Source organism: Phodopus roborovskii, unplaced genomic scaffold (assembly GCF_943737965.1).
Source record: "Phodopus roborovskii unplaced genomic scaffold, PHOROB, whole genome shotgun sequence".
NCBI classification, from domain to species: domain Eukaryota; kingdom Metazoa; phylum Chordata; class Mammalia; order Rodentia; family Cricetidae; genus Phodopus; species Phodopus roborovskii.
This window is the reverse complement of record NW_026126602.1, coordinates 8848407-9111268: the sequence shown is the minus strand read 5'-3', so window position 1 is coordinate 9111268 and position 262862 is coordinate 8848407. Positions and strand designations below refer to the sequence as shown.

The 262862-nt window shown below is 41.2% G+C and overlaps 2 protein-coding genes, 1 long non-coding RNA gene, 1 other non-coding gene and 1 pseudogene across 4 annotated transcripts; 3 read left to right on the top strand and 2 right to left on the bottom strand.

The window, feature by feature from the left end:
• Window positions 1–84664: 84664 nt before the first annotated feature.
• Window positions 84665–84738, bottom strand: Trnan-guu (transfer RNA asparagine (anticodon GUU)). Its single transcript has one exon. It is a non-coding gene; the product is annotated as a tRNA-Asn (tRNA).
• A 67948-nt stretch (window positions 84739–152686) lies between these two features.
• On the top strand, window positions 152687–152789 carry LOC127237465 (uncharacterized; annotated as a pseudogene).
• A 3207-nt stretch (window positions 152790–155996) lies between these two features.
• Bmi1 (BMI1 proto-oncogene, polycomb ring finger) lies at window positions 155997–170148 on the top strand. Its single transcript, XM_051205751.1, has 14 exons — window positions 155997–156196; window positions 157454–157565; window positions 157676–157739; window positions 157840–157874; window positions 158481–158540; window positions 165289–165419; window positions 165727–165823; window positions 166364–166419; window positions 166505–166555; window positions 166653–166761; window positions 166841–166880; window positions 167152–167250; window positions 167480–167560; window positions 167648–170148. Exons 1-14 carry the CDS (start codon window positions 156058–156060, stop codon window positions 167975–167977), a joined length of 1404 nt encoding a protein of 467 aa, XP_051061708.1. The 5' UTR covers window positions 155997–156057; the 3' UTR covers window positions 167978–170148.
• Window positions 170149–182457: 12309 nt separating this feature from the next.
• Spag6 (sperm associated antigen 6) lies at window positions 182458–241131 on the top strand. The gene is made up of 11 exons (XM_051205705.1): window positions 182458–182541; window positions 182615–182710; window positions 203221–203387; window positions 207461–207644; window positions 222339–222544; window positions 223436–223609; window positions 224709–224861; window positions 227151–227342; window positions 232462–232578; window positions 235127–235272; window positions 240871–241131. Exons 1-11 carry the CDS (start codon window positions 182517–182519, stop codon window positions 240938–240940), a joined length of 1530 nt encoding a protein of 509 aa, XP_051061662.1. The 5' UTR covers window positions 182458–182516; the 3' UTR covers window positions 240941–241131.
• On the bottom strand, window positions 209086–222448 carry LOC127237420 (uncharacterized). The gene is made up of 2 exons (XR_007835850.1): window positions 222314–222448; window positions 209086–209436 (listed from the first exon to the last, which is right to left on the bottom strand). It is a non-coding gene; the product is annotated as an uncharacterized LOC127237420 (long non-coding RNA).
• Window positions 241132–262862: the final 21731 nt, after the last annotated feature.

The window sequence follows — 262862 nt, the reverse complement described above, 5'->3', positions numbered from 1 at the left end:
TCTTACTGGCTTGTCCACCATGGCCTTCTCAACCTGCTTTCTTTTACAAGGCAGGACCATCTGTCCAGGGTGGCACAACCCTCAATGGGCTGGGCCTTCGAAAATGCTCCATATACTTGCCCACGTGCCATTCTTATGGGGGCCATTTTCTCAATTAAGAGTCTCTTTTCCAAAATGACTCTGTGTCAAGTTGACAAAACATGTAGATATATGTCTCCAATGAAGTTTAGTAGTTATTAATAGAAAACTTAAGAATCTCGGACTCTAGAGAACCCTGACCAATGTAACCACCGTCATAGTTAGCCTCATTTGCCAAACTGCTACAAACTAAAGTTGCCTGAGAGGAGGGAAACTCAGCCAAGAAATTCCTCCCATCAGATTGGCCTGTGTATCCACAATTCTATGCTCATCTAATGGTTCTGGAGTGTTCACCATGTGGAAATTACCCTCTCTGAGAATCATACTGTGACAGGAAAGGAATAGAGATATATCTATAAGGATCCATCTCTCAGTGACCCAGTAGAAAAAAATCCCATTGAGACATATAACTATAAAAGAAAAAAAATTTCTAAGGAGGAGGTAACCCAAGAAAGAGGTCCTGTTCTAAAAGAAGATCAAATAGGCATTTCTTCAATAGAAGAGACAAATGTCATCAAAATTCTAAGGGAGAGTAGATTTCAATCTACACTTTTATGACAATTTACATGATCAATTAACTTGTCAAATAGAAAAAAAGTGTTCTCTCCCATATAGCAACCCTCAAAATGTACTTCCTCTTTCTTGATTATGTTTGAGGACTGTGACAGGAAAAATGCTTAAAAACCATATTTTACCCTTGATCGATCAAGTAAGGCAATATCTTATTTCAACAACACCTAACACAACCTTGGAGAGAAAAGAAGAAGACATGGGAGCTAGTGACAGGGTGACAGACACAGCCTGGAATGGGATCTGTGTGGCAGGGTGAGACAGCTCTGGTCAAGACAGTGTCCCGACTCTACCGGAGAGGGCAGACTCTACACTTGATTGGTTTTGAGTCTTTGGGATCACTCCACATGGTAAAAGCAGGCAAGGCAAGCGGAGGGGAGGACTTGGTAATTTCAAAATCAAAGAAAATTGATATAATAAATGGAATATAACCAATATTTGGCTCTTCTGTAAAATGATCACATAAGACACATATGTAGAGCATGTCACTGGTTTTTGACTTTTAGTGTTGAATTAAGAGTCAAAGAGCAGAACTTTTATGAGCATAGAATTGGGGATAGCTGAAAGAGGCATACAGGGTTAGAGACGCTGCCTACAGTTATTATAAAAGTGAATTTGGTCAAAATAACATAAAGGTGACCAGGGATGTCCACAGCAGTCTAATCCCCTTCCAAACTGGAAAGCAGCTGAAAGGTGGAAGTAGACATAGTAAGCATTCTGTGTTTAAAAGCGTTACTTGTTTAGTTTTTTTATGCTTCTAAGTATTTGCCTGTATGTATGTAAGTGCTCCACCTGTGTGCAGTGCTCTCAGAGACCCAGGAATAGGCATTGAATCCCCTACAACTGGAGTGAGTCATTTGTGAGCCACCACGTGGGTACGGGTCCTCTGCAAGAGGAAGACAGACCTCTGTGAGTTTGAAGCCAGCCTGGTTTACATGGTGAATTCTATGAATTCTAGGACAGCTGGGGCTATGTAAAGAGACCCTGTCTCAAAAATAAAAGTAAAACTAAGACAAGCCAAAGGTCAAAGATGGCTGCTCCTGAAATAATTAGGACTGAAATTCAGTATGAATTCTCTTATGTTCAACTTTAAACCATGTGACACTTTGACAACAGCACTTTAAAATACTTAAACAATTTTTAGGTTACTGTTAGCATATTTGTTTTTAGATTACTATTTTCTCACCTACAGCTCACATTATTTTTTTCTGAGTACTCAGTGCTGTAGTTGCCTTTGAATTCAAGTTCCTCTCTCTCTCTCTCTCTCTCTCTCATCAAAAGTTTTCCTTTTTTTTCTTTTTCCATACCCCCCCAAGTAAACTTTACTCCCTTACATTCTTTACCCTTGTTTTTTCCTGGCAAAAAAGTAATAAAATTTACATGTAATCATTGTAAAGTGTACCATCAGTGAGCACCAACCACAGTGACTGTGTTGGTACTCATCATCACTTCCGTTTGCAGAACATTTTCCTTACGCCAAACAAATCCTTCACCTGTCACACTGTGAGTGCCGTTCCACTTTCTGGCCTGTGAAATTTGCTTACTCTGGGTTTCTGATGGAAGAAGGACCACACCATATTTGTCATTTGTGTTTGCTTGATTTCACTTAGCCCAAGGCTTCAGGTTGCATGGAACATGTCTGAATTTGTTCCTTTTTAAGACTGAACAGTATTTCACTGTGTGTATCTACCACATCTTGCTCCTATACTCCCCTGGCAATAGCAGTTTGGGTTGTCTCCACTTTAAACTATTGTAAATACGGTGCTACAAACACTGAAGCATGTGTTTTTATCACTTTGAATGCCCACCTGGAGATGGAAGCTGTGAACAACTGCACACTGAAGATGAGGAGCACCCACTGGTTTCCATAGCAACTGCACTATTTATGTTCCCGCCACCAATGAGCAAAAATTCCAAATTCTCCATATCTTTGTAAATTCTCATTTTCCATTTTTAAAAATTTTATATTTTAAAATGATAGCCATTTTGCCTGGTGTGAAGTGGTACCGAACAGCCTTTAATAGACCTACTAATCGAGTCAGCAATTCTATCGTATAAACCACAGCCAAGCCTACCAATGCACTGCTCCTTTCTGAGAGTCCTTCTCCATCCTCTCTATGTCACTTCCCATCGATGTGACAAAAATCCCAACAAAAGCAATTTAAAGAATGAAGCTTTTCTTTGAGTTGAAGATTTGAGAGCACAGCCCATCATGGTGGGAGAGAGTGTTATAGGAACTCGAGGTGGCTGATTTTATTGCATGCACAACCAATAATCGGAGATGCACAAATGTTTGCAATCAGATAATTGTCCCTTTATTTGTAGAGAATCTCTGCCTGTGGAATGCAGCTGCCCTCATTCAGTGAATGCTGTCAACCACAGTGAAGGCTTGCTGGAAATGCTCTGTCTCTTGGTTGGTTCTAAGTCCAATCAAGCTGACAGTCAGAGTTAACCATCACAAGTCCACTCACTGTCAACTTTTATATACAAACTTATTATTAAATTTTAAAATTCAATCACTGCTCCGTAAACTCTTATGTAGGAATACATTCAGTACATGTCTAAACATCACCCAAATCTTACTAGTTCTGAAATTATTTAAAACTGTCCAGGTAGTCTCACCTGAGACTCAGGAAATCCCCTAATTGTAGGCTCCTGCAAAAGAAAAAAAAATACAGTGGCACATACATAGCAAACATTCCCCTTTCAAATGGCAGAAATAGGGGCCTGACAAGAAAAGATTGTACCAAAATAAAATCAGAACCTGGTGGACCAAACACCAATTCCTGAAGTTTAGTGTTCCGCATCTGGGACTCGGTGATAATGTCTGATCTCTACCACCCGTCCAGTTCTGTCCCGTGCAGCACATATGGCACATTATGCTAGCTCTTAGAGGACCTCTCCTGGTCCTGCCGTCCAACCTCTTTGGTTCTCCAATGCACCTTGAGCTTCATTCCACTGTTGCATATAACAGCTTTGCCTGGTCTTAGCTGGTTTTTCTGAAACCTGGGTGTAAGCCTCCCTTCTGCACTTTGCATGCCTGCCAGTTGAGTACCATGTGGACAAGGCTGCCAAGTTTGGCTGCCAGTTTGACTTTGGTCTGGCTGTCTCCTACCACTGCTTCAGCCTTGACAGCCAAACCTGGGGAGACAGGTGGTTGTTTTCCAGCAGAGAATCTCTTCAGCTCCATTCCCAGCTCAGTCTCTCTTTTCCTATGAGTCTGCATCCTTAGATGTGTGGGTGAGTGTTTTGCCTTTATAGCACCGTTGTCCCAGTGTAAAACGAAAGGATTTTCCCTAACTGCTCGTGCTCTGCCCTTTAACATTACAGATGCCTTTTCTAAGTCTTCCTTGTCAGCTATTTTAAACGCACTCAGGCTCCTTGGCTTATCAATCCTGGTACTTTCTACCTTGCTCTACTCCACTTGCTGCCTTTTCTCACTGGAAATTGGGTAAGAGAGGCAGGCAATAACCAGACCATAGTTCAAATGCTATGCTGACTTAACATTTCCTTCAACAAACGAGTTCACCAATTATTTCAGAATCCAGCCTCACTCAGATTTTCAGGGCACAAGCTGAAAGCAGCAGTTTCTTTGTTAGAATGTAACACCAGTAGCGCTGGTCACTTTCCCAGTGGAGTCCTCGCTTCCGATGAAACCTCATGAGCTGGACCTCCAGTGCCCTCATTTCTTTCAGCATTCGGGTCTTCTGAACTCCGGTCAGCACAGTCCACTAGTCTATGGCTTGTAGCATTCTAGGGCACCTCTAGCCTACAGTCCAAACTTCCATATTCCTCCCACAATCCAGTTCCTAAAACCTCTGAACCACACGGCCATGTTTATCACAGCAACTGCCCCCTAATTTTCTGTATTAGTGATTATTTTTTCCTCATTGCTATAACAAAATACAAAAACCATTTAAGGAAGGGAGGGGGGCTTAATTTGGATCTTTTGAGCGAACAGTCCATGGTGGCAGGGAAGGGAATACATGAGGGCAGGGATGTGAGGAAGCCTTTGGAAGGGACTGCCTACATTCTGGGTGGGTCTTCCTACCTCAAACTGTTTTCGAAACAATGTCAGAGACATACTCAGTCCTTTGTGCTAAGTGATTCAAAATCCCATCAAGGGGACAAGATGATCTATTACACTGCCGATTCACTCTTGTGTGTATGTATGTTCTATCTCATCTAAATCCCACTCCCCTCCCACTACACACAATTAGGAAAGATAACAAAGATGGTAAAGGGGCAAAGAAAGTTCTCCAAACCTAAAGGAAATGAAGAAGAAAGATTAAGATTCGTTTTTTTTTTAAATTACTAATATTAGGGAAGATGGATGACTAATAAAAGATATATAATAATTAATAAATTTACAAAGGTTTATTTACTTTATCTTGTATGTATGAATGTTCTGATCCTGGCACACATGTGGTGTGTGTACCACGTGTGTGGCCCTGCCTGGGGCTGGCAGAGGTCAGAAGCCAGCTTTGAAGTCCATGGTTATGAACCACCTTGTGGGTGCTGGGATTTGAATCAGAGTCCAAAGCAAGAACAATGAAACCTTTAACTGCTTAGTAAACTAACGAAAGTATTGTATTTATAATATCAATGTAAGGAAAGGGAAGCAAGTGTAGGAAGAATACATAAAAAAATACCCCAGAGGAAAGAGTTCACAGCAGAGAATGTTCCTAAAAAATCTGTGAGTCTAATATCTGTTGTCAACCAATCTCAGATAAAAACCTCAGTAAACAGTGATGGTCCTCAGTTGCTGGTGATACTTCAGAGGTTCTGGAAAGTTTGATAGGTGAGGCCTAGCCACAAAACTTAGGTCATTGTTGTACTTTCCTAACTATGGTTCTGTGTAATGTTAAGGTTTTTGTTGTTTTGTTTGCTTTCTGTTTTTGAGACAGGGTTTCGTTATGCAGCCCTGTCTAACCTGGAACTCACTATGTAGACCAGGCTGGCCTAGAACTTACAGAGATCTGCCTCCTCTGTCTCCTAAGGGTTAAAGCTTTGTGCCACTACATTCTGCTAATTTGTTTTTCCTTTTTGAACTGGAGATTAAATCTAGGCTCTTGTGTTTTAACACAAGCACTCTTCCACCAAGCTACATCTCCAGCCTCTGTTAGATTTTAAGCTTTACACAGATAGGAAACGTCATTATTCTTTAAGACCTACAGTAGTGGCTGGCTGTAATGCTGATAAATATTTTTATTCTGTGAATAATGCAGTAACTTGGGTCAATGAATACATTAACTTGAAGGGACAAGTATACCCCTCCCCCTTTTTATTGTACTGTTTAAGAGCTACTTGCTTTGTAATTAATGGTGACAGAATTATAAACCAGTAATTACAATTTCAACTGTGAGTGTTTGAACTTTAACAAAGAGAAGTATAAAGGGGACCTTCTGGGAAGAGGAGGTTCAAAGGGAGTTGGAAGGGTATAAGAGAGAATAATGAGGAGTAAATATGAAGTGTGTTATACATATAAAATTGTGGAGGAAAATTGGAGACAAAAAGGGAAATGTACAGATTCTAATGAAATACGGAGAGCCATTAGGGAGTACTTAAAAAAACAAAACAAAATAAAAACTGGAAAATCTAAAAGAAATAGGAAAAAAATCCTAGACATAGATGACCAAACAAATTTAAATCAAGAAGATGTAAATAGAGCTTCCAGTGAGATCAGACTATCCTGCAAAACTTTCCCAAGCTGCAGATCAGCCCTTGTCCTCTTCTGCCAGTTATTGGCCAGAGGTGAGTCTGGGCCCAATAGGGGCTACCTGTCCCCTACAACCTCCCCCCCTCACCCGCCTGAACTCCCTGGGTTGGCCCCTGATCCCCCTGCTCCTGTCTCCTGTCCCCATCAAGAGCACCCTTGGAGCACTGATGCACCCCCACCCATCCCCACCGCGAGCCTACCCCCCCAACCTGCCCTACCCTACCCACGGACGTGCCGCTCTGGTTGAGCACTGGGACAGAGGGTGAGGCCAACAGTCCACACTACTTCAGAGACTTCTCAGAGCAACTCTGAACAAAGGAGACCTGACTATCCACGAGGGACCACCCGTAATTTCCACCTGCTTGGTCTCTGACCCCACCTCCAGTCCTCTGCTGGAGTCCTAGGCCCCTCCCAGAGATCCGCCTATCTCTGCGGGACCACTGTGAGTTCCTGCTGGCATCTTCTACTGGGTCCTCATCCTTGACCCCATCCCTGGGTTCCTGTCTGCGGAGAGACCTCCTAGAGAGCTTGGACCACACAGAGCTACAGATATTGAATCTCAGACCCACATAAGCTCATCGGGGAAGTACCATAGAGAGAGGGGGAGACCCCACCAACACCTACTGGAAGAAGCTATGGGAAGAAGGCAATACAAGAGAACACCTAACAACAGAAAGAAAAGCATGACACCACCAGAATCTAGGGAATCTACACCAACTAGAATGGAACACAACAACAAAGCAGAGGAAACAGAAGGGAACGACTTAAAAATTACCATCATAAAAATGATAGAGGCCATCAAAGAAGATGTGAGAAAATCCCTTAAAGAAATGGAGGAATAAACAATCAAAAAAGTGGAAGAAATGAACAAATTCCTTAAGGAAAGTAAAGAAAGTACAGAAAGCCAAGAAAAAACAATTAAGTAGGTGAAGGAAACAGTTCAAGACTTGAAAACTGAAATAGAGAAAAAAAGGCAACACAAACTGAAGGAATGCTGGAAATAGAAAAACTGGGCAAAAAATCGGCAACTACAGACACAAACATAACCAACAGAATTTAAGAGATGGAAGAGAGAATCTCAGGCGCAGAAGATAAACTAGAAGAAATAGATTCATCGACCAAAGAAAATCATAAATCCAACAAATCCTTAACACAAAACATCCAGGAAATGTGGGATACCATGAAAAGGCCAAACCTAAGAATAATAGGCATAGAGGAAGGTGAGGAAGCCCAGCTCAAAGGTGCCGAAAACATATTCAACAAAATCATCGAGGAAAACTTTCCAAATCTGAAGAAGGACATGCCCATGAAAGTACAAGAAGCATACCGAACACCAAATAGGTTGGACCAAAGAAAAAAGACTCCTCGACATATAATAATCAAAACACCTAGCATACAGAATAAAGAAAGAATATTAAGAGCAGCGAAGGAAAAAGGACAGGTAACATATAAAGGCAGACCTATCAAAATTATACCTGACTTCTCCATGGAAACCCTCAAGGCCAGAAGGTCCTGGAAAGATGTTCTAAAAGTATTAAGAGAACACGGATGCCAGCCTAGGCTACTATATCCAGCAAAACTCTCAATCACTATAGATGGAGAAAACAAGGTATTCAATGACAAAACCAGATTTTCCCAATACTTATTTACAAATCCAGCCCTACAGAAAGTATTGGAAGGAAAACTCCAACCCAAGGAAGGTAACTACGTCCACAAAAATGTAGGCAACAGATAATCCAACTACACCAGAAACCAAGGGTAAAACAGAACTAATATATTCACAACACCACTGCCAACAACAAACCTAAATCAAACAAGCATCAACAATCAATGGACCTTACTTACCCTCAGCATATTAGGATAGACAGAATGCATCCTTCTGCTGCATACAAGAAACACATCTAAGCTTCAAAGATAGACATTACCTCAGGGTAAAGGGTTGGGAAAAGATCTTCCAATCAAATGGAAATAAGAAGCAAGCAGGCGTAGCTATCCTAATATCTAACAAGTTAGACTTCAAACCAAAATTAGTCAAAAGAGATGAAGACGGTCATTTCATATTCATTGCAGGAGAAATCCATCAACACAAAGTCTCAGTTCTGAACATCTATGCCCCTAATACAAAGTCACCCACATTTGTAAAAGAAACACTACTAAAACTCAAAGCTCATATAAAACCTCACACACTTATAGTGGGAGACTTCAATACACCACTCTCAACACTAGACAGGACCACAAATCAGAAACTCAACAAAGAAACAAAAGAATTAATAGAAGTTATGTCTCAACTGGGGTTAACAGACATCTATAGAACATTCCATCCAAAGACAAAAGAATATATCTTCTTCTCTGCTCCACATGGAACCTTCTCTAAAATCGACCACATACTAGGTGGCATAACAAACCTCAACAGATACAAGAGAATAGGAATAGTGCCCTGTATCTTATCGGACCACCATGCTTTAAAATTGGAATTCAACAACAACACAAATAGCAGAAAACCTGCAAACTCATGGAAACTGAACAATGTGCAATTGCACCACTCCTGGGTCAAAGAAGAAATAAAGAAAGAAATTAAGGACTTTCTAATATTCAATGAGAATGAGGACACAACATACCCAAACTTATGGGACACCTTGAAAGCAGTGCTACCAGGGAAGTTCATTGCACTAAGTGCCCATATGAAGAAAACAGAGGATAGTCACATAAGAGAATTAACAGCGCAACTGAAAGCCTTACAACAGAGAGAAGCAAATTCACCCCGCAGGAGTAGATGCCAGGAAATAGTCAACTTGAGGGCTGAAATCAACAAAATAGAAACCAGGAAAACAATACAAAAAAATCAATGCAATGAAGAATTAGTTTTTTGAGAAAATCAACAAGATAGACAAACCTTTATCCAAATTAACGAAAAAGCAGAGAGAGAACATGAAAATTAACAAAATCAGAAATGAAAAGGAGAACATAACAATAGACACAGAGGAAATCCAGACAATTTTCAGGTCATACTTTGAAAATCTGTATTCCACAAAAATTGAAAATTCAAAGGAAATGGACAAATTTCTGGATAACTATCACTTACCAAAATTAAATCAAGAACAGACAAACAACTTAAATAGACTTATAACCCGCAATGAAATAGAAGCAGTCATTGAAAGCCTGCCAACCAAAAAAAGTCCAGGGCCACATGGATTCAATGCAGAATTTTACCAGACATTCAAGGAAGAACTAATACCACTACTCCTCAAACTGTTCCACAAGATAGAAACAGAAGGTTCATTGCCAAACTCTTTTTATGAGGCCACAATAACTTTGGTATCCAAGCCTCACAAAGACACAACTAAGAAAGAAAACTACAGACCAATATCCCTGATGAACATCGATGCAAAAATACTCAATAAAATACTGGCAAACCGAATACAAGAATACATCAGAGAAATCATCCACCATGACCAAGTAGGCTTCATCCCTGAAATGCAGGGATGGTTTAACATACGAAAATCTATCAACGTGATCCACTATATAAATAAACAGAAAAAGAAAAACCATATGATTATCTCCCTAGATGCAGAAAAAGCCTTCAACAAAATTCAACACCCTTTCATGATAAAGGTCTTGGAGAGGTCAGGGATAACAGGAACATACCTAAACATAATAAGAGCAATATACAGCAAACCAACTGCCAACATCAAACTGAATGGAGAGAAACTTAAGCCAATTCCTCTAAAATCAGGAACAAGACAAGGCTGCCCCCTCTCTCCATATCTCTTCAATATCGTACTAGAAGTTCTAGCTAAAGCTATAAGACAACAAAAGGAGATCAAGGGGATCCAAATTGGAAAGGATGAAGTCAAACTGTCTCTATTTGTAGATGATATGATAGTTTACATAAGCGACCCAATAAACTCTACCAGGGAACTCCTACAGCTGAAGAACACCTTCAGCAAACTAGCAGGATACAAGATAAACTCAAAAAAATCAGTGCCCTACTTTTTTCAGACGACAAAAAGACAGAGAAAGAAATCAGAGAAACATCACCCTTTACAATAGCCACAAGCAACATAAAGTATCTTGGTGTAACGCTTACCAAACAAGTAAAAGACCTATATAATAAGAACTTTGTGGCTCTAAAGAAAGAAATTAAAGAAGATACCAGAAAATGGAAAGATCTCTCATGCTCTTGGATAGGTAGGATAAACATAGTAAAAATGGCAATCTTGCCAAAAGCAATCTACAGATTCAATGCAATGCCCATTAAAATCCCACCACAATTCTTCACCGACCTTGAAAGGATAATAATCAACTTTATATGGAAAAACAAAAGACCTAGGATAGCCAAAACAACCCTATACAATAAAAGAACTTCAGGAGGCATCACCATTCCTGACTTTAACCTCTACTACAGAGCTATAGTTCTGAAAACAGCCTGGTATTGGCATAAAAATAGACAGGTAGACCAATGGAATCAAATTGAAAATCCTGATATTGATCCACACACCTATGAACACCTGATTTTCGACAAAACAGCTAAAATTATACAATGGGGCGAGGACAGCATCTTCAACAAATGGTGCTGGCACAATTGGATGAGGGTGTGTAGAAGACTGCAGATAGACCCATGTCTGTCACCATGCACAAAACTCAAGTCCAAATGGATCAAAGACCTCAGCCACATTGAACCTCTTAGAGGAGAAAGTAGGAGGTACCCTTGAACAAATTGGTATAGGAGACTGCTTCCTGAACATAACTCCAGGGGCACAAACACTGAGAGAAACAATTAATAAATGGGACCTCTTCAAACTTAGAAGCTTCTGTAAGGCAAAGGACACAGTAGACAAGACCAAACGGCAGCCCACAAACTGGGAAAAGATTTTCACCAATCCTATATCCGCCAAAGGGATGATCTCCAAAATACACAAAGAACTCAAGAAACTAGTCAACACAACACCAAATAACCCTATTAAAAAATGGGGTATAGAACTGAAGAAAGAATTCTCAATAGAGGAAATCAAAAAGGCTGAAAGACACTTAAGAAAATGCTCCACATCCCTAGCTATCAGGGAAATGCAAATCAAAACAACTTTGAGATACCATCTTACTCCTGCCAGAATGGCTAAAATTAGAAACACCAATGATGACTCATGTTGGAGAGGATGTGGAGAAAGGGGAACACTCCTCCACTGCTGGTGGGAGTCCAAACTCATACAGCCATTTTGGAGATCAGTATGGCGGTTCCTCAGGAAAATGGGAATTAGTTTACCACAGAACCCGGCAATCCCCCTCTTAGGCATATACCCAAAGGATTCACATCCATGCAACAAAGACATCTGTTCAACTATGTTCATAGCAGCACTATTTGTAATAGCAAGAACCTGGAAGCAACCTAGATGCCCCTCAATTGAAGAATGGTTAATGAAGATGTGGCACATCTACACAATGGAATACTACTCTGCAGAAAAAAATAATGGTATCTTGAAATTCGCAGGCAAGTGGATGGCACTTGAAGAAACCATCCTGAATGAGGTAACCCAGTCACAAAAAGAGGAACACAGTATGTACTCACTCATATGTGGATTTTAGACCTAGATCAAAGGATCACCAGCCTATAATTCACACCACCAGAGGAACTAGAATATAAGGTATATTCTAAGAGATTCATATAAAGTCCCTCACAGAACTGGTAATGGACAAGTCCCCCAGAGCTCAGGGGAAGTGTGGGGGGGGCAGTGAATGGAGGGAGAAGTAGGAGAAAACGAGGGGGAGGAAAGGAAAACATGTGCGACCAGGAAGATTGAGCCTGGTTAGGAATAGAAGACAGGAAAGAGAGAGACAGAGAGAGAGAGAGAGAGAGAGAGAGAGAGAGAGAGAGAGAAAGAGAGAGAGAGAGAGAGAGAGAGAACATAAAATAGGGAGCCAATATTGGTTTGAAGATAAAATTGAACACAAAGAAAGGTCTAGAGAACTACAACACTGTGGCCAACTAACAATTTGAGCTTCCATGGAAAGGCTGTCATAAATGCCCTTCCCGGAGAGTGAGATCAACAACTAACTTATCCATGGAGCCCTCAACTAATGCCTGTTGAAAACAAAAGCAAACATAAACACTGAGTTGAAGTAGAACTCAGATGCAGAGGGAGAGGACAAGACCAGGCGGCAGAAACACATAGAGACAGCTTACCTGAACAAGGAGGAGCTAACGGCCACTAGACTGATAGCTGGGAAGCCAGCATGGAACTGACTCAGGCCCCCCCTGAATATTGGTCTCAGCCAGAAGGACTGAGCAGTCTAAGGGACCTCAGACAGTGGAGCCAGTATGTGCTCAGACAGTGGAGCACAAAAAGACTTTGCGAACACATCCCCTATGGAGGGATAACTGCCTTAATCTAGAGACAGGAGAGAAACCCTAGTCCCTACTTCACAGGACCTGTCCGACCTACATGACCCCTACTGGATGACATTCCCCTACATATGGAATTGGGTGGGGGGGGGTGGGAGGGTGGTTAGAGTGCATGTGAGAGGGCAAACAGGGTAAAAGGGAGGGAAGGAGGAATGGAGGAAGGGAGGGAGTGAGGGAGGTTGGGAGGGAGGGAGAGGGAACTGGGATCGACATGTAAAATAATAAATTAAATAAAAAAAAACAAAAAACAAAAAACGCTTTGACTCCAAAATTTAAGTTCAAGGACAAGTTACTGGGGAAAAGGATTTCTATTTTTGTTTCCACAGAAAATGAAAAGATGTGGATTCCTTCCAGACTAATGTGGTTTGATCAAGCCAGACCACCTGAAACAGAGTATCCAGGTGATCCTACCTTCAAAACAGCTGGACAAAGTAGCCTGACAGACTACAGCCAGGATTTCTGAATCTTCTTTGTATTCCCTATGACAGCGCCCCTTACCAGCAGGAAGTAGTTTGGAAAGAACAACGCCCAAATTCCCAAATATTGTCTATAAATGTTTGTTTTCATTTAAATGGACTTGGTTATAAAAAAAAAAGAAGATATAAATAATTTAATTTAGTCCATAGGAATCAATGAGATTGAAGCAATAACAAAATGTTTCCCAACAAAGAGAAGTCCAGGACCAGATATAGTCACTTCAAAATTCTACTAACCCTTTAATGAAGAGCTAACAATGATCCTCAAACTGTTCCCTAAAATAGAAAGGGAAAACTCTACCAGTCCCATTCTGGAAAACCAACATTATATTCACACCCAAAGAGGACACAGACACAAGAAAGAAAGAAAACTACAGACAACTTTCCCTGGTAAGTATAGATTCAAATGTTAATAACATTTTTTTCAAGTTGAATTAAAAACACATTAAGAAGATCATATACCATAATCAAGTAGGTGTCACCTCCAGGGAAGCAAGGTTGATTCAGCACACACAAAACTCACAGAGCTGTCTCAATTGATGAAAGAAATGGTCTTCACCAAATCTAGTATCCCTCTGTGATAAAACTCTTGAAGAAACTAAAAATGGAAGGAACACATCTCAACTTAATAAAGACTATAATATACGTGGCAAATCTATAGCTAATATAATACTAAATGGGGGAAAGCTTTACTACTTTCTTTAAAATGTGGAAAGAGGCAAGGGTCCCCACTCTTCCCATGTTCATTCAATATAGTGCTTGAAGCCTTAACCAAAGCAGTAAGACAAGAGAACAAAATAAAAGGGACTCAACAGGGAAGGAAAGTCAACTTATTCCCATTTGTAGATGACATGATCCTCTACTTAAAAGGCCCCACAGAACCCACCAGAAAACTCTTAGACCTGCAAGGCACTTGAAGCAAAGCAGCAGGATATAAAATCAATATACAAAAACCAGTAGCTTTTCTAATTCTCTGAGAAAGAAATTTTGTGGAAAATCCCATCCACAATAGCTTCTAAATAAATAAATAAAATACCTAGCAATGAACCTAATGATGGTGAATGATCTCTACAATGAAAATATCAAGACACCGAAGAAATAAAGAAGACACCAGAAGGGGCTGGAGAGATGGCTCAGAGATAAGAGTACAGGCTGCTCTTCCAAAGGTCCTGAGTTCAATTCCCAGCAAGCACATGGTGCCTCACAAACATCTGTAATGAGATCTGGTGCCCTCTTCTGGCCTGCAGGGATACATGCTGATAGAATACTATATACACAATAAATAAATAAATCCTAGAAAAGAAAAAGAAAAAAAGACACCAGAAGAAGAGAACACCTTCCATGTTTATGGCTGCATAAAACCAAGGAGCTTCTGCACAGCAGAAGGAGCTATCACCAAAGTGGAGAAAACCTACAGAATGGGGAAAATTTCCCTCCAATCTCTTCTCAGGCAGAGGACTGGTATCAAGAACATACAGAGATTGCATAAATTAACAACACGCCTTCCCACATACAAATTGTCTAGTGAGTAAATGTGCTGATGAGCTGAACAGACAGTTCCCTGAAGAAGACTATAAACAAGTTAATATTTCAAAAATGCCCAACATCTTTAGCCATCAGAGAAACACAAATAAAAACTGCTTTGAGAGTCTATTTCACCCAATTAGGGAATCACTACTGTCAAGGAAACAAAGTGACAAGTGCTAGAGAGGTGGAGAAAGAGGAAGTCTTACTCAGTTCTGGTAGGGTAGTAAATTTGTGATGCCACCATGGAAACTACTGTAGAGTTTCCTCAAGAAACTAAGAACTCTCATGTTTTGAGGTTCAAAAGTTGTTTTCCTGTGATACCACTGTATCAAACGGTCCTTACCATTGCCTGTGAGGGTACCTTAAAGTTAACTTCTTTCTTATTCAGCATACATACTGTCATGGGTTTTGTCATGCTATCTTCATACGTGTGTCATTGTGTGTTGTTCTCATTCTTGCCCTTCTCCCCCCCATCATCCCCCATGCTGTTTCTTCCATCCCACGGGCGGCATTTTCTTTTCTGGTCAGTCCCTCCTTCTCTGTACAGCAAGTTTTCTTGTCAGACTATCTTTGCATTTTTAGACCCCAAGTAAAGATATAGAGACTTATTATTAATTATGGAAGGTTTGCCTTTATCTTAGGCTTGTTTCCAACTGCCTTTTATAACTTAATTAACCCATATTTTTTAAATCTACATTCTGCCAAGTGGCTCACTCCTCAGTATGACCTGAGAGTTTTAGCAGGAGTTATAAATTTTCATGAAGAAAAGTTCTAACAGTTTGAATTAATTTTGCTAAAACTGTTCCCTGTGCTATAACAGGATGCCCGCAGAGGTGATGGTCGAACTTCCCATTGTGGATTCCTAAGGATATAGGCCCCTGTGTTTGATATACTACCTGTCCCATTGTCACAAGCTTCTGTTCTCTCTAGAACCCAAGATGGATGCCCTCTACACAGTGGCTGCCATTGCCTGGGAGGGCACCATTAGGTTAACTTTCAGCTCTGTATCAGAAATGCTGTTCCTTTGGGAACTAATGCCAAGGAAGAGATAGGGTGATTCTAGAGGAGGAATGCAGATTTAAAGAGTTCTCTAGCTTCCCGTGTCACTATCTGCAGTGAATCTCATCTCAAGTATCTCTTCCACTTCAAATATTGCTTTCATTTCTAACCTTTCTTTTAAACTCCAACACTATGCAATGTGACATCATTGCTATTGCCCCATAGGACCTAGATGCTCAGTATGTTGTCACTCTTTTCTCTTTGTGTTTCAGTTTAGGTATTTTCTATTGGCTTTTCTTCAAGTATACTCATTCTTACATGACTAGCAATGTTTTAATGAATATTAGGTCATCTCAACAAACAATAAACAGAAAATTTTCTAAGTTAAATGACATCATAGATTAGCCATCTACAGAACATTCCATCCAAACATTACAGAGTACATGTTCTTCTCTGAAGTTCATGAAACTCTCTCTAAAACAGACATCTAATTGGATGCAAAGAAAGTCTTAAGAAACATAGTAAACTTGAAATAATTCCTTATATTTTATCCAACCACAATGGGATAAAACTAGAAATCAGCAGCAACAGAAACCACAGAACACACACAAACTCATAAAGACTGAACAACACACCACTGAATGGATCACTGAAGAAATTAAGAAGGAAATCATCAATTCCTAGACAATAATGAAAAGTAAAGCATATCATATTAAATGTATAAAATACAAAAACCGTATTAAGAGGGAAGGTCATAGTCTACAATCCTACGTTTAAAGCAAAAACAAAAAACAAGATGACCTCAAAGAAGCAACCTAATGTACCTTCAAGCCTTGGAAAAGCAAAAAAAGAGCCAAGTCCAAAGTCAGGAGGTTAGGACAGCAATTAATGAAATGCAAACTAAAAATCACAAAGCATCAGTAAAACAAAGAATTAGTTCCTTGAAAAGATAAACCAAGCCTTTAGCCAAACCAACCAAATGAAAGAGAGATAAAAACCAAAATTAACAATGAAATGGAGACATTACAATAGATATCAATGAAATCCAAAAAACCATTGGGCCACATTTTAAAAACTAATATTCCACCAAGTTGGAAAATGTGGAAAAAAAAAAAGATGGGTGGATTTCTAGATGCACATGACTTACCAAATCAAACCATAATGAGATAGAGAATTTAAACAGATATATAGTAGCAAGCGATGAGATTGAAGCAGTAGCTGGATGCAGTGGCATATACCTTTAATCCCAGCACTCATGATGCAGAGGCAGAGATTGAAGCAAGCCAGTTTAGTCTACATAATGAGGGAGTGAGGGAAGGAGGGAAAGATAGGGAAATAGACACAGACAGACAGACAGAATAATAACAAAAACAATATCTAACCAAAAAGAGTCAAACTCTAGATAGATTCACTGCTGAACACTATTACACACTTAAAGAGGACTAAAACCAATGTTTCTTGAATTACTTGATAAGATAGAAAACGAAGAAACACTGTGACTGGCTCTATGCTGGTTCACATAGCAGCAAGCTTCACCAATGGAGGAGGTAAAATTCACTTGCAGCTCAAACCCATCCAACCAGATTTGGGGCATCTGCTGCTGCAGTGGGCTTTGGACCGGGCTCCTTTTGGGTTTCTGACACATCTCTGCTGTGCTCAACAATGTGGTTCTTAGTTCCTTGGTCTCTCCAGTCCAGCCAACTGCTGGTGGGGTGGGTGCAGGATGGGAGCCCTTGCTGCAGGGTCTCGCTGAACCCACTGTCAGCCTTGAGGATGAGACCAATGCAGCACCCGTCGTCGCACTTCATCCTCTTTGTTTTCTGACCCCAGAGGTCCAGAGGGCTCTGGCTCTGCTGGGATCTGACCCTGCTACAGATTCCTAATTGTGTGGTGGAGATAGTGGTGTTTGGAAGAGCGGAGGGGAGGAGTATCCTGACCTCAGTGGCAGCCTTAGGAGGAGGCTAGTCCTGCCTTCCAGGGTCCCACCAAGTCCACATGCTCCCTGCTCACAGGGCTTCAGGTCCTCTTGCTTCCTGCAGTCCCACTGACTGAGTGTGTTGGGGGCGGAGAGCATAAGCCCCTTTGATTTCTGCTGACTTTAGCAAAGTGCCATACTCTGCTTCGAAGTCCTCGGCTGATGCCTTGTCTGACAGTGTATCCCACCATGGCGATCCAGTTTACTGTTGCTACAGCACTGGTGTATCTGAGGGGATCTTCCTGGCTCTCACTTGACTTGATAAACTCACTTCCCAGAATGGTTTCTTGCCCCTCTCCCAGGGATGTGGAAATTTTCTTTATTCTTTCCTCCCCCACCTCCACTGGCTTTGTTATCCCTCATTGAGCTCACACATGAGAAGAATCCAAGGGAAGGCCTTCTCCTGTGCCCTGCCATGACTGTTAACTTTCACACACAGGTAGATGCTGTAAGAAAGCAACCCGTGACAACTGTGAATCTCCTCTGTACCTATACTCTCCAGCTTTTGAAGACTGACAAAAGAGCATACAAATGGCCTCAACTTTTATCTGATTACTTTCTCTCATGGTGGCTGCCCCTTTCCTCATGAGCTTGGCTGTTGATGACCCAGCTAGTGTGAATTTTCTTCCTTTAGGCCTGAGGTCCCTTAGAATTAGACTGCAAACTTGAGCTCTTCAGAAGCCGCCATCTTGTTGATGTGAGTTTTCCCCCACTGATAGAGTGGAAGCAACATTCTTTTCAGCTTCTTCATGTAACAGATGGCACGCTAATTTCCACTAACATAGGCTTAAATAAGTACACAGTGATGGAGGTGGCAAGTCCCAGATCTGTTTCTTATCCTTGCATTCTCCTTATCCCCAGGCTGATTTCTATTCGTGGCCCCTCTCCTCCATCCAGAGCTGACTTTGGCCAATGGGAATACTCCCGGTGAAGGAAGAAAATGCTAATCTGTAGTTCTGTCACTGTTCTTGCTCAGTAGGCTCCTCCTGTCTCCAAACTGGAATAAACACATCTACTTGGGGTGGTGATGGTGCTTGCTCTTTCTGGCTCTAGACTAGTTAGCTGTCTGTGGATTTCCTTAAACCTTGCTTATCCATTTACAACGGTCTCTTCAGTAAACTGTGCTAATCTGGCTTCTACTGAGACCCAGCCTGCTACAGACTCAGGCTTTATTGCAAACACAAATGTTTTCTTTTAGACTTAAAATTATTGATGTGACTGTGAGAAACATAATGAAGTTGAAGTTTGGATCTCACCACCAAAGATTACCTTAATGTTTTCATACACACTTTTCGAGATCTTCTCATGCATATTTGTAGGTATTATGCTTATACATTCAATCATACTATATATTTTTATGATTTTTTTTCATTTAATATTGCTTGAGGTTTTTCTGTATCAACGAATACAGACCAACACCTCCACATTTAATGGTTCATAATACTTCATTGATGTGGTCTGCTATAATTGTTTAATACTACATTAATTGAAATTAAAAATCATATATTTTTTAAAAGTGAACATAATATGGAGTTTAAAATAGTCTGCCTGGGATAACACAAACATTTTTGTGGTGACCATCCTTCTATGTATGACTTTATAAAAACTTAGCTCATTTCCCCTTTTTCTCTAAGGGTAGTCTCTGGAAGTGGTATCATCATTAAAGTTGGTTGCAGGGAAAAAGAGCACTCCCAAACCAGGACTAACAGATGAACATGGAACTAAGTTTGGATTTCATATCGATGAGAAATAACTTTTATAATTACTATAAGAATATTTCACTCAATACTTGGGGCATAGTTGATGCGTACATTAGCTGGGAATCTGGGAATTAAACACAGGGCCTAATGAATGATAAACATATGCTCTGTGTCTAGGCTGTAACTATTTTTAAAATATTTAAATTTTATTACGCAAACTTAACTGCATGTCCTATGTTTCTATTTTCCTAATATACTGACCCTTCTCTGAAGAGGAGGAGACGACCCACGGCTTATACACATCTTCACCAACTGTGAGGATTCCAGTACTTTTAATGTTGTTAGTCTGATTTTTTTTAAAGTCTCAAGGTTAATCCTCTTAGCTAGCAAATCCAGTATAAGTCACAAGCAGACATTTTCTTTTTTTCCTGGTGCTAGCAATGGAACCCCAAGGCCCAGTGCATACTGAGGGTGTGCTTTGCTGTAGAGCTATATCCCCAACTATGCTTGACATTTTAATAACATATTTTAATAACATTCAACATTAATTTTTATTTCATTTGCACTGGTGTTTCGCTTGTATGTATGTCTGTGTGAGGGTGTCAGATCTTGGAGTTTCAGACAGTTGCTAGCTGCCATGTGGGTGCTGGGAATTGAATCCAGTTCCTCTGGAAGACAGTCAGTGCTCTTAATTGCTGAACCATCTCTCCAGCCCCTGCAGTTTGACATTTTCCTTACTTATATGGTCCTGGGTCAGTTAAACACAGACACATATCATGAGTGATGTCTTTGGTCAATTTTGTCATTGTGGGAACATATTAGACTACACTCAGTCACACAAACTTGTATGGTACAAGTCAGTCATTCAATGTGGTGTTTTGGTGCAGTCAAGAAAAATGATAGACATGGAGTGTATGAGGCAGCTGATGCTGGAGTAGCATTTCATATTGCTTCATACAGACCTATTTATAACCAAAAAGCATATTAACTACTAAACAAGTAACATAGCCATATATTGTGTACTATACATACTTGTGTGCGGTATACTAAACCATTTGTTTCTGAGACAAGGTCTCACTAGCTCTGTCTGGCCTTGGACTTTCTATGAAATCCAGGCTTGCCTCAAAGTCTCAATCCCCATGCCTTAGCTCCCCAAGTGCCTGGAGTATGTGTGTGCATCATCGTGTCTGGCTGCGCCTTACTTTTTATAAGCCGAAAGCATCACTAGGCAGTAAGTTGAAGCTCCAGCACAGTCTTACAGGATCACCACCCATGTATGTGGCCCATCATCGATCTGAATGTCCTTGTGATAGACATGGCTGCAAGTGGCCAGTGTTGGCCAAATGAAGAGACTTCATTAAGTGTTGGGATCCTGCTAGAAAGCTGCCACAGCTGGGGTGGGGAGTGTGACACTTTTGAGGCCTCCCTTGGTGTAAAAGTGACCACAGTGGAGTGAGTCAACATGCAACTTCCAAGACCAAGCTTTCACAGCCAAGTCAGCTCAGATCCCCTGAGCTAACACAGCCCATTGGAGAAGCTTCAGCTCTGGGAACTGTGACAGGCTGTGAAGGGTGGGTGGTACAGACAAGACCCGCAGGGAGGAAGCCCCGGGGTTTCCTCTTTGTTGATTTTCTTTTAAAGTCTCAAACTTAAGGGGAAACATTAACAAACACACTCTCTTCTGAACTTCCTGCCTGCCCTCAGCCTGCTCTCAGCAGGAGCAGCCAAGCTCTCCTCACCTCTGCAGGGAGGGCCAATACTGACGGCTAGACATCAATATTTACATTCTGTTATCTCATCTTCTGAGGAAGCCCAGGCCTAAGCAGCCCTAGTGAGTTATTCTAGTTTTTATCGCCTGACTGCTGGGCTCTGAAAAACTTTCTCTTTGTAGAAGCATAGCATTTCTTAAGAAGATATATGTCTTTGGGGGCGGGGATACATAACTACATCCCCCAAATGCTGGAGCACAACACAACCCAGGAGCTGACTCTTTTCTAGCTGCATTCCTGTTGCTCAGGATATCTGAAGTGTGTGCTCATTGGCATGGCTTATTAGAGGCCAACATCAGAATGCCCTACTATCAGCACAGCCCATCCAGCTCTCCAGTAAAGGCAAGCACAGGCCATCTGTGATCCATAGCAAAGGGAAGAAACATGTCTGTGGACTGAAATCTTGGAGTGGGAGAGGAAGGGGGAGGTGTCCCCTGGAAACTTTTGGAGACATGCCTTAAGTACATTCCACAGATCACAGGAAAGTTGCCAGATACTCACTTTCATTGAAAAACGAAAACTTTTATAGCTGATACTCTTAGCTAGCTTTTGCCCGGGATAGCAGATGGGCTAAGAGATTTCCTATGCTCTTGTGATAGGTATGAATCAGACTTCAGGCAGCACCTGTTGTCATTTCCAGGTCCTTGTGTCTCAGAATAAAGAACTGGATCGGTGATGCATGGATGCTGATAGATCGACAGTCTATCTTAATAAAGAAAAAACAAAACAGTGCAGTCAGTCCTCAAGGCGTTCATGCTGTTATCTTTGGAATCCTCATCCCTTGTTGGTCTGTGAGTACTTGGCTTCAGCTGCCTATTCCCAACATGCAATTTAAATTTACAGGGACGACCCTTTGCAGCCTAGGCAGGGTTACTCCCTATACCCCAGAGGAGGTGGTGGGGACTGGAATGAGCTGAGGCCTGGAAGTGTTCTACTCTTACATGTGAGAATATTGTCTACTCTTGAAGAAGTGAACACAACTGGTGTAAGACCGCTAAACCAGGTGGTCCATGAGGGTAACTGTGTAGATGATTGACAAGGCAAAGGCAGATATGATCTTAGCATCTGCTGGAGTTGAGGTGGGGAGGGGAGGGTTTTCAAGGGGATGGGGCTCTGGCCCAGTGAGATGGGCTCCTTGGGAGAGCACAGGTCACAGGCAGAGGCCATATGAGTCTGGGTCCTAGGTTCCAGTTTGAGGCTGGCTTTGCTTTCTGAATCCCCAGGCAAGCTTTAATAAATCATAAATAATATATCACCAAATCTCTTTATTGCTTTCTAAGCAAGCCTAAGCCTGGGGAAACTAGGGCAAGGTGGATCCATTGCCTCTCAGCCCTGTAAACACTCTCTCCATGTCTAGAGCAACTGGGCAGGCTAGCAGGGAGGAGAGCATCCTACATGTCCAGATCCTTACAGGATTTTCCACACTGTGCCTTTAGTGTGCCAAATTGCCTTATTCTAACATAAAACAAAACAAAACAAAAATCTTGGATGGGGAAGGTGGCTCAGTGGATAAAGTCCGTTCCATGCAAGCCTGAGGGTTGGAGTTGAAATCCCAGCATCCGCAAAATTGTTGTGTGGACATGGAAATCTGCCTATAATCTTAGCCCTTAGGAAGCAAAGATAGAGGATTTATAAAGCAAGCTTACTAAACCCTCCTCACATGTGCACCTGCACACATCTAAACATGTATGTACACACATATACATATATACATGCAAAAAAGACCTGCTCATTGTTACAAGGTTATTTCAGTTGCTGCCTCACCTTGAAGCATGTTCTTCTGGAGAATGTAGTCCTTCAGTACAATAGGCACAGTGGTATGAGTTTGTATCTGAAGAACAGCGGCTGTAGTGAATATGACCATGAATTACAACGGTGAGAACAATTTTGATAAAGCATTTTATTGAAAATACCATAAAATCCATAGCTTACTCAGACGTTTGAATGAGTGACTGCTCCAGCCAAGTGTCATTGTCTAACAGCAACGTTCTCAGGAGGAACTATCATCCCTGAAGAAGTCTCAACTTTTCTATAGGTGCTTTTCATCTCATGGAGACACTTGGAGCTCAAGGTCCAGATATTCCATTGGTCTGTTAAACCTTCGTCACAGTAAACTACCCAAACAGACACACTTACCATTGACAATAATAGCCACAAAAGGAATCAAATGCCATCAGATAACTGTGTGACAGTTGGGAAAAAGGAAGATGCTTGAATTGCAGGAGACAGATTTTTGTAATTGTTATAAATGTCCACTGATGATGTGCTAAATAAGATGAGTGAGTACTTAAAAGATGAAGCAGAATTCTGTTAAACCCCCCAGCCAGCCTAAAAAGAATGCCTCACTTTCTTTTCACATATATTTTTAAAGGGAAAGCTCAGGATCAGATGGACCAGAGATAAGTTCAACTCCAGAACAAGTGTACTCTGCAAGGCTCTGGGGTTTTCTGCTGGGGCTGCTGTGAACTAGGCATAGCCAGTCTACAGAGACTAGCCCAACACCCCCCACAATGGACAGGATCTCGTGTAATAGCATAGGAATGTATCTGGCCTCCTGTTCTATAAAGTGATCCATCTCAATAGAGAATTAAAACATGCTTGCTAGCTGTATATCTGATTAAGAACAAAATCTCAGCCAGTTCCTGGCAGACATTACTTTCTGGAGAACAATGGATGTCAAAGCTAGGTAGAACACTAGAACCGAAGCTCCCTCAACATGCCCATCTGTACAGATGGAGTGATTGTTAAGAAACTGTTAAGAAACTGGAGAAGTAGAGTATTTCCAATCAAGAGTTGAAATTGGGCAGGTCAGATGGTTCAGTGAGTAAAGCACTTGTAGACCTGAGTTGCACATATCTGTATGTATCTCCCACAGTGAGGTGGGTGGCAGAGACAAGATATTCAGGCCAGTTAGCCTGTGAAACCCTGTCTCCTTTGATTCCTAACACTCACATGACAGCCCAGAGTTGTTAAGTCCAGTTTCAGGGGATCTGATGCCCTCTTTGGTCCAACCTTGGCTTAAATTAGAAGGAGAGGACCCACAGATGCCCAAAGTGTATACACAAGCACACACGTATACACACACACACACACACACACACACAAAATTTTTTTTAACAGCCAAAATTATTTGGAGCTGTCTTTTGTCCTCTTAGTTGACTATCTGTATCTGACCCAATGGTCTTTTGTTAAAAACCCTTTGGTTCCGGGTGGTGGTGACTCATGCCTTTAATCTCAGCACTTGGGAGGCAGAGACAGGTAGATTTCTGTGAGTTCGAGGCCAACCTGGTCTACTGAGCAAGTTCCAGTACAAGCTCCAAAGCAACAGAGAAACCCTGTCTTCAAAAACCAAAACAAACAAACAAACAAACAACCCCTTTGTATATATTAACTTAGCAGACCACAGCTTCCACCAACCCAAAAGGAAAGAATGTCATCAAATAGAATCTGAAACTTACAGCAGGGACTTCCCCACTTTGCTGAAATTCACCTGCTTGTTTTCTCACCAATGTATTTGAGAAGGGCATTTTTTTTTTTAATTTTATGACCATAGAACCTTATGATGAGTGATGCAACAACTGTTTGGGGCAACCTGAGTCCATGTTTCTGGCCTATGCACACTCATTTTTGTCTCCAAATGAATCTTACTTAGAAGCAAGCGCTGTGTTTGAAGTTGACAGTCAACCAAACTCAAGCTCAGGGCAGGTTCAATCCTTGCACAGATATGCAGGCTGAGAGGGAAGCTGCGTAAACTAGGCAGGGCCTGGAGAGGCTACTGTTGGTCCAGAAAGGCTACACACAAGCTGTCTTGTAGAGACTGCTTCCACCTCTCAGAATGGATGAATGTATGTTCTCTGTAATGTGGTCACCTCGGTAGACATACCTAGAGAATTCTTCAGGGCTTCCCTAGCCTGTAAAGAAAGATTGTCATTAGCTAACTGACCCACACCGTTGTGGATCTGATGGGATTTGTGGCTCTCAGCCTGAGCTCCTACTCTGATGAGGGAAGTTCATGCAGATACAGACAATCACCATGACAGTATGATTTGCCCATTAAGCTTGAACAGAGCATCATATGACCTTCATTGAATCCATACCATAGGATAATATCATGGATGACTAGAAAAAGACACTTTTTGGTTATTATTTTAATTTGGAGGCTATCTTTCCATAAAACAAGGATTTTTCAATCTTCTATTAACTACAACAGTATATTACAATATAAAGAAGATCAATGTATAAAATTTGTTGTATGTAATCATTTTAAAAATAAAGAGGTAGGCTGACAAGATGGTTTAGCAGGTGAAAGGCCTTGCTGCCAAGTTTGATGACCCAAGATGTACAGGGAATCTGTTTCCTGTCCTCTGCTCTCTGTGTGTGCACAGTGGTACACATACTAAATAAATAATAAAAATAAATATATAAATATAAATAAAATGGTAAATGGAAGAGAGTAAAAGGTTTCCTTAGCTGTGTTCATTAAATTTCACTGCATACTTGAGATAATTCCTGTAATCCTGGCCTATGTCCTCATCATCAGAATTGTGTCACCCCATTAGGTGTGGCTAAACAAAAAACTTACGCCTTTCCCCACACAGTCTGTTTTCTATCTCATTTTCCCTTGATCACCTCTTTGTCAACTGTGTTAGTGGCCACTGTTGAAAATTTCCAATCAAAATTTAGATTCTTAATAACCTGGCCCCACTTATTTCCTTTCACATGTCATGACTATGTGTGTAACTACATGTGTTTAAGTCCATTTAAATGGAGATCAGGAACAAGTTAAAAAAAAATTTAACAAAATTTTCTATTGAATTTTTGGGAATTTTACATCAGACACCCAATCCCACTCATTTCCCAGTCCTTTAATGTCCACTCTCCACCCTTGTACCCCTCCCCTCAAAAGAAAATAAAAAAGAGAAAGAGAAGGTAGAAAAGAAAAGAAGAAAAACCCTAACCAAACAAAAACATGGAAAGCTATCTCTCTGACCCTTTTGGGCAATGGCCTGCTCCCCTATCACACAGCGCTCTGCGCATGGACCACGCTGCTCCTTCATCTTTCCCACCCTCTCCATCGCATATTTGTTAGTAGTAGTGGCATTGAAATTTCTGGTGTATTCATGCAACGCACCCTTTTCCCCAAACAGCTTAACTTGCGAATGATCATCGCAGTGAGTCATTAGTCTAGTTGAAGGCCTCTGGCTTCTGCTACACCATCAATACCGGACTCTCATAGAGATTCTCAGATACCCTGATGTTGCCCTGAGTCGTGGGGATCCTGCAGCTATGGCCCTCCAGACCACACCCTTCACATACTCCAGCAGCTCATAGATGGGGAAGATATTGTAGTAGACCAACTCAAAACCCTGGATCTGCACCTGGGCAGAAAGCTGAGTTGGTCAGTCCACCAGCTCTCCCTCACCCACGCCATCCGGGCCAGCTCTTCTACACTGCCCAGGTGAGGGGTGGGGCCAGCTTTCCCTCTCTCCCATGCCCAATACCTCTCTTCTGCATACCAGAGAAGGGCAAGACCAGTTCTCCTGCATGTAGTCATGGGCCAGCTCAGTGTCACCCTCCGATATCAAAATGGCTTCAGGCTGCATGGACAACTGCATAGCCTTTGGTATTAACATGGAACTCGGCCATCAACACAGGACACGGCTTCAGAACCACCATGGACCCAGACATGGCCCTCAGCAACAGCACAGGCCCAGACCTCTCCACAACCTCAGGTTGGCAGCACAGGCCTCTCACAGCAGGTGTTCTCACAGCACAGGAACCAGTCTGCTTCTCTTTCTCTCCCTTCTCTCAACCACAGACTTGCTTGCTTCCAGGGCCCAGTGTCTCTAAAACGAACAAAACTTTAAAATCACTTTACTGTTACTAATTTTCTTTCTCAAGCTCCTTTTTTCTTTTTTGGTTCCTTCCTTTCTCTTTGCTGGGGACTGAATGCAGGGCCTCACAAGTTAGGTGGGGTTTTTGCCACAGGCAGTCCCTAGAGAGAGCAAGGTCTTTAATAAGCAGGTATTAGAGATGAGCATTCCAGCCATGATCAATATGAGCAGCATCACTCTGTCAGTTACCTGTCCACTGCTGTGACAAAATGCCGGGGAAAATCTACTTAAAGGAGGAGGCTTTATTTTGGTTACTCTCTACTGTTGCTGATGGGCCTGTGATGAGACAGAGCATCATGATGGGAAGTATGTGACAGAGCACAGTGCCTCACCAGTGATAGACGGGAGAGAGAGAGAGAGATGGGATGATGCCCTCAAGGGCCTACTCCATCGAACGTGGTCCTCCCTTCTGAGAATCTCAATGGCCTGTTAAGAGAAGAACCCATTATTGGATTCACCCGTTAGTAAAATCAGAGCCCTCAAGATCTAATCCCCATAGTCCAACCCATGAATGTTGATGCTTAGGGTGGCATTCCAGATCTAATTGTAACAAACATGCACATTGCATGTTCACAGTGTGCCAACGGTGTTTCTGAGCTCCTCACATGCTTTATTTCATTTATCCTTCATGGCAATACTATGAGATAAACATTGTCAGCTCCATCTGACTGATGGCCGTGCAGAGGCACTGATCAACTAATAACTACGTGGAAGACACTCAACTACTGAGCAAGCGAACAGATTTTGACACACCAAGGCTGTGTTTGTAACCATTGTGCGAGTCCATAGAGAGAGTCTATTAGACAACCCATGTACAAGGTTCAACGAGAAGCCACTGGCTATGATGGGTAAACATTAGCCAGTGTCCAGTTCCAAGAGAGACGAAGCAGAGTAAATTGTGGAAGCCCTGAACTCTTCCATCAAAACTACTTTGTCGGTTACCCTAGGGGTAGTAGTCAAGAGATACAAAGGGCTTCTTAATATATACATGGCTTACAAACCTGCCTTTGAGTAGATAAGTTTGAGGGCAATAATTAGAATCTGCAGACTAGCAAAGTTCAGAAGAATTGCTCATTCCTCTCTCTGCTAGGTACTTCCCCAGGGAAAAGGTTATCTGTCTGTTTAGTCTCATTCAAATGCAGGGTTGGAAACAACTAACCCTATCACATCTCCATAGTCAAACAAATAAGGATTAAGACATAGATAGTAAAAATAAAGGGGGCTGAGGAAATGACTCTGTAGGTAAGAGTACTTGCTGCTTAAACCTGAGGACCAGAACCCAGAGCCCAGACAAAATTTTCGATGGGGTTGTATATGTACTGTGTGTGGGGTGGAGTGGGGGACAATCCACTGGGGCGTGCTAACTCCACACCCTGTGACAGACTCTCTCAAAGAGATAGAGTAGGATACCTGACACATTCCTGTGGCCTCGAAGTACACATGGACACACACATCCATGTGTACATACACCACACACGTATATCATTCTCTCTTTCTCTCTCGCACACACTTTTTAATGAAAAAAAAAAACAAGGATTCTGTTTATTTTTCTAACATTTTAATGATTTATTTTTATTTTTTGTGCATTGGTGTTTTGTAGTTACAGACAGTTGTGAACTGTCATGTGGGCGTTGGGAATTGAACCCAGGTCCTTTGGAAGAGCAACCAGTGCACTTAACCACCGAGCCATTTCTCCAGACCCTCCATCTATTTTTTTTATGGGCCAGTAAATATTTAATAACAGTGGCTCTTGCTAACTTTATGAATTATCTGCATCTCCCTCTTCCATGGTACACACAGTATCCTCCAGTTGCTGATATGTGGATCAGTAGCATCTTTATTAAGTAAAGAAAAAGCTACAGACTATGTTCTTTCTGCCTAAGTCTTTCTGTTAGAGGCATGTTGCAATTAGCCAGCAAAGCAGTATCGAAAGGACTGAGAAAGAGCGAGGCAAAATGTGTGATCTGTGAGCTCGAAGTGAGTTTAATTAAGTCCCTGTGCTGATAGGAACGGAAGAGGTAACAGTTACGTGTGCTTTTCAGTTGCTCCTATCAAGCTTCCCCTGAACTGCTCAAAAGGGAATTTCATAGAAAGTTGGCTCTGGGCAAACATGGTCAGGCTGAACTTCTAACAGCTCAGACTGCTCGCTGTGTGTAGTTCTCCAGCAATTGCTTGTGGGATAGCCATGTCAGTAAGCCTGGACTGTTTATGGTTAGCTAGGCCAACTCATTAAATTATTGAGCTGGTTAGTAAGATGGAGTTCGGTTAACATTTTGGTGACACCTTAAAAATGTCCACTTCATCTTTCCTTAAAAACATTTTCACATAAAAAACTCCAACTGTTCCAAAATGAACTTTATCCAGAGCTCTAAGAGTTCTCTGCTTGAGGGGGTCGTTGCTATGTCGGTCACCTTAGAGTGAAGGGGGTGTTTTTTTATGACCAGAACCAATGTTCATAGCAGGAGCTTGTGCTTAAACTTTGTCATTCCCCTGGGAATAACTGACTTTTGTCACAGCTGTACAAGCAGGCAAAGTCTCATTTTCTAGCTTCAGTCCCATTCTTCACATCCTGTGGGGTGGATGTGTGCTGTTGCCTATGTTTCCTGACAAACATTTCAGTGGTGCCCCTGTTTCCAGCTCAGGCTAGGATGAAATAGGCCACATCGGTCCCACTGCATAAGCATCTCAGCTTTCATAACTGAAAGGCAGATAACATCCACAGACTTTACTGATAATGACTGAACCTTGAAGCCACAGTACTGCCAGAACCCCAAATCTCTGTCCAGCCGGTACTTTTACAGGTAGCTCTAACCACCCCCCCAGACTTCCTACTGGAGAAACACCAATGGCTTCACACACTACCTTCTCCCTGCCCATAGCCACTAAGATGAGGAATCTGTCTATGTAGGCTTTTCTCCGAAGTCATGTGGGAAATCACCTGTCCCTTGCTCCTGCCACCCTGAGGTCCAGGCTGCCTGGCACTGATGTGGCTCTGTCCCTCAGTTGTGCTTTTGAAGTTCAGTAATGGGAGTGACATTTGCCTATGCAAGTGTCACACACTCCAGAATCAGCCTCATGAGTAATACAGTGACATTTATGTCCTGTCATCTGCCTACTGATACATTTTATTTTTTTTTCAACCAAATAAGAATGAGGTTTGTCAAAAGGCATGTCATTTATTCAGTCCCACGTACTACACAATAACTATAAAGCCAGAGCAGGGAGATGTATTTAATACAAACTCTCAAAGCAGCCACTCATTTCTCAAGGATGTATAAGTTCTTCTCTTGTCACATCATCCTGGTAATGTGTATTCAGAGAGCATTAACATATGCCCACTCAGAATTGTCCTCACGACTCATTCATCTACACAGATGCTTTACTGGAAGCCACTATGACAAAGGGCTACATAAATAACACATTTTGCTGACAACCAATGACAACATCATCTGTGGTTCAAAGCTTCCCTGGTTTATTCCAAGTGGTAAATTTACTTTAGAATTGAGAGTAGAAGTACCATTGTCTTTACTCAAAACATGGTGTGTTTACATAGCAAGAGAAAGGTAACTGTGAACTGTCATCTCCCTCAGGAAATCCCTGGCTGATACAATTGCTTGGGCATGTAACCATAGCAGCCAATAGGGACAGCATTCTTGCTTCATTTTTTGCATAGCTTTAATTTCTAATTCCCACTTCAATAACAATATATCAATGTCTTTAAAATAGGAAATAGGAACAGTTGAGGTAAAATAACAGAAACAGTGAAAGGCTTCTGGTTCCTGAACCAACCTTCAGGAGCTTGGAACCGTCCATGCTAAAGTCACAACAGCAATCCAAACACAGAAAATCTAGAGCCAACATAACTCTACAGAGCAACCCCTGCAGACACACACTTGCCACAACAGAAATTAAGGATAAGACCTCAGAAACCAGTGCCAAGAAAGGAAAACTTAGTCTGCAATTGATAAATTGCTAATGGTGAGGTTTTGCTTGTGGAAAAACTGGAGGGGTAAGATTCCAGTTGGGGAGGGTTGAGCTAGAGAGATGGCTCAGTGGTTAAGAGCACTGCCTGCTCCTTCAGCAGACCTGGGTTTCATTCCCAGCACCCACGTGGCAGCTCGCAACTGCCTATAACTTCAGTTCCAGGGGATCTGATATTTTCACACCAATGCACATAAAAATAAAGTTAAATTAAAAAAATTCCAAGCGGGGATCCAGTCTTAAGATGACCTGCAAATTTCTATGAGGTTTACTTAAGAGTTCTACCCAGTTTTCTCTGTGAAGATTGCTGGAAAGCAGAGTCATTTTGAGCATATGTATTTCTGTTTGTATAAGCCTGTTTTCTGTAGCCCAGTAGCATAATATCACAATCTAGGTTAGGTTAGCTTCATGGTTCTGGAGGCCCCAGGTCAGGGGGCCACATCTGGTGAGGATCTTTTAGCTAGCAATCCTGAAGTGGTATAAGAAACCGCAGGGCAAGAGATGAGCATGTGTGTATCCGTGTCTTCCATGTTCTGTCTCTCTTGTCCTTCTTATAGTCAATGAGTTGACTATTGTTAACCTGACAGAATCTAGAATCACCTGAGAGATAAGCCTCTGGGCATGCCTGTGGAAGATTATCTTGAATTTATTTGATGTGTGAAGACCCATCTTTATTGTAGAGAAACTACTCTCTGGCCAGGGAACCCTGCACTGAATCAAATGGAGAAGCGAGCACTCATTCATCCCTCTCTATTTTCTGATTACGGATGTGGCATATAACCAGATCCTTCAAGTTTCTGCTGCTTACCCTTGAACTGTGAGTCAGAATAAGCCCTTTCTCCCAGATACATTGTATCTCACAGATACAAAAGAAGAAACTAAGACAAGATCTGGATTAAAGGCAAATGTCAACCTGCCTTAAGAGCCAGATCACAAATGTACCCTCCATTTCTGGATTATGGTTCATTCCAAATATAGTCAAGTAGACAACCAAGAATAGTCATCACACCCATCTTTCCTGTTTTGAAATGTTTGTTTACACTGTGAAGATGTGTCACTGTGATTGATTTAATAAAGAGCTGCTGAATGGCCAATAGCTAGGCAGGAGAGATAGGCAGGACTTCTGGGAATTGAGAGGAAGAGCAGGAGGAATCTAGGTGTTGGGATTAAAGGTGTATGCCACCAACACCTGGCAAAGGCCTGGTTCTAAACACCATAGACATGTTAAGTCCACCCTCTAACTGTTAGACAATGGGATTCAAGTTCAACAAATGTCATCAGGGAGACATAGTCAAACTAAATCTAAGCAGATTTCCTAGAAAGGCTTCCCCTCAAGAGAACCTATTCAACCAGAACCTAACTAATGTATAGAAACACAGTGTCCCGATGTGCTTCCTACTGCTGTGGTAAAACCACTGACCCAAACTGACTTGAGAAAGAAGGGTTTATTTATGACTTGTGTGTTCTGATCACAGTCTGTCACTGAGAAATGTAAGAACAGGAACCACAGAGGAGTGCTGCTTACTGGCTTGCTCCTCATGCCTTGCTCAGCATGCTGTCTTATACAACACAGGATGACCACCTGCCCAGGGGTGACATGGGCCATTATGGGCTTGGCCTTCTCATATTAATCATTAATCAAGAAAACACATCCACAGACTTGTCCACAGGCCAATCTGATGGAGGCAGTTCCTTGACTGAGGCTCCTTCTTCCCAAAGGACTCTAGTTTGTGTCAGATGACAAAAACTAACCAGCACATACAGGGAGGGTACTGATGATCCAAGACTCTTCAGGAACAAATGACCTTCAGCAGGTAACATTGTCCCATGATAGAATATGCTCCCATGTTTTGGCTACCATCAAGGGAGATCCATGATCCCTGAGGTTTAAGAAGTCAATCTTTTTAAAACTAGTTTGCAATATGTTGAGGTACCAGCCAGATTTTCTCCCCTAGAAGTTTGTTCAGTTATAATGAAAAACAAAATCTTAATATTTGCAGGAAAAAAAAGAATGCAATTAAAGATCATTATACTGAGTGAAATAAGCCAGACCCAGAAAGACAAGAAAGGCATATCTTTTTCACATATGTGGACTATAGATTTTGTGTGTGTGTGTGTGTGATGATGATGATGATGAAAGTAGAGAAGGGTCCAGAGATGGGAAGAAGAGAACATAAGGAAAAGGTGAAGGAATGAACTAGAATACATGTTGTAAGGAGGAAAAGTCAGCAAGGGTAGACAGAGAGGATGGCTAAGAAAGGTGAGGGCTCTGAATAAAAGCTGAGTCTAATTACATCTGAATGCAAATGCCATGACAAAACATAGCACTGTATACTAACTTAAAAGCTAAAAAGGAAAACAATATAAAAATAAAAGGAAATGTGGCCGGGTGGTAGCCCATGCCTTTAATCCCACTGGGGACGCAGAGGCAGGTGGATATCTGTGAGTTTGAGGCCAGCCTGGTCTACAGCGCAAGTTTCAGGACATCCAGGACTGCCATGCAGAGAAATCCTGTCTCAGAAAACAACAAAAAAGAAGATGTGTTATCACTGCCATTTGTCTAGGAGTGATAGTAAATGGAGTGTATAGAACAAAGAACAGTACAGATGTCCTCTGTCACCAGCAATGCTGCTTTGCAAGAAATAATAAGAGAAAACACCTAGAAGGTGTGTTAAGCTTTCTTGTTGGACTATATTTGGATTACCAGCCCCCAAATATTGACACAGAGACTTATTATCAATCATTAAAGTTTGGCATTTAATTTAGGCTTGTCTCCAACTATCTCTTATAACTCAAATTAACCTGTTTCTATTAATCTACATTCTGCTAAATGGCTCAGTTACCTCTGTTCTGTATCATATGTCCAACTTCTTCAGATTCTCGCCAGAGTCTTACTGGCTTAATCCATGCCCCTAGATTCCTCCTGCTCTTCCTCTCAATTCCCAGAAGTCATGCCTATCTCTCCTACCTAGCTATTGTCCATTCAGCAGCTCTTTATTAAACCAATCACAGTGACACATCTTCACAGTGTAAACAAACATTTCAAAACAGGAAAGATGGGTGTGATGACTATTCTTGGTTGTCTACTTGACTATATTTGGAATGAACCAATCCAGAAATGGAGGGTACATTTGTGATCTGGCTCTTAAGGCAGGTTGACATTTGCCTTTAATCCAGATCTTGAGGGGAGAAGGCACACTGTTAATCTGGGCCACACCTTCTGCTGGAAGCCTATATAAGGATAATGAAGAAGGAAGGGTTAATCTTCGAGTGCTTGCCCTTGCCTTGTCAGAACATCCATTTCTTCACTGTCATTAGAGCCTACTTCCTCAGGATTCCAGCATCTACAGAAGATCAGATGAGACAGCCAGTCTCTTGTGACTGAGCAACTAACTACTTGATTCTTGTACTTTTCATTCACAGCTAGCCATTGTTGGACTGCAGCCTGTAAGTCATTCCAATAAAGTGTGTGTGTTTGTGTGTGTATATGTGTATGTGTGTGTATACATATGGGATATATATATATATATATATGTGTGTGTGTGTGTGTGTGTATAGAGAGAGACAGAGAATGAGAGAGATATATGAGAGAGAGAGATAGAAAGGGAGAGATTGATTCATTCTGTAAGTTCTGTGACTCTAGAGAACCTTGACTAATACAATGGGAAGTGATACAGGTTAGAAACTTGGATATAAATAAAGGACAGAGTATTAAAGGAAGAAGAAACGTCATAATAATAAAATCTATAATTTTCCTTATTCTTAACTGGCCTGACAGAACCTAATCTGTGTAAAATAACAGCAACAATTTATTTCTCACTTACAGATAAATTCATGGTAGCAACACTGTAAGAGCTGGGAGGAGGAAGCTGACAGTGCTCTTCAGCCATTTGTAGAATTCGTGATATGATAATTAGTTAAATAGCGCTTATGTTACTTGTAAATACATATTGTAAACACAACAGTAAAATCTAAAAGATGTAAAAAGGTAATAGTCATTGATAATCAAAGAGATAAGAAACAGATACTTAGGTTTTTCCTGTGGCTATGATTAAAATACTCTGACAAAAGCAACTGAAGGGAGAAAGGGCTTATTCTGGCTTACAGTTCCAGAAAGATGCTAGGGATTAGAGTCCAAATGTGCATCTATGTGGTGTTCCAGTTTAGTTTTCTATCGATGTGATAAAATAATGGCCAAAAGCAACTCAGGCAAGGAAAGGGTTTATTTGGCTTACACCTCCAGGTCGCAGTCCATTATTGAAGGAAGTCAAGGCAGGAGCTAAAGCAGAAACCATGACGTTTACTGGCTTGCTAACTTTTGTGTAGTTAGCTTTCTTATATAGCCCAGGTCCGCCTTCTTAGGATGGAGCTGTCCACAGTGGGCTGGGTCCTCCTACATCAGTTAGCAGCCAAGACAAGGCTTTACAGAAATGGCCACAGGATAATCTGATCAAGGACATTCTTAATTAAGGTTTCCTCTTTTCAGGTGACTGTAGGTTTTGTCAAGTTGACAATAAAGACTAACAAGGGCAGAGGACATTTCACATTCAGATCACAGAGATGAAATTAAAGAAAATGCTCAGTTATGACAAAATTGAGTCTGTAAATAATAATCTATTAGAACAGAAAGCATAAGGCCCAGGTGGGTTCACTGATAAACATTACCAAATATTTAAGGAAAACTATATGACGTTTTCCTGCTTTGTTTTTCTGTTGTCATGACAACATACCTAGCAAGAACAACCCAAAGGAGGAAGGGCTTTTTGGCTTTGTTCTGTTTTATTCTGTTGCACTCACTTCCTATTCTCCTTCTTATACAATTCAGAAGCCCAGACTAAGGAACGGTCTTCCTTCCCAGCCTTATCAAGGCATCCCCCCCACAGGCATGCCCAAGAAATTCCAGATTTCATGACTTGACAACTGAGACAATTATACTGTCTTGAACTTTGAAATTTTTGCAACATGGAATTATAGAAAGCATGAGTGTTGGCTCATGCCTATAATTCCGGCACCTGGGAAACTTAGGCAAGAGGGATCCCACAAGTATGAGGCCAGCCTATGCAATACAATTAACTCTAGGCCAGCCTGAGCTACAGAGAGATCCTTTCTCACAAAACAAGCAATATACAACTAACAAGTAAAAGAAATCTAGAGGGAAAAAGGTGTGTGTGTGTGTGTGTGTGTGTGTGTGTGCACACGCAAGCACGTGTGCATGCTTGTAGATGTGAGATTGTGTGTTATGTACTCTAGTCTATGATTCAATACACTAGCAAGATAAAACAATAAAGTGTAAACCTACACACATTCTTCTGGAGAAACGCACACTAACCACCACCATTAGGAGACCAAGGAGTCTGGTTTTTTTTTTTTTTTTTTTTTTTTCCTTTTCTTCCTGTAAACAAATAAAGTCTCTCTATTGAAGTCACAATTTTTCAAACTGCCATTTGCAACAAAGCAGTCATTTAGAAAAAAACGATTCTCTTCCAAACTGAAGGAGCTCCTCACAGTGCCACTCCTCATTGTACCTCCTTTTCATCTGGCTTCTTGAAGCTGACTTTAATGGGCAATCGCCTGGGAATACACAATGCACTGGGATGCCATTTGTAGGAGAATCAGAATAAAATGAAGATGCTGCTGAGCTGATTTGCTCATAAAAACGAAGTCTCATGAAACTGCTCTAGAATGTGGAAACCCAGTACAGAAAAAATAATAGTTTATTAAAATATGCAAAACTAATATGGATAATTCAGACTGATCCAGGTGATCAGACTTTCAACTGCAGCCAGTATGAAGGCAGGAAGAAGTCTGATGCAGTTTCAACATGCTAATTTTAGAGATGGAAATGCACAGGAAACTGACAGTTTGAGAGCCACCACTCAATCCTCAAGCACAAAAGCCATAGACAATTACTTCAGTAGGAGTATGACCTATTAAATAGTACAGTGGTAGTTAGTACACAGCCATCAAATGTTTACTTGCTGGGAACAAGACTATCTTCTCTTTCATTGAATTTATATTCTGCTGGGAAAGTCTTTGAGCAAGCGAAATGTATTTATTAGTCATGTAATTTCAGAATGCGATACGCTATGAAAACAAACCAGGAAACAAGACTGTGAGTGTCATGGGGGATGTGGTGAGGTGACATGCAGCTTTAGACTCTGTGGTTAGAGGAAATTCCTTCAGGGTGGGGGCCTTACATGACCAGAGATCTGAGCAATGATGAGAAAACAACCATGTGGACATCTGTGGTGTGGTTTTCCAGGATCAGAGAATTGTAAGACAGATGGATTGGTAGATGATGGATGGATGCATGGATATAGATATACATAAGACACATATAGCCAACAGCTACAAAATACACATTTTGGAGGGGAGGGAGTCAAGTGTATATGGGACATTCTCCAGGATAGACTATATGTTAGGCTACAAAACAAGCCTAAATTAATTTTAAATGGTTGAATATATATGTAAAACATTTTTCTCATCATAGTGAAATGAAATTAAAAATTGAAAAATTTGCAAACTAAACAGCATACTGTGAAACAACTGTAAGAAGGCAGGAATTATAAGAGACTTTGGAAATGTATTTAGCTTACAGAAAGCAAAATACAACAACCCCAAATACAGGATGCAAACAGAGAAGGGCAAAGAGGGGAACTATTACCAGTAGATTTAAAAGCAAAATAAAAAAGCTCAAAACTATAGTCTATGTGCCTCAAGGAGCCTTTAAAAAAGATGAACTAAGAACTGGAAACAATGACAATTAAAGTAGAGAAAAATAAAAGAAATTTTAAAAAATCTAAAGGTAACTCTTTGAAAAGTTAACAAATATTTAGCCTCATTATCTAAGAAAGAGACAATGGGGGAGGAAAGGAGCAAGGGATAGAGAGAATAGGGGGGTGGGAGGGAGGGAGAGAGAGAGGGAGAGGAGAGAAACTCCAGATACCAGAAGTAGGTACATGGCTACCACATTCACTGAAATAAAAAGACATAGGAAAATATAATCAACAATTGCATATCACCTAACTTGATAACTTAGCTGGAATGGTTAGGAAATGTGATGACCCTTAACTAATAAGGTGTTTAAAACAGTAATCAAACCTATTAGAAGAGAAAAGGCCTGGCTCGAGGGGCTTCCCTGGCAGATTCTACCCCCATTAAAGTCTTAACCAGTGCAACATGGCAAGACAGAAATAAAAGGGACACACTTGGGAAAGAGAGAAGTGAAATACTTCTCATTTGCAGATTCTACATACATGAGACCCTAAAGACTCAACCATACAATTCTCTGAGCTGATAACCACTATCAGTAGAGTGGCAGGAAGTGAAATCAATATGAAAACTCTAGAGTCATAGTGACAAAAAACATCACAGTTCTGGCAGATAAGTTATCAAAGGGATGAAATAGAGGACCCAAGGCCCCTCTTTCTGTCTCATGGTGTCCAGCCTCGGCTTCTTCCAACGATCCCTTCCATCCCACAGCTCTCATGGGGCCGAAACCAGTACCATGTGGGAAAACTCTTATCACTTGTGCCGCCAGCTTGGCTTCTGTGTGATGGCCCTTACAAAACATTTCCCAGAAGACCTTACCACAACGCTGCTGCTCTCTTCTTAATCACACCTGATTGTTTAACTCCGGCTGAACCAGAGAGTTCTCTATTCAAAGTGTCGCATGAATAGCCCCTCTGAAGTCTTGGAGGGATTCACGCACTTCCCTCTGAAGCCTCAGCACCCAGGTCTCCATGGTCTGTGTCGCTCTCAGCACTATACCCCAAGTTCCACAACACCTCACTAAGCTCTGAGAATTCAACAGCTTTCCTAGCCCAAAGTTCCAAACTCCTCCCACAATTCTCCCCCAGTGGTCTATCACAGCGCATCCCATGACCCTGGTACCAATTTCTGTCCGAGTTTGGCTCTACCAGAACAATGGTAACGTGACCAGCACAGCACTCACTGAAAGAGTAGTTGCCAGTAGATAAATGAAAAGGAATGGAGGGCTCAGATACAAGCCCGGCAGCCTGCTACAGACACTTGATTTTTGACAAAGGTGCTAAAAATACACATTGCAGGAGAAGACAGCAAACAGCAAATGGTACTGGGGAACCTGAAGGTCCACCTAGAGAAGAAGGAGCCTGGATCCTCTCTCCCTCTGTATGATATACGCCAAAGACTGTCACTTTAAAACTGCAACTCTGAAGTGGTTAGAGGAAAAACACCTCAAAATACAGTCATGGACAAGGACTTTCTGAACAGTACCTGAGTCACTCAGCAGATAAAGCTTCCGCTTAGTGAAGGATGTAAGCAAAGAGACAACCTACAGAACGGGAAAAATCTTCAACAGCCGACAGAGGACTGATAGCTAGAATATACAAAGAATTAAAAAAAAAACTAAATGAAAAATCAGACAATCCAATCAATAAACAGGACAATAAAATGAATACGTAGTCCTCCAAAGAGGTTCTTCCTCTGTTTAGCTTAAGAGTGAATATTTTCATTTAGACTGCACTTAATGCATCATTTCTAACTTTTCTGAAGGTTCTTTAGGAACTCTATGTATGTCAGATGCAAATAAGGACAAATTTGCCCTTAATTTCCAGTTCTTATGCCTGAAATTAAATTTTCTGATCTTACTGTTTTATCTAAGGCCTACTACAACATAATAAACAGGATTTTTCTGGGAACCCTAAACTGGTGGTCTCTCCTGTCTCAGAACAAAGTCTAAATTGTGCCTGTCTTAGGTACTGTTCTATTGTTTTTTTGTTTTTTATTTTTTTTTTTTTTTTATGAAAACAAACATTTATACACCATTTTGGGAATTTGGGCCAAGTTGGGCTTGATAGAAGATTCAGATACCTGCTGTGTCAGTGGGGCGGGCTTACAGTTTCAGAGGGTTAGAGTTCATGACCATCATGGTTTTTTTTTCCCCCCCCCCCCCCCCCCCCCCCCCCCCCCCCCCCCCCCCCCCCTGTAGAGCAAGGCAGCAGGCAGCAGGCAGCAGGAAGCAGGCAGCCTAGGCAGCAGGCCAGCAGGCCCTAGCAGAATACAGGCAGTTATCCCTCCATGGGGATTGTTTTGCAGCAGGGATACAGCCAGGCTCCACTGTCTGAGGCATGTTGCTGGAGCAGGAGCTGAGAGCTTCCATCTTGACCATAAACCGCAATGGTCTTGTCCTCTGGTACTGTTCTATTGTTGTGGAGACACCATGACCAAGTCAGCTTATAGAAGGAAGTGTTCAGTGGCTTGGGGCTTAGAGTTCAGATGACCATCAAGGGTAGAGCTACGCGCAGCAGGCAGCAGGAACGCAGGCAGCAGAACAGGCGCAGGCATTTGCTGAGCGGAGCTAAAAGCCCCCACTTGACCATAAACACCCCCAAGGGAGAAAGACTAAAGCCCCCCCCCCCCCCCCCACACCCCCCCCTCCCCCCACCAATAACACCCCCAAAGCCACCACCAATAACACCCCCAAAGCCACCACCAATAACACCCCCCAACAAGGTCATATCCTAATACTTCCCAAACAGTTCCATCAACTGGGGGCCAAGTGCTCGAGTGTGAAAACCTATGGGGGTCATTCTCATTCAAACCATCACAGTGCCACTGTTGTCTTTCACCTAACCAAGTAAGCTTCTTCCAAAGCCCTCCCCAATTTCAGTCACTCGTTCCACTCCTGCACATAATCAGAGTAACCTTTTAAACACACAATTTAGGTTGTGATGTCATTGTCTGATATCAAACCCTCACTGATTTATAACATATCTGGAATAAAATCCAAATGCTTTTTAACAGAATCCACACTTTAATCTCTTTCTCTCAGTTCATTTCCCATTCCTCAGCCCCCACCCTCCCAAGATGACGAAGCTTTCCTGCCTGGGGTCCTTCTCAGTGAACATTCCTTTTATCTGGAATGCTGTTCACCTCACACTCTGTTGGAAACTCCTGAGCATCCTTTGGTTCTCAGAACTCTTCCAGAAAAGCCCTCCCACACCTCAGAAAGTCAGCCAGCTCCACTCCCACCCCTGCTTACCACTTCATTCAACTTATCATTTTGCCTTCAGAGTGCTTACCACCTTCTGTAGTCACATATATTTGTTTGTGTCCACGCATCATATACATGGCTCTCATTCCACCAAAAGCTCTGCATGTGTATCCCATCGTTCTTAGTCCATGGCATTTTGCCCAGAAAAAGTAGTGTAGTGTGCTCATATTAAATATTTACTGAATGAATAAACAGATGAGTAAGGGAATAAAGACGAATATGACACAATCCTGGCTCAGAAAACCAACTCACAAAACATTCCCTCCTGTCTCTGTAACTTGGTTCTTTAACTCAGATTAGGAACGGCAGTCAGGTTCAAGATGGCCTCATGACTCCTCATGGAGCAGATGGAAATGATTGGAAATGGACTGAAATAAGCCAGAATAGCAACCTGAATCTGAGCCATTAAAAATGGGAGGAAAGGCAAGAATTGGGACAGGAATTTAAATCCAGTATCAATTCCACCAAACTCCATAACCAGGAAAGTCAAAAATGTCCACTGCAACAATGCTATGTTTGCATTGATTTTCATGCTTAGTTTAAAGCTGGGCATGGTGGTGCACACCTTTAATCTCAGCACTTGGGAGGCAGAGGCAGGCTGATCTCGGAGTTTGAGGCCAGCTGGTCTACAAAGTGAGTTCCAGGAGCCAGGGCTCTTGCACAGTGGAACTCTGACTCAACAACCAAAAGCCAAAACCCAAACCAAACCAAACAAACAAAACTTTAAAATAATTTTAACTTGGTTTGCAAATAAACAAATAAAAACAAGCATTGACTTCCAAAGTCAGTAGTTAAAGTTACCTGGAGAAAGATGTAGGGTCCCCTAGTGCACACATAGGTTGAATGGAAAACACAGATGGCCTTCCCTTAGAGACTCCACAACCCTAAAAACCTTGAGTGTTTAACTACCCTTCTTCCCACTCAAACTCATACACTCATGCCCTGAATCCCAGCCTCTGCCCACCCCCGGACCTTCGTCTTGAAATATAAACATGTCTGTTCCTCCTGTCCTTTGACTTCATATATTAATCTTATCTTTGTCACTAGTTCCTCTATTTCCATACCTACCAGTTATTGCTTAGCCTTCTGCAATCTGTCTACTTAGAAGAAATTCTAAAACCCCCTCTAGAATGACTCCTATCTGACAAATATTGGATAACCCAGGGTTTGTTTCCTGGAGCGGGAGGTGCTTTGTAGGCTGGCACCAACCTGGAACCAACTTGTAATACTTCTGAAAACTTAGCATGCCCCTCTTGTCAGCCATCCTGCTCTTGCTCTAGCAGCTGGGAATCTTACTCAAGCCCTCAGCTAGGGCCACATTTCTGAATCACTTCTTATTTCGATTCTCCATTCTCTTCTACTCTGTGACATTTCACGTTTTCAGCCTCTCCTTCCCTACCACCTTCTTGGAACCTTATGTTTCCTCCCGCTTAAGAGTTGAGACTTCCGGAGCTGAGGGTTTCATCCAGCAGCACAGTACTGGTCTGGCATGTGAGAGACCCTGGGTCTCATTCTCAGTGGTTCTCCAGAGAAATCTTGTTCTTTCTTGACAGATTTGCTGTTAAAGTCAGCAAATATTTTTATTGTTACATGTATCCCCAATTCCAATTGTACTTGATGGTCAGATGGGGCTTTTCAAGCTTAGTCATAACATCCTAAATATCGAGTCCCCTCTCCTTTTCTGCTTCCCAACTAATTCTAAAGCCCACTTTTTCACCCATTTCCACTGCCATTTCAGGGATGTGTAGTCAATCATGAAGAAATCTCTGTGAGAAATGCAATCTTGAAACTCATCAGCATTCATAGGAGAGAAAACTTACAAGTGTAGTGTACATGAGAAACCCTGTACTTGTAGCTTTAATCTTAGAAAACATCAGAGAATACATATATGACAGAAACCTAGCCAATGTAGTGAATGCAACAAATCTTATATCAGTATGTTGTCTCTTAGAAGACATTAGAGAATTCATACAGGAGAGAAACCTTACAATTACAGTCAGTGCAAGAAATCTTCTATCCACAAAATCACCCTGAGAACACATCAAAGAACTCATACAGGAGAAAAACTTTACAAATGTAATGTATGAGGAAATCATCTGAAAATTCAAACTGGGGAGAAAAGTTTCCATAGGAAAAATTGTGGCACATGACTTTTCCAAGCTCTGTCTTTAGTGACCACTCAAAGGCTCTGTGCTAGACCATGAGAAAATTATCAAAGCCTTTAGGTAATGTTCAAATCTTAGAAAGAAAATTAAGAGTTTATAGCTAAGAAAATTCGGGAAATGGGACAATGTAGGAAAGCTTTCATTAAAACTTTGTGCTTGTACAACCTCAAATATTTCATAATGAAGACAAAATGGAGAAGCCTAAAGAATGTGCTGTTGTGTAACAGGTTCCTGGAGACTGATATGATCCTTCTTGGAGGGGAGCTGATTAGGACAAGAAATATACACCTCACAATAGCTTCAAGAAATCTCTGAAATTCACAGGATTCAGTGTGCTTAACTCATGAAGAAGCACAGACAAACCATGCTGCTTAGAAGAGATTTTGACAAACTAAGCCACCAAGAGAGAATGCTCTTTAACTTGTAAACATGTCTACAGGTGTGCAGTGTGCTCCAGGTGTCCAGCATTCATAAGCTGAATTATGTGCTGGTTTGGAATTTCACAAGAGCAACTGTTTGGAGTACCCTGTGCTCCAATAAGCAACTCCTCCCCCATATTCCTGTAAGAAACCCTAATGGAGCTCATTGATTCTATTAGAAAGAGAGATAGAAAGAAAGAAGAAGAAAGAGGGAGGGAGGGAGGGAAGAGGGAAGGGAGAAAGAAAGGAAGAAAGAAAGAGAGAGAGAGAGAGAGGAAACTTTGTGATCCCAAACCAATGGTGTTTGCCTGGTATAAAGCTGTCATGACTCACCTGTTACAGGCAACATTTCCCAAGGTGTGTTCTGTGTCCAAAGTTGGGGCAAGAGGTTCTGTGATCAAAGAAGTCTAGGTTTCACTCAGTTAAATGAAACATGGATTCGGTTTTTTACATTTCAGAGCCCATCATGTGGAAATGTCATTCTGGGTTTCTGAAAAGAATATGAATTTAAAAGCCAGCCTCTAGAAACTGAATCCAGGCTCATCTCTTGTGCTTAGTCTTGCAGCCTAGGCCACATAGCGGTCCTCAGAACGCAGTTCAGTGCCCCCCGCTCTGCAGAATGAATCGAAAGCTTTCTTTGAACCAACTGCTGCCCACCACCCCAATTCCACCCCTCTGTACCCACCTCAGGCTTCACGCTGGTGTTCACAGTGAGGGCAGTGCCTCTTTTCTCTTCTTTTGTTCATCCCTTCTTCCAAGCAGGGCCTTCTCACCCAGAAAATGTCTACATAGCCTTTGTCCTGAAAGTCCTTCCTGTGTTTTCCTTCACCTCCCATGGCGCTCCCTGCGTCTCTGGTGAAGTCTGCCATTGCACTTGCTGCTTTGTTCCATCCGTAGTGCTCCTGTCTGTCTCCTTCCCACACCTCGAGCTCTCTGGAGCCAGGCGCCATGTCTCACTCATTTTCACAGGTCCCTTCAGTGTTGAATGTGACCTTTTATTCTGAAGCTTTGGCATCTGACTTTCCTGACTCTTCCCAGGTTAGCTACTTCTAGAGAAAGCAAAGGACATATCTGCAAGCACCTTTCATGTTTACACCTGTTCCCCAGTGGGCTCTGACATTCGACAGCAATAAATCCTTATGGTCCATTTTCAGGATGGGTCCTCACCAGAGAATCAGAGACAAACAGGAGGCACTGCATTCCTGTTGTCCTTAGCTAGCAGCTGGTGTCTTCTTGAGTAGATACTGTCTATGGTTGGAAAGTTACTGGCAGTCTGCTATGTGACAAAGCCCTCAGGCCAGAAACTGAGGGACCCCTGAGCCTAGAATATTCATTAGCTAAGGCTTGGAGTCGTGGGCCACTAGGATGGAGAATTAGAGGATTGTTTAGAATTCCTAAATACTAGAAAGATGGTACCTCTCTAGAGAACTCAGCTAGTGAGGAGCATAGGGGAGCAGAAAGATGTGATTAGGACTGTAACAGTCACTGTTGTCATGACCATTTGCCATTTGTCCAGGCTGATACCTGGATGCTGAAGTGAGGATCATTGTTTCCTACACTTTCTAAGTCCCCTTTTTGCCAGAGCCAGATGATTGGAGAAGTTCCCCAAGCTGTGTAGAACGCACATAGATCTTTCTGGGGAAATTGCATAGCAGTCTACCTTGTTCCCTTGCTCCCTTCACTTCCTGCCTGACCACCCAGTTGCCTCCCCATGTGTCCCCTGCATGACAGGGCATGACATGCCTTCTGGGTCTAGGGAACTCAGAGTACAAATGTCTTCTTTCATGACAGTCGTCTGTGTCTGTGAGACTTAGTCTTGCCTTAATCAAATCCCCACTCCCTCTACAAATACTCTCATATTGAAGATATTCAACAAATCTTGAATAAATAAACAGTGACTCATCAGCTTGGAATTGGAAAGAATATAAAGGTTGCCATGTTGATTGAGTAAGCAGGTTCATTTAGCCTTGAGCGTCTGTATCAGAGGATCCATTATGGTATACATTTGTTTTCCTTGACATCAGTCATCAAGCTATTTTCTAAGGTTCCCTTGGTGAAATAAGAGGAAGAAATTTCATACTGTGTTGCTCATCTTCCTTAAACCAGAAAAGGCCGGGCCAGGGATAAGAAATAGTAAAGCTTCTTCTCTTCACCCTACCATCTTGTTTATTTATTTTCTTATTTACTTTTATCTGTAGGTAATTTATTTAGCATGTGGTTCCAAGGAGCTATTAAGAGACATATGGGAGAATGAGACAAATCTAAAACAGAGGGCTGGTATTAAAATCACTACTTTGGACAACTGAGGCTAATTTTTCTACTAAGAATATCTCAAAGAACATAGAAGACTCTTTGAAGTATTTTTCCTATGGGTGTTGTGTATCTGCGTGGGCACACATGTATGTGCAGCTTTCATCCTTCATTTATAAAGGGTCAAAGTTGATGCCCTACATTTTGGGGATGAGCATAATTGTTTGCCAAGTAGATTACCCCAGATCTCTACAGTGTGGTAAGAGCGTCAAGGGTAAAGATGGATGATGTGCTACATACTTCAGGTAAGGCTGTGAACCTGAGATCAATTGAGCCTATTATAGCTGCCGTTCTACCATCTGTAAGTCCAATCCTTAAACTTGGCAGTAATGAGAAAATGCCACAAACTGAGGTCTGTCAACACAGAGCTATCTGATTAAAAGGCCTGTTTAGGAGATGAGTCCTAAGCCCCACTGTTTTAAGATAATCACCAAAAGATAGAGGACAAAACAAGAGGGAAGAGGCTCCACAGTGATCATACCTATGTAGCTTGGACAGCAATCCAGACAAGGACATAAATGAGGACCCAGGACTTACACGTACTGCCAGAATTTAAAACGCAACAGATACAAACACCCTATCACAGGCACAGGCAGGAGTGAAAACCTGAAAACCTGCCTTCCCTTGGTGGTTTGACCAGTCCAATGAGCAACGGAGCCAAGTAAGACACTGACCAATCAGGACGGGACGCTAAACAAGTTAGAATCCTTACTTACATGAAGGTCCCAGGTGGGAACCTTCCCAAACTTCCTGTTTTAGCTACCCCCTTTCCCCTGTTCTGGGCACTGCAGCCTGACTTGCTGTTGGTCACAGCATGGTCTTCCATTTGGCTCTGAATGATGTCTCTGCCCTTCAGGATCCAGTCTCATGTTTCCAATATTTGAACCCAAGAACCCAGTTCTGGCAGCAATTTCTGTAAGAGAAGAAGGAACCTGTGTGGACATCATTGTGGGCCATCTGCAAATACTCTCAGATCAGTTAAATTCATGTGGGAAGAGAATATGTCCTTCATTTCCTGTGAAGCTTAGCCTCATGAGTTCCAGAAAAACAAAACAAAATAAAACAAAACAAAACAAAAAAAAACAAACTTTACACTCAAACTGTTTTAAACAATGACTCACTGGCACAGAAAACTCGGTGGTGGCAAAGCCCATTGAACCAGAAAAAAACCTCCAAAGAAACATATATAGGTGCAATGAGACCATATGAAATGGGAGGTAGAAAGAATGTAGTCAACCCCAGGCTCAGGAAAGCAAGAGAAGGGAGATTTAGGTTGTCAGGGTCCTAATATTTGTGTTGCATAGTAGGTTTGAGGGCTTTTTCTTACATTATTAAAAACATAATAAATATATAAACAAGCGTTAATTGGAAACAGAATGACCATTTCAGGTCCTACTTTAGAGTTCTATGCATCTTCTAAAAACAGACACAGGCTGGGGCAGAGTCTCATGGTCCTGCCCCAGCAGGTCTGCTCCTCTGAGAAGGTAAAGGAGACAGGCGACTTTAATCTCCAGTGCTCAAGGAAGCACATAGTAGGACTAGAGGGCATGCTAAGAGAGCATTAGAGGTTGAAATAAAATGATTCTACCTTCAAAAAGTCAAAACAAGAGACTTCAGTCATTCATTCCTAAATTTGATAGGTTGGTGGAATAAAACAAATTAAGTCCAAAACAACTGTCAATTAGTGAGATGGCCCTCTTATTGTTCATTGTTTCAAATGCTGAATGATGAACTTTGGTATCAGCAATGAACTTGGTGCAGTCAGGGGGAGCTGTGCACTGAGAAGACAAATCCTGTTTTATGTGCATATGCAGAGCCCCCAACACATAGCAAACACAGCTCTTGATTTTATTAATCTCTGACGAGTAAAACCTTGAAATAACACACAATGTGTGTGAGGCTTATATGCACCAGTCAAAACTGAAAATATTTTGATAGTTTCTTCCAGCTCCTCACTGATCAAGGTTCTTGTGGTCTGGTGGGAAGTAGAGGAAAGTAAGCATGAGACAGTGTTTTTCCTTGGCCAACCAAGACTAAGATATCATGCCAGGAAGAGGGCTCCACAGTTAAAGTGCTCAATGCACAAACTGAGGACTGTATTCTAGATTCCTAGGATCCCACATAAATGCTGGTCTCAGACTGGACAGCCGTTACAGTGAGCTCTGGGTTTCACTCAGAAACCTGGATTCAGTGAATGATTCCCAACACTGACCTCAGGCCTCCACCAACACACACATACACTAGGCATATAAGCCTGCATAAACACATGTGCCCACACAGATGCACAACACATATAGGAAAAAATGGAAAAGAAGCATTCTTAAATTTCTCTCTTAATGGGTAGTAGTATCCAAGTAAGGATTTCCCAAGGAACATAGAGCTCAAAACTTTGTGTGTGAGTTTGACCAATAGATAAGGAGACTAGGACTTGGGGATTAGGGAGTTATAAATTCAGTGCTATGGATGTTGGGTTTAATTAGATTATCAGGATGTTCCAGTTGGTGGTGGGAAGCACATAGCTGGTGTTTGGAAAGAGTAACACAAAGACTGAGCCAAAGCGAAGGTGACAGCAAGTTGTGTGGATGGACAGCACTGATGCTGTGCACGACACTGGAGACAGAAGCAGGTCTTGGGACCAACCTCAGGAAGATACAAATGCACAAGGACTAGCAGAACTCCCCACTCTGTTCTCAAAAGCCCCAAAGCCAGAACTTCTTCACAGACAGCATTCATGGACCCAGACACATTCAGTTCCAGGGCTGTTAAGGACTTAGGGAAAGAAAAAAATTGACAGTCACAAAATCCTTTAAAAAGGAAAAAAAGACTTTCCCTTATTAGGTTTATGGATGGGTCTACAATTAAAACAAAACAAGAAGATAAGCAAGAGAAAATCATGTAAATTTGACTTTGTGTTAACATTTTCCCAAGGCACAGGGACCTTTGATAAAAGGATAAAACCAGTGAGGTAGGAGGGACCGAGAGCTAGCAATGTTTTAGCAAGCCTTACACATGAACTATGAACAACAACAACAACAACAAAAAACCATGTGTGTTGGGTATTTGGGCTAGGAGTGGGAAAGGGATTAGGAAGTACACGGTGGGGAGGGGGAACTAACCAATAATGAGGACTATGTCAGTAAGATTTGTTTTCATAGACTCACCTCAGTGTCACTGGGAATTCATAGCTACTTTTAAGTAGAAGTTGAGGGATGCAGCAGAAGGCCATCGTGAGAGGGTGTGTGCTGATCTCCAGCATTGGCCATTCTTGGTTTAGAAAAGTTTACTGAAGTATAACATAAACACACCAATTATACCACACTGTAAGAATTGAAAGAATTCAGTTTTGTCATATATCTTCTATAAGGTAAAGCTTAAACCTAAATGTCCTTTTTTGTTTGTTTGTTTGTTTGGTGGAGGGTGGGGGGAAGGGTTTGAGACAGGGTCTCATCTCATCATATAGCCTTGATTGTCCTGGAACTCCTTCTATCAACCAGGCTGGCTTTGAACTCATAGAGCTCCACCTGCCAATGCCTTGTGTTTTTAATCTCTAAAGTCTAAAACTATTTGCTATTTCAGGGCCTGTGTAAGACACAAATTAAAAAACTTTTGTATTAGCTGGAAATTTTTAAAGCATGATTAACCTAATTTTAAGGATTTAGTTCATTTGTTTTTCTAGCATTTGGCAGATTATGCTCAAAAGAACTCTTAATTTTTAATACCACTAAAATAAATTCCTTTTTGCCTCTGACTTGTACACATTTTATATGAAATTATTTAAAATAGCATCTTGGATGATGGGCCTAAAATCAACATTTATGCTTCTGTTAGTATCTAATCCAAAAGACAATTTGTTCATATCATATATAAATTACAAAGAAATAAGTTGCCTTAGCATACAGCTAAGGGGACAAAGAGAAGAATTCATCCACTTATTTTCAGAATTCTGTTTTTTTATTAAAATTTTATTATGTGGACCCTGCAAATGAGAAGCATGCAGTGAAATCACACAGACCCAGAGTCTATCCATCTCAGTGAACTTCTGTCAGGTTGCAATAAGCATTCTGAAACCCTGGAGCCTCACATCAGATTTTACACCCTCACTATCAATTGACTTTTATGTACTTACCCACTACCAAAAATGAAAAATCCATAGCAGTTACAACTAGAAAGTCAATTTGCTTTGTATCCTCTTCCATGACTCTAACGTCCATTACCTGCATTCAGTCCTTCGTCAGTACTTCCCTTCCTTGTTCATTATTAAAATGTAGCTGTAGCTGGGTGTTGGTGACGCATGTCTTTAATCCCAGCACTTTGGAGGCAGAGGCAGGCAGATCTCTGTGAGTTCAAGGCCAGACTGGTCTACAGAGTGAGTTCCAGGATAGTCAGAACTGTTATGCAGAGAAATCCTTTCTCGAAAAACAAACAAACAAACAAACGAATAAATAAATAAATAAATGTGGGCATGTTTAATAATGCTAACATGAAATAAACCAAACAGGTGTATACTAAAATGAATGGTGCTTTATCACTACATTATAGCATTAACCACTGAAGTATCTTTGACATAGCAGCATCTTGAAATAGTAGAACTGTACTAGGTATTTGAGGGAGATAAAAAATAAATAAGTCAAACTTTCAACATTCTTTTTTTTTTAAGCAAAACTCGGTATAAGTGATCATCAGTATGCATAACCATAGACAACAGAGGTCACACCATATGGTGATGCCACAATGTGCTGGGTCCCCCACATCCCTCTGAGTGCTTTGGAAGTCTCTATGGAGAACAGACAACTGAAAGGCAGTAGAACCTAGGATATAGACTAAGAGACATCAAACCCCACTAGACATGCTGAGGAAAATGTGGCTGGTGGTAGATAAGAATGTCTTGAGCTGGGGATTTCCACACTGGAAATGTTGGTTGAAGTGGTATGATGCCATACTGCCTTTGGACTTGATTATGAACCAATCTGAAGGTTCTGGGGGCAGAAGGGATGAACGGGAGGCTTATAACTGCTATTTAGGGGAGACAAAATGGCTCAATGGTAGAGTAAGTGCTGAGCTTGGCCAAGGTCATGGGTTCAATTCCCAGAACCCCTGTACTTCTAATGTCAGTACTATGCAGGATGGAAGGAGGAAGAGAGTTGCAAGTGATGAAAATGTGTTTGTGTGTGTCACACTAAGTACTGGGGTCTATGTCATAGCTTAGCCATGCCTTATAGGAAGTCATTTTAAAGTAGGCTGAGTTTTGAAAACAAAGTGGCTCTGGGAATAATTATTAAGATTTTGTTGGTTTATTTTTTGAGATAGTCTTACTAAGTAGCCATGGCTGTCCTGGACTAAATTATGTAGACCAGACTGGTCTTGAACTCACAGAAATCTGCCTGCCTTTGCTTCCTGAGTCCTGGGATCAAAGGTGTATGGCATCATACACAGCCTGCTAAGAATGTTTTACTTTTTCATTTTGCTCATAAGAATGTTAGCTAAAGGGGGAAACCATCAGCATTCTTTGTTCAAGACAAAGATCCGAAGTAGATGGTGTTGCTGGGCAGTGTGGCACGCACCTTGAATCCCATAGTCAGGCTGTACAGGCAGTGGACCTCTGGGTTAGAGGCCAGCCTGGCCTACAGAGCTAGTTCAGGACAGCCAGGGCTACACAAAGAAACCTTGTTTTAAAACACCAAACAATAAAGAAAGAGAGAAAGAAGAAAGGGAGGAGGAAGGAAGTGGGGAGGGGAAGGAGGAAGGAAGAAATGAAGGAAGGACTTGAGACAGGCTCCAAAGCTACACAGGGAAACCCTGTCTTGGAAAAAAGAGGAAAGGAGTAAGAAAAAAGAAGTAAATGGGGTTAGCTGGTATTTGCTTTTATTAAGTATTTTCTCAAGTCAATCTTTGTAGTAATAACAGGCTGCACAGCCTGACTTTAAAGAGCCTTTTGGTGCTGCCTGTTAACATTTCCAAGTTGATTTAACCTGATGCCTCCAACTAATCTTTGACAGATTTATAGCCGAGAGGGTAAGCTGAAACTTTGGGGTGCCTCATGCTCTCCACACTTGCAGTCTTTCCTCATTAAATAATTCACCATTGTTCTTTGTCCTTTATGACATGAGTAACATGAGAGAAATATTAACCATGTAAACACACCAAGTAAATATGTACCCCACGTGCATAAAGTCCAGGAAAGAGTGAGAGCCAGGCACTGTGAGATACAGCGAGTCTGGGGTGGGGGTGTGGCTCAGTGGCAGAGTGCTTGCTTAGCATGTGGGAGACCTTAGCTCAGAGAGAGGGAGAGGGAGGGAGAGAAGGAGAGAGAGAGGGAGGGAGGGAGAGAGAGGGAGAGGGAGGGAGAGAGGGAGAGGGAGAGAGAGAGAGGGAGGGGGAGAGAGAGAGGGAAGAGAGAGGGGGAGAGGGAGAGAGGGAGGGAGAGAGAGAGGGGGAGAGAGGAGGGAGAGAGAGAGGGGGAGAGGGGAGAGGGAGAGGGAGGGAGAGAGAGAGGGAGAGAGAGGGAGAGGGAGGGAGGGAGAGAGAGGGAGAGAGGGAGAGGGAGGGAGAGAGAGAGAGGGAGAGAGAGGGAGAGAGAGAGGGGGGAGAGGGAGGGAGAAAGAGGGAGAGGGAGGGAGAGAGAAAGGGGGAGGGAGAGAGAGGGAGGGAGAGAGGGAGAGAGAGGGGAGAGAGAGGGAGAGAGAGAGAGAATGGACGATCTTGAGGATCTGAGGAATCTTTTCTGGAATAGCAATATTTAAACTGAAGTTGAAGCTACTTAGGAAAAGAAGAACAGCAATTTATAGGGAGAGAAGTTCACATCTGATCAGCCGTAATAATTTACAATGAAATTACAATGGCCCTTGGATACACACTATTAGACCTAGAGGTATAACATAAAAAATATTACAGACTGTCTAACAATATGTGAGTTTCAAGCAGTAATTTGCAATACTATGGTTACAAACTATTTGGCTTGGGGCAATATATTTCCATGTCTTATGAAATTATTCATTCTCATTAAACACTAACGATCCTTCCTGCCAAGATTAGAACTAATTAACTACTCCTCTCACCTACATTAATTTGTTAGTTACTTATGATGAATCCAGTAAATGTTTCTGTGTTAACTGGCCAAAGCAAGATTCGCAGCCAGAAATGGACCCCACAAAGCACTCAGGGAAATAAATACCTCAAAAATACAGACACTGCTATCATTAGACAATCAAGCTGGAAAACACAGCAGTACCAAATGTTATGACATATAAAGCAGTCACCCACCTAAAACTAGTAGTATAACCAAACATGTTGTTTCCATGGTTACAGTCACTGGTGTTAGTAGACAGTGATGGTGAGCATGGTTACCTCATCATCATTTCAGAATCAAAGGAGGGTAAGTCAACCTTTGAGACAGTCAGCACAAATTCCCTGACTTAAATATAATGGCAGATCAAACTGCTCTTGCAGATATTTTTAGTACCAGGAAGATTTTCTACAAAGAAAGTCAACAACCCAAGTCACCATAAGCATGCATGGAGGAAACTGTGTCCAAGTCCACAGAGCAACAGTTCCAGGCACTATCAGAATGAACCTGATGGAATTCCCATTAAAAAGTCTCAGGGAAGGGCATGCAGTCTGCATTCTCTAGCCAGGTGACTCTGCTGTATGCAGACATCTGGTAACCATGGAGGAAGACAAATCCTCACTGGTGAAAAAACGAAACTGGAGCAGCCATCAGTTTTCTAAGAGACATTTTCTTTCAATTCAGAACAAACTTAACTTTGTAATAGCATATCATTTGTAAATAACTACCTGTGGCTGTCGAGCTGGCTCAGCGGGGAAGGGTGCTTTCAGCCAAGTCTGAAAATCTGAGTTTGATAAAGGCAACCAGTGGTGGAAGGTTAAAATCTACCCATAGAGCTAGCCTCTGAGCTCCACAAGTGTGCTATGGCATCCATACACATGCACTAATTAATTGATTTATTTAATGTTGTTAAAATATATAGTGCTACATCAAAACTCTGTGACAATTTTTGTTTGCTTTCTTGTTTTGGATTTACAGTACTGGCATTATACCATCCCTGGTGTAAAAATGCATTTTAATTACTAAAATTTGAATAAGAACTTAGACCTTGAAATATTTTGTGGTGTAGATTCAAGGTACTGATGGTTGTGTGGGATTTGTGCTGTCAAAATTAGGGTCTTAGTTACTACAACTTATATTTCATGGTAAATAAAAATAAGACTTATTTATCTAGGAATGTATTATATTGGGCTACAGAGATGGCTCAGCAATTAAAAGAACTTGCTGCTCTTGTAGAGGAATAGGGTTTAGTACCTAGCACCCATGTGGTAGTTCACAACTGTCTGTAATTATAGTTCCAGGGAATCCAGAGTCCTCTTCTGGCCTGCATGATTACGGGGCACACATGTGGTGGCACATACATACATACATACATACATACATACATACATACATACATGCAAGCAAACACTCATACTCACAAAAATATAATACATAAATCTAATTTTTTAAAAGAATATATTATATTTTAATTCAAAAATGTTTGTCTCATTACATTACACCACACATAGCATGTATAAAAATTTATATTTATTCCTTCTAAGAGAGCTTGGTACGGAACATACTTCATTTGTTAAAAATTACAGAACATGTAGAGATGGTTGGTGGTCCTGGATCAGTAATGGTTTGACTTGTGATTTTTTTTTAAACCTCATAACTGTGAAAAGCATTATGCATTTATTAGAAACAGTAGTTTGAATCTTGAACTTGGGTCTTGTATTAATTACTTTTCTTGTTGTTGTAACAAAACATTTGACAAAAAACAGCTTACAGACAGGTATATATGGCTCATAGTTCAGGGATACAGTGTATCGTGGCAGGAGGTCATCTCAGCAGGAGTTTGAGACAGCTGGTCATGCTACAACCCAGTCAGGAAGCAGAGGGCTGAAGGCTGGTGAGCAACTGCCTTTTTCCTTTGTATTCAGCCTGAGAGGGTAGCCCATCATGGCACCACCACTCACATTTAGGATAGATCTTCTCACCTCACTTAATGTGATCTAGAAACACAGACATGCCTAGCAACTTGTTTCCATGGTGATTCTCAATCCTGTGAAGTCCACCATCAAGTTTAACCATTACAGCTCTTTCTGGGGCTATCAATGTGCTGTACAATCCTCACCATGGCCAAAGCAGTGACCTCAGGTCCCAACAGCCACAGGATCAAAGAAAACAATTGTCCCCACATCACCTGTGTTGTTAAGCCATAGTGCTTGGCAGGTGAGCTATATTAAATGCACTCTTAACCTTCATTTTGTAAAACTTACATTGTATCTCACCCTATAAGAAGTAGAGAAACATTTACAAATGCTCCTTTTTTTCCAAAAGAACATAGTCTTAAAAGTGAATTTTTACTTTTAAAAATTTAACTTAAGTAATTTACCTTTTAAGTCAGATTGGGGGGGTTAATTCTGACCTCCCTCTTTTTGTGTTTTTCTTTTATTCTTCTCTCATACATTATCTCCCAACAGTAGTTTCCCCTCCCTCCACTCCCCAGACTTCCCTCTCCCCCAGCCCATTCCCCCTCCATTTCCCTAAGGGAAAAAAAGAGCAGGCCTCCCAGGGATATCCATCAAACATGACCTAACAAGCTGCAATAAGACTAGGCACAAACCCTCATATCAAGGCTGGTTGAGACAACCCAGTAGGAAGAAAAGAATCCCAAGCTCAGGCAAAAGGGCATGAGGCAACCCCCGTTCCCACTGTTGTGAGTCTCAGAAGACCACCAAGCTACCCAGCCATGAGGTCGATGGAAAGGCCCCAGATTAGATCTGTACTGAGTCTGTATATGTTGCTTCAGTCTCTGTGAGCTGTGTCCTCCTGGTGTCCTCAAGCCCTCAGGCTCCCACAATAGTTCCTCATCTTCTTCTTCTGGGTTCCCCTAGTTCTGCCTAGTGTTGGGCTGTGGGTCTCTGCATAGGCTCCTGTCCAGTTGCTAGATGGTGCCCTCTGATGACAGTTGGACTAGGCACCAGTCTGTTTTAGCAATTATTTCATTGATTATTATTTTTTTTTCCATTCTGAGTGAGGTGACCCAGACTCAGAAAGACAAACATGGTTTGTACTCTTATAAGTGGACATTAGCTGTTAAGAAAAAAAAAAAAAAAAAAAAAAAACCATGCTACCATCCATAGACCCAGAGAGGCTAACTAACAAGAAAGGCCCAAGGGGGCAAGCAAGAACCTCCCTGGGAAGGGGAAAGTACAGTGGAAACTTCCTGGAATCTAGGAGAGTGACCCCTAGTGAAGTTTCCTAGTAATGCAGGATACTGAGCCAGAACTGGTCATCTTCTATAACCACACAAGTCTCCTAGCTGTGGGACTGTGATGGAGGATGTCCTTCTGTATATATGTTTCTCTTACTGGTTGATGAATAAAACACTGTTTGGCCAGTAGAGGAAGGAAGACAGGTGGGACTAGGAGATGAGAATTCTGGGAAATGTAGGCAGAAAGAGACCTCAAGGAGATGCCATGGAGGGACCATTAGGATAGGACGCACCAGACGTTCTCTGGTAAGATAAGGCCATGTAGAAATACATAGATTAGTAGTTATGGGTTAACAAGACAAAGCTAGCCAATAAGAAGTCCTAGCTATTGGCCAACAGTTTTATAATTAATATAGATCTGTGTGTTTATTTGGAGCTGAAGGGCAGCGGGAACTAGTGGGACAAGAAACTCCAACAACAGGACTGGGACATCAATCCAGCCACAAAACCTTGGACTTAGAATCTGTTCTGCCTGCAAGATGTTCTAGGGTAATGATGACACGGAACCCATGACTGATCCAACTTAAGGCCCACACCAGACCCTGCCTAGATGGCCAGGAACCAGAGGCAGGACAGCCCAGGGACCAAGCAGGACTGGCAAAAAAATAAGTATGAATTTTTTCCACAGTTTTTTTTCTAAAAAAAATTTATTTTTAAAATTTTAAGTTAATTTTCAGCTGAACTTGGTAGCATGTATGTATAATCCCAGCACTTAGAAGGCTGAAGTAAAAGAATAGATCTCTGTCAAGGTTAGCCCAAACTATATAGCAAGATCCTGTATAAAAAAAAAAAATGATTTTCACACATTATTTTTAGTGAACACTGATAAAAATTCAATGTCTCAATAATTTTTCCAGTCTATCAGTATTTTGGTGTCTGCTGATGCTTCCTCAAGCTGCCAGTCTTGTTTTCTAAGTGAGCACCTGGCCTAACCCTTCTCCTTCACACACTGCAGTTTTGGTGGTCCTTTGATGCTGTGAACAATTAAGTGAACAATAACAAAAGATGTAATTAAACCTATATACGGCACTGCCTTGGAGCAAACCTGTCTGGTGTCAAAGGCAGCCTTCTAATGTGTCAAACCTGGAAAAGTGTTTGTCACTTAAAATGAATATTGTATCCAACAAGTCAGGCAAACCATCCTCACCCAAGAGGGAGAAGGTGAGACCAGACAGACTGTATGAATTCTCGCAAGAGTCTTACAGGAAATACAATGCAGACTCGGGACAGTTGATATTATTTTTCCCAATGCAGAAATCTCAAGGGGGTCTCCAGAAATAACAAGAACTACAGCTGTTATCAGAATAACTACAGCATAACTACAAGAGGGATCATACTTTCTGCCTGGTGGGTCAGCAGGTAAGGGTTCTTGCAGGAAACCAGAGTTAATTCCTAGCTCCCATGTCAGGTGGCTCACAAGTGCTTGCAACTGCAGTTGCAGTAACTCCAATGGTCTCTTCTGGCAGCGATGGACACACACACACACACCACCAGGTGGGAAGGAGGGATGGAGAAGGAGAGACAGAGACACATTGTGTGTGTGTGGGGGGGGGGGGAGAGACAGACACACACACACACAGACCCAGAAACATACACATAAATAAAAATAAAATAAATCTTTACAAAACAAAACAAGCTACCTGGTTATCATGTGGGAAGCGTGTCCCACTTGGTGCTCATGACGAACCCTCTTTGCGATCTTGGTTAGAGTTGTTGAGTGAAGGGCTCCACAAGAGTCGGTTATGCCTGGTTGAAGGGTGGTGTGGTTTGTGTTCTTTCTTACTTTCTGTCTGCTGGGCATGACCTTTGCTGACACAGAGCACCACAGCCTCTGACTTTGATGGGGTTCATGTCTTTGCCCGGCAGTTCTGCCAGGTGTGGCTTCCTGTCCCTGGGTGTTCTGTTGCTAGATGTGCATACACACCAGGTGGTTATGTCTCTGGGTCACAGGCTCCATTGTCATTCTTGAATGTCCCTCTTTCTGATGACTTCCCCTGCTCTAAGATGGGTACAACTCCCGTGCTTTCTCTTAATTAATTAATGTTAATGTGTGTGTTTTCCTTCATCTCTTTACTTTAGTATATAAAACTGAGGGAGTCTGTAAATCTACAACTGAGCCTCAGTCTTGGATCCACTCTGTCTCTGCTAGTTTCTGATCATTGGCATTTAGGCTGATTATTGATACAGCTAGATTGATATCTGCGTACTTGTCACGGTATTTTATTTTTTGTATTTATTCTGTATTTCCACTTTCATTGTCCACTTACCTGGCTTTCATGGTTTTAGCTGAACTTTTTATGTCTCCTCTGGCCCTCCTTTCTTAGTTGTCAATTATACTTCATTCTGGTTTCCTTTACTAGTGGTCGGACTATGATTTGCAAGACATACTACAACAAATCTGTCACTTTTGAATAACACCATTCCATCTCAGAGATGCCTTATACTAGCAAAACAAGTAAGATAGATGATAGGTGGACAGATGAAAGATAGGTAGATGATAGATAGGTAGATAGAAAGACACAAGGATGCACAGTCACACACACAGTTGTTATTACTTAGAACAAATAATCTGCTAGATCAATTAAGAATAAGAAAGTCGGTCTTTCCACTGGGTTGGTGGAAGCCCTTTAATTCCAGGACTTAGGATGCAGAGGTTGGCAGCTCTCTGTGAGTTCACGGCCAGTGTGATCTACAGAGCAAGTTCCAGGGCAACCAGGGCTATGCAGAGAAACCCTGTCTCGAAGTCTTCATAGTACTTTTACTTGCCCCCCCTTTTTTTTTTAATGCTTTTCTTATCTCTATACAGGTCCAAATCTCTGGCAAGCATTACTTCCTCTTCCTTCTAGCAAGCATCTTTTTTAACATTTCCAACAAAGAAGGTCTGCTGTCAATGAGTTTTCATGTGTGTGAAGAAGTCTTTATTTCTCCTTTATTTTGGAAGGGTAACCTCACAGGATGCTCAACCCTAGTTGGTAGTTATTTTCTCTTACGACTTTAGGGTTCTCAGTATGAAGCCTTTGCTGGCCTCAATTTACCATCCTCCTGCTTTAGCCTTTCAAGAGTAGAGATTAAGAGGGGCAGTGGTGCCACACGCCTTTAATCCCAGCACTCCGGAGGCAGAGACAGGGTGATCTCTGTGAGTTCGAGGTCAGCCTGGTCTGCAGAGCACGAACCAGGACAGGCTCCAAAGCTACACAGAGAAGCCCTGTCCTGAAACAACAACAACAACAACAAAAACAACAACAACAACAACAAAAGAGTTGAGGGAGATGTCATTCTGTAAATATTTTTCTCTTATTGGTTAATGAATAAAGCACTGTTGGCTAATAGGAAAGGAAGATAGGCAGGGCTAGGAGACAAGGAGGATTCCGGAAGTAGTAGGGAGGAGAGTCAGATGGAGGACCGAGAGAGAAGAACGCCAGCCCCTCTCTCCAGTAAGATAAGACCACATGGAAATACTTAGATTAATAGAAATGGGTTAATAATTAAGACATAGCTAGCTGATAAGAAACTAGTAACTGGCCTACAGCTTTATATCTAATACAGCATCTCTGCGTGTTATTTGGGGCTGGCGAGGCAGTGGCTCCAGACTGCCGGAAAAAAACCTACTCATAACAGTTGAGATTATAGCCTATAGCATTAGGCACTTACTCTCTTCTTGTGTATACAGATTCTAAAGAAAAAGCTAATGTATGTAATTTTTTTTTTTCTCCTTCAGGCAAGGTTTTTCCTCTGGCAGCTTTCAGAGTTTAGCAGTTTTCAGTTTATCTTCTCTTCTCTCACCCCCCAGAAGATTTATTTTATATTTGCATATGTGTGTGTGTGTGCACGCACACACGCGTGTGCAGATGCCAGCGAAGGCTGGGAGGAGGTGGTGGATTTGGAGCTGGAGTAACAGGCAGATGTGCATACCTACCATCCATGCAAGTGCTGAGAGCTGAACCTGGAGCCTCTGCAGTCCCTCAGAACAGTCCTTCGTCTTTCCTCTTCTGCCCCAGGGTAGCCTTTTGGTATTCACCCAACTGAATGCTCTCTGAGCTTCCTGGATCTGAAGTTTTTGTCTAGCAATCATTTGTGGAAGATCTCAGTCATTATAATTTTATTTCATCTTTTTTCTCTTCCCTTCCTGTTTTGTTTTGGTCCCACATTTCTTGGATACACTGTTCTGCCTTTTCAATTGCTTTTCCGTTTTTTGAGGTTTTCACTGAGACAGCCTGAAGCTTAGGGATGCTGTCCTAGGCAGTGACCTGTTACTAATAAAGCTGTCAAAGCCATCACTCATTTCTGCTGCACTATTTCGACCTCTGCAGTTTCCTGGATTCTGTCTCTTGGTCTCCGTAGCTCTGCCTTCACAGCCATCTGCTCCAGTGTCCTCAAACCCTTCACGTACTAACTGTGGTTGTGTTTTAAGTAAGTCTAGTCATTTCGCCATCCTAGTCATGTCTGCTTCTGTTTGCTCTGTCTCTTTAAATTGTGGTGTTTTCCCTGATATGGGGGGGGGGAGGGAATGACATGCTTGGTAAGAAAGAGTTCAGTTAACAGGCCATTAGTGATGTGATCTAACTTGGTGTGGGGGTGGGGTTTGGGACAAAGATCCTTGCTTCTCTAAGTAGGTCTTTATTTTTCAATAAGCCTGGATTTAGGGCTGGGGACTTCCCAGGTGTCCCTCTATTTTTGTTTTACCACTGGGTGAGGCAGTACAGGTGGAGTAGGCTGGAGTTGTTTATTTCTTTCCCCTTGGGTCAGCGGGACACTAAGGAAGTCCACCAGACCAGATAAGGTGGCCCACACCTGTAATCCCAGCACTTGTGATTGAAGCAGGGTGACAGTGAGTTCTACAAAGTGACCACCCCTCAGGAAGTGTCACCACCCCTAACACTGGGCTTCCTCATCCATGGCACAGACTCAGAAACTTCTTCAAAAGCATTGTTTAAAAATGCAGGATCACCAACAACCTGCCATAATTTCTAACTCACAACTTCTGCTGCTAATTTTCAAATTTGTCTAGAACTGAAAGTAAGAAAACCTAGACAAGCCCAGGTGGCACAAGAGGGTTAAGGGGTATGCCAAAGTTACTCCATGAGTCACGCTGGCTCAGGGCTCCTGTCCACACCTGGCCAGGCACTCTGCAGCTAACTGCAGCCACACAAAGAGTTTCCAGTTAATTGTGCAGACATGGTGACTCTGACCTGAAATCCCAGCACTCTAGAACTGAGGCAGGATTTTAAATCGAAGGTATGGCTGGCTACATAGTTTAAGGTTATCCTGGGCTATGGGTCCAATCTCAAAAAAAAAAAAAAACACAATAATACTAAATGATTAGACTGAAGGTTTCCTAAGTTACTCTCTCACATCATAATTTACTGAACAGAATATTTGGACAAGCATTATTCAGATCTTATTAACATGGGTAAATTGGAACTAAGCAGGGTCTTAAGCAAACAAGCAAAGAAAAACAAAGCAAGAAATAGGGTTTAATTTCCCAAAGAAAACCTCCTCTTGGGTCTATCTCTAATTAGGTCCAAGTTCAGAACAACATCTATGTTTTGAGCTCTTTTTGTTTTGGTTTGGTTTTGGATCTTTGAGATAGCATTTTACCATGTGGTCCAGGCTGACCATGAATTCACTTTGTATCCCAGGCTTACGTCACATTCATAGCAGTCATCCTGCCAGGGTTACAGATATATATCATCATACATGGAAAGTTCAATATCTTTGGAAGCAGTCATTTGTTTTTCTTATTTTCACATTCCACCATGTTGTGGCACAGAAGCCGCCTTTACATTTCAGATGGCAGGCCATATCCACATACCCCTGTACTCCCAGGCCTCTGGAGGCTGAGGCAGGAGGATATCAAATTGATGTTAGCCTAGACTATGTTACAAGACTCTGTGTTTTTATAATGATAATAACAATAATTAATAATAATAATAAATTCGGTTGTGCCTGCACCATGACTTCTCTGTTCTGGAGTCTTGTGTTCTGCAGCATTGCTCTTGGAACACCCACACTTGATCATGTCAGCTGTGGTTTCTCCTTGTGTCACTATGTGCTGAAATGCCATCACTATTTCTTCAGTGGTTCCTTCTTACAGAAAAATTAGTATTTCTTACCCACCATCCCATGCACTAAACACCACACCCCATATAGTCACAAACAATGAGGCAACCCGCTCTGATTCATTTTCCTGACCATAAATGTGCACAGCTCAGCCATGGGTTTCTGGAACACCACATCCATGCCCAGACAATCCATTTGTTTGATTTTTTTTCTCTCTTGATCTGTCACAAAGCCATCCACATATTCTCAACAATGAACCTCCAATCTTCCAAAGGGTTGGGAGAAGTGGTCCTGCCCCCAAGGGAGGTGACTCCTTTCCAACAGTCCTCCCGGAGCCTTCCTGCTGCTCCTGGGGATCTGGCAGTGGTGGTGTACTCCCGGCTGGCTCTCCTACTCACAGGCTTGTTCACACTGTAAATCAGGTATCTCTCGCTCACTTCCCCAGTGTTGCTTGACATTTTTGTCTTCTTGTTCTGCAGATTTGTTCCTTCCTAATCCTGTAAGTGTGGTTTATGAGGGAATTGGAAATGACCGCATCCTCTCAGTGCGGTCAGGTTAACTATGGTTAACCTGAAGTCTTTGTGTGGGTTCTTTCTAAAGTGTGATTTTCTATAGGAATTTTAAACACAATAACCATACTCACATCTTACTTGTCATCTCAAAATTGTCTATAGGAAAGTGTGATGCTAATGTGAATGGTGTTTTTAAAGTGGAAAAATATTATACCTAAGCAAATTTTTAAAGAAAATGAAATTCCCCTTTAATGCCTTTAGCTTCCCATTCTTTTAGTAATTTCTTCAACTCGATGGCACCCCATTTAGGAAAGTAGGAGGCACAAATGACTTACATCAGTTTTCTGGGATAGTGCTACAATGAAAAGTTCTGCACTAAAATGAAAGTAAGCTTGGGGATTTCCAAAAAGAGGAATGTATTGAGAGGAATGGAATAGGAAAAGGGTGAGTAAAAAGAGACAAAGAAAACAAATTGAAGGGGATAACCAAGATAGATTGTTGATAAATGTTAATTTCAATAGTTAATTTTTATTCCATTCTATACATGCAAACCTTAAAGATACCACAGTAAAAACATCAAGAAAACAGATTCTATGTGCTTCAGATGCTGTGAACACAGCTTTTATGTGTTTGAAGGATTGGAGAGATGGCTCAGCAGTTAAGGGTGCTCTTGCAGAGGACCTAAGCCAAGTCCCTAGAACCCACATTGGATAGTTCTTGATTGCTTTAAATCTAACTCCGAGGGATTGGGCACCTTCTTCTGTCTCCATGGACACCACACTCTCACACACATGCACACACTCACATAGGCACATACATATAACTAAAACTAAGGTAAATTTTTTTGAAAAAGTTCGAAACTCCATCTATGTTCATTTATGTTACCGAATAGCTATCGTTGGTAATTGACCTAACTTTTCAAAATAATGACATTGGCAGCTGCTCCATAAATAAATTTATATTATTGTTGAGAATGGGTCTCATTATGTAGCTAGGCTGGTTTCAAATTCCAAATCCTCCTGCCTTAGGCCTGCTTTTACATGCTAGGACTACAAGGGTATAGCATCACTTTTGATTTAAGTACATAAGTATTTTATGGACTCCTCCAGCACAAACATAAAGGTTAGGGGGACATTGTTTACTAGAAGGACAATGTTGTTTTGGGCACAATTAGCAAAGAACCCTTGTGACTCCTGGATGCATGATAAGTACATTGTTACTGTGTTACTGTGTGAGCTGTGCCATTCATAGCAAGGTAGTCAGGAACCAGTTCCATGGGACCCAGAAGGGCTCACCATGGTTTAGAAGCGCTGGTGCTGCATCCATGATCTCCACCAAAGCCCAAGTGAAGAGATGGCTTCATAAGGACACAAGAAAACCATGTTGGAAAAATAAAATGGAAGTTATAGTTTATGTAGAAAAAAGATGAATACAAATTAATTTAAAGTCCCTTACTAACTTGTCTTGTCCCGGAGAATATTTATACAATTCTTTTCAAACAAGTCTTCTTCTTATGTGGTTATAGCTTCATATTGGCCTATGTGTAATTCATGGATTTTTTTTTAATTGACAAGTACTTAGTTAAAGGTCACCAAAGGTGGTTGGATCCCCAGGTGTGTTGGTGATGTCTAATGGGTGAAAGACTGGCTTATAGGGTCCTGTATGAATCCTCGAGGCACCTTGAGCAAGCCTGAAGCTGTGGCTGGAACATCTTGCACCAGAGTAGTTCTTGGTACTCTTCCTGGTTTGCTAACACATATCTGCTGGGGAGGAACTAAGCCCGAGAGCTTTCACTTTTGACCCTTGATTGTTTTCCACTGTGCTGTGAGTCAGTATATAAGCCTGCTCCTTTGGCATTCTCGCATTTCTGTTGAAAAAATGACCCACTGTTTTGTCTTTTATTTAAATCTCTAGTCCTTCACCTGATTAGTGGAACAGATTGTAGCATGGGCACTATATTGGCTGCCAAGTCTGAGGACCTGAATTGGATCCCCAGAACCCACATGGTGGAAGAAGAGAACCAGCTCCCACAAGTTGTCCCCAGACTTCCACAAATGAGTTGTCACACACACACACACACACACACACACACACACACACACACTTACACTGTTAGGGAATTTTAAAAGGAAATACCTCCATGAGGGAAATGTATATGACAAAACAAAACAAACAAAAGCCCATCACAAAATCTGTATAACACCTTTGGGTAAATTTGTCTTCTAAGCGTAATAGCATCTCATTGTTTGTAAGTATATTAATTAGTTTAGTTTTGCTGTGACCACACCACCCAACAGAAACTACTTAAGGGAAGAAAGGTTCATTTGGACACAGAACCCAGAGGGTTTGCTCCATCATGGTGGGAGCCTGAGGTAGGGCCTCCTCTAGTGGTAGCAGCTCAGGAAGCCTGGGGTGGCCTGAGCCAGGGCCAGGTTATTCAAAGTACAGCCCAAGCTCCTGTCCCCTAACTTTGCCAGTTAGGTCCCACTGCCTGGCAAAGTAGTGTCACACATGCAGACCAAGGTAAACAAAACGCTGGGATATGTGAGGGACATTTTCAGACACACCCTAACCCAGACCTCAAATGACTGGTGTACACAGATCAAGAGAACACACTAGCTTCTTTTGTACTTTTGAGACAAGATTTTATGTATCCCAGATGGCCCCAAACTTGCTACATAGCTGTGGATAACATTGACTTTCTCATCCTCCTGCCTCCACCTCCCAGCATCCTGGGATTACAGACATGTACCCCCATACTCAGTTTATGCCTTGCTTGAATTAAACCCATGTCTTTATTCATGCTAGCCAAGCATTCTACCAACAGAACTGTGTGCTGTGTCCTCTCAGACCTACTGCTTATTAGTGATCACCAGTCATGTCTTTATCTTCCGTTTGAGAATACGTTTTCACTTTTAAAATTAGAAAGGGGCCAGGTGGTGGTGATGTACACCTTTAGTTCCAGCACTCAGAAGTCAGAGGCAGGCAGATCTCTGTGAGTTTGAGGCCAGCCTGGTCTACAGAGTGAGTCCCAGGACAGGCTCCAAAGCTACAGAGAAATCTTGTCTTGAAAAAAAAAAGGGAGGGGGAGTGCGAGGAAGGGAATTTTTTAAATTTAGAGTTGAGATAGCATGTCTCTGCTTATTTTCTTCTTCTAAATCTCAAAGTCAATTAGTTTTAAATATAAATTATATCCCATCAAGAAATAAAAATAAAGCAACTTTGTAAATTGTTAAAATATTAAAAGTCAGAGGCCTGCTCCCAAAGGACAGAAGACAATGGCCAGAGCCCCAAAAGGCAAACCCACTGCCACATGACAATGCAATGAGCAAATGCGTGCTGGGGAAAAAAGACAAGAAAGAGCAGCAGAACGGCTATGTGCTGTGGAAGGGTGAGGGACGGGCTGATATGACTGGCCTGCTCTGTCACCTAAGTCCAGGTGATGACCCAGCCCGTGCTGCCCAGGGGGCCCAACTCTGGGTTGTTGGTCCTGCTGCAGCTGGGGTCTGTGTTTATATCTGTGGCCCATGTTACCACCAAGGGCCATACAGAAGTCCGTGGCCTGGGTAGTCACCTGAGCCTATGTTGATGTCTGAGGGCCATGCTGCCTACAGGGCCATACTTACCTGAATGGCCTGCATTGCCACCCAAGGCCATGGTGTCATCTGGACCTGAGCAGCAGTCAGGGGTGGGGGTGGGGCTTGGAGGATACATACATCAGCCAGGGTCTGTGTTGATGTAGCCCATGTTACTACCAAAGGCCATGTGGATGCCATAGTCTGTACTGCCTTCTAGAGCCATGTTGATATCTGAGTACCATGCTGGACCTGGGAGAGAGCTGGTCCCACCATTCCATAGCTGCTGTAGCAGGAGAGCTGTGGCCCCCACACACTCACGTGAGAGCTGTGCCCCCCTCCACCATGGTCTGGGCTTGGGAGAGATGGCCCCATGCCTCGCCTGAGGGGGTGGTCCCAGTGGAGGCCACCCTAATATCTACCCCATCTATGACCTGCTTGAGAGTGTGAAGGGACTGGTCCGATGGAACTACAGCCGCATGACTCAGGACGACAGCAGGATATCCAAAAGGAGTTTCGGTAAGGGTTCAGTATTGATGGTGTAGCAGAAGTCAGAGGCCTTGAACCAGACCAACAACCCACTGCAATGAACTTTGAAAATAAAGCTGTTTGGGCAAAAGGGTACACTTGGAGACACTCTACAGCTCCCAGTACCAAGTGAGGTTTTTTATTTTTTGTTTGTTTGTTTGTTTTAATTATTCTTTTCTTTTTGGGGGAAAGCTACAAGGGTAGAAGACAGACAAGGAAGGACTAAGAAGTTAGTGTTATTGGGGTACACAACATGAAATTCCCAAAGAATCAATAAAAAGTAAATTATGTTAAAAATAGCTTTCTCAACAAGTGGTGGTACACACCTTCAATCCCAGCACTCGGGAGGCAAAGGCAGGTGTATCTTTGTGAGTTCGAGCCTAGCCTGGTCTGCAAGAGCTAGTTCTAGAACAGGCTCCAAAGCTACAGAGAAACTCTGTCTCAAAAAGACAAAACAAAACAAAAAACAAACAAAAAAAAACCCAAAAACCAAAACTTTCTCCCAAAATGATGATTCACTGACTTTAAAATATGTAAGAACTTTGAACATATGTATGTGTGTATGCATATATATATATATGCACATATATATATGCACAATTGTAACATGTTTAACAGTTGACCTCAGTCATTTCCATTCCAATAATCCTTTTTATAATGAATATTCAGTAACAGCTCAGTTTGTGGGAAGGGTGTGTGTGTGTGTGTGTGTGTGTGTGTGTGTGTGTAGTGTGTGTGTAAAGTACAAGCACATGAGTGTGTGGGTGCCTGACCCTTTACTGGCATGCAGAGACCAGAGCAGGACATAGGATACCCGTCTCCATTCCTCTCTACCTTCTTGCTTTGAGAAAAGGTCTTTTACTGAAACAGAAGTTCACTATGTGGGTGCTGGGCTTGTGAGTATTTTTGTTTTGTTTTGTTTTGTTTTTAATTATTCCTTTCTTTTGGGGGGAAAACTACAAGGGTGGAGGGCAGACAAGGAAAGACTCAGGTCCCACCTCTTGCTGAACAAATTCTTTTTACATACTAAGCCATTTCCTCACCCCACAACTTCCTTTGGCTAGCTGTTCTGTTTAATGCAATGAAATAAGCCATCCCAGAGAGTAATTTGTTACTTTATCTGTGAGTCAACTGGGAAGTTCTGCCTGAGGAGGTGTAGGCTGGGCTCCAGGCCCTGGGATGTCAAGGCACCCGCCCCCTCTTGTCACTGCCTCTTGGTTTGGGTGCAGGATGGGAGCTGAGCTGGGGCTGCTGGCCTGGGGCATTTCTCCTCTTCCAGAGGGGTCATTCCATGTGACTTCTGTGCTTATTAGTAGCAGGGCAGCTGGGGTGGGGTGGGAGGAGTGTTGCGGCTAGGTTGTCACTCAGTGGTCACTCATATGGCTAGCATGCAGAATGAATCCTGTCTGCTGTAGTGGAGAGTCCCCCATGGCAAAGGTGGCAGCGTTGGGGCTCTCAAGACCTACCCTGCCACCCCCGCAAGTGTCAGGGCATTACTTGAGCTGCAGCTGTCAGTCAGAACATGCCATTGAGCTACCCTATAGGCAAAGAAAGAGTAAAGGAATTCCACCTCTTGGTAGTGGGATGGTGAAGTCATAGTGTGAAAAAGTAAACGGAGTGGGGATAGTGCGGTGGGCAATTTAGATGCAATCTGTCCTAGGACCTAAGGGGACTGCAAAAACAATGTTTTAAAATGTGAAAATGGCAGACAGCCCAACTATAATTTCATAGAGAATTAAAAAGCAATATGTAGTTCAACATGCTAATGGTCTCACATCACACACCAGAAGGTCGAGTAACATGTTCAGGAGAATGCATTGAGTCAGTGACGACATCTTGATTTATGGAAACATTAGAGCCCACTTCATCAGCTACACCCTGAAGTGAACAGCCACACCAGAAGAACAACAGTACCAGAGCATGTGGTAATGTATCAGGAAGCTGTGTATAATAAGAAAAATAAGACAAATTAAAGAGGAAATACAATATTCCCCCAACTGAACCTTATTGAAGAAGTATAAAATTAAAACAATTTTTTGTGGGATTATGGAAAACATAACACCAACTTTAACCTTCGTCCTGTGTCAAAGCATTTATTTAACCTCTACCACTTTAGAAGACCATGGAGACCACATCTTTCAGTAGCCAGGGAGACTATGAGCTAGAGTTTTAGAAAGAGTAAAGTAGATTCTAGGGGCGTCTGATAACTGTAGAGACTCAGATAAAAACTGAAGACCTGAGTTCCACATCATTAATTTCTTACCACAAAAACTATAGAATGGAAATAATAGAAAATAATATTTATCAGTAAGACATCACATGGCTTTTGAGGTTGATGTGCCTCTTAGTAATGTGGTTTTTTTGTTTTGTTTTTTTTTTGCTCTAGTACAGGATCCTGAACCTTCTTAATTATAATCCACAGTTGAGTTCATGCTCACAGCAGCTGTACCATCCTGCTCCAACACTGTCAACAATCTTCACACCAGGCTGACAGCAGCAAGTGACTTGAATTTCAACATGTGGAACGCATCCTTTTGTGGTGTTGCTGGGTCAAAGCCAGGGCTTTGTGCATGCTAGGGTAAGTGCTCTACCACTGAGCTAAAGCTCCAGCTGGTGTAATCTGCTAAAATAACAAATTAACATGCCCTGAAAACCTGCTGATGGCTAACAGATCTACAAGGCTGGCAAGATGGCTTAGTTGGTAAAAGCACCTGCCATGCAAGCATGGTAACCTAAATTCAATCCTCAGAACCAATGTACACATAGAAAATATCTGGTCACTCCACTTTCTGAAACTCTAGCACAGTGGACAATTTCTTCTTTGTGCCGACCTGAATTGACCCATGGGTTCCAGTACCCCTGGAGTGCCAGTAGTACCCCATGCATATAAGCCTGTGAACCCCAAATGACCATTTATTCACAAACGTATTGGTCAAGAAGATGGGGAATGTGGTGAGAACTCCAGAAGATGATAACCTGGAACAGTGAGTGCACTCGACCAGAACAGACTTCTGGAATCTGCCTTTTGTGCACATTGGAAGTTCATTTGGATTTTAATTAAGTCACTCTTAAAAGACTTCTGGGGTTTTTTAAAAATGGAAGTCCTTTAAACAAACAATGTCCTTTGCCCCTTCTTTGAAAACTAGGCAATGAGGAAAGTATAGAGCTGAAGAAGCAACCACAACAAAGAGACACTGCTCTTTCCTCCAGCCTGATAGAATTCCCAGCACTGCGGAGGCAGAGGCAGGGGAATCTCTGTGAGTCCAGGCCATCCTGGTCTAAGAAGCCAGTTCCAGGACAGCCAAGCCTACACAAAGAAACCCTGTCTCAAAAACCAACCAACAACAACAAAATAACAACAACAGCAAAACCCAAAAGAACAAAAACAAAAAAGCAAAAGAAAACAAACAAAAAGTTATTATGGGACATAATGGAGCATACCTCTAATCCTAGTACTTAGAAGGCAGAGGCCAGTGAATCCCTGAGTTTGAGGCCAGCCTGGTCTACAGCCTGAGTTCCAGAATAGCCACAGCTATACAGAGAAACTGACTCAAAAAACAAAAAAAGAGGGCATGGGAAGGGGATGTTACTGTTTAGTTTAATTGATATTTAAACTGTTTTTGTTCCAAATTTAGGCTTTTTATAAAAAGCTATGTTCTTTTCTGAGGTAGGTCCTGACTGTGTTGTTCAGCCTGGCCTTGAACTCATGAACTCAAGCAATCCCTCTGCTTCACCCTTCAGCTTGGACTAAAGATACACACCACCACCCCAGCTCCAAACTCTGGCCTTCCAAGTGGAGAGGGAAAAGGGTGGGATTTTCAAAAAGAAATATCCTAACTTTTCAATATATTTAAAAGAATCGAAAGCCCTCAGGACTTTTGCTATGGCCACCCACTCTGAGAGTGCATTCTCACTGTGGGGTTTCTATTGTTTTGTTATATTGAGGTTATGACCAAAAAAAAAAAAAAAAAAAAAAGAGGTATTAACCAAAGACAATTAAAAGTGTATCTTTGACTTTCCCCTTCCACACAAAAGATGCTGATTAATGCTACTTAACTTGTGTCTTTGACCATAACGATTTTCTTTTTTAAAATTGTATTACATTTATTTAGTTAATTTACATTTATTTATTTAGTGTTCATATGTGTGTCACAGCACACACAGAAGTCAAGGGATAACCTTCAGGAGTCTGTTGTCTATTTCTACCTCTGAGTCTCAGGGATCAAGCACTCATATCCACTGAACCATCCTCGATTACAATCATGTCACTTCTTATTCTTATGTCTCAAACATTTAATGTATATTTAATCAGCAGTTAAATTCTAGTTACAAGGATTTAAATACTGCATGTCTCTCTCTCTCCCTCCCTCCCTCCCTCCCTCCCTCTCTCTCTCTCTCTCTCTCTCTCTCTCTCTCTCTCTCTCTGTCTGTGTGTGTGTGTGTGTGTGTGTGTGTGTGTGTGCGCGCGCGCACGTCTGTATGCATGTGTAGAGGCCAGAGGACAACCTCGGTTGTGGTTCCTGTGGTTTCTCAGGTGCCATATACCGTTTTGCATTTGGTTGGGTCTCTCAGTCTCTCACCTGCCTGGAACTCCCCATGGCTAGACTAGCTGGCCAGTGAACCCAGGGATCTGCTCTCCTCTCCCTCCTCAGTCTTGGGATGAAAACCATGTCTCCACATAGATCTATCTGCATGGGTTCTGGAGATAGATGGGACAAGTCTCTTCATACTTGTGAGGTAGCATACAAACTCCACTGACTCCCCAGGCAAGTTTGAGACATTTTCAACAGCAAGTAGGTATCTTAGATTATTGAAAACAAATGCCTAAATAAAACAATCCTGATGATCTTGATTATTTTGATAATTAAAAATTATGGCTGGCATTTCAGTGAGGAAGTCATTGTATGGAGCACCCTGTGGCATTACATTTGAGTTCCCTGTGGTTTTGTGAGTTTTCCAAATGTTATGCCAGACACACAGACGACAACTAGGTTAATAAATTGATTTGTGTATTTTTCTATACTATATCATCACAAACTCCAAACACATCAGAGTAAAGCAGAAATTAGGCCTGGCCCATCCTTCTGAAACATGCAGTTTTTAATGGCCTATAAAAATCTGATCCTTGTTCTTATAAAATTTGATAGCAGGAGACATAGCCCAAATAACCTTTCCAATCTTTTCCATTTGTTTTGAAAAGAGAGTAAATCCCTAGTGGAGCATTTTTAACCTAGTTATTGATTTATGGTCTCGAGACTATTCCTTCAGGAAGCTTCCCAGCCCATTTGGCAATCTATTTTTGGTACAAAATCTAGGCCAAACACAAAGCCTCTTGAATCCTTTCTGAAATAAAAACTTTTGAATTTTTTTTTATAAATAGGGTTTATGTTCCTAATATTAAAATTATATTAAGACTCTGATATAAGACTGTTGATGTAGCTCAGTTCAGAGCAATGTGTTCAGTGTGCACAACATCCTGGGTTCTAATCCCAGGCAGCACTTGCAAAACCCATCCATGCCACAAAGTAATTAATTACCTCCATTAAAATAATGACATAATGTATCTCATTAGTAATTCCCTTCCCTAGTTCTCTAAGGAAAGGCAGATTCTTCTTGAAGTCCTTGGACTAGGGCCACCTAAATGCAGCCCCTTTGTTTAGATCCTTAGTATACAGCTTTTTCCCTAAAAACTTAGAAAAGTATGGAAAATGACAGAAGAGGTTACACAGTTACTGCTAAATACATCTAGCAGGGGAGTTGTTTGCAGAGAAACTCCAAATGGAAAAACAGGTTTTAAGTATTTCCTAATTCCAATGAATATTTTGTTGCATTCCTACTGGAATTTCTAGTTTGCCTTATACAAAACAAACAAAAACACTATTTGGCTTACAGTTCACACCCTGTCACTGAGGAAAGCCAAGGGAGGAACTCAAGACAGTAACCTGGAGGCAGGAACCAAAGCAGAGAAACACGGAGAAAGAATGCTTACTGGCTTGCTCTCATGGCTTGCCCAGCCTGCTCCACTATACATCCCAGGACCACCTGCCTTCCCCGGGGAAGGCACTACCCACACTGGGCTGATCTCTTTCACGTCCATCATTAATCAAGAAAATACCTCACACACATGCCCATAGGCCAATCTGACGGAGGCAATTCCTCAAATGGAGCTCCTTTTGTTTGTGTCAAGTTGACAAAAAACTGACCAACACATTGTAATACATAACACATTAGCACATTATAATACATGAGTCACGACCACAGGTGTTCAAGAAACTGAGTACCGGTAAAAACACGGCAACCAAGGAGTTTAGAGCCGGCAGGAGTTTTCAGTGCTTAATTTTGTATTATTCTTTTCCTTAATGAACCTCCAAGTAAAATGTTTTATCTTTACTATTTCATCATTTCTAAGCTTAAAGCATTCCTATGTAGATTTTGTTAATTTAAATATAATGTTCATTATAATTATTTTGTAATTGGAGATATTTTCTGCGCAAGAAAATTCAATATCATTTATGTCAAATCTCTCAAAGTTACATAGCAAATGTAGTAAATACTCCAACTGTATTTAGAATACATAACAAAACTTTGGAAAAAATCTGGGAAACATCTGGTAGAAAAATAAGAGTCACTAAGAAATTTTTGGAAAAGATAATTAATTGAATGTGAAGTACTGGGTTGCAAGAAAAAAAATTTTTTAAACATACAAAACATATTAACCTTCACTAATTTAAACAATTTGGCCTAGGTGCAAATTTTTCTTTTTAAAACATATGGGTGTTTTGCCCGGATGTATGTCTGTGTACCATTTTCATGCCTGGTGCCCATGGAGGCCAGAAGAGGGCACTGGATCCCCTGGAACTGGAGTTACAGATGGTTGTGAGCTGCCATGTGGGTGCTGGAACTCAAACCAGGGTCCTCAGGAAGCTGGTGCTCTTACCCTCTGAGCTGTATCTTCACCTCTGGGATGTTTTTAGAGCTTAAAATGAAATAAGGTGCAAAATATTAGCTGGAAATATAAATATTAGAGACATTTGTGAAAAAACTATTATTTAAATATATAGAGATATAATATATGAAAATTAATGATGTCCTTACATTAAAAAATCATACACAAACCTACAAATAAAGCCCTAAAACACCAAGAGATGTGTGTGTGTGTGTGTGTGTGTGTGTGTGTGTGTGTGTGTGTGTGTGTGCACGTGCGCAGTCTGGCAGTTCTGCAAATTCTTTATCTTACACCTGAGCAGTTGTGCTCCCTGATCTACACCAAGACAGCTGAAAATGTAAGTCTACTCAATAACTTACACATTAATGCTCATAGAAGCAGGGCTAATATGCATAATAGTAAACAACCTGAATATCAACAGATGCATGGGCAAACAAAACAGGCTATATCCAAGTGATGGACTGTCTTTAGTCAAGGAAGAGAGAGAAGTACTCATGAATGCTGTAATACTGCTCACCCTGCAATGTACGCTGAGAAGGCCAACCCCAAAGATCCATACTATGTGATTCTATTTCTATGAGATATCCAGAATAAACCACATATGTGAAGACAGAAAATAGACTAGTGGAACTCAGGTTAATGGGGTAATGGGTCTGGGAGCTCCTAGCTGGCAAGATGGGCATGTCCTAGAACGGATTGTGGTAATGATTATATAACTCAAAATATACTAAAATCTGCTGAACTGCATGCATGCTTTTGGGTGAACTGCATGGAGCATGAGTTAAAGTAACAACTGGTTCTGGATCTCAATAGATGACACAGAATATCACCATGCTCCCTACACCATACTAACTCTCCCATCAAAAACCAATTCAGAATTCAAGGCCAGCCTGAACCTCTCCAAACAATTTCAAATCTAGCATATATATATATATATATATATATATATATATATATGTGTGTGTGTGTGTGTGTGTGTGTGTGTGTGTGTGTGTGTGTGTGTGCATGCAGTAGATGATCTATTTAATTATAGTGATATATTATTTATGATTTATTATCTTGCATGAGGATTCAGAAAGCAGTTAGCCACAAGCCATAGAAGTCAGGCATACACCTTTAATCCCAGCAGCCAGAAGCTAGGAGGTGGTAGTACACACCTTGAATCCTAGGACTTGGGATTAAGAGGTAGACAGATCTCTGTGAGTTCAAGGCCACCTAGCTCTACACAAGATTGATTGAGCCCTAAAGAGAATCACAAAGATTAACTCAGCACCTGGGATCACACACCTTTAATCCCAGCATTAGGGAGATATATAAGACAGGAGCAAGGTACCAGGCATTCATTCTCCAGCCATGCTGAGAATAGGAATGACCCAGCCCTGTTGGAGATAAGAACTCTCTGGTAGCTTGGCAGCTTTGCTTCCCTGACCTTCAGTTTGAACCCCAATATCTATCTCTAGGTTATTTATTTATCATCTTTTATATGTTACCCAAGGTAATGAAAAGAATCCAGCAGGGAACTCTCCTGGAGGAAAGTTGTCATCACCAGAATAGAGCACTTCAGATTCTTGCGAAAACACATAGTAATGTCTCATGATTCATGAGGGATTTGGTTTTAGTTACATTTCAAAAGCTTACAATATTTCTTTGGAACATAATAGTCAAATGGTTTTAACACCCTCATGACTGGAATCCAGCATTTAAAAAAAAAAAAAAAAACAAGAAAAATAATAAATGGAGGCAGAGGGAGGGCTTTAATGAAAAGATGTGATTTATAACCTGTGATCATATGCAAGAGCTTAAGAAGTTTTAAATTGACTTTTTTGTTGGTTGGCTTTTTGTTTGTTTTTTGTGTTTTTGTTTTTGAGGTAGATCTTGCTTGGTAGCCCAGTCTGACCTTGAATACGAAGCTTTGTTAGACTTTTTTTCAAACAGTGAAATTTTAGTTAGAAGCCATTTGAGTGTATGAAACACCTCTGGCTTTCCCACCATCCCTACCTTCCTCTCCTCCATTTTGGGGTCACTTTTCTCCAGGTGCGCTCTCTCTCTCTCTCTCTCTCTCTCTCTCTCTCTCTCTCTCTCTCTCTCTCTCTCTGAGACTAAGTTTCAGAGAGACTCTGAGTTGCTGCTTCCTTTTCCTTGCCTCCCACAGACTGTGGGAACTTACCACTTCCAAACTTAACATTTACTACAAAACAAGACAAACACTTCATGTGCAAAAGTGTTTTGTGGTTCTTCTTTATTAAAAATAGATTGTTTACTATGATATATTCTGTTCAAGGTTTCTCCTTTTCCAACTCCTCCCAGATCCTCCCCATCTCCTCACCCACTCAACCATGTGCTTTATTTTTCTCTTTAGAAAACAAACAGGCAAACAAAACACAAAAAAGAAAGGCACATTAAGCACACACACACACACACACACACACACACACACACACACACACAAGATCGGAAACAATAATATAGAAGCAAAAGCAAGTAATCAAAAAATGACCAAATAAAGCAATTTGAGACAAAAATACCATTGAGTTAGTTTTGTGTTAGCTCTACTGCTGGACATGGGGTATAGTCTTAGGTGTGGTTAGTATATCCAGTAAGACACCATTGGAGAAAATTATCTTTTCATTTGCAAGCAGATGTCAATTGGAGTTGGCTTCTTGGTTAAGGATGGGAGATCATGGCCACTTTCTTCTCTCAATGCTGGCTTGAACCTGTGCAGACCCTGCACATGCTGCCACAGCCTCTGTGAGTTCAGATGTGCATTAGTCCTTCTGTGTCTGGAAGACATTGTTTCCTTGATGTCCTCCACCCCTTCTGGCTCTTACAATCTTTCTTCTTCGTAGCCTCATGATCCCTGAAAGGAGGTGGGGGTGTTGTTGAATACATCACATTTAGGACCAAGATCCAAAACATCTTTCATTCTGCACATTTTCTAACTGTGGGTCTTAGTGTCAGTTCCCATCTATGAAAGGACGACAATTCTTCTGTTTCAGGATCCCAAATTTTGGGCTTAGAAACTTGTACATCAGGCTTGGCCTTTTTATTTTTTTGAGACAGGATTTCACTATGAAGCCCAGGGTGGCCTTGAACTTGTGATTTCCCACCCTAATCTCCCCATTACCGATATGCCTGGCTCTGCTTCTTCTTCTTCTTCTTCTTCTTCTTCTTCTTCTTCTTCTTCTTCTTCTTCTTCTTATTATTATTATTATTATTATTATTATTAATTATGTTTTAAAATGAAAACCAAACACATAACTTTAAATGTGAAAAGAACAAAGATAGCAAGGGAGACAGGAAAAAAATGAAACATGTAAAAGGGAAAGGAAAATGATACCAGGAAAAGTACAGTGACTACTGTACTTTCAGTCCCCTTTCGGGTCCAAGGTCATAGCCAGGAGCATTTGACAGCTACTGAAGGCTTACGGCTGAATTTGTTGTAGCTGAAAGAAATGGCCTCAAGGCAAGTTTATGTCCCTTCTCCCAGACAACCCATATCCAAAGACCTGTGCTTTTCTGAAGGGCAACAGCAGAAGCTGCTGTGACATCTGCTTCAGAATTCAAGTAATCCCTTTGTCCTCAAAGGAGCCATTTCTAAGAGTGCTCTTGATAAACTCCTACATGCCAATCTTGGAGCCCCCATGTCTGGAGACAGCTGGTCTGCAGCAGTGCTAAACATGGACATGGGAAGGAGGTCTTAAGACAACGTCTTGGCTGTATCACCAACTGGCCAGTAGGCATAGAAGACCCATCATTGGTGACAGATGGACCATATATAGCTTCTGACTTGGGGTGATAAGTAGTACATGCATAAAAACAAACATTCATGGTAGAAGCTAGGATCCAACATTGATAAAGAGATGTACCAGTGGGTGCAGAATCTCAGTATTTTAGGAGACAGGGATGATGGTGATTGCAAGGACCGTGACAGTGCCTTTTGTTGGTAACAATGGATACTCTGAAGAAAGACATTGAAAGGCTGAGGTTAATTATCACTTAAGAAATAGCACAAACAATAGGCAGCCTCTTTACCACCATATAAAATAATCAACTCTTTTATAAGCAGACAGAAAGGAAACCCAAGGGAAGGCTCAGGCCTTCTAAAATAGGGTTTTAGAAGGTTGAGCTCTGAAGCTAGGCCAATCTGTCAAATTTAGGACTTGTTGGAGAATAGTCAGTCATATCATGTGGGATCAGGTCATCTTGGGCTTACACATTCTCTCCAAACTACTCAATAGGAATGGTCCACTGCATTGTGTCAAAGGTTAGCAGTCTCCCCTTACTTGTAGATGGTATAGATCCCTCTGCCTTGTAAGACCACATGGTCCCCAGATACATCTCTATCTCCTCACTTAGCCATTAGACAAGTCATAGCCTAATCCACCCTGCTGAGGAAGAGAAAAGATTAGACTCCCAAAGGCCCACAGGACCAAGCTAGCTTGTGTCATCAGAAGCCATTGGAGTGCTTACTGACAACTGACATCAATCAGGTCTCCGTAACTCACAATGGAATGAGTATTTAATTCATGCACCCCACTGGACACCTTGTCTTAGCAACAGCACACCATACAGTGTTGACTGTCCTCCTAGTAATCACCACCATTGCCAGCAACACCAGAGACTATGCGCCACATGTCACAAGCCCGAGAAAAGATGAAAATTTCCAGTATGGTATACTGAATGTGTGTGGTGTTTGCATTACTGTCAAGTCAAAAAATGGGAAGCTGATCTAGCTGTTTAGGACTGTTGTTATCAAGTAGGTAGAGGAAGAAGCTACATAAAGGAGAACTGATCAATATGGAGCACTGTGCTAGAAATCGGTCATTAGTCTGGCCAGTAACACAGAAGATGGTGCTGACTCCCCCACTACCTCAGACACTCAGAGCCTTCTGCCCTGTAGTTTACTTCTTTCCTAGAGGAGCTGTGAGCAGGCCCAGGAGAGTCTCTAGTCAATGAAGTTAGAGGAGAGAGGACACTAACCGTCTCTGTGAGAGCCAGTGTGCTATCCTCTGTAGATTGAGCAGACATTGGAAACTGCTAGAGCCAGGCACTAACACCAGGTGTGGGGAAAATGGAGTCCTGAAGTCATGGAGGGCAGAGTGTGGCACCTACTGAAATGACAGGCAAGGTTCAGCTGGAGGGGGACCCACAGAGATGTGAAGATGCTTAATAGAACACAGTGTCCCGGAGACAAAGAATGAGCTCAAAACCGGTCTGTGTGTAGTGAAAAAGAAAGAAAAGAGGGGCTAAAGAGATGGCTCAGTGGTTAAGGAAACTGGCTGCTCTCTTCTGGAGGTCCTAGGTTTGATCTCACAACCCTCTCAACTTCAGTTCAAGGTGATCTGACACCTTCTTCTGGCCTCCATAGGTACCAGGCACATGAGCTGTGCAGACATACATGCAGACAAAACATCCACATACATTAAAAAGAAGAAAAGAAAAAAAGAGTAGAGAGCCTGAAAGACAGCTCGGTGGATAAGGGTGAAGGCACTATCAAACTTGACTGCTGAATTTAGTCTCCAGAGGCTCCAGAGGCTGCATGATGGAAGGAGAAGAACAACCCATTCAAGTTGTCCTCTGAGCTCCATGTGTGCCATGCCTTGTACACACTTGCATACCACAGTGTGTGTGTGTGTGGTGTGTGGTGTGTGTGTGTGGTGTGAGTGTGTGTGTGGTGTGTGTGTGTGGTGTGTGTGTGAGTGTGTGTGTGGTGTGAGTGTGAGTGTGTGTGTGAGTGTGAGTGTGTGTGTGAGTGTGAGTGTGTGTGTGTGGTGTGTGTGGTGTGCGTGTGGTGTGTGTGTGGTGTGTGATGTGTGTGTGTGGTGTGTGTGTGTGTGGTGTGTGGTGTGTGTGTGTGGTGTGTGTGGTGTGTGTGTGGTGTATGTGTGGTGTGTGTGTGAGTGTGAGTGTGTGTGTGTGTGTGTGAGTGTGAGTGTGAGTGTGTGTGTGTGGTGTGTGGTGTGAGTGTGAGTGTGGTGTGTGGTGTGTGTGTGTGGTGTGTGTGTATGGTGTGTGTGTGTGGTGTGTGTGTATGTGGTGTGTGTGTGTGTGTGTGGTGTGTGTGTGGTGTGTGTGGTGTGTGGTGTGAGTGTGTGTGTGTGAGTATGTGTGTGTGTGTGTGTGGTGTGTGTGTGTAGTGTGAGTGTGTGTGTGGTGTGTGTGTGGGGTGTGTGTGTGTGAGTGTGTGTGGTGTGTGTGTGTGTGGTATGTGTGTGCGCGTGCATGCGCGCGCACACAATAAACAAATGTTAGAAAAATAATAAAAAGCAGAACCTTATTAGTAGATCTTTAGGAGACTGAGAACAGTCACCCAAGTAATGTGCTGTACTGTGCCCAGTTTCTTGAACTAAGCCATGGTTCAAAATGGGAACCCACTAGGTTGTAAGATTGACCCAGTTCCAGTCAAGAGCAATTCTGTCACCCACAAAATTCCAGCACCCACCCAAACAAAAAAGATAGCATCCCTTACTTGGGAAACCTGTGAAAGGAGGATTTCCCATTCTGGAAGACAGCTGGAAAAGGATTTGAATAACCGTAGCATCCTGCCCCAACCCACTATTAGAATGTGTACTTTCGCAAGCCAAGTGGTTAATGCAGCCCTGCCTTCCTGGGTCATCCAGAAGGCTGGGGCCTTAGTATGTGACCAGCATGCCCATTACTGGTGGAAATGCTCACATCGCATATTTGTGTGAGGGATAGGCCATCCGGTGGGAGAGAGCAAATGGAGACCCTGAAACTGCCTTCTCCTTCCCTTGACTTAGCTTGCAAAGGAAAAAAAAAAAGTCATATTGAGAGGAGTAGCATTGATTTCTGCTACCTTTGCAGAGTCAGGAAATAGTCTTGATGTTGCCATCAGATTTCTATGTACTTGAATTAATACATATATATATATATATATATGTATATATATATATATATATATATATATATATTACAAAATGGCAGTAGACTGCTGCAGTTTCTGTCACAGAACAGTCTCAGTTGTACCTGCAGCTGACATAGCCCAAGTTATGTGGTATTGAAGCATCACCCTGAGAAGGAATGGCAGGAGCAGCCTGTACTCCTGACAGAAGTAGTACACATTCCTAGGACTTCGTAATTAACTCCCTCACCCTTTTGTGCAATGCGGTTCGAAGGGAGCTGAGCTGTCCACACATTCTGCTAAACACCATTGTGGCACACTCTTTTCGTGACATCATGTCAGAATGACCTATAAGCCAGAAGGTAAAGTACATCAGAGGCTTTTGTATACAGTCTCAAGGTAGGAGACCCATCCCACTATAGTTCAGAGATCCCTCCATGCATATGAGGGTCTGATGAGCCTTCAGTCTGTAGCACCCCTTTCAAGAACAATTGGCCAATCATTTGTACTTCACACATCTCACCAGTAAGAAAATACCAAAGCCCTGTAAAGCTTTTAGCATACGACAGCCCATTTACTTCAGCTTGTTTATATGAGACACAGTTTTCCACCAGTCCCTGGGAAAGGAAGGGTATTGCAGTAAGTCCCCACCACTTGGGCCACAGACTCAACATATTCTGTAATAGGAGAGGTATCTTTGATGTGGGATGATGCTGCGTGAGTTTACGGCAACTGAACATGAGAGTTAGAGTATAGATGGACCCCTGGAGTTCCAAGCCTCTGTTCCAGGTATCAAAGTTGTGGGCATTGTATTCATGTCTCTAGCCAATGGTCACATACCATTCACCACACATTTGAGTATCTCAATGGTTATAACATCTGGCAGCGTGACCAAATGGTCATGAGACCACAGCTACCCATCACGAGCTGAGCTCTGCAAGCCTTATTGTCATCCACTATAAAGCAGAAGGATATATCCAGGATCCACACAGCAAGCTCCAAGGAGAGTGTAAGTAGATGGGTGGTCCATACTCCATGTTCTCCATCAGCATTGCTCCACAGCATCTCCCTCTGCTAACATCAGTGGTCAGCCTGGGTATGACCAGGCAACAAAGGAAGGCTGAGTTTAGTCCTGATGTGTCTGGTGAGTATTCAGGCTGAAGGCAAAGATGAACAGCACTTGGAGTGACACAGAAAACCGGTAGCACAGCCAGCACCTTCCCATGCTAGGTTTCAGGAAGTTCTCTCAGTACTGAGAAAAAATGATCCAAGGAAAGAATGGGTACAGGCCTCTATCAGGGATAAAGGGCTCTGTTAGTTTCCAAAGAGAACTGATTCTGTAACCGCCTCAACACACTGGTGTCATCATCCATGACCTCAGGTAGAGTTAATGCACACTCCTTTTTGAATGTGGGCACAGCCTAGGGCTATTTTGACTAATAAAATGAAGAGGCAGTAACTGGGCATCTTCCTCTTGTTCCCTCAAGCTGCAGAGAGGGTGGTGGGGAGAACAAATGAATAAGTTACACTGAAAGAAAAAAGAGACTATGGCATGAGATCCAAAAGACAACAGCGTCTGAAAGGGACATCCAGGAGTATCCCAGTCTCGCTGCAGTGTCTGAGAGATCTCACACAAGAGAGATAAGGACGCCATGCTTCCAAAATGTTTCTTGCCTTCCCCATCTGTATACAACGGTCCCTTGCCCACACAATAAAGTCAGCAGCTTCCGCTAGGGGAACTTTTGTGCTCAGTGTCCCACCTCTGTTCCCTTTCACCCTTCCCTCTTTATTTTCTGGCCCCTAATCCCCACCCCCAACAGGAAGAAGAACATACTTAGAAACCTAAGATCAAGTTGAAAACTACTATCCAGAGCACCTGTCAGATGTGAGCCCTTGAGCATCTATCTCACAACACCCTTCTGGATGAGGTCTATGTGGGTGACTCTTGAACACAAGCCCTAGACTCTACAAGGCATGTCCTACTCTGGCTTTCTATTTCTCCTCCATATTTTGCCCAGCCTACTCCAATTCTCCTCTATTTTCCATCTTGCCCCCTTCCAACTAAATGCCACCAAATTGTTACCTAGAGACACCAGTTCATGTGAAGATTCCACGTGTCCAGACTGATTTCATTTGAATAAAATTGAGCAACTGGATGAACAGGTAACTTAATAATGCTCTCCTACATTCTGTGAAGTTTTCAAACTCCCCATATGATATGTGGAGCAAAATATTAATGAAAGTTGATGTTTAAAAAGGTGATTACATATCACTATTGGTTTTAAATTAAGTAATCAAGTCAATAATTAGGAGGTTGCAGCGTGACGATGAGGAGTTCAAAGCTAACTGTGACTTCAGGCAAATGGCTCAGCCCTACTAAACTTCAGGGAGCTCATCTGTGTAGCATCCATGAGACTGACCTTAAAGGACTGTGAGACTGCAACAATGTCTGGCAAGCAGGGGGCACTCAATAGCCATCAGCCTTTATTAATGCTATTGTTTGGATGTGTCCCTGATGTTCATGTCTTGGAAACTTAAGCCCAGAAGTCTAATAGGAATGATATTTGGAGATAGAGCCCTTGGGAGGTAATGAGAACCACAAAAGGTCATGAGGGTGACTTCCCCTCTCATGAGGACACTGGTGGCTTTCTAAGCTAGACCTGGGCTTGTGTGCTGGCCCTGTCTCAGCATGGGATGTTTGCACCATCTTGAGTCTCTGCAGAGTCCCTATTAGAAAAAGATCCCAACAGGCCCCAGCCCTGGACTTTCCCCAGCTGCCTATTCTTCACAAGTGTAAACTAGGCTGACCTATTTTTCATAAGTTACTCAGTCTGTAGGATTCAGTTGCAGCAACTTAAAAGGATAAGAATTACTATGTGAGGGCTGGAGAGATCGCTCAGAGGTTAAGAGCACTGGCTGAGTTCAATTCCCAGCAACCACATGGTGGCTCACAACCATCTATAATGAGATCTGGTATACATGTAGGCAAAACAGTGTATACATAATAAATAAATCTTAAAAAAAAGAATTACTATGTGAACCTAGGGGAAATAAAGAACATACACACACGCACAAGCAGGAATATGATTTGTAAATAATTGAGAGCCAAATTAAAATATTGTTAGTGGTACCTGAAGTCAACGGCTTCTTTTTCTTCTTTGTTTTGGTTTCTATCTAAATAGACAGGGTGGCCTCAAACTCTTGGGTTAAATTTACCCTGCCTGCCTCACCTCAAGAAACTGGTAATGTAGGCAGATGCCCACTGATGGCTGATACATCAAGTTTTACCTTTTTCTTAAAACTGGCTTTAAATTTCTATAATCTGTGTCCGAGACAGAAATTATTATGATGAAACTATGGTTGCTTTTCCAAAGTAAATATTTTGGGAAGGCCTGGCACTTTGTGTAAGCAAAATACGAAAGTAACTTTGCTTTTAATTTTTCTCACTTCAAATTCTTCCATTTTAAAAGATTTAATTGTAAATCTTAAATTTTAAAAGAGTTTTTTTTTTTTTTTCTCCTTTCTTCCAAGTTTATTTCAATTCCTACATATATCTAGTTCAGGTTTCCGCCAATTTCTACAAATGTCTAACACGTTAGAAAACGTAGAGAAGACAAATTCATTGTAACAGAGTTGATTTCCATCTAAATTGAGAACAGGAAAGTGGAGCATTCAAGAGCACATGGGGTAGGGGAGTGTCGGGTTTGGACTTCAGTTTGTTGCTTGAATTTGACACGTACACGGACAGGAGGAGAGTTCAACCTTGTATAAAAGCTATGGGCGTCCCTGGGTGGGCTCGAACCACCAACCTTTCGGTTAACAGCCGAACGCGCTAACCGATTGCGCCACAGAGACTCTGGTGCTGCTGGGTGCACCAGCCGAAGCCTTTATGAAGAAGAATAAAGGCTTCGCGAGTTCTTTTTTTCCCTGCTTGATTCTTATTAGAAGCGGAAATGTTATTCAACGTTCTTAATCCTTTTGAATCTCCCTTCCATTTCTAGATCATATCGAAAAATTGTGCTTCAAGATGGAGCCGAATTACATGTCACGACATGGATTGGAACACTGTTGCCTTTTCTCCAACCCCGGCTTGGAAGTTTCTGTTGCAAGAATATGACAGTTTCTGATTGATTACCTTTTGTAAGGTCATTAAAATGTTCAGCTTGCGAGCTTAGTTTTTCTTTTGTTTCTGTTTGCCCGCTGATTTTACGTTACTTACTGAGACTCTTCCAAACCGTCTAATTGTATGTGTGTGTGTCTTTTGTTTGTAGATCCAGATTTTATTAAAACATATGCAATCCTTATTTGCGTTTCGACTTTATTCAGTGCGATTGACACAGTAACTTTTCGTTACAACGTGTTCCCGAGGCTTGCTGGCAATTGCAGAATTGGTCCTGATTTTCTCTGCTGAGACTTCTTCACCCGCATTTAAGCCACGCTGTTGAACACGCACCTGAATTCACAAGCTTTTTGAAAAAAGAAATTACATAAGAAAAAAATAGAATTTATGATTAGCTGGGCACATTTTAGCGCAGAATCATTGCTTGCAAACATACTCTGTCCCTATAAATATTCCGCAGGAAAATCTTGTCCTCCTGTGAAAGTTTACTTGATGCCTTTTCAATGCTGTTCAAAATTTTATTTTTGCTCCCACTGTCTCCGCTTCCAAGAAGTAATAGTTTCCATTTGAGAACTTGATATTTCCGTTTTTGTCACTAAATTGCTCTGGCAGTAATCCTTCGAAAAACGATCCATATCGGGACTTAACAGAAGTTGTGTGCGACTTGCTTTAGTCCAACCAACATTTCGAGTCCCCCAATTGCGTGATGACAACTTAAATTGGCTTTAGCACCAATTAGCAGAGAAGTTCCTTGAAAGGTTGAGCTGTTAAACTGCAGAAACTTTGACCAAGACAGACCTCTCAGCTTTCAACGCACTTTTAAATGTGCACTTGAAAGTTCTGAATCTGAAACAAACTAGAAACCCTCTGGAGCCTGCTGATGGCATATATAAGCTCATGATGTTGGCTTCAAACCTTAATTTTTAAATATCTGTTTATCTATGCTAAGGTCAGAAAGTGCTGTCCCTTTCCCCTCAAATTCAAAGTGTTTCTCCTGTGCTGTTGTTAGAACAGATTGCAGCCTTGTACTTCATTAAATATTTGCTCTCCTGCTGAGAATATCAACAGCAGTTCTGTTCATGCCCACATCTTTAGCCCCCATCCCTCTTCCTGGCTCAAACATCGTGTACTAACATTTTCACTTCTAAAAAGAGCCATCCAGGAGAAAAACTAGTTTAGAATGAAAGATTAACTCATCACACACCAAAAATTTGTCTGTGTTGAGTCCAGCTGTGGTTTTAAAAACTGCTTCTCTAGCCTGCTTCTCTAGTTGTTAACACGTTAAATAAATTAATGGTTAGTTCCAATAGCTAACCAGCCTTACCTTTTTGCATCCTTACATTTGAAAATAGTTCAAAAGAACACGTAAATATTTTTTAAAATAGTAAATGGAATCAGCATCTTGCTTCAGTGAAACCTGTTGGCATTCCTTTTATGCAAAGTGCTAGTTTAACCAAGGTAAGAGACAGCAGATGTTGCTGTCTCCAGGATTGTGATCATCTCATCTTAGGCCTCAATATTCATGCACTACTTTGAAGGTTCAACTAAATCTACTGACAGTTTTAGAAACAAGTTTTCCTTAAATTTTAGGGTAATCTAAGAAAACGATTCCCATTGTGTACTTCGCACCCAGGTCTTTGAAAGTACTAAAACTGAAGTGTGTATCCTGTCTGTTTTTGTGTATCCGACACTACTCAATGCAAATTTACCTTTTCCAGGGACCCTCCTATCAATGGAGGCTGACTTGCACAGATTAATGGGCCCATATATTTAATTTTCTCCTGGGAGAGGAAAAGAGAGAAAGAACATCTGTGCAAATGGCCCCATGTGTCTTACCAGACAAGGCAAGCTGGACCATAAGGATTTATGGAGCCCCAGCTACCATGGAGGCAGGGCTTTCAGAAAAGGCTCCAGCTTCCTCCCAGAACAGGTATCTCCCAGGATCTCCTCTAACTCAGTGTGCTAGACCTTAGTACTTCTCAGTGACTGAATTTTGGAAGGACAACTAAGTTGTTAAAAAGGGACACTCCATCTGGAGCTTTGTTTAAACATCAAGTTAAGAAATCATCCACTAATAGGACTTGGTTGTGCTTCATGAAACCAGGTGAAGGAGGCTACTGACCAGGTCTCTACAGAGCAAGGAAGGACAGAGGCCTGTGTGAGTCACTTGTCCCTCATGGTTTATTGTGATGCTAAGCTGAGTTCTGGGATCAAGTCATGCTTTCCATTTATCAAAAACTTTCCTCCCATAAAAGCTAGGACTCAGGGTCAGTTAGCCATTTTAGCAGGCAGCTAGTGGCATATGAAAAAGTGGTGTTTGGAGGTGATCAAAACTCATTCTTAAAATCCTGCCACTTGGAGCTTTATGTGAAATTGTTCAGATAGTTGTCTCCACTGTCTTGTTAATAAACAGATGATATATGAGAACAGATAAAGAGAGGTAAAAATAGTATATTATTAATACTCTGCCCGGAAGTGTTTGGATAACATTAAAATACACTCTTTCTCGTTCTCTCTCCTGTATGTGGGGGAAAAAAATCCCAAATCATTTTATTGCTTTTTAGCCAAATAATTAATCAGCTATTATTATTATATTAGCTGGAGCACTACAATATCACTCTCCAATGGTAGTATTTTAACTGTTTCCAGTTAAATCTGGAAATGCGATTGGAAGGCTTCTGACTGCCTTCAGTAAGTGTGGGGTGGGAGATCTCTCCATAACCCCGACAAGTTCTCCCTCAACTCCATCTCTTCACTATGTCATTCAGCAAGGGAGCCACAGCCTCTGTCGCCAATGACGACAGAAGGGGCAGCTTCCGACAGCAGTCCTCTGCACACCCATCTATACAGGGACGGTACCAATCTGTGAGCAGTGCTGCTAAGCTTGCTTTTTTTTTTTTTTTTTTTTTTCTTTCCTCTTTCTCTTTTCTTTTCCTTCTGACACTCTTCCTTTTCTTCCTCTTTGACCATGCAACTGGGGCTTTCTGGGAATGTTACTTAGTATGTTGCAATGGACAGCAGGACAGCCATTAACAAGAGAACTGTCCAAGTCTCATGCTTAGCTTTTCAAAGTTAGTCTATTAAAGCTTACCATTAAACCCACTGTGCAAGTGGACAACTATAATTCCAACCTTTGGGAGGTGAAGGTGCGAAAGTCAGGGACTCAAAGTCATTCTCAGCTATATATAGTGAGTTCTGGGTCTGCCTAGGCTATAAGAGACCCTGACTCAAAACATAAAAATGAGAATAAGTATCTTTAAAAAAAATAGAATGGATAAACTTTTTTATTTACTTCAAAGAAATAAAGTAAGCAGATGGAGAGAGAGAGAGAGAGAGAGAGAGAGAGAGAGAGAGAGAGTTCAATAAAGATGAGACTGGGTATCATACAGGAACCCAGAGTAGAGATAGATTCAGCACAGTGGGAGAAAGCTGTTTGACTCCTTGTAGGCCTTGTGCTTACTCCCATGCCAGGGAAGGAATCAATCTTGTTTTCTTTAGTTCAGAGGTCCTTTGGAAAATAATACATGATTTTTTTTTTCTAAAATGTTAAACATGTCACTTAGAATTTAAAGATCAATAGTTCTGTTTAAAAACAAAGAAAAAATTGATTTAATTAGAAGGTATCCTTTCAATGTAACCCCCCGCCCAAAAAAAAAAAAAAAAAAAAAAAAATCTTCAAGGCACTGGTGGCATATGCCTTTAATCCCAGCACTCAGGACACAGAGGCTACCAGATCTCTATGAGTTTGAGGCCATCCTGGTCTACAAAGTGAAGTGGCTACACAGAGAAACTGTCTCAAGAAATTAAAATAGAAAGGAAGAAAAAAAGAAAGAGAAAAAAATGAACCCCCAATCAAAGTCTTTAGTTGTTAAGAAAAGCTCTAGAAATTTCATGTAATCCTAGTGGCTTCCAGGTAGGCACAGAAAAGTGAGACCTCCCCCTCTCCCCCATCCATAGTTTCAACAAAACTTCAGGTACAAAAAAATTCAGGATAATGCTCTGTGGTCAGCTTTCCTCCTTGAAGCCATTTCCTACAAAATGGACAGGAAGCCTTGAGTCAAAGTCAGCAAATCATGAAGGCATCTATGCCTACCTATCCAAAAACAGTATCTTAGTATTTAGAGAAAGAGGTGTGCTCTACCATGACAAAAACAGATTTCTATAGTATTGCAAGATAGTAGAATAGTGTGACTACCAAGTGCCCTTGTGTATTAACGTACTATCCCACCAAACAGATGTCTTTCAAAATGAGCTAACAGGTATAAGACATTTTCCTGTTGCTTACAGTTTCTGAGGTTTGACCAAAGTTACATTCTGGAGCTGGGGGTATAATACAAGGTACAGAATGTGTTTAGCACTTGTGAGATCCCCAATACACACACACACACACATACACACACACACACACACACACACACACACACACACACACAAAAGTTAATTTTCCCTGGGACCATTTAAGAATACTGCTACTCTCTAAGGAACCCAGGTTGAAACCCTGGGTTTAACTCAAATTCCTTTTATTTTCCACTTTGACCAGTAGGTTACATCCCTACCAATGTGTTTCAGCTTTGACTCCATCCCCTCCTTTCCATTAATGTTCTAATACTTTGTGTTAGGCCAACAAATTTCATGTATTTTCCTACTAGAATCTAAACTCTAGGAGATGTATACTAAAAATGATATACTGTAGCAGCATACGTGATACACTGCACCATTGTATGTAAGATACTATTCCATTATATACGATACAATGTACCATTGCACATCACATATAAAATAAGCAAGCCCTATAGTACTAGGGGTCATCTGTCTCTCTCCCTAAGTATGCATCATTGTTAGGGATCCCTTTTATTTTCTTTTATGAGTATTGGGCCTCATTATGCTAGGCAAACACTCTGCCATAAACCATGCCCTCAAACCATGATGTCCTGTTTATATATAAAGCTGACTATGGTTTAGAATCTAAATTCTTAATCCACAGAGGCTGAGAATACTGTAATCCCAGCACTCAGAAGGCTGAAGCAGGAGGATGAGACCAGTCTGCATTTCATAGCAAAACCTTATCTAAGACACAAAACAAAACCCCTCCATTTAAGCTCCAAATAATTTGCCCAAGGCTCCCACTGCCTCTTGACTATGCCTAGCTTCTGCAGTCTTGGGTTTTATAAGCCCTTCTTTATCTTCCTCTCCCTTTGAAGACTTGCATCCCCAGTAGCGGCCTCTTTCCCACATAGCATTTAGCTCTGCACCTGGGCATCAGTTCCTTCCGGTAGACCCTTGTGTCACTGTTTACTTCCCCAAACCTTATGCTATGGCTTCCTCTGCTTGGCTCACACAGAAATGTCACCTCACTAAATGTGTTGGAAAATTTCAAACAGTTGTGAAAAGTGAAACAACTACCTTAGATATTTTTCGTGGAAAACTAACACCATTTATAAGTTCCTACGTTGAAACATACCATAAAAACCGAGTGCAAGGTGCCATCAGGGAGACAGCAGGCCTGGCACCGGGGACTACTACTCAGAATTCCAGGACTTGATAGGCTCTGAAGTTCACAGCCAGTCTAGTCATATAGTTCCAGGCCAGACACTGTCTCAACAAAAACAAAACTACTGAGGACCTAAGTCAGTGCAGCTGAGAGGATTCAGAGGAAAGGGTGCTTGCCTCACAAGCATGATGGTCTGACTTCAATCCCTGGAACCCAGGTAAAGGGCGAAGGAAAGAACAGACTCTACAAAGCTGTTCTGGGACCCCTCCCACATGAGTGCTATGGTGGGCTCGCCCATACATCATACTGATAATAAGTCTTTTTTAATTGGCAAGTATTTAACAAAAAGTCAGTCCAAATTGGTTACTTGTCAAAAAACCTTTTCTAAACTTTAAAGGTTGTCACTTAAATCACCACTGTTCTTGAAGGTGATTTTGACACCATTAAAGCTACAGTGTCTGCTGGTTGATTCATTAACTCTACACTTCATACAACACTAGTTGTGACACAATTCCAAGTCCTTTGCAACCGTTTGCTCACCCGGGTTAGAGATCAGTGATAGAGTGAGTGTTGGCTGAGCACCTGCGAGGCCCTATGTCCCATTCCAAGTGCCCTGTCCTGAGCTATAATGGCATTGTGATGCACTTCCCATTATTATCATCTCTGCTTTACAGAGTTTTAAAATTTATGAGTTAAGTAACTCACCAAAGATCACAGAACTGGTGGCAGAGCAAGAATTCAAGACTAGCCAGGCTTCTCTAGATGGTTCCAGAGCACTAGGCTACAATGTTATGTGTGCGTGTGTGTGCCTGTGTACGTGTGTGCTTGTGTGTATATATGTATGTGTGCTTATGTGTGTGTGAGTGCCCTTTGTGTGTGTGTGTGTGTGTGTGTGTGTGCTTGTGTGCATATATATGTGTGTGTGTGCTTGTGTGTGTGTGTGTGTGTGTGTACTTGTGTGTGTGTGTGTTGGTGATGAAATCCAGGTCTTTTCCTACTTTAGAACCACTCTGCCTCTGAGCCCACATCTCCAGCCCTCTTTTCCTTTTTCTTTATTTAAACTACAGAATGGTTCTCATGTACTCATTAACAATTTGGAAACTTTAAAAAATATTGCACTAATTTACAAAGGTTTGAATTTGATATGTTTCTGGAGTCAAAAGTTTCAAGAAACAGTGTGAAGAATTCTACCAGAATTTTGCAAGTGGTAATATGCTATTTTTCTGGCTTTCTCTTTTTCTCTTTTACTTTCTCTCAAAATGAAATATTTTCCTGACACATTTGGGCTAAATATGAGGAGACACAGAGAGACCTTGTCACACACACATGCACAAAACAATTTTAATCAAAACAAGACTAACAAAAATCACAAAGACTACTAGTTGAATTTCAAGATTTTTGTAGCCTAACTGCTAAGAAACTTTGGATTTATTTCCAAGAGCCCTTCCATTATGCTAAATCTTTAATGTAAGTCTACAGATAGAACTAATAAAAGATTTTTCTAGAATTTCTTCAGATCAGAATTGATGAAGGGGGTTGCCTGGAGATGAAGAACAGCTTCTAGGTTATAGTAACAGTGTACATTCTTTAATTGAGTGCTCCAATTCAAAGTAGGTTTTGTTTTTTGAGGCTGACAAAGGTATATATCAATGTTAAACACAGAGGTTTCTCAGTGAACCTCACTACCACACAGCTACCCAGGTCAGCTAGGATGTTAGGCATGTGCCATCATGCCATGCATAATTGATTTTTAAAGGCTTTCATAAAACATGTGGATGAAGAGATTGACAAAGCCCATGTCATTCCCCTAAGTAGAGTTACACAAAATGGCCCTGCAGATGAGCATTTACGTTTGGATTTGTGCATTAATTTATTTTAGAGGGTGTTGGTGAAAAACTTGTTTTTTCAAAGAAGTGTGAGAGAAAACCTGGAATCATGTATCTCTTGAATTACTGAGTCATCATTGAAGAATAAGAATTTCTTCTGGGTTGTTCCCTGGGCTAATTCCAGGTTTCAGTGTTGGCTCAAGGGTGAACATAGAGGTCATGGGAGAGAACTGATAACCATACATAGGCCAATCATGGTAGTGCTAAGATCATTCACAGGGTGCGGGCCGGGGGAGGGAAGAATAGTCATTTCCACAAACAGCACTAGAACAGCTACAACCCACATGTGAAAGAATGAAGGTGAATTCCCAACTTACACCAGAAGCAGATATTAACTCCAACTAGACCAAAGACCAAAGCAGAAAAACTCAAGGTACGAGGCACCTCATGTTTGTGAGTGTGCATGTGTGTATATGTATGTTGTGTAAGTGTGTATTCATATTTATGTGTGTGTATATGTATATGTTTGTGTATGTGAAAGAGAGAGAGAGACCTTGGGTCGGGCAATGGTTCGTAGACATGATATAATATGTGCAGTCAAAATAGGAAAAAAAAAATGAACTGAATGCTGGGTCAGGGAAATGGTTTGGCACTTGCCTCACAAATCTGATGGCCTGAGTTCAGATCCCCAGAACCCATAGACATAAAGACACGAATCCCCAGAAACTTGTGAAGCAGTGAAACCCTGTCTCAGATTTAGTGGCAGGTGAGGACCAGCAATCAGGATCACCCTCTAACTTCTATGTGAACACTGTAGCATCTATACAGTATGAACACACACATACACACACACATGCACATGCACGTGCACACACACACACAAATAATAGAAAAATAAATGACATCAAAATTAGGAATTAGAAACTCCCAAGACAAGACACTGTCAAAATAATAAAAAACTAATACATAGAATAAGAGAAAATGTTTGCAAGTATTTGTCTGCTAAGGGATTGAGTCCAGAATATATAAAGCAACAATAGAATGAAAAAAGGAAATAATTCAATTCAAAAGTGGAAAGAGAATTTGCAGACATTCCTCCTAAGAATATATAGAAATAGCGAGAGAGACAGAGACAGAGAGAGGGAGAAAGAGATGCTCTATACAATTAGTCATTAAGGAACTGCAAGTCAAATGACAACAAGATAGTTCTTAACTATTGAGAGGACGTCATAATCAAAGGGCTGGACAAGAGCTGCCAGGGTGTGAGAGGTCCTGGGGTCCTCAGACACTGATGACAGAGGGACAGATTGATACTACACCAGAGTTACCCTATGGTCCAGAAATTCCACTGCTAAAACCGAAACTTCTAAAACCAGTCCTAAACACCCAAAACACATGGCCATGTGAAAACTTAGACAGTGCCTTTGTGGTCCCCTTGTGCCTTGCAGGGTAGGGTCCTGCCTGTCTCTACAGAGTGGAAAGTCACCAATGCCCTCCAAATTCTCACCTTCCATGGGTTTCCTCCACCCTTTATTTATTCCATGTTCTGATTGGCACTGTGAGTGAACAACAACAGTGCTGGCTCCTACTCCAGCAGGCAGGCCCTCAAACACAGAAATTCTCTGTGGACCAAGTCATTCTGGGGTACTACAGTGAAATAATCCACAGAGCTGCTCTGGGATATTTCAAATTTTGAGAGAAATACAGCCACATCAGACAAGAAATACAGACATCAGACAAGTAGCCATTCTCATGGCCCATTTCACACCCAAGTAAATGAACAGAACTTATTATCTTCCTTTCCTCCCTCCCTTCCTCTCTTTCTTTCTTTCTTCCTATCTTCTTTCTTTTCTTTTTCTTTCTTTCTTTTTTCTTGTTTGTTTGTTTTTGGTTTTTCAAGATAGAGTTTCTCTCTGTGTATCCCTGACTGTCCTGAAACTTGCTCTATAGACCAGGCTGGCCTTATACTCACAGAAATCCACCTGCTTCTGCCTCCCTTGTGCTGGGATGAAAGGGTGAGCTACCACCACTTGGCCAGAACACAGTATTTCTTTTGGTCTAGAACATCATGAGAAAATTAGCACTGTGACCTCAGTGGATTGAGAAAGGTTGGAAATCTGTGATCTGCCAAATGTTTCCAGGCTGTGTAGCATCACACGCTTGTCCTCACCCCCTTTCCCCCTCTCATTTCCACCCTGTTTATGCCCTACTGCCCTTGCCTCGAGTCCTACTTAACAGACAGGAAGCATGGTTCAGCCATCTTGAGTGCTTAGGCTGTGACATCTATGGGAGTACAAAGACATGGGGGTCCACAGTCTGGTGACAAGGCCTAGTGCCCTTGTTAGAAATGAGCAGGAAGTAAATCCAGCAGGAAAGCCACTCCTGAATTTCCATACCTACAAATTCTGTATGAGGTGAGTTGTCTGAAGTGAAAACAAATAGTAACTGATTGGTTGGCTGGGGCTATGGTTCACTTGGCAGAATGCTTGCCTAGCATGCAGGAGCCCTGGGTTCAGTCCCCAGCAGCACACTGTAACAGGCACAGTGACACATGTCTGAATCCCAGAACTTGGGAGATGGAGATAAGAGGATTAGAAAACTAAGGTCATTCTTCCTGTGTGCATAGAGTTCCAGGCCAAGCTGGACTACAGAAGACCCCGTCTCTAAACAAACAAACAAACAAATTATTGACCGGGCTGGTAAAGGTGCTTGCTATACAAATCAGGAGACCTAAGTTTAATTTCCAGAACCCAGCAAAGGTGGAAGGAAAGAACCTACTCCACAAAGATGTCTTCTAAACTCTTCCAATATGTCATGGTACTGCATACACACATACATTCTCTTGGGGAAGTGGAGAGAGAGAAATGTAGGAAGGAGAGAGAGGAGGGTAGTACATAGATATAATGATGATTTGTAAAAATAATCTTTTGGTGAGTCTTTGGAATCCCTGTGCTGTCAGACCAAAGGGCTGAAGGAACCAGGCCATGTCTCACCCTCCTCTCACCTCACAGAGATCAATATGGTGCCAGGGTTTTCTATTTTAGGGAAGCCACCTTTTCAGTGGGCTGAAGTGTTGGTTAAAAGTTTGGTGGTAGGTAGAAAGACGGTGGTTAGTGGTGGCCATTTGGGAGAAACACAAGGAAAATGTCAGATGGAAGTCATCAGTGGCAATCTTATAGGAAAAAACCCATCTAGACAAGTGTGACTGCTTCTGCTATTGACTACACCACCACCTGCCTCTCCAGCAATGAGCACCATGTTCTTCTTTCTCTGTGCTGCATGTTATAGTCACAATTCTACCCTATCATAGTCAATGTTTCATGCATACCCTCTCGCTCACCTCCTCTCCAATCCTGCACAGGGTTGAGTTTGTCTTCTCTCCACCAGTTTGATCCACCATGAGTCATGAGTATGTCTCTTATTGGTTGATGAATAAAGCACTATTGGCCAATAAGGAAGCAAGATAGGTGGGACTAAGAGAGAAGGAGGATTCTGGGACAGGTAGGCAGGCTGCTGGAGGGGTAACACCATGCCGGGCATAACTGAGTAAACCACAGCCTCTTGGCAATGCATAGATTGATAGAAATTGTTAGTAATTAAGACAGAGCTAGCCACTAAGTAGCCCAAGCCCAACAGCTTTATAACAAATATAGTGTCGTTTATTTGGGGCTCTAACATGTTAGAGCTGAAATGAGTCAACTTGTCAAGTTTTCATCAGCGGTCAGGTTTAGCGCCTTTCCCCACTGAGCCATCTCGTGTCCCTTTATCGGCTTTCTCACCTGGTGCCGAGGAGCCCTTTTGTTCACTTTGCTGCTCAGCTTTCCTCGAGTTTAAGAATAGATGAGGCAGAAGTCCACTCACGTCTTGACTGGAACTCAGAAAAGTTGGGAGAGCCCAGCAAGTACCTACTCGCCAAAATGAGAAGAGCCCACCCAGTACGTGCCGCTCGACAAAGGCACCTTGGTGTCTCACTTGTTTCTGCCAGTCCCAACTACACTAAGATGGGGACTAAGGCATGCACCTTGGAGGACATTTAGGAACCAACTGTATGCAGCACTTAAAATTTTTCATTGAATAAGAATAAATGTTCTTATTGTAAATCAGCTTTAAACACGTTTTCATTCTTCTCATTAAATCTACTCAGAAGACAAACAAGCTTACCACATGGAGATACACCACAGAGGAGTTCCTGCTATGAATAATCTGTTCCTTTCAGTTCTCACACAGTGGATACTAGGGGATATTGTGTGCTTTGTCGTGGTACTTGTGAACCCCAGCACACAGGCTCATTATTAACTGGGAAGAAGAAATGTGTGATTTGTTTGTTATTTGAATGGCCATTGATGTTAAAGATTTTTAAAATAAATTGTAACTAACTAGCAAAAGAGTTCAAAGTACAAAGAGTGTTAACATCTTGCCATAAAGGCCTCTGATCTTCTAGAAAGCACTGTTGCCTCTCTGGGATTCTTTCCAATTCATCTTCCTTCTTTCCATTTCTCCAAGAGGAAATAATTTTCTTTTGAAGTCAATATGTATCCTTCCTGTTAATCGTCCTACACTTTTACTTCATGTGTATATGTCCTTACCCATATCTTTCACTTATGAAATTCTTTATTAATTATTAAATTTTCAGCATAAGTTATTTATACATTCTAAATATTAATTCCTTGTCAAGTGCATGCCTTGAAAAGACCATGCCAGTTTATCTTTTAATTTTTATGTCTCCTGTCATATTAAAGGTATTTTTAAATTTTAAATAAGATTTGTTTTGCCATTTCCCCTATGGGTTGTGCATTTTAATGCTTTAAGACATACTTCCCAGACTGGAGTTGTAGCTCAGGGGTTTTGCACTTGCTGAGCCTGGACAGGACCCTGAGTTTGATCCTTAGTGTCACAAAAGAAAGAGAGAAAGAAAGAACAAAGAAATGAATAAAAGAAGAAAGAAAGGAGGGAGGGAGGGATGGAGGGAAGAAAGGAGAAAGAATTTCTTTCCTATACCATGCTTATGAAGAAATTCTTCCATAGACATGTTCGATATTCTAAAACAATTTCTTATTTATGTGCAATTTATCTCTGTTTTAGTGTGTGCATGTGTGCAGATGCCAAAAGAGGTCATTAGAGCTGGAATCCCAGTTAGTTGTGACCCACCTGAAATGGGTGCTGGGAAGCAAACTCAACCTTTGGAAGAGCAGCCAGCACTCCTAAACATCTCTCTGGCCCCAACACCAACATTTTTTTAAAGTTCTCTTTTTCATGTGTTTAATGTATCCGAAATTTAATTTGTATGTAGGCAAAGGCAAGGATATTTGCTTTTTCCTTTTAATATGAGCAATTGTATTTTAAATGAGAGTAAATAAAGACTAAGCAATTTTTTTGTACTCTGTAAACACTAGTTTACACTGTCTTTGTCTATACACTGCCTCGAATGTTTTGAATATTCCTACAACTCAGAAGATATGTTCTGGCCACTTTTTTCCAGCAACGAGGATTGCTTAGACTATATTCAAGGCCTTCTAAAGCCATCTGAATTATGCTTAATTTTTACTGCATTGAGCAGGAAGTAACATCCTAATAAGATTAATTTGATTTGGAATAATTCTGAATTATTCCAAGTAAATTGAAGAAGGAGAGATACCTCTCCAATGACGCCCAATTTTAGGATGCTCACCGGGCAAAAACCTATACTTCCAGTCAAACTCACTTACCATCTACCAAGAGAAAGGAGGAGAAGACATTTTAATCTACTGTCTACGATCCTAAGTAAGGTTCTTAAGTCTAAAGACCCTGCGAGGCCAACTTTCTCATCTGTCATCTGAAGTTACCACTGTAGATTTAACAGGGCCTGGCTGCATTGCTAAGGTTCTTGCCAAGACCTGTGAGCGGTCCCCTCTCTTCATAGGTAGCCTGGAAAGAAGATGGGCTTAAAACCTGATTTTAATCAAAGGCAATGGATGTAAGCCAAGGAAACTTTTGCTTTAAAGGAAAAACTGTGGTTTCTGCTAAGAACAATTCCCCTAGATTTTTTTTTTTTAAGAGTCTCAAAATTTTGATCTTCAAATATTTCGGGAACTCCAGAGTCTGTCACATAAAGGAGGGACACCTTCCTTTTGATCTGGAGGACACAGATCAGATGGTAAGGGGGATAGAATAGAATGTTCTTGTAAATGTAAATCTAGAAAGTTAAATATAGTTGGGAAGATAAATTATTTTATTTTCAGTCTCTAGATACAGACCAACTTCCCCATTGTGATTGAAAGAGGTGCTTAGGTCAGCAAATGATGTCATTGCTTCCCTTCACCTGACATGCTTGCTGGAATAGAAAGAACCAGGGAGGATCCTGCCCAGCCACAGCACATCCCTGTCTCTGCTGTGATCAGCCAGTCAGAAAACACCTCCTCAGTCAGACAGTTCAGGAAGCCACGTGTCCAGCTGCAACCCAGAGGCTTCAAAATTACGGTTCTTTTCAGGGAACATCCCAAGGACCACAATTTAGGAATATCTTGTATTCAAAAACAGCGGTCTCGAGTTCCTCCTTTTTAGAGGGAGAGAGAAGAGGGGAGGAGAGATGCCACGAGTGTAAAGGGGGGAACTATTTAAAAGAAAATCTTTAAACACCTGGCCACCTTACTGCTTGAGAGTCCCTGTGTTCCGCAGAAAACAAGCAGGCGTTATCAACATCACTGTTACTGTATTCTTTGCAGGCTTTTCTAAAAACCATCATAGAAGTCTGCCTGGAAAGAAGACTGCGATTCCTTGCCTATTCAAAACCAGAACAAAATTCCCAGCTGCAATAGAAGAAAAGAAAGCACCGGAGAAAGCCAGCCAGCTAACCAAAAACAGAAAACAAGCAAGAGAGGAGGGAAGAGAGGGAGGGAGGGGAAGAGAGAGAGAGAGAGAGAGTCACACACACACACACACACACACACACACACACGCACGCACGCACGCACGCACACACACACACACACACACACACACACACGGGTGGGGGGTGGGGCAAGTCAGGCCGACAGACAGACACCAGAGATAGAGGAAGCAAGCAGAGAGAACGGCGGGGAGCCCTGAGCAGGCCTCCTTGGCGCGGCAGGAGACTCCAGCGCCCCACGAAGTCCCTTCAGCTGCGGGCAAGCGCTCGACCCACGGGAGGAGGCCGGTGGCGTCTGCGGTCACCGGCTCGTCACCCGGCCCCCGGACGCCTGGGCTCGCACCCAGACGCCGCTTCTCGCCAATACACAAACGTTCAAAGAGAGCCGGCCGGTGTGTGAGCTCAGAGTTGCAGAGGAGGAACGCGCCAGACACAGACACAAAATGGAGAAAGAGGAACCGAGAGGGACAGGAACGAGGGAGGCGTGGGAAGGGAGCTTAGGGTGAGAACAGCCCAGGGTCCCCCGGGTGGAGGGTGCCAGGAGGAGCGTCCAGGAGGCGGAAGCGAGAGCACCAGGGGAAGAGCGAGGAAACCAAGGCAGCACCCGAGAGCAGGCTGTTCCGGGTGTCGAGGCTCCATTTTCAGCAGCGCCATATTCGTGCAGCCCTTCTTCGTGTTTGATTTGGATTTCTTTCCGCCCTGGAGACTGGGAACCCTCTCCAGCGGGTTTCTGCAGCTTGGGCCAAGGGCTTGGCTGCAGGGCAGGACTCAGTCTAGTCGGGAACTCTCGTGCCTGCCTCTGTTTTGCAGGGCTGCAGGGTACAGGGTGCAGGGCCCAGCTGGAGACTCTCAGGCCTGTCTCTACCTTGCCGGGCTGTAGGGTGTAGGGTGCAGGCAAGCCGGGGACCCTGCGTCCTGTCTCTATCTGGTAGGGTGTTGGGCCCAGCTGGGAATCCTTGTGCTGTCTCTGACCTTGCAGGGCTAAGGGGCGCAGAGCTTGGCTGGGGACCCTCCAGCGTGTCTCTGACTTGGCTACTAGAGGACCTCGGAACACACGTCCTTGACCTTTGCCCGGTGTGTGGTAGGCTCTAATGCAGGAAGGAGGGGATGGTAGATGCATCGAAGAAAGAGGAAGGACGCCCTTAAGGAGAAGGGCACTAGTTGAGGACAGCGGAGCGGGGCGTCCCAAGACCCAGCCTTCCTGGAAGGGGACCCCCGCCCCCGTCAGCACCCTGATCACGCCAGAGGCAGAGCCGAGGTCTCCTCCTGTGCACTGCCACCAAGTCGCCCCAGGTCGCTGCTCGCCCAGGAGTGTTTGGCCCGCCGCCCGGATTGTGGGATCCTCTGTTCGCTCATCACATTAGTGGTTCCAAAGCTCCTCTGGGTTATTTTTGGGGTAACTGGAGGCACCCACATGTGGAAGCCGCGACTGCCTCGTGTCTCATCCTGTGTCGCTCTATAGAAAAATGCCACCCTCAACTTCACTCACGACTTCTTCACAAAATCCCCTCTTTTCCTTTCCTCCAAATCCCATCCTCGTCAGACCTAAAGAAGTCCCTGGAGTCCCTTCCATCCTCCAAGGACGCTGGGAGCCAGCGGGTGGCGACACTCGTGGCCGGAGAAACTTGAGGTCAGAGACCCGAGTCCTCCGGGATACACGCTGTGGGCCTGGCTGCAGGCTTCGGAGCTTAGTTCCCCACGGATGGAAAGGACTCAAGCTGAAGGCGAGGGGGCTCCCTCAAGTCCCACAGCAAAAGCCAAGTGGCCTCTCTCCATCACTGTCGGGGTGGCCGAAACCCACATCGCCCCGGGCGGTTCGGTGGGCTCTGTGCTGGCTTTGCGCCTGGAAGGAAATATATTCAGGCTGGTTGTCCTCCTTTCCTGGCCATCTCCATCAACAGTGGTGCCTGTACCCTCCCCGAGGTCATTGGTGCCTGTCCCCAACCCGCGGTCATTTCAAACTCAAGCACAAACCCATCCCAAACTTTGCACCTCCAAACTCCGGCTGGGCAGACGGAAGCCCTCGAACCCGGATGCCCACCCGCCCCTGGCTTCGTGTGCTGAAGCGGTTACTTTATCACTGCATTCTTTGCCCGGTTTTTACTTTTGAAACTTTCCTGTTGCCTTCAACAGCTCATCTTTCACAGATCTGCGTTTCTACCTTCATAGATTTTTCAAAAAGGTCTCTTTCCCAAGGAAGAATACAGATTTCTTTTTTTTTTTTTTTTTTTCTTTCTCTTCCCCCACCCCCTTTTGAAAGTTGCATTACAATGCCGGCTGCAAATTTCTTGAGGCGGAAAGAGAAAGATCAGTGGCCCAGCTCCCACGGTGCGGACCGTTTAGGTTCTAGAGAACCCTTCCCTGTGTTTTGGGGAAAGGCTAAAACCGAAATTCAAAATGAAATAGCCATGTGATGACTTCGAGATAGTCCACAAAGCTCAGAACTGAAAACGTCGGCGAGCTGAAAGGCCTGCTTAGAAATCAGTCGAGCTTCTGTTGCTGAGATGGGTTTTGTTTTGTTTTAAGACTTTAAGATTTTTGAAATTAAATAACTCATTACGGTTTGACATTTATGGTTTGACAATAGCTAATGCTTTAGATTACTGGTGTGTGATCACGTCTGTTTGCCTCCTCATGCTTCCCTCTTTCTGAACGGTTTACTACTTGCTCACCAGGTCTATTAATTTAGTCAGGAGTTTTGTAAAAGTTAAAATTCCTAAAGCCATTTAGAAAAGGATGTTTTATGGACCGTAAATTCAAGAGTGACACTTAAAGTAACTTTCTGTCTTTCCTCACAAGGGTGACTTCTTTCTAAAACAGAAGATGGATGTTGCTTTTTTTTTTTTTTTTTTTTTATTAATACAGCTACTCCTGAATCTAGTCATCGAATGTAACTGATTCGCTTCTGAGGCCTACTTTTTCTTTAAAATCATTGCAAAACACTCACTAAACTCTTAAGAGAAACGTGGGTTTCTTGTCAAGAGGCAGGCACTGATCAATGTTCAGTGTAAAACAAAATCATCACATGAATACATGTCATTTCTAAAACTTAACGTGTTAAATAATGCTGACTAGTACACAAGAAAATAACTTTATTTGATAGATTTATCATGTTAAAGGAAGCTCATGATCCCTGTCCCGGAATTAAGTGAAGTAGAATTTTAAGTAGAGCTCTTACATTTTATTCAAAGTCCATTTGGACAACTAGGTGATATAAACTGCCAACACAACAATTTTTGAGCAAGATAATTCTTAGGAATGCAAAAACATGAATACACAAATGTCCAGCATATGATACTCAATCTCTAACACACATTTTTTACAAAGGGGTGTGATTTTTATTTTTAACATTATCTATTGGTCTATATGTCATTCAAAAGCTTCATACTGTGATGTATTACCTACCTGGAAAGCATTTCCTCATAATTGCCTGCTCTGTTATGTTGCAAGTCATAACTGCTTTGACCCATTGACATACACAATGCTAAGTGTATCTTAAATGGTCCTTACTTACATTCTGTATACTTCAAATTTCAAGGAGCTACACTTCTTACACATTGAAAAACATTTCCTTAAATGCTAGGTATGCTCATATACTAGCGCACAGAATACATTCAGGAATTTCATGTACCAAAATATTAAAAAGTAATGTCATTTTATTCTCTGGCAGATTTTCCCAGACTCATCATCATCATTATATCTCCTGATTGCATCTGCTATACAGCAAACACTATTAAACAGTTTAAATGACTTGAGATATTCTCGTCTCCCTTCCTAATGTTCCATGCTAATTCACAATTGTTTCGTGAGAAATTGATATCATTCAAAGATGTTAACAGTTTCACAGCTAAAACTATGACAAACACTTGCATTCACTTATCATTTATATAGGTTCAATGGCACCTGAGCAATGAATATCTTCAAAATGCATTTTGCAATACAGGAAACTAGTCATTGTAACCCTTTATGTTACCTGGGAATTTAGAAGTGCTGATCTTTCAACACTTGTCATACTGTTTCTTGCTCTAGGAGAGCCAAATACAACACAAAATATTCTAAAGAAAAAGGCATGCAATGGATGGTAAAATGATCTTATGTTTGTATCTATATGTTTGTTTCAAAGCATTTTGTTTTCACCTAAAATTGCTGTTATGTTTAATCCAATGCTTTAATTAGCAACAATTAGACAGTTGTAAAGACCAAAAATTTCCTTTTTTTTTTTTAAGCAAAAGATTATCAGTCAGCCAAAACAAAGAATTACCCATAAGCCATTGATCTCAAGTGAAATGACTTAAAAGTTTACAGAGTATTACAGAAAATGTCCTGGTCATGTGGCTAAATGGCAAACTGTTTAGACAATAATACAGTGTTTGTAAAAGCCAGGGAACTTTCATAGTGGTGTCCAAACCACATTTGCATAGGTTGTTTTAAATTTTCTTCATTATAGCACAGACCTTCTGAACTATCTTCATTATGAGCACATAAAATAGCTGACTTTGTGCATTGTGAACCAGAAGAAATTACTGAATTCTTGTTTACTAACAGGAATCCAAACACAACAGCACAGTTTCACAAATTGTGTTTTAGAAGATGTGAAGCGTAGTTGGCTCCTTTGATCCAGCACAGCAAAGGTTTTGTTTCTTCACAGACTGGCCCAAGAGCTATTTGCAATTGCTGTCCTAAAATGCTAGCCTCCAGAAATAAGGAATGAATGTAGTGTTTGCATGTTACTCTGCAGCAGAGCTCAGACAGGAGCGCTCCAATTGTTTTCTTACTCTCATAATTGATTCTCTAATGAGGAATTAATAATTACCTATTATTTTTCTTAACTAAACAATCTGGTTAGACACGCACACACAGTTACAAGAGTCATGTATTATCTTTATGAATGATATGATATAAAATGAACCACTTGAATGGCATCAAAGGGTTCATTTTATATAATACAGTCTTAATTTAGAACACTGAGCACCAAGTATAGTAGTGTTATCATAGCTTATACTATGCCAGTCCTTGCAGAGACACAGACAGTATGGAAATGAAGCAAATACATAGATATTTTTAAAAAGACTTTTTTTTTCTTGTTAGATAAAACAAAAGGGTATCCAGAAGCCTGAAGTGGACACAGAATTCTCTGCAGAATAGGTAAATGCAAGGGTAGTTGCCTTCAATAGTTTTATAATTTAAAAGTGTGAACCTAGGTAAAATTCAAATGTTCAGAAGAAAGTGCATGCTCTGCTATCGTTTATAGCTTTGAATTTCACAGCAAATGTTGGTGGAAAAGGGTTAGAACATGTGCAGGCACAGAGTAATTAACATGAGTGCGGAGGAGGGCTGGAAGAGGTGGAAGGGGACAGAGAAGGGACTGAATTGTTGAGCAAGACAGGCAGTTGATTTTTGCTTACCATTTTGTCTGGTCAAAATCAACTCACTAGTTAATGCCTCATTAAAAATTAACACTTAAGCTACCTATAATCAGCCCATTAGGTGCAGTTTCTTTTTTTCTGGGCAATAAAGTTGTTAGCACAAGCTCTAATGGGAAAAAAATGAATTAAAGATTTCAGGTGCAAACTTAAATGTAAAATAGATCATTAAATAAAAAGTGAAATATTGGTTTGGCTGTGTATTTGGCAACCAGATAACTTATTTTTTTTTTTTTTACAGAAATCAAATCAACCACATTAATGCTAAATTTCAATTTTATGCAAATGATTTGAAAAAATAGCACAGCTAAACACCACCTCTTAAGTCATTTTAGAGTCAATTTCAATGTTTTCCCATTGGTTTTACTATTAACAGACCTTCAAGTTGTGTGGCAATTGTAACACTCTTTAGTTCAAAATCAACTGTTAGGATAGTTGGACAATTGTGTAATAGTTGGGTTATTCTGACAAAACCAGCAGACTCAGATGTTTTCTTCTCTAATGAGATTTGCATCAACCCATTCAAGTTCCTATCCTAAAAGCTATCATTACCACTTTCAGTCTAATTCCAAACAAATGAAGATTAATGGATCATCAATAATTACAGTTATGTTCACACGTTTAAGTGAAAAATGAACTGTTGGTCAAAAAGCTAATGCCATAAATGTGTGACATATATGTGTCCCTCATTCTTAGATACTGAGTAAATATAAACTAATTGTTGAATTAGCCATCACCAAAACAGTCTCTAATTATCATTCATAATTATTCTTGGCAACCCAATAGGTTATCTGTAATCAAAGCTATGTTAATTTTCAGACTACCTGGCGCATTGTTCTCAATGGAGCATCAATTCACAAGGAAGAGACATTTTGCTGATTTTGGGAGCTGGTTTGTGCTGATTTACAAGGGGAAGATTTAGCTTGTACCCTGGGCCCTGATGAAGTGAAGGGCTCCCTCGATATGTTCAGGTATTCAGAGATCCTGAACTGTTCTTTGTTGGCTATCTATTATTGTAACACCTCAATCTGATGTGTCTTTGGTTTCTTGTTTTGAGATTGCAGACTTACTTTTTCTCTTCTACATTTCTGATTTGGACTACACAAACAAACAGATGTCTGCCTGCTTTGGCAAGTACACAGTCTATTATCTATCACATGTAAGGCTAACCCAGTGCTACTCCTCCTGAGAGCCTGACCACCACCTAACTACCTGACCTTTTACAGAGGATAGGGACCTATTGGCTGTGGACCTGTTGGCTGTTTGGACAGCCGAGTGTGCAAGCCTGAATAGCTAGCAGCATGTTTCTAACAGTACAGGCCAGCAGAGAAACACTGTTGCAGCCCTCTACAACTAAGCCCCCACTTCTGTTCTCCAGGTTAATTAAATCATGACAAACATCTGTCCAGTGTATTGGTTGCCAAACACTATGTTCAACCAGGTTTTTCTGAGAACTTCACTAATTAGTCCACCTTTAGTTGAAAGGAAATAGAAAAACTTACAGGCTGTAATAATCTCCACACTGGGCCACCCTAGCAATGACTGCATAGTTGTCTTGAGACCAGACTTCCAGGTGTTGGGATTCACATAAGAGGAAGGCCTAGAGTAAGAGCCCAGCATCCTTGGCTTTGTCTTGGTCTTATAAATTGTATGAGACACTGTGATTCTCTATTGGCATTGGATCCTGTACTCTGGGGCAGTTGCCTGGACCTGTGGTAGCTTTTGCTGAATTGAAGCATATCTTTGAAGCATGCCAACAATCCAACAAGAGGGAGTTGGTGCTAGGTTTCATCTGTATAGACTATATAATAAAGGTCAGAGTTTTAATCTAATGTATTTCTACAGCATAGACCTCAGGTTTGCTGATACTTACCTACTTCTCTAAAACAGTTCTGCCTTAAATACTTAAATACTTAAATAAATGAGTGGCAGGGCCAAATTTCCCTCGTGAGCCTTCTACTTCCTTGGAGGTTTGGTTTGGCTCTCTTGCTACCGGACACACCCTGCTGTACTCAGCTCAGGTCGACTATACAGGGAGGCTCCACTTACAGCAGTTTTTGAAGTGTGTTTTTCTAAATGTATTTTACTTCATCTGCTTCTTGTGTTAGGTTTATGAAGAGAGTATTATCAAACTTATTTTCTGAGTGTATCTTCTGAGTTTGTAAGGATGCATATTAGCCAGTGGCTGTACTGGGTATGTAAAGTACCCCTTGCACAAATCTGTAGGAGGCTGATACAATGATGCAATTAATAGGACATTTTACAGGCAGAAGGAGGCTTAGGATATGGTGAATGTGCACACACACACTCAAATTAATTAATTAATTAAAATTGTAATAATTAAAAAAAGAGCAAGAATTCTGGACTATAATGAACAGATGGAAAATGGCAGGACATGAACAGATGCAGGGGTCAAACAGTGCTGGGAGTCCTAGGCCACCTTAATGTGCATGCATTTTAGTTCAAATGTAAAGGAAACCTTTGAGAAGGTCAGGCAGTATCATAATTTATTTTCTGACAGAAATGGCTATACCAACTATATGTTGGGAAATGGGCAAAACTAATTTCTTGTCCTGAGTGCTGGGCATGCGAGTAGGTTTAGGTTGGGAAATAGCATCAGAGTATGTATTTGCACTTTTCTGTAAACAAGTTTTATTTTTTGTGGCATTTTTTGTAAAACTCTCACTGAAAACCAATTGAAATGTTTACGGTAGCTCAATATGAAACAGATTTGGGGGACAAGGCACAGAGGAGGAACCCTGTAAACTGATGAGGGCTTGAAATGATATGGAAGCCATCAAGACAGAGAAACACAGAAAGAGGGTAATTTTGAAGCAAAATTTTGAGAAGCTGGTGATGGATGGGAAATATAAATTTCAAAGAGAAGGACAAGTATGTCAGCTTCCCACTATTATAACAAAATGCTGAAACTATTTAAAAAAGAGAGAAATTTTGAAGATTTCAGTATATACTCACTTGGTCTTGACACTTCTATGCCTATGACAAGGCAGCACTTCCTGTGGGTAGAAGATGTTGCTGACCTTATGGTGGGCATCTCATACTGCCCTGGAAGGCGTACTGCTCAAGACCTAAGCCTCACCTCTTAACTATAATCATCTTCCAAAAGCATGGTGAGCTGGGCATGGAGGAGAAAGGTTCAAGTCATGGCAAAATTTCCAGGTTTCTGACTTAAGCAACTATGCAAAGGTGATACCACTGTAGGCAAAAGGATTCTGCTTAGGAAATGTGAGGGCATAGTTAGATGTAGGCAGCCCAAGATGTTCAAGGACCAGCAAGAGGAAAGACCTGTGAATGAGGTGTAAGTGATGCTGTCTGCCTACTGGTCCCAGTGAGCTGAAAATGTTTAGGGTTACTTGGGGGAAAGAGTGAGGAGGGCAAGAAAGAGACAGGGAGAAGCTTGTCTTAAGAAACAGCTTTGGAAGGTAAGATAGACTGGGGTTGGAGGGGTACCTCAGCAGTTAAGAGCATTGTCTGCATTGCTCAACCAGAGGTCCCTGGTTCAATTCCCGGCACCCATGTGGTAGCTCACAACTGACTGTAACTCTGATTTCAAAGGATCCAGCATTGACTTTTGGCCTCTTGGGCACCAGACACCATGTGGTACATAGACTTACATGTAGCCTATCTATACATATGAATTAAAAAAAAGAAATAGTGTGCATGTGCTTACTGTAGCACATGTGTGCAGGACAGAGGACAACTTTTGGGAATCCTTCTCCCCTTCCACCATGTGGGCCCAGGGAATTAAACTTAGGCTGTCAGGGTTTACTCCCTGAGACATCTCATGTTTTCATTCTTCCAATATACCAGATAAGCCGTGGGAGCTTTGACCTGCAGGCTGCACAGGATGCTTCCTCTGTCCCAGTGTTACTTTGGCAGGATGAGCTGCTTCCCACCCCACAGCCTCCCAGACAAAGTTTCCCTCTTCCCCTGACCATGACCAGTGCTTCTCAAGCACTCCTCCACCTCCTACCAAGGACCAAGGACAAGCGAGGCTCCTGAAGGCTGCTGTAAATCAGGGATGGCCCAGGCTCTCCTGGACTTGGCAAACAAAAGAGAAAGCATGGGTGTTTTGTTTTCCTTTTCTTGGCTTTAGCAGCTGTGCCCACATATAATTTAGGGAGGGCCTCAAATGTGTCCAAATTTAGAAGGAAATTGGAGGAATTAGAAAAGTATCCAGAGGGAGGGAGAACATGGAGGAGCTGTGCAGCGGTCTTCCAGGAGGCCAGGAGAAGCAGAGAAAATGCTGGTGAGGCGGCTTCTTCCCGGGCCTCACCTACCTCTGCCTGCAGATCCACTGGTGGGGGAGGGGAGGTGGCACCTTTTGTTTTAAATGCAAATACAAAATCCTGTGAGGAACTGCTTTTTTTGATAGGGAGAGTTGGGTACTGAGCAGGCAGAGGCCTGTGTGGGAGAGAAGTTGCCTTTTGTGTGTTTAGCTCTTTTCCTCAGCAGGTGACAAGTTCTTGGCATAGACTTTTTTTTTTTTTATAAATTGAAACCCTCTCCATGGTGTGTAAAGTGTGTATAGTTGAAACCCTCCCCACACTGGATATAGTGTGTCTCTCTCAATGTGTGTGACTGAACCTCAGTGACTTGGGATTTTATTTTACCACAGTCCCTGGAGTTTCCTCACACCGAGGTCACATAGTTTCATGTTATAAACGACATCTGTTCAGCACTGAAGCAGACCCACTGAGGAAGGGGACTAGAGACGGGAGGGAGGGGTAGGGGTGTGTGTGTGCGCGCGCGCGCGTGTGTGTGTGTGTGTGTGTGTGTGTGTGTGTGTGTTCTTCCACCTTTACATAGGTTCCAGGGATGGACTTCCGGTGGCAAGCTCTTCACCCACTGAACCATCTTGCCAGCTCCTGAATAGGGCTTTTCTTCCTTCCTTCCTTCCTTCCTTCCTTCCTTCCTTCCTTTCTTTCTTCCTTTCTTTCTTGCTACCTTCCTTCCTTCCTCCCTCTCTTCCTCTCTCTCTTTAATAAAATGAATACTTTAAGTAGGATTTGGATTCTGCCTTGGAGATGTCCCGAATTCCAGGTTCCCTAAATGCTTGCTTTCATTTGGTATATACATGGAAGTGCCATAATTGGTTACTTACAGTGTAAAAGCAGGATGCGTTAGTATGTGGGGCTCTAGCTGAGCTATTTCTACTATGGAGGCAGAGAGCCCTCTAGACTGTTGGAGGTGTGAGGCAGCGCAGGGGAGAGGCTAGAGTACTTCCAGCTGTGCCCTGGGAGCCTTGGCTGGGTTGTTTACTCCCTGGCTGCCTCTGGTGTTAGCTTTAAAGGTGTTTCCATTGCCGTGGTCCAGGCTTCCCTTACCGGCCTTCAAAGAGTGACCCTGGAAGTGGGAGACTTTCACCCTTGGCGATGACGACCAGAAACTTTCTCCCAGCACCTGGTCTCTGCCTCAACATTTCTATCTCACAACCTTCAACCTTCACCTTCACTGTATAATTCACTTATGAGTTTTCCACTGCAGGGTGAGAGGCTTCTGAGTTACTATTCTCCCATCCACGCCTGCTCACGCAAGCCCATGAGGCTGCTAGCCTTTCCACTGGGGCTGGCACATGGGGTGGAGGGAGTCTCTGTAGCACTTGCGCCTCAGGCTGCATTTTCTGGAAAGGAGCAGCTTGTGGGTCTGGAGACACAGCTGTATTTATCAGAGGCAGTGTCCTGGAAAGCAATGGTGGTATTAGCAACTTTCAAGCACTGTGACAAAAGACTTGACACAGTAAACTTAAAAGGAGGAAAGATACATTCTGATTCCTAGTTTTAAAGGTTCCAGCCCATGGCCAGCTAGATCTGTTGCTTTGGGCCTATGGTAAAGCAGAAGCAAGGAGAGGTATGGGTGTGTGTGGGTCCTGATACCCTTTCAAGGACACACCACCAATGATTTAATTTTCTCCTACCAAGTCTTACCTTCTGTGAATTGTGCCACAGCTGACAATCAAGTCTTTGGGACATGGTCTTTGAGGGTCATTGAGGGATGCAAACCATAACAAATGGGTAAACAGGATATATAAAGTAGTCTTCCTTTAAATGACTTCTTTATACACCTACTACAATCATATACATATGATAGATATTTTTAGAAAATACAACCTTTAAAAAGGAAAAAATCCCTGCTATGGAATGTTTATTTGATCCAGCTGTGTAGTACTATTTGCTGATTGAAGAAGTTAATATATTCATATGTATACAAATATACATATATTCTTATCATGTAGATGTACGTGTGAATATGCATGTCTATTCTAGCCCTGTGAGCAATAGAAAACAGGAGGGGATAGGGATATGAGGCATGAGCTTTGTACACACCTGCAACCTGATGGGAGAGAAAGCATTAGGGAGCTCCTGTGTGCTCCAGATGTGGTGTTCAAAGTAGATAGTAAATACTTCTGATCTGTCTCTGCAATACTGAACATGAGTTTAGCCCAATTTTCCCCTAAGGTTCAATGGGAAACAGGTGTCGAGGAAGTAAAACTAAGCTTTTTTTTTTTTTCTTTCATAAGCACTTCTGCAGCAGCAAAGAGTGAGTTTCCCATTGTTAGTAAAGGGAAAGATAATATATTCCTATCAGCTGTGTCTAACCACAAAGCTAGCCGCCATCTCTGATTTCCCACACCCTGTCATCCTTACAGGCAGTAAGCCATTATCAAATCATGGTGGTTCTGTTTCCAAGGTATATTTTCAGTCTGGATACTCCCTTTCCTAGACTGGACACTACAATGGATCCCGTATTGGGAATACACCCAGTCTCTAATAACAGAAAACCAAACTGAAACGTTTAACAAAGAGAAAGTTGTTCCCTGTTAAAAGAATAGCCCAAAGGTCTGCAGCCCCAGCCTGTCACAATAGCTCAGCAATGCCACTGGGGACTTAGGCTCTATCATTCTCTTCTTCCTACCATCCCTAATGTGTCTGCTTTCATTGTAACATTTGTTACCTCACAGCCTCCAGATGGCTGCTAAATTGCCAGGCAATGCATCTGTGCTCCAGAGAAAAGAAAAGGTAACAGCAAAGAATGATCAGAGTTTTGATTCTCAGGAAAGTATTTACTTGAAGACAAATTTGATCAGGCAGAGTGGGCCCATGCTTATGTCAGACAACTGTTATGGAATATTATTTTAACTGGGCAAAGATGTGTTACATTTGTTTATGCTGCATTTGTTTAACATGTAAGAATGTTTACTTGTGTAAAGATATATTGCGTTTGTTTCACCATGCCTGCCTAAGGTACCTGATTGGTCTAAAAAAAAGTCAATAGCTAGGCAGAAGAGTCATGGACAGAGCTGACAGGGAGAGAGGATAAATAGGATGAGAAATCTAGGCCAAAGAATGAGGAAAGAAGGGAAAGGGACTTGTCTGGGGCCAGAAGCCAAGCAGTTACCAGGCAGACAGACAGGAGAAGCAGTGAAAGGAAGATATATAGTAGAAAAGAAAAGTAAAAAGCCCCGAGGCAAAAGGTAGACACTGAGAAACAGGTTGATTTTAGCTAATAGAACTTAACAGAAACAAGCCTAAGCTAGCTAATACAAAGTCTCCATGTCATGATTTTGGAGCTGGTTGGTGGCCTAAAAGAAAAAGCCTGGTACAGACCACTCAGGACCCTAACAACTGACATTCTGAGGTGATATGGTAGGTTTGTTCCTGTGGTACCTCTCCCAACTTTTTAGCATGCATTCCTGTCCATCTGAGGGAGAAAAGCTAACGGCATTTCTCAGATTCCCTTGCAGCTAGGAAACAGAGAGGTGTTAGAAGAGAGGCAGGTATAACTGTCCACTCCGTTGGTGTGGAGGTAGAGGCTTCATCCAGCACTCTTTCTCTTTTATGTGATTTAAATCATTAGCGCAGTGTTAAATGTGTCACTTTGGGGCCTGGGGCTGCAGATGTTACAGCAAGGACCAATTGCAGTTAAGTGACCCACAATAAAGCACTTTATAGAATGCTTGGCTGGGGAGTGATGCTTAGAACAAGGCGACAATCTGGTCTCAGCACCTCACACTGTAGGACTTCTCCACCAGTAGGCTGTTGACAGAGGTGGCACTTGTCTTCATAACCTGGATATTGAGAAATGTGGCAACATTTTCACTCCCCTCTTGAGCCTAAATAAGTTTAAGGCTAATGGATGGCTTCCTTCCTGAAAGCAGACTCTTCATTTTATATGGTGTGAGCCTTACGCTGCGCTCTTCTTTTCCTTTGCCCTGATTCTCCTGCTGGAGATAGGTGGGGTGATAACAAGTGTTAGCAAAGAGAAAGAATTCATTACAGCTACTTAATCTCACATCAAAAAACTATCAGTATGCTAGCTTTCAAAGGAAAAACTGGGCTGGGGATATAGCTCAGTTGGTAGGATGCCTGCCTAGCACACACAAAGCCCTGGGTTTGATCTCCAGCACTCCATAAACTAGGTGTGGTGGCATATGCCCGTGGCCTCAGCATACTGAGGGTGAAGGCAAGAGGATCAAACGTTCAAAATGAGACAGCCCATTTGAGACCATCTTTAAAAAATAAGTAAAAGTCACAACAGTAGAATCATTAGGTTGTTCCCAGACTAGGATCTCTGCTTTAGACTTTCTACCATGTTTGTCAGATTTATGAGCAGGATGAAGGTGAGACACAGACACTGGCCTTCAATCATCTACCTAAAGTGATAAAGAAGATACAGCACAGGTTCCAGTTGCAATGTTTCTCACCAATATAAGATCCACGCACATGAAAGGATTTTAAATATTGACAGATAGTGCTGCCAGGTGAGGAGAGAGCCATTCCCAGAAAGCAATGACGACTCGGGACTCAGAACCCAGGCAGCAGGAGCTGCAGGGGGTGCTGACAATGGCTGGCTGTTTCTTACTCTCTGCTCTGACTGCAGAGTCCTCTTTGCCCAGCTGGGAGGCTCCCCAGGGTGCCACTTCACTTCTGTGAGGATAAGGATGGTTCTACAGCTGTCAAGTCAGTTAGAAACAGGGGTGCATAAGTGTTTCTCTTCTGACATACAGTAAGAAGCAAGGATTCGATTCCCTGGTGGAGCACCTGCCTGGCATGCAAGTAGAACCATCCCCAGGACTCAGAGGAAAAATTAGCTTTGTGGCTTTATAATCAGTGGATGTTTCAAATAATAATCACCATGCTTATAATCACCATTATTTTCTAAATCCATTCCTTTAAGCACAGTTGCTGATTCCATCTGCCCACAGTGGATGGCCTCTCGACTTCAACCCTTTCTGTTGGCTCTGAGATTGTCCCACAGGAGCCTTATGAAGTAGCTAGGAGAACACCTCCCCCACCCCAATCCCCTCCCCCACCCTAACCCCCATTTCCAATCACTTCTTAGTTCCCAGTTCTCTCTCAACACAAAATGGAAGGCATGATTCTGGGTGCTGAGAATCCTGGTTGTGCTTTCTGCCATTGCCCTCCACCCTGCAAGGTCAACGTGGGCCTGCCTGCGTGACATGTCACCTCATAATCCTCTACTTGTCTGTGAGGGTGGGACAGTCTCCTGTGTGGAGACTGGTGAACCTTTCAACACCTGCTTCTGTCATCCTGCTCACTTGCTTTCATGTCTGCGGTACCCACTCTTCTTACACTGCCTTCAGATTGCCCACACCATTGGGCATTGTGGGTGGGGCTATGCCCAGGCTCCATTGTGACCCTCACATAGTGCAGAAGAGACATTAGACGCAGCTGTGCTAAATAAATGACAAAGGAGTACTGGTTCCTTTGGAATTCCAAAATGAACTAATTTACATTAGTAGTTTCGTTGTGTTTGAAAACAAAATCATGCATGGGCACAATTCATGTCCTTTTGTCTCCCGTGATCCCAAATATTAATATTCCATTTGAAATATCCATGAGTTTTAGTCCTAAGTGTGACTTCGTGGTCACAGGGAACTATAAGATGTTTGTTCTCTATTTTAAGGTTTATTTTATTTTTGATTTTATGTATGTGTGTTTGCATGTGATGGTATGTACACCTGAGTCCAGGTGCCTGAGGGGCCAGAGGGGGACTTTTGATCCCCTTTGAACTGAAGTTATAGTCTATTTGAGCCTCTCAACATGGGGACTAGGGACCAAACTCATATCCTATGCAAGTGCAATGAGTGTTTTAACTGAGAAGTCTCAGCCTCAAGATGCCTGCACTTGGCTCTAAGAGCTTCTCTGTTTTTTCCTAATTAATCAGTAACTTATTAACACAAACTCACAAGTTTAAACCATGAATTCTAAAATCAAAAGGGAAATTCTTCTTTCTCCTGTTTATAGGTGGAAGCTGGTCTTGAACTTTCTGTCCTCCTGCCTCAGCCTCCCAAGTGCTGGCATTAGAAGCCTACACACCAGACCTGGTGGTTCTGAAACTTAGCATCTGAGAACCTTATACTCACTTTCTCATCCCAAAATCTAATATAGGACCAAGAGTCTGACCTCTGACCTCCAGAGATCACAGTTTTTCCAGGCTAATGATATAAAGTTACCATGTTTGTAATCTGATTCTTCTATAATAATGATGTGAGTTTAGGCTCATTCTTCACTTTATTGGGAAAAGAAAATATCATTTTCCTTATGTTACTTGATGATACCTTTCAACTCACGGAAAGTTTACAATGGTATTTTGAAAAACAAAGCAGAATGAAAGGGCTGAGGATGTAGCTCAGAGGCAGTGTACTTTCCTGGCTCCATCCCTAGCTCTGCAACAGAAAGCTGCTTGACACTGCCTTCATTCCCATGTTGCGAATTTTGATTTTATCATTAGCCTTGTGAGTATATGTTTTACCAAAAAGACTCATATAACTATTTGAAATGTAAATTAAATCACATGCAAGAATGTCTTTATATTCAAAATAATAAACTTTGGAGCCAGAGAGATGGCTCGGTGGTTCTCAGCATTCATACCGGTGGCTCCTAACCCTCCATATTTCCAGTGCCAGGGGATCTGCTGCCCTCATCTGGCTTTTGCAGGCACTGTACACATTGGTGCACACACACACACACACACACACACACACACACACACACACACACACCACACGTACGTGCAGGCAAAACAGCAATATACATAAAGTTAAAATACTAATAATGAGATGAGGCTGGAGAGATAGCACAATGGTTAGAAGCATTTGTTGCTCTCGCAGAGGATCTGGGCTCAATTCCCAGTATCCACATAGTTCACAACCATCTGTAACTCCAGTTCCAGGGGACTGGATGCGCTTTTCTAGCTTCCAAGGGCACCAATCTTGTATATGGTATATATACATACATGTAGGCAAAACGTTCCCACATAAAGTAAAATGAATAAATCTAATAAAACTTAGGCAATGATAAAACATTTAAAGATAATAAGTGTTCTAACATTTTATGGAAGAGCAGGGAAGTAGTAGTTGTGTTGTTACCATGCTCACTAAAGTATTTGTACCCACCAATACATTCCAACCTAGTGCAGGAATTTATAGCAATGTAAATACATTTCCTTATTTTGTAATTTATTCTCAAATAACCTTTCTCACAATCAATTTAACTTATCTGGTTTCATTATCCAATATGATATGCTGACAAAGTCAGACAAATCTCCATTTCAGACAAAAGTAGATCATTAGAACTTCCTTAAGTGTAAAAATCTGAAAGTTTCTCTGGAATCCCTCATTACTGAGTCTAAGTTAATTTTGTGCATCAGCTGGATTTTCAAGGAAGGTGTCTGTTGGTATGCTTTCATTTTCATTGTTGCAGAGAGACCGTGTCCTTATAACTCACTTTAAATAGAGCAATAGTGGCACACAGTGGGCCTTTTGTTTGTGTTAAAACTTCCAGGAGTCTGGGATTGAACTCATCATCAGGCTTAAAAACAAAGCAAGCACCTTTACCACCTCACAGGACCAAATCCTTTTTTAAGAAGACAGAGATTCATTTGTGTATAACTCAGGGTTATGAACTATAATAACTCTGTTGAACCAACCTAATAGTCAACAGGTGTCTATTGAATATCATCATCATTTTACCTCTATGGTTATATTATAAACATATAAATTATGATTGCAAGACGTGTGTGTGTGTGTGTGTGTGTGTGTGTGTGAGTGTTCCTGTGAAGAGATTATAATTTAGTTGCTTAGTTTAAGGCATGTCTTAAACTGTACACATTGCTTTAAATAAAATTAAGAGGAAAACAAATTATAAATATGATAGAAGAAAGCAATTGATAGGCAACTTGTACTCCAGTAAAATAAGAAGTAAAGGGTGAGTTTTACTTCTTTTAAAATGACTTGTTCTTATTTAATGTACATTGGTGTTTTGTCTACATGTATGTCTGTGTGAGGGAGCCATATTTGCTGGAATTGGAGTTACAGACAGTTGTGAGCCATCATGTAGGTGCTGGGAATTGATCCCTGGTTCTCTGGAAGAGCAGCCAGTGCTGTTAACCTCTGAGCCATCTCTCCAGTCCTGGAGGGTGAATTTCAAACCAGCAGTTAAGAGGCTAGTTCAACAAAAGGCTTTGAGCAAAATGTATTCATACCTGGAAGAATAGAATGAGAAGAAGCCATGGAGGGAGTCGCTAGAGTTCCTAGTGTGGGCCCTAGTAGGGAGGGAGGCCCTAGGACAGAAGGAGGAATTCCCAAGAAAACAAGGCAGCAGAATTCAGACTGTATGAAGCTGACTACAGACTCTGGAGCAGAGTGGCTAGGGAAATACTATTGTTCATTTCCACAGAGGTTCATGATTTCTTTAATGATTCCCCTCCCCATATAAAATCAGAGAAAGTACATTGTGGAAAGTTCATATTCATATAGGGTAAAATACTTAGGAGTTCCTTTTTGCCCTCAGATCCAATTCTATATCACAGAAATAAAGAGTTAGCTTCTTATTTATCCCTGTAGTGTTCCACTTATATGTGAGATCAGAGTCATATAAAAGTTCCATAACACTGTGTATACTAGACATATATCATATTAAATCTGCCAGACCATAGTAGCATACCCCTATTGTTCTAGCACTTGGGAGGTAGAAGCAGGAGAGTCAGGAGTTCAAGGCCAGCCTAGGTTACATGAGAGCCTGTCACAAAAACAAACAAGTTATATTAAATCTGGAACATATTTTCCATTGACAAAAAGATCTCCTTAAAATGCATTTTTATTTTATTTGAGATAGGATCTTCATAGTCTGACCTTGAAAGATTGTGTGTGTGTATGTCTTAGTGTGTGTGTGTGTGTGTGTGTGTGTGTGTGTGTGTGTGTGTGTGTGTTCAGGTGCATATGCCCACATACACTTGTTCAGAGGCCAGAGGTGAATACAAAGTGGATCCTGATTGATGCCTTAGAGACAGGGTCTCTCACTGAATCTGGAATACTGTTTTCCAGCTGAGCTGGCTGTAACTAGAATTCTAATTGAATTTAATAATGAAAACCCGGAGTCAGATATTGGGTGGGGGAGGAAAGAGCTGAAAGATCAGAGAAGCAAAGCAGCCAGCCACTACAGAGTTCTTACCTCTACCAAGGGTCAGACCAAAGGGGTTATCCTGTCCTCAAACTTCCTGCCTCAGACAGCATCTCTCTCTTGTTTCTTCCCACTTTATATTCCCGTCTTCACCCAGCTGTATCACTCCTGTCTCCACCCCCTAAATACTGGGATTAAGGTGTGGGATACCAAGTGCTGAGATCACCCTTGTGTGAGCTCTGTTTCTCTTTAAGACTGGATCGATTTTGTGTAGTTCAGGGTGGCCTTAAACTAACAGAGCTCCATCTGCCTCTGGCTCCTGAGTGCTGGGATTAAAGGTGTTCCCCACCACTGCCTGGCCTCTGTGACTAACGAGTGTGTCTAGCTTTGCACTCTGGTCTCCAGACAAGCTTTATTTGTTGGATCACAAACAAAATATCACTACAGCTAGCTAATCAACAAGCCTCCAAAGTCCTCCTGTCTCCACCACCTAGCACCCTGGATTACAGGAGCGCACAGCTTTTTATGTGGATGCTGGGGTCTGAACTCAGGTCCTCATGCTTGTTTGTGCAGTAAGCACTCTTTACTGCTGAGCCATCTCCCCAGCCCCTGGGAGCACATTTTAAAAGAAACTTTCTCCAGTGACTTTAATGAAAATACAATTGACCAAGTAATTATGAGCCTCTTATTGGCAAAGACAATTGGTAAAATGGTGACAGTAAGGAAATACAAAACCAAACCAGAGCATCTTAAGTCCCACTTTCTTAAGTTTCACTCATTTTGTTATCTTTGCTCAAATTAAAATTTGTTGTCACATTAAAAAAAAAAATTAAAATTGGGAAATAAGACAACCTTGGAAGGAAAGTGAAATCCAAAAAAAGGTAAGAAAAAATTGCTTGCACAATTCAGCTAAACCATACATACATTCATACTTTCATGAATATAGATGAGCTGCCTTTTGCTTGCAAAATGCTTGATGTAAGACAATCAAACATAAACATAATCCAATTCCAAGATAATAGAAGAGCTAAGGATTGTGCATTAGATTATGCAATAGATATTTTCTATTACATGGGATATTTTTACAAATGCTGCTAACAGAAAAGCAGATGTTACCATGGTGATTCACACAGGTATGATATCTTCTTTCAGGTACATGATTGGGTTGGGTTTCACAGAAGAGGACTTTTCTTTTTTATGAATCTGAAAATTGGTACATTGTCAGAAGGAATGGTGAGAGAATCCAAGCAAAACAAAATTTCTTCAGTAATCTGAGCAAAAATTAGGGCTTCCCATAGTGTAGGAAATGGAGAGAAGAGATTTGGGCTGGGGTTGGGGGACAATGACAATGTTGGCCACACTTGGTGTCTGGCTGCTAATAAGAAAGACATTTGTGTTCTCTGCCTAAACCAGCTTGGAATGGCTCCTTAGCTGGAATATTCCAGCTAATGGAATACAAGAATTTCTCAGGGGAGATAGCATTATGTGTGTTGTAAGGTTGCCATGATGTGGGGTGGAGCAGGAACAATGCAATTTGTCTAGCAGAGGATAAACCTGAAGGACTGAAAACTTGGTGTGAATTCCCCCAGTTTCTGGGCTCTGCATCTGTGCCTCCCAAGCCTCTATCCACAGGTGGTCCTGATGCTGTGACCCCCAAGGCCCTGCCCATAGGCAGCCCTGATGCTGAAGCTCTCTATCCTTCTCTTCCTTTCACCACTTTTCTCATCTTGTTCCCTGGAAGCTGCACTTGGACGAGGTTGACCATACTTTTGCTGCAAATCTTCTATAATACATCCGAGTGTTGACACACTTAATCTCCTTTAATGTGGCAACTAATGAGGTCAATTAGCTGGAAAACCTCAATGCAAAGAGAGCCGACAACTCTTATCATTCACCAACATTTCCCTTGGTGGCCGTTATTCCTGCATTAAAGACCTCCAGTAACCCCAAGGACCAGCCTGCTTCTCACTGAAACTGACCAACTACATTTTCTCCTCAAGCATATTTACTTAACAAATCATCAATATCTAATTAATTGGGCTGAGGCTTTAACTTGCAAGCAACATTTTTTAAAATCATTAAAAGACAAAACACTTGACATTCTAGAATGGGCTATAAAGACATCGCCCAAAGGTCAATTAGTTCTGCAACTGATTATCTAAATATTTAATAGCACCAGACATGGTATTGAGTGGGCTCTAGCTTGTAAAAAAAGACTATCCTCTTTACAAGCCAGGCCAAGCTTTTGGTAATCAAGCACAGTATTGCCTTGGGAGAGTGATTGTGCCAGCTTAAAACAACACAAAATTTTCATTATAGTCAGAAGCTGTAATGTCATCGAGTCATCTCAATGGCTGGTCCCCCGATGGTGGCCCTATTTTAGGAAGTTGTAGAGGCTTAGGAGATGAAGGAAGCAGGCTGTTGGGATCAGGTTGGTGAGGGTATAATAACCTTGGGTATTTCCTGTCTTGTTCTCTGCACTTTGGTTAGCCATGAAGTAAGCAACTGGCCTCACCACACACTTTCACTGCCATCATGCTGTCTGCCCAAATACACAGGGCCATAAAACCATGGATTACACCCTGTAAAACCATGAGACAAGCTAAATTTTTTTTTCCCTTAGCTGTTTCTGTTGGGCAATTTGTCACATCTTGGAGAACATAACTAAGACTCTTCCAAGAGCAACAGTAGTATTCTGGCGTTTCCCTCCTGTGTTCTTGATCTCCCTTTCTTGCTAAACTGTACTGTTGATGCACCCCAGAGCTTAGTCTTGGTGTCTGCTTCTTTCCTATAGTGTTCTCATATAATCTCTGTGCTTTAAGAAATGTCTCTATGTTGACAAGTCCCATCTTCATATCTTCACCTGACAGTCCTCCCTTGAACTTCAGTCTCACTCACCCTCCTGCCTTGGACATGATCCTATGAACATCTGCATGTATCAGACTTAATGTATCCTGAACAGAACTTCTGGATTTTCACTGAAATAAAAGCTGTGACTCCCACAGCCTTCTACATCTCAACAACTGGCACCCCTAGGCGATCCTTCTAGAAAGCACTGGAAAAAAAAATGAGTGTAACCCATGGCTTTCTCTTTTCCCTCTCATACCTCTAACTAAACTCTAGGAATCTTACTGATTTTGCTTTCAAATCCTCAAACACCTCTATCATGGCCATGTGGCTCTCCCCAAATTCCTACTTCTCCTGCCTGGTTTCCCTTCTTCCCCAACCCACTCATCTCATTTGGACTACAACAGCCAGGATGCACCTTTAAAAAAGTCTCCTTAGCTCAGCCTCCCCCAGACTGTTCTCATTTTGCAAAGAGCCAAAGCCTTTAAACTCATTCCTGATCAGTCTAGTCTGGATACTTTCTTTGCTCCAGCCACCTGGCTTTTTTTCTCTATTTCCAATCACCATACTCTCAAACCAGCAAATGCACCTCAAGATCTTTATCTCTCTTAGTTCTTCCAAGAATACTTCTAAGATGGATATAGTGGTGCACACCTTTAATCCTACACTCAGGAGGCAGTGGAAGGTGGATCTCTGAATTCAAGGCCAGCTTGGCCTACAAAGCAAGTTCTAAGACAGCCAGGGCTGCACAGAGAAACCCTGTCTTGAAAAAAACAAAAATGAAAACCAACAAGATTATTTTCTCCACACATGCTCAGAATATCAAGTCCTAGGTTCATAGTCGTGTGTGTGTGTGTGTGTGTGTGTGTGTGTGTGTGTGTATGTGTGTATGTGTGTGTGTGTGTACATGCATGCATGTGGAGGACATAGGGCATCTTTCAAGGGTTGGTCGTTGCTTCCTACCTCTGGTTTCACTGTAGAAGTACTGAGATTACAGATGCTCTGCACCACATCTGGCTTTCTATGTGAATTAAGGATAAACTCAGGCTTTTACCCTTGAGAAGTGTCTTAGGGTTTCTACTATTGTGATAAAGCACCATGACCAAAGCAACTTGGGAAGGAAGGGTCTATTTCAGCTTACACTTCTAGGTAACAGCCCATCATTGTGGAAAGTCAGGGCAGGAACTCAAACAGAGCAGGAAGCTGGAAGCAGGAGCCAATGCAGAGGCCATGAAGGGGTGCTGCTTACAAGATTGTTCCTCATGGCTTTCTCAGCTTGCTTTCTTATAGTATCCAGGACCACCAGCCCAGAGATGGCCCCATCCAAAATGGCGTGGCCCTCCTTCATCAATCACTAATGAAGAAAATGCCCCTCAGACTTGCCTGCAGCCTGATCTTTTGGAGGCATTCTCAAATGAGGTTCCCTCTTCTCTGATGAATCTAGCTTCAGTCAAGATGACATAAAACTAGCCAGTACGTGGAGCAAACACTTTTACCCACTGAACCATTCCCCTGCCCCTGACTAACTTTTTAAAGATTGTAACTCTGTATTCATTAGCTTTTCTTGTAACAATAAGAGGATGTCTGACATAAACAAGAGAGGGCAAGATTTATTTTGTCTTATGGCTTCCAAAGTGTCAGCCCACACCACCTTCATGGTGGTGGGAGCATGTATGAAGAGATGTTTTAGTTACAGTAGATGAAAAGGCAAATAAGAAAAGATCAGGGCGAATAGGAAGAGATCAGGGAGGCAATGCCTCAAGGATTCACTCTCAGTGGCCAATACCCTCACTATTCCCTACTGCTGCAAATCTGTAGAACCTTCCAAAATAACACCACTGTCTGGTGACCCAGGGTTTAGCAATGAGCCCATGGGGGGACATTTCTTATTCAAATTATTGTGGTTTTTAAAAAGCAGTTTGAGAGATAAAGACACTGTGGAACAGAGTTCAAGTAGAGGGTTTTTGTTTTTATTTATGTATTTATGTATTTATTTATTTATTTATTTATTTGAGAAAAGAATTATAAAAAGGGAAAGGGAGGGGGAATACAGGCTTCCAGGGACAGGAGCAGTGGAAGAGAGGAAAGAGAGGCAGAGGGGGTGATGGAGGACAAGGGAAATGGAGAGAGAGAGACAGAGGAACAGACAGAGAGAGGGAAAAAGGGAGAGGGAGAGAGGGAGAGAGAGAGAAGGGAGGTGGGCAGGCCCCTTTTAAAAGGGAACATAGTGATTAGGCACAGATGATGCTCTTAGTGGCAGCAACTGAGGGTGTATCCTGTCAGAACTCCAAAGGCAGGCCTGTACAGATGCCTAAATACTAACAATAATAACACTCACCTTCTCCCCAGTGCTCTTTAGCTTTCCCCTTTCTTCAGTTTTTTTTTTTTTTTTTTTTTTTTTTTGTTACTTCTCCCTTTATTTGATTATTTCTTTAAGATAAAAGGTCTCACTATGTAACTTAGGCTAGCTTCTAACTCATGGCCCTTCTGCCTCAGCTTTCCGATGTGCTGAGGTTACAGTTATGTCACCACACTGGATCTGAGCACTTCTTACCTTCTAATGTACATTTTATATTTTATTTACTTATTATTTTATTCATTTATTCTGCCTTCCCTCGATGGCATGCAAGGAACACAAAAGTAGGGAGTTTTGTAGCTTTTATTCACCTATTTATTTATACCCAGCTCATAGTGTGTATCCAGTAGATATATGTTGGGTGAACAATAAAACATTGATAATTTCTGATTAGCATGTGTGAAGCATGCACTCAGGAAGGGGAGTCTGTTCAAGAGCAGCTGCTGTGTTCACCCTAGCATCCCACATAGTCCCTGCACCTTGGTATTCAGAAAATGCTTCCTGAATTTAGTTGACTTTCATTAGAGAGTTTAGGTTGAATCATTAGTTCAAACCCTGGCTCTTCTGCTTTCTAGTTGTGTAAACTAAGGGAAGGCATTTATTTTCTCTGTACCTAGTGTCTTCCTAAGCTGGGATGTTACATAATAGAGTTTTATATAGGGGTATGTGGTGGTTGTTCTTCCTTTTAAAATTTATTTATTCATTTATCTTTTTACATGCTTATGCATAATTGTGTGCAAATGTGAGTGTATGTGTGTGCCTGTACTTATGGAGGCCAGAGGACAACCTCAGGTGTGATCCTCAGGTATGTCACCCAACTTCTTTGAGGCAAGATCTTTTATTGGCCTGAAGTTCATCTGTTAGTGAGCCTAAGGGTCCTGCTATCTTCACCTCCCCAGTGCATGGATGACAAGCACATGCCTGTACTCAAATGCACACACCCACACACAGATAAACACACACATATAGGTTTTTAAAGTAAATAAGTCTTTTAAAGAAAAAGAAAGCTTGCCTAGCATGTAGGAGGCCCTTGGTTCCATCCCCAGACTGAAGAAAAAAATGTTATAAAAAGTTATTTTCCAGACATTATATTACATCCAAAAATGTTATATGATGTCCCCCCCAGAGGTATAAAATGCTTCCTTTAAAAAAAATACTGTATAATTCACAAAGTGCTTTCTTGTTGTCGAGTTGTTTACAATAGTGATCACATTAAAGACAGCAGGACAAGCATTGCCACTCTACTGAGAAAAAAAGTAAGATTCAAAGAGAATAAATGATTCTCCGTGTCTGTTCATTCTTTCTCAAGAAGCCTTATTTATCTATTTCTTTGTTTATTTGGGTGTACAAGTGTGGGGACACAGTACCACATGTGTGGCCATCAGAAAACAACATAAGGGAGTTTGTTCATTCCTTCTACCATGCAGGTGTTACAGGGGTTAAACTCAGGGCATTATGCTTGGTGGCAAGCATCTTTACCCACTGAACCATGTTGCCTGCCTGCCTTTCTTCTTCCTTCATTCCTTCCTCCCCCCCCCCACTTTCTCAGTGCTGGAAATGTTACCCAGAGCCTCACATATGCTAAATACTTTGGTCCCTGCCTCTCATACAACCCAGCTCCTGTCTGAGCTTCAATAACTAGCTATTGGTAACTCCAAGGCCAGAAAACTGATTTTTCTAATAACTAAATTGAAGGTATTCATTATAAACTTCTGTTGACAAACACTACATTTAATGAATAGATTTAAATTCCTTATAGTGTTTAACAGATATGACGAGTTCTTCTTTCTTTCCTTTCTTTTTCCTCCCTCCCTCCCTCCCTTCCCCTCTCTCTCTCTCTCTCTCTCTCTCTCTCTCTCTCTCTCTCTCTTTCTTTCTTGTTTTTTGTTTTTTTTTTCCAGACAGGGTTTGTCTGTGTAGCTTTGAAGCCTGTCCTGGAACTCATTCTGTAGACTGAGCTGGCCTCAAACTCAGAGAGATCCACCTGCCTCTGCCTCCTAAGTGCTGGGATTAAAGATGTACACCACCACCACCCAGAAAGTACATGGTTTCTAATTGCTACAGGTAAACAATAAGTTTATTCTTTTGATCTGACTTGTTAGACTAGTCATAAGAGTAAAGATAATTCATATCATTTGGCAACAATAAACCAACATTGTGGCTGAGGGTGTAACTCAGGTAGAGTGCTTGCCTAGCATGTTGTGAGCTCCATTCTCTGCACCAAGTAAACAGGGTATGGTGGTGCACCTCTGTGGTCCAAGCACTTGGGAGGTATAGGCAGAAAGATCAGAAGTTCAAAGTCATCCTCAGCTAAATAGTTCAGGGCTAGTCTGAGATGCATGAGATTCTGTGAGAAGAAGGGATGGGTGGGTGGGACGGTGGGATCTAGCCTCTAGATCTTGTTAGCCATAGCTATTTACGTACTTTTTAAAGACTCACCAGCTACTGTAATGGGTCTGTGGTTTCCACTGACGTTTGTATTTACCCTTTGTCCTTCTAAAAGAAAGACACCTTATCCATCTCCCGGAGTTCTGCAAGATTGATGAATAAAGAGCTTCATAACTTATTTTCTTCTGAAGTAGAGAATAAATCATCAGGATGTAAGATCTTGTCCTTCCTCCTGTGTGTGCTATTCAAGCCTGTCTCCTCCTGAATTTGAAGCATCAGAGAAATTTGACCTTAAGCTGTCTTTTCCAGAAGTTTGAAACCTTATACTTGAGCTGCATGTGGAACAGGCTTGTGGTCCTGGATACTTGGGAGCCTGAGGTTGGAACAATTGCTTTAGCCCAGGAATTTGGAGCCAGCCTGAGCAATGTACAGAGGCTCTGTCTCAAAACAAAATAGAAAGCCATATGCCTTATCATTCCATTACTTACTTCTAGCATTTTGTAGAATTAATGAAATATAGGAAATAGATAATCTCTATCTACATTCAAGGATCTTTAGACTTGGGACTAAGCTAGAAAAGATTTCAGCAGACTCTGTAGAATAGACTTTTCTCAACTGAACCTAGAGAAATGTCCGGAGACCTACAAGACTGACCCCATCTAACAATTTGAGCAACAGTGGAAAGGCTACCATAAATGCCCTTTCCTGATAATGAGATTGACAACTAACTTATCCACCATCATAGAGCCCACATCTAGTAGTTGATGAAAACAGAAGCAAACAACCTACAACTAAACACTGAGCCGAACTGGAATCCAGATGCAGAGAGGGAGGACAAGGCCAGGCTGCAGAAACACATATAGACAGCTGACCTGAACAAGGAGGAGCTAATGGGCCCCAGACTGGTAGCTAGGAATCCAGCATGGGACTGACTCAGTCCTCCTTGAATATGGGTCTCATCTAAAAGGCCTGGGCAGTTTAAGGGACCTCAGACAGTGGAACCAGGATGTATTCCTGGTGCACAAAAGGACCTTGTGGGCACATCCCCCATGGAGGAATACTCCCTTAACCTAGAGACAGGAGAGGGGTCCTAGTTCCTTCTCCAAATGACTTGACAGATATAGATGACCCCTCCTGGATGGCATCACCCTACATGTGAGTGGGGGGGTGGGAGGGGAGGGTGGGGGGGGCATGAGAGGGTGGGAGAAAGGGGAAGAGGGAGGGAGGGAGGAAGGGAGGGGGAACTGGGATCAATATGTAAAATAAAAATAAAAAAATAAATTAATATAATAATAATAAAGAATAGACTTTATTCTTGTTTATTTGGTCACTCTAAGATCACTCTTAGTTTCTCTAAATTCCAGAAAACCTATGTTTCACAAGAATTGAGGAGCTGTCAGATTTTGGGGCTCTGGCTGCATGTGCATAGCTCATGGGAAAAGCACTTGTCTAGAATGCAGGATGCTCTGGATTTTACCCCCTGTAACTCTCCTCACCCTCAACCCAGAAGTTATTTTATAGAAAAAAAAATCATCTCTTTGACTCTTAGAGTCATTTAAAGCAGGTAGTGCAGCCTCCTGTGGCTCTGTTTCTGCTAAGGTGGAGATGACCTTGCAGTCACGGTCCTGACAACGCTTTTCCTCACAGCTGCCCCAGGGAAATCATTACTTAATTTGGGGGAATCCCACAGTTTCTCTGTGCCCTCCACTCCTGCTTTCTTCATTTTCTCTGTCAAGAGCATATGGTGAAAACGGTGCTGCAATAAAGGCAGGTGCACAGTGCCCAGGGTCAGAGGATATGTGTCTTGATAGCGGGGTGCACAACACACACACTGTCATGATTGCCCAGGCTGCTGGAGGAGACGGTTACTTTTCTGGCACCTACACGCTAAGGCAGGAGTCCAAAACTCGTGGATGGGCAGCCAGCCACGCCAGCAGATGGGCACGGGGAAGGTGGCCAAGGAACCATGTATGCACATCCAGCATAGGTGTTCAGAACAGGAGTTCCAGCTGAGACTCTCAGAGCCAGACTCCAGCTCAGGCTAATGGCATGTCAGCCCCTGCCTTGTCTCCTGTTGATGGACTGTGTGTGGGGTTCCAATGAACTGACAGATTATTCAGACAGAGTCTTAGATTTACCCTTCTTCCTCTCTCTCTCTCTCTCTCTCTCTCTCTCTCTCTCTCTCTCTCTCTCTCTCTCTCTCTCTTTTCCCCCTCCCTCCCCTCCCTCCTTCTCTCCCTCCTTCCTTCCCTCTCTTTCTTTTTGTTGGTTTTTCGAGACAGGATTTCTCTGTATTGCTTTGGAAGCTGTCCTGGAACTCTGTAGACCAGGCTGGCCTTGAACTCACAGAGATCTGCCTGCCTCTGCCTCCCAAGTGCTGGGATTAAAGGCGTTCACCACCAATACCAGGCTATGAACCATTTATTAATGGGATTTTCATGCTTAATTTAAAAATGTCTGTATATAGTCTAAATCGTAGTCAGGATTACTGTTGCTGTGATGAGACACTATGATCAAAAGCAACTTGGGGAGGAAAAGTTTTATTTGGCTGACATATCCTGAATTACTGTCCTTTTAGGGAAACCAAGGCAGGAACTCAAACAGGGCAGGGTCCTGTAGGCAGGAGCTGACGCAGAGGCCATGGAGGATTGGTGCTTACCAGCTTGCTCTTCATGGCTGGCTTAGAGTCCAGAACTACCAGCCCAGGGATAGCACCACAAGGGGCTGGGCTCTCCCCTATTAATTATTAATTAAGAAAATGCTGTATAAGCTTGCATAAGCCTGATCTATGGAAGCATTTCCTCAGTGGAAGTTCCCTTCCCTCAAATGACTCTAGCATGTGTCAAGTAGTCATAAAATAAGCCAGCACAGGCTATATATTAATTCCTTATCATATATGTAGTTGCCAAATATTTTTTTTTTTTTGCCCATTTTGTAGTTGTCTCTTTATGGTACCTATTGTTTCCTTTGTGGTGTGAAAACATTTTAGTTTTATGTAATCCCATTTGTCAGTTCTGGGAATTATTTCTTGTGCTATTAGAGTCCCCCCCCCCTTTTTTTTTTTAGAAAGTCCTTGCCTATGCCTATATTTTAAAGTATTTTTCCTGTGTATTCCTCTAGTGGCTTAAAGGTGTCAGGTCATACTGTTAAGGTCTTTGATATATTTTGGATTGATTTTTGTGGAGGGTGAGAGCTATGGACAGGAAGATATGCAGTTTTGCTAGCATCGTTTGTTCAAGAGGCTGGCTTTCTTCCCATTATATGTTTTTGAAATTTAGGTGGTTGTAGCTGTATGAAATTATTTCTGGTTACTCTTTTCTATTCCACTCATTGGCATACATGTTTTTTTTTTGTGCTAGTGCCATACAGTTTTTGTTACAAGGGCTCTGTAGTATAGTTTGAGATCAATTATTATGATTCCTTTAGCATTGCCTTGGTTTCCCCCCCCCCTTTGGATTATTAAGCTGGCAATTGTGATCATTAGCATTAACTGTCAATTTACAAAAGCTAGAGAGAGAGATGGGCCTCTGAGCATGCCCATGAGAAAGTATCTTGATTCCATTCATTAAAATAGGAATACCTAACCCAGGCATGGTGGCTCATGCTTTCCATCCTAGCTCAGGAGGCAGACACAGGTGAGTTCAAGGTCAGCCTGGTCTGCACAGTGAATTCTTGGACAGTCAGAGCTACATAGTGAGACCCTTGTCTCAAACAAAACAAAACAAAATGCAGAAACAAACCCTGGGCAGGGGGTGCTGGGGTGCACTACGTGGACAAGGTAAGCTGGGAAAGCATGCACACATTGTTTGCTCCCTTTTCTCAACCATTAATGTAGTGTGCACAGTTGACTCCCCACCAGGATGGGCTGTGCCTTTAAATGAGCCAGAATAAACCCTTTTCCCTCAAGAGGCTTTTGTCAGGGTATTTTATTACAGCAACAGGGGAAGAAACTAAGCCCCAATCATAGAAGACTCTTTTTAGTTTCCTGGTGTCTGGTTATACTCACATTTAAAGAGTCAGAGTTGCCAGGTGGTGCAAATCTTTAATCCCAGCACTTGGGAGGCAGAGGCAGATGGATCTCTGTGAGTGGGAATCCAGCCTGGTCTATAGAGTGAGTTCCAAAACAGCCAAAGCTGGGTACAGAGAAACCCTGTCTCAAAACACTGAAAAAAAAAAAAGATTCAGAGCTATGATAGACAAATAAGAGAAAATATGTGGCATTTGTCTTTCTGGGTCTGTTACCTCACTTCATCGCCTTCATTTATCTTCAAATTTCATTATTTCATTTTTGTTTATGGCCAAATAGTACTCCATTATATATAGGTACCAAGTTTTCATTATTCTTTTGTCACTTGAAGGACACTTGAGTTTCTGCTTCCTAGCTATTGTAAACAGAGTGGCTGAGCAGGAGTCTGCAGAGTAGGCTGTTGAATCCTTGCAGCATATGACAAGGAGTGGTATAGCTGGGTCATGTGGCAGATTTATTTTTAGCTTTTTGCGAATTTTCCAGACTTATCTCCAGAGTGGCTGCACCAGTTTGCAATCCCACAAATGTAATTTTTAATTGCACTATAAATATTTACTGCAACACGAAATCTCTTTGGTCTTAATAATAAAAACTCTGAGTCAGCTATCAGGGGGTTAAAGCTGAAGGATCAGAGAAGCAGAGGGGTCAGCCACTATAATTCTTACCTCTACCAATGCTCAGACCAAAGGGGCAATCCTGTCCTTGAACTACATCCTCAGACTGACTGCATCCTCAGACTGCAACCTCACACTGACTGCTGCTCAGACTGCATCCTCAGACCGACTACATCCTCAGACTACATCCTCAGACTGACTGCATCCTCAGACTGACTGCATCCTCAGACTGCATCCTCACACTGACTACATCCTCAGACTACATCCTCAGACTGACTGATCAGACTGCATCCATCTCTACAAATCCTCAGATTTGTATTCCTCTCTCCACCCAGCCATATCACTTCTGTCTCTATCTCCCTAGTTCTGGAATTAAAGGCATGGGATCCCATGTGAGCTCTGTTTCTCTTTTAGACAGATTCAATCTTGTGGTCTTGAACTCACAGAGATCCATTTGACTCTGTTTCCCTAGTGCTGGGACTAAAGGAGTATACCACCACGCCTGACCTCTATGGCTAACTAATGTTTTAGCTCTCTGTACTCTGATCTTCAGGAAAGCTTTGTTAGATCATAAACAAAATATTACCACAACTTACTCCCTTTGCACAGATAAATGTAGCTCTTTTCCTCATCTAGGCAGCTTGTTTTTTACATCAGACAGACACCATTACAGAAAGGCACAGTTGGCCAAAATGTAGAGAACAGATAACTGTGGGATGCCCAGTTCCAACTGACATATCTACAACATAATCCCTACACCTAAAACACAGGGGACATCGAAGAACAAGTGGATGGAAAGACTCTAAAAGCTAGAGGACCAGATGGTCTGTTATGAGATTATCTTCTATGTGTGAAAAGGGAGCTGCATCCATGCATTCTCAACAACATGGTTGAACAATGGCAATACTGTTGACATGCCAGTGTGAAGCAGAGAAATCTCACAGTGTCTTACTCCTATATAAAGAGCTAGGGACAATTAATGGCTGCTTGGAGAGGGAGATTAGTCTTTCCTGGGGATGAGGCCCCAGTTGGTTATCCAATATCAAGTAATCCACTCTAAAAGCATATGAGAAACACTAAATGTACTCATGAGGTTGTATTTAATTATTTACTTATATATGTAACAATAATAAAGAAAAAGAGGTCAGGGCGTTGCTGAGAGGGAGGGTTTTTATGCTTCTATATGAATTTTAGCATTTTTTCCTAGTTTATATAACTGGAATTTTTGTTTGTTTGTTTGAGACAAGGCTTCTTTGAGTAGCCCTGGCTGTCCTCCTGAACTCTCTGTAGGACAGGTTGGCCCCAAATTCAAACAGATTTGCCTGCTTCTGTCTCCTGAGTACTGGGATCTAAAGTTGTGTACCACCACCACCACTCAGCATTTATCTGGGACTTGGATCTGGACTGCATAGAATCTGTGGATTTTCTTTTGGTAAGATACCTGTTTTGTATTAATTCTTCCAGCTCATGATGCATGATGTCTTTTCATTTTAGAATTTTCTTCATATGATTCTAGAAATTTTAAAATGTCTTCCCTGGTTTCTTCAATGACCCAGTGGTCATTCTGGAATGTCTTGTTCTGTCTCCATGTATTTGTGTAGTTTCTCTTGTACTCATTTCTAGTTTTATTCCACTATGAACTGATAAGACAGAAGAAATTATTTTGATTTTTGTGCTTTTTATTTGCTAAGACTTGCTTTGTAACCCAGGCTGTAGTCTGTTTTAGAGAAAGTTACCCCCCCCCCAAAAAAGTGTATTGTTCCACTGAATAGGATATGGATGGGGTATTCTGTAGATACATGCTAGCCCCACCTGGATTTCTATGGCGCCTTTGTACATCTGCTGTCCACTCAGTGACGAAGACAAACTGTCTTCACAGTGTCCTATTGCTGTGAAGAGACAGCATAACGTGGCAACTGTTACAAAAGGAAACATTTAATTGGGGCCTGCTTACAGTTTCAGAGGTTTAGTCCATTGTCATCATGGCAGGGAGTGTGGTGGCAGGCAGACAGACATGGTGATGGAGAAGGAGCTGAGAGTTCTACTTCCAGATGGCAGGCAGCAGGAAGAGAGACTGGGCCTGGCCTGGGCTTTTAAAACCCCAAAGCCCTCCTCCAGTGACACACTTGCTCCACCAAGGCCACACCTTCTAATCCTTCTCGAGCAGTGCCACTTCCGGATGACTAAGCATTCAAATCTATAAGCCTATGGGAGCCATTCTTAGTCAAACCACAAATCATTATAATAGTAAACGCCAAGTTGAACAAAACAGAATACATTTAAATTAGTGAAGGTTCATGAATGTATCACTAATGACTATAACCCAGTTAAGGGAAAGCTGATGTAGAATGTGTTATAGAGTTAAAATTGTTCACAATAAATGTGAAAATAATAAAAGAATAAGATAAAAGGAGGCAGGAAAAGGAGAAAATAGAGACACAAGATTAAATACAAAAAGGAAATAAAGGGATGGGGAAAATGAGGAAGAGAAAGAGAACAAAGTGGATTTTTTTAAGGAAAAAAGAAAAAATTTCCTGCCAATAAGAAAGTTTGAATACAAACAGATAAATATAGAAAGAAGGATTAAAAACAGGAGTGTTTTTAAAACAACAAAGTACTACTAAGAGTAAAGTTAGGGTTTTTTAAAAAAAAAAAATAAAGGAGGTGCAAAAATGAATAATAATAGTTTAAAGGTACAAATTAAGTTAGATGTATGCATATAGGTGAATAAAATGAAAATATATTTTGAAGATACTATGAAGTCAAAATTCTGATTAAAAACATAATAAAAGAGGAGTGAAAGTAATCCTAAAGAGCAAAATGGAAAAGGAGGGGAGGGAGCGAAGGAAGGAAGGGGCAGCAGGAAGAGAAGGATGCAAAGGACAGAAGGAGGAAAGGAAGGAAGGAGGGTAAGTGGGAGAGGGAGGGAGAGAATGAAATAAGGGAGGGAGGGAGGAACTAGAGCAGCCTCTTTGAGGGTCTTTCCTATGACTTATGCTGGTTTGGAGCCTGTATTGGGTTAAGTGCCTTCTGTCTGCCAAAGCTGTGTCCACTTCAGTAGTTTGTCTTCCTTGAGTACCAGTAGCCTCTGCTGGCCAAGCTTAGCTTTACAGGTCCTCTCACCCCCCTCCCAGAGCTCCCCACCCCACAGAGCTCTCTCAGTCCCACCCACCCCCAGAGCTCTCACCTCCCCACCCCCCACTGCACCGGAGCTCTGAGCTTGTTCCTGGGGAGGCTGATGTTTTTACTGTGGAATGTCTCCCAAGTGCTTCTGTGTTTGAGAGGCACCCTCAGCATCGCAGTGATACAGGCAAAGGATTTGTCTTTTTGTGCTTTCAAGGCCTCTAAGCTATTAATGACCTTACTGGAGGGGTGCAGCTGTGGTTGGGAAGTAGCCTGCTTGGTCTTGGGTTTCTAGTTTCCTCCCACTGAGCTCAGGCTTGGATTGTCTACTCCAAGGTTATTCTTGGTTGATGAGATGTGGTCCCGGCCCCCAAAGCAAGGTCTCCCTTTTCTTATGTACCTTTGAGCCTGCCATCAAGTGCCCCTCCCTGAACTGACATCCTTCCAGTGTTAGGCCTTTCCACTTTCCATACTGCTTTTCAAAACTGTCACGTAGGGCCATGGCAGATTAAATTCGGGCTCCAGTCTTGTGACTGTTTGCCATTCTCTGGCCCCCAGGATAGGTTCCCTCCCAAGACTGCAGAAGGCCTCTGCCCTGTGAGTCACACAGAGTAACCCAGGTCTACTGCTGACCTGTCCACGGTAGGACTTCATCCCCTCACCGAAACCCACAACTAGTTTTGAGGCTTCTCAGGGCCGTGGGCTGCTTCTGAAGGTAGAGTCCCTGTCTCTAGTCACTAGGGCTGTTTGGGTTACCTTCTGGAGGCTTCTTCAGATTCCCCTCCAGGCAATAGGGAGGGTAGCTGCTGGAGCTGTGTGTAGATTTGCTTCCTTCTCTCCCATGTGTACCCGGTCTTTCTCTCTATACTTTCAGATATCATACCTGTGTGAATTTCTGATATTCATCCTCACACTCTCCCTTCCTTCCCCTTCCCTCCCCCCTTGCTCTCTCTTTCCTCTCCCCCTCTTTTTCTCTCTTCCTCCCTCCCTCTCCCCTGCTTTGTGCCCCTCTTCTCACCCTCCCTCCCCATTCTGGCTCATTTCACTGGGTCACATGGAAACAACTTCTTGTCTTCCAACTTCTCACACAGAGGCTTGGGGTTATTGAGTCCTTTATTGGTCTGTTCAAGTCTGTAGCTTGCACTTGGAATCCTAGCTACTCATGAGGCTGAAGCAGAGGGTGGCTTGAGCCCAGGACAAGTTTGGGTAACATATCAGGACCCTGTCTTTTAAAAAGGGATTAAAAACAAACCTGTTTTGTTGAGTGCTAACTTTTTACTTTGCAGTTTTGAGAATTTGCTTGTTGGCTTTAATGTTTATTTTTGCAATCTTTGAGTATCTCTGCCTCTGATGTCCTCTATCATTATAAATGTTTCAGCTTTCTTCTTTTCCAAATTCAATGCCCTTGTTGCTTTTCCTTGCCTAATTGTTCTGTCTGAAGTACATTGCTGAACAATAGAGGGTATAATGAATGCCCTTATCTTGTTAGTAATCTTAGGGGACATTTTTCCATCTTTCACCATTGAGTGCAATGTTAGCTGTAAGTCTTACACAAACATGTTTCTCCTTTTCCTTCTTTGCACTCCTGGTGATTGACCCTAAGGCCTTGTGCTCTGCCCCTGAGGACACCCCATAAATGTGCCCTTAGGCACAATGAAGAGGTTCCCTTCTGTTATTACATTTTTGTTTTGTTTTTCTAGACAGAGTTTCTCTGTGTAACCCTGGCTATCCTGGAACTCTTTCTGTAGTCTAGGCTGGCCTCAAACTCAGAGATCCACGTGTTTCTTCTTCCTGAGTGCTGGGTTGAAAGGCATGGGCCACCACTGCCTGGCTATTTCTACTTTTCTAACTTAACTGACTTCCTTCCTTTTTCTCTTTCTGTTTTATCAGCACCACACTCTAACCAACTGAGCTAACTGGCCAGCCTCTTTCTGATTTATAAAAGGATTCTGTCAAGTATCTTCTTCCTCTTCCTTCTCTTCCTCTTCTTCTCCTTCTTTAAATTAACCCAATTGAAACTCTTGTGCCCCCCTCCTTCATCCTCCTGTGGTGTGCTGATTATCTTGGGTTTGAACCACCTTTGCTTCCCTAGTTAAACCCACATGCCAGGTATAGTGGCACATTCTTAGAATTCCAGTACTCATGAGCCTGAGACAGTAAGATTGAGTATCTGAGGCCTGCCTTAACTAAATAGTGAGACCCTAACTAAAAATGAAGAGGAAATAATCCACTCAGTATATAATTCTACTGTGGTGTTGATTTTGGATGGATACTAATTTGCCACGGGTTTTTGTTTGAACAGCCATAAGGAATACTGTGTGTAGCCTCTTCCCCTGCAGTTTGCCTGCCTTCAGCAGGAGAGTACTGTCCACACAGAATGACTTAGTGCTGCTTCCCTCTCCTCTATTCTCTGCCAGGATCTAAAGCGGATTGGTGCTAATTCTTTAAGTGTTTGTAAGTGATATGGTTCAGCTTGAGTTTTTGTTGTTCAGTGCAGTTAGGCGTCTTTTCATAGGCTCATCAGACATTTTTATATCATTTTGTGAAATTTGTTTGAGTCTTTTGACCATATACCAGTTGGCATTGTTTCTTTTCCTTGATTTACAGTAGTTTTTGTGTATTTTGGATGCATCCTTTGTCAGGAATAGTATTGTTAGTTCTTTCTCATTCTATAGTTTTTCTCCCCCCCCCCCCACTTTCTCCAGGGTCTTGTTTACATATCCCAGGCTGCCCTTTAATTCTTGATTCTCCTACATCAGCCTCTTAAATCCTGGGGTTGCAAGTACCTCACATAACTCCTTCTAATTCTCTTAAGGGCTTCCTTTAAAAAAAAAAATGTATATATATACTTTTATGTGCATTGGTGTTTTGCCATGAGTGTCAGATTCCTTAGAACTCAAGTTACAGACACTTGTAAGCTGCTAGGAATTGAACCTGGGTCCTCTGGATGAGCAGTCAGTGCTCTTAACAGCTGAGCCATCTCTCCAGCCCTTAAGGACTTGTTTTGGTGAACAGACTTTTTAATTTAATATAGCCCTGGAAAACCTTCTTTTTGTGTTTTTGGTGAGGTTACCTGTTTGTATGTTGGTGAGTAAACCATCTTTGCTCATGGCAAAGAGATTTATTTCCTCTGTGTTCCCCTTTAGCAAGTGCTATTGTTTTATGTGCAGGCTATCTGGGATTTATTTTTGTATAGGGTGTTAAGATAAGGGTTGAAGTACATTTTTTCCCTAGCAATATCTAATTGATCCAGCACCAATATTTTCCTCATTTACCTTCTAGTATCAACCATATTATAAATCAGATAACCATACACACAATCCTCCTCTTGCTTTTCTATTCTGTTCTACACAGCAGGTTGCCTCCCTGCTCATAGGAGTTACATTGTCTTCACCACTCCAGCAATCCTAGTGCCTGACAGTGAATGTCCTGCAACCTATTCTTCAAAGCTGTCTTAAATTTTTTTGATTTATTTATTTTACCTTATGCATATGAATGTTTTGCCTACACACATACACACACACACACACACACACACACACACACACACACACACACACACACATGCATCACAGGCATGCTCAATACCCATGGAGGTCAGAAAATGGCATCAGTTTCCCTGAACTGGAGTTATGGATGGTTACGAGCTACTGTGTGGGTGCTGGGAATCAAATTCGGTTCCTCCGCAAGAGCAACAAGTGCTCTTGATTGTCTCTCCAGCCCTGCCTTCTCCAAGGTTTTGTAAGGCTTTCTGTTTTAATTGGGAGTATCTTATTCCGATGGGCTCTAGAAGTTCAAGGAAAAAATAAAATTCCTCTAGAATTTGAAGTCATGTTCAGAAGAAACAATATTTATTCAGCAAACATTTCATCAATGCCTAGTGTTTGCCACCTTCTTCCTAGAAGGCGGTGACTCGGAAGGGGGCACATACAGTACTTATTTGGCACTGAAGGAGCTGGGTGTGCTGTTCACTAGGGAGTCTGATGCAGGAGGGTTAGACATTCAAAGCCATAAAGCAAGGCCCTAGAAAGAAATGAGACCAGAATTTAAGAGGCAGCTTCACTCTATTGAGAATTTCTAGAGTTGATGCAGTGTCCACGGGTCCCTGTTTAACACTGACACTTTTTCAGTGGGAGAGTAGACACCTGCTGAAGTTCTTTATTGTCATTTGTCAATGTCCTCCTGATGACACCAGGTGCTTTTTAAACTTAATAGATTTTCCTTAGGAAATAGAAGCTATGAGGCTCCTGGATTCTGAGCCTGTGGCATTGAGCACTTTAAAGATTACTGTATTTAATTGACATAATAACCCTGCCTGACAAGAAAACAAATTTTATGCCCATTATTTTTACAAATTAGGAAGTTGAGGCTTAATGAGGTTAGATAATCTGCTCCAGGATCATACAAGTCAGTACTGTTAAACACTAAAGGTCAACAGTATAAATGAAGAAACAAACAAACAAACAAAACAACGACAACAAAAACCCCTGAAATTTAACACCAGCAGTTTAAGAGAGTTATCTCACTGTTCTCTGACATGAATATTATTGGCTACTAGAGGCTACTAAACAAAAGTTAAGGAAAAATTCTCTTTAAAAAATATTTATTATTTTTGTGGATGTGTTAGTATGTGCACATGAGTTCAGGTGCCCAAGGAGTCTGAAGAGGGCACTGGATCTTCTGTACCTAGAGTTACAGATGGTAGTAAGATGCCATCTAAGGGCCAGAACTGAACTAGGGCTTCTCTAAGGGCAGAACATGCTCTTAATCACTGAGCTGTCTCTTCAGCCCCTAAGAAAAAGTTGAGAAAGCATCAGGTCATCTTTCACTCCTTTCTTAGACACTAAGAATTCTAGAAGCCCCACGGAGGCAGGACCTTCAAGTGTTCACAAGTCATGGTAATGTCAGATTGAGTTCTTTATTTTTTTTTATTTAATTTATTATTTTACATGTCGATCCCAGTTCCCTTTCCCTCCTTCCCTCTCTCCCTTTTACCCTCTCTGCCCCCTCACATGCACCCTGACCACCCTCCCATCCCATCCCCCCACCCCAATTCCACATGTAGGGCAATGTCATCCAGGTGGGGTCATGTAGATCTGTCAGGATGGCACATGAAGAAACTATCCTGAATGAGGTAACCCAGTCACAAAAAGAGGAACATGGTATGTACTTGCTCATATATGGATTTTAGACCTAGAGCAAAGGATCACCAGCCTATAATTCACACCACCAGAGGAACCAGGATACAAGGTGTATTCTAAGAGATTCATATAAAGTCCCTCATAGAAGGGGGAAGGGACAAGTCCCCCAGAGCACATGGGAAGTGTGTGTGTGTGTGTGTGGGGGGGTGAATGGAGAAAGAAGTAAGAGAAAGAAAAGGGGAGGAGAGGAAAGCACATGAGACTAGGAAGATTGAGTCAGGGTAGGAATAGAAGAAAGGAAAGAGAGAGAGAGAACAATCATAAAAGAGGGAGCCATTATTGGTTTGAAGAGAAAACTGAACCTAAAGAAAGGTCTAGAGACCTACAAGACTGACCCCAACTAACAATTTGAGCAACAGTGGAAAGGCTACCAGATTGAGTTCTTTCTTGGCAAGCATGAAACAGGAAGCAGAAGAGGGCAATCCATCCACATTTACCTAGTGGTCCTTAACATAATTGAGATCTAATATTTTTCCTTCTAAAGTTAGGCAACAGCTTGACATCATTTCCTAATTTTCCTTTCCCCCAATTCTCATTTCCATACCATTTCATATAAATTAACCTGGTGATTAAGTTTATGTGAGCCAACAAATCCCTGAATGTTGGAATGAGGAGGGGTTGGGACTAGAAGCACACCTGCCCTATCCTGACCTTGGGGAACCACTTGAACTTCTCTGCCGCATCACACAAATGGAATCATACAGTCGGTGTCTGGATTCTCTTAACTCTTGGTGTATCAATAGTTCCTTCCTCTGCTTACCACTGTCCCGCATACAAAATATACCACTTTGTGTCTCATTCACTACAGAGGCGTCCACTTTTTTTTTTTTTTTGACAATTATGAATAAAGCCTGTATAAAGATTTGTGGGCTGATTTTGTATGGACATATGTTTTTATTTTGCTAGAATAAATTCGAAGATGTGGAATTGCTGACATATATAATGCATATAAAGAAATGCCAGACTGTGGTCCATAGTAGCCACTACCACACTGCATTCCCACCAGGCTTGTTTGGGGTCTGTTTCTTAGGAGTAGGAAACGTGTTGCATACATCACTCCATTTGTAATGAGACGATAGCCTTTTTAGTAATACATTTAAAAAGTCCCCATGACAAGCCTTGTTCAAAGGAAGGAATGGTTCTGACTTTTTTCAGGAGGTAGGGTGTATTTGTTACTTTTCTCAACGCTGTGATAAAATACCTAACAGAAGCAACTTAAGGAAGAAAGGGCTTGCTTTGGCTTACAGTTTGAGGGTCTAGTGCTTTGTGATGCAGGAAATCACCATGGAAAGAGTGGAAGGTAGTATTCCCCGAAGAAGGAATTGGGCCATAGGAAGGTATGATCAGACCAGAGAGAGACTGAAATACATCAGGGGAAAGACAAATCTTGTACCTACATGGTAAGCATCTGGGGATGGCAATGGAATTATCTGGGCTCCAAAGGGCTTGGATAGCTCCATGCCTCCAGCCCTGCCCCTGCAGCACACACAGACTCTTCTTTCTTGAACCAGCTCTAATCTATATGTGTAGCTTTTCTTGGCCAATAGTGCTGGCATCTACAACATAGGAACATCTCCATTGCAACTTAGGGTTCACCTCCACATCACATGACCCTGCCACACGTTGCCTGTCCTCTCTTGCTGTCTGGAACTAAAATGCAAGATTCCTTGACTCCTTCAATCTTGAATTTGCACGCCTGCTAGCTTGAGATGGGACCTGCCTCGCTTAGAACACAAGCACAAGAAACACTTTCTTAGGCATTTGCTTTCCAGGAGCATCTCCAAAGCATTCCCAATTCATATTCTCTCTTCCAAATGAATTTTCATTTTCACTGGCTGGAAACTTTGGTGGGTAGGACCTTGTCTTCCAGGCACTTTCCTTTTGTCCCAGTGCAGAACAAAAGGTTTTTCTTTAATGATTGGAGAGTGGTTGTTTCATTTTTGTTGTTGTTGTTTTGTCTTGTTTGTTTTCCACATTCCCCAATAGCAACTTTAAACTTGTTCTAGTTCTTTTCCTTGACAAACTGCCCCTTTTAAATATCTTTCTGCCCCTCTTGTTGCTCTTTTTCATTGCTAACCTGGGAAAGAGTGGTGAGTAATAGCCATGCCACAAACTAAATGCTATCTGCCTTCAAACTCCTTCCTTCAAACATATGTGCCCATTACCTTTAAAAAAATATTTATTTTTATTTTAAAATTATATGTGTGATGTGTGTGTGTGCACAGAATTGAAGGTGCTTGTGGGGGACAGAATAGGGCATCAGATTTCCCTGGAGCTGGAGTTACAGGTTGTTGGGAGCCACAAAGTGGGAGCTGGGAACTGCACATAGGTCCTCAGCAAGAGCACTATGCTTTCTTAATTGCTGAGCCAGATCTCTAGCCCTGAGTCCTTTCTCTTAATTCAACCTCATTCAAGTTAATCAGAACATGAGACAAATATAGCCAGATTACTTGCCAAGAGGTAACTTGAATGGCCTAGTGCCCAACAGAATCCTTGTTCACTTTTGAAATGTCATTAACTAGGCCTCCACAGTCAGCATTTTTCTTAGCATTCTTATCTTCCAAAATCCCAACAGCCCATCAAGCTCTCAAAACAACATTTAAGGGCTACTCTAGCCCAAAGTTTCCATATTCCTCCCACAAAGCGATTTGAGAGACCTAAGAACCATATAGTCATATTTATTATAGCCACAACCCCAGTTCTCAGTACCAACTTTCTGCATTAATTTTCTCATTGCTGTGATTAAAATCAACAGAAGAAGGGTTTATTCCATCTGATAGTGTGAGGATGTAGTTTGTTATGACAGCAGGAGCTGGAGGTAGCTGGGTCACATGGCAACCAGAGCCAGGAGGCAGAGCACAAATACTCAAGCTCAAACTGCCTTTTCCCTTTCTCTTCACCGAGTGTCCCAGCCCCCAGGTAAGGAGGCTCTCCCTAGCTCAATCTAGATAATCCCACACAAACATGCCTAGAGGTTTGTCATCTGGGTGATTCTAGAGCTGCCAAGTTGACAGTATTAACCATTACAGAACCATTTCAGGAACTCTGGATAAAAGCATTCTAGCTCAGCCAATGTCCCAAATATAAAACTATCACACTGCTCCCTCAAGTAACAGATGGATACTCTCTTAACCTCAGTTTCCTTTTTCTGACCTTCTTTTATTTTTTTAATTTTTTGGCATTCTCAGGTCATTGCTGTTTTTAATAAGCATTCTTTATTTTACATCCCAATTGCAGTTTCTCCTCCCTCCTCTCCTTCCATTCCTTCCTCCCACCTGCCCTCCCCCACCTCAGTCTACTCCTCCACTGCTTCTGCTCTGGAAGGGGCAGGTCTCCTATTTGTATCTGCATAGCAGGGCATATCAAGTTGCCATAGAACTAAGCATCTTCCCTTGTATTAAGGATGGACAAGGCAAACCAGTATGAGGAATAGGTTCCCAATAGCCAGCTGAAGTGTGAGGAACAGCCCCTGCTCCCACTGTTAGGAGTCCCACAAGTAGACCAAGCTACACAACTGTCATATGTATAGAAGGCCTAAGCCTGTCAGTCTGTCCCACGTAAGTTCCCTGGTTGTTGCTTCAGACTCTGTGAGTTTGTAGGAGCCAGGTTAGTTGTTTCTGTGGGTTTTCTTGTGATGTCCTTGACCTCTCTGGCCCCTACTATCATTTCCTCTCTTAGCAGGTTAATTTATGAAAAAAAAAAAAAAAAAAAAAAAGCAAGTCTGCCTGAAAGAACTATTGTGAGGATATATGCCTCAAGCATATGGGACCCAGTAGACACAACAGACAGTCCCTAGTAGTCATCTCATGAGGCAAACACACTTAAATTCTCTAATGTTAGCTTTATGGCATTTCCCTTTGTTTTTCACGTTATTTTATTTCGTTAAGATTATTAAGGCCCGGTGTTGTGGTGCAGGCCTCTAATCCTAGCACTCTGAAGGCAAAGGCAAATGTATTTCTGTGAGCTTGAGGTCAACTTCTACATACTAAGTTTCAGGATAGCCACAGCTACATAATGAGACCCTATCTCACACTGCTCCACCAAAGGATTACTATGACTTGCTAGTCTCTCTCCCCAGGCTTCCTCATACATAATATAGACCAGGTATGCAGGGCTAGCCAGAGATATATATAAATATACATGTGCTATTTTCTTTTCTTTTCTTTTCTTCTTTCCCGTTTTTTTTTTTTTCCCCTGAGACTGATTGGTCTAAGCTCAGTATGTAAACCCAGATTGGTCTTGAACTCAGGATAATTATCCTCTTTCAGGCTCCTAAGGGCTGGGATTATAAGCACCCTCTAATGTTATTCATCAGAGTAATTTCCTTACTTTGTAAATAAAACAAAATATTGAAAAACAAACACAGATATGGTTAGTGTTTATGTTTATGACTCTACACTTGAAATTGGGCATATGATTTAAGCAACATGATCACGATAACTATGTTCACTTTTACTATTCCTACTCAACATTCATATTGAAGATCCTTGCTAGTTTATAAAGGCATGAGCAGTAGATAAAAGACTTGGGAGTTAGAAATAAATAAATAAACTATCTCTGTTACTAAAAGGCAGAAATCTCTACAAAGAAAAATCTCAGGGTCTATAAAAACTACTGGAAGTAGTGAATAAGTTCCTGTAAAGTTATAAGGCCATACAAAGCCAGACAGTGTGGTTGATAGCTCTAGTCACATGACTCAGGAGACTCAGGTGTGCTGCAAGTTCAATACCAGCATGGGCTGTATATTGAGCTACAGTCTAGCCTAGGCTGAGATTCTGTTTAAAAATCTCTGTAGGCTTTTGTTGTTGTTTATAAGTTAACAAGATCTACTCTAAAATTAATGTGGAAAAAGCAAACAAAAGTGAGTTATAAAACTTTAACAACTTTAAAAAACAAGATTAGAAGATTCACACTCCATTTTTAAGACTTAAATATGTAATGACTAATACTGTATAATATTAGCAAAAGGGTAGGTATTTCTATCAACAAAATAGAGGATCCAGAAGTAGACCCAATAGGTCAACTGACTTTTGAAGAAAATGTAATAATAATTTAGTATAGATCAGTCTTAAAGGGGTGAGATAAATATTGGGGTTGAAGCTGATGGTCAGACTGAAAGGGTGATCCTGGCTCCAGGAACCCTCGGAGACAATGGCTCTCCCTGTCTGGAAACTAAATCTCCACATGAAACCCTTTGCTTCTTCCTTTTATATCTGCCTAGTACTGGGATTAAAGGCGTGGGATCCCAACTACTGATACCACCTTTGTGTGAGCTGTTTCTCTTTGGGACTGGATCAATTTCGTGTAGCTCATTGTGGCCTTGAACTAATAGACATATATCTACCTGTCTTCTGAGTCCTGGGATCAAAGGTGTTCGCCACCACTGCCTGACCTCTATGACTTGTGGCTAGCTTTGCATTCTGAACCCTCAGGCAATCTTTATTAAATCATAAATAATATATCAGCACACAAGAAAAAGGCTCAGTGGTTGTCTTAGTATTTTATTGCTGTGAAGAGACACTATAAGCATGGCAACTCTTATAAAAGAAAGTATTTAATTGGGCCTTGCTTGCAGTTTCAGAGGTTTAGCCTATTATTGTCATTGCAGGAAGCATGGTTGCAGGCAGGCAGACATGGTTCTACATGGAGAGTTCTACATCCAGATCAGCAGGCAAAGAGAAAGCCACTGGGACTGGCTTTGGGCTCAGAGCCCACCCCCAGGGACACTTCCTCCAACAAGGCCACACCTACTCCTACTCCAACATAGCTACCTCTCTTAATAGTGCTATTCCTTGGTGACCAAGCATTCAAACCAATAAGCCTACAGGACAATTCCTATTCAAACCACCACAATGGTTATAAGAGCACTGGTTTTTACAGAGGATGCTTGTTTAGCTCCCACATGGCAGCTCACAACCATCCATAGCTCTTGTTCCCTGTTATCTGACATCTTCTACTGGACTCAAGGGGCACCAGATATATTCATGGTGCACATACATGCAGGCAAAAAGTCACACACATAATAATGTAATGTAATGAATATCTATATGGAAACAAATAATAACAACAAAACACAACAACTTAATTACTCTTCTGCTGTATATAAAAGTTAACTTAAAACTGATGACAAACAGGAATGCAAATTTTAAAAAAAAACCTAGGTAACTTCAAAAATAAAACAAAGAAGAAATTCTTCATGACTTGGTTAGGAGATAATTCTCAGATGCAATTTCAAAAGCGTATGTCATCATGAAAATTGGACTTAAACAATTAAAATGTACTTTATTTGGAAGACACAATGAAAATGTGAAAATGCAAGCCATGAAAGTCCACAATGATATTTTTTGCAAAACCTCTAATAATAGATGTGCATATGGAATCTATAAAGAGCACCCAAAACTCGAATAAGAATACAAATAAGCTGAGGGGAAGGCCAGAGGTTTGAATATACTCTCACTAAAGACTGCATTGCAAATAACACAGAAAAGAGGTTCATTAGAGGAAATGCATGTTAAAATCCTAGTATTAGAACATGCCACCTTGTAGCTACGAAAACAGGCAACATGGAGTGATTCTGTCCAGAAAGAATAAAAGAAAGGGAGGAGGCAAAAAGTCTTAAAGTCATCATTGGAAGGGCATGTGAAGCAGCTCAACTCCTACTTACTATACCACACAACAATGGCGGGAAATACAGTGTGCTCTGGCTACTATGGGAAACAGTTTGACAATTCTTTATAAAGTTATGTGTGCACACATCACATACACCAGCAATTCCATACTTCGGAATTTATGCCAATGAAATAAAAATATATCTTCCAATGAAATCAGCTCACACATCTTTTTTTAAGTTAAAAATATTTATTTTTCATTTTACATATCAACCCCAGTTTTCCCCCTCTTCTTTTTCCACCCTCCTGCCTTCCCCCTTCCCAACTCCCACCCACTCCTCAGTGTGGGTAAGGACTTCTTTGGGGAGTCAACAAAGTCTGGCACATCGAGTTATGCAGAACCAAGTCCTGTATCAAGGCTGAGCAAGATATCCCACCACAGGGATTGGGCTCCAAAAAGCCAGTTCATGCTCCTGGGATAGGTTCTGGTGCCACTGCCAGCCTACCCCCAACAGATCAAGTCACACAACTGTCATCTACATTCAGAGGGTCTAGTACGGTACCATACAGGTTTCCCAGCTGTCAGTCCCTAGTCCATGAGCTCCCACCAGCTCAGGTCAGCTGTCCCCATCATGGTCTTGACCCCCCCCCCCCTTGTTCATATGATCCCTCCTGCCTCTTTTCAATCAATCCAACTCCAGGAGCTCAGTCCAGTGCTTCGGTGTGGGTCACTGCATCTGCTTCCATCAGTCACTGGATATAGGTTTTATGATGACAATTAGGGTAGTCACTAATCTGATTAAAGGGGAAGGCCTGCTCAGTTCAGACACCCTCTCCACTATTTTTAGGAGTCTTAGCAGGGTCATCCTTGTGGATTCCTGAGAATTTCTCTAGCACCAGGTTTCTCCCTTTATCAAGATATCTTTTTCATTGCTATCCTTTTCTATCCCTCCCCTAACTCGGTCTTCTTGATCCCTTGTGTTCCCATCCCCCAATGCCTCTCTTCTACCTCCCCCTCCCCCAGTTTACCCAGGAGATCTTAACTATTTTCCCTCCTGGGGTCCCCTTGTTTGCCCCTCTGAGGGTTCCCCTTTTCACCTGGCTCCTCTGGGGTTGAGCTCAAACATCTTTACATAGGCTTTATTCATAACTTTGAAAACCTGGAAGCAATCCATGTGTTCATCAGTGTTAAATGGAAACTCAAGGTGTTATATCCTGTATTTGGGATAGTAGGAAGGAGAAGTAGGAACTGTCAACATGCCAACAGTGGCAAATCCCAAAGTTGCTATGTGAGGTAAAAGAAACCAGACACAAAAGCCTCCCCTATTGCATGCTGCTCCAGAAATGGTGAAGCTGCAATAGGGCAGAGTAGTTCGTTGGTTCTTTAGGTTTAGGGGTGGGTCAGCTAGACACCTGCAAAAGGGAGCTTGGAAAAGTGTTAGATGTGGTGATACTTGATCTCGACTGTGGTGTGACTACACGAATGCTCTCATTAGCCAGTGTCCAGTGACTTCTTCACATTGTAGAGTCATGGAGCTTAAGCCTCTAACTTGCGAACTGTGTGTTCTTCGGTCTACAGTGAATGAGAGTCTCACTGCTGTTAAACATGGTTTCTTTTCTCAGTGACTTATGGGGCATGTGGGTCTTTGTAGAAGATATTTCAAATAGATTAAAAGGGATCACAAATTGTAGATCACTCAGTAAAAGGGTGACCACCATTCTCTGAAATAAGACATGAGACCATTCTAGGGAAAATGTGAGTGTGTCTTGATTTTGCTTCCCGAGACTTAGAAAAACACAAAGCATGTTAATTGATGTATCATGTGTGTATGTGCACTCACTTGCATGTGTGCTAGTTCTGAGACTTAGAAAAACACAAAGCATGTTAATTGATGCATCATGTGTGTATGTGCACTCACTTGCATGTGTGCTAGTTCTGAGACTTAGAAAAACACAAAGCATGTTAATTGATGCATCATGTGTGTATGTGCACTCACTTGCATGTGTGCTAGTTCCGAGACTTAGAAAAACACAAAGCATGTTAATTGATGTATCATGTGTGTATGTGCACTCACTTGCACGTGTGCTAGTTAGTCGACTTCTTCCTCCTACTATGTGGGTTCCAGGAATTGAACTCAAGCTACCAGGCTTGGCAAAAAGCACCTTTTGCCGAGATTTTCTTTTCTTTCTTTCTTTTTTTTTTAAAGACAATTTTTTTAAAGGTTTATTTTTATTATGTATACAGAGACTGCAGGCCAGAAGAGGGCACCAGAACTCATTGCAGATGGTTGTGAGCCACCTGTGGTTGCTGGGAATTGAACTCAGGACCTCTGGAAGAGCAGTCACTGCTCTTAACCCCTAAGCCATCTCTCCAGCCCCCTGCTGAGATTTTCTAAGGGAACACCAACCAAAGTAACTGTTTCAAGAAAGCCTGGAGGGGCTGAAGAGATGGTTCCATGGGTAAAAGCACAAATGCTCTTGCACAGGACCCAGGTTGAATTCTTAGCACCCATCATGGGACAGCTCATAACTACCTGCAACTTCAGTTCTAGGGAGATCAATGCTTCTGGCCTTCACACACACACACACACACACACACACACACACACACACACACTTTAAAAATAATACTAATACAGACAACTTTTTAAAACTCTAGGGTAAAAACTAGTTAGTCTCCTGTAGAGGCAGGGATTTACAGGAGGCTGACCACGGCAGGCACTGTGAACTCCAGCACTTCTGAGAGTGAGGGAGGATGGTATCAAGAGATGGGAGGGTAGACTATGATTAGCATTATAATCATATTATGTGGTGGTGGCTCATGTTTTTAATCCTAGCCACTCATGAGGCAGAGGCAGGCGGATCTCTGAGTTCAAGGCTAGTCTGGTCTACACAATGAGTTCTGGGACAGCTAGAGCTGTTACACAGAGAAATCCTGTCTCAGAAGACCAAAGAAAACAAAAACAAAACAAAACAAACAAAACAGAAACTCTAAGTGATTCACTCTTGAGTCCCTGAATGCAGTATCAGGCAGCCCCTAAGATTCTTATTTTAGTTTTTGAGAAAGCACCTGGGATCCACAAATGGTTAATCACATGTGCCACAGCTATAAACTTAACTGAGAAGCAATCTATGTCAGTAAAATCAAAATTCACAATTACAGAGTTCTTCCGTTTGGTTGAAACTACATGTATAAAACACATACATTTTCTCTGAATGCTTTTCAAGAGCCTACGAAAACCAGGCCTTTGTCATCTCCATGGTGCACTTGAGGAAAATGAGACTTAGAAAAAATATCTGTAGCCCAAGGTCATAAAAAAGGAAGCGGGTGGGATGGGGGTTTGACCCTAATTTCCTCCATTCCCTGTTCTCTCCTACCTTCATTCATTCAGCAAATTCTTATGGGCTATCTATTATATGGCAGGCACTTCCCTAACAAAAGGACTCTTTATAAGAACAGCAAAGTAAAAAGTGACCATTTTTTATAGTCCATTTTGTAAATCCCCTACATGTCAGTGGCTGCTGAGAAGGCACTATGGCTTATTTGTGTAGCTTGTTGGTGATCTGCACCACTATCAAGACAAAAATTAACTTTTAAAGAAAAGTTAGGAAAACCCTCTGTTAAAAGTGTGATTATATGTTTGGATGAATGCTGTCTAAAAAGGTTCTAAGCATTTCTTTTCAATAAATTTTGCTGCAACTGATTATGTTATTACAAAATGATATTCTACTTAGAGCTGGAAATAAACTCTAACACTGAAAATTGGAACTTTATATTTCCCTTAGTAATAAATCATATAATTATTCAAGCATCTTTAACAAAGATGAAATAACTTTTCACTTGAGAAATGGTGAGATATTACAGTGCATAAAGCTGTATTAGCTGCATGGCTATTCCTGGTGGTCAGTTTGACTATGTCTATAATGAACTACAATCCAGAAATGGAGGGCATACCTGTGAGAGCGTTTCTGCTTGGTTTGAAGTGGGTGGACCACTTCTAGTTTGGACCTTTATCGTAGGGTGGCACAGGCTTTTGATTGGGATCTGGAGGCGGGATGACACACCTTTAACCTGGGCTACACTTTCTGCTGGAAGTCTGTCTAAGGTAAGGGCTTGGAGAAAGGATTGCAGCATGTATAGAAGACCAGCTGATACATCCGGCCTTGTGGACTGAACAATTACTAGATTCCTAGACTTTCTGTTCACAGCCAGCCATTGGATTAGTTGGACTGCAGTTTGTGAGTCATTCCAATAAATCCCATATATCTAAGTTCTGTTAGTATAGAGAGCCCTGACTAATAAAGCTACTCTCTTGTTTCCATGTTTTATTTAGTTAGAATGAAGATTTAAAGATTGTTGCATATGTTGGTCCTCAGGACCCACAATGTAAAAGGAGAGAACCCACACAGTGAGTTGTATCTGGGCCCACATACACATATACCCCACACACAAATAAATAAACAGGCAAGTGTGATTTAAAATGACAACAGACACCATGGCTCAGCAGTACCAGCCTTACAACAATTCAAGCTGGCCTTGAGTCAGAGATTCACCTGTCTCTCTGCCTCCCAAGTGCTGGGATTAAAGGTGTGTGCCACCACACCCGTTTTAAAATACTTATTATTTAGATGGATCTCATGTAGCCCAGATTGGTTTCAAACTCCCTATGTAGTCGAGGATGACCTTGAGCACCTAGTCCTCCAGCTTCCATCTCCACAATGCTGAGTTTCAGGGGTGGGGCAGCACATCTGCTTTGTGAGGCTGAAGATTTAAACCTGGAGTTGTGTGCATGCTAAACAATCAATAAGCCAACCGAGCCTCATACTTGGCTGAATTCGCCAATGATGGGGCTCTGCTCAGGGAGCTCCTACACACTCCGTTGAGCTGTACGTCTAGCCCCAGTGGCTTTTTTCTTTCTTTCTTTTTAGAGGTTTATTTATTTTTACTTTTAAAAATGTGTATAGATGTCTTGTCTGCATGCAGTGCCCACAGAGGCCAGAAGAGGGTGTGGGAGCCCCTGGAACTAGGGTTCAGAAGGTTGTGAGCCACTGTGCTGGGGCTGGGAATCAAAGTGCTGGTCCTTTGAGAGAAGTCGCTGGTGCTCTCATAACCACTGAGCCCTCTCTCCCATCCCCTGAGACTTTTTCTAAAAACCACTTTAGGAATCATATTGATACTGTATCTTTAAATCTGACCAAGATTGAATACTGTTTTCTAAAATTCTCATAAAGCGAACTAAGAGAAAAGGCTTAAGCAAACACAGTTAGCTTGTCTTTAAACCATTTATGTCAATGGACAGACACTTGTGGCTGAGGTAAATATTTGAGTCTGTTACTGATGACACATGCTGCCCCCTCCACGTGGCAGGATGTTGGCTTTCGAAATGACTACTTTCCTACAGTTGCTCTTGATTTTAATTTAACAGACTATTATTATGACTCAACTTAAACATTAAATGCCACTGTCTCTATAAACAGACCAATATTGATCATGGCAACTTAGAAATAAAGAAATAAAAAAATGAACTATAAATTAATTTAAAAATACCCGTTTGAAGATTCTCTTTAACCACTGGTTAAAATATCTCACAAAAGATGTATCTTTATATTTTATTTACATCAATTTTGTTACCAAAACAATCTAAGGTAACTTTCAAAAACTATATAAAAATGTATGTAGAATATATTTTTCTATGGTTATTAAAAATTAAAAAGTGAATACTAGTATATACTAACTACTGAAAGACTTATTTAAATTTTTTTCTTTAGATTTGTCTATTTTATTTTCTGTGTTTGAGTGTTATCTGTGTTGTATATGTGCACCTGCCTGATGCCTGAGGTGGTCAGAAGAGGGCGTCTGGACAGGAGTTATAGATAGCTGGGAATCATTGTGTGCGTGTTGGGAATTGAATCCAGGTCTTAATTGCTGAGCCATCCCTCCAGCCCAAGAAAGACAGGTTTGCAAAGGAGAACGTATAGTATCTAAAGTAATTTATGGAACAAAACCTGTCACTTTCATTAGTACTTGTGGTCCTTATGAAACTAGTCTTTATTTTTATCCACAAATAGATGTATATGTGGATATATATATATATATATATATATATATATATATATATATAAAATATTTGGGCCTATATATGTTGATATATCATCAATATATATTTACCTATTATACTTGGGATTCATTCAAAAGCCTCTGTCTTGAGTTAAGAAAAGTTTATGAAAGCCAGGCATGGTGGTTCATGCCTTTAATCCTAGCACTTGAGAGGCAGAGTCAGGCGGATCTCTGAGTTTTAGGCTAATCTGGTCTATAGAATGAATTCCTGTAGAGCTAGGGCTACACAGAGAAAAAAATGTCTCGTAAAAATAAATAAATAGATAAATGAAAATAAAATAAGAATACATCACTGTTTTTTTTTTTTGAAAGCAAAGAAAAGCTCATGAAAACGCAGTGTTCAAGATCTGCCCCCAGTATATTTCCATCCATATCATTATCATTCTCTGCATTTATATTTCTTGACCTGTATTTTATAGAGAACTGTAAATAAGATTTAAATTGTTATTTTATGATGATTTTAAGGTATTCCAAATAATAAAGAACTATTTCTATCTACACACACACACACACACACACACACACACACACACAGAGCCTTGGAGTTGAATAATTATATAAATACTGGTAATAGAGGTCCAAGTTTCTAATTTCATGGACTAAATTGACTATATAATACAATTCCCCGTTTCACCTTGTTAACAGTTAACAATATTTTCTTGGTATTTTATTACATTAAACCGATTTTATGGGCCTCGGGATGTAGCTCAGTGGCTAGCCTAGCCTGCAAGGCCCTCAGTTTGAACCTCAGCTCCAGACAGGAGAAGAAAAAAGAAGAGGAAAAGATTTTGTAAAATTTGCCTCAACCCAATCCCTTTCCTTAAAATGCTTGCACTGAAAATGCTTGCACAGAGGCTTCTAGCCTGGGTTTGGAACTGTGCTAACTTAGCAAGCACATGGCCCTGGATAAATCCCTAGGAGCACAAAGAAAACAATTCTAATTTAGACTAGAACATTTGAAAAATTTACAACATTATATTTGAAACCTTCATAAACTAATGAAACAAAAAGAAAAAACTGAGTGCATGGGAAGAAACAGTAGGAAAATTTTCTGTTTTTGTGGTACTTGCTTTCTCAACAGTCAAAAAAAAATTATTTTGAAGCTAAGATAATGATGCAAAGGTTGTTTAGAAAAATTTTATCTATGCAAAAATGTGAGAAAGTAGAAATTCTAAGGTTTTTTTAGAAATTGCTTTTTTGGCTGAATTGTTTATAAAATTGTTTCAAGTCTATGTTTTATTTTGGAAGGAGAAGTAGAATATGCATTTTATTGAAAGTAACATATTTATTAACAACCATAATTAAAATGTTAAGTTGTAAACCAATATTATTTTAAATTGTATATGTATTTCAAAACATTATAAAACTTTTATGTGCTGTTAACAGCAGTCTCCTTGACAATGTATATAACCTGTTGCTTCTATGGGTTTCTTTAAAGCACCTTGGAAATGTTGGCAAGCTCATCAAGCTGCAGACAATGGACTTATGGACTTATGACTTATAGAGTCAAGTTCAAGTTCCCTGGCCACCAGAAGATCCACATCTCAAAGAAGTGGGACTTCAGTAAGCTTAATGTAGATGAAATTGAAGATATGGTTGCCAAGTTCACCCCTGATGGCTGTGGGCTGTGGGCTGGAAAGGCAAGCTCTATATGCCTGAGAGCTTCCACTGATGAATTCTACTCCCACCAAAGCATGCTCGTTAATAAGCCTCACATCTCCTCTGAAAACAAATGAATCTTTTTTTCTAGACCTTTCTTTGCTAAGCTCTTTAGAAGTCCTGTGCATTTTCCTGGCTTTGTTTTTAGCTGTGTTAGGGATTGAACCTAGGGCCTTGCATGCACTCAACAAGTGTTCTGTTGCTGAGCTACATTCCCCAGTCCCTTTTAAAATTTAATTGGTTGTGTTTTTGCTGGAATTAATGGATCTGACCACAATTCCAATTTCTGAGGCCTGAGAATATATATATATATATATATATATATATATATATATATATATATATATATATGGAAGCCAAGGGAGAAAACACTGTCAAACAGTCCCTGCTGTGGTTGAGATGTGGAACACCTGGAGACCAAATGACCTCTGGACATGGCAGATGACCCACCCAGCCCACCTTGAACCATAGTATGATACTCTGTGGGAAGGGTGCCGCAAAAGTACTTGTTCACCTAAAAATTGTTTTTTAGTTCATGAAACTAACAAATGAACAGCAATAAGGCCTTTGGGGAAGGCTGACCACAGATATATGAAACCCCCTGGTCAGTTGTCACTGCAATGGCCATGCAGTGGCTAACATTAAGCTGTTAAACAGCCTGTTCAAAGGATACAATGTACTTTAAAACTAAAACACTGTTTAAAATGATGCTTTTTAGAGCTTGATATAATTTCTAGGTTCTTAAAAAGTAAAACAAATTTATCAGTACCTGGTACTTTGAATATTTGTAACAATAGAAGCAAGCCACAATGTTGACATGAAGATGTTTTAATTCTGTTGTTTTTCAGCTCCCCAAAACTAATCTTTTAAAACTCCCCTTGAGGTCAGATACAGTCTATTGGCTTGGAGTCTGCAAAAAAAAAAAAAAAAAAAAAAGTTTTCAACCATGGAGGCAAAAAATGTTAAGTACTTATTTGCTCACTTTCATAATATTATTCAGATTTTCTAACAATATAAAATTTATTGATTTCATGACTGTTGCCAAGAAAGTCTACAGCATGACTTTTAATGATTGTGTTTCTATACATTGCAATGACTTGTCAAAGGCACATGTGTTTGTTAAATGAAATATTTAATCCTGTGCTGAAGGGAATAAAAAGAAATTTACCTATAATAAGAAAGTCCAGTTTCTAGATGAGAAAAGATTATGGTTTATTTGTTTATTTATTTTTGTTAAGAGCTGGAAATGTACCCATTATTTGGGCCTAACACATGAATATATTTAGACAGAAGAGACACACATCTTATAAAGGCTGACACATGGACAAGAGAGTAATGTGAGGGGCTATAGGGGAAAACAACCATTGTGAATTTCCTAGCTTTTATGTCAATAAACTTAGTACCACTTGTTTACTATTCCTTTTTAAAACAGTATTTTAAAAGTCCATGCTCACACCTTTCCATTTTTGATGCTAAAGTGTGATCAGTGCTATCTACTCAAATTCTGTTTGAGTGGTAACACTCAGTGGTCATAAAATGTACAAATAAACAATGTTTTGGTGCTAACATTTGGCTTTGCTCTGTAAAGTTATCTTGAAATTCTTCATCTGACATTTTATGGGGGTGCAGAATCTAAAAAGAAATAGAGAAGTGGAAAGAAAAAAAGAGTATAATTAATAGGTATTTGTTTCATAAAAACCCTAAGGTGTCTTCTAAGCCTTTCCTGCTGCTGTGTTCTCACCTGGAGAAGGGACTGCACGTGCTTTTCAAAGCGCTGAGCAGCGCTATTGAACACTCCATTCAAAAACATTGCATTTGTGTCCTGTTATGTGAAGTGGGGTATGAGTGTCCACACGTCGGTGCGACGTGGCATATTGACTTTATCCATTAATAACAACCTTCCCCCCCATAAATATGCACCTAAGATAGGGCAAACAAGGGTGTCTCATGTTGAACCTGATGTTACACATCATCTCTCTGAAAGAGTAAAACACGTTCCTTGTTCCATGGCCCTTTCCTCCATCCTTCAAGAACTGGAACTTTTTTAGTTTTCAAACTCTCTTGATTAAAAAAAAAAATGCCTAATGTATTTTACTTCGCGGTTTACTTTACAAAGAACCATTCTTGTTCTCCTAAACTAACTTCGTAGTTTAAAAAAAAAAAAAAAAAAAAAAAAGGTGTATGTGTGTGTGTTAAACTTTATACAGGATTTGTCTTTGAAGTTATGGGTGTCTGAAAAGGTAATTCATTTCTCCTAAAGGTCTTTCGGTTCCTAACCGTACTTTACTAAGATAACATCTCATATATATTTATGAAAACTCCATTGAGTAATTAAAGCCATGGACGTAATGAGTTTAGGAGCACAGAATTTATACGACAGAGTGCTTTGAAAGGTATTTATTTGCAGTAGCATATAAAATTTTTAATAATCCTGTCAAATATGTTCATGAATAATTTATTAACCTCCCAATTGTTAAGTACGGCGTGCGCACACCCGCTCGTTCTGCCCGTGTGTCGGTGCACACAACGCAGGAATCTATTGCTGTATCCCTGAAGTGACAAAGACGAGGTAAAATTGGTCTGTTTAGCCGTCTCCAGCCTCACAAAAGGGCTGCGCTGCGGGTTCTGCTGGCGAGTTAACACACGCACTCAGTCTCCCGCTGTCCCGAAGCTCAGCTTCTCGCTTCACTGGCGGCGGAGGGATTCTTGTGCCTCCGGGCACCGGAGGGGACAGATCGGGTGCGGTCCCAGGTGAGCGCCAAGCGCATCCAATGGGCGTCCATGGCCACCGAGGCCGAGGCCAGCGGTTCCAAGAGAGTAGGAAAGGCCAGCGCGCACAGCGCAGGGCCCGCGGAGCGGCGGAGGCAGAGAGGCCCAGCCGCCGCCCGAGCTTTGCCCGAACCCTCCCGAACCCCCCCGAGCCGCCTCCCGAACCTCCCCGAACCGTCCCGAGTCGTCGCCGAGCCTCCCCGAGCCTCCCCGCCGCGGGCGCGCGCGACCGATCAGCTGGGCGCGCGTCGCGAGTCACGTGGTGCGCATGTCGAAGGTCACGGCGCGCTCACAATGGAGCTCTCCGAGTATGTGCAGAGAGGCTTCCAGAGGCTGGCGGATCCCTGCTCCTTTGACTCCAACGCCTTCGCGCTTCTCCTCCGGGCGGCTTTCCAGAGCCTGCTGGACGCCCGGGCGGACGAGGCCGCGCTAGGTAAGCGGCTCGCCCGCCGCCGTGGCCTGGGCGGAGGGGCGCCCGGCAGAGCCGCCAGCCCGGCGCCGTGGGCACAGCCCCGGCCCGGGCAAGTCCCCGGGCTTCGCCCAGCGCTCGGCCCGAGTGTGGGGACCCGAACGGGCCCCGAGCGCCGTTCTGCCCCTGCAGGGCACCTGCACGCGGCCAGCTCCACGCTCTTGGCCTGGTTTCCCTGCAAGTCTCTTTGTTCCTTTGTAAAGCCGCGTCCAAGTCTTGTTTGTGGCCTAAATGTGTGGGGTTTTCAGCCTTCTCGGAGGCTGCGGCTGTTTTGACACTTGGACTTCAACTGGGGAGGTCCTGTGATTCAGGCTCCCTTGGCTGGACTAGAGGGGATTGAAAAGGGTCTATTTCGGCTGGGTCAAATAGCATTGACATTTTTCCACCCTAGAGAACACCTTGGGATCCTGTGATCACTACAACACTGTCGTTCAGTGTGTTAATTGCAGGTTCTTCTCCCAGAACCTTCAAGTAGGGCGCATAATGTTTTGTTCTGCAGCGGTTACCAGGAAGAGAGGCAGTTTTAAATGTCTGTCTGGTCGCAGAATGCAGTTGTCATTATGGATTAAGAGCGTGCTTTAAGACAAATCACTTCTAGATAGTTGCCTTAAAAATATCAACACAATTCAGATCTCTTTGGTTGTGTCCTTGTTCCCTCAACCCCACCCCCTCGCCCCCGGTTTCATAGACACTTGGACAAAAGGTATGAAAGTGGAAGCTGTTCTTCAAGCAAAAAATAGTCACCACCACCTGGGTTACTCTCGGAGCACGGTGTGTGTGTGACTAAACTAATGCGATTTTGAAATTTCTCTTTTGTATCTTCTAATGTGTGTCCCTCCCTTCAAACTTCCTTAATGTATTTATGTCCAAGTAGACAATTACTATAAGACAATGTCCATTTTGAAATTTGCACTGTGTAAACTATTTCTCTCTAGTTTTCCCTTTGCTTTCAGCCTATCCAGCAACCACTGCCCCCTTTTCTTTGAAGCCTGCTATTCTCAAAAATATTAAGACAAAAATAGAAGGTAATTGAAAAGAGATTGACAGGAGATTATTGATGTATTCTCTTTATTGTTTTGCAATTAACCTTGTTCATCTCATTCATTTACACTTGCATTTTTGTTATCTTTTTTGAAATGAAGTTTTACCCAAATCAAAATAATCCCTCTTATGAACAGGGGTCTAAAGAATTTGTAATCATTAGCAATTAATTTATTTTAGATCACCCAGGCTTGAAACACATCGACCCAGTGGTTTTAAAGCATTGTCATGCAGCAGCTGCAACTTACATATTGGAGGCAGGGAAGCACCGAGTTGACAAGTCTACTCTAAGGTACAGGCTTTATTTAAATGCCCATTTATTTGTAAGTGGTTATCTTTGTGATTGTAATTCCAGTTTTTAAAGATAGAGACTAAACCTTTGTTTACTCTCCCCTCCTCCAGCACTTACCTAGAAGACTGTAAATTTGACCAAGATCGAATAGAAATATTTTGTACGGAGTATCAGGTTACTTACTTTAAACTTTTAAATTAACAATTAGTCCCCCCTTTCCCCTTGTCTGTTTGCAAAAATGTGTTTTCTTTTTTCTTTTTCCCCCTTCCTCCAGAATAATAAGAATTCTCTTGAAATCCTACTGGGAAGGTAGGTACTGTATTAGGTGTCAAGCTGGGGCACTTTTCACTTGTGGGTAATGAATGGAGCATGCTGGTGTGAAACAAAACAGGGCCAAAAAACCTGGGATCCAGACCCAAAATAAAAGGGCCAAAGGGCATGTGGAACAATTGAAGTTAAGCTGATGTTTTTAAAGATAGAGCTTGACATAATCTTAGCACACTTTTACTCTTTTGAACCTGAAGATGAAGTTCAATGGTACTTTAAACTTCATGGTGGAATGAAGTGGGTTGAGGAGAGACATCATTTAGTAGTAACTGAAGTATTACAAAATTATCATTGTCTTTCAGTATAGGCAGATCTCTCCCTCATATAACTAATGTTTCTTGGCGCTTGGAATATCAGATAAAGGTAAAGTTTAACAAACTAGAGGGGTTTAGGGAATTTCTTTTTTTTAAGGTTAAAAACTGGTGTTTTGTGTTGTTTTAGACCAATCAACTTTATAAGATGTACCAACCTGGATATTTGGTGACCTTAAATGTAGAGGTATGTATAGATCCTTGCCAAAAAAAGAAATGTGTAACAAAAATTCTAATTTCTTTGATTCAAATAAATAGCATTTTTTTTCTTTCATAGAACACTGATTCCCAATCCTACCCAGAGATTAGTTTTAGCTGCAACATGGAACAGTTACAGGTACAGTATTAGGATCTTTGAATATGCTTCATTCTGTTTGAGAATGATAATCTGCTTATTATCAGATAATGAAGGTTGGTTAAGGATTTAATGGCAAAGGGAGAATGGGTAGCAGAAATTTAGCACAGACTTCACTTTCAAAAGTAAAATCATTACTATTTCCAGTAGCCTGTACTTGCTGTTTTCTGTAATTAAAACATACTTTTGAAATGTTGTACTCAATACACGTTCCTTCAATTTATCATGCATCTGCTTAAGTGAAATTGAGCAAAAGTGAGGGCAATGATTTAAAATGCCTTTCACAAATTAAACTTCCAAAGTTGTATTTTTAAGCAGCAATTTTACTCTATAAGTTCTGTAAGTTCTTAAAACCGTTTTTATTGTTCTACAAGTTCTATAAGTTCTTAAAACTGTTTATATTGTCAATGTAAAACTGAAAAATTGAAAATTTTGTTGATTGATGGATGTGACAACGAATTTGTTTCTTACTAATTAAATAAAATGAAGAGCATCCCTGAAAATTTGGATGAGAGTCAATGTTCCAAAGACATCTGCAGTCATTTTAGTGTAAATATTTGCCAAACTTTAAAAAATTAGAAGATGTGTGCGAATAAACTTTAAAAAGTTAGAAGATGTGTTCGAGTCATAACCTTCCATAGAGAAGTTGAGACATGATTTAGATACTCTCTTTTAATTAGAACTTGAATAGCTGATTCGAAGACAAGATCCTGTTGGGGAAGCGCTCCTTTTGATAGTGACTTGCCAACGGTTAAAATCCCCTTTAGTTTTGGACTCGTTGGGTGCTCTTCCGACGTTTTCTTGCAGCTGCCTCCAAGTTGGGCGCTTCCTTACTTGTATCTCAAAATTGTGACATGAGCTGTACATCTTTTAGGACTTGGTGGGAAAACTTAAGGATGCCTCAAAAAGCCTGGAAAGAGCAACTCAGTTGTAACTTGGGACCCCACGAGCCTAGAGGAAAACCAGACGCGCCTTGCCTCCTGCAGAACCGTGCGAGCTGGACGTCATTTTCAGGAGAAAAGGGGCTCCTTTTCGAAAAGTTATGCCACTCATCAATTTTTGACACTTTTTTACACATGTGAAATGGTTAAGAGGGAAACTCTTAAGCATTAGAATTTTCAGTATTCACTGTACATTCCTTCTTCTGGAGAGTTTTCAAGCCCTATCAAAGTATCGTACCCCGAATAAATAAGGTGGTGTTCCCACAAGAAGGGTGGTCTTCTGTTTGCAGTTTGTGTGTGAATGACGACTGTGTGTGCAAAGCAGATCCCTGAGGCGCTGGCTCGGACGCCTGCCTCACCCGCGTTAAGCGCGGCGGGAAAGGTGTGCGGGGAGCCGCTCTTGCGGCCGAGGCGGCCCGTTACCTGCGCCGGCCCGCCGACCCTGCGCGCGGAGCCAGCCCGTCTGCTACCCGCGCGCGCCTCTTCCCGGCCGCCAGCGGGCGGGGCGGCCGCTGTTGTTTCCGCGGGCCTGACTCGGCGCAGGTTCGGCGGGGCCGAGCGGGGGCAGCGGCCGGGCGCCCCCGGCGGCGGGCCCCGCGGACGTGTGTGCCGCGAGCGGGAGACATGGTGGGGGGCGGGGCGGCGTGCGGGGCCGAGCGGGCCGCGCCGAGAGGGCGGCGTGTGGCGCTGTGGAGAAATGCCGCCGCCGCGGCCGCGGCGCGCAGCGAGGGGAGGGGGCTGGGCGCGCGGCGCGCAGGGGAGGGGGCGGCCACGGGCCCGACTACACCGACACTAATTCCCAGGCCGCCCTTAAGGAATGAGGGGAGCACGTGACCCGGCGGGGGGCGGGGGGAGGGGGCGGGCGGACTCCGAGCCATTTTGGAGCCGGTGTCAGTTTCCACTCTGCCTTCAGCGGTGCATTTTTTTCCACCCTCCCCTCCCCCTCCTCATCCTTCCTCCCCTCCCCCGCCTCCCCGCCCGCACGCACACTCGGCGCCCCCCGCCTCCCCCACGCGAGTCTGAAATAATAATCGTAGTATTAAAGGCAGAGACCGGGCGAGACAATGGGGAGGTTGGCGAGGGAGCCCCGCGCCGGCTTAGCAACACCTCCCAGCCCCGCAGAATAATACGGCTCGGCCCCTCCGCGCGCCCTCCCCCGAGCGCGGCCGGGAGGCGGCGGCTGCGCCGAGGAGGAGGAGAGGCCCTGAGGAGGCGGCGGCGGAGGCCGCGCGGAGGCGGAGGAGGCCGCGCGGGAGGAGGAGGCCGCAGCGCGCGACCAGGAGGCCGGCGGGGGAGCGGCATGAGCCGAGCGCGGCGGCCGCGGCTGCTCTCGGCCGCGCTCGGTGCCCATTGACAGCGGCGGCGGCAGCTTGCTCCAAGATGGCCGCTTGGCTCGCATTCATTTTCTGCTGAACGACTTTTAACTTTCATTGTCTTTTCCGCCCGCTCCGATCGCCTCGCGCCGGCCGCTCTTTCCGGGTACGTAGGAGGCGAGGCGCCGGCGGGCCGTGGCCGGGGACTGGTGGGGGTCGGGGCGGCGTGGGGGGGGGCGGCGGAGCTGACAGCGTGGGCAACCGGCCCGCGCCCCGCGCCCGCGCCCGCGCGCCCGTCGCCTCCCGCGGCGCCGGACGCCCCGCAGCCCGCACCAGCGCCGCCCGGCCGCGCTCCAGCCGCTCCAGCCGACGCCCGCGCCGCGCCGCCCCACGTTTTAGTTCCCCGCTCCCCCGAGCGCCCCCCGGCACCCTCGCGCCGCACATGGTCCCCGAGAGCGGCACTTGTGTCTTCAGCCTGCGCGGCTCCCGCGGCCGCTGCGCCCTTTGTTGAGAGGTAGACTTTGCTGAAATGGGGACGGGATCCTGAGATCGGGCGCTGCCTGGGTCCAGAGGCTTCCCTCCTCTTCCGAAGAAAGGGCTCTGGAGGTCTTTGAATCTCCAGGGAACGCCCCCATTTTATAGGGACGGGTACTGTGGGGGTCGGCGATCCCGACGAGGTGGGTGTTAGGCTGGGGGGAGCCCGGACAAAAATGTTATTAACTTAAGTTGGAGGGACACTTGTGTGAAATTGGATGGCTGGTAAGATGGCGGTTCCCAGTTGTTTCTAAGGTCTTGTGCGTTTGTGTTGGAAAGGGTAAAGTTTTCAAGGTAGTATTTGTTGGGAGTCTTGGACAGGGGTTCCATACCTACTTGGGGCGAGCTCTCCAGGAGGTGGGCATTTCCAATTTAGAGCTTTGTTTTGGCATGAAGACGGTGACTGGTCGTTAGCCTTTCTGAAGGCTCCCTTTCTCTGTCCACTCCTTTCCCCCCTTTTTCTTCTTTTGCTTCGAAGATACTACGACTTTCCCCTATTCTGTGGGATGCGCAGAGGCTCGTGAGTTAAGTCCACAGCGTCTTACAGATTTCGCTAAATGTCAGCATAGGGCATATAGTAAGGGGATGCTTTGGGGGAAGGAGTACTAACGCATTGATTGCTTATGTTTACGTAGTCATTTGGACTTGACAGCGCTGGAGCATGATCTTTTCCCCAGAGCTTTACAGTTAATAATTGGAAATAAACAAGGAGAGAGACTTTGATCATTCCCAATTGTAATAAAAGGATTTAGTGGGCTTAGTGGTCACGGTTCAATATCTGAAAGAGAATTGAGCATTAACCCCTTCCCTTAAAGTAGGCAAAATTCCGGGCATATTTACCCAAATGCAGATGAATGATGTTAGCTCAACCTATTTTTATAGTCCCCCCTACACATTTGGAAACACGTTGTAAAATGCAGGAAAGACTTGATACTAAAGGATGTAAATTGTTGACGGCATGTGTGTAACCAAGTTATGAGACTATGTAGTAACATTTAGGTCTTAAATAGACTAGTGACAGATTTAGGAGAATTTCTCAAAGGTTGATTTTTTTTTCCTAAGTAAAATTACAATTTTTTAACCCAGATCATTTCCATATATCTCCTACGAAAGTGCAGTACTTGAAATAACCTACCAGGGCAAATTATACTCTTGTAATACTACCTTTAAAGCTATGTAAAAGATTCTGTATGCATGTGTAGACACTCAAATATAGTTACATACAAACTTTTGTAAAGCAAGTAAGCTTTTAGATGTATTTGATGAGTCTATTAATGCTCCACCATTGATCTCTTGCATGTATGGTAAGTGTCCAAATAGGCAAGTTCTCCCCAACTTTACCCATCCTAGCATTTGAGCAGTGAGCCCCAAGTGGGATTATGGCGTTCATTTGCATTTCTTAGGTTGCAGGCGTCAAGCTGATTGTTAACTTAAGAGCTTGCTTCTGTTTTCTGTCATTTTGACCTTACTGGTGTTAGGCCTCCAACTAAAAACCGACAGCTCCAACCGAGTAAGGTATAAAGGCGTGTTTTAACTATTGAGTATTTTCAACGTTGTATGCTTGTTATATTTTTACTGGCTTACAGGCAGTTTCTGTGGTGCAAGAGATTGTTGCTTAGGTTTTACCAAACATTGCAGAAAGTATTAGGTTGTCAGTACTAGCCAACAGGATAAAATGATGAAGAATTGCTGTTTGTATCAATTACAAAGTGATAGTTAATTAGCATTATGAATGCTTATAGGAAAGAGGCCAAATTATTTTCAGCTATGATAGGAGAGTTGTGGGGATTCCAATTAGAGATGAATTTGAGAGGCTTTAGTCAAGTGCATTCGACTGAAATATTAAAGATAACTAGTGATCACCTTCTGTTGAGGCTTGAGTCTTCTTTGAGTTAGTATTTGCACTTATGTAATAGAATGTGCCTTCTGTAATACAGGGGGGAGAACTTCATGATGGGTGCTGTGAGTAGGATATGGTTTCTTTCCTAGGCAGAGGGTCAAGCTCCCTGACTACCTTTCTAGGAAAGCAGCAGGCAGGGTGATCCTTAATCTCCAAGTGTGGTTGAATTTGCATCTTGCTCCTCTTCAGAGACATGATTCTACCTACAGCTCCTCTACTACTCTACTCAGATTAATGCTGTTTGTTGACAGTATTCTCAACACGTAATCCAAAGATGTTTGTTCTCTGGCTGAAGCCACTGGCTGCCACTGAGCCACATCCACAGAGAAACTTGTTTTGTATTTGGGCCATCTTTTAGTACTGGTAGCTCTTAATTCCTGTTTTTTGGGGTATGCTAGTTGTTATTTCCCTCATCTGTATTAAAATTTCCTTAAAATTAAAGCCCCCCCCCAGTGCATTTTATTACCAATGCAAGTTCCTAGATTTCCATTACAGACACCTTTGAGGATGTGTTTCAATCAGGTGTAGGTCAGCCTTGGTTAGAGGTCTAATGAATGAAAAGATAGTAATTGAAGCTGCATCCCACAGCAGTACACTAGGTAATTGACTTCCCTGATTACTTTCTGGTGTAGTGTTGCTGGCAGTTCTCACCTGTGTGTTTTCTAAAATGTATCTGTTGGGATTATCATTTCATCTTGTGAGTATTGTATGGAAGTTAGGTGAGAAAATGATATTTGGTCGCCCCCCCCCCATATTTACTCTGCATTTAGCTTTGGGAATGGGCTGGTCACATGGCTTTTTGCATTTTGTCTCTCTCCTACCCATTAAAGTAGCTTTTCTTGCCTCCAGCATAGTTCATTCAAATGGAGGTTTGCCCCTCTTTCTCCTCCTGTAAAACAGATTTCAATATTTAGCTCCTTTAAAAACTTTGCATGGCTAATCTAATTTACTGGAGGACTTGTTAGAAAAGGGAGCCTTAAAAGTTCAGTTCAATAAATGTATCTGCAACTCGAGCCTTGCCGGATTGGGGCTAAGTGCACAATTGGCAATGCTCAAAAGATCTCTAAGTGAAATTTTTGACGAAGCGATTGCTAACAGGACAGACAGAAATAGGCAAGATAAGAAAGTAGCTTTTCCCTCTCAATGGACGTGGAAGAGACCGGGAGAGTGCCTGGAATGGCCTGTGCACTCTTTGGGGCTGGAACTGCGGTGGCGGTCACCCGAAGATCCGCACTCTAGGCCCCGCCCCACCCCTCCCCCGCGCCTGCCACCCCGCACGCCCGCAGAGGCTCGGTTTGGCCAGCTCCTCGTAGAGTTGCAGCGGTGGCCGGATGCCAAGTGTGAGTGTGAGTTGCTATGGAAACCCCAACAGAGGCGAGTTCCGAATCCGGAGCAAGACCTAGCCTGGGGCACCTCGGGATCCGCCCCTCATATCCCGCCCGTGTCCGTGGCTCCCAGGCCTCACGGAGGCCCATGAGGTGCTTCTATCCTTGTCACCCAGTCCGGAAATGCCAGGGATACAGGAGGCTGCACCAAGCGCTTTCTCTTTGTGGGGCCTGCGCCCTGCCAGGTTCTGGTTGCTCAAGCCGTCTAAAGAATCCCGAAGTTTTTGACCTAGGACCTGCAGGAAATTCCACAGTAAATTCGGAGACTTAAGATCAAGCCCTAGTGGCTGGTAAATATTTTCGGGGACTGAATGGATGTCCGAAGAGTTGCATGGTATTTGAGGTGTTTGAGGACAGAGGGAAAAGACCTGAATCCACTCACCTCCCAACCCCCAATTCAGACCTTTTCTTCTCACTCCTGGAATGACCTGGGAGGCCAGAAGTAAATTTAGTTGGATCCTTTTACACCATTTCAGTGGAAGTTATTCTGATCTCATTAGTAAATTCCTTCTGACGAAACCGTTTGGAGAGTTCAGCTGTAGAGTGTTAAACGATTTTTATGAACTACCCAGTGTTTCAGGGTATACAGTTACTTAGAGTTGTGGAGATAATATTGAATCTCCTTTGTATTACAGCCAGTATTTTTGTGTCTTGCAGGATCTTTTATCAAGCAGAAATGCATCGAACAACCAGAATCAAGATCACTGAGCTCAATCCCCACCTAATGTGTGTGCTTTGTGGAGGGTACTTCATTGATGCCACTACCATAATAGAATGTCTACATTCCTGTGAGTGCACATTAGCCTTCTTCTGTCTTTGGGTCCTTATAGTTCACAGCTCATCCTGGCTGTTAACCCTGGCAACATTCCTACATTTACAGTTGTGGAATTTACTTTCTTTTACATGTAGTGATTTGTTACTGATTTTGTTAAAGTTAGGCAGTATGTGGTGTTCAGGGTATTAATTGGTTTCACTTTTTAATTTTGGGAAATATCTTTGTCATTTCCCATCCGTGGATTTTCAGTTCTGATACTACTAATGCTTGAACCTCTACTTTTTTAAACTTATAAAACCTTTTTACATTCCTCTTTCTAGTTTGTAAAACATGTATTGTACGTTACTTGGAGACCAGCAAGTATTGTCCTATCTGTGATGTCCAAGTCCACAAAACTAGACCACTACTGAATATAAGGTAGGAAAATGCTGACATTTCTTGGTGGTAATAGTTGTTGGAATTGCATAATTCACAAGCAGGGAAGGCATCCCTTGTATTTGCTGCAAAGGAAATTTATTCTTGAGTCTTAACCTGAAATATGTGCTTTATAGGGGATTGAACCTTAATTTCTTGCCATCTTAATGATGACTATGTTTAGACAAAGTTCAGTATTGAGTGTTTTAAGGTGTCTTTTTTTGTCCTTTAAAACTGAATTAGTTTCCTTTTTTTGTGCATTGCTTTATACAAGAATACTTTTTCAACGCTTCCATAGTCTTTTCTGTATTCTTATTAGTGAATTTAGTTGCATGAAAGGCCCACTTCCCTTGACTGAATCCTGTGAAGAACTAATTATTGACTAGAAAGGATCAGCTGACTTGAAGAACTACTACAGAGCCCTGTTTCTTTTATCAGTGTTTTTACACTGTATCACAATCAGTAAAATAACCACAACACCAAAAATACCAAAAATTTAAGAACATTTTTTTGCCTTATTAATTGATTCTTACTCTTTTTCAGGTCAGATAAAACTCTTCAAGATATTGTATACAAGTTAGTTCCAGGGCTTTTTAAAAGTAAGTACCTTGATTAAATGAATTTTTAAAAATTGTTGCTTTACCTGTGGTACCAAATTTCTATTCCTCTTCTCACACTTTTCAGATGAAATGAAAAGAAGGAGAGATTTTTATGCAGCTCATCCTTCAGCTGATGGTAAACTTTTGTGTCTACTCAAAATTATTTTTTCTATCTTCTTATATTAAAAATACTGAGTTTTTAAAATCAAATTTCAAAATGTCTTTCTTTATAGCTGCCAATGGTTCTAATGAAGACAGAGGAGAGGTTGCTGATGAGGATAAGCGAATTATAACTGATGATGAGATAATAAGCTTATCTATTGAGTTCTTTGATCAGAACAGGTAAGTTCTCCAGGAAATGTGTTTTATGGTAATATGGTTATTAGATACTTTGTCTCACTAGCCATTGTCTGTCTCATAGATCTGATCGAAAGGTAAACAAAGAGAAGTCAAAGGAGGAGGTATGTCCACATATAAAACACAAGGGGGCTTGGATTCTCCACTTTGTATTGTCCTTTGCAATAGTCATATGATGCTGTTAATGGCCAAATGGTGTTTAGAATTTGTTGATTTAGTATTTTTAATAGTAAATTCAAAATATAGCTAGTTGAGAGCTTTGTTGCATTTTGGTGTGAATATTAGTACCTTTTATCATATTTAGGCAATGCAGATTTTCTTTTTACCTGAAAGTTAGGAATTGGGAGAAAATTAGTTTTATAAATGTGCTTCTAGGTGAATGATAAAAGATACTTACGATGCCCAGCAGCAATGACTGTGATGCACTTGAGGAAGTTTCTCAGAAGTAAAATGGACATACCTAATACTTTCCAGGTACCTACTTCATGAGTTTTATGTAGTTTTAAATTTTTTTTTAATTTTTGATTCTGGACCTTAAAAAACAAGAAATACAAGGAAATCTTAAATTTGGTGATCATGTTTAAGATATTTCAAAATAACTGAAGAGGCTTTTAAAAGAATTTTGGATTATATTTTGATGACAAAAACATACAAGTTTATCTTTGTCTTTTTATCCCTTAATACCTGAAATGTACTTCAATAGATTGATGTCATGTATGAAGAGGAACCTTTAAAGGATTACTATACACTAATGGACATTGCTTACATTTATACCTGGAGAAGAGTAAGTAGCTCTCTACTATTAGCTTATGTTGGCCAAATGCATATAAAGATTTGAGAGTGATTTTTCTTTTTCCTTTCAACTTTATAGAATGGCCCGCTTCCTTTGAAATACAGAGTTCGGCCAACTTGTAAAAGAATGAAGATCAGTCACCAGAGAGATGGACTGACAAATGCTGGAGAACTGGAAAGTGACTCTGGGAGTGACAAGGCCAACAGCCCAGCAGGAGGTATTCCCTCCACCTCTTCTTGTTTGCCCAGCCCCAGCACTCCAGTGCAGTCTCCTCACCCACAGTTCCCTCACATTTCCAGTACTATGAATGGAACCAGCAACAGCCCCAGCGGTAACCACCAATCTTCCTTTGCCAGTAGACCTCGGAAATCATCAATAAATGGGTCATCAGCAACTTCATCTGGTTGAGTCCTGAGACTGTTAAGGAAAAGATTTTTCAACCCCTGATTTAGATACCTTCATCAATTACAGCTTTATAGATGCTAATACATGTGACTATCGTCCAGTTTGCTTTCTTTTGTAGTGACATTAAATTTGGCCATAAAAGATGGACTAGATGTGACACATCATATGGATGTTAATTGAAAGCAAAGATTGTTTATGTAAGGAGTCAGGCAAGATGTTTTTTTCTGGGTTAGGAAAGATGTGAATTTCTGTCACCATTGTTTGGATTTGGAAATGTTCTGCAGTGGGTAGAAACATTGGGCCATAGTTTGTTAATCTCAATTAATGCCTACATTACATTCTCTTTGATTGTTCTTGTTATTATGCTGTTTTGTGAACCTGTAGAAAACAAGTGCTTTTTATCTTGAAATTCAACAAATACAAATGGAAAGAATAAGCATAGAATAATGCATTCTATGTAGCCATGTCACTGTGAATAACAATTTCTTGCATATTTAGCCATTTTAATTCCTGTTTGATTTTTACTTCTCTGTTGCTACGCAAAATGATCAAAGGAAACTTCAGTTTTACAATCTGTATGCCTAAAAAAGCGGGTACTACCATTTATTTTACTGACTTCTTTAAATGATTCGCTTTTGTAAGAATCAGATGGCATTATGCTTGTAGTACAATGCCATATTGGTATATGACATAACAGGAAACAGTATTGTATGATATATTTATAAATACTATAAAAATATTGTGTTTCATGCATTCAGAAACAGTTGCTAAAATTCTCCAAACTGGTTCGACCTTTGCAGATACCCACAGTATACTCTATGTTGAGACTTATTTACCACCAGCACAGAATTTATTTTAATGTTGATGACTAATTTCAAATTCTTTTCCACTTATAAGCAAATGGCAGATTATCACAATTCTGGCTTTTCTGCAATAATACTTTAAAATTTAATTTTGCAGTAAAGAAAAATTTTAACCAAGGCAAATGGAAATAATGTTTTAACTTTCCATTGGTTAAAATAGAAGTAATGTGTTTCTAAATACTATTTATCACTGGAATTCTAAAATAGATTTTTAAGTCAACCAGCTGAAGAAAAGCATTTTATCTACAATTATTTTAGTGTATGTGGCATAATAATAATTTAAAATTTAAGAGTTGTTTCCATAGTTAAAGGTATCTGCCTTTTCTGTAATGTCTGGAAATAGAAGCAATTTATTATGAGTTTCTACAGGTATTTTTAAACAGAGCAAACATGTTGACTTTAAAATATGAATAACCCCACCAATTCTGCTTTGCTTTGGTCGAACTTAGTGTGTGTTCATCATCTATCATATGTTTGTGAGGATGTTTATTCTATATGAATTTTGTTTCATGTTTGTATGGGAAATTGTAGCTAAGCATTTCATTGTCTCCAGTGTGGGAAAGAAGCACAATTCTATTGCTTTGTCTTGCTTATAGCCATTAAATCATTACTTTTACATATATTGCTGTTACTTCTTTCTTTAAAGATTCAGTAAATGATGTTTTATGAAGCCACAAAATACATATATTTTTATTTTGACCTAAATTTGTACAGTCCTATTGTGTTGTTTCTAATTATAGATGTAAAATTAAATTTCATTTTTAATTGGAAAAATTCAATAAAAGGATATTCATTTAGAAAATAGCTATGATCTTTAATTAAAAATTTGCCATGAAAAGCACAATGTGCATAAGTTTTGGGAACCCTGTAGTGGATTACAAGAGCTAAAACCTAAGGAGAATACATTGTTGTCTTCAAATGGTGTTGCTAAGTAAATGCTTTGTTGTATATTGCTTGAAAGCCCAATGAAAGATGTATCTGTTTATTTACAATCTTTGAAGCTAAAGTTAACAATGTTTGCCAATTTTTGGTGAATTTAACTGATTTTTCTAGGCTTTTCTTAAGGTTTTCACAGGCGTTATCTAGGACAGAAGACATCTCACCCTCTGTGATGGACTTACTTCTGAAAGTGCTTGTTGAAATGTCAGAGGCACTAAGGCTTACTCAGCAGTGTGTCACCATACTTGAAAACATTTCCATTTATTGTATCTGGGAAGAGGCTTTTTACCCTTACTCAATTTGAAAATTGCTTAAGCTTAAAAGATATTTCAGTCAAAAATTTGTCTTTTAATAAAACAACGGAAAGATGAATCATGGTATGCTTCTTAAATGACTACTCATTACTGCTCTTACCATTGAGATTTAACTTTCCCCACATTACCACTTTAAAAACCTTCACCTTAAGAAAGTAAAATCTATCAAATCTCCTAACTTTGTAATTTACCAAGTTAGTGTACATGAGAAGTTGACTTTAAAGTTTGACTTAATGTATACTAGAATCCTAGGATACAAAGCTAACCAAGTCATCTACAGAAAATGCCTAAATTGATCCTGCAGATATTTAGCTTAAAGGTAGAAAGAGAAATGGGGCCCCTGCTGCTGTTGTGTAAATAGTCATCTATCTTGCTTTACACATGCATAACATTTTACAAGTACTTCTAACCTCTTAAATTGCCGGCCGTTAATTGCACTGAGAAGAAAAAGGTTGCCCTTCAGTTGACTTAACTAGTTAAGCACATTGCTTTATTTTCATATGCATATGCAGATGGTAGGTTTCCCAGAAGTAAAATAGAGCAAGTTGGTGGGATCTTCCCTCCATCTTTTCCTGTTTCCCCAAGAGCTGAAATTAAACTACTAGTGATATCTTTCATTGCACTGTAAAGCTTGTGTGGGCCTATCCAAAACAAGTTTTTTGTTTTGTTTTCTGACGCCTTTACCCACATGAAATGCTACCTGTACCGATCAGCAAGAAATGAAGATGTATGATCTTTATACTACGTAGTTTATAACTGTTAGATGGAATACTATTCAGAAGCATACTGGACCAGGAACTCGGTATCCTGGGATGAAGGAAGTTGCTTTGCTTTTCTCTTTGTATGCTAAAGAGTTGATGTATCTTTCTTCCCTTTGCACCAGGAATGACAGAAGTTCTGATAGTGTTTACACGAGAGATTGAAAGAACAAAAGGGTTTTAATCAAATTGCATTTAAAATAACTGGACTTCCATGTTAGATCTGTACATCTTCTAGCACACACAAACCCCTTCTTAAAAACTTGCATATATATTCCTTTAAGACACCTGATAGAATGGAGTACAGATTCCAGTCTTGTCTTAAAGCTCTTGAGTTACTTATGTAGCTCTTAAGGAAGTCCTTTCCTATATAAAATGAACAGTACAACAGGTGGATATTTCCAAAATTAGTTTTTAAAAAATCTCGACTCCTGAAATAAGAACCCTCCTCCAAAAATAGCCTGTGAACTCAAATGGGACCACAGGACCGGGTTGCAGCCTCTAGTAAACATGACTTGAGAACACAGTCCTTCGGAGTCCTTGAACCACAGAATGGCCCTGCAAATCTGAAGATCACCCAGCTTTGATTATGAAAGTCTCAGAAAAAAATGTTTACACAGTCTAGTGTTTCCTGTTTCCGCAGTTAATTTTTAAAACATTTTTTTCTTTTGGTTCCTGAAACGGATTTCCTTTATTTGCATCAGTTTCTTTTTCTTAGTGTGTAATTTTTGGAGGTCTTTGTCACACGAAGAACTTCATTATAATTGCCTTCACCAAGACGACGACGACGACATCAGAGGTCATTTATTATTCCAGGGTACTTATGGCTTCTCTGAAAACTTTCAAGTATAAAACTCATCCCGAAATCTCATTTAGCCCTTTGAATAAACAGCAAAGCACTCAATAAAAACGAGTTAAATTATATCTTCTCTGACCCTCGCCATAAAAATACTACTTCCAGAGATTATCAGAAGAATTTAAAATTCAAAACACAAAAACAAAAATTGGTGTTCCCTTGATCACCTACAAGTCAATAAAAATAGCCTTCCCTGCTTGGTATTAATTTTGGACCGCCATAAAACCCCAACTTCAAAATGTACGTGATTTCAAGGTTCAGGCGGGTTGGAAGATCTCCAAGTCTGTCCCAAATCATCTAGAATCCGACCTGAGAGGAGCAACAGAAAGCTAGGGAGCACGATCAGAGGGAATGGCGTCGAGCACTGGGGAAGAGTGCTGCAGAATGAGAGACTCCCGTCTAAACGACCCAGAAACCAGGAAAGACATTCCAAACGAGGCAAACGGTTGCGGGAAATAAAGCCAGGGACCGGACCAGAGTGGCTGTTCCCATTGCCGCACCTGTTTAAAAAAAATTTTTTTTCCCCCAGTGCGGGGTGGGAAGGAGCTGGGCGCCCGAGGAAATAGCGTCTCTCGGACGGCAGCGCAGCTTTCCCCACGGGGACCAGGTTGGAGGGACAGCGTTTCCCCCTTGCCTCCTCCTAGCATCACCTCTGAGCAGCACCCGGCGCTCCAGGGCCGCGCCGCGCCGCGCGCTCCCCCTCTCCCCGCGCGAGCACAGGCCGCGAGGAACCGGGAGGCCATTTTGCGCGTGCGCCGCTGTCCTCGCGCCGCCCTCAGCTCCGCGGACGCCGCTCCCGCCAAATTTGAAAGCGAGGTTGTCAGGCCCCATCGGGCCCGGGAGGCCGATGGATCCACAGGCTTGCAGAACCAGAGTCCGGGGGGGGGGGACAGGGGGGTGGGACGAAGAGAGGCGGCCACTGCCAGGCTGCAGCCTCGGGACAGGGCTCCTTCTCTGAAGCCGCCCATTCCCCGGGACCGCGCGGACACCGAGACGCGATGCTGAGTCACCGACCCGAGTCCCGCGTGGACCCGGTCTTTAACCCGAGGTTGCATGACAATCGCCTCTTTGTCCCCTCCTGCCAGCTCGCTTCAGACCCAAAGCCCTTTCTCCTTCGCCAGCGAGGAGCTCAGAGTGTGGGTGTTGTTGGATGGTTTTGAAGCAAAGTTCCTAACAAACGCGAAGCTGCGAGGTCCCCGCAGGTGACGGGGAGGGAGGAGGACAGCTGGCTCTCCGCGAGCGTGTCCGTCTCCGGGGCGGGAGGGCAGGCTCGTGCGGGGCGAGGGGGAGGCTGGCAGGCGACCTCAGGCCCGGGGCGAAGGATGGATCGCCCGCGGGGATCTCCCTCCCCTAAATGGATCGTGGGGCTGGGGACGCGGGGACGCGAAGGCGCAAGCGCCTCTCTGACCGCTGAGAAGTGAAAGTGCCTGCCACGGGCCACGCGGGCTGGCCAATCCCCTATCAGCGTGGCAGGCTGGAGGAACCGCCATTTGGTGACGGATTTCGGTATTTCTGTAGCACGCCGAGGGGAACGTCACAACTGGCTCGCCCACGTGGCTCTGGTCTTAAAAATAAAACCCACACTCCCCTCCGTTTCAGCGAATGCAAATTCTCCCCCTGGCTTTCCTTCTCTCTGACCAGTGCACCTCCCTGCCTGGCCTTGGGGGACCTTTGTACCCAGGAGCCGGTGTGGCAGCGGGTGGAGCCGGCTGTCGTCTGCCCAGCACGGAAGACCTCATTTCTCCATTCGCGAGGAACGTGCCGCCGTCCCCACGCCATTCCCGCTCCCCGGGTCTCCCGCTTCACACCTCCAAGGCGTGAGAAGGAGTCGTGGGAACCCAGGCCTGAAGGGAGGGAAAGAGGCGAGCCGGGGGTGACGAGAGAAGGGTCACAGCTCGCACGTGCAGTCGCGGATCCCCACCCCCACCCCCTGGCGGCGTCTCGGGGTCGCCGTTCGGACCCCCACACTCAGCGAGAGTCGGCCACCGATGGAGAACAAAGGCCGACTCGCGCGCCACGCGGGGCCTGGCGGGGCGTGGGCTGCACCCGCTGAGCGCAGGGACACCCGCGGCGATTCGCTGGCGTCCCGAGGCCGCCGGGCTTCGCCTCCCCGCTGCCATGTTGCTCTCGCGGAGGGCGCCAGGATTTTGACGCTGGCGGGGCAGCGCCGCCGCCGAGCGCGGAAACCTCCCTCCGGCTCCTCGGGGAGCAGAGTCCGCGGGGGGTGGGGGTGGCGGGGGCCTCGGGGAGCTGGGCAGGCGACCGTCCTGGGGGCGGCCAGGGCTGAGCACCGGCCGAGCCGCAGCCACCTTCCTCCCGCGGCTGCGGGCTGCGCGCTCGGCGGAGGCTCGGTTGCCAATAGCAACCACACGACGGCGGTTCGCAGTCCGGCCCGTGGCCGCTACGGCGCGGACCGCCGCCTCCTCACACGCTTCGGGACTGAGCATTTGAATATGGGGGTGGCCTTCGGTGACAGCTCTCTCCCCCACCCGCGACCCCATCCTCCGCTTGACTCAAAAGCCAGAGTGCGGGGCTTCGCCCTGCCCCCATGGCAGACAATAGGGACAGCTGCTAGCACACACAGCTGGGCGGAACCCACACCTTCTTCGAGTTGCGGGTGCTTTTCCTGAATACAAGTCATAGGTGTCCTCTTCTCCGACTTAAGTCAAAAAATCCCCCTTCAAGGGCCAGTTAATTGGAACAAGGATGGTGTCAAAGGAAGTGACAAAATGGTCACTACCTTTCTTAGCAACACTGACACAAAGTCGAGCTCACTGCATTTGATCTTGGTTAAGGGATGCCTTTCCCACACGCATAAGCACACCTCTAGTTTTCCTTCTTTGTATACCACGAATATTTAATCACTTGTGTCGACTCAAACACTGCAGGCAGGTCTTGGTTTCTGTTATTAAGTGGATAGAGCACCTCACCACCTGATTTCATCTGACGACCCACAGTAGACCGAGGAGCTACATAAAGTGATTGACAAGAGGTGTTGTGCCCTTTCCACATGTAACCCCCCCCCTCTGTGGGTGTGTTTGCACGCATAGGGGTTGTTTCGAGGACTCCAGTTTTGAAAATGACAATCTTAAGTGTTTCTTTCACACAGGTATTAATTACTAAGGATAGGTCTTTAAAGTACTGCTAAGTGTTTTATTTAACTACTATTACATAAATGTATACTGCCAAATTTCTTTGGGTCTTAATACTTGCCTTGGCCTTAAGTATATATTACATTTAACTGAGTGGCTTTGTGGATTGAAATTTCACCTGTCGCAAATGAGCTGACATTTCTAAGTTCAGAGCTCCTGGGGGACAAGCACCTGCCTTGTTTATCTTTGTGTGCTCCAGAATTCTTTCTATAAACTCAACAATTATTTGTCGGGTTTGCAGAGGAAATCAACTACCATTAGTAGAAAACAAAAACTTAGTATTAATACTGAGCACAATCTTGGCTATGTTTAATAGACTCAATGAAAAGTTCAGCATCTTTCTCAGTGGCATTAACCAGACACCCTCATCTACACATATTTTAACTTAATTATATTTCAAATGTGGTGGGTTGGATTTTAAAACACCTGACAGGTGTTTCTGGATTCTGAAATACTCTGTACATAAGAATTTGTAACATTGTTCCTTTCCTGCCCAAAGTGTCTAAAATTTTGCTTAAGTGGCCAAGAGCAGGATTTTAAGATTACTTTTCATACTTTTAAGTAACATAGATAGGACACTCACCAACTCCCGGTACAGTTTATGAGAATATGCAAAGAGGTCTAGTACTGGATATTGTAATCAAAGCAGGGCACTTTGAAATGCCTACCCAATAAATGTCAAATTATACTAATATATGCTTGCATTGTCTTTATCATATACAATGATAAAATATATTTAAACGACTCATAGAAATGTTATTAAAAGTAGTTCATAGTCAAGCCTTGCAAAATGTCAAGTTCATTAAGATAGTGTTCTGCAAAACATAATCGTAGCCCTCCTTGGTTCTTAAAGACAGTCTAAACCTATATTTTACCCAATAACTCTGACTGTCACCTCAAAAACAGAAGGCAAGGCTGTATTGCAAAGTTCCTTTCTACCTTCTTTCAAGAAAGGAAAGTGCCAACAACTTGCTTTGGACCAATTTAAAGAGATTGTCTACCTTTTTCATTACAACTGGGTCTTTCAGAAAACTGAAGGATAAGATCAAAGTGCATTCTTATCATGTGAATTCTTGCTTTTGACTTGAATAATAATGGATTTTATTGTTTTATTTAAACTGAAACCTGGAACACTGTTGTTCTTGAGGCTACATCCTTAATGCTGCAGAACTTGTATGAGGACTCAAAGACAAAGCAATTAGGTCTGACAAACCATGTCATTTTCATAATGCTTGTACAAACGACTCAAAAAAAAAAAAAAAAAAAGAAAGAAAGAAAGGAAGGAAGGAAGAAAGGAAGAAAGGGAGGAAAAGTAAACTGGAGCAGTTACATTTCTATAGACTCTTGCTCAGATTTTGACATCTTTCCAGCTTTCTTAACAAAACTCCTATGTTCAGTAAGCACACTTCACAAATGTTCAGGGATGTATCACAAGGGCAAGATGAAGTGATACACACTTTTAAGTGCTCACGAATCAGACAAATCAGTGTTATCAGTAATTAGCTCATGGAAGTAATTTTTGCTTTGAACATGATTCATTACAGTTTGTTACCCAGTGTAACTGAAGAACTCACTCAGGGCAAGCTTGAGAAAATGTGTTTACCAGCTGTTTCTATATACGACTCATGACAATTTTCTTAAAATATTTTCACTTGGGTTGTCTTCAAATTCCCAATTTTTTTTTTTTTTTCCTTCCTGAGGAAAAAGGAGCTACCAGATTCAATGGAACCTGCTTACCTGCTTGGTTTTTACCAAATGGTCATTCTGATCAAAGAACTCTTTTTTTTTTTTTTTTTTTTTTTTTTTTTTTTTTAAGCATGCCTTCACCACTTGGGAGAACACATTTTTAGGAAGTCCACTACACTAATGTAATCTTACACTGCATAATTTAATTTAGGTTTAGGAAAATGCATTTTCATGAACTTTAACATAGTACATGTCGTCTTTTTTAACTTAAAGGTGGATACTACAGAGACCCACGATTACTCTGTTATCCTGGTCTGCAATGGGTTCTGGGGAGACCCTTTCCCAGAAAGATAAGTGTTGCCACCCTTCTTGAGCTTTTGCCCTGCATTAATTTTATAGGAGCACCACATTTTTTATTTATTGTTCTTGTGTTACAAGAAGTCTCTCCACTTTGGGCATCACACATCCTTGATATTGCCAAGATTTCATCAGCTGTTTCTCTTTGGGATATGTTTATAAAGATGCTAAAATTCTTGGAAACTTTCAAGAACTTTATCCTTGTTTTATAACTAAAACGGTAAGCAATTCCATATTGTTTCACCAGAACAGACTTTCAGAACAGAAAGCATTTCTTTGCAGTTTCTCATCGATGCGAAAGGTATTTTCTTTATGTGAACTATCCTTTGTGTTACTTGTATGAGAATGTTGCTCTTCACTATAAAATTGGGTTAATAGTGGGATAATTCAGTTTAGAATATTCACGCTACTTCTGAAACAATAGTTCATGATAGCGCAAGTGTGTTCTCTGTAGGAATGAGATGTAGTGATTGCTATGCGGTTCTTGAATTCACTCTACCTTTCAGCGGGGCTCACTGTCCCCTCTGACCATTTCTGTTAAAGGAACGGAGCTGAAGGATCGATAAACAAGTGACGCTATTTTTATTTCAAAGGTTTCAGAAACTTCGCAAACCTTTTCTGTACGTTTGCAGGGACTTTCAGGAGTCAGCGCACACGGCCGATTAGTTTCTGAAATAATCACTGCACAAGACATTTTGGATTGGGACTACTCAGAACCGCAAAAGTTAAAAAAAAAAAATTTTTTTTTTTTTTGGGACGTCGCACATGCGCAGTGATGTGCAGCTGCTCAGCCACCCCCTCCTTCGCCTTCCCCCTAAACAAGCAACGGTGTCCTGCCCCCGCCTTTGGGACCCGGTGTGCCCTTGGGGTCTGAAGGATCTGGCTGCTGGGGGACCTCGCAGGGTTCTCACAGAGTCCTGGCAAAGGGGTGCAGAGCCTTTCCCCACTCTCCCTGCAGCTCGGGAGCGTCGAGGGAGGAGACCGGCCGGGCCAGCCCAGCCTAGCCGCCGCGGGGCGGTTCTCGGCTGCGCCTAGGCTGCGGCCTGGCCACCGGGTTCCGGGCTGGGTCGCGGAGGCCCGACCGGCGTCGCGGCCGGGCTCTTGCCAGGCGCGCCGCGGGGACGTTCGAGTGGTGACTCCTGCCGAGACCCCTTGCGGCCTGCGTGGGAGGCCGGGCCGCAGAACACAAGCGGGAGGAGGGCGAGGCCCTGCCGGCTCCCAGGCCTGAGCGCGGCCGGAGGGCAGAGTGGGGAGCCGGGACCCGAGGCCGCGGGGCGAGGCCGGGTGCGCGGCCAGGCGCTTCCGCACTCGGCTGGCGCGCGCCCTCCCCTCTCGGGGCCCCGCGCGCTCACCGCCCCGCTGCCCGCGCGTCTCAGTGGCCGCAGGGTTGTCTCACCATTTTGCCCCTGGTCCCCACCCCACTGTTGTCTCCTGGGCCTGAGAACTCGAAGACGCTGCTAGGAGCTGGAGAACTTCGGGCGAGTGATAAAGGAGGCCGGGGCCTTGCCCTCGGCCCAGCTCGGCTCGCATTGGCCTGTCGCGGGCAGACCCCTGTCCCCGGGGACCCAAGCGTGCCGGTGGCGTAGGGCGATCCATCGGCGACCCCCCCCCCCCTCACCCCTTGGGTCGGGACCGCGCTGCCCAGCCTGGGAGACCTGCACCTGAACGACACGCGTGCTCTGTCCTTGACTCCGGGGACATCTCCAGAGAAACACCTTCCAGCATTGTCTCATGTTTTATGCAGTAATGATAGTAGTAATATTTTAAGCACGGGACAGCAAAATCGCACATGATTTATAAAAAAGAGTCCAACAATTTGTGAGATACAGGGGTTCAGGAGATGGTGATGGATAATCTTAAATGCAGACTGCACAGAGTTTTCTTTGTAGTCATGCTGGCTTTGAAGCAACTTTTAATTAAGAAAGCTTGTGTAAGTAAGATGCATACATGCATACACGACGCAGCAATAATTTGGTTTTGCTCTGCATGTTACAGCATGAGACATATTACACTGTTTGACCCCTACTTTTAAAACGTAGTTTTTTAGTAATCACCACTGTGCTCTTGGTGTTTTGGGAATGGGGTGGGGAAAGTGAAGTCATCACCCCATCATAGTTTTCTTTGGGAGTGGACCGGATGCCTTGAAGCCCTGCATCCACCGAGACACTTCCAGAGAAGCCATGTCTAGGTGTATCTTGGTCTGTGGGACTGGTCACTGTCACCTTGACATTGTACTGGCCTGAAAAGCACTAGACCCTTAAGACTTATGAGGCCAACTGTGAAAGATTTTGAAAAGCAAAGGCAAATACAAATGAGACCACAACACTTGCATGGAAATGTTAATCTCCTGATTCATAGGGAAGTGTCCTCCTTTTGCTGTGCTGGCAAATTTGCCGGCACAACTGCGTGGTCAACTCAAACCTAAACTCCAGATCCTAATCTTATACTGCTCACAAGGGTTGTGCGGTAATTCAGATAGTCTGTTTGCCTTCTTCATAGTAGATAACATCAGAGTCCACCAAATTGGCTCTGGAGCATACAGTACTTCTATCTTTAATTGAAGCGTGGAAATGTGAAACTACTTCAGAGGTTTCACACTTGATGTTGGCAAAAAGGATTGTTGAAGTCTTACAAGTGACATTCAATTACCAATAGAAAACTTTTGAAAAAATACTAACGCGTTTGAATTAAAAAGAGATTTAATGCCTATATAAAACAGATAATATTCTGTTAACAAGAATAAGTTTTCCCTCAATTAAATGTTTCAGAAGTTTGCCATTCTCTACCTGAACCCTCTCATCTTTGCTCTTAAAACACAGTATTTGGAGTGATTTTAGGCTTGAAATCCGTGGTAGACACACAGGCTAACAGAGATTGTATAGTATGAAAATGAATTAATTTCTCTTACTAGAGTTTATGTCCTGGGAGACGGGCACATTCTAGAGCAGAGTGGCTGACACAGTGCTATTGTTATATGTTAGATTCAATAGAGGAATAGCTGTACACTTCAGTCTTTAAACAATTCAAACTCCTAAATTGCTACACCTTCCACTTTTAGTAGGTGCTTTGCTCTGTATTTTGAACCTCACCAGGTTTTTAAAAATGTGGACGTTAGTATATGATCAGTATACAGAGAACTTTACCTTTTAAAATTCAGCTAGGAACTGGAAAGCAGATCAGTGTTAAAATTAGCAAAGCTTTTATGCATGAGTAGCATACAGCCCCCACAATAGTGGGATTTTTCTGGATTCTCTGAGGGAGATTTGTAAAGAGAAACGGAACAAGATTTAAAAACTGGTTTTGTGCTTTGGGTTTTCAGTCTCATTTTCATAAAGAAGTAGATAATGATTTTGAAATTGGGTAATTAGCCATTTCCAAAAGAGGCAAAGACTTCCAAACTTCATTGAAACAGTTTTCCAACTTAATATTTCATTCCAAGTAAAATGCATAGTTTAATTTGGCAAGTACATAATATCTGTAAATGCAGCTGATGCTTTAAGAATAATAATCTTATTTTGATAATATTTTGAGTAGTTCTTCACTTAACCAATAGTCTAAAGTTTTGTATGTGATCATGGAACATTCATTTAACTATGTAAATCAGAGAAGCATTTTGTTTTAAAGCTAATAAATTGAAAATGGGTCAAAAATATAGAGTGATTTCTTTTCCATTACAGTCATCTCTTCACTTATATTTTGTATTTAAGTTACCAACGCTTCTACTTATGGGCATAATATGATCATTATCTTACACTTCTTCATTGAACTTTAATGACTTTTGGGGAAAATAATAGATTAAAAGAGCTGTAACTTCTTTAATAAGTCTAACTTCAGACATGAAATAGGCATAAGCATTTCTCCCCCCCCCCTTTTTTTTTTTTGACAGAGTTTCTGTGTATAGCCCTGGCTGTTCTAGAACTCATCCTGAAGATCAGGCTAGCCTCCAACTCAAAGAGATCTGAGAAATAGGCATCCTTTAATGTGTTTCATTAGGACAATAAATCCTATTCATGGGCATTGTCCATGACAAACTCAAGCTTTCTAGTTTAAAATACCCTTTTTACTTAACTTTTCAAACTGTGCAGCATCCCATAAGTAGGGTATTGGGCTCTTGACAATTTTAAAGTAGAAAATACTGAGCAAAGCTCCTATTAAAAGTGGAAGGTGTAGCAGTTTAGGAGTTTGAATTGTTTAAAGACTTAAGCAATGGGGCCTTTTAGTTTTAAGGGATTTTTATTCTTCAAAATGCAACTGGGAACTGGAAAAAAAATAAAATTAGGACACTTCATTAGCAATTTTAATTATCCACCCAGGGTTTTCCTCTATATCTCTCCATGGGAACAGATGCTTTGACTTTAAAGGCCCTGTTGGGAAAAATGTAGACCACAGTGAAACACATAGTTCATAGTTAAGTGAAGGATTGTGTGGCTGGCATCTGAACTGCCCCGGAGTGTGAAGTGAAGGATCTCACACACCTCTTCCTTTCTGGAGTAGGTAGACCATTTCCCAACCTTCTGGGGATTCCACAGAATACCAAGACTCCTTCAGATGAGATTTCTAAAGTGACTGTAGAAGATACCAAATGTGAAAGCCAGAGAGATGTGTGTGCTTCCTCCTGGTGAAGTAGAGACATCAGGATTTCCGGTCTGCCACTATTAGGCAACAGCTGTGGCTAGCTGCTCACTTGACACCTGGTGAACTGGTAGTTTCAGAGAGAGAGAGAGAGAGAGAGAGAGAGAGAGAGAGAGAGAGAGAGAGAGAGAGAGATTGATTTAAAGTTGACACCTGTCACTGAAACATTTGGTACAGAATTTTCAGAGTAGCTAGAACTAATGGTGAACTACAGTGCTTAAATTTGGCAAAAAGAAACGCTGAGGAACTCAACTTCTATAAGCTAGTGTTCCCAGGTAAAGGCTCTTTTGGAAATGTCACTCAGCAACAAAATGACACCAGATTTAAAACACATTATTTAAACAAATCATATTGAAATAAGGAGACAGCAAGTTTGCTAGTAATTAGGCAAACCTGCAAGATAGGATATTTATCATGTTTTTTCCTTCTCTGCTTTCCCAGGGACTCTCCAGGTGTCTTTAATCGCTGTTAATGTATTGTAATTCGTGTGTGAACACGGTTGTTGTGAACCTCCAGGAATTCAGAAATCAGAAATGTCAGGTAGGTCAGAGAGCCATTAAGGGGAACACAGAGTAACTTGAGGTTGTGCTACCAATGTTGAATTGATCCGATGACTCATATCTATGGGAACTGACATTGGGTCTCCTGGTGTCCTTCCCCCAGCGCCTGACCGGCTGCAGTGGGGAGGGGGCTGCCGTTCTGTGTGCATAGCATAGGTGCAGACCACGTCCTCCAGGAGGACGCCCGCTCCTTGTACCCGGTCAGCAGGGAAGTGACACTAGACAGAACGCGACATCAGTCCCCGGGTAGGAGGTCGTCGTTCTGCTGCTCCTTCTATCATGATTGTGACGTCACGCCCCGGGACCTACCGTTGCCACGAGACGGCTGCGTTCCGGTTCCGGTCGGTTGTCCCGGAGCTTGAGTACACAGAGCAGTCCCGCCGGAGGCGGAGGGGCAGTGGAGAGCGGACCCCGTACGCGGCGCCATGAGCCAGCGGCAGGTGCTGCAAGGTAGGGATCCGTGGACGGGCGCCCCGACGGGATGGCGCTGCGAGCGGCTGCTCCACCTTGCCTCTCTTCCCAGTGTTCGAGCTGTACCAGAATGCCCGGACCCGGTTCGTGCAGATGGTGGCGGAGCAGGCGACCAGACCTCAGAACATCGAGACACTGCAGAATGCGGGTGAGCCTGCACCATGCTCGGCGCCCTGGCCCCACACCTCATTCCACATCCATCCTCGTCCTCCCACCACCCAGCGCCAGCCTCACCTGGTCTCTGTCCCCCTTCTCGCCCCAGCTGTCAGCCTCGTTTCCTTGCTCCCTTACCAGTTCAACTTTTAGGAGCCCTGGGATTGGGCTTAAGTGCCGCCAAGTTCTTCCGAACCCTCTCCTCTCTCCGGGAACTTCTGGGTGAAGCGGAGAGGATGGAGGAGGCCTGGTATAATTTCCATCTTCGTTATAATCGGCCAGCCATATGAACTGCCTGGAAGTCATTTTCCTGGATGGGAATGTATCCTAACCAGACCCATTTATCCCGATGCCCTTTCTTGTCACTCTTTGATCACATTCGCTTCTTAGAAGCGGAGAAATTTCAGTCTGCTTTTGCAGTTCTCCTCTTGACATTAATGGAAGAGGAGTATTACGTTTGAATCTTTTCCAAGAGATTGGAAATAGGTAAGGACCTGGCTTTGTGAGTTCCACGAGACATCCCCTTCCCACCCCTTAGTCTGAAAAGGAGGAGGGGAGAAAGGAGAGAGTTCATTTTTAGCGAAATCAGTCCTTATTCTACTGGTGTGTGTGTGTGTGTGTGTGTGTGTGTGTGTGTGTGTGTGTTTCTGAAGAGACATTTATTCACCTCTAATGGGTCACCAAGGACAGATCACAGAAAGGATTCCATCCAAGACTAGCTTGGAGAACCAGTGAGTTTACTAAGTATTATTAAGTGGACCAATTTATCAGTGGCTTACACCACTGAAAATACCTTTCTCCTTCAGCAACCTTAACTACTTAGACATCTTGGAGAGGGTCTGGACTTGATAAGCTTTTATCTTTACCAACCCCATGACGTGTGTGTGTGTGTGTGTGTGTGTGTGTGTGTGTGTGTGAGAGAGAGAGAGAGAGAGAGAGAGAGAGAGAGAGAGAGAGAGTATTGGGAGAGTTCCTGCTGGTAACCACAGCTGTTGAGAGTTCAAGAGGGCACCAGCCTCGCTCAGAGGACAGCTTTCCACAGGAACCACGGACTGAACTGTAAGCTAAATACTGCTTACTAGGTCTTAAGAAATCCTTAGTTTATAGGAAGAGATCTTTAAGACTAGTTGAGATGAACACATCATTAAAAATAAATCAAGAACACATTATCATGGCCACAGTATTTAGACAGTTTTACTCTGGCTCACTTTAAGGAAACAGCCTTCTATTGATCAGATACTTTTTTTTTTTTTTTTTTTCCTCACTGGATTTTGCAGCTTGTGGTTGTGATAAGGAGTCACTTATAATGAAGAAAGTATTTTTTATGTAAAATCTTTAAGTGAGATAATTGTAGATGTATGTATAGTTGCAGGGAATAGAGTCCTTTTATTTAGCTTCTTCCTGTGATAGCTTTCACATTACAATGAAGATGCCGACTCAAAAACTGCTGATCCAAATTTGCATCTTCCCAGTTTTGCTTTTCTTGTTTCCTTCTATAAAGTTTTGTCTGGAGAATCACTGTCATAGTCATGACACTTTGATTATTACACAGATATTTGGTGTTTTCCTCTTAAATTCTAAAGGAATTAGTGTGGACACACATACCATGGAGCATTGGTGGAAGTCAGAGGACAGTTTAGGAGGTTAGCTCTTTCTGTCCATTTCATAGGTACTGGGTATTGAACTCAGGCTGTCAGGCTTGTTATTAAGAACCTTCACCCACTGATCCATACATGGCAGCCCTTTTTTTTGTGCTTTTAAAAGCTCCCTGATATCTCTAACCCCTGAGCAATCACAGAATTAGTAGTATCTATTTCAGAGATATTGCCTTTGTAGAACACAATTTATTCTGTAATTGTTTAATGTAGCTTTATTTTCTTTATCCTGTGTATAAACATTACATTTATTAGGGCATTTTGTTTTACTTGGTTTATACATCTTGTTTTATTATTTATTAGGGCATTTTACATTTTAAAAAGAGTTACTTTTAAATTAATTTTTTTTCTCAATCCTACTCAATGTACTGAATGGATGCTTGGTATTTACAAGGATTCACTGCTATGTTTCAGGCAGATGAATACTTTTTAAACTAGAAAATTAATTCTGAAATATTGAGATGTATACAACACTGAAGATATGGAATGTGTTTTGGGATTTTAATAGCAGGTTCTCTCTTTCCATAAGAGTTCACGATAGAATACACTGTTTATTTTGTTTTTCTTTTTCTTTTTAAGACAAGGTTCAGCTTTGGTATGCAGTTTGACCTTGAACCCCCTGTCTCTTGATCCTCTTGTTTCCTTTTACCAAGTAGCTGGGGTTATGGACAGGAGATAATGCTCCAAATGCATGAGGGATTTAATATAAATTAAAACTAGCTGACTAAGTGATTTCCAAACTCCAAGAGGCATATGGCTCAGACCTGACATTCTACACTTACATTTGGTTTGTGAAGAAATTAATACAAAAGGGATACAGTAGTTGTTCAAAAATCATCTGCTTTTAATTATCATCTTAATGGCATTTAAGATTTTTTTTCTTTTCTGGGGAAACATTTTAAACATGCTTAAATTTATCTAGATATGATAATTCTTGTAGTAATTTAAAATCCTGAGTATCCCTGTATGTATATTCCTTTTGTTAAAAATAACTCACAAATTTTATTATGAAACCCTTCCTTTCTTGCTAGTCAATAAGATTAACCTTATTCTTGAAAACAATGACCATCAATTTAAACATGCTTTTGAGTGTGTCTGAATTTCAATTGCAGGAAAGTTTTCACCAGGCAAAATGCCTTCCCTTTAACATGTAAGGGATGGATGCTTTGATCCTTTACTTTTACATGTGGACTATGCACCTGGCAAGATTTTGTTTTGTTCCCCCATTCCCAACATATTCTTTAATTAGGCATGCAAGATAGATCCATGATAACAGGAAAGACAATTTCCATATAGGCAGAATAAGAAAAGCATAATTCCCTTGCTAAGATTTTTAAAACATTGTGTGTGAAGGTATTATTAAAGGTGAAAATTATTAATGCACTTTGATGTTAACTGTTCAAAGAAGTTCTCTGTTTACATCTTTAGGTAATAGCAGTTATTAAATAATAGTGAAACTTGTCAGCCTTTGAGGTCTCCTTTGGAACCATCATGGGAATTTGAATGAAGCCAGACTTGACAAACCTTGACAGATAATTCCCTGGAGGTGTGAGGGAGAGGGGCTGATTGTAAATTTAAGCTGGTCTCTTAGGGAACTTTAGGCTTCACTGTCCTAAAAAAAAAAGTCTTATCAAACCAGAAGCTCTAAAAGTATACAGAGAAAAGCCTATGATCCCCTAAGTACTGAGAACCAAGATAGTAAGTAGTTCAAAGAATTGAACCGATAATGTGCTTAGATGAAGGCAGGTCCACAGAGCATTGTTTCAACCTCTGGGCAGCCAACTGATCTATGGTTTACTGACTGTGAGAAGTATAAGGAAAGGAGGCGTATTTTGCTATTTGCTGGTTGATTTTTAAGTCTATGATGAACACTTTACCCTTTGCTTTTGGCTTAGATCATATTTGTATGAAGTTCTTTTTCAGTGGAGCAAAAAATTGGGATTTCTGATCAACAGTTGTGTTGGTCTTAGGAGAAACCCATGGGTATATTCTGGAAATATGTTGGCCTTGCCTAAGAGCCAATGGGATGGTCTGTGAGGATGTAAGTTAGAATACCGTAGTTTCCAAAAAGGAACATTGGCTTTGTCATCTGCCTTATGCTTCCTGCCACGATGGTCACTCAATATTTATTTTTGAATATTTTAAAACAATTTTTGTGTATATGAATGTTTTGTCTGCATTTATTATGTATGTGCACCATGTACAGGACTGGTACCCATTGAGGCCAAAAGAGGGTTCCCTGGAACTGGCAGTTGGAAGTTTTACGCTACAAGAGCTCTTAACTGCTGAGCCATCTTTCCATCCTTTCAATGTTAAATTCCTGGCTTGTTTGAATTCTTCAAAAGTCCAGCTGAAAATAAGTGATATTTGAACATGTGTACATCTCTAGAGAGAATAATCTCTGCCCACTTTTCTAAACATTCTAAGTTTTATGCTTGTCAATTCAGTTATTGTTAAAGTATGTGTGGACTATATTGTTTTCCATAGAAATGTTTTTTTTATAGCAACATGTATCTTGTTAAAGTCATCCAGGCTGGCCTTGAACTCACTATGTATCTTAGGATGTTCTGGAACTCGTAATTCTCCTGCCTCAGCTCCCTAAGTGCTGGAATTGCAGGTTTGTGCAGGCATAGTTTCTGTTCTGCCTGGCCCCACAGCTGATTCGCCCCAAATAAACACACAGAGATTTATATTAATTATAAACTGTTTGGCCAATGGCTCAGGCTTCTTACTGGCTAGCTCTCTTAATTATTAACCCACAACTAGTAACCTATGCATTTCTACATGGTCTTATATTACTGGAGAAGATTCCAGCCTGTTACTCCTTCAGTGGCTACATGGCATCTCTCTGGCAGCTCCTCTTTGCTTCCTCTCCCCAGAATTCTCCTTGTCTGGTAGCCCTGCCTATACTTCCTGCCTGGCTACTGGCCAATCAGTGATTTATTCATCAATCAATAAGAGAAACATATATACAGAAGGATAGTTCCCATTGGGTTTGCACCACCACACAAGCATATAACATGAATGTTTTAGCAAACTGAAGTCTAATTTTAAAATGAAATAGATACCTGTCAATGAAGACCTTGGCCATCTTGTCAAAAGAATTTATCAAAAGATAGTTATTTATCCCACACTTATTTATTATATGTCAAGTTAGCTACTCTATATGATATAAAAAATTGTTCCTCTTTATTTTGTAAAATGTTCTCCTCTTGTCTTGCTGCCAGGAATCCTGTGTTCAGTTCTCAACTGCAATAATAACCTTAACCTATATTTCTGATACAGTTGTCAGTCCCCTCCCCTGACACATAGCTATCATTACCATTTTAAACATACCACCCAGGGCCTCTAAAATGCCAAACATGTGTACCACGTGTACATCTTTTATAATAAAATTTCTCTAATGTGCATAAAAATAGAGTAAAATGTCTACATAGTTTAGAAAAAGTATGAGAAATAAGGAATTAACTATGTGAAGATGTGTGTGTGTGTGTGTGAGTGTGTGTCGCTGCACATTGAACCTCAGTCTCATGTGTGCTAGCCATGTACTCTATTATTGAATTATGTATACCCTAAGCCTCAGACAGATTTTTCTTATGAACTGCTTTACAAATATTTTTTTCTGCAGATATTACCCATAAAACATGTAGCAGCAGCTAGTCCTTTCGATAAAGCACTTTTTACTTAGCATTCTGCCTTCTCCCGAGATATTTTTAATCATCTGGTTAAATAACCATATATATTACATAGTAAAAGAAGACAAGATAAAATCAGTTTTCAGCTGTCTACATAGCTTTCAAATTACATGGAACTGTATCTGTATGGTGTGATTTTTTTAAAAGAGAGGAAACAGTTTAAATGACCAATAAGAGTTCCTTAAGTTTTATGAATATATAATTGCATTATTGCTATACCTAACATCGTATGCCTAACATGAAAATAACTATCAGCAAAATATTTTTATTTTGTTTTTAAATAAAGTTTATCTGAAAGGAAAGAAAAATGCATACTAATTTGCACTGTTGGTGAACATTTATTGCATGCACAGGTGCTAGACGGACACTGAGCATATGTGCAGATCATACAAACATTAAAAGGAATAGTTCTTGTTCGTCTGTGGCTTATTTTCTAATGGATATAGGTTACATATGTAATATACTATAGTTATATGACTGTATTTTACTACTGTTATATATCTATATGTTACTATTTAAAGGACATCTAAATCAAGATTTGAGTATGAGGGGCGCTGTATAGGGGATGCATAATGGTGTAGGTATGACCTCTGCTGAATTTCTAGAAGTTAGCCAGATGCAGCTGCTTTTAGACAGAGAAAACAGTTTGTAGCAAGAGAAAATGTGGTGCTGAGCAGAGAAGGCCAGTGTTAAGGTAGGGCTGGAGCTTGGTTGCTAGGGCAAGGGCTAGAGTCAGTTGAAGCTAGAGGGGAAAAAAAGGTCTACTCACAAAACTGGGGTTTCTCCTGAAACAAATGTAAAGTCACTGCAAGGTTGCAGGTAGAGGAATGAATGATTTGGTCAATGTTCTTGGAAACATGATTTTAGGGTTAGTGTGGAGAACAGTTCAGTAGGGATTAAACAGCCCATTCTTGCTGTAGCAGTTTTGGTGGATAAGACAGTAAATGGGTGAAGTGTAGAAGATGTAGATGGAGGGCAGGGGCAGATGAGGACAAAGATGGTCTGGGAGGTGACTCCCAGAATCCTGTTGCTTAGATATACCAACTCAAATTAGAGATGGAGGACACACAATGAAGGGAAGAATCCTCACTCTAACAAGATGAATGCAGTGAGCATCTTGGAGCCAGAGTGGAACTTAGCAAGGAGGGCTTAGCTGGAAAGAGATTTAGACACAGGAAATACACATGTTTATTTTAAGGCTATATAAAAGTCCATTTAATGTTCTCTAATGAAATTATAAACATGTTCTAGTCACTTTGTCTATGGTATAATACCATTTAATTGGAAGTAACTTTATTTTGTTTTTCCAGACAGGGTTTCTCTGTGTAATATCCCTGGCTGTCCTGGAACTCACTGTGTAGACCAGGCTGGCCTTGAACTCACAAAGATGCACCTGCCTCTTCCTCTTGAGTGCTTGGATTAAAGGCGTGCATCACCATTTTCTGGCTGGAAGTAACTTTTTAGTGTGGTGTTAGGGGTTGAATCCTGGATGCTGCACATGCCATCACTGAGAAGTACTCTGTTGAAATAACTTGTATGTTCTCTTTTGAAATCTCATGGACCAATAGTAGTGGCGTTGATCAAGAGTGAGATAAATACACTAGAAAAATTAGGGGAGCTTTCATTTAATATAGTGATCATAGAAGATAATTACAGCAATGCTAATGGTGGAATAATACAAATGAAACAGGTTGAACCCTTTGGTGTCCACTGAAAACTTAGCACATGAGCCACTTTTCATTGGCCAGTAGACTACAACTGATGATGGGAGAAGCACACAACATAGGCTGGTGCTGGGAGTAGTATCTACCTCACGGTTTGAAATGAGGATTTACTGGGTTGGAATCTGCTTGTTCCTTAGGGAAGCACCTGATACATGGTAAGACTGTGTGTGTTAAATAAATGTTTTTTAATAACCTCTGCCTTTTCAGAAGAGTCACTAGATGGTCAGTGAGTGTCTGTGGTCTCTGTCTCACTTTCCCAAGTCTCCTCCTTGAGCAGTGACACCAGGTGGGACAGCCCTCCATTCAGTGATTAACAGTGAAGCACCAAGCAGATCTCAGGAGGTCTTACAGCTAATGAGAATCAATATGAAAGGTAAAAATGGGCGAGTTTTGCTTCTGACAAGTTTCTTGAACCATTCACCATTAAAAATACCCTATGTAAAAACAATATGCTTCTTGGAACTTGTTCTGACTTTTTAAATAAATGACAAGACATTCTGTGCTGTAAGGGCCAGGGCCATAACATCTTAAATCACAGTAGGCTTTATAACTATGAGAGTGAAACTAGTATTAAATATAGTAATACTAAAATGATGGGAAATGCAGTTTAGTGGTCAGAGGTAATAAAGGTCTGAAGAAACTGGATGAAGTCCTAAAGGTAACAATTTTAAAATGCAAGAAATTCTTAAAACAAACAAAACAAAACAAACAAAAAACCCAACCAACCAAACAAACAAAAAACCAAAAACAAACAAACAAAAAACAAGCCGTGTGTGTGTGTGTGTGTGGCCTTTGCTGCCACCTGAGGTCATATTGAAGTCTGTGGGCTGTGCTAACATGGAAGACCATGTGGATGTTCGTGGTCCATGCTGGCCCATGTTGCAGCCAAGGGTTATGTTGACTTCCTGGTCTGTCCTGCAGCTGGAGGCCATAATGAGGACTGTGGTCCATGCTGCAGCCAGATGCAGTGTGAATGTCCATGGTCTGCTCTTGCAGGAGACCATGTTGATGTCTGTCATCTGTGTTAGCACCAAAGGTCACATGGATGTCCATGGTTTGTACTGCCACTGGAGACCATGCTGAGGTCTATGGTCTATGCTGATGCTAGCGGCCATGTGGTATCTGTTGTCCATGCTGTCACCAGAAACCAAGTGGAAGTCCTTGATCCATGTTGCCACAGACTGTAAAGGGCAAGGAAGCTTCTTTTGCAATGGTGTCGATGACTGCAGACTCACAGTTGAGAATGAGAAACATAGAAGACTTCTGTGTAGTAGGATATTTGTATACTGTGTGAAGCTTGGGAATGTGGGTATCATGTTCTCTAGACTTCTTTCTGCTATTTGGGGGTGATGGCATCTTTAGGGAACCTTGAGAAAATTGGGATAATGGCCAAGTCCTGGGAGAGCTAGCTGTATTATTTTTTTGTTTAATCTCTGTGTAATGGGAAAATGCAGGGCTTATCTGAAGTCTTAGCTGTGGAAGTGTGTGAGGCTGTACCATCTCTGCTAGCAGCTTTGAAGTTGTGCTGGATGCAGAATTTTGAGGAAACAGCAACAGACACATTCTGAGAGGTTGGATCACCTGAGCTGCTTATCCTCATTGATGTTTGGTCCTTTTTTCTCTTTCTGAAAACACATATAAACTGTATGTGTTTATGTATATGTATATGTATGTATAATGCACACATATATATGCATTAACACGGTATGGAATGTGCAGTGCACACAAGTCAATTAAAGATAATTATTTTTTGCTCTTTGTTTGAGCAGGTAAAATAATCTGTCAACTTTATAAGTTCTGTTTGCTTAGATTCTTTCTCCTCTTCCTTTCTCTCCTTGGAAATCCCATTTATACCTCCTTATTGGCCATTCAAATTTTTGTTACACCAATCACAGCAATATATCTTCACACAGTGTACAAATATTCCACACCATTTCCTCATTTTTGTCTAAGTAAGAAGGAAAGGTTTTAATTTTCACATAGTAAAACTATGTACAAGAACAACAATTATCAAGAAGGGATTATATGTACAATGTTTGGTCCATTTGTATTTGACAGATTAGGAAAAAGTACTGTCTTATCTATCCTATTTTAGTCAGTCCAAAGTTTTATGTCTAAACTACTTTCTATCATAACTTGTATTACCATCCTAAAATTATCTTTTTAGACCTTAAAGCTTCTTACTTTTTTCCCCCCTCTCACAACTACTTTTAATTCAGATTAAAATTTTAAAATTCTTCACTAAAAGAATACAGTTATAGTGAAGAATACAGTTATTCTTTTAGTAACACATATGAATGTGTTACTGTTCATTTTTATGTCTATATATTTATTAATTTGTTTTTATAAGGTATTGCATTTTTTTCCTGTATCTTTTTCTTTCTTTTTTCTTTTGTAATTTAAATTTAAAACAAGGTGGTTTTACATGTCAACCTCAGCTTCCTCACCCTCCCATCCTCCCCATCACCTCCACCAAACCCCAGCCCATCCCCTTTCTGCTCCCCAGGGAGGGTGAGGCCTTCCATAGAGAGTCTTCAAAGTCTGTCATATCATTTAGGGCAGGGCCTAGGCCCTCTCCCATGTGTCTAGGCTGAGAAAGTATTCCTCTATGTGGGATGGGCTCCCAAAGTCCATTCATATACTAGGGATAAATACTGATCCATTACTAGAGGCTCCATAGATTGCCTAGTCCTCCTAACTAACACCCACATTCAGGGGGTCTGGCTCAGTCCTATGCTGGTTTCCCAGCTATCAGACTGGGGTGCATGAGCTCTCTTTGTTCAGGTCAGCCAATTCTGTGGATTTCTCCAGCCTGGTCTTGACCCCTTTACTCATCGCTTCTCCCTCTCTGTAACTGGATTCCAGGAGTTCAGCTAATGTTTAGCTGTGGGTGTCTGCTTCTGCTTCCATCAGCTACTAGATGAAGGCTCTAGTATGGCGTGCAAGGTAGTTGTTAATCTCATTATCATGGAAGGGCATTAAAGGTCTCCACTATTGCTTAAATTGTTAGTTGGATTCATTCTTATAGATCTCTTGGCATTTCTCTAGTGCCAGATTTCTCCTTAAATCTATAATGGCTCCCTCTATTATGGTATCTCTTTTCTTGTTCTCTATTCTTTCCCTGTCTTAAAGATCTTCCTGCTTCCTCGTGCATACCTCTCCTCTACTCTTCTCCCCTTCTCTTTCTCTTAACTCCCTCTCCCCATTGTTCGTTCGTGCTCCCAATTTGCTCAGGAGATCTTGTTCTTTTCACCTTCTCCAGGGGATCATGTATGTCTCTCTTAGGGTCCTCCTTGTTTCCTAGCTTTTCTGATGGTGTGAATTATAGGCTGGTAATCCTTTTCTCTATGTCTAAAATCCATATATGAATGAGTACATACCATGTTTGTCTTTTTTGTGACTGGGTTACCTTACTCAGTATGGTTTCTCCTAGTTCCATTCATTTCCCTGTGAATTTCAGGATTCCATTGTATTTTTCCACTGAGTAGTACTCTATTGTGTAAATGTACCACATTTTTTCCATCTATTCTTCAGTTGAGGGGCATCTAGGTTGCTTCCAGGTTCTGGCTATTACAAATAATGCTGCTATTTAGCTGCTATGCTATGAACATAGGTGAACAGATGTCCTTGTATGAATGTTCATCTTTTGGGTATATGCCTAAGAGTGGAATTACTGGGTCTTGAGGTAGACTAATTCTCATTTTCCTGAGGAACTGCCATACGGATTTTGAAAGTGGCTGTAAGAGTTTGCACTCCCACCAGCAATGGAGAAGTATGCGGCTTTCTCCACATCCTCTCCAGCATAAATTGTCTTTGGTGTTTTTGATTAGAGCCATTATTCTAACAGGAATAAGATGGTATTCCTGATGGCTAAGGATGTTGAGCACGTAAGTGTCTTCCAACCATTTTAGATTCTCCATTGAGAATTCTCTATTTAGTTCTGTACCCCACTTTTTAATTGGATTAGTTGGTGTTTTGGTAACTAGCTTCTTGAGTTCTTTGAATATTTTGGAAATCAGACCTCCGTTAGATATGGGTTTGGTAAATATTATTTCCCATTCTGTGGACTGCTATTTTGTCTTGTGGACTGTGTCCTTTGCCTTAAAGAAGCTTCTCAGTTTCAGGAGGTCCCACTTATTGTCAATCTCAGTGTCTGTGCTACTGGTGTTATGTTCAGGAAGCAATCTCCTGTACCAATTTGTTCAAGGGTACCTCCCACTTTCTCTTCTAAGAGATTCAGTGTGGCTGGATTTATGTTGAGGTCTTTGATCCATTTGTGCATGGCAATAGATATGGATCTATTTGTAGTCTTCAACACACCAGCAGCACAATTTTATCATTCCTAGGTCAAGGAAGAAATAAAGAATAAATTAAAAACTCCCTAGAATTCAATGAGAATGAAGACATACACAAACTTATGGGACACTTTGAAAGCAGTGCTAAGAGGAAAGTTCATAGTCCTAGAGAATTAATACCACAAATGAAATCTCTAGAACAAAAAGAAGCAAACTCACCTAGGAGGTGTAGATGCCAGCCAGGGCTGAAATCAATAAGGTAGATACTAGGAAAACAATAGGAAGAATCAATGTAATAAAGAGTTGATTCTTAGAGAATATCAACAAGATAGACAAACCTTTATCCAAACTAACCAAAAGACACAGGGAGAACATGCAAATTAACAAAATCAGAAATAAAGGGAGACATTACAATGGACACAGAGGAAACACAGAGAATCTTCAGGTCATACTTTGAAAACAGGTACTCCCCAAAATTCGAAAATTTAATGGAAATGGACAATTAAATCAAGACCAAATAAGCAATTTAAATAGACCTATAACCCTAATGAAATTGAAGCAGTCATCAAAAGTCTCCAACCAAAAAAAGACCAGGGCCAGATGGCTTCAGTGTAGAATTCTACCAGAAATTCAAAGAAGAGCTAATACCAATATTTGTCAAAGTGTTCTATACAATAGAAGCAGAAGGTTCATTGCCAAACTCTTTTTACGAGGCTACAATTACCTTGGTACCCAAGCCACACAAAGACACAACTAAAAAAAGAGAACTACAGACCAATATCCTTCATGAATGTTGATGCAAAAATACTCAATAAAATACTGGCAAACTGAATCCAAGAACACATCAGAGAAATCATCCACCACGACCAAGTAGGCTTCATTCCAGGGATGTAGGGATGGTTCAACATAAAGCTTCTTCTTAAACAAGTTAAGCTTTTGTGATTTTCAGCCTCATAAACTTGATAACTCTTATGTAAGTTTCTTTTCTGAATTTGGAAACAAGGAAAACTGTGAAACTATAGAAGCATATAATATTACCTGAGCAAAAAGTAAGTGTAGAGCAAACAACTTCCAAAACTATAGAAATGACAGAAACAGCTGGCTACTTAGATAATCACCCAAGGTTCCTCTGCAACATTGGTCTATAGGCCTAGAGTATCAACCAGACTTTTCTGTGAAGCAGGAATTCTGAAGGATTGTCCTACCTTGTGTTATCAAAGTTTGGTAGTCACTCTTTTTTGTGTCCTGCTGGTCTAGTGTGGACAGCATACTGTCAGCAGTTGAGGACAGAGCAGGGTTCTTTTTTTTTTTTGCCACAAAGAAAGCAAACTCCATGTGGAGATTTTTTTTTTTTTCAATGCCAATCATCTTTTCTGAAGTAGATTAGAGTGCTGCCAGAAACAAAGCAGATGTATCTCATTGTCATGAGAAGCCTTTTTTTTTTTTTTTTAATTTAAACATTTTAAGCCAGACATTGGTGGTGCATGCTTTTAATCCCAGCACTCAGGAGGCAAGCACCAGCCTGGTCTACAAGAGCTAGTTCCAGGATAATCTCCAAAGCCACAGAGAAACCCTGTCTTGAAAAACAAAAACAAACAACAACTAATCCTTTTATCCCATCATTTCTATATTATATATCTCCCCCTTTTCCATTCAGAAGAGATCCCTGAATATACTCTCCTTTGCTTAGCTTTTTTTTCTGACCATGACCTATACCAACTTGTAACCAAGCCCCTAAAGTAATGACACACATCCATAACATACCAAACAACCAAAAACCTATACCCTATAGGGTATAGGCCAAGCTTTCATAATGAATCTCCATGTCATTATTTGAGAGCTGGCGAATAAGACAGAAAAACAAAACAAAACAAAAAGAAAAAACTTATAACACTTCTGTGACAGCTTCTCCCCTGACTCAAAAGAAAACAATAAAACCACTAACAACAACAAAACCAGTCTAGACAGGAAGCCATTGTAGAAAACTCTTAAAAATTGTGGTAAGGATGCTGAAGTATAGCTCTCCTCAGGCAATGGTTCCCGGTAGGGGTGGGGTGGGGTGGGGAAGGACTCAATTTTCTTTACAGGGCTGGTCATGGGGAGTTTGGCCAAGCTCCAGTGAGTATATGGGCAACATAAATTGGATTTTTCTTCTTTTATTGGTGAAGGTCATCACAATGGTGTGTGTGTGTGTGTGTGTGTGTGTGTGTGTGTGTGTGTGTGTGTGGCGGGGGTGGACCTGGGAGGTAGAATATGTTTACAATGGGAAAAAGTGGATGGGTGGTTTGGGGACCAATGCCAAGGATTTGAGTGAGCTGCATATTCAGAACTATGCTAGGTAAATTGAAGACCAGAATATACCTACTCACATAAACAAGAGACTGCAGAACATGGTGAACATGGTATGTCAGGGGTGGACACTATGCTTTTTACACAGTGTGGTTTGCAGGGTGCGGTTTGCAGCACGATCCAAGGAAGTGGTGTCCTCTGGGACTGGTACAGTATGAGACCTGAACACACTTCACCAATGGATCTGGGCATTAGTAAAAATCTTCTTTTTATTTACTGATTTATTTACTTCCCTAAGAGTAAGTGGTGCAAACAGTGACATGACTTTCCCCCACACTTCCAGTAAAATTAATTGGAAGCTGAATTTGGCCTGAGCTAGATTTGATCTAGTTCCAACCACCCTTTCTAGCTTTATCTCTTGCCTCATGGTCCTTCTCCAATTCTGTATTTCAGGGCAATAGGAACTTATCAGGACTCAGCAACCAGGCATTCATCCCTCTTCCTAATCAGAAAAACATGCAAATGTAATAAAAATTGAAATTAAAACTTATTTCAAATTGTCCTCCGTTAAAAGTAAGTAAATTTAAGATATTTAAACGAAGCTGGTAACAGAGACCCTGAGCAACAATGGATGTCCCTTTGCCCTTCCTTCTCTCTTTTTAAAAGTTTTGAGGGGTGGGAGGGAGTGAAGAGAGTAGAGCTATGCACATGGGAGGTCAGAGGACTACTCAGGAGTCACTTTCATCTTCCCACCATGTGGGTGCTGTAGATTTAACTGAAGTCCTCAGGCAATGCACTTTTACTGACTTTACCACCTTGCTAGCCTCTGAGTTTGATCTCTATGAGTTCAAGGCAAGCCTGCTCTATATATCAAGTTCTAGGACAGCCAGACTACCTAGGGACTCTGTATCATAATAGAAAAGAAAACAAATAGCAGATAGAGGTAATATGTGTGTGTGTGTTGCAAAACCTGTGTATAAAATGAAAATAATTTTGTCATTGGAAGTATTTATTATTTCCTAATGATTTCTATGCATCATTGACATGTAGAGTCCAAGTAATTTGTCCCAAATTGCAATATAAGGGGTTAAACGATAGTCTTGTGATCGTTAGAGGCTATTTTGTAATCCCTCTTGACTATTGAAGTTTTTATTGAATTCTTGCTATCATGACAGAATGCCTGGCCTGAGTGACTCAGCATGACTCAGCAGAGCAGATTGTGGCTCACAGTCTCAGATTTAGTGACAGGAGCAGCTCTGTCCTTGTGAATGTGAATGTGTGGCAGGGTCTTACCGGTTTGGAGAACAGGACATTAAACTAAATAGACGCAAAGGTGGTTATAACCTTCAAACACCTGCTCCTAGTGCCCTTCATCTGACAGCTAGACACCAAGTCTTAAAGGTCCCATAACCTCTCAGAATACCACCACAGCTGGGGACCAATTGCTCTCAAATATTTGAGCTTGTAGATATATAGATCCCCAATCAGAACAATTGTTTCTTTAAAACTTAGCTTAAAATTAACTTTTATAGTCAACTTGACAGAACCTGGAATTACCTGGGAAGAGGGAGTCTAAACTGGTAACTGTGCCTATGAGGGACTGTCTTGATTGATGGTTGATGTGGGAGGGCTCAGTCCATTGTACCATCCCTAGGCAGGTGGACCTGGGCTGTGCAAGAAAGCTAGCTGAGCATAAGTCAGTGAGCAAGCAAGCAAGTGCACTCCTCTGTGATTTCACTTCAAGTCCTGCCTGAGTTCCTGCCCTGACACCCTGACACCCTGCCCTGACTGTGACCTCCAAGTATAGGCTAAATAAACACTGATCTCTCCTAGGTTGTTTTTGGTTAGAGCGTTTTATTACAGTAACAGAAAGTAAAGTAGGACATTTGGTCAGAGCAGCATCTCTTATCAGTGGGCAGCAGCTAATGCAGAGACTCAGAACTGGTCAGAATGCTGAGAATAAGTGATTTTTGAGTGTTCAGTCCTAACCAGAACATCTGTATCACATATAACCCCCTCCAAGGTTTAGGGACAACATGGCAGAAGGGGGCAGAAAGGACATGAGAGCCAGATGATGGGGAAAAAGTGCTGTGAAAAAAAAAAAAACACCAAAACCCAAACTAAAAAACCTCCTGGACACAACACGGGCTAACGAAGCTGTAGTAGCAGTAAGAGACTGTACAGTACTGAGCCTCATAGACATTTCATCATGAATAGGAAGGTATGATGCCCTTTCTGAGGGACTATTGGCAATTGATTTTGCGGGGGGGGAATAGTGTCACCTTACTTTAGTGGTATAGCTACTGATATACCACCCACGCTCCAACAAATAGTGCCCACACTTGCTCATGCAAACTCCTAATTTAACCTGGTGAGTCATACAAGTAAGCCATGAAAACAGGGCAGGATGCTCGGGGGTGAAGCGGGACTTTAGTGGGAGGGTAATGGGTGTAGAGGATGATCAAAACTCATTTTACACATGTACTAATTATAAAAGAATAAAAACTAATTTTTAAAACTGCTAGTGCCTGCTGGGGCCTTCAGAGGAAAAGCGGGTGACACTATTAGAGCCCCTCATTAGACACTGGTTGATCAGAGGCATAGTCTCTCCTAAGGCTCTTCCATGGGCTCCTTGTGAATGCTAGATTCCTAAGGGACAGGTGGGTAAGAAGGGAGCTGCTGTGCTTGTTTTCTCCTTACTTTCCCCACTTCCTTCCTGTCTCTGTCTCTGTCACTTTCCTTCTTCCTTTAGGGAGTGCGCTTGTTTTGTTTGGCTTTTTTTTTTTTTTTTTTTTTTTTTTTTTTTTTTTTTAATCATTCCTCTCACATGTTTTTGGAACAAATCTACCCATCTATCTCCCTCTCTTCCATCCTCTATCATATGGTTCTGTGGATTAAACCCAGGGTTATAGGTGCATTAGGCAAATGTCTTAAGGTTTCTATTGCTCCAATGAAACACCACGACCAAAAAGCAATTTGGGGAAGAAAAGCATCTATTTGGCTTATACTTGCACATTGTAGTCCATCACTGAAGGAAGCCAGGACTTGATCTCAAACAAGGTAGGAACCTGGAAGCAGGAGATAATGCACAGGCCATGGAGGGTGCTGCCCACTGGCTTTTTCCCTGTGGTCTGTCCAGCCTGTCCTCTTAAAGAAACCAGGACCAGCAGTCTAGGGATGGCATATCCACAATGGGCCGGGCCCTCCCCCATCAATCACCAATTAAGAAAATGTCCTACAGCCAGATTTTATGGAGGCATTTTCTCAGTTGAGGTTCCCTCCTTTCAGATAACTCTAGCTTTTGTCAAGTTGACATAAAACCAGCCAGCACAGTGAGTGCTTGATCATTGAGGTACATGTTTATAATTGGAATAATGACCTCTCCATGCCTGTGTAAAGGTGAGAACACATCTAGGTAAAGAGAAGCTCCTCAAGACTTCTACAGATAAAGTATAAGCTATAATTTAGAAGTAGATATTTGGGGCAATACTTGAAAATTTATTTTCTTCTGTAATAAAAAGTTGCTTTTCTCAGGATCATTTATTGAATAAAGTTATTCAAACCAAAGTATTTCAAACTGACTCTCCTATTTTCTGTAATTTTGTAGGTTTTAAAAATTTGCATTGTGCCACTGTCTAAAGTAAGGAATATAGGAAGATTATAATATGGCAGAAATACTGACATAGGTTAACTCAGGTTTGGGGCAAACAGGCACAGAAAAAGAGATACCAGTCATTCTTTTACTTTTTAAAACAAGATTTATTTTTTTAAAAGATTTGTGTATGTGTGCACATGTGTGTGTTGGTGTGTGCAGGAGAAAGTTCCCTGACGTCACTAGGAAGTGATTTTACGTCTAGCAGATGCTCTTAATCTTTGAGCTATCTCTCCAGCCTTGGCTTGATATTTTCTGAGCAGGATGTATTTGAGAAGTGAGGAAAACATAAAAGGAAAAAAGTTTCCTTTGACTGTGTGGACTGGTGAAATAAAAAATGGAAAATTTCCAAAATTGGGAGATTTGTAATTGGTTGGTTGTAACTAACAGTACTAATAGAGTAATATTGTAATTAAATATTATGACCCCAGATAACAACTCACTTTTAATTTTTATTTATTTGTGAATTTGAAACACAGGGTCTCACTGTGTTGTCCTGGCTGGACTGCAGCTTGCAATGGAAATTAAACTGGTTTCAAACACAGAAATTCTCTTGCCTCTGCCTCCCTAGTGCTGAGAGTAACCGTGTGCACCACCATGCTTGGCTGTTTGTCACATCCCTAACAATTCAAAGTTCTTGTAGTTTAATTTAAAATGCAGTCCAATATGAACAACACTGTATTGACTGTTTTCTGTTACATATTTCAAAAGATAACAAGCTACTGCCATTACATAAATATATCAAAAAGAAAAAAGGGGAAAATTAATACCAGATTCATTTGGAAAAAGAATAGCATAAAACCACATGGTGGTTCTTAAAAAACTATTTTAAGCAACTTTATGGTTGTGGGCTCAAAAGTGCATTAATTGTGATACTACACTTATTATGTTGACCTGTTTGAATAGACATGCCATAGATTATTATAAATATGTCAAATAATATTTGACAAGCCAATCCAATGACTTTTCCAACAAAGACCTAGAAATGTCCAATAAGCATGTGAGAAGAGGCTCAACGTTCTTAGCTGGGAAAATGCAAATCAGTCACAGTGAGGTACCAATGCATGCCCATTAGGATAGCTACCATTTTTAAACATGGAGAATAACAGTGATGGGGAGGGTGTATAGACACTGAGCTCTTTGTGGTGCAACTGCTGTGGAAGACAGGTATTTTTTAGCTAGTGAAGGTTAAATAGCACTGTAAACACTGTAAACACTCATACTTAAGAGCGATGAAAAAGGTAAGCTTACTTTTTGTATTTTATCATAGCAAAACAAAATAAACATTGAAGTATTAAATCCAGAAACTGCAGAAATAACCCATGTCAGCACTTTGTAATTATTTTACTTCCTCATTCTGTGCTTTAAACTTTTTGCTGTGAGACTTCTGACGCTCTCTCTATTAGGAAATCTAGATAAACATAAACAGCATCCATGGTTAACACAGACCCTGAATCACATGTGAGCAGGCCACCTCTCCCATACAGGCAGTTGTGGTCTTACAGAGCACAGGCCAAACTGGCCAATTTAAACACAGAAATAATAACCAAGTGAAACTGGAAAACTAGGAAAGCTCACAGGCTGCATAATTAAATACATCTGACAAGTATGGTCGTTTCTAGCTTATGCTATTTGGCAGTGCTATTTTGGTCTGATCTCGTGTTACTGTACATGCTATTTTTTCCTCTTTGAAATGTTTCTGAATATAAAATGATACAAAATATTAAGCAATATTTGAGCTTGCCTATCACTAGAATATAAATATTATATAAAATACATATATTTTTATGTAAATTTTATTACATTTTTATTTACTATTTTGTGTGATATGTCTATGCATGTGGGTCAGAGGACAACTTGCAGTAGTTGATTCTCTCCATGTGGGTCCTGGGGATGGAACTTAGGTAGTTAGGCTTGGTGGCAGGCACCTTTACCTGCTGAGTCGCTGGTCCCCACCAGGATGTACTTTTAAAAAATAGATGTAATGATATCAAGTTTAATAAGTATATATGTTAAATAACACTTAGAAAGTCAAGGAGCACTTTGTTCTAGTTTGAATGCTGTCATTATTGCTTGTAACTTTAGACTTAAGTAGTGACACTAAGGCAGACACTAAAGCACATGGCACTTTGCTGGCTTTATACAGTAAGATAAAGTTGGCATAAAGAGTTGAAATATCCTGCATGTAACTATAATGCATTTATTATTGGGTTCCCTTCCCCAGCCTGCTCAATTCTCAATACACATTTGTTCATTAATTATCAATAGAGAATGTCTGAATTCTAGACTTACTTCATCAGTTCCTACTTGTAGACAATTTACTAAGTCTTTCTCAGCTTCAATTTCTTCATTGGTGAATAGACATAAAGAAAGGGCCTACTTCGTAGGTTTGTTGTGAGAATAAGTGAGTACATATTTTTACAGGACGTTCCCAGTCCATATAAATGATATACTGTGGCAATGATGGCCATATGGCCATTGCGTAGTCAACCCTGGTACAAATAAGGGGGAACTATTGATAACACTGTGTTTCCTTAGCATAAAGATTTGCTTAAAGACCCACTTGTGACTTTTGTAAGTATGAGTTTTGGCCTGAGCACATGGCTCTTCTAGCTCTCTCAAGTCTGAGATAGAGCCTGAAAACGTTTTCCGTAATAAAATGTAGTTCAGTCAGAAAAGAAAAAGACCAATGGGAGCAAAAGACCTGGAAGGATCCTTGAGAGAGAGAGAGAGAGAGAAGACTTGCAAAGGTGGTGGGGCTGGTGGCTGGGCATTGCCTAGACTCTCTAACCTCTCTCCACATTCCTGCAGATGACATCATAGGTGTTCACCTGCTGAGTAAGAGATGGGAATTCTCACCCAGCCCCAGAGCCTGTATTTCCCCACCGTGTTAGTAATTTTGGTGGCTAGCATGATTGGCCAGTTAGATGCCTTTATAAGTACTACAAGTATCCAGTTAGTTTTCAATGAATACTGTTGTGTGTGTGTGGGGGGGGGGGTTGAACTCATGATTCCTCTGCCTTAGCCTTTTGAAAGCAGGGCATAACAGGTGTGTACTACTATGCCTAGCTCACTTTTGTTTTTTACTGATGTTTTGTTTTTAAATTTTCATTTTCTCACTGCATATATGCGAAATCACATTTTGCATTTTAAATGAAAGTTTTGCTGAGCTTCAGTTTTCATACTTTAACTCAGGTATCATGTCCTTGCTGAGGCCTCTTCTTCTGGATGTGGTCCCAACGATTCAACAGACTGCTGCCTTGGCTCTGGGGAGGCTGGCTAATTACAATGACGACTTAGCAGAAGCGGTTGTGAAGGGTGACATTCTTCCACAGCTCGTCTATTCATTGGCAGAGCAAAATGTAAGACTTTAAAAAAAAACTTTCTGTTTTTTCCCCTTAGATTTAAAAAAATTGATAGCTTTGGCACAGATGTAAGCTTGAAGGCTTTAGAATCACTAGGATGGTAATACAACTTAGATGCCTATATGTGCATGAGCGTATCTTTAGGGACTTTTGTTTTGGGGTTGATACAAGGTTTTTACCATTACTGTTAATTTAAGAGGACTATGAAAAAAGTTCAGACAATTAGACATATGCAGCATTTCTCTACACTTCAAAGCTCTAGGATCTACCTCAGGGAAGAGGATAGCACCCAGGGTAAGAACATAGCTGCTTTCAGCAACCCTTACATACTGGTGAAAGAGCGACTGACAGACAGCCCTGAGGGAGACACTGCATTCAAGGGAATTTGATAAAGCATTTTCCGAGTAAACAAGCATTCTATCTTTTTAAAACACTCTCTGGGGGCTGGAGAGATAGCTCAGTCCATAAACTTCTTATCCCATTAACACCAGTACCTGTGTTCAAGCTCCAGAATCCATGTAAAAATGACAGGAACAGTGACACATGCTTTTAATCTCAGCACTGGGGATGAAAGACAGGAACATAAGGACCCCTGAGGTTCACTGGCCAAAGAGGGACACTTTCTCAAAGGAGCAAATGACTTTCCTAGGGATGCCTCTGGTCTACACACACACACACACACACACACACACACACACACACACACACACACACACAGTGCTTTGGTTATTCTATGTTTCGCTGCCTATTTGGTATCTGTAAGTAGAGTTTTAGACTCTTAGTTTATTATAATGCAGTATATACCTTTTGACATCCTTAAGACTCGATTCCTACTTACATAACAAAAAGATAAATATGAAAAAAGATAAATAAGAACTGATAAATGGGCAAAGGACTTGAACAGATACTTCTCCAAATAACATCTTTAAATAATGAACCAACACAACAGAAGCTAGGCAGCGTTGGTAAGAAGTACATGTTAAGGGCTTGGTATGGTATCATGGCACACTTACTAGGATGACCATAATAAATACTTTCAAGGAAAATTAGAAGTGTGGTGGTGGTGATGTGTAGAAATAGGAACCCTCAGCTATTGCCTGAAGGAATGTAGAATTGCATGATTGCTGTGAAAAGTAATTCAGCAGGTATGCAGTGAGTTCAGGGTTTTATGATATGAATGAGAAATTTTTCTAGCATCGCATCTGAAAGAACTAAATGCAACATTCACAAAAGTCATCTACAAATGTTCAGAGCAGCATGACTCACAGTAGTCTAGAGGGGAAAGCAGTGCAAGTCCATCAACAGACAGAGAGTAAAAAAATAGCATCTATCCCGTACAATGACTATTGTTCTGTCACAAAAAGGAACTGAGTACTGATAAATATCACAACATGGATGATTCTCATATTATTATTCCAAATGAAAGATGCCAGACACAAAAGACTGCATAGTATAATTTATATGTATATACAGAATATGCAAATCCATACAGATGGAAGCAGACTCATAGGTACCAAAGAGCGGGGGAAGAAGGAAGAGAGGGAGTGACTGCTTAATTTTAAGGGCTTCTTTTTTGGGGGGTGTTGAGACAGGGTTTCTCTGTGTAGCTTCAGCTGTCCTAGAACTCGCTCTGTAGACCAGGCTGGCCTCAGACTCAGAGATCTGCCTGCCTCTGCTTTCTGAGTGCTGGGATTAAAGGTGTAGCCACCATAGCCCAACCCTTTAAAGGATTCTTAGGTGATGAAAACATTTTAGAACCAGACAACAGGGACACCTGCACAATACTAGAAATGCATCACAGTTTAAATGGAAATTTAATGATGTATTTATTTTACCAGACTAAGACACCCTAACTGTGCAGAAATTTATGTCATAGGTTTATTTTTTTCTAGTGCCTTTTAAAGGAAGTATAGAAATTTCACTTTCCTGTGGGTGATCCTGCTTCACACATGCTGTCAGGCTTGTTCCCTCTGAACCATTTGGCCTTTCCTTTGAGAGCAGGTTCTATGCTTTTGCCTCCCATGTGTAAAGTCTTGACAGTTTTATAATCAGGCCTAACTGTGCACTGGTTGTAAACAGATGTCTAACAGTAGAAAGAGAAGTGAGGAGACGCCTTCACTACAATAAAGCAAGGATGCAAGGCATTCCCTATGAGGCCACTCACTGCCATGGTGGCTGCAAACATGCCCTATTTGTAAATTAAAAAGCCCTGGGATTTTACTTTTTGTTTTCTATTCTTTTGGTTATAGGAATAAGAGCATGAAATGAAAACATGAGTAATGGGTAGGAGAAAGAGATCAGAAAGTGAAAATCCTAGGCACTGGTAGTTAGTGGGAGCGATTGATGACTTTGCATTATAAATTGGTACTCCTACAGAATAAAAAGTCCATTTAGTTTAAGGTAATGACAAGAAATGTGCCAATATTATCTTTTCTGATTACAATAATCTTTAGACAGTTACTTTAAAGGCCTTCTTTAATTTTGAATAAATTAGTAGAGATTGGGTTTTTGACATAATTTAAGAAACAAATGGAAATGTCCCATTAAAACATCAGTACTAACTAGCATAGTACATTTTTATATTAACATGTGTCACTGTTTTAGATATAGTATGTTAAAATTCATACTTGGTGTGTTTTCTCTTGTTATTTTTATTATTTATGATTTTAGTCTAAGTGGTTAGAAATATTTCAGAGAAGGTAGTTGGCTGTTCCTTCTTTAGTAGTGTGGTAGTTTGAATGACAATGACCACGTTAGGCTCCTATATATGAATGGTTGATTCCCAGGTTGGAGAAACTGTTTGAGAAGGATGAGGATATGTGGCCTTGCTGGAAGAGGTGTGTCACTGGAGGTGGACTTTGAGGTTTCAAAAGCCAATGCTAGTCATTTCCAGTTAGTTTACTCTCTGCCTCCTGGTTGTGGATCAGATGTAAGCTCTCAACTGCTGCTCCAGCGCCATGCCTGCCTGCCTGCTGCCATGCTGCTTACCCTGCTGACCATGGAGTATAACTTTTGAGAAGCATGAGCCCTTAAATGAAATTCTTTCTTGGTCATAGTGTCTTCACAGCAATAGAAAAGTAACCAAGATAGTAGTTAATATAAAGAAACCAAAACTGGTAATGTCAAGTCAGAGATTAATTGGGTTTTATTAATAAGAATAGTGAGATCAGTTGAACATGGTGGTGCAGCACTCAAGACATAGAGGCAGGCAGAGCTCTATGAGTTCAAGACCAGTATGGACTATGTGGTACATTCAGGATCAACCCAGTGCACACAGTGACACCTTACCTTAGAAAAAACAAACAAGAATGGAACCAACACAGAATTATGAGGTAATTTCTGTATTGTTTTAGTCACATAACAACTGTGCTGTAGGCAAATATTTCCTGCAGATGTAACTTTCTAGAAAATGGAGAGAAATGTGTAACTACTATGTTTCACTTTCAGGTTTTTATTCCCTAACCAAATGAAATTTATATACTATACATGTGAAATACCATTCACAATCCACACAATAGCTGGCGTGTTTTATCTTTTAAAAAGCCTTTTTAGAATAGAAAAATAACATGTCCTAACCATGGAGAAGTTTTATAAATGTGAATGTTTTACCTTAATGTCTCTATGATTGCTAGGTATGTGTTGAAGCATAGCTGCTATTCAGGATGATTTACTGAGCTCAGGCAAGCTTGTTGTCATGCTTAGAGGCTGAGAGGAAGTAAAGGAAAAGAGGTGGTTGGTCAGTCAACAGAGACACTCAATGATTTAACATTCTAGACTTTGCACAATTCAAACAGAAAATTCCATTATTTTATGAATTTGCAGGAAGTACTATGTTTATGTTTGATTTCATACAATTTCCAAATGCATGCTTCAAAGCAAAACATTTGTAGCATCATTTAAAGCTTTCCTCTTTTCCAGGTTAGTTACTGAACAGAAGCAATGGGGGATATCAAAGAATCAGCATGTTTGCAGGCTGTTTGCATCTAGAGGCCTTTGTGCTTTACATTAATGCCATTTTGTGCTGCTTTCAGGCTATTTTAGATTCTGGGTTTGTTCTCTTTTCCCTGTAGTGTGTCTACAAGAAAGCAGCTGCCTTTGTGCTTCGAGCAGTTGGTAAACACTCCCCTCAGCTGGCGCAGGCCACAGTTGACTGTGGCGCCCTGGACTCTCTTGTAATATGCTTGGAAGATTTTGACCCTGGAGTCAAGGAAGCTGCAGCCTGGGCACTTGCATATATTGCAAGGCACAATGCAGGTACTGGGGTGTGTTTGAAAATAGGGTGACTCAAGTTTAGGTTTATTAGATAAAAACAGGTTTATTTAGTAGATCAATGGAGTTTTAAAGGTGTTGCTTGCTGGACATCATGAAAGGGCAGTTTTGAAGGATGTTTATACTGTTTGCCTCACGTATTTACAAAACACTTTACATTTGAGTCCCAACAGAAGGGGAATTTAAAGGAGGTGAGTTACTGGCAGAGTAGGATTGGCAATGGTACATGCCTGTAGGCCCAGCATTCAAGAAACAGAGGCAAGGAGAATTAACCAACCTGGGTTACACAGCCAGACACTATTTCAAAACCAAACCAAACCAAACCAAACCAAACCAAACCAAACCAAACCAAACCAAACCAAACCAAACCAAATCAAGCCAGGTAGAACAAAACAAAACAAAAAACAAAAAAGTTCAACCAATCAACCAGGTAAGTTTCTTCTTGGTAACTGGTCAGCTACAGAGCTCATTGTCATTCATGACAGGACATTCTAAGCCAATGTGAAAAGATGACATAAATTTGTAGAAAATGTTTTATTCCCTTATGTTAGCAGGAAGGAGGAGGAAGAAAATAAAGGCAACATCCTTCTATAAACTGACTTCTTGGTGAAGACATCAGGATGGTGGTCTCCCCAGAGAAGGCTGTGCAGACACATGATTGATAAATGATAAATGGGGAATGGACTTACTCCATCTCTGTAGAAGTTGCTAAAGAACAAATGACAAATGACATATGAAAACGATTAGCTTTGCTAGGAACCAACAAACCACATACTGAAACAGGACAGCCATCTGCTGACAGGGGAGGGGGAACATGAGGACTGCCACATGCTAGGCTCTGAATTCCATCCAGTCTCAAACACTTAGCTGCGTTATGACCTCAGCCACAGCTCTGGGACTTCTGAACAGAGGGCAGTTAGCAGTCATACCCCAGGTTTGTAATAAGGGCGCTGAAATTAGAAGTAAAGAGCTCCAATCAGCTTTTGGCATGTACCTGGTGAATACAAGGTGTCAATATTAGTGTTAAATATTGGGAAGGACATTATAACACCAATGGTGTTTAGCCAGGTGTAGTGGCATTGCCCATAGGCCTAGCTACTTGGAGGATGAGGGAATGAAAGTCTGAGGCCACCCTACACTACAGAGTAAAGCTGGAATCTTAAAAAACAAACAAACAAAAAAATAGTAAAGCAAAACAAAATGACATTTATGATATTGGAGGATGAAGTAAATTATATAAACTATGTAAAGCAGTTTGTCAAAATTAGTGGACATCGGGGAGAGATCAGGCTTACCCCAGACACCTGCTTTAGAAATGGGTCCTGAAAAAAGACAGTTACTGAATGAAAAAGCTATATTTGTGGAAATTTATTGTAACATTATTTATAGAATCAAATGCCTCAGATATTTGACAGAACTTGAGTGGTTAAATTATAATAATCCATTTAATGAAATCTCATGCAACAAAGTAAAAGGTAATTAGAGTCCTTACATGTTAATGAGGAAAAGAAATTAAATACTAAAAAGGAGAAAGTTGTAAATTATGGTTACAATACTGTCAAATGAGCTTTCCTATGGATTAGATTATAAAATGCACATTGCATTACCACGCTGGTAGAATTAAAGATGCTTCTTTTCACTTCTATATTCTCCAGTTGTATAGAGAAGAGCAGCTGCCCTGTAACGAGTGAGTCATTGTTGCGAGGCTGGCTCTGTGCCCTGCAGTTCTTATCCATTATCTCATTTTGATTGCAGCCACCCTTAGGTGTTTCTCTCCCTGTTTGATGAGAAAAGTGTATCTTAGACAAGAGACCTACGTGATGTGAACAGTGGCATCAGAATCGGGGTCTCAATCTGTCTACTCCCAAGAGCATGTTAGCTGCTGCACCAGACAGCTGGCTGGCCACTTCCTGGCAGGACTGGAGGAAACCCACAGAGGCAGGCAGATCCTCTCTCACATTATAGCTGGTTCTTAAAATGGGGACACCACTAGTGACAGAACAGAAATAGAACATCAGGAAACTAGTTGAAAAAGAAAATTCTTGTCATGTTTAGAAAGATTCATATTAAAGTTAATTTCCATTCCATTGTGTCTGGAGCTTGTCATATAATGTGTTGAGAGAACTCAATCAGAAGCCGGAAGCTTCACAATTGGATTTGGTAGGCTCCGATAAGGCAGAGGACAGGTCTACACTGTGGTGGGTCTCTCTGAATAGTGCATGGAAGCTCTCTGGGACAGCCACACAATGGTGGGCATGTGCCAGAGATGTCCCCATCTTCCTTTTATTGGCCAGTCTGAGAAATATTACTGTAGTTCATAAGTAGGATCCAACTTAGGGTTCATATTCCACTCCCTTTCTTCTTCTTCTTTTACACTTCAGTATCAAATATATCTTATGTACTTATCTTCCACTTCAAACAAAAAGTCCTTGATGGAATCAGAATTTGAAAGATGGTTAACTTTATATTATTTCATAACCCATGTCCGGCACCTGCATCAGCCCTTCTTCACCATTCACATTTAGCATTTCTTTTCCCCTTTCCTATATGTTATACTGTACCTAAGTGTATATTTACTTACATATATACATATATTATAGGTTCCACATAAGAGAGCAAACACACTATTTCTGAGTTTGTGTGACCTCACTTAATATTATAAAAGTCCATTAATTTTTCTGCATTTTTTAAATTAATTTTTCCTTAGAGCCAAGTATTACTACACACACACACACACACACACACACACACACACACACACACACACACACACTGTATATTACATATATACCAAATCTTCATTATCCATTCTTTTGTTGGTGGACAACTAGGTTGGTTTCAATTCTTTGCTATAGAGAATAAAATGGCAATTAATATAGGGGTGCAAATATCCCTATGGTAGGTAGGTTATGAGTTCTTGGATATATGCCCAGAAATGAAATAGCTGGGTCATATGGCAATCCCTTTTTTAATTTTTTGAGAAATCTCCAATTTCCTCAATGGCTGTATTAATTTGCACCTCCACCGACAGTAAATAGCGCTCCTTTCTCGCCACATCCTCTCCTACTTGGCTGTCAGTTCTGACAATAGCCATTCTGACTGGGATGTCAAGTAGTTTTAACCTGCATTTCTCTGAAGAAGGAGGATACTAAATACTTTTAAAAATAGTTATTGACCATTGTGTTTATTTTAAAGAAGCTATTAGTTCATTTTCCCATTTATTGGTGGGCAGTTTTATTTCCTTTGTTTATCTCTGCAATTCTTTGTAAATTCTGGGTATCACTCCCTGCACGAAGTGGGGCTGGTAAAGTATTTCTCCCTGCTGTGGCTCATCTGTTTGCTCTGTTGATTGTTGTCTTGGCTTTACAGAAACTTTTAATTTTTTGTGTCACCATATCTTTCTTAATGGACAGCATAAAATAAACTGGCTGAGATTTCTTCCCTGAGGTAAAAATTGTTGATAACATGGGCATAAAGGCCATGTAGGCAACGTGGCTAACATTGGATAGGAGTACATAGACCTACAGTACTGTATTAAAAAGGATGGATGAGAGCTAGGAATGTAGCTCAGTTGGTATAATGCTGGCCTAGGTGTGGTCCTCATCACCATATAAAATGGGCAAGACATCACAAGCATGTAAGCCAGCACTGAGGAAATGAAGACCAGAATCAGAAGGTCATGTTTGGCCATATGCTGTGTTCAAGGCCAGCCTAGGCTAAATGAAACCTGGTCTCAAAACAAAACAAAACAAAAACATATAATGTGTTGAATAATGTATATTAAGATAGTGACATATGGGGCTAGAGAGATGGCTCAGCATTAAAGGCTAGGCTCACAACCAAAAATATAAAGGTAGTGACATATGAATCACAAGGTACAAGTTAAGTCACTAGAATCTCAGTCTAGGCCCATCTCATTTTCTTATGAACAACTGATCAGACTTAGGGGTTTTGTTTATAAACCCTTTTTTAAGCTTTTGTTAAATTTTAAGTGGAAGTTCTTATTAGCCAAGTGGGCGCGCCATATGTAAGGAGTAGGTTTTTTGCCCGCTGCTGGTCTTGTTCTGCCGCCGCGCCAGCCCCAAATAATGCACAAAGACTCTGTATTTGATATAATTCTGTTGGCCAGGTACCAGTTTCTTATTGGCTAGCTCTGTCTTAAGAATTAACCCATTTTTGTTAATTTAAGTACTTTCACGTGGTTTCATCTTACTGGGGAATGGGCAGGCGTTGTGCTCTCCACGGTCTCTCCATCTTCTCTCCTCCCTACTACTTCCTCTAATCCTCCTTGTCTCCTAGTCCTGCTTCCCTATTAGCCAACAGTGCTTTATTCATTAACCAGTATGAGAAATATATTTACAGAGTGACATCTCCCATCAGACATGGGAGAAGAAAGAGAGCTCTCTGACACCTTTCCTTGATAGCACCCCAAATTCTTTTAGGCTAGCATTTACTTTGGTTCTTTGTTAATACTTGTGGGAGAAACACCACTCTGCAGAGTGGAGAAGGGTGTTCCAGTGCTTGCACACAATTCTGTTGCATGTCCCACACAGATTCTGGACCACCCTGCTTCTTGAATTTCATTTATTATCCAGTTCTCACAACACCTCTTAAACATGGAGGGGAAACATTTTAATTTGCAGCTGAATTTCTAGGACGACATTGGGCATAATGCATTTGGAATGGGAACATACTCCAGCTGGGCAGTTCACAGCCTTCGACCAGAGAAGTTAGCTATTGAATGCTGAGGACTTTGTTAATGTCGGAACTGTGCTCTACAGTAACACATGCATATCACCTGGTCTTAACATAGGTCTTCAATGCTGTAGTCTTCAGGAACATAGCAAGTATACTGTGCTAGCTGACATAGTTTGGGGGCCTTTTTGTTTTTATATGTGGTTTTAGATGAATGGCCCAGCTTGCTTTCAAAGTGCACAGTAAGTTAAGTCCATCAAAGCATTTTGCTCAGTGTTTCTGAAGTTGTTAGGGTGCGAGCCTGGGCACTGGCAGCCTTAACAAGCTGACCACCCATCCTCAGTAGGCCAATTAAACAAATAAGTAATAGTGAAAGCAGAGAAAGCAAATTTATTCAGTGTGGTCACATTGAGAGGAAGAACAAAAAGTCCTGTGATTCCCCCCCACACACAACCATCTGAGAAGCCTGAGGAAATAATGGCAATATTTACCCCATGTTGTTTCACTCAACTATTAACAATGCTAGGTGGGAGCTAAAGAGATGGCTCAGTGGTTAAGAGCACATCCTGCTCCTCTAGAAGACCTGAGTTCATCTCCCAACACCAGGATCAGGTGGCTCACACCTGTGGTAACTCTAGCTCCAAGAATGATTCCTCTGGCCTCCAGGGGCACCTGCACTTATCCCACGTAGATACCTACTACACACACACACACACACACACACACACACACACACACACACACACACACACACTTTTTTTTTTTTTAATGTTGGGTTAGCTCCACCTCCAGAATTAAAAGCAGACAGTGAAGCCCAGAGGACTTTGTGGAGCCCTCTCAAGGGAGGCACAGCAGAATCTTGTGAACAGAGACCTCCTTTCTAAGAGCATGGTGTGACTTTGTTGTTTGTGTGGTGATATATTGTTTATGATTTACAAAAGCCACTGGAGATCAACATAGCAAAGCAGTCATACTAGTCACCACAGAAGTCAGGCACACACCTTTAATTCCAGGACTCAGGTAGACTGATTTCTGAGTCCAAGACCACCCTGTGTTACCCGAGAAAGAATCAGAGCTCACACCTTTAATCCCATGATTTGAGAGGTATAAAAGGCAGAGGCACTCAGCATTACTCTCCAGCCGCACTGAGAGGCAGCAGACTGAGGCTTGGTGAGAGCTTGTGGAGACAGGATCAGCCCTTTAGCCTGAAATAGAGGTAAGAGCTAGTGGCTTGGATGCTTTGCTTCTCTTATCTTCAGCTTGAAACTTGAACCCCAATACCTGTCTCTGGGTCTTTTACAGCTTGTTCTAAGATAGGGTCTCTCTATGTAGTCTTGGCACTCATTATGTAGACCAGGCAGACCTTGAACACACAAAGATTCCCTTGCCTCTGCCTCCTTTGTGCTGGAGGTAAAGGTGTATGCCACCATGCTTGGCATCTGCTGTGACCTTTTTATTCTCTAGTGTCATATTTTTTGCCTTTAAGTTGCCTCCCTCTATGACCTGCTTCCATAGAGAATTCCACAGAACCTTGTAACTGAACTGGACAGCCATCTCCACCCCACTGAGTTTCTATAAGGCAGAACCCTACCTAGCACTGGGCAGAAGCAAAAGGAATGCCACTAAAGTCTGAATAATAAACACTGACATTTCCCATTAGAAGGGTTTTTGTTTTTAACATTGTAGGCTAAGAAATCCCAACCATGGGTGCAAAGTTCCATTAAGCAAGTAGAAAACATGAAAGACTTATAGATATAAAAAAGCATATTTTGAAAAGATCTGATTCCACTTATTTCATATGTTAATTTCCTTTTTTTTTTTTTTTAAAACCAGGGCACTGCACTGTAACCCTGCTCAGTAGCTTGGCTTTGCTCAGTCTTAGATGTGAGAGTCAAAGGCTAAGATGGGAGTGGGGGTGGGGCTTTAGGGTGCTTTCAACCTCTTCCTCCTGTCATTCAAGCCATAGGCAGTTTTCATGTTTTCTGCGTTCTCTTCTGTGGTCTCCACTTCTTGGCTTTCCCACATCATGTGTCCAATGTCTTTTCATAACAGCCTGTGGAAGTGATGCCCACTCTGTTCAACCAGCTAAGTGCGATTTCTAACTAAAGTCCCATATCTGCAGATCAGTGGCCTGTTTGACTCACTTGAGTTTTTAAAAGTGTCAGAATCATTTGGCCTTGGAAACAAATGTATGTATATATGTTACCCCTTAAATTATCATTTAATATAAATTTTAGGGCTAGATCAATGACTATGGAAATCTAGTAGAGGAATGTGAGATGGGAATAATGGAAAGACAATGACATTTGTTTGTGGGAGGAGAAAGAAAAATCACATGGAACTTTTTCACAATACAGGGAAGTTTTCTCTCTATGCTTTTCTCATTTCTATCTGCTAATTGAGATGTCAATCAGCTAGCTCAAAATTATAGCCCAATTGAGGGATTGTTGGCTATGGATGTTGTATCTTTCTGCTGTATTGTTGAAGAACAGGTTGCTGTGGGAGCCAGCCCGGGGATGTCTGCTTCCTACTGTGCACATCCTGTGTGGTCCCTTCCCCCAACAGAAGTGATGTTTCATAACTTCCAAGTTTGGTTATGACTGGCTGCAGGCTTTGTGTTGGATCATGTGTTCTGGATCACTTACTTTAGATCACCCTCCTTGACCTACCCAGAACCCCACAGACTGGGAACGGCTGGGTTCTGCCAAGAGTCCTGAGTGCTCCTGGAAGCAGATTCCAGCTGACTGAAGCAGCCATCCAGCCCAGGCTGACCCCCTGATTGTAGTCTAGTGACAGACTTGAGCCCCTTGGCTAACCCATTTCCTTATTTCTGACCAACAAAGACCACTAGGGCGTAAATGCTTTAGCTTTCTAAGTTTGATGTGATTTTTATTACCACCAGTAGATAACCAAACCAATTGTAAACAGCTGGACTAGACCAAGACTAAATTAATTTTGCTTTGGAAGAGCTGTCATTAAAGCTATCCTGAAGCTTTAGAACTGCAGCTTGTTTGTTTGTTTTTTAAACTGTAATTTCACCTAATTATGAAACACTGGTTGAATGGGATGTTAGATTATTATTAATATAAGATTACATTCTCAATGTATTTTCTATATTGCCTTTTAAAAAGTTTTGATTGGTCTGGTGGTGTAGTTCAGTCAGTACAGTGCTTGCCTAGTACATGCAAAGTGTGGATCTTTACCCCTTTGTCGAGTGACATGCAATCCCAGCACTCCTGAGATCCAAGCAGGAGAATCAGAAATTTAAAGTCATCCTCACCAACATAATGAGTTTGAGTCCACTGGCCTGGGATACACAAGGCTATCTCAAAATAAATAAACAAATAAATGAAAGCTTGAAAGTGATACAGCTATGTATTTTATTTTTTATGGCTAAAGCAAAAAACCAGCCAGCTGATTTTTAAACTGACATAGGGCCGCCTAAGTGCAAGGAATTGGATTATGACTTCTTGTATTTTTATAAGGAAAAAAGTTGAAATATAACTTTGCAGGGCTTAGGAATAAAATAAAAGTAAGTAAAGTTAAAGAAATTAGGTTTCCAGAGGGATTGCTGAATTTGTGTGCTAGAACACACACACACTTTTCTTCCTTTTTTCATTTTGGAAAGCTTCTTTGGGGTACCTTTTAATTTATGACTTCTCAGAGTCACTTCATTTTGTCTACATTCTTCTCTATGTACAGGTTATGAACAGAAAATTCAGTTGAGTATGTGTTTTTAGGCTAGGCCAGCACCTTCATTGTTGGTAGCTGCTCGTCATTTCTTGGTTTCTCCTTTCATTTTCCCACCACCACTGCAGTGGTTCTTCCTTTATGAGATCCCTGAACATGACTAAGAATTAAGGAGAAAGAACACCATGTTTCCATATCAAGAACGCCCCTGCACAGATCGTTTAAGAAGGCCTAAGAGTTAAGCCCCAGGTTGTAAAACGGTGATTGAGTTTGAAGCTGGCTCCCAGGTGGATGTGTTTTATTTGGCCTGCATTATGTTGTCTCACACAGAGTTCTTTTAAAACATAAAGTTGCTAGCACTTAAAGGGCAAGGAACTTCATATTTTAGAAGTGTCTCACAACAGCATGCCTATATTCTTGCAGAGCCACACAAGGCTAAGGTTGGGAATTGTTGTCCCTTGTAGATAGAGGCTTTCCCTTCTCCAATGCTCCCTGTGTCCTGTTTTTCTTACTTCCTGGGCCCTGTAGGCACTGAGTTTACTCACTTTGATTTAAACAGACAACTTCTCAATGCATGATTAGGGAGTAGGATAGAGGGTTTAGGGCATAGCCCAGTGTTTCCCAGGTGGGTAAGACACCCCTCCAGCCCCCCAGCAGCAAAGCTGGCAGAGAGAACAGCCTCTTTCTAAGTTAAACACACAAAATTACAGATTTGAAGTGAGGGTTCTGCGCTGGCTGGTTTTATGTCAACTTGACACAACTAGAGTTATCTGAAAGGAGAGAACCTCAGCTGAGAAAAAGCCTCCCTAAGATCCAGCTGTAGGGCATTTTCTTAATTAGTGATTGGTGGGGGAGGGCCCAACCCATTGTAGGTGGTGCCACTTCTGGGCTGGTGATCTTCGGTTCTATAAGAAAGCAGACTGAGCAATCTGTGATGAGCAAGCCAGTAAGTAGCACTCCTCCATGGCCTCTGCATCAGCTCCTGCTCTGTTTGAGTTCCTGTCCTGACTGATTTCAATGAACTGTAATGTGAAAGTATAAGCCTAAATAAATAAATAAATCCTTTCCTCTCTAAATTGCTTTAGTCATGGTGTTTCATCACAGCAATAGTAACCCTAACTGAGACAGTCCATATATGAGAGAGAATATAAGGTGCTTGATTTTTGTTTTCTTTTGTTTTTGAGATAAGAGTTTCTCTATGTAGCACTTGCTGGCCTGGAACTCACTATGTAGACCAGCCTGGCTTTAAACTCACAGAGGTTCACTTGTTACTGCCTCCCAAGTGCTAGCTGGGATTAAAGATTGTGCCACCAGGCCTGGTAGAAGATGTTTGTTTTTATGTCTGGGTTACTTCACTAAATATATTTTTTTCCAATTTCATACATTAACCTAAAATTTTAATAAAACTACATTTTGTATATGTGTTATAGTTGATGGAATTCCAGGCTGCTTCCATTTCCTGCAGTAAGCAGGATTTCATGCAGTCTAGTCTGGTCTCAAACTTGCTATGTCTTACCTACCCTCCCAAATTCTGCATAGGAGTGTATCACCCTACAAAGCCTCCCATGTACTTTTGAAATGTGGTTACATACACTTTTAATCTGTTGTTGAACAGTATAATATTATGTCACATATTGTATAATAAAAGATGTTTATAAATTAGTTTTAAAGATTAGTTTAAAACTTACAATGAGAAACATGAGGGATAAGGATGGTAGAGTTGGGGCAGGGCCAAAGGGGGAAAGTAATGAAAAAGATATTTTGATAGAGGGAGCCCTTATGGGGTTAGGGAGAAACCTGGTGCCAGGGAAACCCCCAGGCACCCACAAGAATGACCCCAGCTAAGACTCCTAGCAATAGTGGAGAGGAACCTGAACTGGCTTTCCCATTTAATCATATTAGTGAGTACCCTAATTGTCATCATACAGCCTTTATCCAGTAACTGATGGAAGCAGATGCAGAGATCCACAAGCAAATACTGGGCTGAGCTCCAGGAGTCCAGTTGAGAAGAGTGAGGAGGGATTATATGAGCAAAGGGGTCACAGTCATGATGGGGAAACTCACAGAGACAGCTGACCTGAGCTTGTGGGAGCTCACAGACTTTGGACAGACAGCTACGGAGTCAGCATGGGACAAACCTAGGCCCACTGCATGGGGATGACAGTTGTGTAGCTTGGTCTTTTGTGGGGCCCCTAGCAGTGGGACCAGAACCTGTCCCTGATGCATAAGCTGGCTCTTTGGAACCTTGTTCAGCCTTGGTACAGAGGGGAGGAGCTTGATCCTGCCTCAATCTAATATGCTATGCTTTGTGGACTCCAGTGGGAGGTCTTACCCCTTTTGAATGGAGATAGAGGAAGAGTGGATGGGAGGGTAGTGGGTAGGAGGGAGGTTCAGGGAGGGATGGGAAGAAAGGAGAAACTGTGGTTGATATGTAAAATAAATAAATTTTTTAAAGAACTTAAAATGAGGCTAAGATATTTTCAGGTACTGAAGATGAATTTCTTGGCTACTCTTTAAAAGTTAGTTGATTTTTTTTTTTTTAGATAAAGTCTTATACTATGTAGCCCTGACTGATTTGGAACTCACTATGTAGACTAGGCTAGAATGGAATTCACAGAAATTGCCTGCCTCTTCCTCCTGTGTGCTAGGATTAAAAACATTTGCCACCACATCTGTCCTACTTTTTTATTTTTGAAACAGCCTTCAGTGAGCATCTGCTTTCATACAGGTGCTAATTTAACATCCACAAGCTGGTTTCTAAACTTTTAAAATGAGCCCCCTGAGGAGAGATGGCTCAGTGGTTAAGAGTACTGACTGCTCTTCCAGAGAACCTAGGTTTGCGTCCTAGCAACCACATCTTTTAACTCCAGTCTCAGGGGAGACTAAGGTAGAAAAGCGAAGGGAAAGGGGAAGGAGAGAAGGCAGTAGCTGGGAAGCATTTCTTGGGATGAAGCCACTGTCCACATTTCCTTGAACATGCAAAAACCCAAAGCCTGGCTCTGCCCTGTGCTTGTGGAAGTATGTTCCTACATTCACCTGGAGTGAGTACTTGTCTACAGCAAGGTTTTATTTTGTTTAACTCCAACAAGTCTAGCCAGATTTCCAGCCAGTAGGAAACACTTGGAATACTTGGCAAGTGAAGGCAGATGGAGACATATGGATATACAACAAGCATAGGACAGGAAAGAATTGTATCTGGACGTTTCTAGCTGTATGCTATGGAACAGTGACTTAAGCAATCAGAACTTTAAAAATAAGTTATGTCAGATGGCCTAAAGAGTCAGGGCAGTTCCAAGCTGAACAGTGTCATGGAGGACCCAGATGTTTTCATTTTTGTACTCAGCCATCATCAAAATATTGGCGATATCTTCCACAAGGTGTTTCAGATGTCTTTTCCAAACGTGACCATACCCAGTGAAGAAACAGTGCTGTTAGCTATTGTGAATCAGTCTACTGGAGAACAACTCTCTACAAAGCTTCCAGTAGACTTCAACTCAGGTCCTTTTGGTCAAGATGGACTCCCAAGCCCATGCCCTCTCTGACAAGTATGCTGGGTAAACACCAGTGGTCACTAGCTTGACACACTAGGAAACAGTAATTGGGAAAAGGAGGAAGATAAACCATTGAAGAGAGAGTGGAGTCGAAGGCAGGACATGTAACATAATTCCAGGCCAATGTGTCCTCACCTGGGGAAGAGCAGCTAATAGAGACCACATGTGTGAAGGTAATAGGACAGTATTACTTCCAAGGAACACCATGTGGCATTCAACGGCATATCCCAGCATCGTGGGACCATGTATGTTTACTGATGTGGAGAATCTGAGAATCTAAGTTGCTGGGCCTAGTGCAGGGCCATGGAAAGTTCATCACCTTATTGAAAATCTTTTTCCGGGGCACTCTCAGTCTTCCAACATTTAACAACACTGCTCTGGAGAGGTTGCAGGGCAGCAGAGTGTGGAGCTAGGTAGCTTGTCTGGACAGTATACTTTACTATTAACAGTTCAGCATTTGGGTGATGGAGCATTTGTCACTCAACCATTCCATGAGAAAACATGTATACTATAAAATAGGAGTCTTGTAGGGAGAACCTTAAGTTTTTGTTGTTAATAGCTTATTTATTTAGCTGGGGATGGTTTGATATTTCCTTTAAAGAGATGAAGTTCACTGTATGTTCTTTACTCCTTGAAACTGCATGAGAGTGAAAACACAGAAGTGGATTAATTTTTCTACTTTCTTTAGATAAATGTTTGGCTCCTTAGTTTCTTTCCTGTTGCTGTGAAAAATGCTGTGAGGGAGAAAGGGGTTATTTGGCGCACAATTCCAGGTTTCAGCCCATCAGGGCAGGGACATCACAGTGGTAGGAACTTGAGAGAATTGGTCACATTACATCCATAGACAAGAGCAGAGAGGAATAAATGAGGTCACCCATGGTACCTCTCAGTTTGCAGTCTGAGTCTTATGGAGCTCAGGGTCCTCCTACTCAGAGAACAATATTGTCCATAATAAAAGTAGGTCTTCTGACTTAAGATAATCCTTCTCTGACACTCTAAGAGGCTACCTTGATCTAAACAACCTCTCACAGGTGTGCTGGGAGCTCTGCTCCTGAGTGTTACATTGACAGTAGTTACCATCTTGTCCATTATATTCCAAAAGGCACGTATAAAATTAATATTACCATATGACACCTGTATAATTTGGGTTGGTGGAATCTGTCAGGAGGAGCCTGTTAATTAACAGGAAATTTGAGTGTTGGATTTAGACACGACACACACACTGTACTTTATCTTCTCGCCCTTTCCCTTGAGTGGGTGGGTGTAGGAGAAAAGCAAGGTTTGCCTTCTGTCCTGTCCGATTTCTGATGGGTGGAGTAGCAGGTACTTCTGAGGGACCTGTTTCATTGCTGTGTGATGCCCAAGTCTGTCTGAAATTGTTTGTGAAAAAATGATTCCTCTTATTTCCCCAGGTTTTTTGAGATGGCATATAAACTTCACATTTAAATCACATTACATACCAGGTTATTTTTTAAATTAAAACATTTGCTAATGAATGTAGTGTTAATTTGTAGAAGTGTGTCACAGGCTCTAGAATTCAATGAACTTGGCACATGTTAACCTTCTATTAATACTTGTTTAATGAAAGAATGAATAAAATTATTAAACATTATTGAGACTTCTAAGATAATTATGATAATTGAGGAAAACAAATTATAGACACTAACCTATATTTGCTAACATTAGTTTCTTTTAGAAAATGTAGCATTAGCAATCTTTTGAAAAGGTATTTTCTTCAAATTAAAGACTAAAGTGACATGGTCAACAGCTATTTTAGCATCACAATTAAGACACACACACACACACACACATATTTGGAACTAGAAATATGGAGGGATACAAACATAATTTAGAAGGAAGAGACTGGAGAAATGGTGTGTGTGATCCCGTGAGACCACACACATCAGGATTAGAATGTGTTACTGAGTAAGAGCTTCCTGCTTCTCAATGGCATTTATTGCATGTGCATTTTAAGGGTTTGCCTCAACACCTCTCATTCTCTGAAATGTAAAATTATTATTTTATAGCTACTGTTCTTGGACATATAAGTAAATATATATATATATATATATATATTCAAAAGGTATTTGTTTGCTCTCTGTATACACAGATTAATATAAATTTATTCCCTTATCTAAATATTAATACTTATATATAAAAGTGTGTTAATAATATATTTTGGCATGTAATGAGAAGAAAGCCTTTTATTTTGTATAAAACATTTTAGAAAATCTTTTCTAAGTATTAGAAGATAAAGGGAATTTAAAAATTGACATTATTCATTATTGGTCTATGATTCATGCTAATGTTTACTCATAGAAATAGAACAAAATACTGCCTAATTAGTGTGGTTGGTAAATTTTTGGTACTTTAATTTTCTCTGTTATTGTAAACCATGCATAAAATGCTTGCCTATTGAGAAGTACAGAATTGCCAGAGCTTAAACAGCTGACATCTGCTTACTCTCTTTAAAAAAAAAAAAAAAAGGATAACAAGCCATTTCAGCCTAATCTACCTCAAATGTGTTCATGTAAATGGAGGTCCATCTATTGACCTGTGTTCTTTTCAGCTCAGGATTGGTCCACATGGTTTATGAAATCTGAAAGGCTGATTTGAAATGCAGATGTCGAGAGAGTGAAGTACACCCTCCCCTTTTTTCTTTGCTGTATCTGTCAGGGTGAAAGATGGCTTGCACAAGGGTCAGTCACCCATACTCACTTAATTACTTTTCTTGGACCCACAGAACTGTCACAAGCTGTGGTGGATGCAGGAGCTGTCCCTCTTTTAGTGCTCTGTATCCAGGAGCCAGAAATTGCTTTGAAAAGGATTGCTGCCTCGGCCCTCAGTGATATTTCAAAGCACTCTCCAGAGTTAGCACAGACGGTGGTGGATGCAGGAGCTATTGCTCACTTAGCCCAGATGATCCTCAACCCTGATGAAAAATTGAAGGTATTTAAAACTGAGATCAAGAGACAACCGACAAGCCAGTGTTGTTACAATCCAAGAAAATGGAGATATGTACAGACCAATGTTACAGACAAAAACAATTAGCAAATACCACTGAAAGCAGATACAAAAACATGTGTCTTGGGTCTTTTGACATGTGGAAACAATGCTTTGGCTGTCACATTTAAGATGTTATTTGGAAATCTGCGTGCAATGCTGAAAATTCCAGGTGGCATTAGTATTAACATTAATAATTAAAATAAGTCATTGGCCTGGCCAAAATAACTCAGTTAGGAGAGCCTTAGTCAGAAAACAAGGGCCTAAAGATTTTCTAGCCCATTGCTAGAATATTTGAATTTCTTATGAAATTTCATGTTTATTAGCCCTCTGATAGTTTTGTAAATTCACCAATTATTCAACTATATATAATGTATAGTATACACACACATTAATTGTTAACATTAGCTTAGTGATAGGAAGTTCTTTGAGATGGTACCACCATCAAGCAATAAAGACATTAATTCTGCTTGTTATTGTACTACATACCACACATATTATGAATTAGCAACCCATGTACTGTGTAATGCAGAAGTGATGTTTTACCTAAAGGTCCTACATTGTAATCACTTGTAAAAGGTTTTGAAGTACTCAGTAGAAAATTAATGGGGAAATCTAAAAATTTGAGTTTGTGACTAATACATGGAAGTCCCAATGCTCAGCATCTTAGATTGAGCTAAATATCTATGTAGATCTTTTTTTCTCATAAGGAAATTTGAAATGTTATAAAGCTGTTTAAGAGGCATCTGAACTTGGGGGGGGGAGGGTGGACTAGTGGACTCTGTGTAGTGTTTTTTTGTTTTTATTTTTTAACTCACTTATGTTTCTGCTCACCAGCACCAGGTCCTTTCAGCTCTTAGTCACATTGCAAAGCACTCCGTGGACCTTGCAGAGATGGTTGTTGAAGCAGAGATTTTCCCGGTTGTACTTACCTGTTTGAAGGACAAAGATGAATATGTGAAGAAAAACGCTTGTACTTTAATTAGAGAGATTGCAAAGCATACACCTGAGGTAAAAACAAAACAAACAAAAGAGCAGTGTCTCCAGGGTGCAGTTATACTTAGTTTCAGTTTTTTAAATAAAACACCAATTTGTTCATGAGGTCTGAGGCTTGCTCAATGCCCTCTAACTAGGTCATAGCTCCTCATCCTCAGCACTGCAGACATGTTGGATGATGTGACTGTCTGTACATGGTAGAGTGGATGTTCATCAGTGTTCCTGGGCTCTGCCCAATGAGGGCATCACTGCCCCCCACAGATAATGGCAATAAAAACTGACTCCACACATTGTCAAACATTCTCTGGAGTGCAAAATCACCACCACTTGAGAACCACTGAATTGTATTAATGGCATTTGAAATCCAGTTTCTAAGCATTGCTAGCCTTCCATTTCTAGATTGTGGGGACTATGAACCTCGGTCACCCTTATCATTTCATGACAGCTGGGAGTGGTGAGAATGATATTGTATCTGTAGGTTGGGACAGACCACAGGGGCTCCCTGGCCTACTGTGACACTCTGAAAGCTAGCTGTAATATAATTTTCTGCTCTGAGTTTTAGATGTGAAAGAAAAAGAGGCAAAGCAAGCCTATGTCGATTTTGAGGTTAAGACGACTTTTCCTGTTTGTATTTTGAGAAATCTATTTTCATTTTATTACAGTCCTCATTCCTATTTCATTTATCTGTATGTGGTTGAGATTTTCCAAGAACAGAAGTACACCCAGCTAGTAATCACTTCTAGTGTGTGGGGGTAATTAAGTCTGATGTCTTTGGGCACTGATTAGTCTTTACACTAAGGTACTGTGACTGGGCACTTCTGTAGTTAGCCAGGTAGTAGTAAGCCCTCAGCTTAGTGTCTAAGTGAGGAACTTTAAAATTCATTAAAATAGGAATAAAAGTTATGCAATGTTTTTATATCACAGAATAAACTTTTCCACTATGAATATTTGAGCATTTGAAATAGTGGATTATACATGAACATTTCTTTTGTAAATGCAGTAACTTTTTTAATGGTATTTCTATTTTGTCAAGTATTTTTAAGTCCTATATAAAGTGTGGCCAAGTCATATGTAAAGATTGTCTTGTGTGTCTGGACCTTTTCTTTCCTTTCAGCTTTCACAGCTGATCGTTAATGCAGGAGGTGTGGCTGCAGTGATAGACTGCATCGAGTCTTGCAAAGGGAACATCCGGCTGCCTGGCATCATGATGCTGGGTTATGTGGCTGCTCATTCTGAGAACCTGGCCATGGCAGTGATCATCTCCAAGGTTGGTGCTTGCTTCATTTCTCCCAGATGTTGTGGTAGGATATGATAAGATAACCGTAGGCTGACACCAAATAGGAAGCATAACTGGACAGTGAAAGAATTGCCTAATTGCGTTCAGTTGTTTCACTGCTAATGCCAGTATTTATTGGTTTGTTTTCTAGGAGGATCTTTGACAAAAGGTTTGAGTTACAGAAAATGTACAGCTTTCCATATTACTATAACTAATTTAAATATTATATATATCTTGAAGGATTGATTGTGCATACATGCAAGAACACACTATAGTTAAAAACATCACTTAAATGACTTGCCCATTTATCACTTTCACGAACCTCAGAGGTCTGTGTATTCCTCCCATTCCTGTCATTTGGATAAGGAGATGGTGCTGGCTAGTTCTCTTTCAGATGTAGTCAATCAATCAGAGGGCACAGCAGATGGCTGTTCTGCGTATTTTAAGCATTTTCTCAATTATAGTGTTATTGGAATCCACCCTATAGTTACCCTTGGCCCATAGTAGGTGCTCACAAAATATGTTGGTATATAGATATGGATTTCCTGAAGCCCACTTAAAAGACCATGTGCTCACACTGTGTGGCAGCCCTCTAGGGGATAGGGTTCTTATCAGCATAGAAAACCTGCTGCTGTTTGTTAAACAGAAGGGGATCTTTTTTCCTTTGCTAATCCTCAGGATACAAAGGAGCCTGAGATCTTGATCTTCTACCCATTCCACAGTGATGCTCTGTGACACTGAGCTCTCCCATCCTGCCTTTCTTTTGTTCTCTGTCACTACAGGCTGCAGCGATGACTAGAGCAGTACAGTGCATTTGGAGGGGTCACTAGGGATGTGTCTGGGTTTTGGTCCTTGACTCCTTTGTCAGGAAGATTCCTCATCAGAAGAATGAAGAGCACAGTGGCAGTTGCTTGTGCACCCTATGCATCCTTTTGGATCTGGCCAGGACACTCTCCCCATATTTGGTGGAGGGCTGATGCCATTCTTTCCCAGTGTCTGAAGCAAACCACACAGCAGTGAGGCATTCTCTCTGAGGTGCTTCAGGAACCATTTGATAATGCTGACCATTTATGGCAGGCACTCTGTAACCTCTGCAGCACAGTTATGTTCCTGGGCTCATTGGAGCCAGTAATGTGGAGCATGGGATGAGGTGTAAGGGCCACCCACTATTCCTCTCTTCATCCCCCTCTTCCTCAATCTTATGCCTTGCACACATGGGCTCTTTACAAAGTTACTCCCCCCACAGCAGGTGTGACCTTTTCTATTGTGGACATACCATTTTAGTGCTTGGAAAAGGGCAGCTATGGCAACAGAGTAAGTTTCACAACACTTATTCAAAGGAGAGGGGGCAAAGGAAGGAAGGAAGAAAGAAACAAACAAACAAAAGAAAAAATTAAAAGGCCATGGGGAAGGTACATGTGATGGTCTTGACCTTCGCCACGGCAGCATTAACACATGATGCTGGTTCTTGTAGTACTAAATTTGAAACAATTACTGTTGTCTCACTAGTTACAAAATCCAGAATTAAAATTTGGTATGTTTATTTGATTCTTCCCTAGGTACATAAACTGATTTTTGAGACATTTGATGATGATGTTTTTATTATTTAAACAAAATTAGAGTCTAAAATGCAAGATGCACACATGCCCCACGTGTGTCACAAAAAGCAGCTGGCCATGTTCTGCCTGTGAAAGTAGCAGAACTGCCATTACGAAGGCGATCAAAGCCACTGGAAAAGTCTGTGGCATTTCAGGAGATATTATATCAGCGGAATATATTCCATGTGAAGGGCACTTAGAGTGGATTCTTGCTCATGTTCATTTGATTTTTAGTTTGTTGTAGTTATTTTATTTTCAGATTTCTGTACTTGGGGGTGCACATGTCACTGAGGGCTGTTCACAGCCTTAACTTTTTAAACAAAGGAAAATTAACTTTAAAGTCCTAAACATTTCAGTTTGTCACCATGGAACTGGTTTTGCCTGGACTGAGGCATCCCTGTTGCTTGCTTAAATGTCCCTCTGTTTGGGGTGGTGGTGGTGGTGGTAGAAGCTAGTAGAGACATCCTTACTCAAGTTGGATTGTTAAGGTAATTAAGGCAATTTAGTTCTAGTCATTTTGTTGACTTAAGAAATGACCGCCCTTGTGATGTGCACATTTATTGAACCATTTAGGAAGAAAAAGAGATCAAGGCTGAAATGATTTCTTCCAGCGCCCGAGACACAGAGGCTCTTTAATCCCGCTCTAGATTTAGAACACTTGCTCTTTTGATCCTGGTTGCAGGGTGTGCCCCAGTTGTCAGCCTGCCTGTCAGAGGAACCAGAAGATCATATTAAAGCTGCGGCTGCCTGGGCTCTAGGACAGGTTGGGAGACACACTCCGGAGCACGCGAGGGCTGTTGCTATCACAAATGTGTTGCCAGTGCTGCTGTCTTTGTACATGTCTACAGAGAACTCTGAGGACCTGCAGGTGAAAGTAAGGGTTGCTTTGAACTGGCTTGGGGAGATTGGGTAGACACTAACTTAGTCTTTAAAATATGTGGCTTAAATACTTTGACTTTTGATGGACTGTGCTGCTTTTGTGAATCAAGAAATACAAATCTGTCAGAAGAATGGGTAACTTACCTTTGAAAATTAGTTACCCTTGTCTCCACAGTTAGTGATATGTTTTCAAGGAAATTTTGTACAGAAAAACAATGGTGGTAAAGTCGATGCCAAGTTTTTGCATTCTATATTGCTATGAATTGCTATATCCTATGAAATAGGAATGGAAGAATAATACAATTTTTGAAATTGGATTTGCTAGAGAGTACTCTGTCCCATTCATTTTAAAAAACAGAGTCCAACAGAACTTAAGTTGCTCTTCAAAGGTATAACTAGTAAGAGAATATTCCTGAAGCTATACTTTACTTCTCCTAACTTCAAGGATGCCTGATCTTTTAAGTATTTGTCTTACTTCTTTTTAAAATATGTGTAAGATTTATTTAATTAAACACATTTGAATCATGCATTTTTAAAAAGTAAGTTTTATAGGAAAATTATTACTAGCTGTTAAGGTTGTTCATAAACATAAACTATTTAATCTATAATTTTAAAGAAAGAAATATTTTATAACATATAGGAAAATGTGGAGATCTTTGAACTGTGAACTGATGGGGGAAGTTTACCACAAGGATAGTAATTCATGATGACTTAGTGAGTAGAGGAGGGCACTGCCACCCCTCATGGCCTGAGCTTGGTGAGACAGAGACTCTGACTCAGGCTACATCACCCACTGAGCCCATACACTTGCTGCAGGCACAAGCTTGCACCCCCACACTAATAAATAAATAGATACATGTAATTAAAACCCAAAATAAAATAGTAAAGTGCATAAAATTTAATTAGATGGGTAAATTAATGAATAGTAAAACATATTTACTAAATGTAACTTTGGATGACAAGGTGTAGGAAGTTCCCATGTCTTATGAAAGTAAGTTTCTTTATCTGGTTATATTTATATTCTGTTTCTACAAATTGATTTCCAAAAGTAAGATTTTTCTTAGTAGTTAGAGTTCAGATCAAATGGATGGTTTACAGCTGGCTTAGTGGCTCTTGCCTTTTACCCCAGCACTCAGGAGGCAGAAGCAATCAGATCTCTGTGAGTTCAAGGCCAGTCTGATATACATAGTAAGTTCCAGGACAGCCATGGCCACACAGAGAAACTGGCTTGAAAAAACAAAAACTAACCAACCAAACACACAAAACCAAAAGTCAAACAAAACAAAACCCTGTCTTAATTGGGGTTTCTATTGCTGTGAAGAGACACAATGACTATGTCAACTCTCATGAAAGAAAACATTTAACTGGGGGGGCTTAAAGTCCAAAGGTTTAGTTCATTATTATCATGACAGGACATGGGTGGTGTGTAGGCAGACATGGTGGTGAAGAAGGAGTTGAGGGTTCTACATCTTGATCTGAAGTCAACGGGATGTGAACTGAGATACTGGGCATGGCTTGAGCAAAGGAGAACTCAAAGGCCCACCCCCACAGTGACATACTTCCTCCAACAAGGCTACACCTACTCCAACAAAGCCACTCCTTATGAGCTTTTGGGGGCCAGTTCCATTGAAACTACCACAACTGCCCCCCCAAACACAAACAAAAAAGAAAAAAAAAGGGAAGAAAGGAAGGTTTAGAGCTCCCCTCATATGACTGTAGTATTGAGGTAATGTAACAAGTTACCAATAACTGACTTTTTCCAGTTAAAGCGGTGTCTGATTCTTTGAATTTGTGGTGAGAAACCCCAGGTACATTTACCATTTTGTCTGTTAAGGTATGATTGATTAATGTAATCAACAGTAATGACAGCTTGAGAAACCCAGGCAATGTAGTTCTTGGGTAGCCTTGTATACTTTGTATACACTTCTAAGTGTGCTAGGGATTAGCCCCAGAGCTGGATCATGTCAGGCATGTAAGCCCTTGATCACTAAACTATCTTCCCTGCCCATATAATTTGTTTTTTTCTAGTGAACTACCGTGACATTATATTGTATAATATCCATGAAATAAAACCATTACTTTTTAAAGTAAGATAATCTTTATTCTGTTTTAATCCATCAAAGATGGTTTAGTTAGGTTAATTAATAGAAATGAAGTTTCTTTTGATACATAAAAAAAAAAATGAACCTTTAGTAATTTCCCTGGCAACAAACCTTCCCAAAACTCAAAGTTCATCTGAATAGCTTCTTACTGAGGGGCTTCATTCCCTTTGTTCTTCTGCAGGGTCTGGAAGCATATAGCTGCTGCTTTAGACTGAGGTCAGTCAAGTCTGTCCCATTTAACACTAACTCTGTGAGAAAATGTGTATCCAAAAGCATTAGAATCTGTCTAGTGGCCTTTCTCGTTTGTTACTCTGTGGCAACTTTCAAAGAATAAAGGTACCTCACTGTTCTTTCAGTCCCAAAGGCAGGTCAGCTTCTGTAATCACTGGCTAATTGGTTCTAATCTGGGAGAGCCTATAGCAGCCTCTTGGAATTTCTCCCATGTGGTCACTGTTTGCTGCCCCTATATCACTCTGATATCTGAACAAAGAGTGAAAGTCTGTTACCTGAGAAGACCATCTATTATACTTCCGTTAGAGGCATCATGAGGAAATAAATGCTTTAGCTTGTGTTGGTGTTTGAATTGTTATGAAACTTCCTACCTCGTTTATTCCACATAGCTTTCATGTGCTTCTAGTCATGGTTTTCACTGCATTTTCAGTGGCTCTACTGAAATATAATCTATGCAGTTTGCCCATTTAAAGATTCCATTGTTTTTTAGAGTATTTACAGAATTGTGAAATCATCACCACAAACGGATTTAAATTTCTCCCCCCTCCATCAGTTATCATTCCACATCTCTTCTGCCTAAATCCAGACAACTGCTAATTTTCTTTCCATCTGTGTGGATTTGCCTCTTCCTGGCATTTGTTTTAAAAGGGATCTTAGGATATATTACCTAGTCTGAGGGCATTTTGTTAGTTTATTTTTAATGTGTATGGATATTTTGCCCACATGTATATCTGTGTACCATGTGTACTGTGTGCCTGAGGAGGCCAGAGAGGGCAGCAGATTCCCTAGCACTGAATTACCAGCCAATGAGAGTCACCGTGTGGGTGCTGGGAATCACCTGAATCCTCTGGTAGAACAGCCACTATTAACCAGAAGCTGTCTCTCCAGCCCCTAACCTGAGTTTTGAAGTCGATTCTTCTGTGTAGGGTATATCAACCCTTTGCAGCTCTTTATTGGTAGATAATATTCCATTGTTTATCCATTCACCAGTTGGTGGATACTGGGTAAGTGCACACACACATGTATATATGCACTAATGATACATTTTTAAAAGTTAAAAAATACATCCACATGAAAACATATGCAAATAGCTAAAGAGGACCCAGCCCTGCTCCTTGTTAAACTGGGTCATTTGTCTGTTAATTATTACAGATCAGAGGTAGGCAGGTAAGCAAAACCTTAACTAATGTTTCTGTCATGCTAGACATGAAATTATTATTAATAATAACATTATGTTTATTATTATCATAATATATATTCCCATCTAAGAAAATAGTTATAAATTAAGAGTCTTAACTTTCAAATTGAGGATAGCAATTTCAATGAACTTCTGAAGTTATTATATTGCATTTTAGAGCTCTTGACTAATAACTTGATTGCACATCATCAACTTGGAACAATCAGAGCAGGGCTGTCTGTGAGGTGTGATTGATATAATCTGTGCTATTACAGCTATTTGGCCTTGTTAGTAATGGCAGTTAAGTTAAATTTCTTGGTCTGCTAAGGTCATTGTGGTCTTAAGATGGCTTAGAAAGGGACAGTATAATCAGATGTGTTGGAAGCTGGGGTTTAATTTTCAACCCATACTACATGTTGGCTACAGTTCTACATTCCTCTTATTTAACCTATTCAGCAATGGTTTTGGTCAAATGTGCTAGAAGATGAGGCTGTGTAAGACTTCTTAGTCTGGGTTGCTAAAGAAAACCTAAAATTCAAGAGATCATTTGCTGATAGCACAAATCTGAGAAAAATTTTGCTGAATACAATTACCACTTACAAAGTTCATGATGTAAAAACCAAAATTGTTCTTCATTTCAAGAGCATTGCCAGACACACAGTAACAAAACCAGAAGACCAAATCATCTGTAGCTTCAGAGAAAGAAAAGAGCAAAGTCTGTAAGGCATCTCAGATGCATACCACATACAAGATGTGGAACTCTAGAGAATTCCAATATGAAGGGATGTCATGTCATACAAAGAAACAGAATCACAACCAGCTATGGCTGCAGCAGTGTTCTGTAGTCATATCAGGGCTCTTCAACCACATTTACAGGAGGGGGGCAGTATTGTGGTAGCAATTTAAAAGAAGGAAGAGTGCTGGTAGGAAGTAGAGGCAGGAAGGTGCCTATGTTTTGGGGAGTGACTCAGTTGACAGTTAATTCTGTTTTGTTTCTACTTGAGAATGGGTCAATTTCTACCCATGAGCTATAGTAGTGTCTACAAATGCACACTGAATAGTTCACATACCAGCAGTTTATCAGTGCATCCATTTGAGCATGGAATCTTTTAGGCAGTGTAGAATACTATATAGGAAACAGAATACTCCATAGTAACTATTATCTCATAGTTGCTGATTAAGACAAATAGGGTGCTTTGATATCTGTTTAATAGCTACACAAATATACTTATACATTCATTTATACTTATACATGTTAATTTGCAGTGCATAAGTAGACTTTACAATTTTAATGTCCTGTTATATATTTAAGAGCTCAGTGACTCACTGCATAGTTTCAAGTTTAACAGAATACAATTAATAAAACTGGTAATAAAACTAGTCACGATAGTTTTTCAGCTGTTAAGAAACTGTGAAACTGTACACTGCATATCTGACTTAAAACATAGGGCCACAGGGGCTAGAGAGAGGGCTCAGCTGTCAAGTTCTTCAGAAAACTGTTTAAAAATGAAACAACTGCAAGAAACTGATTTCATTTTCAAAATCCAGGAATATGAGACATGAATTGCCAAGCTTTGTATGCATTCTGCTTTGTATTTCAATAGAGTAAAAAGGCCATAAAGAATATCATACAAAAATGCACCTACCTCCCAGCTCTCGAGCCATTTCTCTATGATGCACCTCCCAATATCCTGAAGTATGTAGCTGGACAGTTCAGTAAGGTAAGGAATGCTATCATAGCCTGGAAAAAGAGAGAACAATGTACGTTATTTGTGAGCTTGTTTTTCAGCTTTCTTCTGTAAAATTTGGTCTCAACTCTTGCCAGTCTCAATTGACACAGGTAACTTAGGTTAACAAAACTCACAGATAAGTGAAACATTTACCCTTCTTCATACTGTCCTCATCTTTCTGCATGGTCCTCCTAAAAGGTGTAAAATGGAAGTAATATTCCAACACATAAAAACCTTGTACTATGCATAATTTATGCTGAAATTTATCTTTTAGTGATTTCCTGTGTACTTTAGTCTTATCTTCAGTCTAGGAACATAGCAAAAATCTTTAAAAAGAAAGAAAAAGGACTTTCAGCCACTGAAATATTTTTCAGAAACTCTATACTTGCTGGAGATGCTTTCGGTCATTTGGTGCACAGTGGTTTCTTATGAAAAATTTAAGCAAATGCAACTGTCATATTTCATAGATCATTGCAGATTGATGGTAGTGTAGAAAGGTCAAGCTGCCAAAGCACACAGCCAACAAGGCAGCAAGGACTGGAAGAGAACAACTGTGTTATTGTCATTGACAGTCAGGATGGTGTCCCTCAACTGGTGGGAACTGGTGAAACTGTACTCTGCCTATCTGAATTAAAACATAGGGTCTATAGGGGCTAGAGAGATGGCTCAGCTGTTAAGAATACTGGCTGTTCTTCTAGAGGACTTCAATTCCTAGCACCCACACAGCAACTCCTAAGTGTCTATAACTCCATTCCCAGAGGATCCATGGCTGCTTCTGGTCTCCAATGGTCACTAGGCATGCATGTGGCACACAGAATTAAATACAGACCAAACACCATACACATTTTAAAAACTAAATTATTACCATGTAGGTTGAGGCAGAGGCAGGTGTTGTCTGGGAATTTGAGGCCAACCTGAGCTATACAGGGATTTCCAGGCCAGCCAGGGCTATAACGTGAGACCCATCTCGAAAATAAGCAACCAGCAAACAAAACAGACACAAACAAACAAAAACCAAAAGAAAGAGAATGGGGTCTGCACAAGTCATGTGGCAAAGAGTTCATGAATTTAAGCTCAGTTTCTGTTTCTTTACATTTTTTGCGTTGTGTTTGGTGCTCGGAATGGCACTTAAGGCCACACACATGGTAACTGCTCTACTACAGAGTCATATTCTAAGTTATAGCTCTAATTCTTCAGGAAAGTATTGATCGCTCTAATTTGGAATAAGAATACTTACTCCATATACTGTTGTAGAGGTTAAATGAGGCAGCATATGCTAAGGTACATAAAATATCAAAAAATGAGAACAAAAACAATCAAAAGACATTTGGGCCCGGTGACATGGCTCAGTAGGTAAAGGTGTGTTCACCACTCCTGACAAAGCTGAGTGCAATCTGGAGCCCACCTGGTGAATGGAAAGATCCAACTCTTGCAAGTTACCTTCTGATTTCCACAAATGTGCTATGGCACATGGACCCCCACAACACAAATCAATAACGTTAAAACAATACCCCACATTGGGGATGGGGAGCTGTCTCTGCAAATACAGGCATTACCCAGCCAGGCTTTACCTGAGTTCAACTCCTGGAGCCTGTGAGAAGGTGGAAAGAGAACCAGCTTTACAGAGTTGTTCTCTGATGTCCATGCTGTGGCTCACATGCCCATACACAGTAATAGGAAAACAAACAAACATTCACGTGTTTAAAGCCAATTACACTTTCTTTAGTTAAAAAGGCAAACTCAGTTGAATAGTCAGTTTTAATGCTTTATAAACAAGGTCATTTCTTCTACCTCCTTTTAACCCCTTCCTCCCTTTTACCTCCCATCTCTATCTCCAGCCCTGGGAAATCAAACCCAGGGACTTGTACATGCTTGCCAAATGTTATGTATTGCACTACCTTAGTTTTTAAAAGACAGGGTATCATTCATTGTATACCTTAGGTTGAACTCCAGTCACAATCTACCTAGCTCATGATCCTCTGGCCTTTACCTGAGGAGAATAGGTGTTTGCCACCATACCACACCTGCATTTCCTTACTGGAGGTAATAGGGGAGTTGACAGGGGAGCTAAGTGTTAAACAATGAGGAAGAGTTAACCAGACAAGGGGACATTTCCCCAGGGGAAAATGCAAACGATGACATAGCATGTATGCTATGGTATTCTGGACACAAAGCTAAAGTCTGAAGCTGGGAGACATATTTAGCAGATGATGGGAAAGGACCATTCTGCCTTGTTAAGGAGCTTGCCTTTACTTTTCCCGACAGTGGGGAGACCTGAGATTCATGTTTTAGGTATGAGTGGATCCACCAGCTTTGCTCATTTTGTTGCTTTATTCTATCTATATAACAAGGGCTAATGTAATTTGAAAAGAATGTATTTCACTTCCAATCATCAGCTCTTTATTTTACAGGTGACATATTGAATATAAATGCTCTCCTACATGACTTCTGATATAATATTGCTTTTAAAGAGAAATAATCTAACTTGGAAACTTGGAACAGTAACCATGAAGTTTCTTAACCTGTTTCTCCTTTTAAGGTGCTGCCTCATGATAGCAAAGCTCGAAGGCTTTTTGTAATGAGTGGTGGACTTAAAAAGATCCAAGAGATAAAAGCAGAACCTGGTTCTCTCCTCCAAGAATACATCAACAATATTAATAGCTGTTACCCAGAGGAAATAGTAAGGTGGGGAAAATGGACTTTAAGCAGCTCAATGTTACAGAAACTTTTTTGTTTTGTTTTCAAATCTCTAGCTTTTATATCTATGCCAAAATGTAGACTTTGGGGGCTAGAGACATGACTCAATGATAGATGTGCTTGCTATGCAAGTAAGAGGGCCTGAGTTAGGCTTCCTACCCCAGTGTAGTACCTGGGCCGCACATGTCCTAGGTATTGGGGCAGACACAGGAGCTCACAGGCTAACCTGCTAAATTGATGTCAGTGAGATTCAGGTTCACTGAGAGTTGCTGTTCCCAAAAACAAGGTGGTAAGTGGTGCACTTATATACACACACGTACATACATACCACACCACACACACAAAGAAGAGGATTAGGTTTAGGAGCAGGAAGCAACTGTTTGTTTTTGTTGTCTGAGATGATCTTGCTCTATAGATTGGATTTTACCCTGAATTCATTACTCTCTCACTTTTAGTCTCCTGAATGCTGAGATTACAGGAGACCTTCCAAGCCATGCCACTGAGCTACACCTCCAACCCAGATTAAGATTTCTCAACATGAAGTCCATTTTTTAGAGCATTAGACCCAAGTCTTAGGTCTTGTAAACTTAGAGGAAAACTATGTGGTTAAGCCCCAAACAAAAGCAAATTTGCCAAGAAAAGAATAAAGAATTGAGTCTTAAAAAACAATATGGAGCATATAGTACAGATATAGTTTTATTTTCTCCACAAATAAAACTCCCTCCATAACAACTCACAGGCTGTAACTTACATAAATTATACCTTTCACCTACTCTTCCTACTTAAAACTTAATTTTTTGTTTTTTGAAACAGAGTTTCACTGTGTAGCCTTGGCTGTCTTGGAATTTGTTTTGTAGACCAGGCTGGCCTCAAACTCAGAGATCTACCTGCCTCTGCCTTCTGAGTGTTGAGATTAAAGGCATGTACCACCTGCCCAGCTACATTAATGGTTTTAAAAACATAGTAACATTGAGTTTAAAAGCACAAGATAATTTTAAGATTATATTGTTTTTACTCACAACTTTATGTGCTCCTCCCTCCCCCCTCCCTCCCTCTCCCCCTTCCTCTCCTTTTCCCTCCCTTCCTTGCACGGTCTTACTATTTAGCCCTGGCTGGCCTGAAACTAATTATGTAGACCAGGCTGGCCTCAACTCTCACAGATCTTGCCCGTCTCTGCCTCCCAAGTGCTGGAATTAAAGGTGTGTGCTACCATGCCTAGCTTGAATTCTTTTTAAAAACTTACAGTTCTGTGTGTATGTGTAAATGAGTGCAGGTGCGTCCAGACGGATCCCCTGGAGCACCTGAGATGGTGCTGGGGACAGAACTCAGGCTCCCACTTGTGTCCTCTGTAAGTTCATGCTCTTAACCACTGAGCCATCTCTCCAGGCAAGGTTATTCACTCTTAAGAAGTTGATGGGAGCTTGAAACAATTCCAATAAGCCAATTTTGAAAATATGTTAGTATATGATATCAAAGGAGTAGTATGCCATAGCATATGTGAAATATACAAATAATAAAAGCTATATAACAAAATACTTGTAAGAGCCCAAAATGAAGGAATTCTGGAGATAAATAAAATTTGTTTTTGTACGTGGATGTATGTACACTCAGGAAAAATACTGTGTATTTTATGTAGGCTTAAGATAACTTTCAATTCAGTGTTTTAAGAAACAAAATAAAATAAAACTGGAGGAACAAAAGGCAAACTAAAGATTCCCAGAATTGATCAACCAATGATAAGGTAGTTTTTTGAATAAATTCTTCTTTTTGCCCTTTCTAGGTACAGTTTCATTAAGAACCAGTGAAAATTAAAAATACATGGTAGTTTGTCAAAATACTATTTATTATTATTTTGGGTTTTTGAGGCAGGATTTCTCTGTGTAGCCCTGGATGTCCTGGAATTAGCTCTGTAGACCAGGCTAGCCTTGAACTCACAGAGATCCTCCTTCCTCTGTAGCAGTGCTGGGATTAAAGGCATGTACTACCATGCCCAGCTGAGATTTCATTTTAAAACTATCTAATTTTCATGAAGATTCTTGGTTAGCCAACTTCCTGATTTTCTGAAAGAAAGCATTAGCTGCTATGAAACAACATTTTATGGAAATCTTTAAGACACTGAAAACAGTTTTCAGAACGGTTTTATTTTTACAGTTATCTATTTCTCAAAAATCAGTTGGTGACAACTGTTTTAGGGCTAATTATTTTTTATAAGACAACATCAGCCCAAAAGTAATTTCATATTTCCTTCCAATTTTAATTTTAATTCATCATTTCTACTGAGTGTTATAAGAAGGAAGGGTCTGGACTAGGCTTTTGAAGGACCTATTCTTTAGGTCTGGCCCACTCCCCAGCCACAAGTGTGTTCTGAACTTGCCTTCTGGATCTCTGCACACTGTCAGGAGGAAAGGGGCCGTTGGGACACATCTGATGAGGGAGAGCGTGTGTATACAGTCTGCTACCTAGCACAGTTCTAGTAACTTAATGGTGTAATATACTAGATCCAAGCCCAACAGCAAAAACAAGAATAACCCAAATTCCTCATAGTCTATGGTAAAGTTAATTTGCTTACATTCTGATTAAAAGCTATTAGAGCTAGGTTAGAGTAGCAGTGATTGATAGCTAGAGGGAAGGAAGGAATGTCTCACTATTTTTTTTTTTTTTATGGCTCTGATGAAAGCTCAGTTCATGTATCCAGGTAGACTTAGAGTCCTATATCAGTTTTAATTATTTCCTGTGTGATCTTAAAGACAATTATTTATATTCCTAAGCTAGAATTGCTGTATTTATAAATATTATCACATATCTCATAACATTAGAATTAAAATGACATAATAGTCAAAGGGCTTATAAGAATTGAATTCAGTCAATATTTCTTATTGTCCCTTTTGGAATTTTTTTTTCTGAGACAGGGTTTCTCTGTATTTTTTTTGGAGCCTGTCCTGGAACTAGCTCTGTAGACCAGGCTGGCCTTGAACTCAGAGGTCTGCCTGCCTCTGCCTCCCCAGTGCTGGGACTAAAGTCTTCCAGCTCTTTTTGGAACATTTCTATTCTTATTTTTTTCTCAATATTAAATAGTATTATTAGGTAAAGAAAATTAATTTTGTCATCATATTAGAGATATTATATAGTAGTACTTGGTTCCTTGTATTTTGCTATTTGTTTTGATGATAAATGCATAGCAAGCAAATATAAAATAAAATTATTCTGGTGTATTTAAAATGCCATTCATTGCAGAGCTGAAATTACATAGTTTTTCCTAATAGGAAGCTAGTTTTGAATCCTTAGCACAATAGTAGTTGAAATGAGGCTTTCTCACAGTAAATGAACAATTTGATAAAATAAAATGGTAAATTTTAATGATTTTTTAACAATCCAGATATCCAAACCATATACTTTCAACTTGTATATTTTGTTACTTCTAGAATATTTTAACTCTGGGGTAAATCTCATTGGAAATATTTGGGGTAAATTTAGATCATATAGAACTTACATCGGAAGGAGGATTCACAAATGATTCCAGACTTGTCTTTTTTTTGTCTGTGTTTTCCTGAGTTAATCTGTCAGTCTTGAAGGTAAAATTTAAAATTTTAGTTTCTTTAGCATAGTAGCTTTATTTCTACTGTTCTTCAACCCCATGTGACTAGTGGCTACCATTTGGAGTAGCACATTTTAAACAGTTTTGCAAATCCTGCCTCCTCATATTCAAATAAAAACTACCTGTGGCCCTTTTTGGCCTTTTGATGAAAACTTTTTTTTTTTTTTTCAGACAGAGTCAAGCTGATCTGGAACTTGCTATGTAGACTAGGCTGGTCTCAAACTCACAGAGATCCACCTGTATTTACCTTTTTAGTGCTAGGAAAAAAAAGTGTGAGCTATCATACCCAGCTAAATCTTGTCTTATCTTTCATTTTTAACTATGTGTCTATGTATGTGTTTATGTACATGAGTGCATATTTGTATATGTATGTGTCTATGTACATGAGTGCATGTGTATATGTATGTGTCTATGTACATGAGTGAATATGTGTCTATGTATGTGAGTGCATATGCGTATATGTATGTGTCTAGTACATATGTGTCTATGTATATGTCTATGTGAGTGTATATGTGTATGTGTCTATGTACATGAGTGCAGGAAGAAGAACACTCTTTAAAAGAGCATCTTAGGTAGTATGTGCTCTAACTTTAAATGTGAGCAAAGACGCTATTGACGAGAATATAGTTCATTTTGCCCACCCTAACTTGATACATTATAGAAGAAATTGTGCCTTTTAAAAGATTTATTATTTTATTTTCTGTATTGATATTTTGCCTGTATGTGTGACTGCATAACATTTGTGTGGTGCCCTCAGAAGTCAGAAGACGGTGCATTCTCTGGGACTGGAGTTATAACTAGGAATTGAACCCAAATATTCTGGAAAAGCAACAAGTGTTTTAAACCACTGAACCATCTTCCAGCTCCAAATTTATGACTTTCTAAGTAGGCATAAAGACAAAAGACAAGGTTTCAACAAGAACTCTTATCTATAGGAAACATTTTCAGAGGCTTAATCACTTTGAGTAAATATTTTGGATTTTTTGGGGGGGATGGGTTTGAGACAAGGTTTCTCTGTATTGCTTTGGAGCCTGTCCTGGAACTATCTTTGTAGACCAGGCTGGCCTCAAACTCACAAGTGCTGGGATTAAAGGCGTGCACCACCAACGCCTGGCTATTTTTGAAGTTTTTAAATTATAATTTCCTAGGTTTTTAAATCTATTTCTAACATTAGAATACCTACTAGATTTTATTTGGTTTTTTTGTGTAAATGAAAATTATTTCCACAGTATATCACTATTCATACACACTATTAGTATATTTAATACTTTAAATATTTTATAAGATGCTTAATTTAGGAATCTAGAAATATAAATGTATGGTACTATATATGCCCAAGGATCAATTAAGATGTTTAATTTTATGTTGTATATAATAAGAGTATTTAGCAAAACCATTTTCAATTTCAACTGAATTATGACTGGTTCTGATCAAGCTATACTTTCAGATATGATTTTTAAGGCAATTGGAATTCAGAAATTGATTAGCAGTAATAGGTTGTATGGTCTAACATACAGAAGACATTATTAGCTATGATCCTTACATACACATTTGATGTGATAAAAAGGAAGTCTCTGAAGTATAACCACTGGATTGAAGGCATGTGCTCAGACACTGAAGTGTTTCAGGATCTAGTGCAACACTGTGAATAAGATTCTCTTCCTTCATATGCTCTAAGCATTACTGGAACATATGTGATGTTTTACCCATGATTGTCTGTTTTACAACAGTTTACATGTGTTTATGTATGCACACACTTGTGCACACATACATGTGTGTGCGCATGCAGGACAGCATGCATGTGAAGGTCAGACCTGTAGGGTTGGTTCTCTCTACTATGTGGGCTCCAGGGATGAACTCAGCAAGTGCCCTTATTGGTTCAGCCATTTCACCAACCCCATAAATTATTTCAGTAAGTTCTTTATATAGACTCTTTCATGTCTACTGTATGAAAAATTTCCATGTGTCTGACAGCAGGTTTTCTTTTTCAGGTACTATTCCCCCGGATACTCAGATACACTTCTGCAGAGGGTGGACAGCTATCAGCCGCTCACTAACTGAGCAAAGTATATATTATAGTCAGATTCACAGAGGATTATGCACAACAGTTGTTAAAGATCTTTCTAAAATGTTTCAACTAAGTACATTCCAGTTTTGTTCGATGTGAAATGCCTTTAATGTTTTCTATATTTATGTAATGCTTTATAAATTATTAGCTTCAATGTATGAAAGACTAGTGATAATCATTTTCATGCACAGAGATATGCATTAAGGAAGGGTTAAAAGGCAATAAAGGGGTTTAAGGTATTTATTTTTCTACAAAACACATAAACACACACACACATCCTTATGACTGGGTATAAACGAGACATGCTGTCTGAAAATCCTTAGTAGTCATGGGGATGGGTAAGGAAAACTGACCTTGTCAGTCATACAGAAAATAGGGGAGAAGTGTGGAAAGAGGAAGGTGGTGGCAAAAATGCAGGGCCCTTTAAAAAGACTTGTGGTTACCTAAGTGCACTAAATTAATGCAAGAGAGCTACAGATAGCCTTAGCCTGCCTGGTTTCCTAAGGACTTAGGAAAGCCCCCCTCTTTTGTTAAGGGTTTGAAACTTTTCATCCTACATGGAGTGTTCCTCCCCTTTCATGCATTCTGATGGTCAAGCTCACCATTCTCATTGAGAGGTCATGTCATGATTCCCAGACATGGAAAATGGGTCCTCAGGTTCCCTTGTCCCAGGTTAATTTTCCCAACATATTTTCAATATTCACATACTCAAGGATTTAAGATATAATTTGGGCAATAGCAGCAGGCCCACATTAATGCATTTCACACGAGAAGCTATAATGGGGTTAAAGCAGATTGCAACAAAACATTAAAAATGGCATTGCAATTTTTTTCTTAATTTTTCCTACTTAGTCAATGCACTTCTGTCCTTACAAACTTGTGCTTGGATCAGGAGTCTTGGTGGTTATGCCTATGTCTTTGGGCCTAATAGGATATTCGCATTTTAACTAATTTTTTATGTGTATGAGTGTTTTGTTTACATGTATGTCTGTGTACCATTTGCATGCTTGGTGCTCAGGGAGACCAGAAAAGAGCTTCAGATTTCCTGGGACTGGAGTTCAGATGGTTGTAAGCCATCATGTGGATGCTAGGTATTGAACTAGTGTCCGCTGGAAGAGCAGGCAGTCAGGGCTCTTAACTACTAAGCCATCTCTCTATAGACCCTAAAGGTATATTTCTTGAGTAGCTTTCCTAGAAGCCTGAAGAATAGAGAGGGACAGGATATCTTAGAAATTCCCCAAGCTACAGTAGGCTTAGTTCTGAAAAACCAGTTTCAAGTTTCCATCTTAGACTGCTGTTATGTTTAGTTTTCTCAAAATGAAAGTACCCATTTACATGGAGCATTTTCCTGGGTTTACTTCCATCTTCCTTATTTTCTACCAACAAACAGCTTTGTCACAGCTTTAAAAACCTTTTTCATAACCAGCAACCAATTTCCCATCTCGTTTTTAGTTGTGTTAAGCTAGAATATCTAGTGGTTTTCTGTTTGTGGTGGTATGCAGAGGATTGAACTCTTGTATGTGCAACACACACCTCCACTCCTGATTTCATTTCTTAATACTTTCACGGCCTATTTTATTTCCTTATAGCAATTTCTTAGACTTATTTCACAGGAAAATATAATATTTATTTATTTATTTATTAAGTTTCCCTTTCTCTTTTCAGTCCATCCAGTTTGTCTTCTAAGCCATTTAATGTTCTGAGGAGATAAAAATAGCTTTCATCATTTCTTGTGTTTTTCATTTTTCTTTCTTTGTTTTTAATTTTACAGATTGATCCCAGTTCCCTCTCCTTCCCTCCCTTGTTTGTGTGTTTTTTTTTTTTTTTTTTTTTTTTTTTTTTTCCTTGAAACAGGGATTCTCTGCATAGGCTGGAACTCACTCTGTAGAACCAGGCTGGCTTTGAGCTCACAGAGATCTGCCTGCCCCTGCCTCCCAAGTGCTGGGATTAAAAGCATGTGCCACCATCACCCAGCTTCCTTCTTATTTAGATGTTTTTCACCTTGTGTGATAACTCAATACTGGGGAAGCTATGTTGTCAGGATTTCAAGTGTGAGACTAGTGTGTGTGACCCTGTTTGAAACAAAAACCAATCAACAAAAACACAACAGCAGTTTTTCTTACATGATCATAATGGTGGTAATAAAAATTAACTTACCTAGATTAAAATATCTTTAGGTATTAGAATAGTAAATTCCCTCTCGTTTCTTCTTACTATCATTATACTCCGTAGTTGACATTTTTCACTTTATATGTCTTTATCTTTATCAAAGGGTACTACACTAAGAATAATACTGTTCTGCTAGATGTTTCTAATTTTATCAGGTGGGATTAGGAAATTTTATGTTTCTTTTTGTTTGAGATAAGGTCTACCATGTACCACTTGCTGTCCTGGAACTCACAATGTAGACCAGGCTGGCCTCCAACTTGGAGAGGTCTGCTCACCTCTGCTTGGAAGTGCTGGCTTTAAGGGGTATGCCACCATGCCCAGCTGTATAAAATGTTTCTTTGTAAGACACTTTAAGCAACATAAAACCTTTTTTAATATAATATTAAAAATTTGTGTTCAAGCAAAAATAATGTCTGGTGTTGATTATGTTCTATTTTCACTCCCTGCTTGAGTTGTATTGATGCCAGTTGGCTATGCAGACTAACCCCTCTTCTGCTGTCACCTGTAGTTTACTCAAATTTTAATTTTTTATATGGATTCCTCACAAATGAGGGATAACTGCTGTCACAGCTTCTGGAATAGAGTTGGCCAGACCTTCTTTTTGCAGGTGAAGCTACTTCAGCTGCGTACAAAGAGGTGAAATGAATGGTACCTTTCTGAAAGGGATATTGAAGCCTGGTTCTAGTCACCAGTCTGTTAGGATGAAGGGTGATGATATGCATTCAGCTTTCTCATGAGATGCTTATGGAAACAATCTCTAACAAAGCAGGTGACAGTGTTATAACTCTTCCGTTCTACATAACTTGGTGTGATTCATGGGAGATCTGATGGACAAAGTTACACATTTTGGCCAACAGTTATGTTGTGTTTCCTAATCCTCACTGGGGTTTAAACCCCAATTTGTGATAAAGCAAAACTGTATTTCCTGCCCTCATGGAGCTTTCTAACACTCATTTTCCTAGATGGAGCAAAATGGCCACAAGACACTGAGCACAAAGCAGTCATATTTAATGCAGCATGTGAAAACAAATGACAGCTTCATATTCATAGGACATTGACCTGTTTTTCTAACCTCAACAAAAACTCCATCTCTTAAAGAATGAAAGGTTTGTTGCTAGAAATGAAGCCCTACTTAACATTAACCCTGTCCTTAAATCCCAAAGCCATCCCTAAGAAGTCAGGTTTAGAACCTGACCTTGAAGGGATGAAGACTTTTCTGTAACCATCCCTTTAAGATAAGTCCTAGCAAATGTTGGGGCTTATTTGGCCATCAAATTTGACATTTAGAAAACTTAATTTGTAGTTATTTTCCCAGACATTGACAAGATCAAGTGACAAGTCTATATCCATAACTGTTGTATTTACCAATTGCTTCAAAGCCTATTGAGTTTTAAAATTAGATTTTGGTAAAATATGAGCACATCATTTTGTTTTAAATTAGTCCTTGAGGCTATAAGTTAGATCCTAATCAAAGGCACTGCTTTAAAGAATGTCAGTCATAGTGTGAAAGGCAGAGGGAGGGAAGGGAAGCAAAAACTTTCCAGATCTCAGAACCCAAGGAAGAATTCGTTAAGAAGTTAGTCCAACTTCAAATGGCTTCCTAGGCCTTGCACAGTTAGAAAAAAAAAATTGAGAGAAATGTATCCATGTTACTCAAGAGTTTTAAAAATAAAATTCACAGAGAGATGGTAGTTTCTTTGTTTTATAGAGCATAGAGTTTTCATTATTTATCCTTCTTAATGGGTTTAGGGGATAGTATTTCCTCAGTAATTAATTTAGGGATCAGTATAAAACTATGTGTTTCTAAGTTCCTTTTATTCATGATTGGTAATTTTAACTGAATGCTGGATCAAGAATATTTATATATCACCATCATAAGATGGTCTAGTATAGATATTTACACATTAAATAAATCCTGTTAGTTTACAATCTATTTGTAACACATTCTTAGTAAAAATCTATACCAAAATATCAAATTATACATTACTGTTGGTAAATGTTCAAAGTAGGCTGGTATAAAGTTGTTCAGCTGCTTGTGAATGATTACAACCTGTATTGAGTTCTTCATTTTACATGTTTCTGAGACATGCACAATATAAACCATCCAAGGGTTGTTGCTTTGTTCTCTTCTGCTCCAGGAATCACCAGCACCACAGCAAGCCTGAACTGGGTAGAGGTGGCTAAGGCTGGGCTGAGACTCAGGGCTTCTGGCCCCTGGCTGATTTAGGCTGAGACAACTTTCTCACTACAGTCAAGTCTCTTCAAGTTCTGAGGCTTAAGTTTTCTGAAATAACGCAGTGTAGAAGGGACTGCAGAGTTTTAAGGAGACCATGATCAACATGAGAATCCCCAAGCTACTATGCTCTGTGTGAAGTCATGGGTCAATTTCCAGTAGCACCCTCTTGAGACAATGCTGAGGGTTAAATGAGGCTGAAAAAGTATAGGACTTGGCAGGATAGCAAGCAGTGTCACCATTGGTCTGTATACCTTTGTGTGAGTTGAAAAGTTTGACCAATCCTCAAGACAATTTGTTTCCATTGGCAGAAATTCTTGTAATAGTCTTATTTTGCTAAAATAAGACACTTTGACTGCCATCGACTAGAAGACTCTTTGTAAGCATGCAAATCTATGATGTTTAATGCATAAACCATGACATGAAGTACTGGTGCCTTTGTGTAGAACATGACCCACACTATGCATACAAGCACTCAATAAAAGTCTATTTGCTACTCTTCTGACTTTTGTGAAATGTTGTTTAGAAAAGCATTCCAGGTAAAACTTGTATAAATAAATTAAATTAAAAATTCAAAGTCAATCTGTAGATTCAAAGTTCAAAGCACTAAATATTGTACCATGGAGCCAGCAGCAAAGCTAATCTCAGTAAAAGGAAAGGAGGCCAGGAAGTTTCTCAGAATCACAACAGAAGAATCACAGCATAAACTTCTAGGGTAACCCATAGAAACAACATTCCAAAAGTTCTTGTAGACTACGATGACCTGACTTAGATGGATCGTCTGACCATGGGACACCATGCAGCTATGTAGCCAGAGGTCTGCTCATATACAAATCATGGAACATAATGAAGGCCCTGAACAGCATGGAATCTTACCTTCAATAGCAATGACTTTGCCTCATACTAGGCAAAATCCTTATGTTTGTTGTACAAGTGAAGAGGTTTTAGGGCCCAGTGTTCATATGAAGCTATTCTGAGGAAGCCTTAGATGGTTGTTTCTTCTAGATACACATCTAGGTGTACTCACAAGAGCAAGAAAGGAGCCATCCATACTAGTTCATCTTTGTGTTCAGCCTGGTACGAGGAAGTCCTGCAGAGTTCTGTAACACAAGTTCTAATAGGTGTTAATAACAAATGTCTGGGGTCAGATATAGGAGAAAATGCTGAGAGATCAGAGAGAAGAGCAAGCCACAGCCATCTTCACCTCACTAGCTTCCTTTCTCAGCCCAGCCATCTCATGGTAAGCTCCACTCTCTGACCTTCAGACAAGCTTTATTTGTACAAACAAGGTATCACCACAGAGTTCCATCAAAGCAACTCTGCTCTGGAAGTATTTTCTTTCTTTCTTTCTTTCTTTTTTTTTTTTTTTTTTTTTTTTTTTTTTTTTTTGGAGCTGTTGATGAACCCAGAGTCTAGAGCACGCTAGTCAAATGTTCCATCACTGAACTACATCCCTGGCCCAGGTGAAGATCCTAGGAAAGGACGGCCTGCCCAAGGAGGAACAGACCCTTTTCAAGTTCTATGACAAGACTGCTGCTCTGACCAGCTGCGTAGGCCACATGGACTCAGCTGAGGTTAGCAGTGCCTGAAGCAAGTCTTAGGACTTTAAAATAGAAAATTAATTAGCTAATTAATTAATTAAATAAAAGAAAAAGAAAAAAGACTAGTTTAGAAGAAAGGACCCTGCACTGTAAGGAGATTTTCAGAATGTATCCCACAGCTTCCACTTGAATATTTATTGTGTGAACTCACCGATCAGAGTCTCCTAGGAATTTTAGATGTACTCATGTAAACAGTGATAATTGAGTCTTTTGGAGTGCTTCATGGCAGCCCACTGGAGGAATCCGTGCACTCTGGCTTTGAGGCACTAGGAACTAACAACATAGTGCCTCATTTTATAGGGAAGTGGCTTGGTTGTTCCATGCCATACTCTAGTACCATGTCTGTAGACATATACTGTCACTTCAGCTCTCCCCGGCTGGCTGCTTCTGTTTGTAAACAGTAGAACAGCATTGGAGGAAAACAGATGGATCCGGGTTGGGTTGTGGAAGAATTTTGGTGTTGCCCAGGGAAGTAGTTGAGGAGGGGAAAGGAGACCTGTGTGCAGAGCTAGTCCTGAGGTAATGAATGACTCAGAATAGAACTCTAAGTGGCCACACCAACTGAGGCTGGCTTTAACATATCCATTTAAAAAGCAGCCATATATGCTGTTCTTGGTCTCTCCCATGCTTAGGGAAGTTTCCTACAATTCTTGCTCTGACCACTTGAACTTTTAAGTTTTGTGTCTTTTGCCTTATCCATTCAAGGTGCCAAATAAAGATCAGTCAGAGTGTCACAGAGGTTTTATTTAAAGATATTCCTGTGAATTTATTAGCTTTTGTACTAAGCCCAAGGAAGGAATTCAAAGGGTAACTCAATCCTTGCACTTTTTTCTTTTCCATTTTTCAAATTATACCTTTGCAACGATTTTGGTGCTAAATCCTGCTTCTCTGGTTTAAACCATCGATACCAAATATTTCATTGTAGGCCTTTGGGAAGAAAAGACTAAATTGGGAAAGGAAAGAAAAATTATTACAGATCTATGTAGGAGGAGGGGGGAAAGAGGAGGAATTTGGATCATTTATATGCTGCATGTCTTACTGACAGTTAAATACAGTGTTTTGTTCTGTTTTCTGCCACTCGAGGGTTATTTAATTAAATTCATGACCGAGGATGCTAACCAGCCCCACATCTAAAATAATTGCTTCTCTGTTGGTGAGACGTAAAGCTGGGATTGATTGTCCCCTGGCTGATGGCTCTCCTTTCTGACTCATGAATGTCATCTCCATTCCCCTTCCTACGTAATTTGATCTCTGTATTTGATCCCTATTTAGTAGTACACTTTGCTAAACAGATGTCCGAGTAATTAAAATCCCACATGGGCACACTAGTCAGTGAGTTACATCCACTCAATAGTCAGCTTAGAAACTTTTCACCCTTGGCTTCCCCCACCCTGGTGTTGTGTATTTCTGGCCTTCATTGGCTTTAAATATTAGCTGGCTGTGTTTGTTTTCCTGCAATTGTTGAGTCTTCTTTTCTTTCCCTGACACCATTTTCCCCACAAGTTCCAGGCCTTTCTTTCAACTCACCTGGATTTCCACCAGCATCCAAATTCTCATTGAATGAGTCATCTTGTATTCATTCATGCCAGCTCTAGCAATTAAAAAAAAATAAAAAGGTTGTTATAACCATGGTGTCTTTTATTTTTCTTCCCTGAGGCATAGTCAAAATATTTCAGTCTAAAAAGTAATCTTAAAAAAAAAACAAAAACCAAAACTATTAGATCAAATACTAGAAACCTGTTTAGTTGCTATAAGTCACCAAAGGACTTTGGTGACAAAAAATTAAAGAGGAAATAATATATTTGGAGAGGTGAAGGGGAGGTTGGGGAAGATTTATTACATGGAATTTTCTACTTTTGGAGAAGACTTAGAACTTCCATTTATTTATGGAAGTTATTTATAAAGTGTTAACACTAAAGAGACAGTATTTGTAATGATAAATCTGATAGGGACATACTTTTATGCAAAACTTTTGAACAATGTTGAAACATGAAGGAAGTAAACAAGTTCCCCTTGCAGCTGACAGATAAGCATCAATTTTAAATTCCAAAGAACTAAACACTTTTAACAATTCATGAGTTTCTGTATCTCTCAAATTAGCCACACAAAAATCAGATAAGTGACAATCTTAAGGAAAAAGAATAACATTTAGCATATCATTTTATAAAAGTTTTCATCATATGCATGTTTTATTTTGTTTGTTTTGGTGAGGCTACTTTGAGAATATTTCAGGATTAAAAAAAATTGTTCTTATAAAAAAACCAGCAAGTTCAGAGGATAATGGATACTGTTTTAGTTCTAAAACTCTAAAAGTAGTTATTTAAACTTCATCCCATGCTTATATTTAGGAAGTAAGTAAAAATCCTTCTGCTCAATCAAAACTTCATTTTGGTGGTTTACATTCAAGCCCTACTCTTGTTATCTAAACTAACAAAGGCTATGTAAATAAGCAGAGATATAAATTAACAAGTGTCTTAGATAAACAGTTGCACACAGTGAGTGTGAGTCTTATATAAATAGTGATATCAAACAGGAGCTAGTATTTCAGGAAGGTAGATTCCCAAACAACTAGAAACAGCCTGGGTGTGATTTCTTTTACTGTCTCATATCTAAGACTGCTATGGATCTTGATAGTTCTAAAGACTGGAATGTTTTCATCTAAAAAAGCTCAGGGCACTTTTTTTTTTTTTTTAACCCCCTGATCCAGGCTTTTTAAGCCTTGTTTTCCCTCCAGCCATTTCTTACCACCTATCTATCCACGCTCAGCTGTTTCTTTCTGATCACTGAAGAAAAATGTATTAATTCCGGTAACCCATTTCTGCCTCCCACCACCTTAGTATAAGGAAGGGTATTTCTTGATCCCCTACAAAGTTGTTAAGATCCTAAGAGTTCCTACAAAGAGCTCAGACTGCTGCCTCACCGTTTTCCATTTGAGTGGGTCATAACAAGGTACTGTTACATAATATAGAAAAACAGAGATAATGGAACTACATAGATTCTAGGGTTGTTTAGTAATGGTCACATGAGGTAATTCCTGCAGGTCTCAAGGTCAGAACATGCTTACAACAGTCTCTGCGCCTTATAAATGCCAACACAAAAGCAGCTACCAAGCAGAGTTTCCCACTGAAGTCAGGGTATTTCCCCTTAGACTCCCATCTCTGTAGCCTGAGGTCTCTGGGGTGTGTTCTTATTTGGGTACTGCTACAGTTAAACTACAACCCCTGAGTGTGACCTGTGGCAGTTAGCTATGGGAGCAGCAAGATGTGAGGATGCTGGTTGTGAACAATCCTCTGAGGATTAAAGATACCTTTTTGCCTCTCACCAAACTCAGCTTACCTCCATGGCTTCATTAATAAATTAACTTGAAATGGTTTGTTCATGATTTTTCCCTTTGATAACTATTCCTTTTCTAGTCTGGGAAATGGGAATTGTAAAGAGATAATTGGGTCTCTAAAGTTTTGTAGGCCAAAGTGTAAATATCAAAGCACCTTTTCCAGTGCCGTGCAAGTCTCCCTACCTTTTACATTATTGTGGTTTTATAGATCTAGCATAATTTTAAATCCTCCTCATCCAGAGAACATAGGAAAGTGCCATGTTTCAGGGACACTTTTGAAAAAGAAACTGGAGAAAAGCATTTACAATCTAAATGTTACCCTGTAGAAGAGAAATGAGGTGACGGCAAGCAAATATACAAACAACAAACATCTGAGCATTCATACACACACACACAAAAGGAAGAGTGAGTCTTTCAAATACCTCTCTTCTGAGGGTTTTCTCACACTGACATACTAGTGTACAAATCTGATACTAATGTACAAATTCCCAGAACAGTGTGAAGGACTGTTGCTAAGAGGCAAATGCCAACTCTCCTACATGATAGCCATCAAGGTCAGATTTATTCTTTATAACGTTTGGCATACAGATGACCAAAATAATTCTACATATTTCTTCCATAGTTGTGGTATAACTTCTATTACATTACACTTTCAGTTTCACACTTCCCTCTAACCTGAGATGAATTCCAGTATGTATGAAGCACGTGTTCAGATTCCCTCCCGGTGACTGGCCAGGGTTCCCAGTACTGCTTGTTGACAATCCATGTTCTCCCCATTAGTGATGCTTCATTTACTGACATATTGAATTCAGAGCTATCTAACCTAAAATATTAATCATTTGTCAATCTTTTTTCAGCAGTTCAATAACAATTATTAAGGCTTTGTGATATAATAACATCTGGTGGGGTGACCATCTCAACTCTCATTCTTCATCTTCAGATCTATTCTTGTTACTATGTTTTTTCCTCCAGGGAGAAATTGTTTCAAGTCAAACCTGTCCCATTGGAGGTATTTGTTGTTGTTAAAATTACAAATATTTACCTAGGAACATATATCTTGATTTATTTGAGTCTTTGTTCCCTCTTTTCATTTGGGATATACATCTCACTCAGTTCTTGCCAACATTATTTATGTATGAATAAGATCATTTAGATATTTTGAATAGGGTTTTTAAGCAATTTTATTAACCAACTGTTAATTGGTAGAACACAGGAAAACCCTTTTATATATTACATACATGTGTGTAAACAGTGTATGTTTGCATTATATATGGGCGTGCATGTGTATAGATGTACACACCTGTGTATATACCCTATAGAGGCCAGAGGAGGACATGAGGTGTCCCATTCTATCTCTACCTTATTTCCTTCCATGGAGTCTTTCACTGAACTGAAGCTTTCCATTTTAGCTAGCCTGGCTGACTAAAATGCTCCCAGGATCTGGATATCTCTGCCTCCAGTGCTGGGATGGCATGTGCCATGTGCACGAGCACATGTGTGCGCGCGCGAGCACACACACACACACACACACACACACACACACACACACACACACACTGGTTTTTAGAGACAGGGTTTCTCTGTGTAGTCCTGGCTGTCCTGGAACTCACTATGCTATCCAGACTGGCTTCTTAACTGACATCTGCCTATCTTTGCACACAGAGTGCTGGGATTAATGGCATGTGCCACCACCAACTGGCTAGATTCCCATATTTATACAACAAGCACTTTTACCCATTGAATAATCTCCCAAGCCCTAATTTTCAGTATTTCATAGTAGCTTTTCAATTAGGTCTCTAAAGGTTTGTAGGCAAAAGTATTACCTGCAAATAAAAGTATTTTTCCCACTTCTTTGCAATAGTGTCCCTATTACTTACATTTTGTCTTTTGGGTATTTCAACAAAATTAAATGACAGTAGTGGTAATAGGCACCTTTATATTTGATTTTAATGGTTCTATGATCATATGATTAAGTATAGAAATTTTAAAATATAAAAAAGTAGAGTGAATAATAAAATGACATTTGCCTGTCACCCACCTGCAACAACCTTTAACATTTTTGCATATACTTTCAGAGGGATGCAAATTCTGCCCTTCTGGATACAGGCTTAGAAACACCTATTCATGTCTATGACCAGACTTCCCTCAATGTTCCCAATCTCATCTGCTCTCAGAAGCTATGCCACTACAGCCTGTTCAGCACATGGATTCATAAATTGTTCTTCATTTCCATTACTAGGTATTAGTCCTAACTAATAGCCAAAGACATCCAATGACGGTTTTTCCTAACCAATAGGCAAAGACACGCCACTATTATGTGATTGCAGAAAACTGGATAGAAATCTAAGTGGTCACCAGTGAGTGAAAAAATGTGATTCATTCAGGCAATTACACTCAACAATTATAAAAAAGTGCTGACATGAAAAGACAGTCAAGTTGCTTTATGAAATTGGAAAGCAATCACAGGACAATGTACAGGTGTGATTTTACTTTTAAAAATTTCATGGGCTGGGAAATGGCTCAGTTGATAAAGTGTCATCAATATAAGAATGAGAACCTAACTTAGTTTCCAACACTCACATGAAAGCTGGGTTGAACACCTCTCACTCCAGCACTGGGTTCAGGTGGGAATGGGGACAGGCAGATCTATGGAGCTCACAGATCAGCCAGCCTCACTAACTGGTGAGCTCCAGGTTCAACAGCAGATTTTGTGTGGGGGGGGGGAGTAGGGGGATAGGGAGCAGTTGAAGAATACATACACATACACATATCACACTATTTTAAAGAGAAAAGAACACATGTATAAACGTTTCTGGAAGGATCTGCAAGAAACTATCTATAAAGTTATTTCCAGGCAGGAAGACTGAGGAGTGGTGATAGAATTAGCTTTATGAGTTATTTTTATAAACCACTATTAAAAGGTAACAGTAGTTAATGATGTATTGTTTGCCGAGTTTCTAAAAATTATCTGTGGGCTGAAGAGATGACTCAGTGATTAAAAGCACTTGTTGCTCTTGCACAAGACCCAGGTTCAGTTCCCCAGCACTCGTAAGGCATGTAACAATCATCTGTAACTCCGGCTCAACATGCACCTCTGGCTTCTGTGGGCACTGTGTTACATGGTGCATACACATAAATGCAGGCCAAAACATCCACACACATAAAGTAAAAATAAATATTTTTTTGAAATTAGTTGTTTTAATCATGATTAGATATTATAGTTTTATAACGGAGTAATAAGACTTTTTATGGCCTAATTGTATTAGTTATATTTTCATAATGTTAAAATATCTTATTTTGCTGGGCAGTGGTGGCTCATGCCTTTAATCACAGCACTCAGAAGTTGGAAGTAGGTGGATATCTGAGTTCTTAGTTCAAGTCCATCCTGGTCTACAGAGCAAATTCCATAACAGCCAGGACTACACAAAGAAAACCTGTCATGAAAAACCAAAATAAATACAGAAACTAATAAATTAATAAAAATTTATTTCTAGAAAAAAATACCATGCTAAAAATGATTTATTGGATTAAATTTAATTTGCTGACCCTAGGTTTGTTGTGTGAACTTACATTTTTTACAAAAAATTTATACCGTTTTGGAAAAGTTTTGTAATACATTTCAATTTATAAATTTATAAAATTTATAAAAAACAATCTTTAAAGTATCTATATACTCTAAAAGGGAATTACATGCCCTATGGAGTTTGCTGGGATATGCCTATAGCAGCTCTAACCCTTTAAATAGCTCTTTCTTGGCTTTGATCTACACCTCATTTTCCTCCTCCTTGATTCATTTTTGGTGATTTCTGTCCTTCCAGGAAAAATAACAAATTTATAATCATGATAGTAGCATGTAATTTAAAAAAAATCAACCTCCTTACCAGTGCTATCTCCTTTGTCTTTTATAGCTTTACTCATGTTCTGTATAATTGGTTAACTAGATTTTTCAGGAATTTCTCCATTTCCTTGATCTCTTCCTTTGGAATTAATCCATTTTATCTGTCTCTAATTCATCAATTCCTCTTGCAGTAGTCACTCTTCAACCCGCCTTTCTTGGAGGCTTATTCTTGTTATTACTTGGCTATTTAAGTGCTGCTCAGTTCATTTGGTTCTATTCTTCCCCATTAAAATCTCACCCGTTTAACAATGCTGGTAAGCTAGCTGTGGCTGCAAATGACTTTCAGGTTATTTCTAACAGTTTGATGTGCTCTCAGTGGGCAAAGATTTGCTAACACTGGATATATCATTTAAAATGTGACTCAGGCACTGGTGGCATGAAGAATTCTAACAATGTTTGAGTAACAGCACACAACTGTAGCAAGCTTATGACCTGCTGAAGAGGCCAAAGCTGTAAGTATAAGTAAGCCAGCAAGGTTGCTGAGCATTGTCTGTCCTCATAAATTAGGAGAACTAGCAATCAGGAGTGAAGGAGATGTTCTCCTGCTCCTTTAAGATTATTCTGCTATTGCATAGACATGAATAACCTAAGACATTCCCAAATGTCTTTTTCTTTCTTTGAAAATATACACATTATCTGCACAGCCTTGCTTCAGTTTGTCATAATTACATTCAGATAAAATGTTTTTCAGGTACAAATATTAAAAATTATAAACACTGTTAGGGAATTTTTTTCACTGTAAAAGAGAATTTACTAACTACATAAAAACAATTCACTAACTACAGATGTAGAGGAAAGCAGAATACTATTTTTTAAATTATTCTCAAAGCTAGAATTTTAAGCAGTTAAGTTGCTAATACAAAACAGTGTGGCAACAGAAATGCAAATTTTCAGGTGTGTGATCCTTACCAAGGTCTGCAGCAGAAATCATTAGATTCATGTATTTGCAGATTATGTAACTGCTTTTAAGTGGCCAGGAAAGGGAGGATTTTGTGGTCAGAAAAGTGGAAATGTTCTATTTAACATAATGACCCTGGCTGGTCCCATCTCAAATTACTGTTGATCAAATTACAGATGATTGGCAAGCAAGGTGGGAGCCAGAATGTGCCTGATGAATCTTCAATAAACATTTTGCCACAAATCACTGGCTACTATCATTAAAACCATGAACTCTCTGATATTTAAGATAATTTTAAAAAATGCAAAGCATCGTGAGTGAGAGGTTGCTTTAAAAGGTTTGTAATTCATCCTCTTCTGGTGATCTTAGAACAAAACATAGATTTGTGAAAATGACCTAAAAACATATAGAGCCCCAGATTAACAGCTGTAGTCATAATTGAAACTGTTTTCTGTTTTACACAACAACATGCATCTCAACTTTTCAAACTTCCAAATTTTTAAAACAAGTAAGAGCCTATGTTCTAGGAATGAACTCATGTGCAGAAACACCAGGAGAAATCAAGTAAATAGAAGCTCAAATTTTTATCCCTCTTTCAACCCCCAAATAGTGATATTTGACATTGATCTCAACCGATTCCTGCTAAAGTGGCATATTAATGAGATGGCGATCCAGAGCCACAACGGGGAGGAAAAAAAAAATGTTTGTTATGGTTGTGAAATATAAGAAAGTATTCCTAACACCCAAACACTGCCAAAGAAATGCTAACCTGAGGCCAATTTCTAAGTGCTAAGACTTGATGAGGAGGTAGAATCTCCACCCCCACCCAAACACACCCTACCTCATCCAACTTTTGAGGAATTTATTTTACTTATCATCGTTTGAATAGGATAAACTTTATCCATTTACACTGCAGTTCGATGAATTGTGGCAACTGTGATGTAACTACCACTCCTTTTGAGATACATAATTGTTTTCCAGTGTCCCTTCCACTTTCTGGCCAGGCAAATAATGCTTTTTTTTTTTTTTTAATCTAGTTTACATCTTCTAAAATTCAGTCATGGACTCAAATCGACCACGGCCTTTTCTGCAACTTCCCCTCATAGCATGTTTTCAGATCCATGTGAGTTGCTACCTGTATTCACACTGAGCTAGTGCTGTGCCACCTATTGGGTTACAACATGCTTTTAGACAACTTTACCTGCTTTGTCCTCATTTCGATTCCTCTTCACCATACTGATGGACAGCATTTCAGTTTGGGAAGGGAGCACGAAGCAACTTCTGCCAACCCGCTGTGAAGCATGAAGGGACGGATGGAAGCGAGAGAAGTGGGCGAGTCAGGCTTGGAAGCCAGGCCCAGGGCTTCCCCAGGCTGGTCGCCACCCCTTCCCCCGCCCTCGGGACACCCCGTGCCCCCGCAACCGCCTCTGGGAGCAAGGGCTCCAGTTGGGAGGCCGCAGGGCCACTGGAATGCACAGAATGGGTCTTCGGGCTCACAGAATGCCGGAGCCGGAAAGCTGGACAAGCACGCAGGCTCTCAGAAACGGCGCTCTTATATACGCGCTCCTGCCGCACTACACCCGGCGTCTCACTCCGCGCCACCGCAGGCGTCCCACTCCGCGCGCGGACGGCGCTACTTCCCGGCGGGGCGCGGAGCTCCGAGCTCGCCAGGTCGTTTCTGGGCCGCTTTCCAGCCCCTGCCTCGGGCATCCTCGGGAGCAGAGGTGGCCGCTTGCGGCCGCTCGCTGGACGGAACTGGCTTTGTCCTGCGCCGCGCGCGACATGGTTGCAGGGCAGCGGGAGACTTCGTGTCCGGACGCGATGGGACAAAGCCGGCGGCGCCTCGGCCTGTCCCCGCTGGGCCCAGAGGCCGACTTTCGTTTTCTGCCAGCGCTGAGGCTTTGTTCCCGGAGGCCACTCACAGCTCACAGGGCGGCTTTGTCTGCGGCCGAGCCGCGGCCCAGCCGCGTTCCCGGGCTGGAGGAACCGTGCCGCGCCTGAGGGTGGCGGGGAGGAGGGGGGTGCATTAGCTGTGTGCACAACCTCGTTAAGATTCGAAAACTCGGTCCCCGTTCCCTTTCATGGTTTGTTCGTTGCGTTTTGTTGTTTTCTCATGCTCTAAAATCTTGTAGGAACCAAGTTCTCTGGCTCCCTGAACCATCATGTTATGCTGTGAGAGAGGAAAAAAGCAAGAAATCTGGGGGTGGTACACAGCCTGCGCTGTGCGTTTCCCAGAGGCCTCCCGTGGGTGCTGGGTGTACAACCCTGGGCAGAAGCAGTGGAACCAGATAGCCTTGGAGTCCAGGGGGAGGGAAACATCCTGAGTTAGAGTTAGGTTAGGGAACCCATAACATGATTTATGACTATCAAAGGCGAATGTGAGAAGAAACTCGTCCAAGAAGACCGGCTTTGAGTCATCAGGGAAGGCATCTGTTTGAGCATACAACCTGTCAGGAATGACAAAACAAACAAAAAATAGCAAGGCAGTATATGAAGTCAAGTTTGGCTTTAGAGTTTCTTGTAGCAAATTACCCCCCACAGTCATGGCATTTAACCTCTTGCTAATATATATTTTACATGTTTTTTGTTGTTGGTTTGTGTGTGTGTGTGTCTTTTTTTTTTTTTTTAATTAGTTTCTCTCCTACCTATAAACCTATGAGAACAGGGAGTTCACTATTTTCTCTGGAGCTGTGGTATTTGACATGTACTGGGAGTAGTTGCTGAGTCAGCAAATAAGCCTGCGAGTTGAGAATAAAAACCATAAGACACAAGGAAAATTGTTCTCCTAACTCACTTTTAGTTTTTGACACAGTAATCCATAAGGACTAGCTAAGAGGTAGCCAGTCTGCCATTTCATTTTCCAAAGCTGCTTTAGTGAGTTTACCTAAAGTGTACCAGGAAAATGAAAGCCCATAGTTGTAACTGATCTCTAGTTACAAGCTCCCCACCAGTATATGGTAGTTCGAATAGCATTCATGGTGGGCTGCTGTGGAACTTTAAGAATAGCTACACAGTATTATACACCATTAAAACACACCTGGAGAGTGTTTCCGATGAAAATTGGGTGAACCTCCTTTAGTTCCCAGGAAAATGAGATGAGTACTTAAATGGGAGTGTGGAGACTCAGAATGACCAGCTATCCCCACGAGATTCTCCTGTATCCATTCCCATTTCTTTGGAACTTTTGCTTAGGAAAAGTCTACACCTTGCCTAGGCAGGCTTGTAATACCTGTAAGAGTAGAGATAGAAAAGCTCTCCATAAAGAATAAGTATACGATTTCAAGTATTCATACTGCAATCATTCCAGTAATCATGGCATCCTAATATGCAACACTGGAGATATCTTTGGAGGTCATACATTCAAGTATATTCAACTAGTGAACATATAATATGTGTCAGGCATTGTTATAGATGTCACAGATACAGCAGTGAACAGACAAGTCTTCCCACTCTTTATTATTCCTGTCAGGACCTTGCATTCACTGTATCTTTTCTCCTATTTTAATCTTTCATTTGTCATCTGCTTTTTTAGTTATCTGGGTCCTTCCTTCACTGTTTTTGTTTGTTTTTATTTGTTCCTATTTCCTGTACCTCCCTTGATTCACTCAGAATATAAAATGTATGAAATAAATAATGTGAAATAAAATGTGATGAAATAAAATTTAAGGTCATAGCCATATAAGAAACTAGCTTTTAGCAAAAGAATTAATTTTCAGATTTTCTTTTTGTAAAATCATATCTCCCTGGTTTCTTTCAGTTGGCTATTTTGTAAATGAAAATAGTTATTATCTATTCAATGTCTACCCTTCTGTGAGAATTTTTTTTTCACCTAAACTTTGATCGTAAAACATAATGCAGAGAATAATAGCACCATTGGAGGGACATTTAAAAATAGATGTTCTCAAGATAGCTTTCCTTTCATTCCTTCTCTCATCCTCTCCCCTCCCTCTCTCTCCTTCCCTTGTTCTCTCTCATCTCTCCCTCTCTAGCTCTCTGTCTCCTTTGACAGAGTCTCACATGTAGCTCAGTCTGGACTCAAAGTCTCAGCAACCCTCTCTATGAGACTCCTGAGTGCTAGGATTACAGGTATGCACCATTATTCCAGAGGATTTTTAGAAAGTAGTAAATGGTGCTAGCTTAAAAATTCCCATTGTATGAAAAGAATCTAGTCTCAGAAGGAATTGTCAGTCCTAATTTATTTACTTGTACTGTATTTTATTTCATTCCATTACTTTTCTCTAAAAATTCTCCCCTATGTCTAAAGTACTCACTGTCCTAAATATTCTATGAAATCCATAGCTTAGTTAGAATTCTCCTTTCCCATTTCATGTTGGTGTGCATCATATTTCATATCTGTGGAAACATTTCCCTGATCATTCCCTAATCTAAAGGGAAGATGTCAGCTGGCCTCCTCCCAACCTTTTTCCTGCAATTGCTTACATATTGAGGTCAGGGGTGGATTACTCATCATCCTAGGGACCCTTGATGTTGACTGGCATATGAGAATCACATGAGAGTCTTTTAAAAACTACTGGTTCCTAGCCTTCCCTTGACCAGTTAAATTAGAGCCAGTGGAAGTGGAGTTCTAATGTTGGCAACTTTATAAAGCACCTGGAAGATGCTATGGAACAGCTACATTGGGAAATAGACAGCTCAGATATATGTTTAAAACCATAGCTCTCAAACTCAGTATCCCCGTCTCTACCTTCCAAGTCCCGAGATTACAGGTGTGTGCCATCTTGGGCATGTTCACTTTTCTTATCCATAAATTAAAACACAAATGAGACTGTAAGTATAAAATTACTGTAAACACACACACTAAACATGCATTTTTGTGTGTGCACTACAACAACCAATGTACGGATATCACTTCCAAAGTTTAATTGTGCCCCTATGCTGGCAATCCCCACCCATCATTTTCAAACAACCCATGATGTGTTTCCTGTCACTATTGATTAGCTTTCCTTTTCTGGGATTTATTTAATGACTCCAGGGACTTGGGAGATGGCTCAGTAGATAAAAATCTTGCTGTTCCAAACACGTGGACCTGAGTCTAGGTCCTCACCACCTACATAAAAATCAGCTGTGCTGAGGAAGCTACAATTGGAGGACTCCAAGACTTACCAGCCAGCCAGCCTCCTGAATCAGGGAGCCCCAAGTTCAGTGATAGACCTTGTCTCAAAAATTACCATGGAGAAGCAATTGAGAAAGAAACTGGGCACAAACCTGTGGCCTCCACAAACATGCACACATGGGCCTACAAATACATAAGCATTTATACATAAAAACCTCTGTGCTTACTAAATTTATGCACCAGGGTTCTTTCAGTGAACCTAACCATAGTCTTCTGCAGTGTGCCCAAACCATTCTTTCATTAGGAGTGGCATCTATTTTCCAACTCTTGAATCTAGGTGGATACTCTAACTTGCTTTTACCAATAGAACACAGCAGCAATGATGCTATGCTGTTATGATGTATGTTAGCCATGTGGAACACAGCTGTTATATAAAATGAGCTACGTTAAAAAATTGAAAGGGGTGTGAGTGTATAAGGGTAGTGCTGAGGGACAGGGGAGGGGGGAGAGAAACAAAGGAGAACAAAGGTACCCTACTCAACAGCATTCAAATCCCTAGGCATATAGATGAAGCCATTTGAGCCCTGCAATCCCAGCTAAGACACCACATTCAAAGAACATGTGGGTCAGAGAAGAGCAGCCTCACTGTTCCATGACTGAATTGCTAGCGCTAAGAACTGTGAGGAAATGAAGTGCTCTTGGTTTAATACTGAATCATGGGATGGCTGATAAAAAGCAGGAGTTAGCTAAAGCCATGTGTTTTCTGCCTCATCTTTCTTTAAGGAAACACAGAGCTTCTTTCTGATCATAGGAATAAACTAGGCATGGTGGTGCACACCTTTAATCCCAGCACTCAGGAGGCAGAGGCAGTCTAGTTTACAAAGTAAGTTTCAGGACAGCCAAGGGTGTTACACAGAGAAACCCTGTCATACATACACATACATACATACATATTCAGATAGCTTACCTGAAGTCTTTCCCACATCTTTATTTCTTCTTCATACTGTTTTTCCTACAGATATCATAAACTGCATTAAATTCTATTTTCACAACTGTTTCATCAGCTTGAAAATTATGGTGTCTTTTTTTTCATTCTACTTTATGGGCTTTAAAAAAATTATTAAATCCTTTCCCTCTTCCACAGTGTTCTGGCATTTGAATTACAGCATGATATAAAGAAAAGAATGGAGAGTTCGGGAATCAGGATCCCTCATTTCATATGTAATGAGCTGTATAGTTCTGGGAAAGTTTGACATCTTCCTGCCCCTGACTTTCTCCATATAAAATAGAAGTATTTCCTGGAATGATAGTGCAGAAACAGATGGGAAGCTATGCAAAAGTAAAAGGACTTTCTGTTTTTATAGCTGACAGATCCTCTGCAAAGATACTTGTGTGCCTTCCATGTGTATCAGTTACTTTCTCATAAGCCTGAACATGCAAGATTAATTTGCCTATCATGGAAATAAAGAGAAGCAGTAGTTTTGCTTTATGGTTGGGAGGTAGGTGTGTGTGTGTGTGTGTGTGTGTGTGTGTGTGTGTGTGTGTGTGTGTGATTTTGCTATTTTTCACATAGTATTTGGTTCATTTTGGTCAGGGAAATTAGGTGAAAGAAACACTCTCAGGAAGGGTGAGCTGAGGTTTGTATGAAGAAATGTACTGTGTATGGAAGCATACAACTTTTTAGAAGCTGTTGACACTTGGGACTGCCTTAGCAGTGATTTTTAAACCTTATCCTGAAACACATTGATTATATAACTCTGTTTGAATTTCCTTGGTTGTTTTCCAAGTTTCTGTTTCATTTTTGTTTCCATAGCAACATGCAGAGATAGTGGGTAGTAGATACTAAGTAAAAGTTGAATTCCAATAAAAGGAGATAAAGGCCAAGGAAAAAACACTTAAACATCTTACATGTGGCTCAGGCTTCCAACTACCAATTTCTAGAAGATACAGTATATAAGAAGATGTTAAATGCTAGCTCAGGATATAGTCAGCAAATCCTAAGGGTAGAAACTTCTTAGCACAGCAACTAAGTTTCTTGAAGGAGATGCAAAGGAGATGCAGGAGACATAGCAATCAGTTGCAAGGTGTGCACTTTGTTTGGATCCTGTTTTTTTATGTTCAGGTTATTTTATTTTAGTGTATTGGTGTTTTGTCTGCATTATGTCTATGTACCATGTGCATACCTGAAGCTGGCAGAGGTCAGAAAAGGGTCTCAGATCCCTTGGAACTGGGGTCAGAGAGGGTTGTGGGAATCTAACCTGGGTCCTCTGCAGGTGCAGAAAGTGCTCTTAACTGCCGAACCATCTATCTCTCTAGCCCCAGGGTCCAGATTTTTTTTTTTTAATATGATATCATGAGACATTTAGAAATTGGAACACTGCCAATTTGGAGGCACATCTTATCAGTTATTTTAGGTGTGGTAATGTTTACAAGTAAAATTATATAATGTGTATAATTTGCTTCAAAGTAATATGGGAAGGAGGACTTGGGAAAGAATATGATGGGTTGGGATGAGGACAGAGGCTGGGGGCTGTTGCGGCTGAGTGATCACACATAAGGCGTTACCACGTGTGCATGTCCATATGTGCTTCATACTTCTTATTGTAGTGTTTCAAACAGACAGCCCTGGAAAACTTATTTTTTAGTACAGGAGCTGTTTTTAATAACACAACTAAAATGATGACTTCTCACCTCAATGTGAAAATGTT

Excerpts from the sequence above, each read along its gene's own strand:
- Bmi1 (XM_051205751.1), top strand. The coding sequence starts at position 156,058 with ATGGAGCTCTCCGAGTATGTGCAGAGAGGCTTCCAGAGGCTGGCGGAT. Across the intron at positions 157,875-158,480 it reads CTTGAAATCCTACTGGGAAG|AACACTGATTCCCAATCCTA; the intron begins GTAGGTACTGTA and ends TTTCTTTCATAG. Across the intron at positions 158,541-165,288 it reads GCAACATGGAACAGTTACAG|GATCTTTTATCAAGCAGAAA; the intron begins GTACAGTATTAG and ends TGTGTCTTGCAG.
- Spag6 (XM_051205705.1), top strand. The coding sequence starts at position 182,517 with ATGAGCCAGCGGCAGGTGCTGCAAG. Across the intron at positions 182,542-182,614 it reads CCAGCGGCAGGTGCTGCAAG|TGTTCGAGCTGTACCAGAAT; the intron begins GTAGGGATCCGT and ends CTCTCTTCCCAG. Across the intron at positions 222,545-223,435 it reads ACCCTGATGAAAAATTGAAG|CACCAGGTCCTTTCAGCTCT; the intron begins GTATTTAAAACT and ends TCTGCTCACCAG.